Source organism: Diceros bicornis, chromosome 9 (genome assembly GCF_020826845.1).
Source record: "Diceros bicornis minor isolate mBicDic1 chromosome 9, mDicBic1.mat.cur, whole genome shotgun sequence".
NCBI classification, from domain to species: domain Eukaryota; kingdom Metazoa; phylum Chordata; class Mammalia; order Perissodactyla; family Rhinocerotidae; genus Diceros; species Diceros bicornis.
Window position 1 is genome coordinate 9,632,412 of NC_080748.1, and position 240,657 is coordinate 9,873,068.

Sequence of the window (240,657 nt, forward strand, 5' to 3'; positions counted from 1 at the left end):
TATGCTGTAGGCAATGAAAGGTCACGTTTGGTCCTTGAAGATTTTTGAGCAGAGGATGATGTAAATAAAACAACACCTTAAAATTTAAACAGGATGTAGGGTTTCAGAGGGAGCAGGACAATATCTGATGGAACTTGACCTTGGCCAATAGGGAGGAAGGGCTACTCAGGGAGAAAAAGTTCCAGAGGTTCTGGGCATGGAGTTGCATAAAAACAAATAGCCTCGGGTATCAAGTATCCTGTGGTTGCAGAGGTGACTTAACCATGTTTATGTGCAATAGAGAGCTGTGTGGCTCACAGGATATCCATGTGTGTACAGGAACCAGCCAGAAAAGACTTGGCTTTTCTGGTGATTGGGCCTGAGTAACATAGTCCAGCTAGCTGGAAAGTGAAACACATTGGAATGAGAAGCCAGAGTAATATATTAGGGCTCGAAAAACTGAACATGAAACTAAACTGTGTTCCTATAGAGTACTTGCTACACTGTTGTATAGGAAAACATTTTGAACTGAAAAATAGAAAGTAATATGGTTATTCAAGAAAAGTGCCCAATAGGGCTGGCACGGTGGTGCAAGCGGTTAAGTACGCGCGCTCCGCTATAGCGGCCCGGGGTTCACCGGTTCGGATCCCGGGCGTGCACCGACGCACCGCTTGTTAAACCATGCTGTGGTGGCGTCCCATATAAAGTAGAGGAAGATGGGCACGGATGTTAGCTCAGGGCCAGTCTTCCTCAGCAAAAAAGGAGGATTGGCATCGGATGTTAGCTCAGGGCTGATCTTCCTCACACACAAAAAAGCGTCCAATAGAGGAAAAAAGGACAAGATTATAATACTGTATATCAATTTAAAGAGGTAAATTCTCCTTAATACTTATAGAACACAAGAGCAGAACTCATCAGCAACAAATATGAGAGATTTTCAGTTCAGGATGCCCTTATCAGTCACAGTGATGGGAATCTAATAGCTAAGAAAAGAAGAAATCATTCTTAACTTGTTACTTACATTATGGTTTGTGCTGTTTTACTCAGTATGTATTTCATGGAAGGGTCTTGCTACCACACACAGATATTAAAGAAGAAATAGGGTGTGTGTTTATTTTTTAAACTATCTTGCAAAAAATTAAATTAAAAAATTTCAAGCTAGTGTTATGATACAAAAGGGGGAAATCCTGTCCTCATTTTCCTCCTTACCCAGCTAAAATGTCATGGTCTGTCATTTTAACTACTCTGTTGCCAGTAATCCTAACCTACCTCGCCTCATCTTCTTTTCATCATGCCCAGCTGGCAAGGCCCTAATCCCAGATGAATCCAACATCTGTTTTTGACCGGCCTCCACCTGGGCTGTTGAGTGCTGGTGATGAAACTCTCACAACAGGGCAGATGGATACTGATATAAATGCTTGGCCGCACCTGCAAATGGGCCCTCGACATTGGCTAGAAGTCCTACAATGATATCCTGCCAGTTATCTCTCTCATTCTGCCCAAAGACTGTTTTAAACCTGCAGTCTTTTCAGATATGCAATCATTGCTTTCTCTTCTTCCATCTCTGGCTCGTCATTCACAGCAGGTGAACTATTCTTTTATCTTATAGAGAAACCAAAGCCATCTGGAAAGGAACTGCTTCAACTTTCACCAGATCTACAGATTCATATGTATCCATGCCTGGGTAGACTGAAAAACAAGGCCACGATATTTTGTACTTACTACTATCAAGAAGTAGAGTCTACTTGCCCACGCTTTGAATCTGGGCTGGTCTTTGCTTTGACCAACAGGATGTGGTGGAAGTGATGTTGTGTGAGTTCCAGAGCCCAGGCCTCGAGAGACCTTACAGCTTTCACCTTTGCCCTTTTAGAGCACACCCACACAACATAAGGAAGTTTGAACTTGACTGCTGAATGGGAAAAGACCATGTGGAAAGGCCCAGTTAAGAGCCAGTTCCAAGGGTAGAGACATGTAGATGAAGTCATCTTAGATCCTCCAGCCCCAGTCTAGCAACTGCCTGCAGCCATATGAGTAACCTCAGGTGAGACCAGCAGAACCACTCAGCTGAGCCCAGCCAACCTATAGAACGGTGAGAAATAATAAATTGTTATTTTACACTACTATGTTTTGGGGTTGATTGTGATAATTCTTATCCTTTTCTCCTTCCCACCTGTGAACCACAGAAGAGATGCTCAAGCACAACACTTCCACCTAAGCTCTGGTCCATTTTCTCTTGCTATCTATTATCCTCAATATCCCCCTTACAACTGCTTCCATCTAATCAGCAATGAAATTACCTCCAGTCTCTCCTGACAATTAAAGCTCAATCCCATGTTCACTTCCAGTGATAGCCCTGATGCTGTAGGCCCTATCTCATCTCCCCTTCATGGCTAACATCGTGAATGAAAATAATAATAGCTAACATACACAGAACACTTACATATGCTAGGCACAATTCTAAATACTTTACATATGTTATTAACTCCCTTAACTATCACAACAACCTTATGAGGTAGTTACTACTATTATTCCAATTTTACAGATGAGGGAACCGAGGCACAAAGAAGTAAAAGGGCTTGCCCTGTTAGTTAAAGAGCAGGTTGGGGTACAGAAGCCAGACTGTGTGCCTACAGAATCAGTTTTCTTAAACATTTTGCTGTAAGTTCATCTACACTCAGTGTTCCATTTCCTTACCTCAAACTTACACTTCAATCCAATGCTTATTGGCTTCGACCCCCACTCACCAGGAAAACCACTCTCGTTAGGTTAAAAATCACCTGTTCATTGATAAATCATGCATTCTCAATGGGGCAATATTGCCCATAAGGGGGCAAAAGTTGGTTCTTAAGGGGCCAAAAAAAAAAAAATACAATGACTTAGATATTACAATGGCTTGTGGCCCTCCAAAGTGCCACAGTACATAAACAGATACACGATAAATCTTCATTAACATTTCATAGGGGCAGACAATTAGGAAAAAAATGTCTAAAAATGTTCCTTAGGGAGAGTGACAATTTTAAAAGAGGTTGAGAAACACTGTGATATATTAAACACTACAATCTTTATCTTGCTTGACTTCTTGGCAGCATTCAACACTATTGACCATTCCCTCCTTTTCAAAGCATGTTCTTCCCTTGGCCTTTGTGATGTCATACTCCCTGATTTCCCAAATAACCCTCTGGCTTCCTCCTCTCAGTCTCCCTTTCTGGCTCCTCGTCTACTCAGCGCTTGAATGTTGGAGGTGCTCAGGGATCTGTGCTTTTCTCACTGTAACACACTTTGCAGGTGATCTACTCAATTCTTATGGCCGGTGATTTCCAAATTTTTATCTCCAGCTCTGATCTTTCTTTTGAGCTTTAGACTCCCATATCCACCTGCCCACTAGATATGTCCACTTAGACTTCTGAGACATCTCATGTTTGATATGTCCAAAATGGAGCTCTTACTTTTTTCTCCTAAACTTGTTCTTCTCGAAGTCTTCCTCATCTCAGTAAGTGGTAACATCCTCAAGAGTTATCTTGAGTCCTTCCTTTCCATCCAACTGATCAGCAAGTCCCATCTCTCTCTTTCTCGCTCTCTCTCTCTCTCTGTCTCTCAATCTTCTCCTACAATCCATTCTTAACACAACACCCAGGATATTCTTTTTAAAGCATAAATCACATCTGGTCACTCCCTCCTTACAACCTTCCAGTGGCCTTCTATTGCCCTAAAAATAAAATCCAAGCCCCTTAGTATGGTCTAAAAGACCCTATATAATCTGGTCCCTGCCTACCTCTTTGTCTTCATCCCACACAACTTCCTCCTTTACTCATGACAGTTCTATCACCCAAGCCTTCTCTCTGCTCCTTGGTTCCTGGCTTAAGGCCTTTCCACTTGCTGTCCATCTGATCGACCTGGACCACTCTGCTGCCTCACCTTAGCAGGTTTTGCTCCTCATTATTTACATCTCAGCTTAAGCATAATCACCTCAGAGTCCTTGGCCATCCACCCAATCTAAAGTAATCCCCTCTTGGTCCCACTTTCCATCGCATTGCCCTGTTTTATTTCCTTCTTAGTTCTTAGAGCTTTCTCCTTTCTCCTGCGGGCTCCCTACCCTCATCTTCCACATCTCTCTGAATGAAGCAGCTCTCATATTTTTATATGACCCTGCCCCCGTGGCCACACTTCATTGGCCCAGGATGGGCCCCTGACTCAGCTGGACTAGAGCCCTTCCTGGGATTTTTAGCACTGAACTTGAGAAACAGAGTCAATTCTTCTCTAATGACAGGTGTTGCTTGACATAAAATTCAGCAACTATTAGTGGTCTTGTTTCTAGTTGTGTGGAGGAAACGAGTCTATAAGCACAAATGAGATTCACATGATGAAGTAGAGAAAAGAAAGTTATTTTTGAAAGTGTTTTTTGGTTCTGGTTGTTTTTAAGTTCTAAATTGTATTCTGCATGCTTATAGAGTTAGTTGGGAAACTTTTTGCATCAATATTTGTTTTGAACAATTAAAAAAGGCTGGAGTGTTATTGACCTAACTTGCTCTTTCTTGTGTCTAACATTGTACTCGAATGCAGTTGCTTAATATGTGCTTTCTGATGATAAAGATGATGAATATTCCACCTGCTGAATGGGAGGTTAGATACTTTCTGTTTAAAGCATGCTTTGATACTACGAAAAATGAATTAAAAGTTGTAGAGACAGGAAGTGATCAGCTCTGAGAAGACCCACATGGGCTTTTCCATTAGTATATCACGAAGCACTAAATGCTTTTGCACGCTGTAAAAAGTACATTTCAGAGGCAAGACTGAGGCAAGATGTTAAATGTTTTAAAATGACTGCACCACCCCCCCTTTATTAGTATTAAGGTCCATTTCAATCTTTATAGAAATCGATCCAATTAAACATTCTAATTATAATTATGCAAACTATGTGCTGGGCACTGTAGGAGATACAGAGATAAGTCAGAGACTCAGTTATTAAAGGACATATTTTTTTCAAGTGCATAAAATAAATGACTGAAATACAAGGTAGCTCCTGTGTAAGAGGCCCTAGTGGCTATCTCTTTCTTAGCTCCCCATCCTGACGCTGTGTTAAGGGGCCAGCTTACCTTACACCACCATATTCCCCCAACCTGGAGTTCAGACTCCTAACTCTCACCCTAGCTTCAGAGAGAAAAGCAGGCTTTTCTCTTCCCCAAAGGCCAGCTTCCTTTCCTGCCCCAGGATTACTGACAGTAAGAACACTGTTAATTAGCTTGACTATAATAATCATTTCACCATGTATATGTGTATCAAAGCATCATGTTGTACATCTTAAGTATATGCAATCTTTATTTAAAAAAAAAAGGAACACTCAAGTTCTTCAGGGAGAATTCTTACCGGCATCCACAAAATGAATTCAGTCAAAACAGTAGTCAAAAGTACATTTTAAGAAGTTTGGGACCTTCAGTGTTCGGGAATATCATATGCAGGTGGTGCAGGAGATGGGGGTGGGGACACCCCCAGTGCAGGGCTAAGCCCAGTTCCAGGCTTCTTCACAAGCTTTCCTCCAGTGTGGTGGTTTCATTTCTCAAGATCTATGAGTAAATACTTGGAGAAAAGACATATCCCTCATGGGGCCAGCCTGGTGGCATAGTGGTTAAGTTCACATGCTCTGCTTTGGTGGCCTGGGTTCACGAGTTTGGATCCCGGGCATGGACCTAGGTACTGCTGGTCAGGTCATGCTATGGTGGCGTCCCACATATAAAATAGGGGAAGATGGGTACAGATATTAGCTCAGGGCTAATCTTCCTCAGCAAAAAGAGGAGGATTGAGGGGCTGGCCCGTGGCGTAGCGGTTAAGTGTGTGCGCTCCTCTGCTGGCGGCCCAGGGTTCGGATCCCGGGTGCGCACCGATACACTGCTTGTCAGGCCATGCTGTGGTGACGTCCCACATAAAGTGGAGGAAGATGGGCACGGATGTTAGCCCAGGGCCAGTCTTCCTCAGCAGAAAAAAAAAAAAAAGAGGAGGATTGGCAGTGGATGTTAGCTCAGAGCCAGTGTTCCTCACAAAAAAAAAAAAAAAAAAAAGACATCCCTCAAGAAACACAAAATATTTTTTCCAGGAAGAGTCTATTCTAAATCCATATTTAGGAAAAAATTTAATTCTTTAACCAAGCAAAGGAACTGTTCTGCTAGAGAATCACCCAATTTACATCATTGAATAGAACCACATCACATCCCCTTGATGAAAGCTTGCCTTTGTTGTGCACTTACTCTAAGCTGGGGCCTTTTATATCTCCATTTTGTATAGAAAGAAACTGAGGGTCCAAGGACACACTGCTAATAAATGGCAAAGCAGGATTTGAACCCAGGCCCACCTAACCAGTCAGTGTACTAACCGCTAAATAATATTTAATGTACTAGGTACAAACAACTTCATTTAAACCAGTGGTGAAGTCACTATTTTCTCCAAGGAAACTTATATAAGAAAAGAGTCCTTTCAAGGATGTTTCATAAAATGGTATCATCATCATCATCATCTATACATGGATATTTTTATTTTTTGCTGAGGAAGATTAGTCCTGAGCTAACATCGGTTGCCAATTTTTCTCATGTTTTGCTTGAGGAAGGTTAGCACTGAGCTAACATCTGTGCCAGTTTTCCTCTACTTTACATGTGGGTCACAGCCACAAGGAGTGGGGTAGGTCGGCGCCTGGGAGCCGAGCCTGCCAACTGAACTGCTGAACTGGAATGCGCCAAACTTAACCACTACGCCATGGGGCCAGCCCCCGCACATGGATATTTTTGACATAAACATGCTTACTTATTAATTCAACAATTGTTTACTGTGCACCACAATTAAGGCAAGATACTAGGTGTTACGAAAGATGCAAATATGACTTCCTATAGGAATTTATAATCTAGCAAGGGAGAGGAAATAAAAGACAAAACACAATTTGATAAACACTGCAGGAAAGGTGAAAAAGAAGTGGTATGGGAGTTTAAAAGTGGAAGAGATTATATGTCCTTTTGGGAGTGGGGAGCCTTAGTGGAAACGGCAGCAATGGGGAAATGTAAAATAAATACAAATATAAAATCGAAAAACAAAAAATAGATATGTAAATAAGAGAGATAAGACAAAATGAGGGATTATTATCAAGATATCTGGATCCCTCCAGCTGACACCTTTCCTACTTTAAAATTATTAACAAATTAGCTTCCATGGATTTAGAGGCATTGCTGTAATCATGGCTAAAAACTGCTGGTCTTACAGGCAGTGGTGCCTGTACTCAAAATAATGTCCCCTCTGAATGGATGGGAAGATTTCGGATGGTCATCTGTCACAAGAGTAACACTATTTAGCAGGAGCGTGGACACTCGTCATTGATTCCTTTTTATAGATGTTTGTAATGTGCGTCAGTAAGATGATATTATTGTGCAGCCCTGATCGGACTGTGAACAAGAACACTGTACCAACCGATAGTCTGTGAGCTGTTTACAAATTCATAGACTTTTTTTGCATAATGATAATACCCTTTAAAATCTGGAGTTCGGCAGTGGCACAAAATGGGATTCTAATACAAACTAGCCTTCCTCACACGTGAATTTCTTTGGTTAAGGTTATGGTCCAAATCAGACTCTAGCGATATCGCTGTAAAAAAATAATTTTTCCCCTAAGTGATTGAAACTAATCTCACCTTGGACTACTAATCCCATTATGCAACGCTCCCCATATCACCACTGGGAGGGGTGGAGTCTAGAAGGGGCGGCAGCAGCGGAGGCCGGTGCATTCTGGGCATTGTAGTCTGGGGCTCTGGCCACCGTCGGGACGGTCCACGTGGTGCGTTTGGCGGCAGCTTCGGGCACTAGGTATCTGGCTCTCTCCACACGGTCCTCTGGGTGCCGGCGCCGGCGAGGGCGGACAGCTACCGCGGAACGGGCTGGAGGGAGTGCCGGAGGCAGCCTGAGCCTTCGCGACGTTTTTGCGACAGCCGCGGCCGTGTTCCGCGACTCCCCTCCCTCCTGGTCTCTCTGAGGAGGTACCGGCTGTTGTGCCGCACTGCCTTTCTGTTTGAGTGTATGGGAGAGTGAGAGAGTGAGTGAGTGTGAGCGTGTGTGTGTGAGAGAGGGTGAGGCGTGAGTGCGAGCGTGAGAGGAGCAGAGCCCGCCGTGGCCGCCCCGCCGCTCCTCGCAGCGGGAGCACAACGCGCGGCAGGAGGGAGCAGGAGAGCCGGCGCCCCGGGAGCCCGCGGGGACAAGGGCAGAGACACCCGCTCCCCACCCCCAGCCCTCGTCCCTCCGCTCTCCTTCGCCCGGGGGAACCTCCCCTTCCTCCCCCCGGCCGGCCTCTGCCCCGCTGCCCCCCTGGATGTCCCCGGCGCTCTCGCGGGGCCTCCTCCTGCGCTTGCCGCATCAGTCGGGTTGGTGCTGCGGCCGCCGGGTGTAGAGCGGGCGGGTTCCCGGGGGCTGCGGCTGCCGTTGCGTCCACGGTCCCCATCCCGGCCCCCCGACCCCCCGACCCAGCTCCCCGGCCTCGGAGGCTGTGACAATGGACTATGACTTTAAAGTGAAGCTGAGCAGCGAGCGGGAGCGGGTCGAGGACCTGTTTGAATACGAGGGCTGCAAAGTTGGCCGAGGCACTTATGGTCACGTCTACAAAGCCAAGAGGAAGGATGGGTGAGTGTTTGTGTCTGTGCCGGTGTCCGCGCTGGGCGGCGCTCCCGCAGGCTGAGGCAGGTAGCCCGGAGGGAGAGCGGGGCGCCGGAGTGCCGGTCACCCACTTCCTCGACACCCGCGTCTGTGCCCGCCTGGCAGGTTTGGGGAGGAAGTGTACGAGGGATCCAAACCCGCACGAAACCCTGCGTGCTGCTGTCTCTGTTCTACTTTGGTGGCTCATAGGGAAAAGGAGCCTCTACCTTACGGGCTGTATACTTTTCAAGGGTTTCGGTACTAGATGTTTTTAAAAATTCGTTATAAAACGTCAGTTTAGATGATTTTGGGGGGTCAATTTATTATGGTAACATGGGGATTTCCTCAGCCCTCTCTGGAGTGACATCCATCAGTCTGGAAGGGAAGCTGTGATCCTTTCCGTCACCAGTTTGTGATTGATTTATTACCAAATTTGGATTTTACTTGGGGGAAAGAAAGCAGCAAGTAAATGTGGTTCTGAAGAGTTCCTCGTAGTGATCGTCTGCAATATGAGTGTAGCGATTGCTGTTTAGATATCATTAGCTGTGAGTTTTACATAGAACAATGGGGCTTTGGTGCAGGGTGGGTGGTGGGGAAAAAGGCGAGTGACAAATAGGGGTTATCTTGTTCAGGCTGTTCCCCCGAAATTTAGCAGCTGGCAGTGAACTCTAAATAGTCTCTTTGCTTTAGATATTCTTCCCTAGAAATAACTTGATTAAGTCTGTGGCTGGTAATGCTCCCAGTTTAGTTTCTTAAACGGGCAAGTGAAGTGTTCATTTTTCCTTTGTCAGTAGATGAGTGTCTTGTAATATTGACAAAAGAGGAGGCAATTCTTAGTTGAGGAGAAAATATATTTAATTAACTCCTTGTTTTCCTCTTGTGAAAAACGGGTGTTGCCTCTGTTGTCTTTGACACTATAGAAAATTGCTGGAAAGATGATGTCAAAGGTTATTATGTAATCTTTAGATTTTATTATAAACAAAGTAGCTTTACTTGAACATCACTGTTAGTTTGGTTAGCTGCTGTTTAACGTTTAAAATAATTGCTTATGTTTTCCAGTTATGTAGGAGTGTATGTTGAGAACTATATTAGCATTAAAGAGATGAAACCATTCATAAAGCTGTAGTAAGTTACTTGGCGGGGGAAGCCATATTTATAAATACTTTAGTTTTCTGGATATTGGGAAAGGAAGTGTATATTTAGTCAACGTTTTTCTTAGATTTACTGAGATACTTTTCTAAAATAACTTAAAATGGGCTCCAAGAGGGAGATGGTAATTCTAATTAATTTGGAATGTGCATTTCATTGCTTATATGCAGCAGTAAAGCAGTACAGCTATCTGCAAAAGGTAGGGATTTGAAAACTTGATACCCTGGGTGTTGCGTGTATTTAAAAGTACTTTTTAGTGGAATAGATTGTCTGGTGACATTTGAGAAATCAGCGTCTGGAAATACTGTTGACTCTGTTGTTTAATTATATTTGTCGTGAAGTATTACTCTGTAATAACATATATATTTAAAAATTATCCTTGACTTCCCATACAATATTTTTCAAAAGCCTTAAACCATCTTCCCATCCCCCAATATTATGTAATTTTGGGCATATTCATAAAATCCCCACGTCCATGAGGTGAGACATTGTAGTACATTTGACCAGTCTGTTGTCTGTTTTATAAAATTCTGGTGACTTTAAATTATTTTTAATCTTTCTAAGAGAAGCCAGTTCTGTTTTCATAAATTACCAATTTAAGCTAATAAATATGCAAATTTTATTAACTTTGATTTTATATTTTATTTAAAAGCTATAATGTTGTATAAAAGCTATAATATTGTATATTGGCAAGTGGTACTTTTAACTACATTATATACCTCATGGTCAGGTCTTAATTTAGGCTAAGAATAATTTTACAAGAATTATGCAATTTAAAAATAACTAAATGTATAGTATGGGAACATTTCTTAGTCATCTGTGATAGCCGAAAAGTAGCATTGCATTTTGGAAAAAAATAGTTTTTTATTTGTAATTCTTGGGACTTGTTTTCCAGCAACCTTTAATGATTTTGTTTATAGGATGAACTTTTTTTAAAATGGATCAAATGTCAGGAGAGTTTTAAAATTACTTAAAACAGTTTTTATTTTCCAGAGGGAATATTTTTCGGTTTGGCTTCTTTCTTATAACCTTGCTCTGGTAAAAGATAGCATTGTATTTATGAGGTTCTTTTGATCTTATGTCAGTGAAATGTAATTGAATGCATTTTAGTCCTGGTAAAATAAAATTTGTGGGTGTTTAATCTTTTATAAAAAGATGATGATCAAATAATTTGTTTCTAGTATTGATTTACTTTCAAATTAAGTTATATATTCTGCGGCTGAAATTTCGGGGTACTCTAGGAAGCCAGACAGTAACACCTTCCAACAGGATCCTGAGATTTACAGTAACATGAAATAAGTTTTGTTTAGACATATTTGTTAAAATGAATGTATGTAAATGTTTTATCCTCTCAGTTGTCCAGCAAGCGTCATAGAACATGAATAATTAGTAAAAGAATTTGGACTAGAGGAGTTAGCTTCTTAAATTATTAAGTTTTAGAAAATAAAATTGTTTGGAAGGTCATTTCTTTGACTTAATTAGTAATATTATCCTGCTAGACACTTATGATAAACTCAGCATTTTAAGGAATGTGGGAAGGGGGGAAATACTTTATTTGAGATATGTTTACATACGTGGAAAAAAAGCCTTTTGTGATCTTGTTAATTTCAGATTCTAATAGTTAAAAAATAAATGCACAATAACTCTTGGAAATAATTTGCTTTCAGTATCATCAGAAATGAGATAGAGAGTGTCCTTTGTGTCTGAACACTAAAAGGATACATAGTGGGCGGCAGGGGGCTTCCTTTTCTTTCTGAGTCAATTGCATTTCCTCTTTGCAGAATTTAGACAACCAAATTCATATTGTTAGAAAGAATGGAAAAGTGTGAGAAGACAGAAAACAACTTGTGTTTTTAAATTCTAAACTCTTTCATTATAGGCACTAGACATTTGTAGAATTTAAAAATTAATTTGGGGTAAGAGTTTGATCTCCAAAAGAAAAAAAAAGTGGAAGTTTTCTTGAATAGAATTCTTAGTCTGCTATACTCTATGTTTAAAAGAACAGATAATATATAATTGGGATTGTGTATATGTGTTAGATATATAGGAAACTTTAGTTGGGGCACTTTGGTAGAAAATATAGAGATTAGTAGGCAGTGATACTGATAATAGCTAAACTATTGAGTAGGTACTAGGTCCTGGGCAAAGCCCTTTGCATTCATCATCTATTTAATCATTACAAGTACCATATCAAGTCAGTTCTGTTTTTCAGTTTTACAGGTGAGGAAACTGAGGCTTAGGAAGGTTAAGTAAATTTGTCCATGGTTACAGGACTAATTAAATGTCAGAGCTGGAGTTGGAGGATTACAAGCAAGTTTCTTACTCCACAGCCCGTACTCTTAACCATTATGCTTCATATAATTAATATATTAAAATAAATATAAACATAGGCATGGAGATTTGGGTTTTAGTGGATCATTCAGAAAACATGAATGCCTTATCACAGTACAAGTCTTTTCACTTAACTGTTATACTTGTTTAGTACGTTTCTAAATGGCCCTGGTTTTTCAAGTGCTGCAGAAGTATGTAGATATGTGGGTGTGTCTATACATACATACATTTATGTGTATGTCTACAAATGTACACACATACATATACGTATGTGTGTGTGTGTAGGACCAAACTCTAATAAGGCGTGTTAAGATATGAAAGTTCTTCATCTAATGGAAAGAGCTCTAAGTTGGGGAGACTGGAGACCTGAGTTTGAGTTTGGACTCTGCCTCTGATTACCAGTATGACCTTGGATGAGTCATTTGCCTTGTAACCTTGGTTTCCTTATTTGTAGGATTAGGGTGTTTGAGTTCATATTTTTAGGGTCTTTTCTGCTATTATGATTTGAGGAAGTAAAAATTATGAATATAAAATGTAATACTTTTGCAAAATTAACTGCTAAAATGAAAGTTTTACTTTAGACAGTGGTACACTTCCATATTTTTTAGTCTCATGCTTTAACATGGGTTCTCATCAACTGCCAGAAAGAAGTTAGGTAACTCCCAAAGACTTATCAGCTACTTTACCTAACATGTCTTACACATACCACCTTAGCATTCTTTCATACTTGTCTCTTAAGATGTTGGGATTTATGGTTAGTGCCTGCTCCCGCTCCTGTGAACCATTCATTTGGTGGCTAGCACACGGGACTCATGATTCAATCTACACTGGAGCCTTAATTCGGTTTTAGTTGCTTAGCTGTGATCAGAACTTGGTTGGAACCCTGTATTTCCCCCAAAAGAATCTAATAGTTTTTCTTCTGGATATTGCTGAACGCTGTATCTAGGTTCAATTTGATTTTAAATATTTTTTTAGATGTCAGAAATTGCCAAATACAACAAGTAATAATCCCCATCACTGGGGATTTTGTATCCGCATAAGGAGTATTCCTTGTAACCTTTAAAAAATGCGGTGGAAAGGAACATGCAGAATATTTACTGTGCACTTCTTATCTACTTGCAGATGTATTTATCTGCTTTAGATATTTAGTGCATTCAGATTCACTGTTCTGTTTAGGTCACTTTGAGGTTTCATGTTTAGATCCCATTTTCTTAGTAGCCAGACTGGCAAATTAAATTAATTTGTTTGGGATTTGTTCATTTGAGTATTACTTCTACTGTTTCTTCCAACATTTGAAGAAATCCATTCACTCGCTCGTTCAACGAGTGTTTATTGGGCCTTTCTATGTACCAAGCACTGTCCAAGGTATTGGGAATGCAAAGATGAATAAAATATTCCATTATTTGAGGAGCGATCTACTGGGGAAACAGTCATGTAAATAAACTGTAGCAATTTAATACGCACTATAATAATTAATAGGAGGTGCTATTGGAATATAGAGATGAAAGCTCCCAACTGCTTAGGGTTTTCAGGAAAAACCTCAAAGTTGGCAACATTTTGTTGGACTCTTAGAAGACGGGGAAGATCTCATCAGAAAGGGCATTTCAAGAGGAATAGGGCAAAGAGGAGTGCTTTTTATTGTGTATTCTCAGCAAATGTTGTGGGTTTGAATTTTTTCTTCCCACGCCTTTCCTCTCCCCATTTTTCCCTTGCAAGCCTTTGTGAGCTCCTGCTGTATGTGTAGTACTATGTATGTGTACTACAAATGTTCCTTTGTACCCACTGGACATGATGGGGTCTCCGCTATTTAACAGTGGGGATAAATTTATCAGCATGCTCTGAACACCTTAATTGTTTGTGGCAGTTTTCCATCACGAGAATGTTGGCGAATCAGAATACAAGCAGTGTCTGAAATCCAACTCCCTAACTTAAGAATCTCTCTCATATATAAAACTGCCATGGCAGAAGTCCATTTTGATTACAGCTCTGGATAGCAGATGATTCTGCTTTGGCCTCACCTCTATGAGGAGTAGGGAGCCAGAATTTTCTATGCTGCTGAGATGGTGGTGGCAACAGATTGGAGGGGGAATTTCTCTTGTTGGGACTCGGTGATGTGTGAAGAGATGGGAGGTAGGGAGATGGCTTCTGGCATACTGGATTTCAGCTAGGAAAATAGAAATAATGACAAATTATTATAAATTATTGCAGGCCATTTGAAAACTTAACTACTTTTTTAAAAAATATTTCTCTGGACACATGTGTTCAGAATTATGATTTACAAACATTTGAAATGTGATCCATATGTAAGTTCGGAACTGTATATGCCAAATCAGTGTTGATAAATATATATTATTCCCTGTAGCTGGTGTCATCTTTGTTATAGTGCCTTTTATTTTTGAATCCAATCCTCATTTTCTCTTTATTCTTTTTCTGTTCTTAGCTGCCGCTAGAGAATGAAAATTGTACTGTCCTTTCCTTCTTCAGAACAATTTGTAAATCCTTTCCTTCACACCAGTTTAGGTAGGCCTTGGTCATCTCTTTGTTACTTAGAAACTACTATGATGTTTTTTGTCTTTAGATATCTCTTGTCACCTCAAGGCAATTCTTGATGTTGTCACTGAAAAGTGCCTTTCACCTGTTATTTTGGTCTTAATACTCGAAGACCCTTTAGTATCGTGATTCTCAAGATTCTTTAGTATGGTTATTGTCAAAGTCACAAAACCAGTCCCTGCTGTAGTAAGCTGCCTTTGCTGATGGAGTTTTATCATGTCCTTCAGATGTGTTATGGCAGAAAAAATGCTAAGAAACCCCTTTTTAAAATTGAGATATGTTACATACCATAAAATTTACCCTTTTAAAGTGTACGGTTCCCTGGTTTTTAGTATATTCACAGGGCTGTGAATCCATCACCACTGTCTAATTCCAGAACATTTTTATTACCCCAAAAAGAAACCACATACCCGTTAGCAGTCACTCTGCATTTCCCCTATTCTCAGCTCCTGGCAACCACTGCTTTACTTTCTATCTCTATGGATTTGCCTATTCAGGACATTTCATATAAATGGAATTACACAATATGTACCCTTTTCATTTATTTTTTATTTTTTTTAAATTTTTTGTTTATTGCAGTAACATTGGTTTGTAACATTGTATAAACTTCATGTGTACATCATTATACTTCTATTTCTGCATAGAATATATGTACCATTTTCTTGTCTGTCTTTTACTTAACATAATGTTTTCAAGGGTCATCCATGTTGTTCATTTATCAGTATTTCATTCCTTTTTATGGTTGAATAATATTGCATTGTATGGATATACCACATTTTGTTTATCCATTCATCAGTTGGTGGACATTTGGGTTTTTTCTACTTTTTGGATATTATGAATAATGCTATTATGAACATTCGTGTGTGAGTTGTTATGTGGGTATATGTTTTCAGGTCTCTTGGGCATATACTGAGGTATGGAATTGCTGGGTCATATGGTAATTTTATATTTACCTTTTTGAGAAACTGCCAGACTTTTTCAAAGCAGCTGAGAACCACTTTTGAGTGGCTTTTCCTTGACTTTGGTTTAGGACCAAGATCTTTGTCCTTTGTCTACAAGACCTGACTAGCCTACCTTATTTCTGGGACAGTTTTTACATTCTAGTCTATCACAGTGATTCTGAAATGTGGATTAATACAACTGCTCCTCCTCCATCAGATTAGACCACCATTCTGAACTTTTTCTCAGGGAGCATCTTGTACTGGAAATTTTTTCCCTCAGCTGAAATAGCTTGTAACATTTAGCTTCAGAAATCCTAACTACTTTATCTTAACATACAACTGCAGTAAGTCCCTCTTCACTCATCACCCCACAAAATGTAGTTAGTCCTTCATGGGTATATTATGTAACTACTTCAGTGTATATGTGGTTAATGTTTATATGTCCTTTGGGTCTTTCTGGTGAATGTTTATGAGTTAGATACTATAGATTTCCTCTAGAGCAGTAATTGTGTTCCCCTCAGTTTCTGGCACATTGCCAAATGTTGACAGGTATTTAATACTTTTTTATTTTTGGTGTATCTGAAATTCATATTTGAAAGTCTTTCTTTTAAATTTGCTAAAATTAAAAACTTGAGCCTATTATAGGAGAATGGAAAAGCAGTGCCTTGGGAAAATACCCACAGAAGCAAAGTTTGATGAGCTGGCTGTATTGATAACTGAACAAAACAAAAAGCCAAAGGCAAACTTTGTTAATTGGCTGAACCAAGTCGAAGGCCCAGGTATTTGAAAATTGAGCCACTACAAAGAGTAAAGTGTTTTCTGAAATATATCTTGTAAATGAATCAGTTTAAGTGGGGATCAAACTTATATTTCTAAACTTAAGGAAAATATTAATTGGTCTCTGAACCAGAGTTGGCGTTTAATTTTGTTTAAACTCCATGGTTGTTTCATATTTGAAGTTTACTTTTGTAATGTGAATAAATAATGATTTAGGTTAATTACTACTCAGGGTTGACTCAGTTACCCATCTCTCTAGACAAGCTCTTTAAAATCTATAACTTTATTATAGTCTATGAATTGTAACAAATAATCATCCCGAGGAGAGGAATTTGTTACATCGTGATGCAAGGTCTACTCTGGGTGTTTCTATACACCTAAATTTATAGGCTGTCTAGAGAACTAAAGGGATTTAAAAAACCAAAACTCGTCCACCAGTGGTATTATGGTTTATAGTAAACAAGTCATATTTTGGGGGAAAGAGGAGGTAACAATTGAAAAATTATTTTTATATCACTTCTGTTCTAAGGAAAGCCAATAAGTCATATGAAAATTTAAGCTCGTATAGAATAGACAAATTTGTTTGAAGTATTTTTCACTTTATGAAAGAATCCTTTTAAGTATATGAGCTCTCCTAGCGTATTTATCATGTGAGTCAGTTTGCAAAAATTCAGTTTATATACAGTTGCCGAGAAAATGTCAAGCAAAAATAAGGCACGCGTGTAATTTGTTTTCCAATGCTGACTTAACATTGAAGATTCTTTTATATGTAAAATTAAATAATTTAAATATTTGACATTTCATTATGGTTTCTCTCTAGCTGTACGTTTTGTTTTGGTAAATTTGTGTATTTACAATTTATTTGATAGCTATTTACCAAATGTCTGTAATATGCCAGGTTCTCTGCCAGAAATAGGTGATTGAGCAGTGAACACACCATGGTCTAAGTCCTTAGGGAACTTACAGACTTTTGAGGGGCACAGGCAAGTAAACAGGTAGTTATAATATAGTGGGATAGGGCTGCGATAGGGAAAAGTATAAGTTGCCATGGGGGTACCTAATCTGCTCTTGGGGGCTCAAGGATGATATTTCAGTTGTGACTTGAAAGATAATTAGAAGCTACACAAGTGAATGGGAGGTAAATAAAAGTGAGTGGGGGTTGGGAGTTATAGTGCAGGCTAGAGGGATAGCATCTGACTCCAGAATTTCTTTGTATAGGAAAGAGTGCACTCTGGCTGAAAAAGAAGTGCAGTAGGGGTTGGATGGTGTGTAGTAAGCAAGTTTTAACTTAAATTGTTTATTTAAGGTAATTTTGGGAGCTTGTGTGTTGTGTGTGGGGGGAGGCTAAAGCTCTCCCCAGTACCCTTTGGAGCCACCACGAGTAGCATTTACAAAGATATGAAGGGAAGATAGTATGGTGAGAGAATTGAAAGAATTTCAGTGCCAGATCTTAGAGAGGAGTAACAGGTCGGGTGAGAGGTATAAAAAATAAAGTTGGAGAAGTAAGTGGGGTCTTGTAAATCGTGTTATGGACTTCACTTTATTCTGAAGGCAGTGGGGACCATTTGTAGGATTTTTAACAGGTAGTAACAAGTTCAGATTTATCATTTAAAAAGATTGCTCAGCAGCACAAATCAGAATTGCCGTAGGTAACCAGGTTTAGGAGACTGTAATAGTAATCCAGTGAGAGATGCTGGTAGCTTGAATTAGGGAAGTGACAAGAGAGTATGAGAATGAACAATCAATAGGACTTGTTGATTTAGTGGATGTGAGAGAGAAATAAGTGAGAAGAACCAAGAATAATTCCTCGGTTTCTGGCTTGAGCAGCAGGATATTGCCATTCACACAGATAAGCCAAAACAGGAAGAGGAGCAAATCTGAGGGGGGAAGATGATGAATTGAGTTTTGATATATTGAATTTTAGGTACTTGTTAAACATCTAAGAAGAAATGTCCATTAGGGAGATACGTGAATCTAGTGCTCAAGAGAGGGATCTGGATAGAGATAGACTTGGGAGTTACCAGGTACTTGAAGTAATAGCTCTGAGTGGCCTTGAAATTGCCTAGGGAGAGTATGTAGAGTGAGTGGAGGACCTAGGATGGAGAGTAGAGAAAGAGATTTCTATCCAGGAGGCCAAGTTGAGTTCTGAGAAGGAGGAGAAAACTCAGGGTCACCCCATTGTGCAACAGGAATTGTACAGTGTATAGCTTATTGGCTGTGCGCAGCAGCTTGGAGGAAAACCAGGACCTTGTAGTAGAATCATAACAACCAGGGAGAAAGTGTTTCTAGAAGAAGTGGTAGGCAGTACCATACACCACACAGAGGGCAAGGGAGATGATGAAATGCCTGGGTTAAGTAAAATATTTTAAACACAAGAAAAACTCAGCTAAAGATTTTTGGACACCAGAGCTTAAATTGTAACATACTTTGTAGGTTTTATCCAGAATGTTTTGGTACTTTAATAGCTAGCCCTATCATTCAGGGCCACGCAATGAAAAACTTCGCTTCCATCTTTGGTTCCACGTTGGCTGTATTACTGAAGCTAAACCTGTAGATGCCTTTATTTATTTTTTTATTCCATGCTATTCAAGATAGTTCTTATTTTTTAAAAAAGAAAATAGCTTTTTTTCTGATTATAAAAATGATACATATTCATTGTAAAAAATTCATAGTTCAGAAATGTCTACAGAAATTAAAAGCCCTAACTCTATTACTAGGAGACAATTACTTATCTTTCCGGATAACTATAAGTATAGATTAGTGAAATCTACTATGATCTTATATTTTTTCATTAAAGAATATTATGCATCTTTCCATGTCAGTAAATATAGCTCTAAATCATCAGTTTTAATTATTGCAGACATTACATTATATGTATGCATGTAAATATATATCCAGTTAACTAATTCTCTAGTAATAGGAAAAATTTAAGTAGTCTCCAAGTTTTAGCCATTACGCTTAGCAAAGGACCTCCTAGAAAATATGTCTGCAGTTCTCCAATGTAGTATCAAGTCCTTGAGGTAGAATTTCAGGATCAGGTTATACACTTTCAACAACTGTATTTTTATTATAAAATAAGATTGGATTATAAAATTAATATGTTCTCATTGTAAAAAGTTCAAACAGTGCATAAGGATACCCAAGAAAATCTAAGTCTTCCTCTTTAGGGATAATCATTGTCAGCAGCTCCTTGTGTGTATGCGTATAGAAGTATGTATATGTATGAGTAGACTTTAACTTTTATTTTACTACTTTATTCATTTTCAGCATGTAATATGCATATGGAAAAAAAATGTAAACATACTGAGGAAGTGAAAACTTAAGTCTTTTCACCCTTGTCTCCTCCAGCCACTCATTTCCTCTTCCCTGAGCTGTCCGCTGATATGTTTCTTGTGTATGTTTGTGGAAACAAACATCTTTTGATTTTGTTTATGGTATTATTTTCCATGTGCAACGCTTGTTTTTATGAAGTCACATTTATCAGACGTTTCTTCTTGGCTGCTGGGTTACTTGTCAGAATTAGAAAGGTCTGTGTGTCTTCATCTTTAAACACAAATTGTGTGGTAGCATATATGTTATTCTTTGCCTTGCTTTTTTCTGTTCATATGTTTTGAAGATCGATATCAGCACATATAATGCAATTCATTTCGTCAACTCATTCTGTTTTATGGGTGTAATGTAATATACTGGTCCAATTGAAGGACATTTAGGTTGTTATCATTTTTTTTACAGTCTTAAACAGTACTGCAATAAATGTCCTTTACATCTATCTTTGCATACAGCATCCTCTCAGATGGAGGTAGAACTTTCCAGGTCTTCAAAGTTCCCCACAGAGGTATTTGCTGTGGATAATACCACTTGGCAAGGAGCGAAGTTGTCTTGGCGCGAGAGAAGCTCCCTTGCTATATCTATATCCACAGAGGGTTTTATCCCTCCTGGCTTCTCTCAATGGTTCTAGAGACTGATCATCATGCCCAAGCTCAAGTTACTGGTAACAACTCCAGTACCTCACTACAAGATTGGTAAAGTGCAGGTCGATTTCCCAGGAGTCTCTTTTAACAGGCCTGGCTTTAGGCTCTTCTGAGGTCCAATCTTATGTCCTCTGAAAAGATTGCACCAATTACACTCATCGAAACTTCAAAAACAAAACTTATCTGTGTTGTGTGAATTTCTTTTTTCTTTTTTTTCCTCTTTTTTTTTTTCTTTGTGAGGAAGACTAGACCTGAGCTAACATCTGATGCCAATCTTCCTCTTTTTGCTGAGGAAGACTGGCCCTGGGCTAACATCTGTGCCCATCTTCCTCTACTTTATATGGGACAGTGCCACAGCATGGCTGACAAGCTGTGCGTTGATCCCCGCTGGGGACCCAAACCTGTGAGCTCTGGGCTGCGGAAGTGGAGCGGGTGCACTTAATCGCTGCGCCGCCAGGCCGCCCAACAAAACTTATCTGGAAGGAAGAAATGAGAATAGATATAGTAATGACATGTTTGAGTCATGGGGGTTAAATGCATTGTAAAGTCAGAATAGTTTTAGATTATTCTTTTGGAAGTTTTGCTTTGGGTTTTCTTTCCCCATAGAATGTATTTTAGATTACTGGTTGGGATAAAAAAAATTTAAGAGCCATGTGGATGTTTAAAATTACAGTCATTGTTATGTTTACATCTTATTTTATGTTCACTTTCGTCAGATTTCTCTATTCCAGCTTATTGCTGCTGCTACACTCTGTTCCTATCACAAAAGATTGATGCTTGTGATGTAGTCCACCTCCAACCACTTATTTTTTTGAGGCAGGAGTTCTCCTGCCTTTTTTTCTTTTTTTGTGAAGATCAGCCCTGAGCTAACATCCATGCCAATCCTCCTCTTTTTGCTAAGGAAGAACAGCCCTGAGCTAACATCTATTGCCAATCCTCCTCCTTTTTCTCCCCAAAGCCCCAGTAGTTAGTTGTTTATTATAGATGCACATCCTTCTAGTTGCTGTATGTGGGACGCCGCCTCAGCATGGCCAGAGAAGGGGTGTGTTGGTGCACGCCCGGGATCTGAACCTGGGCCACCAGTAGCGGAGCCCGTGCACTTAACCGCTAAGCCACCGGGCCGGCCCTCCAACCACTTAGTTAGCACTTGACCCTTAATACTCTTACTCTTGCTTTGATCAATCTCTCTGCATTTCCTGTTGCTTGGTTTTGCTTATCCTCTCATTCCCTGCTGAGTACTGACCTTCCTACACCCGGTCTTTTCCTTTCTCCCCCCTTTTGGCTTGCTTTTTCTGTTCTGTACTGATTTTGGCTTTGGCCTTGTTCCTTGTCACCTGTCTCAGTTGCATTCACCTCTGGGCTTGCCTCTATAGTGTAGGAAGCTGGAGCCTCTTCTGCTGTCAGTTGAATTGCTTGATTTGCACTTTGAGCAAAGGTGATCATTCGTGGTAGGTAAGCAGGCAGGTGATTATCTATAAGACAATTCTGATGTATTTTGTTAATTTTGAAGAGACTTTAAAAAAAAGTTTTAAGTACTCCTAAACATAATTCTTTCTCCATAGATATAATTTCTGCTCAACAGAAGTTGTAAAGTACTTAGTACTTATAGATAGGAAGCTGAAGAAGTACACAAATATTTTATCTTTTTATCTGAAAATCTATTTTAGTTCAAATGTGTCCAGCACTGCTTGAGAATTTAAGCCAGATATCCTGGAGCTGAGAGTTCTTATTGTCCTGCTTTAGCCAAGACTATTGACCTCTGCGGATCATGTGACATGAGCTAGACTCTGATGTGTGTAAGTGAACAACATAAGGAAATCTGTCCAAGTAGCCATTCTTCATTTGTTTCTCTGCTGGATTTTTTCGAATGTGACCATTTAATTCTAAAAGGTGATTCAGCCTGATAAGTTTTCAGTGCAAGCAAAAAATACTAAACAAGTATACCACTTTTTAACCTTGTTTTGACTTTGACTTATGGTGTTTTTGCTCTATTCCTGTTATACTTTGTGTAACTATACTCACTGAGTTTAAATATGCTTGCTGGTGTTTGAATCAGATGCAGTGCAATTACATTTTTCCTTAGTGAAATTCTGTACTGTAATTATTCCTGAAACGTTTGGAACGTAAGATAGCATTTGCCACTAGTTATTTTTGTTTAAGCGTTTAAAAAGTAATTTTGATATAGTTGTGGTGTATGAAGTAGGCAAATTAAATCCCAGTTGTTTTCATGGAGAAAATATTGGTAGTACCTTCTAAGAAGTTATAAATTTATAGTTCATAAAGTTTTTTAGTAGCTTTGAGATATAACTTACATATCATACAGTTTACCTGTTTAAAATGTATAGTCACTATTTTAGTATATTTACAGAGTTGCGCAGCCATCACCACAATCTAATTTTAGGGTATTTTTGTTCCCCCTAAAAGAAACCCTGTGTGCGTTAGCAGTCATTCTCCTTTCCCTCCAACCCTCAAGCTGTAGGCAACCACTAATCTGCGCTCTGCCTCTGGATTTGCCTATTCTGGACATTTCATTTAAGTGAAATCATATTATGTGTGGTCTTTTGTGACTGGCTTCTTTCACTTAACATAATGTTTTCAAGGCTCATTCATGATTTAGCATATATCACATTTTGTTTAGTCATTCATCAGTTCATAGATATTTAGATGGTTTCCACTTTCTGCTTATTATGAGTAGTGCTGCTATGAACATTGGTATAAGATATCTAAGTCCCTGCTTTCAATTCCTTGGGTATATACCTAGCAGTGGAATTGCTGGATCATATGGTAACTCTATGCTTAACTGTAGAGTAACCACCAAACTGTTTCCACAGTGGTTGCACCATTTTACATTCCCACCAGCAATGCATAAGGGTTCCAATTTCTCCACATCCTTACCAACACTTATTTTCCTTTTTTAAAAAATTATAGCCATCCTTATGGGTATTAAGTGGTATCTCTGTGGTTTTGATTTGCCTTTCCCTAATGACGAATGATGTTGAGCATCTTTTCATGTACTTACTTACCATTTATATATCTTCTTGGGAAAACATATTCAAATCTTTTGCTCATTTTAAAATTGGGTTATTTATCTTTTTATTATTGAGTTGTAGGAGTTCTTTATATGTTCTAGATACTAGACCCTTAGTGGATATATGATTTGCAAATATTTTTCCCACTCTTTAGGTTGTCTTTTTTACTTTCTTATTGGTACTGTTTATAGTACACAAGTTTTGATGTAGTTCAGTGTGTCTATTTTTCCTTTCATCACTTGTGCTTTTGGTATCATATCTAAAAAACCATTGTCTAATCCAGGGTCACAAAGACTTACTCCTATGTTGTTTTCCTGGTAGTTTTATAATTTTAACTCTTAAATTTAGGTCTATGATCATTTTCGAGTATTGTGTGAGTTGAGGTCCAACTTTGTTCTTTTGCTTGTAAATATCCAGTTTTCCAAGCATCTTTGAATTGTCTGGACACCCTTGTTAAAAATCAGTTGGCCCTAAATGTAGGATTTTTTTTTCTGCACCCTAAATCAGTTCCATTGATCTATATGTTTGTCCTTAGCCAGTACTACACTGTATTATTACTGTAGTTTTGAAGTAAGTTTTGAAATCAGGAAGTGTGAGTTGTCCAATTTTGTTCTTCTTTTTCAAGATTGTTTTTTAAATTTTTTTTAATGTGGTAAAATACAGATAATATAAAATTTGCTGCCTCAACCACTTTTAAGTATACAATTCATTGGGATTAAGTATATTCCTATTTTTGTGCAGCCGTCACCACCATCTGTCTCCAGGACTCTCTTCATCTTGCGAAACAGAAACTCTATATTTGTTAAATAATAATTCCCCGTTTTTCCCTCTCCTCAGCCCCTGGCAACCCCCATTCTACTTTTTTTGTCTCTATGATTTTGACTGCTCTGAGTACCTCCTATGAGTGGAATCATATGGTATTTGTCTTTTTGTGACTGGCTTATTTCACTTAGCAGAATGTCCTCAAAATTTATCCATGTTGTAGCATATATCAGAATTTCCTTCCTTTTTAAGGCTGAATAATATTTCATTGTAGGTATATACCAGCCGGTGTGGTGGCCTAGTGGTTAAGATTTGGTGCTTTCACCACTGTGGCCTGGGTTTGCTTCCTGGTCAGGGAACCATGCCACCCATCTGTCGCTTCTCATACTGTGGCAGCTGCCTGTTGCTGTGATGATGAAAGCTATGCCATCGGGATTTCAAATACCAGCAGGGTCACCGTGGTGGACAGGTTTCAGCAGAGCTTCCAGACTAAGACAACTAGGAAGAAGGACCTGGCCACCCACTTCTGAAAAAATTGGCCACAAAAACCCTGTGAATAGCAGCGGAGCATTGTCTGATATAGCACCAGAAGGTGAGAGGATGGTGCAAAAAAGACTGGACAGAGTTCTGCTCTGTAATACACAGGGTTGCTAGGAGTTGGAATCAGCTCAACGGCACTAACGACTGTGACAACTAGAAATGTACATACCAGGGCCGGCCTGGTGGCGTAGTGGTTAAGTTTGTGCACTCTGCTTCGGCAGTCTGGGGTTTGCAGGTTTAGATCCCAGGTGGGGACCTACACACTGCTCATCAAGCCATGCTGTGGCAGCATCCCACATACGAAATACAGGAAGATTGGCACAGATGTTAGCACAGGGACAGTCTTCCTCAAGCAAAAAGAGAAAGTTTGGCAACAGATGTTAGCTCAGGGCCAGTCTTCCTCACCAAACAAAACAAACAAAACAAAATGAAAACCAAAAAACAAGGAAAAAAAAAAGAAATGTATATACCACATTTTGCTTATCCATTCATCCATTGATGGACACTTAGTTTACTTCCACGTTTTGGCTACTGTGAATAGTGCTGCTATGAACATGGATGTACCCTGCTCTCAATTCTTTTGTATGTATACTCAGAAGTAAAATTGCTGGATCATATGCTAATTCTATTTTTAATTTTTTGAGGGATTGCCATACTATTTTCCACAGTGGCTATACCGTTTTACATACCCACCATCAGTGCACAGGGGTTCCAGTTTCTCCACATCCTTGCCAACACTTCCTATTTTCTGTTTGTCTTTTGTTTTTGTAGTAGCATCCTAATGGGTGTGAGGTAGATCTCATAGTTTTGATTTGCACTTCCTTGATGATTAGTGATGTTGAGCATCTTTTCATGTGCTTACTGGCCATTTGTATATGTTCTTTGGAGAAATGTCTATTCAGGTCCTTTGCCCATTTTTTAATCCAGTTGTTTGTTTTGTTGTTGTTGAGTTTTAGGAGTTCTCTATATATTCTGGATGTTAACCCCCTATAAGATACATGATTTGCAAATATTTTCTCCCATTTTGTGGGTTGCCTTTTTACTCTATTGATTTTGTCTTTTGGTGCACAAAATTTTTAAATTTTCATGAAGTCCATTTCGTCTATTTTTTCTTTCATTTCCTGTGCCATTGGTGTCATATTCAAGACATCGTTGCCGAATCTAGTGTCGAAAAGCCTTTACCCTATGTTTTCTTCTACGAGTTTTATAGTTTTAGGTCTTACATTTAGGTCATGGATTCATTTTGAGTTAATTTTTGTATATGACTTTAGGTAACGTCCAGCTTCATTGTTTTGCATGTGGATATCCACTTTTCAACCACTTGTTGAAAAGACTGTCTTTTCCTTCATTGAATGTCGTTGGCACCCTTGTCAAAAATCATTTACCATGTATGCAAGGGTTTATTTCTGGACTCTTTTCTATTCCGTTGGTCTTTATGTCTGTCTTTATGTCATTACCACACTGTTTTGATTACTGTAGCTTTGTAGTAAGTTTTGAAATCAGCAAGTGTGAGTCCTTTAGCTTTATTTTTTTTTTCAAGATTGTGTGGACTATTCTGTGGTTCATAAAGTTTAAAGTCTGACTGCATCTGTTATCATCTTTCACTCTTCTAATAGATTGGGTATCTTAGAAATATGTGTGTATGGTTCCAGGTTACTAAGTTTTCTGGTAACTGGTTCACTTTTTATTCACCAAACCTTTATTTTAATCATTGTGGATGAAAATCATTCTAAAATGTATTATATAATTTATATGTACGTATATATGCATTGGCTCTTATGCTAAGTAGCTATGTTTTTATAGTTCATCTGCCTGTGTTGTTTCCTTTACTCTTCTTTTGTTGTCAACTGTCACTTGAAAAGAAACAATGTTTTTTAAATTATTGGAGTAATAAGTATCAATTGTAGAAAATGCAAATAAACTCTCAGAGGAAAATACAATTCACCTTATTTTGGACACCCAGACTTTTTTCTAAGCATGTTTTAAGAATCTCATGCTCTACTGACTGAGCTAGGCAGGTGTTTCTAGGCATGTTTTAAAATTAGATTATATTGTATCGTTTTGAAACCTGCTTCATTTCCTCAAGGTGGTTTGTGTATATTCCATGTTATTAACCGTTTTTCTAATCTTTCCATTAAGTTTTATTGTGTGTTTTTATTGTATTGTGTGGCGGTATCGTTTTTTTATTTTTACATTTTACTTTTACATTCCTGTTTTTCTTTGCAATTAAAATTTTGTTTCTACAAAGTGTCCATCTTTGTAGACACTCATCATTTTATCCTTAGGAAAAATTTCTAGGAGTGGATTTGCTGGATCAGTTTTTTAGGTTTTTGATATATAAGGCCAAATTTTCTCCTAGAGAGTTTGAACTAATTTGTAATCTCATTCATAATGGACAGGAGTAATGTTTGCCACTTCCTTCATCAGTATTTTTATTATTGTTTTCTTTAATCTTTGCAAATTTAATAGGAAACCTATGGAATCATGGTTTTATTTACATTTGTTTCATTAATATTTAAATTTATAGTTTCATTTTTATTCATTATTTAATTTCTTTTGTGAATTGCCCAATCATATTTTTCCCGTTTTCCTGTAATATTCTTCCTTAAAATTTTTTTTTGTAAAGTGCTTTGTTTATTGGGATATTAACTCTTTTTATTTATGTTGCAACTATTTCCAATTTTTTGTCTATTTTATATATATGATATTTTAATGTATAATCAAATCTATCATTCTTTTGTTGCTTTTGACTTTTCTCCATTATATACATTTTTTCTTACATTTCCTTCTAACCTTTTTATGGGTTTAAAAAATTTTTGCAGTTGAATTTTTCTTTAATCTTAAATTTACTTGGTGTAACATGTTATGTAGGTTCTAACTATAATTTTTCTAGTCCTTTTAATACTGTTGAACAAGTCTTTCGCAATTGATTTGAAATGCCACCTTTATTGTACCCTAAGTTCCCATGTATACTTGGTGTTTATTTCTGGACTTTCTCTGCTAGTCCATAGATCTACCTATTCCTGTGTTACTCCCCTATTGTTTTAAATCTTATAGATTTATAATATCTGGCAAGACCATACCCCTTAATTACTCTTCTTTAAACCAGATTATAGTTTTTCTTGTCCATTTATTCCAGGTAAACTTTAAAATAGACAATTCAAATTCTAAAAAATATTTTTTGACTTGGGTTTAAATTGTGTTAAATGTGTAATTCCATACTCAGTAATATGGTTATGTCTTTTTTCCTTCAAATTTTATATTATGAATCTTGATACAGCCTTGTAGTTTTCTTGATACAGATCCTACATACTGTTTATTACTAGATATTTTATTTTATTTATTTTAGTAGTCTTATGCACAGGTTTGTGTTTCAGTTGGTCTCCTGCAATATTTGTGACATACTTATACTGAAAAATTTTTCATTAACTATTTGTTATGGAATTTTAAAAATATAGCCAAAAGTAAAGACAGTTTAGTAAATCCCCATTAACCTACCATGGTGCTTAAATACCATAAACTTTCTGCTGTTCCTGTCTAGTTAAAATTTTTTATTGCATTCGTGAATCTTTCTTCTTAGCTTTTTTTTTGTGAGGAAGATCCGCCCTGAGCTAACATCTGCCAATCCTCCTCTTTTTGCTGAGGAAGACTGGCTCTGGGCTAACATTCATGCCCATCTTGCTCTACTTTATATGGGACGCTGCCACAGCATGGCTCGACAAGTGTGTTGATGCACACCCGGGATCTGAACCGGCGAACCCTGGGCCGCCGCAGCGGAGCGCGTGCACTTAACCGCTTGTGCCACCGGGCCAGCCCCTTACATTTTAAAAATACTTATTTCTAGTATGTAATTTTATATATTTATATTTAGTTCTAAACACTTTTAGGAGGGTCTTGGATTTTCTAGGTGGATATTCATATCATCTGTAGATATCAATAGTTTATTATTCAAGCTTTTCTGGTACTTCAGCTTTAGAAGATACGATGTTATTGCATTGGCTATAACTTTTTAATGACTAACTTTTTAATAATGACAGTGTTGGGGTATTTTTGCCTTACTTTTGATTTTAAATGGGAATGTTTCTAGTGTTTCTTTGTTAGGTAAGAGCTCTTATTTTTATTCTCATAACATTATTAGATACGGAATTGACATCTTATATGCAATGTACTAGCTTTATGAGCTTTAGCGAATTCCTTTAATCTCTCTGAGCACTTCAGATTTCTCATCTGTAAAATGAATTCATCCCGCAGAGTTCTTTTGTATAACGTAGTAAGATAAAGCATGTAAAAGAAGTTTTCAAACTCTCATAAGGCCATATAAGTTACATTACTTTAATATATTTATTAAATTAATCTCATTTGTTCAGTCATTCGTGATTCCCTATTTCTCCAGTGCCCAATTAAGTTAATTTACATTTTTTAAGAAGATACAATGTTTATTTGTAGATAATTTTCCTAAAAATGTCTGTTTGCAGATAGCAACCTGTAGTGTTTCTGGTACATCATGGTTGTGTTTCTGAGAAATCATCCCTTCACAAAAACAGCTGTTTGTTTGGGGAAAGGGGGCTAGACAGTTTCTGTAGGACTTGCTATCATATAAGTGTTTTTATAGCTGTAATCTAAAAGTAGTATATTTGTTGATTAAAATTAACAGAAACAGAAAGTTTTCTCCTTTACCTCTCTTAGCAAGTTCTTCGATTTCCCCTGTCGCCTTTGTGTGACAGTGCAGTTTTGCTTGCAGTACTGTTACTACTACCAGTGTAAACAAAAGAATAAAAGAATGCTTGGGTAAACAAAACAATTCTGTTCCAGAAGAACACTCAGACACTCAAACAATGCATCTATGTGTGCCTATTCTTTGCCTGCAACTATTATTTTTCCTATTTACTCTGTGCTGATTCCAGTTTGCATTGTAATAACAATGTCATCGTGTGGTGATTTTTTTTCCTAATTAATTGGTGATCTTATAGCCACATTATGTTATAAAAACTCATACTATGAGAGACTTACCTATATTTGCTAGTACAGGGTAAATAGTAAGCAGTACTGTAAAAACTTACTGATTGCAAGTGGCCAGATGACCCATTTCATATATTGAGACACATTATTATTGTTCTAGCTCAGTGCAGGTGTCCAAGTTTGGCTCAGTAAACTGTGCTTAGTGGATAGGATCTGGCTGTATAAATATGGTTGTTCTTGTTATAAGCATTTGAATGAGTTCCAGAAAATTGCAGGGGGAGGCTATCTCTAGAAAAACACGTATGTGCGGGTGAAAGTTGGGCAGATGATGCAGGTATTCACTGTATCTTTTAGAACATGTGTTGAAAACAGAGTAGAAAATGTAATCCTACTAGTGTACAAAATCGTAGTATCTTTTTACTTTTGACAAGTGTTGTCACATTATAGGAAGACAAGAACTAGAACAGGTTTGGAGAAAGGCAAATAAAATGATTGGGAGAAGGGTACTGTAGTATATAAACTAAAAGGGTTTGGGTCTTTCAGCTTGGAAATTAAAGGGATGGATTTGAAGTATAGAAAACTGTGACTATACAGGTAAGTTGAATATGGACTTGTTTCTAAATCTCAGATTTATGAGCTGTTGTTTTTTCCTTTCTCAATCTTGAAATAGAACAGTTGGATAGAAACTCTACAACACATTATGTTGCTGCTGAAAAACATAATGAATTTCTAGAAAAGTTTAGGTATATTCATGAATGATAGATCTATAATTAGTTACTAAATGGAATTAGAGGTTTTATCCCAGTTTTCTGAGGTTTAAATCAAGGGGTATAAGCATACTTTCCCATATGGGTGCTATTTCATATGTGTGGAAGCAGAACAAAACTTCTTTGTGACCCAAGATGTAGAACTGTGATGATGACTGAAAACTAAAGAAGACATACTTTGGCACTGTAACATAAGGAACAATTTTGTAACAAAGTGGTCCAAATATGAAATGGAAGACAGAATTCTTTGTTTCTACACATGGTTTCAGCATATCCTGAATGAAAAATTGATGGAGTTGTTGAGAGGAAACTCCAGTTTTGGATGGATGTTTAGAGTGGATGACGCGTATGGTCCTACCAGGTCTGAGATTTAATAATAAAATATCAGGAACTATCTTCAGTTAGAGAACACTGGGCCAAAGGGGCTAAATCTAGAAAAAGTACAATACATTGTGCTGAAACCTGGAGATGGTTGGTTTGCCTTTAAAAGTTGAGCCACAGACTTGTTTTACATTTTTAAAACTATATTGTAAAATTTTTAAAAACAGTGAAATAGTCATGGAAAAAAGTATCAACAGTATATACATAGTATGTAGAAGAGCATGAACTGGAAAGTAGTAGTGCTCCATTACTCCGACCACCCTCTGTCGTTCTTCAAGTATTAGTGAGGGATGGGGAGCGTTGAGAATTATTCGAGGTTTCTGGCTTGAATAATTGAGTTGGTGGTGGTGGTGCCATTAATGGAGAGGTGGGGAACATTTGGAAGAGCAGGAAGCTGTGTGGGGTAGTCTTTTGAATTGTCTTACATTATCTGATTTAATTATTTAGACTTTGTGTTCTGTTTGCCCTCTAGTGATGCTTGTCTTCAAAGATGTCAAATTATTTCAAAAGGAATAGGAGCTGACTTGAAGAGGTTTTTATTGGACAAATTTGGGACATTTGAGCATCAAAAAGAATAATACATTATAATATGTCATATGAAGAATCCATGAATCCGTATTAATATTCAAAAAGGGAGAGAGAGGGAGTTCTTTACAGAAGAACGCTAGTTGATAAATGTAGAAGGAACGATGGAGTCAGAAAAGGCATTTTGTAACTCCCAGTGTAATAATTGATTCAGGCAAGGATCATCTATGGATTCTGAAGCCATTTGGTTTGTTGGGAAATAGAATATTCCTTTCGTTTTCAAACATCACCTCACAAATAATTTACTAATTGCAAAGGTACAAATGTACCTTTATGTATGAAGAGATCTGGCAGTCACTAGCTTAACAAAATGATCAGTAATAGTGGGAGAGCCTGTCATTATGTATCTTCTGATGTGATGCAGTAAGAAAAAAAAATCACCTATGAAGTATTCTTGCCCAAAATGTTTAACTTAAATCTATAGGTGTTTATTATACTATTCATTCACTTTTTCATTAGGTTTAAAATTTTTTAAGTAGTAAAGTTTTTGAAAGCATGATTTTTAATGACCGCATCATAATCCCATGTAGCTGTATATGACAATTTGTTAAATAATTAAATGTAAATCTTTCAATGAGATTACTTAGGGATGATTTTATAAATGGTGGCTTAGGGCCTTAAATAAACTTTCAAATATTCATTTAAACCTATAATGCAACAAAAATAGCACTAAAAGTAACCTTGAATGACTCCATAACTTTGTGAACATGTCACCTGTTCCCCCTTGGAGCCTCCTACTCTCATTAAAAGCTGAACCCTGCTGCCGGCCCGATGGCATAGTGGTTAAGTTCGCACGCTCTGCTTCGGCAGCCCGAAGTTCGTGGGTTTGGATCCCGGGTGGGGACCTGCGCACCAATCATCAAGCCATGTTGTGGTGGTGTCCCACATACAAAATAGAGGAAGATTGGCACAGATGTTAGCTCAACAGCAATCTTCCTCAAGCAAAAAGAGGAAGATTGGCAACAGATGTTAGTTCAGGGCCAAACTTCCTCACCAAAAAATAAATTAAAAAAATTTTTAAAAAGCTGAACCCTGAGCCTCTCAGAGGACTCAATTGATAAGGGTATGGAAATAGTGAGATGGAGGCACTAGCAACTATACAGATCCCATGGTTCTATAACAGTAAGTAGCTTGAAGTGACTCTTGTGGGAACTTGGTATTATCTGTCTGTGAGTTAAGCCATTAAGCCACTGGTAGTGTGTAGTGGTACCTCAATGTGGTTTTAGTTTTCTTTCACTGATAACTAATTTATGTGACCATTTTTTCGTATGGTTAATGGGCACTTGAATATCTTTTATGAAATATCATTTGAATCTTTTGCGTGTGTTTCTGCTGGATTGTCCAAGTATTTCTTATTGATTTGTAGGAATTCTTGTCCTTTGTTGAATATATATGTATTGCAAAAATTTTCTGTCATTCTGTGACTTGCATTTTTACCTTCATATTGGTGTCTTTTGATAAACAGAGGTTCTTAATTTTTAGGACAGTTTAATTAATCATTTTTCTTTTGCGAGCGGCAATTTTTGTGTTCTATTTAAGAAATTGTTGCCTACCAACAATTTCTCCTTTTTCAACATTTAGATCTACAGTCCATTTGAGATTGATTTATACAAAAATCATGTATATTGTGCTAGGCAGAGTCAAGATTTACTTTATACAGTCGTAATTACTGTAACTTCATAATAAGTCTTTATAATAAGTATAATAAGTCAGGTAGTTTAAGTCTTCCAATTTATCCTTTAAGATGATCTTGGGAAGCTGGCGCGGTGGTGTAGCAGTTAGGTTCCCGTGCTCTGCTTCGGCGGCTCAGGATTCACAGGTTCGGATCCAGGGTGCGGACTGATGTATCACTTGTCAAGCCATGCTGTGGTGGCGTCCCATATAAAGTGGAGGAAGATAGGCATGGATGTTAGCCCAGGGCCAGTCTTCCTCAGCAAAAAGAGGAGGATTGGCATGGATGTTAGCTCAGGGCTGATCTTCCTCTCTCTCCCTCTCTCACTCTCACACACACACACACACACACACACACACACGATGATCTTGGCCACTCTAGCTTCTTTTCATTTCTTTACATGTTTTAGAATTAGTGTATCAATTTCACCAAGCACACAACACACACACACACCCCCCACAAACCCAACTGGGATTTTGATTGTGATTGCTTTGGATCTATAGATCAGTTTGGGGGAGAATTAATATTTTTATGATACTGAACCTTCCAATCCATGAACATGATATGTCCACCACTTATGTAGCCTTTAATTTCTCCCAGTCTTTCATAGTTTTCAGTGAAGTTCTTATACATCTTTTGTTAGATTTATACCTAGGTATTTGATTTTTTTTATCCTATTATAAATTGTATTAATTTCATTTTCTGTTTGTTGCTAGTATATAGGAATACAATTGGTTTTTGTATGTGGACATTGATTCCAGCAACCTTTAAATTTGCTTCTTAATTTTAATAGTTTGTCCAAAATTCATCTAATTTTTCTTGGTTTTTATCCCTAAGATTGCCTTACCACAATCTAATAAACCAATGCTATTTTTTGTAAAACTTGTTAGGTTTTAGGGGCTGGCCCGATGTTGCAGCGGTTAAGTGTGCGTGCTCTGCTTCGGCGGCCCGGGGTTTGCTGGTTCGGATCCTGGGTGCACACCGACGCACTGCTTGTCAAGCCATGCTGTGGCGGCGTCCCATATAAAGTAGAGGAAGATGGGCATGGATGTTAGCCCAGGGCCAATCTTCCTCAGCAAAAAAGAGGAGGATTGGCATTGGATGTTAGCTCAGGGCTGATCTTCCTCACCAAAAAAAAAAAAAAAAATTTTGTTAGGTTTTCTGGAGTGCTATGTTACATTTAGTTTGGACATCACAAATATTTGATATTAAAATAATGTGTTATAGAGTATGAATTAGTGTCTATCAGTTGTAATCCAAATATTGTGTTAAATGTGCTTTCTTATATATAACAAAATTAGAGAAACCAGACCCAGAAAGATGCCACTTTTTACCATGAGCTTTTTTCTAGAAATAACTTTAGCATAAGCATGTATTAAAAAGCAGTTTTAAAAACTATAATCTTATTAATGAGTGTTATGCTAATTCACACTTTTCACAAATACTCAGTGTTTTTCTTTCATTTATTATTTATTTATCAAGCATTTATAAAGTGCCTGTTGTGCCAGGCACTTAACTACTCAAAGAGTTTAGAGTTCAGCAAGAGTAGGAGTAGGGGTTGTGAAGCAGATAAATAGTTGTAATAGACTGATACTAATCTGATGGTAGTATAGCCTGGCTGTTACAGGAGTACAGAAAAGGGTCATCTATCCCATACTGGAGGAAGACCCTATGCTAAATACTAAGTGCAATTGGAGTGTGATTGCTGAATACAATATATATACTCTTTGTAAACCTTTTCTCCTCTCCAGGTCCTTATGAGCATATTTCTTGAAAGTTACTTTAAATCTACCTCTTTTTACTTTCTTTTCACTAATTAGTTGACATTGATGTTAGTTGTTGATATCTCATTATATTCAGATATATGTAGTAAATACTACTATGTAATAAAATGTATGTAATAAAATAATATGTAATAAAAAATCAGGATTTGAATCAACTTTCATGCTCATGCTTAGTATAAGTACATTATACTCTGGTGGTCTGCTACAGATTTATGTATAAATATTTGTATCTGAATATATTCATTATATTGGTATTTGGGTTTTTAAAGAAAATAATATTTCCTTTTTCATATCATAAATGTAGTATATGTTTATTTGTTGAAATTTTGGAAAATAAAATCATATATAAAACATTAAAATGAACACTTATATAGAAAGACAAACAAAAATTCAGACTGGAAGGGAACGTGCCAAGGAATTGAATAGTTCTAAGTGGTAGAGAAACAATGGCTGTATTCCAAAATTTCTGCAATGAAGCTGTATTATTTCCTACTGTTTGGTCATGGGGATAAAAGTAATGTATTTAACAGACTTCCTATTTTAGAACATTTAAATTGTGATATAATCTAATCTTAAGCTTAACAAGATATTCCTTGGACAGGATTCCATATGTTTATTTTAATGCAAATTATAAATTGCTGTAATTTTTTGGCAGAAATATTATTAGACAACTGAGTACACTATCATCAGGTTTTTGTCTTTTAATGGTAATAAGGAACTGAAAGCTGCTGTAAGACTCAGGTGACTTTCTTTTATCTCATTCAGATGTCATTTCTCTTTGTTCTTCTCTTGAATTTTGAGATATAAGTTAGCAAAAACATTATTATTTTCTTGAGTAGTGTGGCTTAATATCTGATTAAAATCTAATTCATTGAATTATTTTACTTATCAAATTGATTTTTTTTTTTTTTTAATACATGGAATAATTGTCTTTCCCCAAAACTTTCCAAATACCCAAATTTGGCTGTGGAAAGAGAAAAGATTACCTTCACTTTTTATTCTTTTGTGTGTAATGTTTAAATCAGCTTGTACATACCGTACCATTCTGTTGAATCTAGGGCATTATGCCCTGCCTGACAACCTTTTCTTTTTTTTTTTTTTTTGTGAGGAGATCAGCCCTGTGCTAACATCCGCCAGTCCTCCTCTTTTTTTTGCTGAGGAAGACGGCCCTGGGCTAACATCTGTGCCCATCTTCCTCCACTTTATATGGGACGCCGCCACAGCATGGCTTGCCAAGCAGTGCGTCGGTGCACGCCCGGGATCCGAACCAACGAACCCCGGGCCGCCGCAGCGGAGCGCGCGCACCCAACCGCTTGCGCCACCGGGCCGGCCCCCCTGACAACCTTTTCTAATAAAAATAATGAAAATAAAAATATAAAAAACATAATAAAAAAATAAATAAAAGTCTCTTTAGATTTGTTTTGTAAAGCTCTTTATATGAGTTAGGTAGAGAAAGGAGGTGAGCTTTTTAATAGTTAAATGGGAAAGTTACTACTTCACATATGGAGCCCAGATTATAAAATAAGGAGCTCCATCTAAACAGAGCTATCATAGTCCAATATTATATAATAAATTAGGATGAGAATCAGTGTTCATGCTCATGCTTAGTATAAGTACATGATTATACTTCGGTGGTCTGCTAAAGATTTAGGCATATTTTCATGTTCTTTAAATTGCATAAGTAACCCAGATATCAGCCAACACTTTATCCATGTCTTCCAGTTCTGCTGTCTTCCAGTTCTTCAGATCCTTTGTTGTCCATTGTTTTTGACTCATGGCATGCTGGAATCTGAACTCAGCACTTCTTCTAATCCCCTGCTCCCCTCCATAGTCTTCCTCCCTCCCCCCAGCATACACACAAATGCATTACTGAGCAATTTAGACTTCACTAAAGTGTTTGTAAAGGAAATAAAAGAAGAGCTTCATATGCTTCAAAAGTTCCTAATAGACGTTTCTGTTCTCCACAGTCCCTTTTCCTTTTGATTCTGCCTTCATGCAGCATCCAGCATCACTTCTCCAGTTCACTCTTGATGTCCCTGCCCCTTACTTCAAACTCCTCTTTGCTCTGCTTCCAAATTTGCATACCTGAACTCTTTACAATGCATGGCAAAATGAAGGGAGCCTTTTGAAGCCAGGATGCTTGGAAGCCCTAAGAGATAGTGAAAATAATTTATTCAGTTATACTTAAGTTAAAAAGCTCTGCTAAATGTGACATCTGTCAATAATGTTTGATATATATAAAATATATATACATACATATAACATATCCATACACACACAAACACATATGTATTATATATGTAGAGAGAGTTGTTGTTATGCTGATCTCTTGATAGAGTTCTGAAATTGGGAGTCATATGAATGAATTAGAAGAGCAACAGTGAAATGGTAACTGCTCAAAATTTTTTATATCAAAATAATATATGTTCAGATTTTTGTGTGTGTGTGAGGAAGATTGTCCCTGAGCTAACATCTGTGCCAGTCTTCCTCTATTTTGTATGTGGGACACCACCACAGCATGGCTTGATGAGTGGTGTGTAGGTCTGTGGCTGGAATCTGACCTTGTGAATCCTGGGCCGCTGAAGCAAAGCATGCAAACTTAACCAATACGCCACTGAGCTGGCCCCTCAAATTTTTAAAAGTAAAATTGCACTACAAAGCTTATAAGAAAAACTAGCATCTTGGGTTCCTATCCTCTCTACCTTGTGATTCTTGCTTCTAAGAGGCAAGTACTTTCAAGTCTTGGCTATTTCCTCTCTGTAATTTCAGCATAAGTGTTATATTATTTCTCCTATTTCTTTATTTTTAAATTTTAGACTTTTGATATCTTAAAATGGAGAGGCTCTGTTATGTACTTTCCCCCATTCCCATATATAATTACAAACTTTCCTCCTCCATCTTCATAGGATGTCTTATGACTTCCGTATACTGTCATCCTTAGTATTCCCTTCAACTGTTTTCTATGTTGCATCCTGATTTTTGAATACCCATTTTCTTCTTGGGTTTACTCCCTTATTTTGCTGAAGCACCTCCTTGAGTAGCTTTCTGAGAGGGTGAGTGGAAGACACATTTTTTTAGATCTTGCATGTCCAAAAAGTGTCTTTATTCAACTTTGTATTAGTTCACAACTTTGTATTAGTTGGGTTCACACATCTGAATCATAATGGTAGGTTCATATGGTTCATATTAACAGAGATCCCCCCCAAATTTCAGGTATTTAGAAAAGTTTTAGGGGAAAACAGTTGTTCTGTGTATTTTTTTTGAAGTCAGCTTGGAAGTACAATTGTGTGTGTATCAGACACACACAATTATTAGTGGCTTAAATAATAAAGATGTTTATTTCTCTTTTGTTACTGAGTCACTAAGTGGTTGAGGGAAGGTAGAGTGGATTTTCCTGGAGTTACCCAGGCGCCTTCTATCTTGTTATACCATTCTCTACTCTTGGGCCTTGCAGCTCAAAGTATGATTCTGAGAAACACCAGCAGTATCATATGGAAGCTTGTTAAAAATGCAGAGTCTGAGGAACAGCCAAGACCTACTGAATCACATTCTGCCTTTTAACAGGACTCTGGGTGATTCATGTGCATGTTGAGAACTGCTCTCTGGTTTACCCTTATCTGTACGCTCAAAGATGGCTTATCACCCTGTATTCTTACACCAGCCAGTGAGAAGGGGGAAAGAGGAAGTGGAGGGCATGCAGATTTGTTTTAAGGGCATGAACTGGAAGCTATCCACATCACTTTTGCTCATATCTCATTGGTCAGAAGTTTGTCATATAGCCACACCTTTCTACAAGGGAAACAGGAAAATGTAGTATATTTACTTAGGTGGGAGTGTGCTCAGCTATGCTTGGTGGGGTTCTGTTACTAAAAGGAAGAAGAGAAGAATGGATATGTGAGGAAACTAGCAGTGATACTTTGGCTGGATATGAAATTCTAGGTTGGAAATCCTTTTTAAAACCCCAGAATTTTTAATATGTTGTTATGCTGTCTTCTAACTTTAATGTTGTTGAAAACTTCAATGCCATTAGGATTCCCGATCCCTGTATATAACTTTTCTTCCTAAAAGCTTTTAAGATCTTTTCTTCTTTTTAAACTTTTGTTTTCTTTAACTATCATAATTATATACATTTGTGGGTCTTATTTGTGGAACTGAGTACTAAGATATAGGACAGGGGGCTTTCAGTTAGAAAACATTATCCTTCAGTTCTATAAGATGTTATTATTTAGTTGATAATTTCTCTTTTTGCATTTTCTTTGTTATCTTTTTCTGGACTTTTATTTTTCAACATTATCTTTCAGCCTTTCTAGTTAATTTTTTATTTCTGCTTTCATATATATATTTTGTCATCTAAATATTCTTTTTATGTAACCTTGCTTATATTTTATGGATGTAGTAGCTTATCTCTCTGTGATGATATAGTTGTTGTAGTGTTCTCTTCTCATTTGTGCATTGTGTCTGTTTCCTCTAAGCTATTGTGGTCTCTCCTTGTTATGGGCTTTCCTTAAATATGGTGATTCTCAGCAATTTATTAATACTTAAGCATAATGCACCAAAACATTGAAAGATCTGCCTGTGGAGGCAGACCCTTGGTTGTAAGGAGATCAGATAGAGAACAGGCCATTTTTTATGATTTCAGGATCTGTAGATCTTTTCTCTTGGGCTTTCCAAAAAGATGACCAAAATATCTTATTAATAAAGCAAACCTAGTTTATTGCATACTGTAGTAAGGGAGTCTTTCACCTTTACAGAATCTTAGTAGTGTCTCAGAGAGGGGAAGGATGTTTATGAAGTTTTTGGGGTCTAGTTTAATGTAAATTTTTCACTGCAGAGGTCTGATTGGGATAAGCCAAAGATAATGTCAATAGGCAAGAGTTTCAAATTGAATCTTAAAGCATAGAGTCTTTGATAGGCTTAGTTGAGTGACTTATTGTCTTGGGGACGGGGTAATGAGTAGTTTATTTTTTGGATAAATGTATTTCGGGGGCGTTCCTGAAACAAAGAAGGTTATTTGTAACTTCGTCTTCCTGGGCAAGAGTTCCTGGAGTAGTAAAGTTATATCAAGTCAAATAGTAAAGCCATGTTAATGTAGATAATGTGTGGTTTTAGATGGTTTCAGTCCTCCCCCCCACCACACACACACATTAACATCTGAGAACATGATCAGTCCAGATCTTTATCACTATATGAGGTCTCTTGATGAAATAACAAGCTGTAGGGGAGAGTGAAAGGAGAGATGGTCACTTCAACCTTTGTAAGAATCAGAGTTTCCTCTACTTGTTGCATGGTCATTTGTTGGACCATTTGAGTGGACAGTGGCTGCCCAGCAGCGCTTAATACTCTGGAGATCACATGCCTGAGGACTACAATACAAGCAAGTACTAAGAAAAGGATTATGATTAGAGTCTGCAATCCACTTCTAAGCCAGGAGCCAGGAGTGCCAAAATTAAGCCAAGGAAATAGAGATCATTTCATCCAGAGAGTCCAGAAAACCAGATGTGGGGTTATTGGCAAAATTACCAATTTTATGATTATTTTCTTCACTTCTTCAGTCTTTTTAGTAATAGTAAAGATCCTAAAGAGGATTGAAGGGATTAAGCACATCATTTTCCCGCTAAGACAGACCAATATTATATCAAAAGTGTCTCTTTTCTGAACCACCACCTGTCTGATTTCACAAGCCTCTTGGACAAAGAGTTCTTTAGTCCTGTTTGCATTGTTTAGTTCCCTTGCTATTCTCTGAACCTTAGCGTGTTTAATTCTCCATAGCTAGTGAGCCTCTTGTAAAGATGGAAGTGAAGAAGCTTGATATGAGAAGGAAACAATTCAGAATCCCTTTGAGTGCTTAGGGAATTAGATTCTCAAATTGTTTCCAAGAGAGGAAATTGATGGGCTAAAATGGGCTCTGGGTGATATCAAGAACTATCTTGAAGGGAGGCATCAGTTTACCAAGGTCACAAATCCCTGACTAGTTGGCAGGTAGTATCCAATAGACTCTTATGCCACAGATTCAATATTTAGGAGTCTTTAGGAGCCACCTGATGATCTGTTGGGACAATATACCCCTATTGGAGTTGTCTAAGAGTATTGTAACATTTTAACGTCACTTACTAAGAGTGATCCAGTGCCAGGTAATGAAATTTGTAGTGTCAATATCATTAAGTAGCTCTAAAGAAAAAGCACTTGGGGTTGAATTTAAGTAGTCTGTCTTCACGGGGACGTCTGTTAAAGTGAGACAGCCTCCACATATGCACCATGTATTCTCTAGTCCTTTTCCAAGGTCTGTTTCTATGAAAGTTAGGTTATAAAAGCTAGCTCCCATGAAAGATCCTGAGTATTGTTTCAGTGGAGATAGCAACCTCCTTTTCTATGAACAGTATGATAAATGGCCTGTTGTGGGACTTGCCATTTAAAAAGTTACTTAGGGCCAGCCCGGTGGCTTAGCGGTTAAGTGCTCGCGCTCTGCTGCTGGCGGCCCCGGTTCGGATCCCGGGCGCACACCAACGTACCGCTTCTCCTGCCATGCTGAGGCTGCGTCCCACATACAGCAACTAGGAGGATGTGCAACTATGACATACAACTATCTACTGGGGCTTTGGGGGACAAAATAAATAAATAAATAAAATTATAAAAAGTTACTTAACAATTGAGTCCAGTTACCCAGAACACAAGTTGATTCATTACAAGGAACTGGTACCAAGGGAAGCTGAGTGACTCCCAAAGGAAAGTGTGTATAAATCCAATAGTCACTGCTATGGACTGAATGTTTGTGTCCCTCCCAAAATTCATATGTTGAAACCTCATCCCAAATGTGTTGATATTTGGAGGTGAGCCCTTTGGGAGGTGATTAGGTCATGAAGGCAAACCCTCACGAATGATTAGTGCCCTTATAAAAGAGACCTCAGAGAGATCCCTCACCCTTTCTGCGGTGTGAGGACACAGTGAGAAGACAGCTGTCTGTGAACCAGGAAGCAGGCCCTCAGCAGAGACCGAATCTGCCAGTGCCTTGATCTTGGACTTCCCAGCCTCCAGTACTGTGTGGAAGAAGTTTCTGTTGTTTATAAGCCACCTAGTCTATGGTATTTTTGTTATAGACTAAGATGGACTGGGATAGACAGTCAGTTTGATTGTATACTTTAGTCAAAGTATACTTTAGTCAAATCATGAGTAAATTTTATCCAGGTATTGGGCTCATACTGGGGAATGACTAAAAATGGAAAAAGCAATTTTGAGACTAGGGGCCTTATAGGTAACATAGTTAAAAGTAACCTTAACAGCAAAAAAGGAACGAAGATAGCTAGGAAAATAAAGAACATCATAATAGAGATTAAAGCATGACAATCACCAGTCTTGTTCTGTGAATCTTGGTCTGGAAGTCTTTGGTTTAAACTCTCTCCTTCCAGAGACCTTCTGCTTCTAGAAGATTCCCAAGAATCCTCAGCTTGAGGTCTCTGGTTGGAACAGACTTCCAGCGATTCCAGGCTGTCTTATGCCTTTTTGAGAGACGTTTAATTGAGAGACATGATTCCAAGGAGTTTCACTGCTCTACTAGTACTAGTTGTTAACAGTAAATAAGTTCTTTCCATCAGGTTCAAGGACTTTCTGTATCTCTTCCAAAAGACCATGTCTCCCAGTTTTAGGTTATATAGGAGTTGTTTACGAGGATGTAGAGGAAAGGCTGCTTGTACCTATTGATGGTAAGACTAGGTATGTTGCATGAGTCCCTGGCACGCGTATTTGGCAGTGTCTGCTTGCAGTAGTATGGAGTCTAGCATTGGAGAGAACATTCCTAAGTATGGGCTGGCCTGTACTAACTCATAATTGGAAAGTGGTTGATCCCCAGAAGGAATTGATTTCATTGTCATTAAAGCCAATGGCAATATCTTAGGCCATAGAAGTTCTAAAACCTTTGCTAATATTAGTTTCAGAGTTTCCTTTGTTCTTCTGCCTCTCTTAAAGATTAGAGGTGATATGGACAGTAAAGTTCCTCAGTAAGTGGAAGGGTTTTGGAAAGGTCTTTAATAATAGCTTCAGCAAAGTCAGTACCCTTCATCAGAGGGAGAGGTTGGAATTCCTCAGGTTAGGAACACAGATCAACCTAGTTTTTGCTGCTGTTTGAGCTGTAGATTTCCAACAAAGCAAGTCCTACCCCAAGAATAAGCAAATGACAAGCAGGACATATTCAAAACCTTTGTATGAAAACCTTTTGGAGATGTTCAAAGGGATGTTGAGGTTTGGACTGATGCCCATGCTTCACTTTTACTGTTTTAACCAAAGATTATGCTGGTGAGAGATGAAACATAGACCACAACATGCTGAACAATTTTAGTAAAGTTTTCCCATTGATTGAGTTTATTAACCAATTTATCCTTACCAGGGTATATAATTTTATGTAAAAATTTCCCCAGATTCCATTTGAGTACTTGTGATGCCGCAAAGAAACTGTCCTGAGAGCACCAAAGGTTAACTTTGGTAATCTGCACCCAGATTTCTCCCAATACCCCTCCCTTTTCCAACTCTGGAGACAATCACTGGTATTCTCTAATAGCTTCTTTGAACTTCTTTAAAGATTTACTCTTCCTGTCATGAGGGCTAGGATCTTTAGTAAGGGATGCCTGTCAGCCGTAATGATCAGCGAGGGCATTTTCTTTTTGTTATCTCATTTTCTTCATGTTATCTCTTCTTTTAAATGAGCTTCTGTCTTTATACTAATAGTTATCTCTTTAGGAAGCATAAATATTGAAGTCAGGAACCCTCATTGTTATCAAAGCATTCCAAAATTATGGAGTACGCCAAAAGCAGATTCACTTTCAGTTTATATATATTAATGCTTTTATCTCTAGCTAACCAGCTGGCTAACTGGCAAATTGGTGAATGAGTTCTATAATCTGAGCATATCTTGCCTCTAGCAAGGGGTCACATTCTAGGGGTAAGTTGAGATCTGTTCCAGCATATCCTGCTTCATATTTTCTTGTTTCATTCTTAAGGTATGATCCATCAATAACGAAGATTAAGTCTGAATTTTCTAGAGGAGTTTCTGATAAATCTCTTCAGGGCACAGTTTGCCAAAAGAGACTGGTTTATCCTTTTTTAGGGAATAGAGGAGTAGCTGGGATCAGCAAACTTTTCCTGTAAAGGGCCAGATAGTAAATGTTTTAGGCTTTGTGGGCCACATAGCAGTCTCTGTTGTATTCTTTTTTTTTTAAAACAATTCTTTAAAAATGTGAAAACCATTCTTAACTCATGGGCAGTGCAAAAACAGGCTGTGGGCTGAATTTGGCCCATGGGCTGTAGTTTGCTGACCCCTAAAGTATTACAACAATGAATGGAAATGTGTGAGGGATAAAGTAATAGGATTTTGTATGAGCTAAGCCTCCTTGCTGAGACATGTTCCGTCTTGTCAGTGAGCAACAAAGATTGTACAGCATGAAGGACCTTGGAGTTGAAAGAAGATCCTTAAACCAAGTGGATAGAAACCTTTAACAATGTGGCTATTCTTAGATAACCTGGGTAGTCTTTGGCCACTTAGTAACCTCTTGATCTCTGATGATTCCCATGAAGTTAAGTTAGAACACCAAGGGCTTGTTCAGATCTCTAAGGGATGAATAGGTAGAAAAGTTTAGGATAATTAGGTAATCTCAGAGTAGGAAGTTGCTAAAGTGCTCATTTTAAATTGTAAAAGATCTGTTCATGTTTAGGTTTCTGGGGAAGAGGTTTGGTTATTGAGGACTTGATTAAATCATTTAGTAATCACACAATTACCGAAAAATGAGAACCCATTGCCAGTGAGATATAGGAATCTTTGTAATTGTCCCTTAGTTACATGCCTCGGAAAATTTTGAACAATTTGTAATCTTTCAAGAGTAAGGGATTTACCTCCTTAGGATAAATCATGTGCTAGGTAGTATACTTTAATAAGATTGTAACTTCTCTTTGGAAATCTTATGTCCTTTCTGAGCTAAAATAGAAAAATGTAATCAGTCTTAGAGCTTATCTCATCTTTCGAACCCAACAAAAGATCATCCATATATTAGACTAGATTAGAAACCCAGGGAAGTTTAAGATCCCTGAGGTACTGGTTGAGGACTTATTGAAAAATTGGAGGGTGCCTCAGTAAACCCCTGGGGCACAACTGTTCAGATGTGTTGTTGATTTTCTCAAGGCAAACGAATATTGACTATTTTGATCTAAAGAAACACTACAGAAAGACACAGATCTACAAGTGTGAAATATATAGCTTCAGGAGGCAGTGAAGATAAAATATTTTGGTTTGGTTCTGTAGGAAAATGAGGTGGGAGAGGAGATGAATATTCTATTTATACAGGCTCTGAGATCTCAAATAAATCTATATCCCTTTCCATTGCCGTTTTTGTTTTGTTTTTGAATCACGAAGATGGAAGTAATACAAAGATTAGTATAAGGCATGATGAGTCTTTTCTCTTAAGATTTTCAGCTGTTGGTTTTAGTCCTTCTTATAGCTTCTGCTTTTAGAGAGTATTGTCCAAATTTGGGTACATGTTTGGATGAGTCAGTACGAGCCTCGATCGGTTCAGCTCCAATAAATCTGCCAATATCAGTAGACTTTTTTTTTGTTCATAAAAAGTCAAACTTCTTAGAGATGTTCAGTTTGGGCTTAATTTAAATAAATAAAGAGACACCATTAAATCAGTGTCCAAGTTAGCTATGAGCTCATTGAATAGGAAGACCTCAAGTATTTCATGGAAAGAGCCATCAGGAGAACATTTAATCTATTAATTCCTTTTGCACAGTAGGTCCCTCCCTATTAAATTACCTGGAGTGGCGTCACAAAGGGGGAAAAAATGTTTCTCTGTTAAAGGCCTGCCAATGAGTTAAGGGTAGTACATGGGAATGTCTGAGGGTTATTAGACATGTCACCACTGAAGTAGTTAGCTCCAAGGGAGAGATTCTATTACAGTGGTAGGGTTTAAGGTTGATATAGCATTGATATTAACACAGATTTTGCAAGGTTATCCTTTAATATTTAGAGAAATTTCTCCTTGTGGGTTTAAGGATAAAATGAGACATTCTCCATTGTATCATCCTCCTTGATCACCCGCTATTTTTTTCCTTTACTTTCTTAAGGCGGAACTATTATTTTTCCATTGTCCTTTCTAACTATAGTATCTACAGGTGTCTTTATAAAGAGACTCCTTTTATTAACTTGGGAGTTCTATGCTCTTGCTATTCCTAGAGATTAAAATATGCATTTTTGACTTACCAGTGTCTAATATTAATTGGTGCATGTACCCTTTTCCCAAAAAATGCAAGAATATTAGAACACTTCAATTCCATTTACTCTCCCATCCCTGACTTAATATGGCAGTGTTGTTGTATCTTTTAATTCTGTATGTTTATATCCTACAAGATATTATCATTGTTGTATACAGTCAATGTTCATTTATAATTATTACCATCTTTACCATTTCTTATTCCTTCCTGCATTATAGTGCTTCCTTTTTGGATCATTTTATTTCTACCTGAACAACACGCTAGGATTTTGTTTAGTATGGAACTGTTGTTAACAAATTCTGTTTTAGTTTGTCTGAAAATGTCATCATTTCACTTTCAGTCTTGAAAGCCATTTCATTGGGTGTGGAATTCTAGATTACAGTTGTTTTCTTTCAGCATTTTAAGATATTCTTGCTCTTCTGTTTTCTGTTGATTCTGGTAAGAAATCAGTTGCTAGTCTGTTTAACTGTTCCTTTGCAGTTAATGTGTCTGCATTATTGTGTTTCCATTTTGGATTATTGTTTTTCTACCTGAAGAGCACTCTTTTTATTTATGCTACTATGATTCATAATGCTTCTTGAATCTGTGATTTGCTGTCATTAGTTTTAGAAAAATCTCAGCCATTGTCTCTTTAAGTATTGGTTGTGTCCCCTCTCTCTATCTCTCTCTCTCCTCTCTTGATGGGATCCAATTATATGTATGTTAGCCTTTCTCGTCTGTATTATCTATGTCTCTTATCTTTTCTTTCATGGTTTTCATCATTTTGTCATTCCATTCTTTATTTTGAATGTTCCTATGATATCTCTTCCAGTTCATTACTAATCTCTTCTGCAGTATTTTTTCTGCCTTTAAACCCATCCATTGTGTTATTACGTGCAGTTATTTTTTAGTTTTAGAATTTTTTTTCTCCTCAAAAATCTGTTGTATCCTATTCTTGGGCTTTTGAGACTCTGTCAGGATTCTTAATCATTTATCATCCTGAACAATATATGCATGGTTAAAGACTGCATAGACTATCTAGAGTCCTTATGAATCTTTTTGTATTGTTTGCAGTTCCTGCTGCTTGTCCTGTCTCCTCATATGCATGGTTATTTTTTATTATATTTTAGACATTGTGTTGAAATTTTTCTTTGGAAATAACTTCATACCTACCAGATGGTATCCTCTAACAATGAATACTTCTATTTGGTGCCTGAAGGAGCTAGCAATCTGGGACTACAGTAATCTATTTTCAGGCTTCAATATTTGAAGCTGAGTTGCAGTCCCCATGAGAGTCAGTACACTTCTTGTTCATATTACTCTTAAGAGTACTGCTCTTTAGAGTCTCAGCCAAAAGTGCATGGACATTTCCTAGCACCCTTTCCTTCTTCCTCCCTGGCTTTGGTGGTCCTTGGACTATTAAATTTTATCAGGTTAGCCCTGCAAGGCTATTGGAGGCATTGTTTAGCTCCTCAGTAGCCTCTATGTAGAGCTAACTGCATCTCTTTGGCTATCATTAAGTTCTGAGTTAGCTTGTTAATTATCTACTTTTTGTACCATATAAATCAAATTTATTTTATTATAGTTTTTCTTATAGTCTCATACTAGCGATACTCTCCTTTTTTCTTTGTTTGAATAATTAGAATCTTTTTTTTTCTTTTCAAATGAAATGTTTTTAGAAAAGTAAAAGGCAATAAAAAGAAGATCTGTTTAGGTTAAAGCAGGACCAAGGCCTTGATTCTTTCATACTTCCCTCCCTTTACCCCTTACTCTCCTGAGTGATCTTATTAAAATTTTAGGGCTCTATGAAAGTTTGAAAAACTTGTCTTGGAAGAAAATCTCACATCAAAAACTTTTAAACGTAATTGAAACATTTAAAGAGATATAATAAAAAACATAATAAACACCCTTATCTTCTACTTAAGGAATAAAACATTACGAAATTAAGGCTCCTTGTGTACCCTTCTGTGGGAGGGAGAACAATGACCCCCCCCAAAGATGTCTATGTCCTAACCCTTGGAACCTTTGAATATATTAAGTTATGTGGCAAAGGGGAATTAAAGTTGCAGATGGAATTAAGGTTTCTAATCAATTGACCTTAAAATAGAAAGATTATTCTGGATTATCTGGGTGGGCCCAGTGTAATCATAAGGGTTCTTAAAAGTGGAAGAGGGAGGGAGATAGAAGTGTAGAGAAAGAGATGTGACAACAGAAGCAAGGTCAGAGTGATATGACATGAGAAGGACTAGACCCATTGTTTCTTGCTTTGAATATGGAGGAAGAGGTCCAGGAGCAAAGGAATGCAGTAGTTGCCTCTCTGTTAAGTTGGAAAATTTTGGCAGGGAAAGTGATTCTCTCCTAGGGCCTCCAGAAAAGAATGCAGCCCTGCTGGAACCTTAATTTTAGCTCACTGAAGCCTATGTTGGACTTTCACCTACAGATCCACAACATAATAAATTTGTGTTGTTTTAAGCCAAGTTAGTGGTAATTTGTTACAGCAGCAATAAGCAACTAAAACACCCTGCCTGATCACATTTACGTCTCTCATGCTAGAAGTAACTGACGTGCTGGTGTTAGTAATAATTACTGTGAGTGCCTTTATATATTTATATGTAAAATAATGCTGTGCACGTGTTTAAATGGCATTGAATGGTACTTATTTTGCAGCTTTGTTTTAACCATTGTTTTTGAGGTATACATGTTGCTACATATAGCTACACCTTATTCATTTTATTGCTATAAATTCTGTCGTAACTTTTGAAAATTATATGTCTATTCTCCTCTTCATGGACATTTGGATTGTTTGATAAGCAGAGTTAGTTTTTTTTAAGAGAACCAATATTTTAAAATTAGAAGATTTCACATTAAAATCTATTTCTGGCTTATCTTTAAAACAATTAGAAAATTCACAGACAATTCTTTAGAGTTGTGCTGTCTGGTACAGTAGCCACTAGCCACACGTGACTGTTTAAATTTAATTAAAATGAAATAAAATTTAAAGTTCAGTTCCTCAGACATACCACCTTTATTTTAAGCCCTCAATACTCGTATGAGGCTGGTGGCCACTATATTGGACAGAGCAGACATAGACATTTCCACTCACAGGACGCTCTATTGGACAGTGCTAGGCTATTGTTGGAGTCATAGCTGCACTCTTTAGGGTACATTAACTCTTCAGTTCACCAAAGCCCCCATATCACATGCATCTCTGACCATTTCTCTAATAGAGGATACTTGGGAGCAAAGTTGCTGAGGTTTGAATTCCAGCTAGTTGTTTGACTTTGGCCAATGACCAGACCTTTCTGTGTATCAGTTTTCTCATCTGTAAAATGAGTCCGGTTGGCTGTTCTTGGCATTACCTGTGTTAATATGTAAGAAGTGCTTAGAGGAGTTACCTACCTGGTACATTGTAAATATATATAAGTACTGGTTGTTCTTACCATTGTATAAAATATCCGCCTGATCTCTGTAGATGTTTAAGTATGCTACCCCTGCCTCTAGTAGCAAATTCAACAACAAAACTTTCTAGACACTGAATTTCCTTCCAGTTACCCCCCTATCTTTCCTTATAGGCTTATTTCTTAAAAGAGTTGTTTGTTCATATTACCTTTAGTTCCTCACTTTCCACTTACTCTTCAACCCCCTCCAATCTGGCGTCTGCCTCCACCATTCCATTTAACTCCACTTGCTAATATCACCATTCTCTATGTTGCTAAACCCAGTGGACACTTAGAGATCCAGTATCACATAATGGTTAAGAATTCAGGTTCTGGAATCTGCCTGGCTTGCTAGCTGTGTGATGACCCCAAGCAAGTTACTTACCTTCCTTAGGCCTTAATTTGTTCAGCGGCAAAATGAGAATAAAGAAGCTTTCTCCTAGGGTTGTTGTGAGAAATGAATGAAGCATTACCTTTACAATGCTCATAACAGTCCTAGGAACATTATTGTCATTTAGTAGATACCTCCTAGTATTATCATCTTCATTCTATATTTTAACACAGTTTTCCCTTTCTGAAATATTTTCTTCTCTACGCTTTTGATTTATTATATTTTACTAGTTTTTATTTTGTGTGTACAGCTTTTCCTCCTCATTCTTCTGTGGGAATTCATTCTTGTGTTCTACTGCAAATGTAAATGTTAGAATTCCTCGTAGTTGGATCCCTCAAAGCCTGGATTCTAGGCCTTCATTTTTTTTCTCCCCTTACACTCTCTCCTTAAGTAATATCATTGACTTAACAGGCTTCAAATACTGTTTAGGTACTGAGGACTGTCAAATTTGCTTCTCCAGTTTAGATATCTGTTCTGAGCTCAAGACCCATTTATACACTCATTTACTCACTTCCAGCCAGCCCTGGTGGTCTGGTGGTTGAGATTCAGCGCTTTCACTGCCATGGCCCAGGTTCATTTCCCAGTCAGGGAACCACACCACCTGTCTGTCGGCTGTCATACTGTGGTGGCTGCCTGTTGCTATGATGCTAAAAGCTATGCCACTGGGATTTCAAATACCAGCAGGGTCACCTGTAGTGGACAGGTTTCAGCAGAGCTTCCAGACTAAGACGGACTAGGAAGAAGGACCTGGTCACCCACTTCTGAAAAATTGGCCATGAAAACCCTATGAATAGCAGTGGAGCATTGTCTGATATAGCTCCAGAAGATGAAAGGATGGTACAAAAAGACCAGGCAGGGGTTCTGCTCTGCTGTGCACAGGGTTGTTGACTTGATGGCACTACTCACTTCCATTTTGAGATATCACAAGTTTCTCAAACTGAACATGTTCAGATTTTCAGTTAGTGGCAGCATTATTCACCCAATTATTTATATCAGTAATTTGGAAATTATTTTGGATACCTTTCTCTTTTAATCTCTAATCTCCAGTCAGTCACCAAGACCTGTTGATCCTTATGTCCAAAATATAATTCTAATCTGACCACTTCTTACTATCTAATCAGTTGCATCTTCTCTGCTATTAATCTAAACCAAGCCACTACCATCTCTTGGCTAGAAAACAGCCATAGGATTTTTTTTTAATTGTGGTAAAATACACATAACATAAAATACACCATTTTAATAATTTTTAAGTGTACAATCCAGTGGTATTAAGTACATTCACATTTTTGTGCTACCATTACCATCATCCATCCACAGAACTCTTTTCATCTCGCAAAACTAAAACTCTGTACCCATTACAACTCCCCATCCCCCCTCCCCCAGCCCCTGGCAACTACCATTCTACTTTTTATCTCTGTGAATTTGGCTGTTTGACCTCATGTTAACTGGAATTACAGTATTTGTGAGCAATAGGTTTTTAGCTTGTTCTCTCCATCATCTTTCCCTCATTTTCAGTTCTTTGTCCGCATACCAACTGGTGTGATCTTCTGAAAATGTCACTTTAATCATGTCTCTTCATTGGCTTCTCATTGCATTTTATGATTGCTCAAAATCTTGCACATGCCCTACAAGTCCTGGGTGATTTGTGCTTTGCTTGCCCCCCCCCCCGCGCCCCCCCCCCCACCTTCACCTCTCATCGTTCTCTCCTCGTTCATGATGCTTCAGCTTGAGTTTCAGTCCCACTTAAGTGCCAAGCTCCTTTTAGCCTCAGGAAACCTGGTGCCTTGCGGACTGCTGTTATTTAACATCTGGAACAAGATCTATCAAGTGATAGATATGCGTTAAAAATGGTTGAATAAACGAAAACAAACTTGCTATATATTTTACTGAAAAAAAAATGGGGCCACCCAGCAGAAATTTTTCTCATCCTGTCTTCTCTACCTTAATTTTTGGTAGTGTACCTTATTAAAGACCTCACATTTTCTGTTTTCTTTACCATTTCTTTCTGTTTTCCTTCTCCTCTCTCTACCTTCTTCTCCTCCACCCCTTTTCCTCTGTGCCCTTCCTTCTATTCCACAAATAATTTTAAAAAGTATTTATTAAGTTCTTATTTTATTTACTGATTATGATGCAATTGGCTGCAAATAATAGAAAATTCTGTCTCAAAGTGATTTAAACTGTAAGGAAGTTTTAATATCTCATAAAACCATTAAATCAAGATTTAAGGCAACCTCCAGTTACAGTCCAGGCACAGTGTCTTGTTGTTATCATTAAGATTCCAGCTTCTTTCCCTCTCTGTACCTGTTGTCCTCAACATCAGCTTCATCCTGAAGCTGATCCCTCTCATGGAGGCAAAATAGTTACCACAGGCAGCTGGGTCTATGTGCTTCCTGAGAGAGACTCTCTCTTCCTGTGGCTCTCTTTTATGATCAATAGCACCTCTCCCTCTCCCCACACTGGGAAGCTGCCCAGCGTCTTTGTCACATGACTCATTGGCCAGAATTGTTCATAGCCTGTTCATGAGCCAATCATAGGCAAGGGAAGTAAAATTACCTTCAGACTATTCTGGCCCACCTCTGGGCTAGGGAGGGATCATCTTCTTTTGAGGCACATAGTTACATTAGGGAAAGGTAAATAAACCTGAACAAAATCAACATTCTGTAAAGAAGGAATCAGGAGGAATGAATACTGGGTAGGTAACAACAGTGTCAACTATATATACAATAATCCAGGCCCTCTGACAGCTAATATTTGTCACTTTCCCCTGAAGGTGTTCCTTCTCCTTTCTAAGCTCTCCCTCTCCTTGTATGCTCTTGTGCTTCTGTGCTTATCTTGTTTTGATTCTTCTTACCTTTTCTGAATGTGGACCTATTACTGTATTGGTACTTAACACTGTGTTCATTTATAGTAAATTTTCTCTTTTAACAACCTCAGCTGTAGGTTGTTAACAGCCAAAACAACCTACTTCTCTGTAGTTGATTCCTGGGTCTGCAATCTGTATTTTGGTCTGTAGCCTTCGTTTCTCTATGTCTCCTCTGGACATCTCAATATGAATACTGTCATGTCAAGCTCATTTTCTCCTAAAACTAATTACTTGGCTATTTTTGACTCATCATTTTTACCTTCCATTCAGTTAATTCCTAGGTCAGATTAGTTATTGTTTCTTATGGGACTTGAATATGCACCTTTCTATTACTTTTATTTCATTCTCTTCACCTAGATTGTGACTGTTTTAAAGGCAAGGACTAGGTCATGTTTATCTTTGTATTTCCATCACCATTCACAGTATCTGGCACATTACAGATGCTTAGTAAAGAATGAACAAGAGGGCCAACAAGTGGTTAAGTTCGTGGCACTCCGCTTCGGTGGCCTTTGGTTTGGTTCCTGGGTATGGACCTACACTGCTCCTCTGTCAGTGGCCGTTCTGTGGTGGCGGCTCACATACAAAAAGAGGAAGATTGGCAGTGGATGTTAACTCAGGGCGAATCTTCCTCAGGGGGAAAAAAAAAGAATGAACAAGAGGCCTGCTATATATGAGAGATTCAGGTAGGATGGTGAAAAAGATATTGAAAAGAGATGGATACATAAGGCTATCAGTGGATTTCTTAGCGGAAACCTTACAGGCCAGAAAAGAGTGGGATGATATATTCAAAGTGCTGAAAGAAAAAAACTGCCAACCAAGAATACTCTATCCAGCATAGTTATCCATCAGAAATGAAGGAGAGATGAAGACTTTCCCAGACAAACGAAAGCTGAGGGAGTTCATCATCACTAGAACTGCTTTACAAGAAATGCTGAAAAGAGTTCTTCAAGATGAAATGAAAGGATGCTAATTAGTAACATGAAAGCATATAAAAATATACAACACACTGGGAAAGGTAAGTATATAGTCAAATTCAGAATGCTCTAGTACTGTAATATGGTGGTGTGTTAACCACTTAACTCTAGTATAAATGTTAGAGGACAAAAGTATTAAAAATAACTATACCTTCAATAATTTGTTAATGAATACGCAATATAAAAAGAGGTAAGTTGTGACGTGAAAAATATAAAAAGAGGGGAGTAAAAGTGTAGAGATTTTATATGTGATCAAAGTTATCAGTGTAAAATAGACAGTTATATCTGTAAGATGTTTTATGTAATCCTCATGGTAACCACAAAGCAGAAACCACAGTTGATGTGCAAAAGATAAAGAGAAGGGAATCAAAGCATACCACTACAGAAAATCATCAGTTCACAACGAAGTCAGCAAGAAAGGAAGAAATGAACACGGGAACTACAAAATAGCCAGAAAACAATAAAATGACATTAGTAAGTCCTATCAATAATTACTCTAAATGTAAATAGATTAAATTCTCCATCGAAAGACGTAGAGTGACTGGATTAAAAAACAAGACCCAGCATATGTTGCCTACAAGAGACTTACTTTAGCTTCAAGGACACACATAGGCTCAAAGTGAGGGGATGGAAAAAGATTCCAGGCAACTGGAAATCAAAAAAGAACAAGGGTAGCTGTACTTATGTCAGAGAAAATAGACTTTAACTCAAAAGCTGTAACAAGAGATAAAGAAGACCATTATCTAACGATAAAGGGATTATTTCGTCAAGAGGATATAACAATCATAAATATATATTCCTCCAACAATGGAGCACTCAAATATATTAAGCATATACTAACAGATCTGAAGGGAAAAATGGACAATACAATATAGTAGGAGACTTCAGTACCCCACTTTCAACAATGAATAGATCATCCAGGGAGAAATCAATAAGGAAACATTGGACTTGAACCATACTTTAGACCAAATGGACCTAATAGACACAAATATAACATTCAGTCCAACACTAGCAGAATATACATTCTTCTCAAGCACACATGGATCATTCTCTAGGATAGATCATATGTTAGGTCACAAAACAAGTCTTAGCAAATTTAAAGAGATTAAAATCACACCAAGTATCTTTTCTGACCACAATGTTATGAAACTAGAAATCAATAACAGGAGGAAACCTGGAAAATTCACAGATATGTGGAAATTAACACACTCCTGAACAACCAATGGGTCAAAGAAGAAATTGAAAGGGAAATGAAGAAATAATGTTGAAACAGACAAAAATGGAAACACAACATACCAAGACTTATGGGATGCAGCAAAAGCAGTTCTATGAGGGAAGTTTATAGTGATAAACGCCTACATTAAGCAACAAGATCTGAAATGAACAGCTTCACTTTATACCTCAAGGAACTAGAAAAAGAACAAACTAAACCCAAAGTTAGCAGAAAGAAGGAAATGCCAAAGATCAGTGCAGAAATAAATGAAATAGACAGTAGAAAAACAATAGAAAAAAACAATGAACCTAAGCTGGCTTTTTGAAAGATAAACAAAATTGACTAACATTTAGCTAGACTAACTAAGAAAAAAAGAGAAGATTCAAATAAATAACATTAGAAATGAAAGAGGAGACATTACAACTGATACCACAGAAATACAAAGGATCAAAAGAGACTACTGTGAGCAATTATATGCCGACAAGTTGGATAACCTAGAAGAAATGGATAAATTCTTAGAAACATACAACCTACCAAGACTGAATAAGAATGATAATTATTAGAACCTTTAATCTTTTTAAATAAAGTTTATTAAAAATGATTTAAAATATAGCTAAGGCCCAATAATATATATTTAAGAGCATTCTTTCCCTAGTTGGAAATATTAAGATCATTAAAAATACCAAAAGTATCACACTAAAGCAAGTTAGGCTGTTCAGTTCACATCTCTAAAGCGTTGAGCCGAACTGCTTTATTATCTTGCACAGTCACTAGCATTTCATTCTGTAGTCCAGCGTTCTCACAGACCTTTTTCCCTCAATAGCCATCATATCTCAACATACAATGACAGTTGCTTATGATCTACTTCCAAATTATCATATAATAAAAATAATTAAATCTTAAATTTAACACATTAGCCTTTATATAATTCGTAAGTTTTAGTACATAACTAAGCACAGTGATTAGTTCAGCTGTTTTTTTGTTTTTTCCCTAAAACATAACTTTTCCCACAAAGGAAGCAGTGCACTGATTTACATTCTTGTGCAAGCTCCGTGATCTGGTTGACTACTCCATGTTTTCCTATCATTGCAGCTGAAGATATAATCCTCCAGAACAGACTCTTACACAGAGCTTAAACTCCAAACCACATCTATTGACAGTGTAATCAATATCATGATTTTTATACAGTGCAGAACTTCTAGCTTCCAAAACTGCTGTTGAGAAATCTGAATGTATCCTGATTCCTGAGTCTTTCTTTTTTTTTAATTTATTTTTATTCAGATATAATTGACATATAACATTGTATAAGTTTAAGGTGTACAACTTGTTGTTTTGATAAATTTATATATTGTAATATGATTACCAGCATAGCGTTAGCTAACGCCTGTATCACGTCGGATAATTATCATTTCTTTTTTGTGGTAGGAACAATTAAAATACAGTCTCTTAGCAACTTTGAAGCTTATAATACAGTGCTGTTTTCTATAATCAGTATGCTGTGCATTACATCTCCAGGACTTTTTTATCTACTGGTTGCAAGTTTGTACCCTTTAACAACATCTCCCCAAGTCCCTCAGCCCTTGGTAACCACCATTCTACTCTCTGTTTTTACGATTTCGTCTTTTTTAGATTCCACATATAAGTGATATCATACAGTTTCTGTCTCTCTCTGTCTGACTTATCTCACTTAACATAACGCCCGCAAGGTCCACCTGTGTTGTCGCACGTGGCAGGATTTCCTTTTTTCATGGCTAATATTGATCCTTTCTAAGTGGCCCATTACACATCCCCACTGGAAGCTTGTAAAATCTACTGCTTATCTCCACTTTTCTGAAATGTGTAAATATTGTGTCTTGATGTACGTATATCTTCATCCATTTTTTGATGGGAACTCATTGGACCCTTCCAGTTTTACAAATCCTGTCCTTCAGGGATTTGTAAAGTCCCTTGGGAAGTTTCCTTGAATTACTTTATAAATTTTCTTCCTCTCTTTTCTCTGTTCTTTCTGTCTGGAACTTCTAATTATTTGTATGTTGAATTTCATGGACTGGTTCTCTAATTTTCCTGTTTTTCTTTCACATTTCTCTTACTTTGTTTTATTGTTCTGTTTTCTAGGATATCTCTTCACTTCTATCTCCATCCAGCCACTTGTACTTCCCGAAGGTATCTTGTACTCTCCATTCTCTGCTTTTGCAGGATTTTGCTGTATAAATCTAATTGGTTTTCAGCTTTCTTCACTGTCAGCTTCTGATTTAGTTTTCTTGGATCTTCTTTTTGTGTGTGTGTGTGTGTGTGTGTGTGTGTGTGTGAGGAAGATCAGCCCTGAGCTAACATCCGTGCTAATCCTCCTCTTTTTGCTGAGGAAGACCGGCTCTGAGCTAACATCTATTGCCAATCCTCCTCCTTTTTTTGCCCCCTCCCCCCAAAGCCCCAGTAGATAGTTGTACGTCATAGTTGCACGTCCTTCTAGTTGCTGTATGTGGGACACGGCCTCAGCATGGCCGATGGCCGGAGAAGCGGTGCCTCGGTGCGCGCCCAGGATCCGAACCCCGGGCCACCAGTAGCGGAGCGCGCGCACTTAACCGCTAAGCCACGGGGCCGGCCCTCTTGGATCTTCTTAATCAGCTACTATTTGTTCACTTACTTTCTAGTTTCCAAATTTTTATGCTATCTTTTCTCCTGTTTTTAATCCTTATGAGTTTATGCCTTTAAAAAATTCCCTTTACCACAGTTTTAGTAGGGTTTTAGGAGGGAAGTGAAGTTTGATATGTGTCTTCAGTACTGTTTTACCAAAACACTACTCATTTTTTGACCACTCCTTTACAGCCATTTTATATTTTCAACTTACTCCTACTGTCTGTTAAAGCAAGTGTTCATCACGTTTCCCTCCTCTTCTTTGTGGTCTTCTCACATAACACACTTTCTCTCAGCTGTATTTATTTATTTTTAAATGTAATATTTTCTTGTCATACTTATTTGTTTTGTACAGTCCTTGAAGTGAAGTACATACACTCTTCGCCTCTCTTTGGAGACAGCTGCCATAAAGACCTCCTCCCATCTTTCTGCTGCCTATTTCTAACATTCCATCAGTCCTCAGGGCTGTCAGCATGTTTCAGTGATGTGTAACTGCTGCTGCTATTCTTTGCTATTCTCTGAGCATGGCAGACCCTCTCTATGCTTCTGTATTTTTGTACATGCTGTTCCCACTTTCTGGGATGTCTCGTATAACTACTGATTTCTGTCCCCAACCCCTTTCTCCTTTCCTGACAAACTTAGGTCTTAAGAGTCTCAGCTTAAGTAAACTCCAAAGCTTTGTTTCATGTTGCTTCAACCCTTCGAGGTGTAGTTGATCATCCCCTCTATTTATAGTACTTAGAACACTGTATTGCATTTATTTATTTATATATTTATATTATATATTTATAATCTGACTACTTCGACTGGATCATGACTGAAACTAGGGAACAAATCTTTCTCATCTCCAGTGTGCCTTTTTACTAAAAAGTGACTGTGTGGGGGCTGGCCCGGTGGCATAGTGGTTAAATGCGCCTGCTCCGCTTGGGCGGCTGCGGGTCGCGGGTTCGGATCCCGGATGCGCACCGACGCACCGCGTGTCAAGCCATGCTGTGTGGTGGTGTCCCATATGAAATAGAGAAAGATGGGCACGGATGTTAGCCCAGGGCCAATCTTCCTAAGCAAAAAAAGGAGGATTGGCATCAGAGGTTAGCTCAGGGCTGATCTTCCTCAGAAAAAAAAAAAAGTGACTGTGTGGATGGATAGATAAATAAATGTGTTCTGTGAACCACAAAACACTGTTATATTATGATGGTAATTATATTAGGTGGTTTTCAAGAGAAGGTTGCCTTTTTGGTAATCAGACATATTTTTTAAGTTTTTTATATTCTCCCATTTTACCTTTCTTTCTGATAATTTTCTTTTATAAAATATAATGCATGTAATTACTTGGGATGGGAGAGAGGACTGTTTGCAGATTAGAACTTTTTAGTTCATTGAGAAGAAATTTTCATATAGCAACTTTGCCATTTTAAATAAGAGAAAGTCCGGGGTTATTGTTAAGGAGGTGAATGGGAAAGTCTTTGGTTTAATTTATTTGCTTTCCCACCACTCTCTCTTTAGAGAGCTCAAGTCTAGGATGTTATCCTCAAATAGTAGATATAACACAATCTGTTATACTCATGGGAAACCATCTGGTTAAATCAATACCATACACATGAAAGTGTCTAATAGACTTAATTCTGATCCCAATTTCATTTCATTTATTTATTTATGTATGTATGTATTTTCTGAGGAAGATTTGCCCTGAGCTAACATCCGTTGCCAATTCTCCTCTTTTTTTACTTGAGGAAGTTTAGCCCTGAGCTAACATCTGTGCCAGTCTTCCTCTATTTTTTTGTATGTGGGACACTGCCACGGCATGACCAGTGAGTCGAGTGGGTCTGTGCCGGCATTCAAACCTGCAAACCTGGGCCGTCGGAAAGGAGCACGCAGAACTTGAACCACTCGGCCACGGTCTGGGCCCCGAATTTCTTTTTATTTTTGTGTCACCCTCTTTAACTTCTCCTTTAAGTCTTTCAGAAATCATTGAGACTTAGTGAACATTAAATACAGATATTCTTAATGTATTTTTAATATAATGAGTGCCCATGGTGTTTTACTGGAAAGTATATTGTAAGGCTGATTGTCATAAAACAAATCATTTTTCAGAAAAATAATGTTGTAATTGGGATTTGTTTTCCCCACTAAGGATTTGGTATAAATATGTTGTAAAAACAAAAATAATTTAAAATAATAAAGTATTAAATGAACTTAATTGATTTTATAAGGAGTTACTCATTTGTTCAATCAAACCTTCACTCTATTCAGATCTCCACCTCTACCACCTCTGCCCTCACTTTTAGTGTATGACCTCCTTTTCAACATCAGAAAAATATGAAAGCCATCAAAATGAGAACTCCCCCAGCTTTTTGCCTCTGAGCTGACTTCCTTTCTCCTGTATCTATCCTTTTCTCTATCCTCTTTCTTCCTATTACAATGGAAGAAGTATTTCTCCTTTTAGCCCTGAGTCCAATTTCTCCCCAGCATTTCAGTCTTTGCTCTCTTTTTTTTAAATTTTTTTTCCCCCCAAAGCCCCAGTAGATAGTTGTGTGTCATAGCTGCACATCCTTCTAGTCGCTGCACGTGGGACGCGGCCTCAGCATGGCTGGAGAAGCGGCGCGTCGGCGCGCGCCCGGGATCTGAACCCTGGCCGCCAGCAGCGGAGCGCGAGCACCCAACCGCTAAGCCACGGGGCCGGCCCTCAGTCTTTGCTCTGTTAATGTTTCCCTCCCTCTCCTAAATCAGCAGCTCCTTTTCTCTGGGTTCTTCCTGTCAGTACTTAACATACTCAAGTCTCTTACATCTTAAAAAAATATTTCTTTAACCTTGTGTATTATTCCAGCTGCTACCTTATTTTCTCCCCTTCAAAGGAAATACTACATTTATTATTTCAATTTACTTATGCCCCATTCATTCCTCAGCCTTCTGCAACATAGACTCTGCCACTACATCACTGCAACTATTTTTGCCTAGTCCATTATCCACCAGTGACTTCATCATTGCTAAATTCAGTGGACACTGCTTAGTCCTCACCTTACTAGACCTCTCTGCAGCTTTTGATACTATTTACTCTTCTGCCTTTTTTGAAAATCTTTTTCTTGACAGTCCTTCCCTTTGGTCTCATCTCATCTACCCTCATGGTTTTGATTACTGTATATATGCTCATTACAGTAAATTGATGTCTTCAGCTTTCTCTTGAGCTTTAGGCGTGTTTATTCAGCTTGCCATCCCCACTTAGGTGTCACACAAGTGCTGCAGACTCAACTTACATGAAATGGAGCTGTCATCTTCCTGTTCCCTCAGATCTTTTCCTCCTGCTTTTTTCTTATTTCAGTGAATAATGTTGTCTTTAACTTGTTGCCTGAGGCAGAAATCATTATCTTTGACTCTCTTTCTTCCCTGCCTTCAGTATTCAATCACCAGGTGCTCTCGGTTCTACTTCACTTCTCTCCAGTCTCTCTACTCTCCATAGCAAGCTCTCTGCAGTAGCCATCATCACCTCTCACCTGAGTAATTTTAACACTGTTTACTTTTAACTGGTCTCTCTGCCTTCTGTCCTTATTTACACCCTTAAGCATTCAAAAGGCAGCCAATGTTATTTTTCCCAAATAAAATATAATTGACATTCTCTTGTTAAAAAATATTTAATGGAGGGCTTCCCGTTGTACTTGGAGTAAAAAGACTTTTATGTTCTGGTTCCTAATTACATCCCCAGACTCATCTCTGGTTGTTTTACTGTATCTGTTCTTCCTCAGATACTTTTCTCTCTCACCTCATGTGCTTTCACACTATGTTCCCCTTCTTATGCACACACACACACCCTACAGCAGCAGGTCTCAAAGTGTGATCTGGGAACCCCTGGATGTCCCCAAAATCCTTTCAGAGGGTCTGCAAGGTCAACATTAATTTGTTAATAGTACTATGAGATTGCTTTTTTCATTCTGATTCTCATGAGTGTACAGTGGATTTTTTTCAAAGGTGACGTAACATGTGATGATGCCATTGCTCTGATGGCTAATGGATGTGTGCTTTTGTATTCTGTGTTTTTAAAAGTTCCCATTTTAAAATTCTAATAGGGTGAATATTGATAGTTAAACAAAAGCTCTTCAGGGTCCTCAGTAATATCTAAGAGAGTAAAGGGGTCCCAAGTCCAGAAAGTTTGAGACTGCTGTTTAGGCCTCAGTTAGATGATATTTCCTCTGAGAAGTCTTTGCTTGGGTCCTCCACGAAAGTAACCTTTGGGTAACCGCTGTGCTTTGTAGTTTTCCCATCATAGCACTTATCGTGTTATATCGTGCTAGATTAGTTATTTATCTATCTAGGCCAGTAGACACAGAAAACTGCATGAAAGAAGGAACTCTCTTGTATCCCCAGTACGTTAGCACAGTTCTGGATACATAATAAGTGCTCAATAAACACATGTTGAATGAATTTCTTTGAAGGTATTTGGGGATATGAGAACTATAACATGTTTTAAATTGTAACCATTTTTTTGTACTTTAGTGGTGCATTCATTTCTTAATTTTCTTTGACCCACTAGTATATAAATGGGTTTTAGAAAACAAATTTTATTTTATGTATGTGTATGCTGTACAGACCTGCATACATAGAGAGGAAGTGTATATATAGGAGAGCAGGAAGAACCTATTACAGGAAGTCAGGAGGTCCATTTCTGAATCTTTGTCTTCCGCAAATAACCGTGGAGCCTTGGACAAGTCTTTTTATTCCTTTGAATCTAATGTCCCTCATCGAATAATGGGATTGGACTAGATTATCTAAAAAGTTTTTCCTGTATGACATTATGTGATTATTTGTGAAAGATGTCAAATATGTATTAAATATGTGATTTACACTTTATTTTGTTAAAAATGCACATAAATTTAGATTTGTCTGTATATTAAAATAACTTTGTTTTTACAGGAAAGATGATAAAGACTATGCTTTAAAACAAATAGAAGGAACCGGGATCTCTATGTCGGCATGTAGAGAAATAGCAGTAAGTGAAGCTCTTTTTATCATCATTATTACCATCTGCCTTATGAGTGTCAACTATGTAGGTCTGTGAATTGTATTTGTCACATATACATATTAATTGAAAGTTGGTAAATATTTTTCATCTCAACTATCTATAGAAAAATATATTTGTTTTTTAAAGAGAAGTAAAGGTGGCATGTGGTTCTAGCAGAAACTTCTATGTAAAGTCACTTATTTGGGATTAAGTCAATCTCAGTTGTTTATATAAATATAAATTTTTCCAGTAAATGTCACTAAATAGTTAAGGGTCCAGTTATTTTTATTATTTCATTGAGTGCAATAAAAGTGGCATTTAGTTCATATAAAATTACTATTTCTATTTTAGTAAAATGAAATTAATGTCATTACTTATATGAACTTGAAATAAGTTTGTGTTATTTGATTTTCATTGTATCTGTCTGTTCATTTGAGTATGTAAGAATATATGCCTTTTTCTTTTGGAAGCATAGCTTCCAACATAGCTTTCCAAACAAGTCTGGGTCCCTGGCCTTAAGTATTTACATGCTGATGAAGAAAGAGACTCATAAATCCTGTAATAATAAGAACAGTATGCTAAGCATTATGATAGAGTTGTGTAGAGAATGGGAGAAGGGTATACATATAAACTAGAGAATCAAGGAAGGTTCCAGGTTTTGGAGGGTGTGTAAGAATTACCTCCATGAGGGAAGAACAGGGGTGAGATGGAAGGTATTCTTAACCAAAGATATATGCCGTGTTGGAAATTGTATTTTATTTAATTGATAAATTTTTCAAACTCTTGAATCTTGAGGCAAGAATCTTGAGGCAAGATATCTGTACGTTAACTGTCAGTTCTTCAACATCTATTATTCTGTGTATTCTAGTCAGTTTTAAAGAATTAAAATCCATTTGACTCTGGTCAGTGATGTTAGACATCATGATAGTGATTACCTTTGGGGAGAGAACAGGGAGTGACAGGAAGGGGAGATAAAGGGAGGTTTCAGATGCTAGTAATGTTCTGTTTCTTGATCTTGCTCTGGGACTGGTTATGTGGGTTTAATTTGTGAAAACTCGCAGAGCTGTGCACTTATGGTTCATGTGCTTTTCTTTCTGTTTATTATACTTTAACAAAAAGCTTTAAAAACAACAAAACTCCGTTCATTTCAGGAACAGACATTCTTTATGTGTGTGTTGATAACCATAAATGCAGTTAAGCACAAAAAGGGACATGAGAGCTTATTTTTAGTGTACTTGATTGTGGTTCTTCAATCTAAGATGAGCAGAAAATTTGAATTTTGATTAAGTCTAATGTACTAATTTTTTCCTTTTATGACTCTTGTTTTCTGTGTCTTACTGAAGAAACCTTTATCTACCCACTGATTGTGAAGATATTTCCCTATGTTTTCTTCTAAAAGCTTTAGAGTTTTACCTTTACTTTTTATAGTCTGTGATCTACTCAGTTAATTTTTGTTTGTAGTATGATGTAGGATTTGAGGCTCTCCTCACCATATGAATGTACAATTGTGGTAGCATCATTTTTTGAAAAGATTCTTCTCCATTGAATTCCTTTGGCATCTTTGTAAAAAATTAAATTTAAAAAAAAAACTTTGTAGTGTAGGTTTTGGTGATATCTTGGGATTTTCTATATGTAATTTTGTCATCTGTGGATAGAAATAGTTTTACTTCTTTCTATTATGCTTTTAATTTTTTTTCTTTCCTTGTTGCACTGGCTCAGGCCTTTCATATAATGTTGAACAGTAGTGAGAGTGGACATCTTTGACTTGTTCCCACTCTCGGGGGAAAGCGTTTTCCGTGTTTCACTGTTAAGTAAAATGCTAGCTATAGGTTTTTTATAGATGCCGTCAGTTAGGCTTAGGAAGTTCCCTTCTATTTTTTCATAAATGGTATTGAATTTATTCAAATGCTTTTTTCTACATGTATTGAAATGACCATGTAGTTCTTCTCTTTTATTCTGTTACATTGGTAGACTACACTGATGAATTTTTTAATGTTTATCCAATTTTTGCATTCTTGAAATAATTTCTGCTTGATTATATATTGCTAGATTTGATTTACTATTGTATTATTAAGGAGTTTTAGGTCTATGAGTTTGAAGGGTGTTGATCTGTAATTACATTTCTTATAATGTCTTTGTCTTTGGTATCAAGGTTGTGCTGTCCTCCTGAAACAAGGTAGGCAGCCTTTCTTCATCCTATTTTCTGACAGAGTTTCTGTATGATTGGTAGTTATTCTTCCTTAAATGTTTGATAGAATTACCAATCAGTATTATTTCCTTAATAAATATAGAGCTCTTCAGATTTTATATTTCATCTTGTGTTTAAGTTGTATTTTTTATGTAGTTTGTCTGTTTCATTTAGGTTGTTGAACTTATTGGCACAATGTTGTTTATAATATTCCCTTCTTATCTTCTCACACCTATAGCTTCTGTAGTGATGTCCCTATTTTGTTGTAGATTTGGTTTTTCTTTTCTGTTATATCACTGATTTCAGCTCTTATCTTTATTATTTCTCTCTTTCTTATTTTTGGCTTACTTTTTTTTATCTTAAGGTAGAACCTTAGGTCATTGAATTTTTGTAAACTATCCTTTTCTAATATAAGCAATTAAAACTATAAATTTCCCTCTAAGTTGTATTTTGCTTGCATTCTAGAAATTTTGTTACGTTGTATTTTCATTATCATTTAATACAAAATATTTTCAATTTTCTTTGTGATTTTTTTCTTTTATTCATGGGTTATTTAGAAATATCTTATTTAATTTTTAAATATGTGAAGCTTTCTAGATAATTTATTGTTGTTGATTACTAATTTATGTCCATTGTGGTCAGAGAAAAGAGACCCTCTATTTTAGAGATACATACTGAAATATTTATAGGGGAAATCATATGATGTCTGGGATTTACTTCAAAATACAGGCATACCTCAGAGATATTGCGGGTTCAGTTCCAGACCACCGCAGTAAAGCGAATATTGCAATAAAGTAAGTCACAGGAATTCTTTGGTTTCCCGGTGCATATAGAAGTTATGTTTACACTATACTGTAGTCTCTTAAGTGTGCAATAGCATTATATCTAAAAAAATGTACATACCTTAATTAAAAAATACTTTGTTGCTAAAAAGTGATAACCATTATGTGAGCCTTCAGCAAGTCATAACCTTGTTGCTGGTGGAGGGTCTTGTAAAAAAACTCAATATCTGTGAAGTGCAATCAAGTGAAGCACAGTAAAACAAGGTATGCCACTGTAATCCAGGATAAGGTAAGAGGAGTGGGTATGAATACATATAGATAAAATGAGACAGGCTGTGAATGGATAATGGTACAGAGGGGTTTGTTTTACTATTCTGTTTTATTTACTTTTGAAAAAATTTCTGTAATTAAAAAAAAAATCCCTCTTCTAGCAAGTCTTATCAGAACTCTCTCCTTTCCATTTATCAAATCTTCCTCTAAGTCCTGTGCCCCAGCACTCACCTCCATTATTCTCTTATGATCTGTACCCAATTTGTTTGTTTTAAAGCACTTATTACGAATTATAATTACAAAGAGTTTCTTTTTTTGTGTTTGTTTACTTATTTTCTATTTGTTGTTCCTACCCCCAGTGGACTGTAATACATTTCTTCACCAGTGTATACTAGGTCTGACACACAGTCTTTGCTCAGTAAATAATTGTAAAAGAGAGGGAGGAGGAAACTGAGAATTTCTGCTAAAGTTAAGAACATTGCATATCTTATCCTCATTGTATTGTGAATGGTTTGTTTTGTATTTCCAGAATTTCCTGTGAGCTGGAATCCCTTTTTAGTTTAGTGCCTCAGTGTACAATCAGTATTCCAAGAGGCTGCTGTGTAGTTGGGACGGGGGAGCGAGGGGAGCAGAGATAGAGCTCCAGACTCTACTTTTAAAGCTCACATCTACTTTAACCTAGGCACCTCAGTTTTGTGTTTTCTTTGTGTTTTGGTTTTTTTTTAATTTATTGCTTTAAATGATTCGTGTGTATGTGTGTGTGTGTGAGAGGAAGATCAGCCCTGAGCTAACATCTGTTGCCAATCCTCCCCCTTTTTCTGAGGAAGACTGGCCCTGGGCCAACGTCCTTGCCCATCCTCCTCCCCCTCATATATGGGACACCTGCCACAGCATGGCTTGATAAGTGGTGCGTAGGTCTGCATCCGGCATCTGAACCCGCAAACCCCGGGCCACCGAAGCAGAGCACGGGAACTTAACCACCACGCCACAGGGGAGGCCCAGTTTTTTAAGTCTATTTGCAAGAATTCAATTGAAGAAAAGTTTCCACAGCTTTAAAAAAAATTGGAATAATTTTCCTTATGTTTTTACAGTAATTTCCACTCAACTATCATCATACTTATCATAGAAATTTAGAATTTATTATTTTTGCTATGTTGTAAAATTTTAATATTAGAAATCAATTTTTTTTAAATTTATTTGTACTTTCAGAGTTCAGATTAAGTGTGATACTGTATGGCACAATTGGAATGAATTAAGTTTATAATGAATGATGTATTAAAACATTGGTATTTTTAGCGATGATCTTAGTACTCAGGAAATTATGAAATTTTATTACCAGTAGAATTAGAAAAACTTAGGTGGCTTCTGTGATGGCACCCATTGTATAAGTTTATTTAAACCTTTCCTTTAAAATTTTTTTAATGTAAAATCTTCAAAAAGGCAAAAAATAACATAAAATGTTAAGAAATAAACATCAACATGCTATGGGCTCTGTATGAGATGATGAAATGCTCAAGTTCTATTGATCAGATATGACAACTGTGGAATGCTCCCACAGCATCAGAGGAGCAACCTCACAGTACTGCATGTAGCAGTTAAGACTCTAGCCGGATTCCCTGAGCTCTCATCCTGGCCCTAACTAGCTTGTAGGACCCAAAGCAAGTTACTTAATTTCCCTGTGTTTTTAGTTTACTCATTCGTTAATGGGAAAAAGTAGTATCTCACAGGGTTTATTGTGAGGAGCTTAGAATACGTCTTCAGATGCAATAAACTCTGGGTAAATATTAGCAACTCTCGATAAATGTCAGTTAGCGCTACTGCACCCACAGTATTAGAGAATTGTCTGTTTACTTGCATTTGTCTCCTACTAGAGGACTTCAGCAGAAGGTCTTAGCACATTTTATATCCCAGGACCTAGTGAAGCATCTACCACAGTGCCTGGCATGTAGTAGGCATTTGGTAAATGTTAGCCCTGCTAAATGTAGCATAGCTCCCTGGTCTTTTGGAAGCACTTCAATATAAATATTTACTTAGATGTAATTCCCCACTGAGACTTTCAGTCCATCTCCAATCCCACAGTGACCCTTCTCCTGATAAGTTTCCCTAAAAAAAACACCCAGCATAGGGTGTTTTACTTACTCAATCGTAATAGTTATTTACAGTCATGCATCACTTAACAACAGGGATACATTCTGAGAAATGTGCCATTAGGTGAGTTCATTGTTGTGTGAACACCGTAGAGTGTACTCATACCTAGACAGTGTAGCCTGCCTCACACTGAGGCTATATGGTACTAATCTGATGGGACCACTGTCATATATGCAGTTCGTTGTTGACCGAAATGTTATTATTCTGTGCACGACTGTACTGTATTAGTTTGCCAAGGCTGCCATAACAAAATACTACAGACTGAGTGGCTTAAACAACAAAAACTGTTTTCTCACTGCTGGAGGCTGTAAGTCCAAGATCATGGTGCCTGCAGAGCTGGTTTACTCTGAGACCTCTCTCCGTGGTTTGCAGATGGTCACCCTCTTGCGACATTTTTACAGGGTCATCTCTCAGTGTGTCCTAATCTCTCTTTTAAGGTTGCCATTCAGATTGGGTTAGAGTCTATCCTAATGACCTCATTTTAACTGAATTGCCTCTTTAAAGGCCATATCTCCAGTCACAGTCTCCAGTCACAGTTTGAGGTACTTACTGGGGGTTAAGGGTCCAACATACGAAGTTTGGGAGAACACAGTTCAGTCCATGACACTTATTATTACTTTGTTGTTGTCAGCGCCCTCAAGTCCATTCTGACTCCTAGCAACCCTGTGGACGGCAGAGCGGAACCCTGCCCAGTCTTTTTGGTGCCGTCCTCTCACCTTCCAGTGCTGTATCAGCCAATGCTCTGCTGCTATTCATAGGCTTTTCATGGCCATTTTTTTTTTTTTTGGAAGTGGGTGTCCAAGTCCTTCTTCCTAGTCTGTCTAGTCTGGACGCTCCACTGAAACCTGCCCACCATGGGTGACCCTGCTGGTATTTGAAATACCGGTGGCATAGCTTTCAGCGTCACAGCAACACCGAGCCACCACAGTATGACAACTGACAGGTGGGTAATGTGCTTCCCTGACCAGCACACGAACCTGGGCCACAGCTGTGAGAGTGCCAAATCTTAACCACTAGACCACCAGGGCTGGCTATACCGTTACTTACTACTTACTAATGATAGTACTTACTCACTAGTAAAATCATTACCCTTGAAGATTTTGTGTTGGGCTAAGCAGATGGATTTCTTAATAATAGAATTGGATTGGTTTTTTAAGAAGTGGATTTTTTAAAGAAGTGGATTGGTTTTATGATGAAAGCAGTGATCTTAGTCCACAGATGAGAAGCCAGAGAGTATATTGTATGATACCCTTTAGTTTGTGTATTTTGTTTATTCGTGAATTACTTTATTCATATATTCACCAAATATTTAGTGAGTGCCTACCAGGTGCTAGGCAGTGTGCTAGAAGCTAGCAGTGCAACAGTGAGCAAGACACAGTGCCTGCCGTTGTGCTGTTCACAACCTAGTATATATTTAGAACATCTGTGTCTCTGGATTGTAAAGAAAACTATTTCCCCAGGGTATTAGATCATGGTACGTATCGGTATTAGACCATAGAGTACTGGTTTTAAAAGTTAAATTAATTTTAAAAGCATTCAAATCCTGATTCTAACCACTACCTAGGAATGTGACCTTGAGCAAATTATTTAATCCCTTTAAGCCACTCTTTCCTCATTTGTAAAATAGGAGTAATATAAATATTTCATAGGGTAATTCATGATTAAGTGACATAGTGCGTGTCATATGCTTAGCACCATACTTGGCACATAGGAAGAGCTTGATAAAATGGTTGCTCCTATTTTCTTTTTTTTTCAGTACAGGAGCTCAGCTTCATTTTGGAGGTGAAATTGAGGAGATATCTAAGAATAGCTTTATATGTAGATTTCTAGTAATTGGAGAGAACTTTTGCCAAAGCTTTGCAATTTGTTTATTATCATTTCTACCCTGCCAGTTTCCAGAAAAGATTTGAAATAGCTGCCTAGCTGAGAAGTGTGTTCCAATTATGAGGTAATGGAGAAAACACTGATGCAGAATTAAGAGGAACTTAGCACTAGGTTCATCTCTTCCAGCCAGCTGGATGATCCTGGGCAGCCCTGAAGTCTAGGGTTTCCCTATCGGATTCTTTGTCTTGTTTATTAATTTAGGACATGGTCAATTTTAGATACTGGCCCTTAGGTTTCTGAGGATTTGTATATATAATCCCTAAAATCTCATAAGTTTGAAATTATGTTCTAAAAGCAGAAATATATCATATATTTGAATTTAATCCTGCTCCTGAATAAAATAATTATCACTTTCCAGGGAATAATTGTTAATATGTGACTTAATATATAGTTCATTAATAGTCTTCCCTTTGCTTAATTCATTTCAAAGCCCCTAATATGTTGTTAACATTACATTTTTTATTGATTCTTATTTTGGTGTCAGTGTTCTTATAAAAGGTACTGAAGTCATAAGTTCTAGGACCTTGACTTTCCCACATGGCTGTCATGTATTTGGAAGGTACTGTGTAAGTCAGTTTTAATTGATAAAGACATAATATCAGGCTTCACGAGAGGTTTTTCTTGTCATTGTTGCTGCTGTTTTTGCTTTTGCTTGGCAGAGTGGGAGTGCTTTTTAACTGATGGATTATTAGGGCCACTTTAGATATTAAATGGGGATAAAATGAGATAAAAGATTTTAAATAGAATGTCTTTCTAGGAGATGAGAAAGGTTGAACCCATGAAAATGTGTTCTACTTGGGTGCTTCTATCTGTATAAGTTCTTTATTATTTTACGAAAAAGATTATAAAATTTTAATTAACTTTACTATATAATTTAAATGCCTGAAAAGGTAAGTACTCTATCTCACAGAGTTGTAGATGGTAATTCTCATCTCTGATATTTGGTGTTGATGAATGTTGTGTTTTCTAATGTTGCAATTAGTTTTTTTAAAGAATTACAAGCTACAGATTTGTTTTAAGTTCAAATGTTTTGTGAAGTCAAAACGTAGACAACTAGCAGAATGGGAGAAAATATCAGTAAGAGATTAATATCTAGACTATATAAAGAATTACAGCTCAACAACAACAACAAAAAACAACCCAATTCAAAAATAGGCAAAGGACTTGAATAGACATTTTTCCAAAGAAGATATACAAATGACCTATAAGCATGAGAAAAGATGCTCAATATCATTAGTCATTAGGAAAATGCAAATCAAAACCACAAGGACATACTGCTTCACACCTGTTAGGATATAGCTGTTATATATATATAGAAAAAAAGGAAAGTAAGTGTTGGTGAGGATATGGAGAAATTGGAACCCTTAGAAATTGCTGATGCGAATGTAAAATGTTTATAGCTGCTATTAAATCAGTTTGGTGGTTCCTCAAAAAGCTAAATATAGGTTATCATATGATTCAGCAATTCCACTCCTAGATATATACCCAAAGAATTGAAAGCAGAGACTTAGGTACCTGTACACCAATGTTCATAACAGCATTATTCACAGTAGCCAAAATGTCGAAACAACCTGTGTCCATCAGCAGATGAATGGATAAACAAAATGTGGTATATGCATGCAATGGAATGTATTCAGCCATAAAAAGGAATGCAATTCTGATACGTGCTGCAACATGAATAAATCTTAAAGACATTATGCGAAGTGAAATAAACCAGACACAAAAGGACAAATATTGTATGATTCTACTTAGATGAGGTACCTAGAATAGGCAAATTCATAGAGACGGAAAGTAGAATAGAGGATAACAGTTGCTGAGAGGGAGAGGGAAATGGGGAATTATTGTTTAATGGGTACAGAGTTTCTGTTCAGGATAATGAAAAAGTTCTAAGGTGGATAGTGGTGATGGTTGTACAACATTGTGAGTGTACTTAATGCTACTGAATTGTACACTTTATTAAAATAGTAATTTTTATGTTATATATATTTTACCACAATAAAAAATTAAAACAAAAAACCAACTAAACAATAACGAAATAGACAGATTTACTCAGTATATCTTTTCAGTATCTTTTTCCCACAGATTTCCTCATTTGTTACTGAAGCACCTATATGGACATCTCAAAATTGTGTAGGTACTTATTAGATTTTTAGGATTGATTACCATTAGGTTTTGTATTGCCTTTGAATTAAAAATGGTGTTGGTGTTTTTAAACTTTATTTTTATGGCAAAGATTTTTTTTTTTTTTTTTGCCATAAACAAACGGATCTCCTTTGTCTTGCAGTTACTTCGAGAGCTTAAGCATCCAAATGTCATCTCTCTTCAAAAGGTGTTTCTGTCTCATGCTGATAGGAAAGTATGGCTTCTGTTTGACTACGCTGAACATGACCTCTGGGTAAGGTGAATTGCTGGTAGACATGGAGCCACTGGTGTCAGTCAGGGATTGTTAAGAATGACTAAAAACAATTTTAGGAGCTCATTTTACTATGAGATTTATATTTTTAAAATTAAAGTAACCTCATAGAATGTGATTGATGAATTACCAAGGCTGGAGTATTTTGCTTTATATTATTACCTTTTGATCTTCTCAGTTTGACCTTTGTAACGTACTGAAAACAATAGAATCTGAAAAGTATAAACAACAATTTAATATTGTTTTGTAGCTGTAGATTTTTGATAAAATAAAAAAGTAACTGTAATAACTATTTTGTTATAAAATTTAGAAGCAGCATATTTCCTTTTATTTCGTGGTGTTAAAATGAGAAGATGGTATCCTCGTGTAAGGAGAATAATATATTATATTTGGAAGATTAGACTGAGATCTAATGGTTCTATCTGTTATTTTTCCTATGACATTAGGCAAGTTTCTTAATGGCTCTGAAGCTGTAGTTTCCCCCATCTGTAAAATGTAATACTTTTCCTGCTTCTTTTACAGACATTTTCTGAAGAGCAACTTTGTATTTTGAATAAAGCTTTATAAACTAGGTGTACTATATAAATATAGGAAACTGTTATTAATTATATTGGATATCATTCACAAATGATATTCAGATTTCTAATGTATTTCTTATTTTCTTCAGCAGAAATTGAATATTTTACTTACTTGAATTGGGTGTATTCTTATATAGGAAGAATTCTTTGTGGAAGAGAGCTCTCCTACAGAATGAGATAGGCATGAAAATAGATTCCAATATCTTTTATGGCTTTTAGTTATTGTGTGTTTAACCTATGATAAGAATATTTTTAGATACCCAGGCCCAACTAAATATTTGAAGATTCTCAAAGTCAAGAAATTACAGTTTATTAGTTTAATATAATGGAAAAATGATGCTATCTTGATAAAAATTATTATAAACTAAGAATTTCAGTTTATCTTGTCTAATAGCTGAAATACGAACAGCTGACTCAGTACTCTGCATTTACTAACAGATTGTTTTTAAAATTGGTGTTTTGAAAGTCTTGGGTAATTATAAAATTTACTCCTTTGTTAAATATTTATGTTTTTTACAAATCTGAAATGCCATCATGGGGTTAAGACTTTCTGATATGTATAATGACATATCAGAAATATAACAGGAGGGCCGGCCCCATGGCTTAGCGGTTAAGTGCGCGCTCTCCGATGCTGGCGGCCCGGGTTCGGATCCCGGGCGCGCACCAACGCACCGCTTCTCTGGCCATGCTTGGGCCGCGTCCCACATACAGCAACTAGAAGGATGTGCAGCTATGACATACAACTATCTACTGGGGCTTTGGGGGGAAAATAAATAAATAAATCTTTAAAAAAAAAAAAGAAATATAACAGGATAAGCTAAAATAATTTTGAAACATACTCATAAAACTTATGTCCTGATCAGTCTTGTGTAAAGAACATATTAACACAGATTACAGTTTAAAAAACAAAACAAAACCCAATATTACATTGAGTTAATTCATTAACAACTACCTTACTACTGTAAACTGTATTTTTTCTGATATTTAATAGGCAGTGAGGTTTTTATACATTTTACCGTGTTTGCATATGGGTCTGTATTTACTAAATTAGCATGGCAGTGCATCTATTGAGATAAATACAAGAGAAAACATATATACTGATATGCAAGTGATCATAATATCCTAGCTCAATTTTAAAAATCTTCAAAATAATTTACATTTTTCATTCAGCTCTAGTTTGTAAAAGCGAATACAAAATTTTGAAATAAAACTAGCACAAATTCCAGTAAAACTGTTTGAAAATAAATTTGCCTTCTGAAAATAGTAAAATAGTTTCGAACTCTTTTGCTAATTTCCAGAATTAGCCTTCTTTACATAATTTTACTTTAACAGATTTCAGAAATTGAAACTTGTCTGGGTTTCTTATGCTTTCAGATTTATAAGAAGTATTTTCACACTGTAGAGTCCTATTTTCTATAACTAAATGTGATTTGATTCAAATTATTTTATGAGTTATCTGGAAAGAATTGTTTTCGAACAGAAAATAGACACATGAAATTTTCTCTGTTTTATTGTCCAAGGTCCATGCTGGTTGTAAATATTTTTTCTTTCTTTGTTAGCTTCTGTTCTTTTAAAAAAAATCTAATCAAATCAAATTGAGATTCTATTAATAAAAATTTGTTAAATCATGGTGACCAACATTGAATTGAACATTCATTATACTCAAGCCTAACATGAAATAATACAATGCACATTTATAAGAAATTTTCCAGGCTGGTTTATAAACATAATTTGTAATGAAACATAGTTGAGCATAGGAGATAGTATTATATTCAATATTATTTCTAGCAGGCTGGTATATAATATTTAATTTTACCTTTAGATATAATAATGATACTTTCACAAATTACACTGCATGTAATGTTGCCAGATGTGTACAGATAGTTGTCATTGGATTTATTATTATCTTATTAATGCTCATTTAAGCAAATAAGTACTTTTAATGTTCATTTTAATCAAAACTAAATGATAATTCAGTTTATTGAAACATACTGTATCTATTTTATTTTAATTGGAATATTCAAATGAATTAGCTTGAGTAAGGCAGCAGAAGGTAACAAAACAGTTGCAGTAAAAAGAGTCATTTTAAAAAAATTACTTAGGTGTTGGTGAAATTTTATGGTATGCATACCACATATTGTTTTTATAGCCCTGGAATAAAAATGAAGGTAAGAAATTCCCCTGCTGTAGTTTTTTGTAGTTATAAAATATTGGTAAAAAAGTAACTTGTAATACCTTAATGAAAATGTTAATTAAAGAAATGTGTACAGCATCGATTAATTATCTTACTTCCCCTACATATTTGTTCCTTTCATTCTTACTCTGACAAGTTTTAATAAAAAATAGAAAATGTTGTATTTTAATCTATTTTTATTAAGCTCTGAGAGCCACTGGCTCTTCTTAAGGTGAACAGACTTGATTGTCACATCATTTCTTAGGCTAAGTGACAAAACATTCTAGATTATTAAGAGTTGTAGCTGTATTTTGTTTGCCTGTTCTTAAATATTTTGAAAAATTACTGAGAAGAAAATTAAAATGATGTAATGCTGCTAATAAAATACAGATGAATCATACTACGTGTGCTCTGACTGATACACTTTACCGTCCCACCAGCTAGTCTTGGCTATGTATTTTTTTCTTTGGAAAGTAAAACTCCTTCACTCATTAATCATTAGTTATTCTTTATCCCTGTTCTACTTTCTATATAATAAGAAGATAGGAAGTGCAGATGTTAACCTATAATATTAAATATCTCATTTGTGTTTTAATTATGTTTACTAATTTCAAGAGTACGCTTAATATTCACTCACAAATATTGGTCAAGAGTCTGCTCTTGTGCGTATTAGGTGCCCATCTCATGCATAGTGGTGCACACAGCAGAGTTGACTGCAGCTGACTACTAGATTTTCTTGCAGTTTAAGAGTGCTTTAATTAAAATGAAGAAGCCTGTCAAGAGAGTTTGAAACATTGGATCTTGTTTCTGTTGAGGGACATTTATTTATGAAGTGATCTTTCTGTTTGTACAGTGGCATTGTGTTTTACTGGGTGTCCACTAACACCATACCTAATAAGCTTTGATGGATGGCACTAGGCTGTTTTTTCCTCATCTGAATCTTTCGTATTTCGAAATATTTCCAGTGTGAACTGGTCGTTTACATGTTATTTCTTTGTGCTCATGTGTATTTTATTGAAATATTTTCCCATTTGCTTTCTTTATAATCCATATATCATAGATAGGTACCACATCTATGCTGTTAGCCAGCCAGAAGTATCTCTTGAAATTTGTTCTGTTTTTTTTTTTCTTTTTTTTTTTTTCAATTTAATTGCTACAGAATAAATAAGATTCTGTTCTTGAAAATTTCCACCAGATAAACAGGGGTCAAGTATACTCTGAAAGTAATTTTTAATTATACTTTAAAAATAAAATCACATTGTTTCCTACTTCTCTGTTGTAATAATTAATTTTCTAAGACACCATCATATGCTTAGGAAATTAAATTTTAGCTCCAGTTATTAGGAAATATTAATGTTATGCAGCAGAATGTGAAATTATATTTTCATTATCTTTGGGAATCCCTGAGTGTTTCTTTTTCAGTTAGGAAAATATTATATATCAAATTATGCTTCTGTCTTTTATTGTTTAAGCTTCTGGTGATAATTTTCTTTCTTTCAGCACATAATCAAGTTTCACAGAGCTTCCAAAGCAAACAAGAAGCCAGTGCAGTTACCTCGGGGGATGGTGAAGTCACTTTTATATCAGATCCTGGATGGGATTCACTACCTGCATGCTAACTGGGTGTTGCACAGGGATTTGGTAAGTTGATATGTAGTTAGGTTTAAACTAGAAAGGTGCATTTATAGTTGGATGATTTTCTAGTTGTGTCTCAATATCAATGCTATATAGGCCTGCAAATCTTATGGAGGGAACAGTCTCAAAACATAGCCTAGCCTTGTGCTTTTTATGTAATGCATGCTGCTTCTCTGACATGCACTAGCTGGTATTTACTGAGCTGGTGAAAGAGGACACATTTGTTTTCCTAAGCTTTTGTTTCCTTTTAAGTTTGTAAATAAAGCATTGGCTTACTTTACAGTGATTATTAGATGCCAGGCAAACTCTAGAAATTGATATATTTATGAATAACTTGAAAATAAAACTTTTGGAGCCTACTACATACTAAGTTACATATTAGAAGAGGAGATGTTAATTCAATCTGCTTCTTTTTTAAACTCTACTTATATTAGTAGCAGTCTTTGGCCAATAAGCGTTTATTACTCATAATTGAGCACATTATTGAGAAGCCTTGCCATGGTAAGGTGCATTAAATTTTTAAGAATTTAGAAACTTCAGAAGTTGGCTTTCTTGCTTTTATTTTACATGGCAGAATAGTTTATGCTCTTTTTTTACACATCTAGCATTAAATTGGTTCATTAAATTATGCATTTTTCATTATATCTTCATAGATTTAAATTATTTAAACCTCAAATTTCCCTTATTGCATAATTCCATTGTGTTTTTGTTGTTCTTTTCTTTGTAAAGGTAGTAACTATTTTAAGGTTTATAACAGCATCTTCATTTCAAACAATTATAAACACAATGCTGGAAATGATGATTTGGTCTCTAATCGCATGTGTACGTAGGAAAAAACCCTGTAGACTTTGAGGGGGAGCTGATCTGCCCCTCATGCAGATATTCTTTTCCAAGCTGCTCTGTGTTTAGTGCATTCAGTCTCTGGCCTTCAAATCAGGTGGTCTAGTGTCATAGTTTCTAGTTCTTTTATCTGTCTTCAGTAAATCTCGTTGAAATATGTTCAACTGTAGTTATTTTATCTCCAGTTCTCATACCTAGAAAACATTTAGACTAGGACCAATAACACATTAGAAATTTGGTTGAAAGAACTTGTTTCCTTATGCGAACTATTTTTAATAGAATTAGAATATTTTATTTACAAACAATGGATTTACAGAACAGAAATAAGACAAATTCTTTGGCTCTTTATGAAGCTGAAAATAAATTTCAGCTTTATGTGTGGAGACAGCTTAGGGAAAATCTATTACTACTTTTGAGCTACTGACCTTTTTTATGATCTCTAAAAGAATAAAATCTGTGGCTAAAGAGTATTTTTCCCCATAGAGTTAATTATGCTAAGATAATGCTGCATTTTCTTTTTATTGTAAATTATTTTTTATTATTAAAATATGTATGTTTATTCGATGAATACAAATTTATTTTTAAACCAGTGTTTAAATTTTTATGTTAATGTGTAATATACTTAAACCACTTACGTAGTTTTAACTACAGTAGTGAAATTAGTTATGAAGTCTAATTTCTTTTATCTCTCTTTTGGGAAAGCTCTTTCTATTGATGTAGCTTAAACAAGTTGTCTTTTACATAGGGATAGTGTAGAACAGGTCGTTTTAGACGTCTCTGTCTGCTAGTGGTGTACCAAGAGATGGGGGGCAGTGGGAGCGGTGCACCCTAGGTGCAGGCAACAAAGAGATGATGCACTGTCTGTAGATGATTTAAAAAAAATAATGAAATAAACTAAAAGTAGTTACTTTTTATTGTCACCATATGCTTGCTAGCAATTCTGAACAATATCAGTGATAAAATATTCCTCTTCACTGAGGCAAACCACTCCCACTCCTCTACCCCTCTAAATATGCCACTATCCATTTAGTAGTCTATTTATTCCAAAATATTTTCCAAGCTGTAATATATCATTTGTCTACTGTCACATTGTTTGATTTTCCTGTTTGAAGTGAGATTTCCTGTATTGTCTGTGCATGACTTGGTGCTCTTTCTGAACATCTAACCCTTTTGTGCATCACGGGCACAGAGAGGCCCACTGAGCCATTGTGTCATTAAAATGATAACCTCTCCCTAATCTGGATCTTACTGGTTCAAGTGCCTACCTCTTGAATTATTTTTCAGTTCCTGAAGGAAAGATTCATTATCATAGTTTTTAAAAAATGTGCCCACCTTCCTGCCAACTGCAAATTAAATTTTGGAATTTTGATGTTATATAGTTTTTCAACTATAGCTATATAAGATATTAATATATGTGGTAATAAAGTATTTACTCTGAATAACATTCTTCAGAAGCTGTATAACATGACTTTTTTTAACCCCTTCTCAAATGTTTATTATTTGCAGATGAAATATTTACCCTATAAGAACGAATATAATTAGTAGTTAATTATATTCTTTGCTCCTTTTCAATCAGGTTTAGATAAAATGTGGTGATACTGATTTTAACAGATCTACATAGATTTTTAATGTTATGGATTGGACCAATTGGTTGAGCTGCTGACTTGCCACAAGAAACTTAATACTAAGGTGGATTAGTGATACAGATTCCCTAAAAACACCATTTTAATAATACCCCAGAATGTTATTGAAGCTTTTGTTTAATAAAATTGTCTTTATTATTAATAGAAATACTGGTTTGAAATGGGAGAGTTATGAAGCTCTTTGATATGTGTAGTTGATCTTTAACAGTTAATAATCCTATTTAATAAATAAAGATTAATTTTGTCGCTCTTAATCCTCACATAGTACCAGATCAGTAACTGAGTCTGTCATCCTTGGTGGAAAATAGAGATTTAATAATTCTAGAAGCCTTGTTGGGCCGAAGGTGGTAATAAGTGCATATATATGGATGGTTTTTTGGCTAGCTCCGATGGTCTGCTGGTTAAGATTCAGCACTCACTACTGTGGCCCAGCCTCATTTCCTGGTCAGGGAACCACACCACCCGTCTGTCGGTTGTCATACTGTGGTGGCTGCGTGTTGCTGTGATGATGAAAGCTATGCCACCGGCATTTCAAATACCAGCAGGGTCACCCATGGTGGACAGGTTTCAGTAGAGCTTCCAGACTAGGAAGGACCTGGCCACTCGCTTCTGAAAAAATTGCCATGAAGACCCTATGAATAGCAGCATAGCATTGTCTGATATAGCACCAGAATGTGAGAGGATGGCACAGAGAGACCAGGCAGGGTTCTGCTCTGCTGTCCACAGGAGTCGGAATCAACGCGATGGTCCTTTCAAAAAAAAAAAAAAAGGATGTTTTAAGAAAAATGGGCCAGAAAGGAAACACATACAGTATTTATTTTTGTGAGATAATTTATGAATCCAAACCAAACTTTTTAGTTTTAGAACGTTGAAATGTGTCTGTGTAAGTTGGTTTGCTTTATACACTTAATCTGTTTGCTATAAGTGGAGATAAATAACAACAAAAGTGTAAGTGTTAGGTTAGCTTTGTTCTTTCCTTTGACTACACTTTCCCCCTTTTTTCTTCTATTCTCCTCTCTCCTTGGGAAATAAAAGTAGTTTGACTAACCATCTAGTCCTGGTTCTAGCATTACCATCTGTATTGGTCAGGGTTCTCCAGAGAAACAGAATGTGTATGTATAGAGAGAGAGAGAGAGAGTGAGATTTATTTTAAGGAGTTCCTCAGGCAGTTGTGGAGGCTTGGTAAGTCCAAAATCTACTGCAGGCTGGAGATCCAAGCGAAGAGTTGCAGTTGAGTCCAAAGGCAGCCTGCTGGCAGAATTCCTTCTTGCTTGGGGGAGATCAGTCTTCCTTTTATTAAGGTCTTCAACTGATTGGATGATTGGATGAGGCAGCCCTACTCTTATGGAGGGTAATCTGCTTTACTCAAAGTTCATCAATTTAAATGTGAATCTCATCCAAAAACCCTTCACAGAAACATCAACAATAATGTTTGACCAAATATCTGGACACTGTGGCCCAGCCAAGTTGACACATAAAATAACCATCCTATACAAATGAGTAATCAGAGGCTCGAGTTGAAGTAATGTGGGACAAGTTATTTCAGAGGTTTTTTTCTCCCTTAGTTATCTGCTTATGTAAAATAGGAGTATTGGGTTAAGGACTAGTAACAATTTTTACCTGATACTATAAGGAGGAACTAAGTATGAAATATTAATGAAAACTGCAAATAAAGGTGTGGTTAAGTGACAAAATAAGGAAAGAATTGAAGTCTCTTAGCCTGATTGGATTGAGTTTGGTGGTTTTTCTGATCCCAAACAGAAAGACCTGAAACACCAAAATCATATTTGATACTTTTTGTGTAGAAGCTGAGGTTTGATTTGGCAATGGTGTCTGAACTCTTTTCTCTGAGGAAGTTGTCCTCCTGGATTAAGTTAAAGCACATTGGAAAGGGCACAAGAAGTTTTCACTACCAGTGCCTCTATTGTGACCATTTTGAGGACATCCAGCCGATTAACTTTGTCTGGTCTCTTTCACTAGAACTGATTATTTTTTTATAAAACCCTTCTAAATTTAGGTATGGTTTTCTTGTGCAGTTTGTAAAATAAACTTCCAAGTCAGGTAATTTTTCTTTTACTAGGAAAAATTCTGTGATCAATTAAACTTTTGAAAAAGACTGTCAAATATGTATGCATGTAGTCTTTGTGAATTGAAGACTCACGCTACAGTCTGGCTCCACTCTCCTTTTTTTTCTTCCATCTCATTCCTTATAGTACTTATTTCCAGCCAACTTAGAGGTTGCGCTGCCTGCTTGAATCCCCTCCTCCCTTCATCTCTGGAGTTTGAAATTCTATTCATCCTTTAAAGCTCTGCTTCTGCCACCTCATCAGTAAAGCCCTCCCCCATCACCCTAGCTGAAAGTGACAATATTTACATCTAAAATCCTATAGCAGGTACTTTGAACTACTCATGGGGCACTTACTAGTTTGGGTAATATGTTCTCTGTTTGATTATAAGCTCCTGAGGGCAAAGACTGTGGCTTAAAATGTGTTTGTATCCATCCCAATGCCTAGCAAAATATACAGTATGTGTATACAGTATTGCTTATATTTGTTGAATGAATGAACTAGCTCATTTGTAACAGAAACAAAGTGGCTTCCAAGGTTATTCTCTATAGGTTATTTCTGATATTACCAGATGCTTCTCCATATCTACAGACACATAAGTACTCTGTTGCATCTCTTCTTTTTACTACCCTCTGACCTCTGCTGTGATTTACTGCAGTGGAACAGCGCAGACAAGCTTTTCTGTTCATACTACATTTTTAGTTCTTTCAGCAGCCTCCCTCTTTCTGCCTAAAAAGATTCAGCTCTTACTTGTCAGTTCAAAGACCATTCAACTAATGATATTGATCTGTTGATCTCTTTTATCACATTCCTCCTCTACCCAATATTTTTGTTCCACCCAGTGAAACCTATTTCCTGATTCTTCGCCTGTTTGTTCCAATGTTCTCTTTATGTCATTTATTTTTTCCATTTTTTTCCTTTAATCTTAAGGTTAGAACATCTCCATCATAGTTCATTTACATCCCTCACTTTTTTTCAAAAATGCCTTCAAGTCCCTTCTGTGTGAATTATTCTTTAATTGTAGATAAGGGGGCAATACTTACCTTCTCCAAAACCTACCAGCTGTTCTGAAGTTGCAGCTCTCGAATTTCACTTGTATACCACATTTAACTAAGTTCATTACTAATGACAGTGTAAATACTTTTATTTCTAGCTAGTAGTTGTTCATTTTTAATTTTCTAGTGCACTCAATGTTGGCTGAATTTCATGCTTTTTGTTGAAAATGTTCATGTAGCCATATCAGACAGACCACGGAAATGGTTTACACTTAAATCAGACTCTTAAGTATTAAAGACTTGAGCTTTTGACATATTTCCTAAGGAACTTAATAGAAAGTAGAGTAGTAGTTAATATAACTGGCCTATTTGCCATTAATTTTTGTTAAGTATATATCAAATGCTCATATGGTCATTAATGTGTTCTACTTTTTAAAACATCTGATATCCAAAATTTCATTTTAATTCATATCTTAATAGTTTTATCATAGTGGTAGTTAACTTGGAACTACCAGGCACATAGGGTTGTATTTTCATCCTCTTGCACTAAGTGGAGTATAATATTGAGATATACTATAACTTTTCATCATTTTTTTTTTCATTCAAGCTGAATTACAAGTCTGTATATGAAATTTGGAGAGTTTTGGAGTGTAGCAACAATCTGCTAGTTGGTCACTCCTGCCCTAAACCAATTCAGAATAGTTTATGCCATAGTAAAATTTCCTAAAAAAATAAGTCTCTACAGAGATTTTCTTTGGCAGTATCCTATTGGAGATGTGCTACTATGAGTAGTGCATGATGTGAAATACCCCAGGGGGCCACTGCATAAACGTATTTAAAAGATGCTGAAACTATTTCAAAGCTTTAATTGACTTATTTAAAAAAAAAAAAAATCTGATAGTGCTGCTGCCCTGCAGTTTATTTTAATTATACTGGGTAACTTGGAATCAGTTGGTGGGGCTTCAGCTGTCCTTGGTGAAGGATGCTTTGGTTTCCTAGCAACCGTTAAATAAGATCAAAATCTCAGAGTGAGCTATTGACTGAAACTCAATTTCATGGGGCCTACGTTATCAAGGCATCTTACTATGTATTGATGAGAGTGTGATGAATTATTGGGGTATTTTGGATATGATTTCTTTTTATTTGAGTGAAAGATTTCCTGGTTTATTAGTTTTGCTTACTAATACTAGTGTTTGCTCATGACTATATGGTTTGTTTGTTGCATTTGGTCTTATTGTCTGCTGAACTCTAGCACTAGTAAGTGTAAAACATGAGAGGCAAAGAGGTTAAATGACTTGATTCTTATTACTTGTAGATCTGTAACAAAGCTGGACCACTGAATTTAGGGATTTTTCCTCTAGGTCAGTGATTTTAAAAATGCAGTTTGAGAGGCCAGCCGGGTGGTGTAGCGGTTAAGTGCTTGCGCTCCGCTTCGGTGGCCTGTGGTTTGCAGGTTTGGATCCTGTGCGCGCACCGATGCACCACTTGTCAAGCCATGCTGTGTCGGCATCCCATGTAAAGTAGAGGAAGATGGGCATGGATGTGCCCTAATCTGCCTCACGAAAAAAAAAATGCAGTTTGTAAGCCATAAGTGAGTCAGGAAATCACACAATACAACAGCCTGTTTATTTATCTATTTTTTAAATGGAATAGCATAGAATAGAGAAAATATCAGAGAGCATCATACGTGTTAAGGGCAATTATTGTTTCATGAAACTTTTGTCTCAGTTATATATGTTTATATGTGAAAATGGTCATGTAATAATAAATGATTATTTATTATCCTGTGGGTTGTGTTCAAAAAGGTTTGAGAGGCACTGCTCTGGACTGTTTCCCAAAAGGTATTTGATATGGTTAGGAAAAGAGAACCTCAAGGAAAAAACTGAGTCAAATCTTTAGAAAATGCTTAGTCTCAAATTATAAGTACTTTAATATTTTATGCAAACTTCTTGACATTGATAATAAGATCATTTTGAATAGCAGCAGCCCTTTAGGGAATACATTTTTCTAAGTAGGGTTTATATATGGGTTGGAGAATTTTAGGCAAGTTTCACTTTCTCCCTTTAATACCTTTCTAAATTGTCTGAATAGTTTGCAGTTAACATATATTATTGGTATAATCAGAAAAAAGTGTTTCATCTGGACCAGAAAAATGAGGAAAATGTCTAGTCTGTTATTAAAGTTCACACATAATATTCATTGTGGCTTAGTTTATGTTAGTAAAGGATGATTGCTATTAATAAAACCATGTGTATACTTTCTTTCTGTCTAAAAAGAGGGCCATTAAATTCTTTAGGGAAAAAAAAACAAGCAGAAAGGACCCTGAGATTATCAATATGTTGAAGGAGGCAAAGCAACAAAATGATTAAACAGTTGGGAAGAAAGGAGCCTGCATTCTTGGCCTCTGTTCTATTTTTTCCCCTTGCTGTGCTTTAGCTTCCTTGAAATGGGTGTTGGGAACATATGAAGCATGTTTCTTTAAAACAGACCTTTTTGGAAGAAAAATGCTTTGTGATTGTCAGGTTTAATCATTGCTTATTACTTGAGATTTGCTTCATTTATTGGAAACTCGAAGGATTTACTTCAGTTTTCATGTTTGTTTAATTGTGTAGCTAGTAAAAACATATAAGATTGCATTCCATAAAATTTAGACTTGAGGATAAAACACGGGTTTTATTGATAACAACTGATTAAATCAAATTTAAATGAGGTTTGCATTAATTTTAGTTAAAAAAATTTTAGTTATGAATATTGTGCTTATTCTAAATTATGTTTACTTAAATGAGCAATTGGGCAGTTTTCCTTCTTGAAAGTATTTGATTATTTGTAAACAGTTCATTTGGTTTCTTGATAAATGCTATATTTACTTAATTTTTTTTTTTTTTTGATGAGGAGTGTCAGCCCTGAGCTAACATCTGATGCCAATCCTCCTCTTTTTGCTGAGGAAGATTAGCCCTGGGCTAACATCCGTGCCCGTCTTCCTCTGCTTTATATGGGACGCCGCCACAGCATGGCTCGACAAGCAGTGCATCAGTGCGCGCCCAGGATCTGAACCGGTGAACCCCGGGCCGCTGCAGTGGAGCACGCGCGCTTAACCATTTGCACCACCCGGCCAGCCCCTATATTTACTTAATTTTGATATTAATATTGAGCCTACATAGTGGACTGCATTCTATTATTTGTAAATAAGGGAGAAGTGGCCCACTTGTTTTTACCAAAGGCACAACTGCAGATATCATGCGTATTTATATGGGCAGATTGCAAGTTGATAATAAAAATATTATGTTATTTGGTTTGCATGTTACTTCTAGTCTTCTTTTCCTTACATTCTGAATGAGTCTTTTCAGATACTTTATCAGTAAAGTGCTAGAATCTTTTTGTCAGATTTCTCACCAATCAAGAGTGGTTATTCTGAATAATTGCTTTGAGTTTGTTTTTTTTTTTTTAATAATTTTATTTATTTCTTTCTTTTTCCCCAAAGCCCCAGTAGATAGTTGTATGTCATAGTTGCACATCCTTCTAGTTGCTGTATGTGGGACACGGCCTCAGCATGGCCAGAGAAGCGGTGCCTCGGTGCGCGCCCGGGATCCAAACCCTGGCCGCCAGCAGCAGAGTGCGCGCACTTAACCGCTAAGCCACGGGGCCGGCCCTGAGTTTTTGTTTTTTAATAGAGTTTAAGATAATATTTTTGAGTGATCCTGAATACTGACTGGAAGTAGAGAATTATCTGAGTTTTAAGCAGATATATCTTTTCTCTATTTGTAACATAATTGATGTGATATGCATCATTATGTAATTTACATAACTGCTCCCATTTTTTTTTTTTAATTGATGTTTTAATGGTTTCTAACATTGTGAAATTTTGGGTTGTACATTTTTGTTTGTCCATCACCACATATATGACTCCCTTCACCCCTTGTGCCCACCCCCACTGCCCGGGTAACCACAGTCCAGTTTTCTCTGTCCATGTGTTGGTTTATATTCCACATATGAGTGAGATCATACAGTGTTTGTCTTTCTCTTTCTGGCTTCTTTCACTTAACATAATACACTCCAGGCCCATCCATGTTGTTGCAAATGGGATGATTTTGTCTTTTTTTATGGCTGAGTAGTATTCCATTGTATATATATACCACATTTTCTTAATCCAGTCGTCAGTCGAGGGACACTTAGGTTGCTTCCACTTCTTGGCTATGGTGAATAATGCTGCAATGAACATAGGGGTGCATAAGCCTCTTTGGATTGTTGATTTCAGGTGCGTTGGATAGATTCCCAGTAGTGGGATGGCTGGATCATAGGGCATCTCTATTTTTAATTCTTTGAGGAATCTCCATACCGTTTTCCATAGAGGCTGCACCAATTTGCATTCCCACCAGCTGTGTATGAGGGTTCCTGTTTCTCCACATCCTCTCCAACATTTGTTGTTTTTTGTCTTGGTGATTATAGCCATTCTCACAGGTGTGAGGTGGTATCTTAGTGTTGTTTTGATTTGCATTTCCCTGATGATTAGTGATGTTGAGCATCTTTTCATGTGCCTATTGGCCATCTGTATATCTTCCTTGGAGAAGTGTCTCTTCATTTCCTCTGCCCATTTTTTGATCGGGTTGTTTGTTTTTTTGTTGTTCAGTTGTGTGAGTTCTTTATATATTATGGAGATCAACCCCTTGTCAGATGTATGTTTTGCAAATATTCTCTCCCAGCTGGTTGGTTGTCTGTTCATCTTGATTCTGGTTTCATTTGTCTTATAAAAGCTCTTTAATCTGATAAAGTCCCATTTGTTTATTTTTTCTTTAGTTTCCCTAGTCTGGGTAGGCATGTCATCCGAAAAGATTCCTTTAAAACCAATGTCAAATAGTGTGTTGCCTATATTTTCTTCTATGAGTTTTATAGTTTCAGGTCTCACCTTCAGGTCTTTGATCCATTTTGAGTTAATTTTTGTGAATGGCGATAGCACATGGTCCACTTTCATTCTTTTGCATGTGGCTGTCCAGTTTTCCCAACACCATTTATTGAAGAGACTTTCCTTTCTCCATTGCATGTTCTTAGCACCTTTGTCGAAAATTAGCTGTCCGTATATGTGTGGTTTTATTTCTGGGCTTTCAATTCTGTTCCATTGATCTGTGTGTCTGTTTTTGTACCAGTACCATGCTGTTTTGATTACTATTGCTTTTTAGTATGTTTTGAAGTCAGGAATTGTGATGCCTCCTGCTTTGTTCTTTTTCTTTAGGATTTCTTTAGCTATTCGGGGTCTTTTGTTGCCCCATATAAATTTTAGTATTCTTTTTTCTATTTCTGTGAAGAATGTCATTGGGATTCTGATTGGGATTGCATTGAATCTGTAGATTGCTTTAGGTAATATAGACATTTTAACTATGTTTATTCTTCCAATGCTCCCATTTTTTTTTTTTTTTTTTTTTTTTTTTTTTTGTGAGGAGATCAGCCCTGAGCTAACATCCGCCAATCCTCCTCTTTTTTTTGCTGAGGAAGACGGCCCTGGGCTAACATCGGTGCCCATCTTCCTCCACTTTATATGGGACGCCGCCACAGCATGGCTTACCAAGCAGTGCGTCGGTGCGCGCCCGGGATCCGAACCAGCGAACCCCGGGCCGCCGCAGCGGAGCGCGCGCACTTAACCGCTTGCGCCACCGGGCCGGCCCCCCAATGCTCCCATTTTTATAAACAAAATTTACTGTTATCCAGAGTAGTGTGTTTCCAAAAATAGGACAGATTTGGGAAAGTTTTGTTTAAAGGACTTTTGAATCCTATTATTGGAGATAAGATTCACCAGGTCTCCGCTTGCATCTGATATAAGCTATTACCTTATTTAATATGTTAATGGTGGACTCCCACTTTTTTTCTTTTGGCCTTTAGGCGTTTTCATTAGCGAAAGAGAAATACACTGTAGTCAGAATACCAAGAAATGATTTTTCCGAAAAAGATTTCATAATTCTCTGAATTATACTCTGAAAAAGCATATAAAAATTAATATACCAGTCTAATTTTCTAGTAATAGAGTCAGGACTTAGAGTATTATATAATTTTCTAGATTTGCCAGAGTAATTTAATCTTTAAAGACAGAATAGTTTAGATTAGGTTTTCTTCTTATCTCAGCTAAAGTGGTTATGCAAACCTGTTTTAAGTCACTGGTGCTCATGGCCACATAGATCTTTCATTAAGTCTTTTTCAGTTTGACGACCATACTCCTCATTGGATACAGGCAAATAAGAAATGATCTAATAAAAGGGTAAAAGTAAATCTTCCTCCAGAAATAAGCATAAGTAGCTGGCCATATTTTAAAGTCAGTTCAACATAAAAGTTCAAGATTTTGTGTAAATTTTTGTAAATGTTGTTCTAATCAACACATAGGAATTTGTTTTTTAGATTTAGTAAAACTAAAAGTTTCCTCAAATACGGTTAGATATTAAATCAGCAATAGTTATTGAATTAACTATTGAAAACATATTTCTTTAGTAAAGTCTCCTATCTTCAGTACAGCTGGATTTTACTTTTCCTTTATACAGTATCACTGTATTGTAATTACCTATGTCCATTTTTTATTATTTAATTTATATATAATTTGCCCTCAGATTTATATCATGCTATAGATATAATACTCTAAGTAGGTATATAATCTGAAGATTCCTAAGTCTCTGTTCTAAAATAGATGTCTAAATTTCTAAGATTAGTTTCAACTCTCTGAATTTCCATTCTTTTCATGGATAGGTTTGTAATTCAGGTCGGTATAGTTTAAGATGCCTATTTAACAAAAATATAAAAGGTAAACCGCTAATTTGTTTTAACTTATTAGGTTAAAAATCTGTTTATATAAACACGATGTACCATTTGAAATGAACCATTTTTTGTTTTCCCTAATTTCATAGTCTAATAGACCATGAAGTTGGAAGGCATCTTAGAAGTGATCATTCCCATCCCTTCCACGGTGTGGTGATTCTTGGTAATACCTGCAGCAGATAATACTGTCGTTGCTCAACATCTCCTGCAGTGGCTAGTGTTCTGTCTTATTAAGGTAGACTCATTATAACACAGCTGTAAGTGTTAGAAGGTAGAGTAAAAAATTTGAAATTGCTGACACTCATCCTTTGGCCCCTTTCTTCTTTTGATCTTCTCTCTTATTTTTTTCCCTCTGATTAACACCAGCTGGTAAAATTAAATGTTGTCTGGGCCTTCATGGTGAAGAGGGAGAGGGAAATCTAAAAATGAAAATAGGTAAAAAGTAGGGAGAAGTGAAGAATAACAGAAGGAAAAATTAAGAACAATAAGAGAGTAGCATATGGTAGGGAACAGTAAAGGATCTTAGGATATCTATCCTGAATGATTGTATTCTGTCATCATGAGCTGAAGAAGAAAAATTAAGCCTCTATTACAGTGGGCCTGAAATTTGTTTGAATCTTGGTTCCACCACTTAATTATGTAACCTTTGGAAGGATTAACCTCTCTAAGTGTTACTTTCTTCATCTATAAAATGAGGCTGGACCTAAATTTTTGTCTTTTTGATAGAGATTCATCTGAAGTATTCGGACTGTGTCTGGCACATAGTAAATGTTGAATGAGAGCAGTTTACTTCCAGTCCATCATCAGGTTGCCCCAGGAATGCAAGTACCTTAGGGGCAGGAACTTGATCCTTTTATTTACTGCTATATCATCAGTACCCCGAATAGCACATACTGGATGCACAGTAAATATGCATTGAATGAATAAACGGATTCTTCTCAGCTCTACCTTCAAAACGTATCTCAGATCAAGCTACACAGTAAGACTCTCCTGTAACTCGGATTTGAATATAGCACAGTTAGCCATTGGTCCAGTCATCTGACTAGTGTCTTTTCTCAAAGAAGAGTAAACCGTACTGCTTATTTTCAGGGAGAAGAAGCTGTGGGGAGAGTAAACCTGAAGGGAAGGGCAAATCTGGCAGAGATTCTGCACTTCTAGCTCAGTATCCCTGGATCAGTCCAGTAAATCAGGAGCCAACTAACAGGGAGATTCCAAAATTCCTTGCTGCCAAGACATGGATTCAGATTTTCCAGGTGGACTTCCAGGACTGCTGTTGTACAGGCTTACCTTGTTCATTTCATTAATTTCTGTTCATTTACTCTACAAAACCTGTACCCCCAGTTTACACAGTTGAATTTTTTGGACTCCACTCACTGCCTTGTGGCTTTACTTTCCATCATTTCTATCATTACTATTCCAATCCAGGGTACTTGGATTACTGCAAAAATTCCCAAGTGATCTTCCCTACTTGTAGTCTTGTGTTTATATGGTCTGATACCTACATAGCAATCAGAATGATCCCTCTCAGAAGTAAATCACATCGTGTCATTCCCCTACCTAAAATTCCTCAATATCTTCCCACCTGTGAGACCAGTACACTCAAAATCTATCCTAAACATATCATATTATGTCTTTTTACTACAAAAACTACAAGCTGAAAGCTGCAGCATTGTTTTATGTGTCACTAAGAAGGTAAAACATGCTGCCAATTTGACTGTCACACCACAGAGATGATAAGACATAACCCAATTACAGAAAGATTAAAATTTAAAAAGGATAGTAAAAATTGACATCTATGAAATGTGTTTTTTCCTTGTCATTTGGTAACAGTAGATGGCCAGGACCTATTCACTAGTGCAATGGCAAATAATTGAGTTGACTCTGTTTTTTCTGTATTTAATGAGAATTCTTTTTTTTTTTTTGCTTGAGGAAGATTGTCCTTGAGCTAACATCTGTGCCCATCTTCCTCTGTTTTTTGTATGTGGGATGCCGCCACAGCATGGCTTGATGAGCAATGTGTAGGTCTGCACCCGGGATCCGAACTTGCAAACCCCGGGCCGCCAAAGTGGAGCACGCAAACTTAACCAATACACCACCAGCTGGCCCAATGAGAATTCTTGTTTCACCATTGTACATGATGTTTGTTCTGGGCTTTTGGTGGATACGTTTTATCAGGTTAAAGGTGTTCCCTTCTATATCTAATTAAGTCGTTTGTTTCTAAATAAAGAATGGATTTTAGTAAATAACTTTTTCTGCATCTTTTGAAACGGTCATATGGCTGTTTCCTTTAATCTGTTAATGTGGTAATTTGCATTTATAAAGTTTTATTTTGTTTTTAGTGTTGAACCATCCTTGCGTTAGTGAGATCAACCTTACTTGGTCTTGATTTTTTTTTCAGTCACTGCTGGATTCCCTTTGCTGGTATTTTATTCCATCTGTATTCACAAGTGAGATTGGTCAATAATATTTTTGTGTACTGTCTTTGTTCTGTTTCGTTGTCATGATTACATTAGCTTCAGAAAATGGTTTTAGTGTCTGGAACAGCTTGTATAATACAGGAATTATTCTTGAGACGTTGGTAAGTCACTATAAAACTCTGATTCTGGTGCATTGAAGTGCGTATGGATGATTTTTGACTACCATTTAAATTTCTTTAAAGGTAATTGAATTATTCTGACGTTCTATAAAACCCTGGATTAAATAAGCATTTTAAAATAAATACAAATTACCATAATTGGCTCTAGAAGATGTAGGAAAACTAAATAGACCTGTAACTATTGGAAGAAATAAAGACATTTGTCACAGGGCTACCTCTAAAAAATGTAACAAATGCAAATGGTCCACTGGTGATTCAACCCTCAAGTAACAGATAATCTATATTATATAAACTGTTGTAGAGTAGTGCAAAAGAAAGTAAGTTTCCTCAGTAACTTGGTAAGAAGAAAGTGTAACACTGACACAAACCTGATAAAGAGAATGCATACAACTCTGGACCAGTGGCACATATAAATATTTTTGCATATATCTTAAATAAAATGTTAGCAAATAGGATCCAGGGGGACATTAAAAGAATACTGTGCTCTAAGTAAATAAAGCTTATTTCAAGAATGTGAGGGGCTGGCCCCGTGGCTTAGCGATTAAGTGCGCGCGCTCTGCTGCTGGCGGCCCGGGTTCGGATCCCGGGCGCGCACCGACGCACCGCTTCTCCGGCCATGCTGAGGCCACGTCCCACATACGGCAACTAGAACGATGTGCAGCTGTGACATACAGCTATCTACTGGGGCTTTGGGGGGAAAAAATAAATAAATAAAATCTTAAAAAAAAAAAAAAAAGAATGTGAGGCTGATTCAGTATTTGGAAACCTATTAACAGAATTCACCATATTAAATAATGCTAAGAGAATAACGCTATGGTTATCTCAATGGTTGTAAATGTAAAACTTTTGCAAAATCAATATTTGAAAAATTTAATATTCATTTCTGATTGAAATTCTTAATAAAAACAAGAAAAGAAGGAGATTTCCAAGCACGAAAAGTATATACACCAAATCAAAAGCCATTATCATTCTAACCTTCTGTCACGACTGTTATTTAACAATGTTCTCGAACTGGTCTGATCCAGAAATAACCTAAATAACTGATAGAGGAGGCTAAATAAAATAGGATAAATGCAATAGTACTCTGCATTTATTATTTGTCCAATATTGAGTGAACAAAAACAGGAATCAAAAGAGCCTTTATAAGATGTTTATATTAAATGTAAATAATATAGATTTAGAGAAATCTGGAATTATGTCCACCAAAATGTTTGCAATGTCTTAATTCTGTGAGGTAATATTTCAGGTAAAGTTCACTTTCATCATACTTTTCTACATTTAATTTTATACAAGACTGTGTATTTTTATTACTTTAATTTTTGAAAGTTGTTGCTAATAATAAACAGTTTTTTAATCTATAAAAAGCATAAATGAATAAAAGCTAGAAGATGATCAAAAGCGGTTAGGGTAGCATTCCATAGAGTGGTATGGAGAAATCATCTTGGAGGCATTGCCAATCATGCATGGGTATCCCCCCACCCCTGGAAGTTCTTAAGAAAGAACTGCAGTAGTGAATCAGTGTTAACAGATTATAGCATTAGCTGCCATTATAATTATCATTATAATATATTTAGGACTTTTTATATATCAAGCATTATGTTAAGCCTTTTATGTGCATTAGTCACATTTAATCTTTGCAACAACACTAGGCTGTCATCATTTTTATCCATATTTTATAAATGAGGAAATGGAGATTAAGGTTACACAACTAATAGCTGATGGCATCCCTGATTTTTTTCAGCCTTATTCTTAACCACTTACCTATACTTCCTCATCTTCTGAAGAAGTCCATCATATTCCTCAAATGTTTAGGGGAAGAAAAAAGTTGAGAACTGTTGGTCTAAAATCTGTGTCTGTGTGAATATATCAAGAAAAGTTATAGTATCAGATAAAATATATTTTATTTCAAAAGATTGAAACATTTTTTAACAGCAGAACGATTAAAATAATGAAAATACAGCAAAGAATCTGTAGTTTGTTCAATTTGGCAATTGTACAAAAAAGAAATAGATACATATAATTATGTACCTTGCCATTTTTCTATCAGATTATGACAAAATTTTTAAATAAAGAATGAGCAAAAATTATAGAATAAAGCAATGTGATGTAATAGAGTTGCTTGGCATTTAGGGCTATATAAAAGAATATATTTTTAAAATAAACATTCACTCAAAAAAATTGCATGTCTGGAAAAGTTCAGTGTGTACTATAAGATAAAGATATACATGGTAAGTATTCACAGAGGCACAAATTCTACATTAATCTCGCAGAACACAATAAAATAAAACTAGAAATAAAAGAATTATATTTTCTTAACTATTAGACATCATCAATTGAAAAATGTGTGAAAATAAAAAAGATATTCTTGAGTTAAATATATACATCCATTGCAAATTGCAAGACACATCCCAATGTCAGAATTCTTTGAAATCATACGAGAAGGCAGAAATATATAGCTTCAGACCAGTTATTTGAAAGGCAAATAAAAAACTAGAAAAATTTTGAAACATATTAGAAAAAGGAATAATAATAATAGATCATATAAGTTGTTAAGAAAAACACCAAGACTAACCAAAAGACCACAAATGATATAAGCAATTAATTCACTATATATATACATAGCACACATACATACATTGTGTGTATAAACATATTTTTAAAAGTCCAATTTCACTAGCGAAGTAATGCAGTAATGTTTAGGAGACGTTTCATTTTCTCAAATGAAAATATCATCTTTGTTATCAAATGACAGTAGTCAGTTGGACACTGGCAGTATAATGCAGTAGCTAAGAGGGTAGACTCTGGAACCAAAGGGCTTGCATTTGAACCTTAGTTTTGCTACTGACGAGCCAGTGTGAGATGGTTAATATGAATTAGCTCAGTTTTTGGCTTTGGTCATCTCATCTATAAATTGCAATAACAGTACCTACTTATATGGAGTTATTGTGAGGATTAAATGAATTAATCTGTATAGAGGATCTGGCACATAACATTCAGGTTGCTGTTGTCAAACTGTCACTTCCCTGTTTAAAACTCTTTACTGAACTTGCATTTTCAAGATAAGAAGGATGTTTTATCTGAAAACTATACCCTGCATTAACTGGCCCCCACCTATCTTTGTAACCATGTTTCCTGCCAGTGTACCCCCGCATATCATACTCTACTCACAAATGCCTTCTTGAATACACCAAGCTATTTTCCACTTCAGAGCCTTCTTGTTTTCCCTTCTGCCTGAAAAGTTCTTCTGCCCACACCCACATACATGACACATTCATAAGTAACTTTCCGCTGGCTAGTTCCTTCTCCTCCTTCATGTCCTAGCTTAATTAAGTGTCACCTAGAGAGGCTTTCCCTCACTACCCTATCCAAAGTAGTGCCCCTAATTTTTCTTCCTTCGCCACCTAATGCCCCCATTATTCTCTTGAATGAAATTTTTTTTCTTTCATAGCATTTATTACACTTTGTAATTTTTTATGTATTTGTTTACCTTTTCTAATGTCTGGCTTCCCTATGGACAGGGACTGTGTCTATTTTGTTACCCACTGTCTATCATATGTCAAAGACAGTGCATGATACATGATGTGCCCTCAATATGTTGAATGAACGAACACTAACTGCTATGATGTAAGTTACAACCTCGAAAATAAGAATTATCAAGAACTTTAAAAAATATTCATTCCTTTTGATCTAGCAATCCTACTTTTTACAAACTCTCTTAGGATATGAAAAATGGTGAAAAGACCATTACAGCATTATTGGTAATGACAAACTGAAAAAAAATTTACATGTTTAACAACTAGAAAATTATTGAGCAAATTATGATATGTAGAAAAGATGAACTGTTGTGTTGTCATTTAAAATCATGTTTATGGTAGGTTTAAATGTTGTTATAATGTTAAGAGAAAAAGACTACAAAATACAGTCGGCACTCCATATCCTTGGGTTCCACATCCGCACATTCAACCAACCAGGAATCCAAAGGCCTACGATGGTTGTGTGTGTACTGGTCATGTACGGACTTTTTTTTCCTTGTCACTTTTACCTAAACAATACAGTATAATAACTATTTACATAGCACTTACATTATATTAGGTATTATAAGTAATCTAGACATGATTTAAAGTATACGGGAGGACATTCGTAGGTTATATGCAAACACTACGCCATTTTGTATAAGAGACTTTGAGCATCTGTCGATTTTGGTATCTACAGAGATCCTGGAACCAATCCCCTATGGATACCAAGGGACGACGACTATATAATAGAAATAGAATCTGTGTGAAAAAATACATCAACAAAAGAAAATATACCTAAAAATTGTGGTTAAATCTGGGTAGCGAATTGTATTTTCTTAATCATATTCTAAAAAAATTAACTTTTCTACAAGACCATGTATTCTAGAAGGAAGAAAATGTGTTTTTTTCCAAGTATCAGAAGTATGAACAAAAACTGAGTGAATAGATTCATGCTATTATGAGAACTTAGTATATACTAAACCAGAAGTTATTTCACAATAGAGAAGGGCATCACTCTTTAGTGTCATTAGGGAGAAGTATTGTCTATAATAAAATTTTTTTGTTACTTATATTTTAAAATTACACTTAATCCCACGTGGCTCATAGGATGTAAAATATGTATTTAAAAATTGGGATATTTATTCCAGCTACAACCGGAGGTAAATGCCTAACTATTAAAGAATTGACACCTATCATTAAAGATATGATAGGTATGCTGAAATGTAAAAACACTAGTAAAAATATTCCTACAGAATATAAAATGTAAAATTAGTAGTAAGAGGAAAGTAATATATTAGAACAATGGCAAAAATAGTTGAATATACCTTTACTATCTAGAATATAGAGAATTGATTTGAATATGTAAGCTTAATAACCAAAGTCTCCTCAATAAAACCAACCTACACAGTGTAAATCATAACATATGGTTATCAATGAGATACCCAAATTAAAATATTTAAGTTACTATTCTATATCAGTTAAGCTAATAAAAATGATAAAACCTTATAGATATAAGATGTAGGTATACATTGCTTTTGGTCTTGCAGATTGGTTTTATCATACTTAAGGGTATTATTTTTATAAAAGAATGTTGAATTTACAAAATGGATACTTGAAATCTTTCAAGAGCAAAGTCTGTTAATGTGTATCAAAAAACCTTATAGTCTTTAACTGACAATTTGACTTTTAGTAATTTATCGTAGGTATATACAGAAATGTTTGTCATGGCATTATTTTTTCTTTTATTAAGGAACTTGGAACAGCCTAAATATTTAATAGATGAGTTATATAAATTATGATGAATCCATATGATTTATTAAACTCAGAAGAGTAATTTCCAGATTAAAAAATTTCATGATAAATAGCAAGGAAAGAGGGTGCAAACAATATATTTAGTATGATGCCATTTTTTAATTTTATAAGGAGGAAACAAAAGGAAAAAAAGGTATATTCTGAAATGTTGATAGTGGTCATCTGACAGTTTAGAGATTATAGATGCTTTGTTTTCAGTCATCAGGCACATTGTACTTTTCTTCATTTCCCAAGTTATATCCATTGAGCACATATTACCTTTGAGACTTAGAAAACAAAAAAAAATTCTAGTTTTAGAACAATAAAGCTATTGATATTATTTGATCTGATAATTCTACTTTTGAGATTTTATCCCAAGGAAATTACCTGGTGTATGTGCCAGGGTTTTTTCTTTTTTGGAGGGTATAATTTAGACAAATAATGTCAGTGGGAGCATCATTAGGGTTGGTGTCAAAAGTTGGGGTTGTGGGGGATATAACCAACTGTTTGTTAAGAGAGGAATACAATATAGTTAGTAAAAGTAATATACAGACATCTAGATTTGTCAAGAACATAATACTTGGGAAGACAGAACACAAAACTCACTGATTACTGTTATACTACCAAATATGTAAGTTAACATTGTTTAGAATAATATTTGAAGTTATAGGGATGTTCAGATTTGAATATAACTATGTACACTTTTTTGTAAATGTGGTTAAATTCATGATAATGAATGTAACTTGAAATATTTTGAAAACTAAAAGATTTTTTATATCCTTTCTCTGCCTCTTAATACCTCTCCTTTAAGATGCATTTGATCTCCTTAATGTTACTCAGTTTTCTAGTCAAGTAATATTTATCTTTTCTTTCTTGCTTGACTCTTTATTAGACTCTTTGCTTAAACTGTGTTATAAAACTTTACAGTTTTACAGAAATGCAGTTAAACAAATTAGACTTGGAAAAGAAAATACACATACATATATTAATATTTGCACACATACATCCTTTTTTAAGAACAAATAAGATATATCTGTGTCTGGAAATTTAAAAGTTTATTTCTGCTGCCATGGTGGTTTCTGTTCTGTGCACCCATGTTCTGTTGTTAATGAAGTGAATATTGCCTGTGCTAGTCTCTGTGACAGTAAGTAAATGATCTTAGTGTCAGTGAAAATAGAAAGTTATGTTCCAGATTGATCTCTTAGCACTGTATTCTGTGCCTCACCTGCCTAAAATGGACAGCTTGAGAATTTTGTAATTTAAAAACTAAACATCCGTAGGTTTAAAAGATATCAATTTTAAACTAATAATCTGAATCATGTTTATTATTTGAAATACTTTTGATGATGATATTCACAATTTGGTGAAAGTCCATTTTAGTTTAACTTTGTTTTACCTAAATAGCAGATGAAAAAAATAGAGTTAGACTGAACTGGAGGAGAGTATGAAGGGCTTATTGAAAGGAAATGTCATGTATTAGTAACCTGATTACTCTCATTAAGTTAATGCTTATTTCATAAAATATGTCGATTTGCATCAACTGTGACAAAGAACCTAATTCCTATTCTCCCTAAAAGAGAACTTAGGTAAATAAAAACTAGTCAACATACCTGTGTTTTTTGATACTGCCCATGTGTGATGCATTCTACTAATTGCCACCTCCATCCCCCTATAGAGGGTGCAGACCCAGCTCTGTGGTTGTTTAGTAGAAGACATTAGTGGATTCTTGAGGCAGAAGACATTAGTGGATTCTTGAGGCACCTTATCTCCTGTCACTTATCTTCCAGACCAACTCCTGGTCTTTCACATTTCAGGCAGGTCAGGTATCATCACCTCTGTGAAGCTTTTCCTTGCCTGCATTTACACCCCTCCCAACCCCCCCCCCCCCCCGCCGTTAATTTACACTGTGACCTCATTGAGGGCAGGAACTGTTTGTTTGTTTGTTGATCTCTAGTTCTTTGATCCCTCTTAATTCAGTAAATATATGAATGAGTGAATGTATAGTACTTGAACTGTTTATTGTAGAGGATGAAGTTGTGTTATAAGTAACATTTATGTTGTATCAGGAAGCAGATAGAATTTGTTAAGAATTCTCCTATACATTTTTTCCAATTTATACAAAAGGCAAGAAACAACTTTACTAGAAGTTGATATTTTCTCCTTTAGCTTAAAGGTGTTTAGTATTAGAGGTAAAAAATACAAATTTATAGCTCTGAAGAAAAAATGAAAACTGTATTATAAAGACATCTTCCAGACCTCATTCACTGGATTTCCAAATTTTTATCTATAACTCCTTAGAAGATATCATTAAAACAATTTATTAAAAATTACTGAATCTCGGTCTAAGACTTTGCTGCCTACGTTTGAATCTCATATATATATGTCGACACAAATAATCCATAATCAATCTATAAATCAAAATTTGGGGTGAGTTTATTATGAGCCAGATCTGAGGACTATAGCCCAGGGGGCTTTCTTCCCCAAGGAAGGAAGCACACCAGAGAAGTGGAGTGTATAGAGTGGTTGTATACCATTGTGGAACAAAGAGCATCACGTATGACAGGAATACATCACATCATATATGACAAGAATATCCCTTTTACAACAGTCACGAGATTGCTTTGCTAGCACAGTGGGTCAGTGATCACATGGTGAGCACAGCAGGTCAGTAATTAATCCTTGGTTTCCAGGAAGAGATGCTTATCCTTAAAGAAATGCTGCTATGGGGGGGGGGTGCAGAAGTGGGGGAGCTACATCCCTATCTTTAAGGACATCATTATTGTCTTTGGGACACTAAATATTTAAATCAAATGTACAATGCATGCTCAACAGGCCACGTCAAAGCTTTCTGGAAAAACAAGGTCAGGCCAAATTAGTTTGAAACCAAATGGCTTCCTCATATACTCCAGTATATTCCTATTGCTTTTCATTTATTTATCATATATCAGAGTTAATTTTTTCAATATGTATTGTACTACAAAATGATTAACAGCCAAACTGAAACAAAGTCATTGAGTATCTAGAAAGTGTGCTGCCAAGTTGTGTTTTTTCCAATGTTTGTGAAAGTTTAATTCTGAACAAATCTTGAAGAATAGCATTGACAGTGGTTTCTTATGGATCGCTGTCTTTTTTTCATAGACAGATTCATCAAGAATCAACTTTTCCTATTGATTCCAAGTCTCCATTTTGCCTTGGTACATTGGTGAACATATGAAGAACCCATTTTCACCCCTAGAATAAGAGGTTCTTGCAGTTAACTTGACCTCTTCTGCACCTATGTCTGATACTTCTGATTGATAATGGCAGTTTCTTGCTTGGCCTAATTCCTGTCTTAAGATGGGGCTCCCTGCAGTCCTTAGTTTTCTATCAGAGTTGGCCCATTAAATGAAACCAGTTTGCCGTAAAAGCCTCTACAAGAATGGTTATCTCTGCAATACAAACATCTTGTTTTAGGAAATATCAATGAGTTTTTTTGGAGCCCAACAACAGAAAACAAGAAGAAAAGCCATGAGGCTATGAAATAAGGGCATGTTTTTTTAATTACAAATGTAGTTTGTTTCTGGGAGAAACAAAACAACAATAAGAGAAGGATATCATAGTTTCAAACAAGTATACTTCAAACAAGTATCTCATTGATTGATTTCATTGTTCAGCAGGCAATAAAGAATGTTCTATAATCATTTCCGTGCATAGCATAGCTGTACTTGAAGATGTTGCTATGATGTTAGAATACTTTTAAGTCATGTTGGACCCCTGATCTCCATAGCAACAGATATAGTTTAATGGAGTATATGCCTCATCAAAATGTCACCAGCAATGTGCTTTCAAGATGATTATGTTTGACAGTGTTTAAAGGTCACAGACTATTTACCAAACTTCAGGTTATTGCTAATTATTTCATGTATTATCACCCACTACTTGGAAGTTTTGGCTCTAGAGCTAAAAACTACCAAATTCTCCTACTGATAGACAAAGGAAAAAGAAAGAAAAGAAATTAGTTTTTTTTAGAATAGAATATTGTTTTAATGTGGCATTAAGTACTAAAACCAAAATTATCCATCAAGTCTTTTGCAGCCTTCCTTAACACTGATTAAGCAACAAAACAGAAATACTAAGAAGAGTGTTCATGATCCTTAGGGTCTTTCTGTCTTTTTCTTTTGAGATTTCCATTAGATTACATTCACGAAGAAAATTTACTGTTCGATTTGTCTGCTAAATCAGAATATCATGTCCTGGGACATGTGGAATGCTACCATGGAAAATAACATGAGGAGGGACCCATCGTTTATAAATAGTGTTATTAAAACAACACTTAACACCATTCTCTTTTGTTGATCACTATATAGCATGCCCTAACTGAATTTAAATTCACTTATAAGGAGAGGTAGCGTTAGTAATGGCCTTTAGCTCTAAGACCTGCTTCAGAGCATGCAATAGGGAGTTGCCGAGCAAAGTAATTTTTAATTATTAACTGGAGCTTTGGCCCCAGTTTTAGACCTTGACAAAGAAACTGTTTATCCCCCATCAATGCTCAAACCCAAGTTGGGAACTTGACCAGTCCGGTAAGTCTAGAATAAAATGAAGAACAAGAGAAGGAGTTTTTCCCCCTTTGCCTAGTAGCAGGCTGACCAATACCACCCTTCCTAGGGCTTCTCAGATCTGGGCCCAGCTGCTGAATGAGTAAAAAAGCAAAAGAGAGATCTTTTCCACTCCATCTAAAATAGAAGGAGGAGAGAGATGCCCATGTGTGCTTGTGCATTTGCCAGATATGGAGATAATCTTTTAGGATTGAGCACTCCAGCGCTAGAAAAATCCATCACAGCAAACCAATTGATCAGTTTGAAACTCTGAGGAAGGGAGTGGGATTTGGGATCTGGTGGAGGAGTGATGAGTGGTTAAAGGGTCTTTAACTTTTAACTGTATGTAACTTTATGGTTTGAATTGTTTATAATCAGAATGTATTCATGTATTACTTATGTTGTTAAGGGGGAGTAAAAGGACCAGATTTTGCCAAGTAGCATAGAGCAGAGGTCTTTGGGGCAGGAATAATGGGGTAGCAATGACATAGTTGTGAAGGTCTAGTCACAGAGCACTGAAAACATGTGGCAGAAGCAGTGTGGATGGAGGGGTGGAAGGTGGGGCTGGAGAGATTGATGGGAACAAGCTTACAGGTGCCTTCATCCCATCATAAGGACTTTGGATCTTATTCACAGGTGGTGAGGGACCAATTAAAGTTAAAATAATATTTTAGTAGTAATAATAAAGCATAGCAAAAGCATTCAAAGAAATTTTTGAAAAAGTTCATCCATACCTCTGTCACACTCTTTTGTTCTTATAGCCCTTACTCATAGCACTCTTTTTTTCTTACCTAGTCGTAATCACAGTCTATATTTCATTTTGTGTTCTGCTGTTTTCACCTAATCTTGTAATAATTTTCCATGTTACTGTGGAAGATTTTAAGCAAGGGAGTGACATGATCAACTTTGTTTTTTAGAAAGATAATCCTGGCAACAGTACAGAAGATGGATTTGATGGGAAGAGAACCAAAATGATGTTAAAGAGTAGGGAAGGTGTTCAAGAGATGTTGAGGGAGTCCTGCCCTGATGAACCATGGGAAGAGAGTTCTAACACAAACATGAAAGTTCCCTCCTGAGCCCACATTGTGAATTGAGAGCAAGCCTTTCCCCTCAGCCAAATAGAGATGCTGCCTGATTCCTCTTGAAAAGCCCTCCTCTGCCTTCAACATTTTACACAAGTCTCAGAGATCTGGTTTTGTTTTGAAGTAGGCTTAGCTCTAAGAGTCTCTGCAGAGACTAACCCAGTGTCGATTGGTTAACATGATGCTCGAGAGCAGTTTTCTTTGTGTTAGGCAGCACTTGCATGTCGCTCACAGGAAATATTGTTAGTGCTGTACTTCCTTTTTGTACTTAGCCGATTATCCCAGTGGTTAGGAGTGTGTGTGTGGTGATGATGGGGGCTCTGAAAACTTTTTCTTGAATAAAACATTGTCATTATTATTATTACAATTAATACATATTAATTTTAAAACTTTCTACATAAAAGTACTTTCAGAATGATATATTAGGAAAGGGGCACTAGACTGTTCAGAGTTGGGGTAAGTTCTGCTGCCTGCCCCAACCTTGTTGACTATACTTAGGCCAAGTCATGGAATCTCTCTGGCACCTAGTTTCCTCACCTTAAAAAATGTAGGAATTTTTAACCTCTGAAATGTATATGCTACCATTTCAGCCATATCTTTTCTTTTTTTCTGGGCATAAAAAAACAATTTTGATCTTAGTAGTTGTTAGAATAATATACTGTAAGTTACCTTTTGTCGGTAATAGCATAAGGGCTATCACTAAATATGGTTAGGGAAGCCTGTGAATTGGTTACCACTGTAAACAGCCTTCATTAAAATCTTTAATTTGATTTTAAGATTGCTTTGATCAATGTTTGAAAGATGTTCTAATCTAGTTTTATTTAGCAGACTGGTAAAATTAAAGTCAAATCAAGTAGATATAGCAGGATACCAGGATGAGTAAGTTTTGGGGATGGCTTCTTTCTTCCCCTCTAGCTCCTCCCTTTCTCTCTCTTCCTCTCCCTTCTCTTCCTTCTTCCCTCCTTCCTCCTTCTTCTTGAAGAGGGGGAAACCATTAAATGTTAGTATAGTAGATACCTTCATAGCAGATTTCAGATGACAGTTAATCCTGTATAATTTTAGAGATTTCAAAATCGTTTGAAATACTACTTTTGTAAAATCTCACTTTAATTTTTAGCTTCATTTTTATTTAAAAATAAAAATCTCAAAACTGTTCAGGTCATAGAAAATTCCTATCACTTTGCTAACTCATTTAGAAAAGACTTTACTAAATTGATTTCTCTATAATTTTTTTGTCTAAACATAGATGCATACCTTGCCGTTTTCAAAAAAGGATTTCAGGTGGTTCCTTCCCTATAATTAATTTGCTACTTAAAATTAAATCATCTTTGAAGATTCATTTTCCCTTAAAGTTGCAAGACATTTTATATAATGGAAAGAGTTAGAAGGAACCACAACATAACTTTCTATCAGCTGTTCCACAGTAGTGAAAACAGATTGATAAAAGGGCCAAGAAAAGCCTTAGCCCTACACGGAGAAAAGCACTGCCATATTCAGGCCTTCTGAAGTTTGCATATTGCTTTGCATATGTACAAGTAAAGTTTCTTTGGTGACTTCCTGTGTTTGATTTTAATTTTTGAGTAAATGAGATTTTTTTAAAGGTGGATTTATGTTATATTGGCATATTGTCTATTTAAAAGAAACCACTACTGTCTACTGAAAAAAAACACTATTTTGTTTCCACAGAAACCTGCTAATATTTTAGTTATGGGTGAAGGTCCTGAGCGAGGAAGAGTAAAAATTGGTATGTTATATTTTTGATAAGTCACAGTGTAGCACTCTTTTAAAACTTTTGCAGGCAGCTATATCACTTCTAATTTTTGCTGTAATAATATGCGTATATTCATGTAGTTCCATATGATCGAAGCCATTTCTAAAGGGTATACCTTAAAAGTGAAAAATGTTTCACACTCTTGAAATATGTCGGACAATCTTTAGAGACAGAAGTGTTCTAATTATACAATAAGCCATGCAAGTTTCTTAGAAACCTCTGCTTTCATTAAAAATAGCCTATAGAGGTGAGTGGCTTCTATCCATGTTAGAAGCCAGCCTCACCTGTAGTCACAAGGGCATACAGCATACTAGTAATTATACCACCAGTCTGTTCGCCTGAGCCAGATTAGATCAGAACACATGCCTCTGTTGACCTCATCTAGATTAGGAATGACAAACTACTAGGAAAGCCACTGGGGCCTGATAGGTACAGAACCTTAAGTTCTAACGAGCCTCTCTTACAGTGGGCCTTTGCCTGATGGGAAAAAATTAACAAGCATTCTCTACCTTGGCATGTTTTCTGATAGTTCTATTTTCCTATGTATCAAAGCAAATTTTTACCCATTTCTGGTCTGATAAGCTATAAGGATAGAACTAAATTTATTTATCCTAACTGGTTATTTTTTTCATTGTCATTTCCAAGTTGTGTTTGTCACATTTATTTAGTTTGTTTTGTGTGTAGGTAGAAGAAATGTAACTAAATTATATTAATTTAAAGGCAGCAGGATTGTGGGAGTATATAACATAGTAAATAGTAATTTCTGGTTGTAAGATTTAATATGAATTAGAATTATCAGCTGATTTATACCACTTCACCAACAAAGAAAAACCTAGGTGTTTCTAACTCTTCTTCCCTATCCTCCCCTGTAAATTCACCCAAATCTCACTTTGCACTTCAAATAAGACTCCTGAAATACTTTTTATGATATAAACTTTGCAAATTTTTTAGTAGTGGGAACATTTGGTACACCTCAAAATACTTCTAGTCAGTGACTTCCTTTGAGAATCAGGCCCTGTCAGTACTTACCGCAGTGTCATCAAATGCCTGTTAAGTCCCTCCGCGTGCCTTTAAAGGATTTCATCCAGTCCAGTTTGGTGGCATCAAATTCAAATGGAAGTTCAAAGCATGCGAAATATAAAAGACCCAGCCGAACAGTAGTTATAGATGTGTTCTTGACTGTAAGATTTGAGGAAAATTTATATACTATATCAAAATAATCTAGTTTTGAATTGTACTTTTATGTGATGCATATGATGTTGGCAGGTTTGGGGGACACTAACGGCTTAAAGCATTCACATTTAGGAAGAAATATTAGTTCTCCTATAAACCAGTATTTAGTAATCTGACTCATGGTTTTAATTCTTTGCCGAATTCATTTTTTTTAACCTCAATAATTAAGTAAATTAGACCAGGGCCTACTTCATTAAAAATGTATATTAGAAGAGCAAAACTAAACAAATGGTGGATGAATCTTGAAATTTTTGAATAGGTGGTATGAATAGTGACTGTTCATTTAACATATATTTAGCAAAAGCTATGTATAATGACACTATACTTGATACTAAAAGGGATAGAGAGATGAAAAAGACACAATTTTTTTGCCTTTAAGAAGATTACGGTTTAGTAGGATAAACAGCCGTGACTGAATAACTACACTACGTGTTAAACTATGTTGACTGCTATGACTATCTCACCACAGCTCCAGCTCTGAGGCTTGAGTTTGTGACATTTGTCAAATCACTTAATTTCTTCTAACCTCAGTTTCCTCATTAGAAAAAAGAGGTGATTGAATTATATGACCTTTAAAGTCTTTTCCAGCTTAAAAAAAATACTATGATTCTTTTTAAAGTTAGTAAAATTCAACCCAAATAAATGAGGGGAAATAGTGATGTTAACATACTGTATAGTCAACTTCTGATTACACCCGTGAACAGGCTTGTTGATGCAAATAATGGAAAGCTTTACTCTAATAGGTTAGTTTCGCAGTGCTTGTGACCCATACAAGGAATGTAAACGCAGCGTAACAACCCTGTCCCCAAAGGTGGTGTGCAGAGATGGAAGGAAATCTGCCCAGAGGAGTAGGGTCACCCTTGACCTCTGGCAGCAGAGCCTGTCTATAACCCAGTTGTAGAGTGAGTGACAGTAGTTTGCAAAGAGTGAAGATCTCAAACTTGTTTTATATTTAGACTTCTGAAAGGGGTGAGATGTTTAATGGGTTTTTCCCCCCAGAATTCAGCACATTTTTCATATCTTACTGAATAACAATGGTAAAATTAGAGTAATCAATTAAATTTGTAAATATCTATTTACTTAACATTATTATTATTATTTTTTTTACAGCTGATATGGGCTTTGCCCGATTATTTAATTCACCTTTGAAGCCTTTAGCAGATTTGGATCCAGTAGTTGTAACATTCTGGTACCGAGCCCCAGAATTACTTCTTGGAGCAAGACATTATACCAAAGCTATTGGTGAGTAGAACTAATTAAAATTCCATGACATTTTAAAAGTGGCTTTGTTGTTGTAAAACGTACATATTTCTATATATTTTTAAATCAAGTAATACAGAAAATTATAAAAGTAAGAGCAAAAACTAACTTAAAATTCTATTACCTAGAAACACCATCATTAGCATTAGGAGCATAGCATTCTAGACTTTCTCTCTGAGAAATAGATTTCGTGTCTGTGTGTGTGAGAGAGAGAGAGAGAGAGAGAGAGATTAGCCCCGAGCTAACATCTGTTGCCAATCCTCCTCATTTTGCTGAGGACGATTGGCCCTGGGCTAACATCCGTGCCCCTCTTCCTCTATTTTCTATGTGGGACGGACGCCTGCCACAGCATGGCTTGATAAGTGGTGCGTAGGTCTGCGCCTGGGATCCGAACCCGCGAACCCTGGGCCGCTGAAGCGGAGCACGTGAACTTAACCACTACGCTACTGGGCCGGCCCCAAATAGATATTTTTTAAAATTTTAAATATATGGGATCATATTATGCATTTTAAGTAAAAAGTTTTAAATTTAATTTTACTTGAAAAGAGAAATAAACACTGTAAAATTTCTAAATCATTGAACTTCAGACAAATGTTTCTTCCACCAAAAGAAATATTAGCTCCTAAAAGATCCCCTTAAAGTTAAGGAAAAAAGATTAATGAAAAAAATAGGAGTTTAGGGGCCGGCCCCGTGGCTCAGCGGTTAAGTGCGCGCACTCTGCTGCTGGCGGCCCGGGTTCGGACCCCGGGCGCGCACAGACGCACCGCTTCTCCGGCCGTGCTGAGGCCGCGTCCCACATACAGCAACTAGAGGGATGTGCAGCTATGACACACAACTATCTACTGGGGCTTTGGGGGGAAAAAAATAAATAAATAAAATCTTAAAAAAAAAAAAATAGGAGGTTAGAACATTTTAATTCACTTTTCAATTTTTGATAGTATTGATTACTTCCCTATTATGAAAAATTAGGAAATTAGTTCTCTTATACTCCCTCCCCTACCAACCTCTCAATTTATAAGCTACATTAGTAATATCATTATCATCATTATTATTATTACTACTTTGTCAATGTTTACAACATTTATTTTTTGTTGGCAAACCGTAATTCCCACAGTTGTTTATACTTAGGTTATATATTGTCACGGATTCAATGCTCAGCTACCACAGTCTATTTACCACAGCTTTTCCATTACTGACATCTTTATTCTGCCTCATTTTATTTGGTTGAATTTTGTTATCAAGTAGTTTTTTCTTGTGAGCTTTGCCTTTTTTTTCCTTTATTGTTTGTCTTCATTGCTTACTTAGCTTGTTCTTTGTTCTCCAGGATGGTGTTAAACCTACTCTTCTTTTATTGGATGACTCCATCCTAAAGTCTTCTGTGCTTTGCTTTAATCTGGATTGGTTTTCACCCTGGCTTTTCCTTTTTTTACTCCTGTGGGTTGGATCTATTTCTTTCTGGATTTCATTATTTCATCTCTTATTTTGCTACAGCATATTCTCAGGTGACTTCCTTTGGAAGGGTGTCTTAGAGGTAAATTTTCTAGTTCTTGTATTTCTGAAAAATGTCTTACCATACTTGACAGTTTGGCAGGGTTTAAAATTCTAGGTACAAAATAACTTCCCCTCACAATTTGATGATGCTCCTCCATTGTCTTCTAGCATCAGTGTTGCTAATGGAAAGTCCCGTGCCAGTCTGATTTCTCATTCATTGGTAGATTACTTGGGGTTTTTTTCTTTCTGAAAACCAATAGGATTTCTCACCCTTATATTTCACAGTGATGTGCTGGCCACTTGGGCACATTCAATCTGAAGTTCATATTCCATCTCCCTTATCTGTGGAGAATTCTTTTGTACTAGTCTTTTGGTTTCCTCCTCTCTGTTTTCTATTTCTCTCTTTCCTAAACTGAGTATAGGCAGATTTTGGATTTCTTGGATTGATCCTTTATACTACTTTTCTTCTCTTGTTCTTCTGTCTTTGTCTTTTTTATTTCCAAGAACCCCTTCTTATTCTCTGATTATTAGTTTTAATAACACCTTGTATTATTTTACAGAAAGAAAAGCTTCTCAAATATCTGTGAGGGCAGTGATAATGATGCTTTTTAATTGTTTGTAATTTGCTGTATTCCTGGAATAATTATCTGTGTTTTTTTTATAGGCACTCTGTATTTATATATGTCTCTGTCTCTCCCTTCCATGTGGCAAGTGTTCTTCAACTGGTTGTTTACCTTTGCTTGTCTCTTCCTATATAAGAATCAAGTTACAAAAAGCTGCTTCACAATTTTGTGTATGTAGATCATAGTGCTCATAGATTGGCACTTTACTTTAGGGTGGTCCAGCATAGAACTGCCATTAACTGGGAAATTCTAAATACCAGTATACACAAGTCTTTGCTCTAAGGCCATTCAAGTCCGTTAAAGGAAGAATCCTCTAACTTTTGGCCCAAGCTTTGTTCACCCGGTAGCCCCGGGCAGTGGAGGAGAGTTGGGGGAGGAGGATCAACTGTTCAAAATAAAGACTTTGTAGCTGGTATTTCCAAGGACAAAATCTTCCCCAAGTTGTGCAGGATAAATCTGCTTCCCACCCAACAATAATACTGTGGACTGGGGCCTTCTCTGAACTGTTTCGTCTGCCTGCGATCTTCTAGAAATGTTTTTATATATCTCTGCCTAGATCAGGTCTTCACGTGGCCAGTCTCTTCTCTTCATTCAGATCTTAGTCAAAATACTGTCATTTCAGAGAGAACTTTCTTGACCACTCAGTCTGAAGTAGCCACCTTACCTTCCCTGTCATAATTCCATCTTATTGTCTTGATAGTGTTGAACAGTATCTAAAATCCACTAAAACAGATAGACCTTGCCTAGCCGTTCACCATTGTAGGCCAGTGCCTATACGGTACGTAGTGAGAACTCAGTACTCTTTGTTGAAGAAATGAATGAATCTTGTCCTTGATGATCTCCTTATGTTCTTTTTATTACTGTGGATTTATATCTTTATTACTTTCCTGCCATTTCAGTGTATACTCAAGAAGGAAAAAGGAGAAATACTTGTGATCATTCCCCCATATTAATCTTGAATCCAACATGTTTTTTTCCCAAAAAAAATCTTTGTGTGCACTAGTCTTCATATATTGCTTTGAGATCATATTTTATTTTATAGAAAAATAAAGGTAGATAAAGTTGTCAGTTAGATATGGGACTTCTCTGTACTATCTTTGTGACTTTTCTACAAACCTAAAATTATTCCAAAATAAAATATTTTTTTAAAAAGTCAGAAAGTAAAAATTATTGAAGCTAGTCCTATTTTTGAATATATAGTTACCTAAACACACATTTCGTTATCCTTTTTACAAGTGTATTCTAAATGCATTTAAAAAGCATATAAACTTAATATGATACATAGCTATTTTTCCACCTAGAAAATGAATATTTAAAAGCAGTGTTACTTTTGTTGAGACGTATTAACAGACTATACAAATAAGGAAGTGATTACCTAGTATTAGCTGCTGTTAACTGAAAACTTGAGACTTTGAATTTATTTAAGTAAAAAATATATGATCACAGAAGCTTGTGACTCTGGCTCATTATTTATTGTCCTTTTCTTTTTTCTTAAGAAACTTATATTTTATTGTGAACATTAAGATTTGTATAACGTGTTATTCACTAGGACATTCACATTCCAGCAGTTTTAATCCAGGGCTGTTTGTCACAAAGCTAAACTTCCAGCAGTTAGGTAGATTCCCTTGTTCAAATGTCAGTATAATTTGGGAGAGAGAAGGCCTTTCTTCATATTTTTTTCCCTCTTCCTCCTTGTCATCAACATCAAAATGTATTGGATAACTATTAGATAAACTTTTAAAAACATAATAGAAACCAAAATGTATGCAAGTTACATAGTTTACCCTTAAGGGATCTCCAGTCCAGTTGAAAAACAGTATGAATATATGCATAAAATAATTCCGTCATCTTTGAACAACAGAATTAACAAAGACTGGCAGTCTGACTTGTAGCCTTAGCTCTGTTAACTCTGGGGGTCTGTGTGTGTGTGTGTGTGTGTGTGTGTGTGTGTGTGTGTGTGTTCAGGCAAGGCATTTAGTCCTTTGCCTCATTTTCTGAAAATGAGAATTTAGCCTAAATCATCTCTTGGATCCCCTTCAACCCCAAAAGTTCTATGACTTTAGATAAAAACAACTGCCACTGAGGTAGGGAGATGGCAGAGAGAACTGACCTGGGTGCAGATGATTGAAACCCAGGTCAGCACCAGTCCCTCTGCAGTGGTAATCCCCACCCTGTGTACACCTGACGTGACCAAAAGCAATCTTGGAGAGCACTTTTCTTTTATCAAAACATTGGCTCAAAAAAGTTGTAATGTAGGTATCTTACAAGTTGCTTTTTTGTTTGAGAGAGAAATCATATAAATCAGTTTTAATATAAATTTTTAAAAATAGAGTAAAGGAGTAAAAAATGAAGCTTCTTCCTTGATTCTAGTCTCTCCTACACAGAAGCAGCAAAAGAGCATAAAGAAAAAACCTGAACACATCCAACTAACATGTCCCCAGCCTCTATTGCAAACAGGTTTTAGTGCTATGGACATTTATTCAATTGTACAGAACTGAAGCTGAAGCATTAAACCAAAGAGAGGAAATAATAGATTAGTAATACTGTACTCCCAGGGACAAAGTTTAATTCACTTTTTGGGGGGGGGTTGTTTGTTTAATTGACTTTGTGGAGAAGGCTTAAAGAGGGGTATCAATCTTTAATTAATTGTCACTAAAACAGTCTTAATACAAGTTTTATTAAAGTATGGACTTTTAAGCTCATATTTGTCCTCAAATAACTGAATGCCCACTAGTTATGTGGCATTCTATTAAATGGGATATATACAAAAAAATAGGGAGAAGAGAATTTACTCTTTCATTAAAATAGGAGCTTGCTATTAGTATACCTATTGATTAAAACATTATTTAACAAATCTTTTTTTTTCCCCCCCATTTGAGTCTATGTAGCCTGTCAGTTGCTTTCTGCCTGCTTGGTTAGCTAAATAGCTACACAGGAATGTCACAGATTTTGAGAAGTAGATGGGATTTATAGGTTTTTAATTCGGAAAATCTTTCTAGAAGGCAGGTAGGTGAGCAGGAAAGGACTTTTCTATGAACTTGGCACAATCTGAAAAAAAATAGGCAAGGTGGGAAGGAAAGACTTATTTACAAAGATTTGGAAATTTGAAATAATAGCCTGATCAGCTAACTCAAATTCATGATTAATGTCTAGATCAAGATTTTGAAGAAAGGAAGGATGGTGAAATTGATAAAGGTGAAAGATAATAGAAACGATATAAAGAAAGAGGTTATTGGGTGAATTTAAGCAAGGTGCAGTAAACTATTTTTTCCTACTTTTCCTTTTATTTTAAAAGCAATGTAGCTTTAAGGATAGCTAAACTAGTTACTTATCTCTCATCTTCCTCTACATATTTTATTTTCTTCTTTAGAATTTTTCCTGCCTAACCAGAATGAGTTGTTTGCAGTGTCTATTGGGTGCTATGAGTAGAGCTTTAACCATGCAAACTCACCCATCTGCCCTTTTTGTGATCCTGCTTAGCTTGCCTATCTTCCTTTTGATTAAATTATCAAAGGTCAGGTTTATATGGGGTACCCACATAAGAAGAATAATTACAAAATAATTAATTTTCCCATTTACTTTCTGATGCTAAAAACAAAATAGCTTGGCTTATATTTCTTGATGAGACTTTTCCGTATTAGCTAGGCTTAGTGCTCTGATGTGGGATACAAGTGAGAAACAAACACAGTGTCAGTTTTTAAAATCACTTGATTGTATCAGGATGTATAATCTTTAAGCAAATAGGTGATTAATTTGTTACTCTGAAATGTAAATGTGATGATTTTACATTAAATTAAATATTTATATTCCAGTTTTGGAGTTTAGGAATTCTGTTATTTTTAAATTAACATTTTTTCTAAGTGACAATTATTAACATACCTGAATAATCAGCATTAATAAAATAGTGATTTTTATTTACCCCTCTATAGCTATTTATATTTACCACAGGTACTGATTAGATAAGTCAAAAACCACTTATTGAGTGTCTGTGTGCACACCATTGTACTTAGTGTAAAGAAGTTAACCATTGTCAGTTTAGGGATTGGTTAAGAATAGAAATGGAATATTTTGAGCTTTCAATTCTCAATTGGCATATAGATCTTTCCTCTGCTGCTAATACTACTACTATTAAAGATCTTTTGTCTACTACTATTGAGGAAAAATTTAATATGAGTGAAAGTTAGCCTGTATCTTAAAGGGAATTTATTGTATACAGAGGAATCCATCTTCCTGGCTTTTGTAAGTAATTCCTATGAATTTATAGCCTTCGTACCCATTTTAAAGGTAGTATTTTGCCCCCATTTTCTTGTCCTTATTAAATATTTAAGCTTGCAAAATCTGATAACACTGCTATAGCATAAAGAAACACTTTGAACAGAAAACTGTTCAAGTAGAAGTGCTGTTTCTTTAGAGTATTTGAGGTCAGGCATTGTTTTTTTTCTTGTTGGAATAGCACTTGCTAACTACTGCTAACATTGGAGGATAATTATTAGATTTTACATATTAGCAAGTACATAAACAAGATAAAGAAAAAAAAATTTTTTTTACCACAAAAAATTGTGCTGATTATTTTTGGCAAGTATGCCCAATTTCAATGGCTGTTTGGGTTTTCTGTTTGTTTATTTTTGTTTATTTTTGTTTTTTTGTGGTTCCCTTGCTCCATATGCAGCTTTGTGTGTATTTCATAGATAAGATAATGTTTGAGGCATTTAAAACTCACAGATAAGTCAACTAATAATTTGATTTAAACTTGGAATGAAGCCACTGAGTGGGATGGAGGTATAACAGGGAATGAAAAATTGGGGTGGGTGGGCTGGGGATATATATTTACAAACAATATTCTGTGCTATTTATAACTGCTTAGGAATTAATATGACTTATTAGGGAAAGAAAAGAAAGAAAAAACACTCCCCACCAAGATAAAAATGCATTTTCTTTTGGAAAGAACCACTTTATTTTCCTCCTTTCTTTTTCTTTTTTCCTTTCCATTTTTTTTTCCTTTTCCCTTTTTTTTTCCTTTTTGTTTTAAAGATATTTGGGCTATAGGGTGTATATTTGCAGAACTACTAACGTCAGAACCAATATTTCACTGTCGACAAGAGGACATCAAAACTAGTAATCCTTATCACCATGACCAGCTGGACAGAATATTCAATGTAATGGGATTTCCTGCAGGTACACATTATGTTTTTGTTTTTGTTTTTAAAGCACTGTTGTTTGAACTTAGATATCTTCATTGGAAAGGTGTATATTTTTAGCTGATGAAAGCTACTCTTACTTGATTCTTTATATTTATGACTTGCATTAATCAAAGATCCATAGAAATAGCAAAATTTGTAGAGTTCACATATTATCATAAAAATGTTTATAGAGTTCCTGAATTTGAGGAGTGTGTTTTTGTTTCATTTTGGTTTTTTTTATTTTGTTGTTTAATATTTGAAATGATAAAATATTTGCAATATCTATATTAAAAAGGTTCCTTTAGTTCTTACCAGTGGAAACTAAATAAAATTTAGTAGTGTATTTTTGTCTGGCAGCACATATAATACTACCATTATGTCAGATTTGAATACAAATTTTGAACATTATTTTTATTTAGGGCACTGTACAGAATCATATTATATTGAATAATAGCATTTTTTGCTTTATAACCCTTGTCAATAAGAATATTCTTTTAAGTGTTCTGTTAGAATAGTCAGGATGTGGGTGAAAGTCTAGCATTCCACAATGACCTTGCCCGCACTGATTTGCAGCAGGGAGAAAGTTGTTTAGGTGTCTCATCATGGGTGTCAGTTGTCCCCAGCTATATCCCAGTCCTTCGTTACACCACAGAATGGTGTAGTTCATCAGTCACCAAAAACTCTGCCCAGAGGTCCAAAATAATAAAGATTTGTTTAAAACACCTACATAATTTTGGCTAGTCAAGTACTTAGTAGAAATTGTTTCTCATTAGGAATTTTTCTTAGGTCAGGATAACTCAAAACTAATACAGAAATATCTGGGAATTATAATTCCACATTCCCTTGTAAGGGTATTAGTTATCAGTAAATGTAGAATAACTATACAAATACTACCTTTCTCCAAAATTGGTCAGCACTTCTTCGAAGACTGCTTTGTTGTGATGGGGATTTCATTATTCTCTAAATAGTTATTGAGTACCTGCCATGTGCCAGGCATTGTGTAAAGTATAAAATATTATTGCTATAACAGACATGATTCTTGCTCTCTTGGAGTTTACATTGTACTGCTTTAAGTAGAATGTTTAAAGAATAGGTATGGCTTGAGTAGATGGAGAAGAATGGCCTTTTCTTCCCACTTCTGAATGTGTCCACCATTTCTAAGGCCCCAGGGAAAGGAACATGGCTTACAAGGGGATGGAAGTGGGGAAGGCTTCTATGGGAGATGATACATAATGTGTGGTTCAGCTGATAGGGTAGGCTCAGCTGACAAGAAACTTGAAAAGCAAGCAGCAGAGTTTAGATTTGATATGCTAAAGAACGAGAATCCATGATAAGTTCTTGAGGACCAGTGACGTGATTTATGTTATATTTTAGAAAGATTAGTTTAGCAGTGGTATGTAAAAATCAAAGAGAGGTAACTGAAGTCAGGGAAACCAGCTGCTTGCCTCTATATCAGTGCTCCAGGTATCAAGTGATAGTAAGGATGGAGAATAAAGAACAAATATAAAATTTTTATAGGAAGGGGGTAATTGAGAGAAAAGTAGAAGATTATCTCAAGATTTCTAGCTTGAAAAATTGACAAAATAGAAAAATTGGAACAAGGAAATAGGAGAAAATTCCATTTAAGAGAATAGGAGAAAATTGGAATAAGGAGAAAATTCTATTTAGAAGTTTAAAGTTTATATTTAGTTTACTTTATAATATGTGATATCTGTGGAGGATCAATAGCCAATATTTTTACAAGTAAGTTGAAAGAAAAGCAAACCTCTGGCTGTTTAAAAGCTAGAGGTGTTGTTAGCTACCTGCTATAGTGCTGTGCACCTAGTAGACTCTCAGTGGTCCACTGGTAGTAATGGAGAGCACAAGCTATCTAGCCTGTATTATTTGAGCAGCTCTAATGCCAGCAAAACCGAGACATTTTCTACCGAATGTATCTAGTAGCTGGGGTTGTTTTTGTCAGTGTTGTTGAAACTACTCAAAGCACCAGCCGACTTCTTAGTATACTAGTTATATCCTACTCTATTCTATTTCAGTTATTACAGCTTACATTGATTGCTGATGTAAAGCAATTTATTTAATGTGCTGAAAGTAAGGAGGGCCGTATAAAAAGAAGTGTATCTTAAAGCTACTGAGGGGAAAGATATTACATTTTATCGTTGAAGAGATTGGTTGCTGATTTAACCAAGAAATTTGGTGGAAAAGGGGAAAAAGTGGTTTTAGAAATAGAACTAGTTAATAATAGAAATATTTATTTATAACTTATTCCCCTCTGTAGAAATTGAGATGACTTATAGTCAAACACATAGAAAGTAGGCATTAAAAAGATAAAAAGTGAGATCTAACACTGTACAAAGGATGGGGAATTGTATTTACAGTTCAAGATAAGGTATTTACTATAGCTGACCATTTATTCCAAGTCTGTGCTTTCATGGAGGTTAAAATTATAGGAAATGTAATGAAAACTGAGGTGACTTTTATTAAAATTCTTGAGAATAGGAACCTAGACAATATGAAAACTTTATCAATGTATTTCACAGATAAAGATTGGGAAGATATAAAAAAGATGCCTGAACATTCAACATTAATGAAAGATTTCAGAAGAAATACGTAAGTTGGAAAGAAAATAGACCTTTTGTTGATTTTTTGCTTTTCCAGAATACGCATTATAGGATTGAATACTCAATAGAATACTCAACATAAGATTGTTCTAAGTAATTTCACTTATTTACTCTAATAAATATTTGATACTATGACAGTCTTCATTTCTTAAGATGTTTAGATGATGTAAAGAGGGTAAATATCTAATATTAGTAGCTGATTTGGCTATGAGAAAAAAATCGATTCATTTCTCTCCATATTTATTACTGGAAGCTAGGCATCAGTAGATAGCATCATAGCTGAAGCAGTAAGAGACTGAAATAGACAAATCTTGCTCATAGCCGCCTGCCTACCCACTAGGTTGTGTAGTAATTTTAAGCAAGTTTTAATGGAGAAGGAGTATTTCATTTATTTACAATGCAACATCAGGGGATTGGGAGAGGGCAGTTTATAGACCTATAACAAAAAAATTTTTTTAACTTATTGGTAAGGCCGAGATGAACTTCTCACCTATATGTTAAGATAATTGTTGAGATAACATTCATGTGAAAAAAGCTATTCAGTATATATTATTCATGAGATTACCTTGCATTTAGTCAGCGGTATCCATTCAAAAGTGATTAGCGTGAATATTGAATGAAATATAAAATTGATTTTAATGCTACTCTTTTTATGCTGATTATACCATTTTCAGTATATATTCTATATTGGTCATGAGTAAAATAATTCTGTTTGGAAAAACTTCAGCCAATGTAAAATTAACCTCAAATCTAATATAAATATTTCATAGTATTTCTCTTTTAGGTATACCAACTGCAGCCTTATCAAGTACATGGAAAAGCATAAAGTTAAACCAGATAGTAAAGCATTCCACTTGGTAAGCTTTAGAGAACAGTACTAATGAAAGGCGTTTTTTTCCCCTAACTGAATAGACCAACCTGAAGCTTTCTGGGGTCGATTTATATAGTTACTCAGCACCCTTAGAGTACTCTAGTGGTAAATGCAGAGATCTTGTTAGTGCATACTAGTGAAGACATGAAAATACTTATTTTTCCAAACCCATAACATGGTTTGACAGACTAATGTTGGTTACATTATATTTTCTAAAGATAGTCATTGTACCAAGAGTGTCAAGAGCTTTTTTTTTTTTTTAAAGATTTTATTTATTTATTTTTTTCCCCCAAAGCCCCAGCAGATAGTTGTATGTCATAGCTGCACATCCCTCTAGTTGCTGTATGTGGGACGCGGCCTCAGCATGGCCGGAGAAGCGGTGCGTCGGTGCACGCCCGGGATCCGAACCCGGGCCGCCAGCAGCGGAGCGCGTGCACTTAACCGCTAAGCCACTGGGCCGGCCCAAGAGCGTTTTTTAAATAACATTTATTGATTTTCATCAATCATTTAACAATTTCAGAGAAGAATCAAGAAGAAAACAATCCCACCATTCAGAAATAATTTTTACAGATTATTTTGTATTTCAGCTCTTTGAAAGATTGTTTACAAAGTTTTTAACTCCCAAGATACCTCTTATAAACTTGGGTATTAGAAATTCTTCAGGGATGGTATGCCTTATTTGCTTTTTCTGGAAGAGTATGAGAAATGCAGTATTTATCAGTATAAAATGGAAAAATGATTTGACCTAGAATCCAAATGAATCCATGCACTATCGATAATTTATGATGAGATTATTCAACTATTGCCAACTTAAATTTGTTTCCATTTTTACACCATAACAATTAAAAACGTTTTTCAGCTTTAAGTTTTCCAAAAAAATTATATAACATATAAAAGTGGAATTGGGGGAAGCTGGTTGTATTTTGCTTGGCTTAAAATTCTTTTACTCCTTTATTCCCAGTGTTTTTAAATGAGTTCCTTAAATGGGAATTTCTTTACTTCGAAAGGATTAAACTTTCCTTTATTACAGTCCCAGGCCACTTGGTAAACATTTCCTCTATTTCTACTTTTTCTTCTCCTCCTACTGCTTCTGCATCTTCTACTTATTTTTATGTCATGTCATATATCTTATCAGCAATTTAAAAAGCAGTGTTTAACCTGTTATATTACCACATAATGTATTATCCAAATAATGGTTTATTATAATGTACTTACAACAGGACCCAAATTGGAAGGTGTTAGTTCCTTCAAAATTAGGGGCTTATTTACTCTAACAAAATAATGATAATAAATAGTGGTAGACCAAAAGTCACAATTTAGAGGAATTACTCTTACTTCCCCCCAACTCACTGCTACTCAGTATAGTCTGAGGTGACTTGTACCACCATCACCACTAAAAGTCTAAAGATATACTTCCTTTGCAGCTTATTTGCACCTATCTTGAGTGGTCCCTTTTAAAAGCTCTATTATAACTCCATTAAAACTGTTGAGTATTTTAAATAGCAAATCTATGCTTTTGCTTTCAACTCTAAAAATAAAATTGTGCTTCCACTGAAATATCAGATTATTAAAATTAAAGTGTCACCATCCCAACATTTCATCTACATTTTTTAATATTTTATGTCCTTTTATCCTCTAATTGTGTCATCTTCCATTAAGTCTCAACATGTCGATTACTTGGTTTTCAAAGTGTGGTCCTGGTCCAGAGCATTAGAATCACCTGGGGACTTATTGGAAATGCAGGTCCTCGGGCTCTTGCTGGATAGACGAGTCAGAAGGTCTGGGAATAGGGCCTAGCAGTCTGTTTTAAAAAGTGCTGCAGGGGTGATTCTGTTACACTATAAAGTCTGAAAACCACTGTGTTAGATCAAAGATTATAAACTAAGAGACCACTATTTAGATAATCTCTTAAATCACATATTAAAATCAAATATTCTAGTTCAGAGAGCCTTCAGTAAACTATGTTTTAACCAAAAAAATACTGAGTTTTCACATTAGCGTGATATTTCTATATGTAGCAATAATAATAATAGCTAACACTTACATAGTGCTTTCTTTGTGCCAGGCACCATTATAATTGCTTTCCATATATTAACTCATTTAATCCTGAAAACAAACCTATGATAATAAGTACTATTTTTAATCTCCATTTGACAAATGAAGTTACAAAGAGGTTAAGTAATTTGTCCAAAGTCACTCAACTAATAAATGTCAAATCAAGATTTGAACCGAAGCAGTCTCCTTACAGAGTCTCCATTCATAACCACACCTCTGTCCTTAACAGCTTCTGTGTCAATCACCATATTTATTTAGACTAGTACAGCACTGTCCAGGAGAACTTTCTCTGATGATTTGTGCTGTCCGATAGAGTAGCCACTAGCCTCATGTGGCTGTTAAGCTCTATGGATTTGATGTGACTGAGAAATTGATTTTTTTTAATTTAATTTGGTTTTAATTAATTTGGATTTAAATCTAAATAGCCATATGTGGCTAGTGCGTTATTTGTGTTATAACAGTTTTACCCCTTAATAGAAAATACAAGAATTTTAGTCCTGTTCTAAATTGGATAAAGCAGTTTAGATAATGCAGTGAAAAGATCATTGGTTTAGAGTAAGAGACGTAAGTTTAGTTACTTCTTATAGGAGAACCAAGTGGGATAATGAATATTAGAATGACTAAAAGTTGAATTACCACATTAAATTTAATAATTAGGGTTTTTTTGGTTAATTTAGGGGAATAAATACCCTTCAAATTGTGGTGTTGTTATTCATCAAAAAACATATACTTCCCACATATGTGCCAAAGGGTATAATTATGAGAAGTAATGCAGTAATGTTTTTATGATTTATGGTTTTAGCTTCAGAAGTTGCTTACCATGGACCCAATAAAGCGAATTACCTCAGAACAGGCTATGCAGGATCCCTATTTCTTAGAAGACCCACTTCCTACATCAGAGTAAGTGATTATTTATTAACTCACCAGCATGACAGAATTTTTTGGAGCATGCTTTCTTTTAGTTGTCAACTCCAAGTTGCCCCTCCTCTTATATGGTTACCCAGGGAAATCCTTATGACAAGCAAAAAAAATAAGCTCTGATGACTGAAGTGTCATTTAGGGGTTTTCCAGTTAAGAGGCATTCCTGTTCATCTCTTGCTTTATGAAATGTCGCTAGCATTAGTTTCAGCAGTAATCCGGTTATTCAGTGACAGGTTGATTATGCATGCTGTAGCTCACTCAGACTCACTGGGATTGCTCACTGCTTGCAGTTACAGTTTTGTGTTTCCATTGCAAATCCCATTCCCAAGTAAATTTGTGTTCCCCATACCATCTTTTATTTTAAATATAGTAGAGAGGGTAAAAAAAAATGTGTTTGCATAGTGACATTTCAGCTAGAATCTGTCTTTTGGTTGTAGTAATAAAAGAGTAATGCTGAGATTAAAGAAGAACGTTGAGTCGTATTTGATGATTATTGATTATTTTTGTACAATGAAAAGCCCTCAAATAGGCTGGTTAGAAGAAAAGATATTTTTTATCACTGTAGCAGGAAAGGTGTTTATATTACAAATATGGAGACAAAGTCCATCTTAAAAGATTAAAATGAAAACTACTTAAATGAAGCATTTGAAATATCGATTAGTATACCAGAAATCATTTTTCTTTTTTTCTTATGATCAGCGTTTTTGCTGGTTGTCAAATCCCTTATCCAAAACGAGAATTTTTAACGGAAGAAGAACCTGATGACAAAGGAGACAAAGTAAGTATTAAAGTACAGTTGGCAGCTTCTTGTTTTATTCAATGCTATCATAACATTTTGTGGTTTGGGTGTATTTTGTTCTCCTTCTGAGTTGAACTTTTATTTTTCTGTTTAACCAATTGAGAAGAACCAGCAGCAGCAGCAGGGCAATAACCATACTAATGGAACTGGTCACCCAGGGAATCAAGACAGCAGTCACACACAGGGACCCCCGTTGAAAAAAGTGAGAGTTGTTCCTCCTACCACTACCTCAGGTGGACTAATCATGACCTCAGACTATCAGGTATTTCAAGTTTATTTTGTATTGACCTCCGTGTCAGTATTTGCATATGGGTTTGTGGCCAGTGGAAAATGCAACATACTGAAGAAAATACTGACCTTTATGTACCTGGGGAATACATTGACATGAAGTGTTATTGGCATGGAAAAGTACTGACAGTGGTACCGTAGAGGGGCTTAGATTTTGAACTAGACAGACTGATGGAATTTAAATTATGCCACTTATTAACTATGTGACCTTGGACAAGTAATATAACATTTCCTGACTTTAGTTTTTCATCTGTAAAATGAGACCAGTGAAGCTTAACTTGCAGTTGTAGGAGTAGACATGATAAATCTTAGCACCTAGCTTATAGTTGGAGCTCAACAAATGATATCTGTTGTTTTGAAACAACAATATACCATAATGACTAAGAACACAGGCTTTCAAATCCCAGTCCAGCCACTGACTTCTGGGTAGCTTTGTGTAAGTGATTCACATGTTCTTAGTTTTCTAATTTGCAGATGTGGATAATGAAGTGTGTGGTTGTAGTGAGGGTAAAGTGAGAGAATGTATGCTAAGGCACAGTGGCTAGCCTGATGTAAGCACTTAATAGATGATACCAATCATTTTTATCATTTTTATTATCATTATCGTCATTAAAGTTCTTAACAACGTTCATAGTACACAGTAAGCACTTCTCAAGTGTTGGTGTTGGTACTGGTGATGACCATAATAATGATAAGAGCTTGTTGAGTACTTACTATGTGCCAGCTGTTATACTAAGTTGGATATATAAATTATTTCCTTCAATTGTTAGGATAACTCTGTGAGGTAAGTATTATTGTCGTTTCAGAAAACTGAGGCTTGTAAAGGTTAAATAACTTTCACGTGTTCACCCATCGAGCAGGCGGTAGACCCAGCCTCAGACTCAGATATGACTAGAAAGGCTCTGTTGCCTACTTGTGGATCCTATCAAGTGACATGGTTAGTTTTTTTGCATAAAGACCTGTTTTGAAAATAGTATACCACGTCTATGCTTATTCTAATCATATTTCCAAGTAACCTGGATTTCAATATGGGAAGGATACTGAAAACTTGACCAATTAGAGTTATTGACCTAGAAAAGAGATCTTATTAAATTGATACGGTTTACTTCACTTTAAGAATTAGATATTAACTCTTTACTTTGGTTAAGGAGAGGTCCAGCCCCCCAGACCGTGGAAATTATTGTCTGCCTGAGTAGTAAGTCTCTTCCAGAAAGCTAAACAAGGAAATCGAGGACAGCCATCTTTGGGAGTTGACGTCTGTTCCAGCTTCTTTTTCTCCTCTTCTGGGTGGGAAGAGTGCATCTCTCTTGCCTCAGGAATGTGTTTGCGCACTAGGTGGTGGCCTCCTTACAGTGAAGCAGAGCAGTGCTCTAACCTTTGCTACTGCACCCAAGAGAACGTTGCTGTAGTTCTTTGTTGATGTTTTTATTGTGGTTGGTTTTTGCCAGTGATTTCAAAAATAGTATTTCTAACTACAGTTTCATGTGTCCACTCTTTTTAAAATGTTATTTTTGCTAAGGTTGGCAGAATTTAGAGTTATATGATTTATTAAATATGCTTTGAAAGAGGAAGTAATAAATTATGGTTAATCTTTCACAGTGTTTGTCTTGGGAGCTAATGGTATGAGAGAAAGGTGCAGGAATGTGAATAATAATATAACAAGTCAAAATTAGAGGACTCTAAACTCTATCACTGTTCTTTCCCTTTGTGCTGTTTTTTTCGAATTGAGAATACCACTCTTTGTACATTTCAACAATTATAATTTTACTTTTGTATATAACTTGTAGCAGAAAATAAGATTCTTTAAAGGGCATAAAAATATTTAATGCTGAAGATGATTCTATGGTATCTTGTCATATTTATTTTTATTCTTTAGTCATATGTGTATGTTGGGCAGGTTTCTATTGAAGAAACTAGCATGTAAATTAGCTTTGAATTTCTTAATGTATACATCATTAAGTTCATGTATAAACATATCACGCAAATTAGTTATTATTTATCAAGTAGATACAAAATAGCATATAAAGGGGGTTCTGCTGTATAAAAAAATAAACTGCACAGCATAATAATAAGACTCAGCTTAGTATTATTTGCTAGCAATACTTTGACCTTCATAAAGAAAAGCTGATATTAAAAGATTTGGAGGTTTTGTCATTTTCATTCTAAAGCTAGTATATAACACAAGACTTTAAATTCTTACTGCCTTGAAATAAATCACCTTTCAAACACACATAAGCCTTGCTGCCTTGGGCTATAGCCAACTCCTAGAAACTCCTGAGTCACGTTTCTTCCTCCATCTCCTTTTCCAGCGTTCCAATCCCCATGCTGCCTATCCCAACCCTGGACCAAGCACATCACAGCCACAGAGCAGCATGGGATACTCAACTACCTCCCAGCAGCCTCCACAGTACTCACATCAGACACACCGGTACTGAGCTGCGTTGGAATATTGTCAATGCACTGTTGCTAATGCTGCAGGACTGACTCTGCAGCTCTGCGGGAACCTGGTATGGGCCATGAGAATGTACTGTACAACCACATATTCAAAATGTCCAGTAGCCGAGTTCCACCACTTTTCACAGATTGGGGTAGTGGCTTCCAAGTTGTACCTATTTTGGAGTTAGACTTGAAAAGAAAATGCTAGCACAGTTTGTGTTGTGGATTTGCTACTTCCATAGTTTACTTGACATGGTTCAGACTGACCAATGCATTTTTTTCAGTGACAGTCTGTAGCAGTTGAAGCTGTGAAATGTGCTAGGGGCAAGCATTTGTCGTTGTATGTGGTAAATTCTTTCAGTGTAACAGCATTATCTGACCAATAGTACACACACACACACACACACACACAAAGTTTAACTGGTACTTGAAACATACAGTATATGTTAACTCAACAAAATAACCAAGACTCAAAATGAGATTATTTTGGTACACTTTTCATTTTAGTGTCTTATCAGTGGGTTGATTCATTTTCTACATTAATCAGTGTTTTTTGACCAAGAATATTGCTTGGACTTTTTTGAAAGTACAAAAAGCCACATAGTTTTTCCAGAAAGGTTTCAAAACTCCCAAAGATTAATTTCCAACTTGTAAGTTTGTTTTTATTTTCAATCTATGACTTGACTGGTATTAAAGCTGCTATTTGATAGTAATTAAATATGTTGTCATTGATATAAACCTGTTTGGTTCAGCAAACAATTAAAATGATTGTCATAGACAGTGTTTTATTTTTCCTGTTGGTGTTGCTGATTTGTGAGCATGCTTTAAGATGAAAAAAGCATGAATGATAACTTCCTTTAAAAGGTGCGGCATCCGATTCAGATATTTTGTCCTGATTTTAAAGCTGGTTGGTGTAGTGCTATTAAAATTTTGTTCAGTTAATTTTCTTTTTTAAAACTTGTTCGCACGTTGTTTAGGGTGCCCTTACTTCAGCAAAGGAGAAGGAGTAGGAGAGCCTTAGAATTTTTGAGGAAAAAAAAAAACCTATAACATACAATGTACTGTATCAAACTATTTTACATGAATGACACAAGTATTCTGAATTTAAAAAAAATTGAACATTGTTAAAAACAAGGTGTTATGTAATAAATTTATTTTTCATAAATCAAAATATGGAGTCAGCTGTATTTTTATATACACAAAGGTGTTTTATTTTATTTTAAAATGTGCCTTAACAAGTGGCCTCTAAATAAATCTCTTCAGTTGTTTTCATGAATAATATCTATATATTCTGCCTCCATGATGGAGTATAATGACTTATGATTTAGATATGGATTCTTTTCTCTGTTGCACTTAGTACTGTAATATAAGATATGAACTAGATACCTTTCTAATTGAAAGAAATTATGATGAGCCTTCCATTTCTAGAATAATGCCTAAATCTGTGTTATGCTGAGAACTATTTGACTGTTTATCCCAAATAATTATTTTTCCTCCCTCCTTCAGCACAAAATACAGAAGAAAAACTAACATAATTTTTTTCTTAAAAATTCAACCCATTCATATAAAAAACATTTTAAGAACTGAGGAATTCCAATACTGATAGGCCTGACCATAACAGTGTCAACTTAAAAGGTAAATTTGCCTATTTTACCCTCAAAATGAGTTTACGTGGGTTGCAATTTGGGTTGTGCATGCTGTGGCAAGCCATAGGCAAATCTGGAAAACGAGAGAAGCTGCTTTTTTAGAGAAAAAGAGGGAGGCGGGGGTGCTGTTCTAAACGGAAGTCCATTGGGGGAAAGGAACAGTTCAGGGCAGCAAGGCTTCTCATTGGCTGGGCTGTTGCTGGTTGGGAAGAGAAATCTTCCTTCAGTAGTAAATTAATTTAAGTTTTACTTCCTGTCAAAGGTGCAAGGGTATGTTTCTTCCCGTTTCCTATAACTCCCGTGTATGATAGGGTGTGAGAGCTTCCCCTACAAGGCCTTCCCAGCTCCAATTTAGTTGAGGTTTCTTTTATTAATTTCCACAACAGTAAGGATAATTTTAGGAGCTGAATTCATGTTTCCATTTCATTCACACAATGCATAGATCTGATTATAGAGCTCCCCTCCTCAGAATCCCAGAGCTCCCCTTTAACCACAAAATTGATTCAAAGGCCTCCACAGTTTGCCTTCTATCAATCTTACCCTTGCTGTGTCTTATTATTTCCCTTCCACTCTGTCTTCTGTTTTTTTCTCCCTGCCTTTAATGCAGTGTTTTTCAAACTTAGTGGGTATGAGAATCATCAGAGATTTTTGTTTTCTCTGGGTCTAGTTCCAGAGGTTGATTCAGTAGACTTCAGGTAGAACATGGAATCTTTATTTTTAACAAGTCCTCGGTTGTGATGCAGTAGTCTGAGGAATACATGTTAAGAAAAACACCTCCAAGCTGGTCTAAAGACTGAGCAAACAGTGGCAGTTAAGTGGCTTGGAGAGAGGGCTGCTCTGTTGACAACGCATCTTTCCCTCCTGCATGAATTTCAAAGAGCAAAACCCATTGTAACAGGTTCCACTCTAAATGTTGTAAACTCCTAGTGCTCAGTTCTCAGATTTCTTTATCAACCCCCATTCTCTGAGTGATCCTATCCAGGCTTGTGGAGTTAAATATGTTGGTGACCATCAAATTTACATATCCAGCCTATTTTCTCCCTGAGCTCCAGATTCATATATTTAATTGCATCTGTGACAAATGACATACACATACACACACCTGCCATCATTCTCTAGCCATTCCCCGGCTTTATTTTTCTACATAGCACCTATCACGTGTATTTGACTATTTTCTGTCTCTTCCCGGTAGGATGGAAGCTCCCTGAGAGGAGTCCTATTCCATCTCAGACTGCTCCTCTTTACACTTGCTCCCTAGGTGATCTCGTCCAGGCTCATGACTTCGATAGGCTGATGATTCCCAGATTTCCAATCCAGACCTACCTGGATAGGTACCTGACTCATTACTACCCATTATCTCTAGACTGAATATATCCAAAGCCAGACTCCTTCCTCCACCATCTAACCTGCTCCTTGTGCAGACTTAACCTTCTCAGTGACTAGGAACCCAGCCCTCCCAGTTGTCCAGGCCACATAGAAATCTTGGTGTCACCCTCTCTCATGCTCTCTTTATCCATTCCATATGCAAATCCTGTTGGCTCTCTCTTTAGAATATATCCCCAAACTATCCTCACCGCCTTTTACTGCACCACCCTACGCCAAGCCACAGCCACCTCGTTCCTAGACCTTCACGGTAACTTCCTGCCTGCTTCCACCCTTTCCTCCCTCAGTCTTCTCAGCACAGCAGCCTCAGTGATCCTTTTACCACGGAGCTCATGCCACTCCTCGGCTCTCATCCCTCCAATGCTTCTGGATCAGTAGAAGCCACATCCTTACTGTGCCCAACAAGTCCCTACATGTTCTAGCCTCCCATTTTTTTATGGATTCCATCTTCTGTTACTCTCCTCATCTGCTCCACTCCAGCTACACTGCTCTCCTTGCCGTTGCTCGAGCCTGCCAAGCACATTTTGTCTCAAGGCTTTTACACTTGCTGTTCCATCTGCATCTTTATCGTATGCTCTCCCCAGCTAGGTTTCTTGGCTTACTCCCTCACTTCTTTCAGGTCTACTCAAGTCTTATCTTATTAGAGAGGCTTTCCCTTTCCACTCTATATAAAATAGCAACCTGTCCCCGGCCTCCACACACCAACCAGCATTCTGCTACATAGTGCTTATTATCATCACTAAAATAAACTTGTTTTTCCCCACCCCACTAGAAAATAAATTCCACAAAGACCATCTTTTTTTAATTGAAACATAATTGCCATGTAACACTGTGTACGTTTAAAGTGTACAGCAGTGTTGATTTGATACACTTACATATTGCAATCTGATTACCACAGTGTCAGCTGACACCCGAGGCAGTCTTTTTATTTACTACAATAGTCTCAGTAATGAGAGGAGTGCCTTACATACAACAGTGCTCATAAATATTTACTGAATGAATGAATAACTTTTTATTTGGATGTCTAATAGTATCTCAAACTCAACGTATCCACATAAGAACTTTGAACCTTCTCCCCCTGGCCACCGTCGTCTCTGCCAGCATCCTCTAGCTTCCTGCCTGGCCTTCCTGCTTCCATTCATGCCATTCTATGGTCTGCCTTCTACATAACAGTGATCCTTTTTCTTCAGAACAGTGATAACTATATGGCATTTTTATACATGTGTTCTTTTGTTTGTGTATTTGTTTATTGTCTGTCTCCTATATGAGGGCAAGGACTTTGTAGTCCTTTTAAAGAATAAACTGGAAGGGTCACTGTATATCTCTTAATCCTTCAATGGCTTCCCATCCCACTTAAAGTCAGAATTTCCTAACATTGCCTAAAATATTGCAGTTTGTAAGCTGTCTCTCCATTCTCATTTCCTACCACTCTTCCCACTGATGACTCTACTCCAGTTACCTTAGCCTCCTCCCTCTTCCTCGAAAATGCCAAGCACATTTCTGTCTCAAGGCATTTTCCTTGCTGTACCTTCTGCCTGGAATTCCCCTGCCCTGGATTTTGCCTGGCTCACTTTCAGTTCATTTAAGTCTGCTCAAATGCCACCTTCCCCTCAGTCACAATTTATCTTCTTTTTTGCTTTACTTTTCTTTAGAACAATGATCACTACCTAGCATTTTATACATGTGTATTTTTTTGTTTGTGTACTTATTTATTTATTGTCTGTCTTTCCCCATGAGAGCAGGGACTTTGTATTCCTTACCACTGCATTCTTCATCACCTAGGAGAGTGCTTGGCACAAAAGTATGCATTCAATACTATTTATATATCTGAACTTAAAAGAGAACTGAACTAAAATAATCACCATCATCTATATTAGGAAATATAGAAACTAGGAAGTTGTGCTGTATGCTATAATCATTTCTGAAATTGCTCTACCTACCTTGTTAAATTTTAAGATTCTCAAGATATATTTCCATCAGTTTGCACTGAATTGAACAAAAAACAGCATCCAGATTAGAAGGAAGAAATAAAACTACCTCTATTCACCGATAACATGATTATCTATGTAGAAAAATTCAAAGAATCTACAAAAAAGCTTTTAGAACCAGTAAGTGAGTTTACCAAGGTTGCAGGATACAAGGTAGATATACAAAAATCATCATATTTCTCTATAGTAGCGTGAATAATTAGAAATTGAAATTTTTTTAAGTATTGTATATAATAGCACTAAAAAACATGAAGTACTTAGGCATAAATCTTATAAAATGTGTGCAAGATGTGTTTTCTGAAAACTACAAAACTGATGAAAGCAACCTAAGAATACTAAATAAATGGAAAAATATCCTGTTTTCATGGATTGGACAATGCGATATTGTTAAGATGTCAATTCTTCTCAAACTGATCTATCAACACAATTCCATTCAAAATCCCAGGAAGATATTTGGTAGAAATCAATAAACTTTTTCTAAAATTTATATGGAGAAGCAAAGGACCTGGAATAAAAAAGTAGCTAGAGAATGCATTACCTGATTTTCAGACTTACTCTAAACCTACAGTAATCAAGACATTGTGGTATTGGAGAAAAAATAGGCACATATATCAATGGAACAGAATGAGATTCCAGAATGAGGCTCCGGAGAAAGGAATAAGCCTGGGATGGTCATACATAGTGAAGGGGCCACTCTGTCCAGAGCACAAAACTTGTCCTGGGCAGCAATAGCCAGAGACGAAATTGGTGCGTAGGTGTGTGTTCCCATTTAAATCAAAAAGTACAAAAAGAATTTGTATTTTACTAGTTACTGATAATGTCTGTTGAAAGCATACTCAACGATGCTAATGGATTTAAAAACCGCTGCTGGTTTAACAGGCCCTAAAATTGGCTTGATTAATATATAGTAATTGCTTTTCCAGTTGAGTTTCTTCATTCGTGGAAAATGTGCTATACATAGGGAAAAGTAGACCACTAACAGTTATCTCTGATTTAATCAAAGGCTTTTACTATGTCAAATTATGCTGGACGCCTCTTGTGCACCCTCAAAATCCTCTTGGCCCCCTTCCTCCAGCCACTGCTCCACTGACTAGTTCCACATGGGCTGTGACCAGGTTTGGGCAGGGGCTTTGCCCGGGGCCTACATCAAGTATGTGTCTGTTCCTGCCATAGAACTCTGATGCCTCAGTGCAGAACACCCATAGGATCTGCTTTGAACTCAGGAATGCACAAGCAGAATATGAGAGGGAGCTAATGCCCACAGGGTTACCCTTGACCAATGGATTAAAAGAATCAATAGGTAGATGCTTCCTCCTTTGATTCCCAAAGCAGAATAGTTTGGAGATGCACTTCATAAGGCTTTTTAGAAGGTCTGGACAGGCTTGAGCACCAGCCACCCACAGTGGCAGCCAAATGAATAATGCATCCTGGTATTGGTTTTTTCTTCCTTCCTTGTTCTCTCCCTTATCTCACACTACTGCTCCCTGAGATCACATTCACAAGTAAACCACCTTCACACAGTCCTTTGTATCAGCTTGTGCTTTAGGGGAGTGTAGAATCCAGGCTAAAAAGTTTGTATGTAAATGGGCCTTCAAAAGCAGGCGGCAAGAAGGAACTCATTGCTGATGGTAAGTGGATGGTGCTAACCTCTGCTCTGCAGTAGCATCAAAATTACTAAGGTTTTCCCTGTGGTAGTTTGGGATGAGCTACAGGTGGAAGGCGGATCATTGGATCACGAAGAAGCTGGGGCACTTGGACACTATAAGAACAGTGATCTTTAAAAGACTGTGGGATTGGCTGGCTCTTGTTAACAGTTTTGGAAGACTTGAAAAAATAAAAAAACAAGCTCAGGTCAGCCAATTCTCAACCCAAGATATACTGTGCAAGTCAGGGGGTCAGAGTGGATGATAAACTAATGCAAACTTAATGTAAGCTGAAGCAAGTAATGGCCCTAATTGCAGCTGCTGTGCCAGGAGTGTTATCCTTACGAGAATTTAAAAGAAAAATTTAAAAATACGAGATCAACACAGCCTCTGGCACTTCATATGTGGCTTCTTATTTGGCAAACACATTATTCTCAATCCCCATCAATAAGAAAGATCAAAAACACTTGATGTTTATGCAGGAAGGACAATAGTACAGTCTTTCTCTTGCCCCAAGGCTACATTAACTCTCTTTGTGACAATATAGTCTTCAGGAGAGTGACATCAGGGAAGACAGTGCAGTTGGAAGCTGCCAGGAATCCACTTCTCCACCTGGACAACAATTGTACTGGTAGCAACAGTCTGAAGGGACTATTTTAGAACTCTGGAATTTATTTAAACACTTGCAGTTTCCAGAGAACAGCTTGGTGGTAAATTGCAGTTTATTTCAGCAATTCATGCTGCATGGGTCATGAGGGTGGGCAGGGAGTCTGGATGCCATTGTATCAACCCCCCCAACTGAAGCAGCTTCCAGGAAATTTAAAGGAGCTAAAGCTGAACCTGTTTTTTGTTTGTTTTCTGGGTGTTTTTTTTTTTTTTTTTTTTTTTTTTGGTGGGGAGGAGGTTTTGGACATTCAAAAACAACAGTGTGTATTTGCAGGAATTTAGAAAGCCACCACACATGCCCAGAGAAAGACACAGGCTCAGAAGCCCAGATACTGGACTTACTAAACAAAGACTTTGTCTTAAGGAGATGCTCAAAGAGCTAAAAGAAGACATAGACAAAGACAGGAAAATAATGTATGGACAAAATGAGAATCTCAATAAAGAGATAGAAGTCATAAAATGGAACCAAAAAGAAATTCTGGAGCTGAAAAGTACAGTAACTGAAATTTAAAATATATACTAGAAGGGTTCAAAAAGCTGATTTGAGCAAGCAGAAGAAAGAATCCATGAATTTGAATGTAGGACAATTGAAATTAAGAAGTCTGAAGAACAGGAAGAAAAAAAAGAATGGAGAAAAGTAAACAAAGCCTAAAGGATCTGTGGGATAACACCAAGCAGACCAACATAGGCGTTGTAGGAATCTCAGAAGGAGAAGAGAGAAAGAAAGGGGCAGAGAGATTATTTAAAGAAATAATAGCCAAAAACGTCCCATATTTGATGAAAGACATGAATATAAACATCCAAGAAACTCAACAAATTCTAGGACTCAAAGAGACCCACACCAAGACACAGAAACTGTCAAAAAGTCAAAGAGACTCCTAAAAACAGCAAGAGAGAATTGACTCATTGCATACAAGGGATCCTCAGTAAGATTATCAATTTCTCATCAGAAACCTTGGAAGCTAGAAGGGAGTAGATAGATATATTTAAAGTGCTGACAGAAAAAAATGCCAACTGAGAATTCCATATCCAGTAAAACTGTCATTCAAAAATGAGGGAGAAGTGAAGATGTTCTCAGACAAAAGCTGAGGGAGCTCATTACCACTAGACTTGCCCTGTGAGAAATGATAAAGGGAGACCTTCAGGTTGAAATGAAAGGACACTAGACAGTAACTCAAAGCCATATGAAGATATAAAGATCTCTGGTAAAGGTAAATACCTGGGCAAATATAAAAGCAGTATTATTGTAATCTTGGTCTGTAGCTCCACTTTTTATTGTTAACAGCATTTAAAATACAAATGCATGAAAAATCATTAGTCTATTTTATTGGTCACACAATGTACAAAGATATAATCTTTGACATCAATAACAGAAGGGGGGCACAGAGATGTATAAAAGAAGGGTTTTTCTATGCTGTTGAAGTTAAGGTGATATACATTCAATTAGATTGTTATAACTTTAGGATGTTAAATGCAATCCCCATAGTAGCCACCAAGAAAATACTTATGGAATATACACAAAAGGATATGAGAAGGGAATCAAAACAGTTCACTACAAAAAATCATCTTAACCGAAAAGAAGGCAGTAATGCAGGAAATGAGGGACATAAAAATTATAGGCATATAAAAAACAAATAGCAAAATGGCAGAAGTAAGTCCCCCCTTATCAGTAATTACTTTAAATGTAAACGGATTAAATTCTTCAATCAAAAGACAGAGATTGGCAGAATGGATTAAAAACAAAAAAAATAACATGCCAACTATATACTGTCTACAAGAGACTCACTTTAGATCCAGAAACACAAACAGGTTGAAAGTCAAAGGATGGAAAACAGATAGTTCATGCAAATAGTAATCAAAGAGAGCTGCAGTGCTGTACTAATATCAGTCAAAAGAGACTTCAAATCCAAAAAGATTAAAAGAGACAAAGAAGTACATTATATGTTAATAAAAAGTTTAATATAGCAAGAAGATATAACAATTATAAACATTTATACACCTAATAACAGACATCTGAAATATAAGAAACAAACAAAAAATCTCCCTGACTTGAAGGAAGAAACAGACAGTTCTACAATAATAGTTGGAGATTTCAATACCTCACATTCAATAATAGAAAGATCAACCAGACAGAACATAAGTAAGAAACAGAGGATCTGAACAACATAATAAACCAACTAGAACTAACAGAGACAAACAAAACCCTCCACCCAACTATAGCAGAACAGACATTCTTCTCAAGTGCACATGGGACACTCGAGGATAGGCCACATGTTAGGCCACAAAACAAGTCTCAATACATTTTTTTTTTTTTTTGTGAGGAGATCAGCTCTGTGCTAACATCTGCCAATCCTCCTCTTTTTTTGCTGAAGAAGACTGGCCCTGGGCTAACATCCGTGCCCATCTTCCTCCACTTTTTATATGGGACGCCGCCACAGCATGGCCTGCCAAGCAGTGCATCGGTGCACGCCCGGGATCCAAACCGGTGAACCCCAGGCCGCCGCAGCGGAGCATGTGCACTTAACCACGTGCGCCACCGGGCTGGCCCCTCAATACATTTTTAAAAGATAGATACCATACAAAGAATCTTCTCTGACCACAACAAGATTAAGTTATAAATAAACAACAGAAGGAAAACTGGAAAAATTTACAAATATATACATGTTAAACAACTCACTCTTAAACAACCAATGGGTCAAAGAAGATATCACAAAGGAAATTAGAAAATAGTTAGAGACAAATGAAAATGAAAACACAACATACCAAAAGTTATGGGATGCAGCAAAAGCAGTGTTCAGAGGGAATGTATAGCTGCAAGTGCCTACATTAAAAATAAAGAAAAATCTCAAATCAATAACATAACTATACATCTTAAGGAACTAGAAAAAGAAGAACAATGTAACCCAAAGACAGCAAAAGGAAATAAATTATAATTATTAGAGCAAAGATTTAAAAAAATAGAGAAGAGGAAAACAATAGAGGAAAATAATGAACCCCAAAGTTGGTTCTTTGAAAAGATCAACAAAACTGACAAACTTCAGCTAGACTGACAAAAAGAGAGAGAAGATGCTAATAACTAAAATCAGAAATGAAAGTGGCATTACTACTGCCTTATAAAGATAAAAGGGATTATAGGAAAATACTATAAACAACTATACGCTGACAAATTGAATAACGTAGAAGAAACAGATAAATTCCTTGACACACACAAATTACCTAAACAGAATCAAAAAGAAATAGAAATTTCATCAGACCTACAACAAGTAAAGAGACGGAATCAGTAATCAAAAACCTCCCAATGAACTAATGTCCTGGATCCAATGGCTTCTCCAATGAATTCTACCAAACATTTGAAGAATTAAGACGCATCTTTCTCAAACTCCTCCAAAAAAAAGTTAAGAGGAGGGAATACTTCCAAGCTCATTCTATGAGGCCAGCATTACTCTGATACCAATACCAAATAAAGACATCACAAGAAAACTACAGACCAATATACCTTATGAATATAGATGCAAACATCCTCAACAAAACTTTAGCAAATCAAATCCAATAGTATATTAAAAGGATTATTCATCATGACCAAATGGAATTTATCCTAGGAATGCAAGGTTAGTTCCACACAAGAAAACCAATCAATGTACTATATTAACAGAATGAAAGGGAAAATATGATCATCTCAATTGATGCAGAAAAGGCATTTGAAAAAATCCAACACCCTTTCATGATATAAACTCTTAGAAAACTGGGAATAGAGGGAAAATTCCTCAACATGATAAAGGGTATTTATGAAAACCCCACAGCTAACACACTCAGTGGTGAAAGACTGAAGCTTTCCTAAGATCAAGAACAAGACAAAGATGCCTGCTTTCAACATTGCTATTCAACATTGTACTGGAAGTTCTAGCATCATTAATCAAGAAAAACAAATAAAAACATCCAAATTGGAAAGAAAGAGGTAAAACTATCTCTAATCATAGATGACATGAGTTATATATAGAAAATCCTGAAGAAACCACAATAAAGCTACTACAGCTAGTAAACGAATTCAGCAGGTTGCAAGGTACAAGATCAACACACAAAAATCAGCAGCAGTGAACAATCCAAAAAGAAAATTAGGAGAGCAATTCCCATTACAATAGCACCTAAAAGAATTAAATACTAAGGAATAAATCTAGCCAGGAAGGTAAAAGACTTGTACACTGAAAACTACAAAAAATTGCTGGGAGAAATTAAAAAAGACCTAAAAAATGGAAAGACATCCCAGGTTCATAGACAGGAAGACTTAACATTGTTAAGATATCAATACAACCCAAAGCAGTCTAGAGATTCAATGGAATCCCTACCAAAATTCTAACAGCCTTTTTCATAGACATGGAAAAGCTTATCCTCAAATTCATATGGAATTGCAAGGGGGCCCTGAATAGCCAAAACAATCTTGAAAAAGAATAAAGTTGGAAGACTCCCACTTTTGACTTCAAACATTACTACAAAGTTACAGTAATTAAAATAGTATGGTACCAAGGACTCATTTCTTTAAACAAATTTAAATTCTACTGATGTTGTCTTTGTGATATTTTATTTCAAGGGTTCTTAATTTCCTGAACAAAAAGAAAATGAAAAAAAAAATCTAAATATTCATTTACAATTAAAATCTGCACTTTGTAACAGAATATGAAATTGTGGAGTATTTTCTTTTTTTCCTTCAAGTGTGTGTTTTGATTCTAAATATAAAAATAGAACAGATGAAAATTTGAGCAAACATTATAAGCAAAAACCCTGCTTTTTTGTAAATGTTATTGCTTTGGAACTTAAAGAATTATCTGAATAAACTCAATTCCTTCTCCCCCCCCCCCAAAGCCCCAGTAGATAGTTGTATGTCATAGTTGCACATCCTTCTAGTTGCTGTATGTGGGATGCGGCCTCAGCATGGCCGGAGAAGCGGTGAGTCGGTGCGCGCCCGGGATCTGAACCCAGGCCACCGGTAGCGGAGCACGCTCACTTAACCACTAAGCCACGGGGCCGGCCCAACTCAATTCCTTCTTTAAAAAATATTATAGTACTGGCAGAAGGACAGACACATGGACCCAATGGAATAGAATAGAGCCCAGAAATAACCCCTCACATGTATGGTCAATTGATTTTTTACAAGGGTGCAAAGACCATTCAACGGAGAAAGGGCAGTCTTCAATAAATGGTGCTGAGAAAACTGGATATCTACATGCGAAAGGACAAGGTTGGACCCTTACCTAACACCATATACAAAAATTAACTCAAAATGAATTGAAGACCTAATACTTAAGAACTAAAACTATAAAACACTTAGAAGAAAATATTAGAGAAAATCTTCATGACCTTGGACATTGACAGTGACTTCATAGATATGATACCAAAAGCACAGGCAACAAAAGAAAAAATAAATTGGACTTCACAAAGATTAAGGACTTTTTTGCATCAAGAATACTGTCAAAAGACTAAAAAGACAACCTACAAAATGGGAGAAAATATTTGCAAATCATGTATCTGACAAGGTATCCATTTTTCTTTTGTCCAAAGAACTTCCTTTAACATTTCTCAAAGTATAAGTTTGCTGACAATGCATTCTCTCTGCTTTTGTTTATCTGGAAAAATATTTATTTTGCTGTAATTTTAAAATCATTGGGTAAAGATTTCTTCTTTAAAGATGCCACTCCGTTGTCTCCATCTTGCATAGTTTCTGTTGAGAAACTTTATTATGTTTCCTCTTCTTTACAAAATGTCTTTTTACTTTTTGGCGGCTTTCAAAGATTTCCTTTTCATTACTGGTTTTCAGTGATGGGAGTGGTTTTCTATATGTTTATTCTGCTTGGGCTTTGTTGGGATTTTGGGATCTGTGGGTTTATGATTTTCACCAAATTTGGAGAAATTTCAGTAACTGTTTTTTCAAATATTTTTCTGTCCCCTCTCCATCACATGACTCCAGTTATGTACACATTAGACCCTTTGATGCTGTCCCACAACTCACTGATGTTCTGTTTATTTTTAATATTTTTCTCAGTGTGTTTCATTTTGGATAGTTTCTACTACTATGTCTTCATGTTCACTGATCTTTTCTTCTGCAGTGTCTCATCTGTTACTAATCCCATCCAATTTATTTTTTCATTTCAGCTATTGTGATTTTCAAATATAAAAATTCAATGTGGGCATCTCCCTCTCCCGTCTCTCCTCATCATGCTCATGTTTATCTCTACCTTCTTGAATATATGGAGCATGCTTACAATGGCTGTTTTAGCATCCTTTTCTGCAACTTTCATTATCTCTGTCATTTTTAGGTCCATGTCTATTGATTGGTCTTTCTCCCACTTATGGGTCATATTTTCCTGCTTCTTTGTATTCCTGGTAATTTTTTTTGAGGTAGAATTGCCTAATAAAGTTGTAAGATATTTAAAGTGTATATTGTGATTATTCAATACACCTATACATTGTGAAAGGATTCCTTCCATCTAGTTAATTAACACATCCATCTCCTCAAATATATATATTTATTTATTTATTTATTTTTGGTGAGAACGTTTAAGTTCTAATCTCTTAGCAAATTTCAATTATACAATACAGTGTTATCAACTGAAAGTTTGTACCCATTTACCAAACTCTCCCTATTCCCTCAATCCCCCAGACCCTGGCAACCACTTTTCTATTCTCTGTTTCCATGACTTTGACTTTTTTTTTTAGATTCCACATATAAGTGATACCATGTAGTATTTGTCTTTCTCTGTCTGGCTTATTTCACTTGGCATAATGCCCTCAAGTTTCATTCATGTTGTCACAAATAGCAGGATTTCCTTCTTTCTCATGGCTGAATAATATTCCATTGTGTTTCCATACCTTGGCTCTTGCGAATAATGCTGCAATAAGCATGGGGGTGCAGATACTTTGAGATAGTAATTTCGTTTCCTTGAGATATATACCCAGAAGTGGTATTTCTGGATCATATAGTAATTGTATTTTTAATTTTTTAAGAAACCTCAGTACAGTAGTCCCCCTTTATCCACAGGGGATATGTTCCAAGAACCCCAGTGGATTCCTGAAACTGCAGATAGTATCAAACCCTATATATACTATCTGTTTTTTCCTATATGTACATACCTATGATAAAGTTTAATTTATAAATTAGGCACAGTAAGAGATTAACAGCAATATACTGTAATAAATATACTGTAATACAAATTAGAATATACTATAATAAAAGTTACTGTAGATCTTAGCCACCTCAGCATATGATTTTTTTTCTTTCCTTATTAAGTTGAGAACTTTCACCTTTCACTTAAAAGAAGCACTTTACAGCTTCTTTTTGGCATATCCAAATTGCCAGCATCACTACTTTTGCACTTTGAGCCATTATTAAGTAAAATAAGGGTTACTCGAACACAAGCATTGTGATACCTCGACAGTTGATCTGATAACCAAGAGCCTACTAAGTCACCAACGGACAGGTAGCGTATGCAGCGTGGATACGCTGGACAAAGGGATGATTCACATCCTGGGCGAGATGTAGTGAGATGACTCAAGATTTCATCATGCTACTAAGTACCGTTCACAATTTAAAACTTATGAATTGTTTATTTCTGGAATTTTCCATTCAATATTTTCAGACCACAGTTGAGCATGGATAATTGAAACTGAGGAAAGTGAAACTATGGATAAGGGGGGACTACTGTACTGTTTTCCATGGTGGCTGCACCAATTTGCATTCCCGCCAACAGTGCACAGGTTCTCTTTTCTCCACGTCCTCACCAACACTTGTTATCTATTGTCTTTGTGGTTATATATTATTTTAGAATATTGCCTTTTCCCACTCTCACTTACATGAAATATTTTATTCAATCTCTTATATGCATCTTTGATTTTTAATTTTGTCTTCGCTATAATCTTTTTTTGAGTTATCCAGAACATCATTTTTATGTCATTAAAGTTGTTTGAGATGCACCACGTTTTGACTTTTACGTATGTGGCTCTTCCTGGCCACTTTACCCAGGCCACAAGTAATCGTTTACATTACAGGAAATTCCTAATTAAAATATTATGAGATTCATTAACACAGGTTTGGACTAGATGAGTATATTCTTTTTTTTTTCATATTTTCAGATTTAATTTCCTGATTCCTCTGGCATACCAGCATTTTTCAAAGGCAAATGTCATCTTTATCACCACCATAATGACCACACAGATTGCAGGTATTTCCTAAGCTACACATGCTTGTGAGGCAATTTAAATGGCAAATCATAGTATCTAGAAAGAAATCGGGATTACAGAATCCCTTTAATCAAACTGACTATTTTTGAAAAAAATAGAAGCCTTGAGGACTGAATTTCTTCATAAAACTAAACATGTTTTCTTCATTTACTCTTAGGCATAGTAACAATAGTGCTTTTATTTTCCCCTGCTGTATTATTTAGAAAGAGTAATTCGATTTATCTCAGTACCGCAGAATCCTTGTGGGGTGTCAGATCTTCAATAACGTAACTTGTTCTGTCACTTTATTAAATTAGGAAAAAAAATAACATTTGCCACTTTGGATCCCATTTTAGAATCTGTGAAAAAGTGCTAAGTTCCTTTGTGGCTCCTGAATATCCTCAGTTAATATCAAATTGTACCCAGCTTGAATCATTTCCTATGATTCAGAAAATCATTTTTCTTCTGTCCCTAAGGATACAAATTGGAAATAAAGTGATAAAACTTGGAAATAACGCAATAAAACATCCCTAGGAAGCATGTGAATCTTAGATTAAGCAGTTGGTAAATTTAAGCTCTTGCCCAGATGTGCTGAAAATATCTTTTGCACGCAGTGAAAATATTCACTGCCTTCTTTAATTCAGTGATTTTCTTTCTTTCTTTTTTTTGACATGGCAAAGCAGCTGCCGCTCTTGTTGGCAGATGACACCACTGGTTCTGAGGAGAATAAGAGCTCCCTGCCTTTGAGGCTGACGCAATGGGGAGGCCAAGAGTGCTTGCTCCAGCAACTTCTTTATGCCCTGGCTTAAAAGAAATTTCTCCCAACACATTCCTATCCCTAAAGAACATCCCTGCTTTCCTTTCCAGCACAATTCTTTCTCTAACAGCCAGACAATTGATATTAACCAGAGCTTGACCAGCCCTAGAATCCAGTTCCTCTCCCACATTAGTTAGTCGTTTTTAAGGGAAGAAGATTTCATGTGTGCTAAGTCAAGCATTCTGAAAGAAAGAATTTTTTAAACATTAATTTAACAAAAGGCATTTCCTCAAGGCTTTTCTTTTTCATTCTTAAGATAAGTGCGCCTGGAGCCAAGGTGTTTACAGCATCCTCTCTCATCCAGTAACTACCAAGCCAACGGGAAAAGATGCCCGACAGTCTTTCCTTTATAACTTGATTTCCTTCACAGTATTTTATACTGTGGTTTAGAGTCCGACTAAAAACGGGCCATTAGCTCCTTGCCTGAGGAAATGGTGTGTTCTGGAGGAAGGAGCATGGAACTGTATTCTGACCTAAGCTGGTCTCTTAGGGCAGCACTGGGACAAATCAGTCTGGTTTTCTGTGGCTCAGGTTTTCCCTGGGGAAGCAGGAGAGTGGAGAGGAACAGATCCAGGCAGGCAGGCTGCTATGTAAATTCCAAGCCTAGCCTGGCATCCTTACGGAGCCCCAGTACCCATCCACACGGGTGAGCTGACCCTTCTAGAGGGTCTGGGATGGGACTCACATGAGCTCACAACACCCCCCTTTCCACTGACACCACCCACCCACCCTCTGTGAGCTTCAGAAGAGCAGCAACCCGAACTTATACACTTCCCCAATGGCACTGGCACCCAATGGTGGCACCCCGCATGGTGGCTGGCAGAGACGGGTCACTGGATGGTTAAAGGGTAGTAATGTCAGTTAAACTAATTCATCTGGGAAGATGATGTGTAAGACTACAGTTTCCAGTTGACTTTTCCCCAACAGTGAACAGAACTCAGGAGGGGGAATGACAGGCGGGAGGGAGAAGGGAGTAGTGGTATGCAACTAAAAATTCTAAGAGGTCAAATGTCTTAACTTTTATGGTTATTTTAAATAGATTTTGATTGCTGGGGGAAATTGCTTAGCCATTTCAATTTTTGATATCTACTAAAAGCACTGCACATTTCTAAGTACAGTTAAGTACTTACCCTAACATCACCCAAAAATAAATACTAGGAACATGATTTCCCCTACTCTAGTCTCCTCACATAGCTCTGCACCACACAGGTTCTCTGGGCTTAAGCAAGGTGTGGTCCCTTTGGTCTCCTGACTTTAGAAAACGGCGGCTTTCTTTGTGTTAAAAAAAAAAAAGTATTCTGCTCCCTTTGAGTCAAAAACATTCTTTTTTATTTTTTTAATTCCATGATACTAGTGTACTTGGTTTGAATGGAAATTAAACATGAGACCAAATCTGTGCTTTACATAAAGGAGCCAAAAGACCCTGAAGTGACACTGGAGGCCAGTGTCACCTTCCTCCCATTTCTCCTGCTCATCTCTCTGTCACTTACGAGGTGCCAGTGCACCATGTCCCTAGTCTGGCTCCTATCATAGGGGTGAAGATATAAAGGGTAGGATACCCACCACACTGCACGCTAACAGCCTAGTTACTTGTCTGTGTTCTCACCAACTCTTGTCTCCATAAACTAGCATGGTGCCTAATACTCTGTAAGCATTTAATAGGTTCCATAAAGACAAAAAGTGAGCTCTCACATTTACTCAACTTTTGCTGTATGTCAGCCACCATCTCACCATCTCATTTAATCCTCACAACAACCCTAGGACAGAGACACTACAGCCCTGTGCCGAATAACAATGTTTCAGTCAATGATGGACTGCATATACGACGGTAGTCCCATAAGATTAGTACCATATAGCCTAGGTGTGTGGTAGGTTATACTAAGTTTGTGTAAGTACACTCTGTGATGTTCGCACAGTGACGAAATCGCCTAACGACGCATTTCTCAGGATGTATCCATGTCGTTAAGCGATGCATGACTGTATTATTAGTCCCATTTTTCAGATGAGGAACCTGGTGCTTAAGAGGTCACATCTTACTCAAGATACACAGCTCTCGGGCAGAGCCAGGATTCAAATCAGGCCCATCTGCCCCTGGAGCTTGCATCTTCACCTCCACAGCGAATCAGTGAAGTCACATTGTTCCATTAAGTCAATGGAGGGAGGGGGATGAGGGAGCAGGAGTCTTGGGGCAAAGCCGATCCTGAGGATGGGGGCAGCAGAGAGACCACAAGAAGCCAAGTGCTTGAGATGGACCTACTACCCTGGAAGCCTGTCCCCCTCTGGACTTTCCAGTCACATAACAAATAAATATCCTTACTCTTTAAGCCATTTTGAGTTGACTTTTGCTGTTTGCAATGGAAAGTACTCTTATTGATACACTGCACAAGCTGGGTCTGGGATCCCTCATCCATTGCTGCCTCTCCTGCTCACTAATTATTTACAGATGTGCTTCTTTTCTGTAGGAACATATTCTTTAATGAAATTTTAATTTATATGTATCATATGCCAGTTGGAAAGCAAACTTTGTCAATAGATGATTAAAAATGTGTTCACATGCTTTTGTTTTCGTGAATTTTTTTTTTTTATCTTTTAACTTCTATGTTTATTTCATGCCCCTGAAAGTTTATGAAAGTGTCTGGCTCTACACTGAGGAAGAGGTAACATTTATTTCTTGGTGGTGCATTGCAAGCAGACTCTCTGGTCACAAAGCTCTTTTAGACTCGCTTCCAAGCTAATTTATTTCTTTTGAGAGCTGCACAATCCCAGCCTTGTTGGAAGAGATTCTACCACATTCAGATAGCAATGACTGGTTTAGAAATGGTCTATCTTTGTCCAGCTGAAGTCTCTTCTGCATCCTTGATTATGTCTAAATGATGCTCTTATCCTTAAACAGAGCCACTTTCTCAGTCCACCAGGAAGCACTCGATTTGTTTACCAGGACAGGAGGAAGCAGCAGCCTAAAGGGTCCTCTTGCAGCCAGGTGAGCTGCCACAGAGCTGTGGCTTGGGAGAAAATGGTTTTGAATACTGAACGAGTTTGGTGCCATGCCAACCTGTTTACCAAGGAACCTGCTTGGCCTGCCTGGGAAATTGGATGGGCAGGCAAGAAAAGATTCAGAATACGCCCAAAGTGTCCCAAATGGGGACACTTGAGGCAGCTGTAACTGCCCTGGCCAGGGGGACAGTCATGAGGGGACAGTGCCCATGGTGCGTGTGATCTGGAGAAGAGAGACCTGAGTGAACGCAGGCCTTCACAGCAGCTCTGGCACTCAGGTGCTCCAGCACCACAGAGCACTGAGCTCTCTCCTGCTATGGCTTAGACGACTTGCTAATGGGACAACGACAGCCAGCAAACAGGATGGCAGGACCAGGTGCTTCAGGGAGGACAGACACTCTGATGGAGTCTCGACTAGGAGGTGAGACGACCCTGGCCCATCGAGTCTTGACGTGCCTGCACTGCTGTGTGGGTTTAGGAGGACACTGTCCCCTGAGGGTCAGCTGGGGCTCTCACAAGGCAATTCCAGGCACGGCTGTAATATCAGAGTCTAACAGGACTGCTCTTTAAACTTCATTCATTCATTCATTGAGACCTACTATGTGCCAGCCAGGCATTGTGTTAGGTTCCCAGGATTAATGAGAATAAATGTGTATGTTTGTTGGGTGGGTGGGGAAGGTGGTCTGTGTTGCAAGTCTAATAATATTTTAAGCATGCTAAAGTAGCTTCTTATTCAAAGAAATGTTATAATTCCTTTCCTAAAATGAAAACTTTTACAATTCAAAGTCATTCTATTTGTAAACACTAGAGTTTCAAGAAACAGGCCCACTGAGGGGCTGAGAAGCCTTAGAGCAGCTGAATTCGGCTGCTGAGTTTCCTTAAAAGGAGTCCTACAGATGTGGACCAGATCCCAAGGCAGCCCCTGAAGACTGACGGGGAAGCCCGACGGCAGGCACCCTTAGCCTCCCCTCAGCCCTCACTCCCCTTCCCGGCTGTTCTGTGTGCATCTCTTCCACTCACTGACATGTCCTGTGACATCCAGTTGAGGCCACAGAGTCAGCCCACACTTCTGTGGATGAAAGAGGGTTGAGACTTCCTGGAGGAATGAGACATTCCTTGTGACTATCATCTGGAAAGAAGTCATCTCCAAACCAGGACAAGGACAGCAGGCCCCCTGGAAAGGCCCGGCCTCCTGGTCTCCGAGCTGCGCTCACTCTGTTGTATGCACTGGAGCCTGCAGGACCACGGGACTCCTGCTCGAGGAGCCTCCATTTCAGACACTTCAGCGCTATTTCCAAAAGAAGTTACACATTCAGTCCCAGAGAAAACTCACAAGACTGCAAGATATTCATCACACAACCTTAAAATTGTGTCCCTTTCCCAGACCACACACCTGCGGTGCTCTGGAATGAATATATTTTTTGAATGCAGTAATTATTTTGTGACAGGTACAATTATATTGCATTGTATCTGTGCAGGCGTGATAAATTTGTTAATTTGTTAAACTGTGAACATTTAACATATGCCGATATTTTTGTAACTGCTTTGGCATTTCTTCATTTTTTAATATATTGGGTGATTAAAAAAAAAAGGACTGGCCCTGATCTTTTTGAACCTCAGAGAGGTCTTGCCTGGCCCAGACATCAAGGTTCCTCCAGGTGGAGGGGGCCTTTCTTCTCAAAGCGTGGTCTCTGGGCCAGCACACCTGGAACTTGTTCAAAACACAGCCTCTGCCTTTCAACAAGATTGCCCAGTGATTTCTAAGCACTCTAAGAGTCTGAGAAGCACGGTTGTAGGGCACAGAAAATGAGTCCACCATAGGTTTAAGTCTGATTGCAGGCTCTGTCCTCTGTCTCTGTGGGTCCTGTGTGGGGCACAGACTTGAGCAGCTTAGCTTGAATGCTCTGCGGGCTTTGCTGTGCTGGGATTAAGGAGGGAGCACCTTCTGACGCAGCACATCGAGCTCCCCCAGCGGAAGGTGAAGGTCATGGAGAGCTAGGCTCCCAGATCCAGCCCTTCTCATCTCATTTACAAAAAAATTGTACTCGATTATCACTATCATATTTTAAATTTTGTTAATAAAAAATTTACAGAAATGTGTTTTCTTTCCTGTTTTATAAGTCAAATTCATAGAGACAGAAAGTAAAAGGGTGATTGCCAGGGGCTGGGGAGAAGGAGGAATGGGGAGTTATTGTTTAATAAATACCGAGTTTCAGTTTTGCAAAATGAAGAGTTCTGGAGATGGATGATGGTGATTGTTGCACAACAAGGAAAGTATCCTTAATGCCACTCAACTGTATACTTAAAAATGGTGAAGATGGTAAATTTTATCTTATGTATATTTTACCACAATAAAAAGAAATATTAAGGAGGTACAATCCGTGGCACTCACTGGCACGCTGGGCGCCAGGAAAGAGTGGGAGGCTGCTGCACTCCCAGCTCCAGGGCCATCCACACCGCGTCCATCCAGAGTGAGTCCAGCCCGACGCATCGCCACTTACCGTGCACCTTCTCCCAAAGCCAGCCTGCCCGCGCTTCCAGGCTCTGGAGGGCGCTCTCACGGCCCGCGGGCCAAAGCACACCGCAGAGCCCCGCCTCCCCGGGCAAAGGGCAAGTGCCCTGGGACAAGTATTGGGAGAGCCACACCTCTCTGGGGCGGTAGGTCAGGGCAGCCTCAGCTGCGGCGCGGCCATGGCCAGAGCAGAGTCAGACGCCCTCTGTCTCGAGCGCCTTCGAGGAGCGCGGCCCTCGGCTGTGTGTGAGCGAACGTGCGCGGGAGGGGGCAGAGGGCGGCCTGGCGCACTCGGAGACCGGCCTCCGGGGAGGGGGAAGGGCGGGGGTGAGGGGCAGGGCCGCGCGGGAGGGGTGGGGCGGAGCAGAGCCCGGGCCAGGGCCCGCACACCGCTGGCGCGCATGGGCGCGGCCGGTCTCCAGGGGGCGGGCTGGTGCCGGACACCTGGTCGCTCAGGCTGGAGGAGGCGTCGGAAGGGGGCTCCTGCGTAGGGGCTGTGGTTAGGAGCTCCCCAATTCCAAGGCCAGGGCTCCGGTGTCCCGTTTCCTCCCTTTGTGCTCCGTGCCTCTCGTTCCACAGCCTCCTCTAAAGCCATCCTTTAACAAAAGCCACCCTGAAATGGGAGCTGGAGGAAGGGGGAGACCCGCGGTCACAGGGCAGCACAGGCGTGTTTACCGAGTGTCTGAGAGGCAGCGCTGGGGAGGGGCCTCTGGGGGTAACCTTTAGGGTCATAGGGCAAGATCCAGTTCCACAAATCAAAGAATGAAATACACCTTCATGGTCCTCACATTGTCACAGGCTCTCAACTGGCATTTATCTCCTGAATTCTCAGCCTTCTCCCACCCAGTATTTCCTGTGGAGTATGGATTCTCGTTAATCCATTTACTTGCCTGGTTTACTGAGGAAATAAGAGGTCACAGCATTCTTGAATGTTACACACTTTCAGCAGCCCTTGTTGGTTCAAAATGAGCCTGAGAGGACAATGGGACTGGTCCAGGCCAGGCTTCTGAGGCCCACCCAGCCAGGGACTGCTGCTTCCCTGAACACACCAGAGCACTCAGGAATCTGTGCTTTCACACATACAGTCCCTTTACCTGGCATGCTGACCTCTCAGCCCTTCGTCTTTGCCTTGAAAACTCCAGGTCAAGCTTTAAGACACTCCCAGTTTCTTCTGTTCCCTGACCAGTAATCCTACCCCACCCCTGCCTTCCAGGCCAGCAGCACCAATACACTGGATTATAATTGTTTATGCGCCTGCCTGTCTCCTGCCAGACTGTGAACAATTTGTGGGGAGTCAAACCTGCTTCTTTGGTGGTGGGCCGGGGCGGGGGCCTAGCCTGGTGTCCAGAGGGTATCATTTCTTGCTTCTGTGACATGCAAACCCTGAGGCCCTTGGCCAGGCGTTTTCAAGGGCAGGTACCAAGGACACGGTGATGGCCACTGAAGGTGGGAGCTGACCTGTCCGCCTGCTCTGAGCCTCACAGCTCAGCTCAGCAGGCCAGGGCTGCCAGGAGCACCCAGGGCAGCGAGGAGGAGGGGCCTAGCAGAGAGCGGGCATGTGGGAGGGCCTCAGGAGGAACCCAGGACACAGGAGAGGAGACAGGTGAATGTTCCCTAAGAACTGGCACCTCTTCTAGTGGAGCTGCCTTTGGGAACACGCCTAGCTAAGGCACTTGGGTGGAGGGTGAGGCCAAGGTGGAGGGGTCAGCAATGGCCCAGGCCACAAAGCAGAGGGCAGAGTCTCCAAGCAGGAGACTTATTTGAAGGGGGTAGAGGGAGAGTGAGGAGAGACAGGCGGGGAAGACAGGCTGGTGGGCCAGCTAGTATGAAACTGAGTAATGAGCCAGTCGAGAGGCCCCTGTGATGGGGAGGGCAAAGGCCAGTTAAGAACTAAGGAGCTTAAGTTCGTAGTTGTGTTGATGTGATATAAACCTCTTCTCTGGGTTCCCATGACCCTTGATGTCGCCTGTGCGCGCGCGCTTGTGTGTGTGTGTGTAGGAGGGTGAGAGAAGAGTTTCACTTCCGCCCACGGAAGCAGGAGCTCAGAGGCCAGAGGCCCGTGGGCACGTGGTCTCCCTCTACCCGCCCAGGAATTCCCAGAAACTGTAGGTCTAAGGCAGCAGTTCTCACCCCAGCTGCACAGTATAATCACCCGGGAAGCATGTTTAAAACAATGCCTGGCGCCCCCTCCAGTCCCCGGATTCTGGCCTAACCGGTGTGATGGTGGGCCCCGGCGCTGGTGCGTTTAATTGGAATGTGGGGAAGGGTTGAGAACCCCGGGTCTGAGGGAGTGAATCAGAAAGGAAGCGAGAACGATCAGTCAGGCTCCCAAGAGGGGAGTGGAAAGCAGGGAAGCTCAGACTACGGGGTCAGGGTTGCAGAGAGGTGGCCGGGCGGCGGCTCCTCCTTCGAGGAGGGACCATCTGGGGACACGCAGAGACCGGGGACCCGGCACTCTCAAATGATAATAACAGCCAATACGTCCCGAGCCAGGCCCTGCTCAGGGCACTGCTCCGAGCGCTTCACAGCTGCTGACCCATTGACGCTTGCAGCATCGTGCCAGGTCGCTGCGAGCTCTCCCTTTTGCAGATGAGGACACAGGAGCGCTGAGACATGACCCCGCAGAGCGGCAGCGCGCGCTGGCTGGGAGCCCGAGGAGCGCCGGGGGCGGGGGGCGGGGGCACCCGGAAGACGCGGGGGGGCGGGAGGGGAGCGGAGGCTGACCCACCGAGCGACGGCGAGGACCACCCTGGGCTCTCGCGCGCCCCCGCCCGGCGCCGCCTGCACCAGGGCCGAGAGCGGGGTGCCGGGGGCGCCCCGAGTCCGCCGGGGCGGCCCCAGCCTCCGCTCAGCCTCCCGCCGCGCCCCGGTGCCCACCGTCCGGGCAGCGCCTGCCGGCCCTGAGCACCTGTCTGTCCCGCAGAGCACTCACGGGAGCTGGGGCAGATCCTGCCCTTTCCGTCGTTGCCCAAAGCTCCCGTCTTGGTATCAGCTTTTCGGTGCCCTTAAAACGATTGCCATGTTAAGTCTGTGTCTTAGCTCGTGCAAATGAGAATAAAACCTCCGTTGCACAAGTGTATAAATCTGGTGTTGTTCACTCCTAAGTATGCATGGGGCCATAGACATTTCAGTAAGTAAAATTCACAGATAATCACCAAGTCTAGGAGCTGCCGAGGACACCAGTGTCAGACCTCTCCAGACCCCGGAGTTCATGAACACTAAACAAAACCGGCCAGAGGGAAGAAAGGAAGAGAAGTGAGCGGTTTGAATCAAATTCCCAGTCTCCACCCCAAAGATGTGGATTCTAGGCTGCACTCCGAATCTACAGTTTAAATTCCCCGGTGACGGATGCACCAAGCCTCGGGAGCCAGTGGTCGGAATGGCCCATGAACTCGAAATCAGCCCCTGCGTCCCAGTTGGCTTTATTTCCCTGCAAAGAGTGAGCTCAGGCTCCACAGAGAAGTGGAAGGAGGCCCCGCTGGGAGCCTGAGCGCTGAGTTCCAGTCCTGGCTCTGTCCGCACTGGGTGGACAGTGCTTAACGCAGTCCTTAGCCTCGGAGGACTTCAGTTTTCTTATCTGTGAAATAAGAAAATTGGACAAAATAATCTCCAACCCTTTCCTGTTATGAATTTATCAGATTCTGTGAGACTAATTTCTTACTACTCAGTGAGGGTAAGGATATATATTTTTTTTTATTGATGTTTTAATGGTTTCTAACATTGTGAAATTTTGGGTTGTACATTTTTGTTTGTCCATCACCCCATATATGACTCCCTTCACCCCTTGTGCCCACCCCCCACGCCCACTGCCCGGGTAACCACAGTCCAGTTTTCTCTGTCCATGTGTTGGTTTATATTCCACATATGAGTGAGATCATACAGTGTTTGTCTTTCTCTTTCTGGCTTATTTCACTTAACATAATACGCTCCAGGCCCATCCATGTTGTTGCAAATGGGACGATTTTTTCTTTTTTTATGGCTGAGTAGTATTCCATTGTATATATATACCACATTTTCTTAATCCAGTCGTCAGTCGAGGGACACTTAGGTTGCTTCCACTTCTTGGCTATGGTGAATAATGCTGCAATGAACATAGGGGTGCATAAGCCTCTTTGGATTGTTGATTTCAGGTGCGTTGGATAGATTCCCAGTAGTGGGATGGCTGGATCATAGGGCATCTCTATTTTTAATTCTTTGAGGAATCTCCATACCGTTTTCCATAGAGGCTGCAGAGGGTAAGGATATTTTTAAAGGTAAGGATATTTTAAAGGGATCAATCCCCAGAGGGGTTTTGTATATTTTTAGTATCTTCTCCTGATTCTGCTAAGGAATTTGGCAAGACCTTCTATCCAGCTCTCTCATCTTCCTTCCCTTCCAATCAGAGGGCCCATTATGCCTGTGACCCCTGACCCACAGACCTTTCACTCTTTCCCCAACTCTCAGAAATCTCTCCTCTGACTCTCCTCCTCTTCCTTTCCTTGGAAACCCCAGAATTGCAGTTTTCAAACCTGGCTGAATATTAGGATCACCTGGGAAACTTTTATGAAATATTGATACTTAGGCCCTACTTCAGACAACTGCATCAAAATCTTGGGGGTAAGGCTTAGGCATCTGCATTTTTAAAGCTCCCCACATGATTCTGATGCACGAGAAGCTGCTCTGAAACTTAGCGGGGGTGACTGGGTCTCTGGGTACCTCTCTACCCAAGTAAAGGAAGTGAAAATGTAGGGTTGAATTTGCTGTGTTGCCAGGTCTTCTCTGCCTAGGCCTACGTGCCAGCATTATAGATGCACTGGATCAATATTTACAGGATCAAGCATCAAATATACTGTAGAAGTGAAATGAAAAAGCCAGACCGACAGGCGCCACCACATACCCACTAGTTGACCTGAGTCAAGTCTCCTGAGATTGTTTGCTCATTTGCAAAGCGAGGCCAGCATTTCCCTCTGACCTTTACAGGGTTCTTAGGTGGATCAAACAGGATAACAAACGTGAATTGGCTTTGTAAACTATAAAGTGCTGTACAAACTGAATGGGTTTAAGCACCTTGTGTGTAGAAAGAGTTTACACATTCAACAAAAATTATGCCATTTCTTCCCAAATTAACGTATAGATTGAGTGCAATACCAATACCAATCAAAATCCCAGCAAGCCTTTTTATAGAAATCAACAAGCTGATCCTAAAATTTGCATGGAAATGCAAAGGATCTAGAATAGTCAAAACAGTTCTGAAAAAGAAGTACAGACTTGGAGGACTCACACTCCCTGGTTGCAAATCAACAGTAATCAAGATGGTGTGGAATCAGCATAAAGATAGGCATGTAGTTCAATGAAGCAGAGTTGTGACTCCCCAAACAGACCCACAAATATACGGCATTTGATTTCTGACAAAATTGCCAAGGCAATTTAATGGAGAAGAGATAATCTTTCAAAAAATGATACTGAAACTACTGCATAGCCATAGTTGATATATATGTATCTCGACCTTTACATCATACCATTTACAAGAATTAACTTGAAATGGAACATAGGTGTAAATAAAAGAACTAAAACTATAAAACTACTAGAAGAAAACATAGGAGAAAAATCTTAGTGACCTTAGGCTAGGCAATAATTTATTGGACACAAAAACCAAAAATTGGTAAATTATATTTCATCAAAACTTAAGACTTCTGCTCTTTCAAAGATATTGCTAAAAAAACTAAAAAGCAAGCCACAGGCTGAGAGAAAGTATTTCCAAAACATATATCTGACAAAGGACTTGTATCCACAATATATAAAGAATGTATAGAACTAAATAAAAAGAAAGCAAACCACCCAACTTTTTAAAAAATGGGCAAAAGATTTAAAATACATTTTACCAATGAAGATATGTGTATGGCAAATGAACACATGAAAAGATGCTAACATCATTAATCAATGAGATACCACTTCACACCCACTAGAACAGCTAAGATTAAAAAGACTGTGGCAAGAGCCGGTCTTCCTCAGCAAAAAGAGGAGGATTAGCATGGTTGTTAGCTCAGGGCTGATCTCCCTCACAAAAAAAAAAAAAAAAAAAAAAAGACTGTGACAAGGATATGGAATGATTGGAACTCCTGTGTATGGTTGGAATGAAAAATATTGTGGTCACTTGGGAAAAAAGTTTGGCAGTTTCTACTGAAACATACACTTAACATATGATCCAGGAATTCCAATCCCACCATATGTCCACAACAAATTGCACTCAAACGTTCTTATCAGCTTCGTTCATAGCAGCCAAAAACTGAAGATACCTTAAATGTTCATCAACCTGTGAATAGATAAACACATTGTGGTATATCCATACAATGGAATATTACTCAGAAAGAAAAAGGAATGAATTAGAGACACATGCATCAGCATGAATGAATTGCTCAAATACTATTCTAAGTGAAAGAAGCCAGACTCAAAGGCTATATACTATTTGATTTCACTTATATGAAATTTTACGAAAGGCAAAACTATAGTGATAGAAAGCAGATCAGAAGTTGCCAAGGGTCAGGAGATAGGAGGAGGGGATTGAATACAGAGGGGCGTGAGGGAAATTTTGGAGAGATGGAAATATTCTACATCATGATCATGATGATGGTACACAACCATATACATTTGTCAAAATGCACTGAATTGTTTAATTAAAAATTAATTGATAAATTTAAGGGGCTGGCGTGGTGGCATAGTGGTTAAGTTCACACACTCTGCTTTGGAGGCCCAGGGTTTGCATGTTCAGATCCCGGGTGCGGACCTATACATCGTTCCTCAAGCCACGCTGTGGCAACATCCCATATATAAAATAGAGGAAGATAGGCACAAATGTTAGCTCAGGGCTAATCTTCCTCAACAAAAAGAGGAAGATTGGCAACGGATGTTAGCTCAGGGCAGATCTTCCTCACCAAAAAAAAAAATTTTTTTTAATTGTTTAATTAAAAATTATATGTAAATTATATTTCAAGAAAGCAGACAAAATATTATTGAAGTCTTCTGTCTGCCAGGCACAATGCTGGGAATATCAAGATGAATCAGACATAACCCTGTCTGCGAGTGCTTGCAATCAAAACAATAAGTGCAGTAAAGCATTGCAAGTGCTATGCTAGAGACTGTGCATAGGATAGAGAAAGGTTGATTCTAACCAGAGGAAAGAGAGCAGGCTAGATGGTGTTTGAGCCAAGTCTTGAAAGATAGGTAGCCATTTGCCAAGTAATAAAGGAGAGAAAAGCAATTCTAGGCAGCAAGAGCAGAAGAACAAAACCTCACAAGCCAGAAATAGCTAGACATATTCCAAGAAATGCAGGTGGTTGGTTGAAACATAAGGTTCCAGGTATAGCATGTCTGTAGATGAAATGTGGATGGCAGCAGAGATTGAAGGGTCTCATACCACATACTAGGGCATCAGTTTTATCCTGTAAACAAAAAGAAACTACTGAATAGTTTTAAACTGTAATAAATATATTCAGTTTTGTGTTTTGTAAATATTATTCTGGAAGCGGAGAGGAGGACAGCATAGCAGGGAAGGCATGTAGTTATGAAAGGGAGGAGCAGAGAACAGGAAGCCTTAATAGAAGCTGAGAAATAATAGTCAAAGAGCTGGAGATGAACCAGGAGAGTGTAGTGGAGAGAAGTGAAGGAACAAGGGAACATTTGGAGAAAGAGGTGATCAAACTGTCAAATGCCACATAGAGGTCAAACACAATGAAGACAAGAAAGAGTCCATTGGAATTGCCAAATGGGGGATTGTTGGTGCTATATGCCATAGTGGTTGCTATGAAGTTGTGGTGTCAGAGCCTGAATGCAAAAGGCCAAGCAATGAGTGAGGTGGAAGGAAACGGAGACAGTAAGCAGGCAGTTTGCTTGTGAAATGGAAGAGAGAGAAAGGTAGCGAGTAGGTAGGGAGAAATGCAGGATCAAAGTATTTGTTTTTTAAAATATTGAAGAGACGTGACAAATTTCATAGGCTGTTGAGGAAAAGCCAGTGGAGTAGAAGTTGAAAATATAGAAGAGTGGCCCAGTGAAGAAAGATGTTAGTCATGGAGGGGATAGGAAGGATAGAAATAGAAAGAGAACACCTTTCCCTCTGGGAATGCAGGAAGGAAGTAGAAGGCAAGTACAGATACAGATAATTTTAGAGGTTTGGGTCAGGAAGTTGAGGGAGTTCATGGCTGAAGACTCATTTCTTAATGGGTTTGAGGAAAGAAGTGAAAGTTGGATTGGCTACAAGGTATTGGAAAGGGAGCTAATCTGTGAATTGACAAGGGCACTGAAGATTGGACTCCATACATCTATCGTGTCATCTGTCTAAAATGGTTATGATTTTTCTGCATCAGCATTGAACTGCCTATGTGTGGTAACCAGGAAAACGGATTATTGGATTGATCCAAGATTTGAATGTAAAAAGGAAGATGTGGTAGAAAGGCAAGGCGGGGAGGACACTTGGAGATTTATTAACAGAGTGGAGAAAGTGAGGAACTCCAGGAACTAGGCTGGATGGAGAAAAAGTGGAGCCATGTTGAGAAAATTGATGAGAGAAAAACAGAAAGATCAGAGATTTACTGGGTCTTCGTGAGTGTGGTAAACAGATAAATTGATAGGCTAGGATGATAGTAGGTAATGGTCAGGAGTAGGGTACTCAAGTATAAGATTTCAGAGGGAAGACAGTTCTGGGTGATGCCAAGATCCAACCTATGGCTCTGGGAGTGGGAGACTGATGTGAAGGAGAGGGAAGTTCATTGGTGCCCAGGCTATGATCTTGTGGGAGTCTTTCCATGAGTGTTAAAGTCCGCAGGATGATGTGGGTAGAGAGGAGTTTCATGAACGAAGTGTCAAAGTCCTCAATGAATGAGGGAAGAGAGGATAAGAAGGTCAGAAGATGTCAGCTATATGTATGGTGAATATGGCCTGGATCAAAGGAGAAGTTTGAACGTGAGAGTAGCAGAGTCGTGGTCTGAAAGAAGTAATAAGGAGCAGGGGTGTTGCTGGCACCCAAGGGCTCTAAGACGTTCAGAGTATAAAGGAAAATGGGGTCTCCACTTCAGAGAGAGGGTGGGGGATGTTTTTGGGGCTCGGCCAGGTTTCCTATAAGGCTAGGAGGTGGAAGAGGTTGAAGATGGTAGGAAAACTGATCTGGAGGATAGCAGGGCAGGAGTTAGGAGGGAGGAGAGCAGCTGCTGGGAATCAGGGGAAAGGAAGCACAGCATGGTCTGGGCATGTGAGGACACCGTGAGGCCCATGTCTTGGCTGGTGACTTAGGATGGCAGGGATGAGAGGCGTGGGTGGGGTTGGTTGGCCTCAAAGTTCTGGGAACTAAATGTGGAGGCCTCAGGGGTCTTAGATCCAAACAGAGTGTGATGAAGAGTCTTGCTGATGGAGGAGGAAGAAAAGGAGACTCTGCAGGGATCATGCCTGGGAAAAACTCCTGCCCAGGAGGTTGCAGAGCTCCAGGACGTTTATTACTTGCTGGAAAAAACAGTTGCTTATCGATACTTCAAGGACGAAGATTTTACCTATAGACTCTTTAAAGGCCAAAGATTATGCCTAAAGGTCCCTCAATAGAAATTAGTTTAACTGAATTGAGATAGAGAGTTGAGCTCCTCTGTTACTCATGGAATACTAGAGCTTCAGAGCTGGAAGGCCCCATAGGAGAGTCTGCTCCTCAGCATGCACTTTAGTGATCTCCATGCTTAGACCCCAGGTCCCGCTCCAGCTCATCCTGTTACTGCCGAGGGGCTGCCTTTCAGTAATCTCTGACCCCTGTACTTCCTCAGACTTGTCAAGCTCTTTCATATCTTCCTGATATGAGCACATGCTCTTCTCTCTTCTTGGAAGAAATCTTCCTCACTTCTGTCTGCCTAACTCCAACTCATTGTTTAAGCCTCGGGGCAAAGCCAAACTTGCCTCCTGTGTTAAGCTCTTTCTGGCTCTCCCAGGCATCCTGGGGGCTCCTTCTGCTGTGTTCCTGCTACACTCGCTCATATTTCCATGAAAGCAATGATCTTATCACGGTAGAATTGCTTGCTGCCATATTGTGATTTATAAGAAATATATATTTGGTCATTCAGATGACCAAACTGTATTTTTCATATATCTTTGGTCTTTGTCCACAGTTCCTGGCTCAGAGCTCCCAAATTTCCTGAGTGGTGAGAGCAGTGGGAGCACCTTTTGTTATATTCGATCTCTTGTCCTCAGTTCCTGAAATTGCTTTAGAGCTGTAAAGGTAAAATTGGTGTCTTGTTAGTCATAACAAGCCCCTTTCCACCGCAACTGGGTTTATATTAATGAGGTGACTTTTGGAAAGTACCTAAGGAGGGGGACTGGTTGCCAGGGGAATCAACCATGAATAGAAGCTTGGAACTTTCAGCTCCCCCCAACCACCACCCAAACTTTGGGGAGAGGAGAGGGGCTGGAAGTTGATTCAATCACCAGTGGCCAATGATTTAACCAATCATGGCTATGTAATGAAATCTCCATAAAAACCCAAAAGGACAGAGTTCAGAGAGCTTCCAAGTTGGGGAACTAGAACGCTTCCATGTGCCACCGTGCCGGGCCCCAAACACCATGAGGACAAAGTTCCTTTGTTGGGGACCTCGCCCTATGTATCTCTTCATCTGGCTGTTGATTCGTATCCTTTAATATCCTTTGTAATAAACTGGTAATCTAGTGAGTAAATGAGTTTCCTGAGTTCTGTGAGCCGCTCTAGCAACTTAATCGAACCCAAGGAGGGAGTTGTGGGAACCTCTGATTTATAGCCAGTTGGTCAGAAGCACAAGGAACAACCTGGGCTTGCGACTGGCCTTTGAAGTTGAGGGCAGTCTTGTGGGACCGAGCCCTTTACCTATGGAATCTGATGCTATCTGGGCAGATAGTGTCAGAATTAGTTGAATTGTAGGACCCTAAGCTGGTGTTGGAGAATTGCTTGGTGTGGGGGGAACCCCCCATCCACACATTGGAATTGGGTCCAGAACCCCATTACTTGCCTATCTCTTAACAAGACTGTGAACTCTGAGGTTGAAGACTGTCATTTCATGTTATGTTCCTAGCTCCTAGAACAGTGACTGGGACATTATAGGTTCTCAATAACTTGTTGATGAATGAATGAATGAGTGAATGAATGAAGAAAGGAATGAACAAGAGAATGAGTAGTGGGGAGAGACTTGAGAGTCTTTGATCCAGTGGGGTAATGCATGCCCAGCATTGCATGAACAAGGCAGTCTATGTGTGTTGTTTTGTTTAATTCTCATAATAACTTTGAAGTAGATACTACTAGTTTATTAGTTAGTCTTTACTTTACAGGTAAGGAAACCAAGGCTCAGAAAACATAAGTGATTGTCTAAGGTTACACGGAATCTCATTTGCAGAATGGGGCTTTGAACTCTGGTCTGTGAAGATCTCTTTCTATTATGTGTCTTTACACCCAGGTCTTTTGAGCCTCAGAGTCTCAGTCAGTGATTAAATGCGTGGATTTTGGAGCCAGATAAACCCTGGACTCAAATCCCAGCTCTGCCACTTATGAGCTGCTGTCCTTAGGCTAGTTACTTAACCTCTGGAAGCCTCAATCTCATTATCTATAAAATGCGGGTGGTGGTGGTGGTGGTGGTGGAGGTGGAGGTGTCAGTGATAGTGCTGTTCTGAAATTTAAATGACACCGTGTATACAAAGCTCTTTGCACAGTGCCTGGCCCATAGTGAAGTCTCAGTATATATTAACCTTCACTTTTATTGCTGTTTTTTTTAAATAAATTTAGAAATTCTCTTACAACCTAGAGCTATTCAAATCCTGGTGAACAGATTCACACCACTTTATACACCAACATAGCAAATTATTAGTTCACAGTAAGATTGCCAGGCAGACCAGACACCATGTTACCCTCCCAACCTCCTGCCTGGGGACAGTGCCAGGGACATACCGAGAAATTCTCATTACCCACCTCACATTTTTTTAGATTCTGTTATGACTATTATTCCTCTCTTTGCAATGTCGTTTTTGCTTCTTTTCACAGCATGTCACATTTCCAAGTTAATTTCCATTGAGCTATGATAGTGCAAGTCTCCTTAGTTAAACCGTCAATCAAAGAGAATGACCATTCCCTGACCTTAAGTACAATATCTTGGGTTCCGGCTCACTTTGAGAACTGAAATCCCTCCCCCGTCCATTGACAACACTGTTTATCTTCAAAGGAAAGAAAAGCAGGTTTTTGTTTATGGGCCAGATGATGTATCATATAGAGTTGCAAAGAATTCCCTGCTGGAAACCTCAGCAGCAGAGGGCCACGTGCGTTAGTCAAAGACACTATTGATGGAAGGGAATAGGACCAAGTGTCCTCAGCTGCCCTGAGAACGTCTTTCCTGAGGTATTTGAGAGTAGGTTTATTGACATATGCCTAGGAGCCTGTGGGTCTGCCATCTTAACTGAGGAAGCAGCTGGTAGCTCTCTCCTACAATCAGCCCTGAAGCGTTGTGAAATTCCTTTGTTTTCAACAGCCCGGGAAGGGGACCTGAGAGAGATGTGAGGTCATTACAGAATGTTCTTCAATCACACCTGGTTCCTGGCCCCCTGAACTGGCCAAATATATTCTTTTGGGTCCTTCTCTCCGTCTTTCTGTCTCTCTTTTTCTTTCTCTCCCACCCTTCCTTGTACTTTCTTGTGTGTGTATGTGATCCTACACAGAACACTAATAAAACATATAATGAAGATTAAATATATTTAGGATAAAATGTACTTTTATTGTAATTCCTTTTAAATTAAATAAAGATTCTCAAAAGTCAAGGAATCTATCATAGGAATATCAGGAAAGAGCAAATATCAAACATCTTATTTGAGGAAAGAAACTTCAAATCTGGTTTTAGGGTTACGGTCTCCACAGGACCGGGTTTCAGAGCTTACCCTCACGTTCTGACGATTGTAGCCGTGTCTAGCCAGATGGCTCATTTTCTCCTAGGTAAGAACATGCAGGGTGTGTTATATTTGGGGATCATGTTCACTCAGACTCATAATGTGCCTTCTTGTCCAGTTCTTCTCATTTTGGATGACTGAGGTCCTCTCCTAGGTAATGCAATTGAGCAGATTTATAAATCTCAGGGATTACCACCACACGTCTTAACGTTGGCAGTGAGGAAACTTCTAAGGCATTAAGCCCAACAACTTGAAGAAATAACATAACACAATGAGGGTTTGGCTTTCCAGCTTCATTTAAAATTATTTTTCCCCTAAGAATAATTTTTTTTTTTTTAGTTTGATCTAATATCTTTCAGTTGCTGGGATATGGAGTTGATGCTTATTAGCTCAATTGAGTCAGGTAGGTTAGGAGGTTTATTAACTCTTTTATCTGAGCCCATGCAGTGACGCTTCCAACATCCTGTCCTCACAATCCTGCATCCTCTGTAACCTCTGTATCCCCACTTGGCGTGGTGACACCTGAGGCTTCGCTAAACCTTGGAACTGCTTCCCCTCCCTTCTCCCAACCTCCTATTCCTCTACCTTAACCCACTTTTCAGTCTCTCCCTCCATTGTATTCATCCACCCAGGCTAGAAACATTCTTGCCTTCTCCATCTTAATCATGGTAAAGTGTTTAACAACTGGCTGGGGGGAGGGGAGGTGGCTGATTTGTAGCATTTGCCCATTTCTGTAGTGTATCATGGGAGTGTTTCAAGCCAGTTTAACAAGAAGCTCACAGAATTCTTGAAAATTTAATAACCAGCTCTCCCAAAGGTAGGAGGGCTCTACCGCATCACTGCCACCTTCCCTTGGCTCTGCTCTTACTTGGGCTATCTTTCTCCTTCTCTTGGTTGTGAAACTTCTTGAAGAGCAACTACAATCATTGCTTATACTTCCTAACTTTACACTCTCCTCTTAGATTTTTATAATCTGGGTTTTACCTCTTTAAGATCATTAGTAATTTTTGTTGTTGTTATTACAAAAGCTATCTGTGCAGAATCCAAAAGCAAAAATAAATTCCATCAACAAAAATGAATCACAGTATAAAAGAGACACTGTCGCTGAACTTTGAACTGCAAACCTACACTCTTGTTCCTCATTTTCTTTGGCCCCTCTGCTCTGTTGGTCACTAGCGACCTCCCCCTCTCCAGGAGCCCTCCTTTCTTTGGCTTCCATAAGGCTGTACTGTCCTGTCCTCCGGTCTGTCTGACGTGCCTTCCTCCTCTCTCACTTCGTCCTCCTCCACTGTCACGATGTCCACGTCCCAGAGCTCTGTCCTCAGCCCTCTTCTTTTCTCTTCATCATCTCCATCGACCTTGACGTTGATGACACGCAAACAGATCCTTCCACCTGGGACCTCTCTTCTGAGCTCCAGTTCAGTATCTGAGGTGCCTGCAGGTCCTTTCTTCCCAGAAGTCTAAATCGTCCAGAATAGACTCCATCAGCTTGACATCCACATCTCCTTTGCCGTCTGTATTTCTCCTGTTTCTGTTAAAGGGGCCACCATCCTTCCAGTCACTAAAGCTACACATATCAAAGATATGTGTTCCTCTGCTCTCTTCACCCATACATCCTGCTTAATGAATCTCCCAGCTACCTTTTATTCCATTTCACCTCCACAGTTTAGACCGTTATTTTCTAATGTCATACCTTCTGGTCTCTAGAATTGATAAGAATCCCTCTCCAGTTGATAAGAAACCCAGCTATAAGATTAATATTTATAAAGCATAGCTCTGACCAATCTCACCTTCCTGCTAAAATACCATTCATTATACTTGAGGTTTAACCTTAGCCAGCATCAGGGCCCTCAGTGACATGGCCCATGCTTATCCCCAACATTGTCTACCACTCCAACATTCATCTGCCCCTGGACTTTGTCCATGTTGTTCCCTCTGTCTGGAACTCCTCATCCCTTGTTTCTACATATCTAAATCTGCCCATCTTCAAAGTTAAGTTCACACGCCACCTCTTCCGTGAACTCTTTTCTGAGCTCTCCAGCTGTAAATAATTGCACCTCCATTCTCTGAACTCGCAGAGCACTTTTCTTTACCTCTCGTCTGCCACATCACTTTCCACCTTGCGTTAGAATATTTGCAGAAGGAAGGAGGGAAACTAACATTTATTAGATCGGTCATTGCATTAGGACTTTTTATAAGCTTCTTCAATAATTACACAACCCTGAGAGGTGGATACTATTACCCCTTATTACAGAAGACGAAACAGTCGCTCAGAGTGGCACCATGAAATTGAACTCTGATGGTGGCCTGACTTCATGTCTGTGCTCTTACCACTCCATCGTGTGTATGCCTTTACTCTCCTCTGCATAATAACCTCCTTAAGAGTAAGGACCATATTTTTTTCGTCTTTATACACTTCAAGACTCCCAGTGCAGGGCTTGCCACTGGCTGGCACTCTGAATGCTGAGGGACAGAATGAAGGATGGATTGACTGATTGGTCTGCCCATTGCTCATTTCCCAGCTGTGCTGCGATTGCAGCTGTGCATTCCAGAGTTACACATGCTATAAATATCTCACCGCCCATTCACGTTTAGATGTTTTTTCCTGCTCTTGGTGTCCCAGTTATGTGTCCCTCTTTGATTGGCCAGCTTTGAAGGAGGCAGAGATTGAATCTGCGGTACTCTTTTGTCCAGATCCTGAGCATAACAATCAACAAATGATTTCTGGGGATGAAACAAGTTGTTTTTCAGGACGATATTGTGCTGCTTTTTAAACCAATTCTACTTTCATTTCCTCCACCTCATTTTAACAGATAGAAATTGTGTGTAGAGTCCACTGTGACATCACTTCTGTTATGACAATTATTTATTCTCAAGACCCCCAGCCTATTGTGACCTGTTCTGCTCCTCCCGCCCTCCACCCCCACCCCCCACTAGTTGCCCAGTGTCCTCATTCTCCACGTGTCTGCACAGGTGTGGGGCTTCCTGCAAGCCACACCTATGGTCCTGACTCCCTCCCATCAAAGCTTACCTGTCCCTGGTCTCTGCTAGATCTACTTGACTAATCTTATAAATTAACTGGGACTAGACAACCGTTCATAGAATTATTGCATTAACTCCTTACTCCTTCCGGTTGAGCAGTGGCTTTATGCAGTAATTTAATTGAAAAAGTAACTGTAATGGTGGGAATTCAGGCACCACAGTCTCCTGTTGAGAAAGATATTTTAGGGCATGGGAACTTTTCTGAGGACCCTCCCATTGCACCAGCTACTTGTATAGCTGGCCCCATCCACACACCATCTCCCTGCTCCCACCTCCAACACCCCACACTTGATTTGCAGCCAGGAATTGACAACGAGCCACGCTCCCATTGCTGCTCCCATGATCCACCTGATGTGCAATATGACTCACAGACCAGGCTGATAAAACTGGTGACAAACATAGATGTGATTCCCCCAAGAGCAAGAGTGATAGACAGCCCCTGTAGGGCTGGGCACTGCGCGGACTAAGGGAGTGGTTGTCAAAGCCAGCCAAGGAGCCTCAAAGCCCAGCGGGGCAGGATTTCTGCTCTTCTGACTCCTTGTCCATCAGTGATGCCTCTTACAGGATGTGATGCTTACCTGTGCTGTGTGCACACCTTTCCAGTGCTTTGTGAGACAGACAAGGGGGCCCTCAGTGCCTCGGAGCTCCTTGGCAGGGCTGGGGGGAGGGCACCATGCTTTCACTGTCCTGCAGATGGTGGGATGAGCGGGACCCGCACATGTTTTTCTGTTTTCAAGAGCTCCAAAGAGTCTCTGACTCCCTTGGTGTGTTGCTTTGATATTAGAAAATCCTTGTTTTGCCTCCAAGTGCGTGCGGAAATCCCACCACAGCCCTGGATTTAGCGGGGGCGGATTTCATGGGCATCACTGGCACCAAGCAGCTGTTGTGGGATTTCTGACTTTTGAATGCACATTCATTCCCATGAAGAGCTCTAGGGACATCTAAGCCCTTGGATCCTTCCTCTCTGCCTGTCCTCTCTCTGTCCCCAACATGTAGGTTATTGCAGCTATGGCTACAACTGTTCTGGGCTCGTTCAGTAAAGGTTGTCCCTTTTAATCCAGCGTTAATGAAATGTGTTCTAGCTAATTTGCATGTATTTATCTGTGTATGGTGGGATGAAATGTAACACTAAGAAGTAAATTGTTCTACTGTAACTATGGATAATGTTATTATTAGCCTTTTTTTTGGATATGGGAAAAATTTCATTTGTGGCAAAGTGATATATTGAAGAAAAGAGAGCATATGCCCCTGACAGAAGGGCTAGGAATTGGCCAGACAAATGTCAGGCATTATAGATAGATAGATAGATAAAAATATATACACAGTATATATGTGTGTGTTATATATTTAATTACAGAGAGATGTTAATCTCAAGTACTAAATGCTGGGGGTTCAACTCTCCTTTTTCTTTAGGGAGAAGGAAAACCAAGGCCAGGCTGTGAGACAGAGGAGGATGGGCTGATCTCCCAATGGAGATGCAGTCCAATCTCCTGCACAACTAACCACAACAGCTGTTTGTCACGTGCTGGCTCCTGGCCCTGACCCCACGGATTCACATACAGGGCTCACCAGTTCAGGAGGGAAGCAGACGTTCAGGGCTGTTACCAGCACCGGCAGAGGCAGGCCATGACCAAGGGTGTGCTCACAAGACAAGGCCGTGCCAGTGCCCCCAGGAAATTCCCCTGAAACGCCCGGGAGTGCAGCCTTTGGAAAGGCCTGGTGCTCAGGCGCTTGACCTTTCAGCTGCCACACTAGCAGGAAGTGATCCACAGCAGCAACGGCATCCTTGAGTGTGAAGAACAGCACACTCCCAACTTTGCCAGCAGTGTTAGGGAATAACATCTTGACCTTGACCTCTCAAGAATCATCATTATGAAAAAGCATAAATGCGATCTTCACTTTAGAGGCAAGATCCTCTAATCCAGATGCTAGTCTCAGGACTAGCATCATCAAATAATCTGATAAACTCACTGAGAATAGATTTCTATCTCCCACTCTGAATTCTAACACAGTAGGTCTGGAGTAGGCCCTGGAATCTGCATTTAAACGAGCTGGTGTATAGCCAGATTTGGGGACACTGGCCTGGTCTAACTCCCCACAAATGTAGAAATCCCTTCCACAATATTCCTGGGCCAAAGAGTCTTAACAGCATTGTTTCTCTTACTAAGCTGAATTCTGCCATAGAGTTTACCCATCTGTCCTGGCTTACCCCCTGGCAGTAGATCAAAGGCCTCTGGATTTGATGGGCTGGGAGAACAGCCCAGGGCAGGGGAATTGGTGGGTTGTGAATAGGAGTGTGCATGTGCACAGAAATGTGTGCTTGCACGTGTTGCACTGGTTGGAGCAGGCATGAGGCAGAAGAGGGAAGCTAACATTTAGAGGTCAATTGGGGGCTTGGCACAGCCACGTCCAGCAGCCATCAAGATCCAAGGAAGCAGAAATTGGGGCAGGATGGAAAGGACAGGTGAGCAAAAGCAGAGCAGTGCCAACACAAGACCAGCTTATCTCAGAGACTCCATCAGTGATGTGACTGGTGGAGGGGGAACAGAGCCTGATCTTCAGAAATGGGGGACTGGAACAGAGGGGGCAGGAAGCCAGCATCAGGCACCAGCTGAGGTTAGGGAAACTGGTACAGGGAAACCTCAAAATACCCAAGAGACTTGAGCAAAAGGAAACCAGTCATTCCTCCTAGCTGGGGAAAGAAAAGGAGTGGCTGGCTTACAGTGTCAGAGTAGTGTCAGAATAGTTTCTAACACAGATCCCATTAGTTCAGGGGGCACGAGCTGTCATCAGCATGGGCCCCTTCATTCTGAGGAGGGACAAGGGACCATACAGAGGGATGGATCTCATTTGGGGCTTCTACTGTGCTGCCAGGATGGAGCCGGCCCCAGATCCCTGGGTCTCCAGCTACTTCTCAGTTTTCATGGACTCTTTGCCGCCATGGTCGAGCACCTTCAGTTACTCAAGTACCATATTCCAGAAGCAGCCTAATAAGTATGAAATAGAGTGGAACTAATACCTTCTTTGTTCTGGACATCACACTGCTCTTATTGTAGCCCCCAAATTGCTCATTCAGCTTTTAGCAGTCCTTCAATGAGACTGGTTTACACTGACCTTCAGACATCTAACCCCTCTAGAATCCTTTCACAGAACTTCTCTTAAAATCAGATCTGAATACAAGTGGAGACTTTACATTTTTCCTTGTTTAGTTTTATCTTTTAGTTTTGACATGCCTTTTCTAGGCTTTGGAGGTTTTTCTGAATCTTGATCCATGGCCAGTGTATTAGCAATCCCCCACAAGTTGATGTCATTGGCAGATTTGACCAACATGACTTTGATATCTTCGTGTAAGTTTTTAGAAAGAGTCTGGACAACATAGAATTGATATAAATCTTGGTGGGACAGTAGTGGAGACATCCTCTCACCTTGATGTTGAATAATTAATGTTCTTCAACCAGAACAAAGTCACCTGCTGGTACTGTCGCACACAGCAGTTTGTAAATGACTCAATTACAGCATTTATCAAAGTGTATCATAATTACTTCTTTACGTAGCTGTCTCACTTGCCAGGCTGAGTTTCTCCGAGGCAAGGACCATGTTTTATTCATTTTTGTCATTTCAACGTCTAGCACAGCCCAGTAAGTGTGCAACGTCTGTGGTACGGATGACTCGTCCCCAATTTGTCTACAGAGATGAGTATCAAGAAGACTCCTTAATTCTCTTGTCAAAGTGAAGGTCCTCTTTTATCCTGCTTTGCAGTCTTTCAGAAAATTTAATGAGGTATGAGGTTAACTGGACACAAGTTAACTCCCCGGAGTCATTCATTCTTCTCCTTAATGTACGTGAAACATCAGCTTAATAACAAGCCATTGGTTTGTTAATCTAACCTAGACAAAGGCTAGTACTCGAGGTCACATTCATCGGTCTGTAGTTTTTGGTATCCACCTAGGTCTGTGCCCACCCCCCCTGAATATCCATAGTCCTCTTGCCCTTCACCATTCCCTACAATTTCTCAAAGATTCCTAACTGTCTCACCTCCAGTGAGCCTCCCCATCCCCCCCGGGAGGTCCTCGCTGGAACCTGCCTTTCTGAATTGCTGGAACGCCTTCAGTGCCAGCTGCCTATTTCCTCCACTTTCTTGAACCACACTTCCCTGTTAACCAGGAGTTGACATGGATCTCTGTGGCCTGGAAGAGAGAGTGAGCATGTGGCCTGGGGGGCCCATGCCCTCTCATGCGTGGCCTGGGTCAGGGCACAGAGCCACTGCAGAGTGGCATGCAGGGCACTTTTAAGCACCCTCCCCCCAAAGACTATTGAATAACACTGTGGAGAAGAGGCCTCCACAAAATCATGGAGATTGGATTTCCTGCTCACTCTGGAAGGAGGGGGAGGAGGAGGCTTGATGTGACTGAGAAAAATTGAAGAAAGTGGCTTGTCTTCCTTCATGAGCATCTCAGGGCTAACTTATACCATTACAAAAGCCTCTCTTCCCTTCTGGTTTTAAGATCATTTTCACGGATAGAGAAGACAGGACTGAGCATTTCTGTCTTCACCAAGCTCTCTTTTACCATCAGGCCACCTGCTAAGCACAGCTTCAAAGCTTCCAGGCTCTGTGCTTCCTGAACCTAGTCTCACATTTGCATTACTCTGCCCTATGTGTCCATCCTCAGCCATATGCTTCCATCTTACACATTCATTCAACAAAGGATTATCGCATGCCTGTTGTCTACCAGGCAGTGGGCTAGCTGGGGGTCTAACACTGAATGAAAAGGGGAGAAAAACAACCATAAACCCTGGCCTCATGGAGCCTACGGTCTACTGGGAAACAGACAATAAACAGCACAAATAAGTAAAATAACTGGCATGTTGGAGGGTGATGACTACTGTGGAGGCAAACAAAATCGAGAAGGGGATTGGGTGCTGGCGTGCAGAGAGCTGAGGTTTTAAATAGTGTGGTCTGGGGAGGTCTCACTGAGGGGTATTCGAGTCACCTCACAGGTGAGGAGGTGGGGGAGCAGGCCATGCAGGTGTCTGGGGAGGGTGTTCCAGGTACAGGGAATCACAGACCTGAGATACAATCTACTTGCTTGTTCAAGGAGGCCAGAGTGACAGGAGCAGGGAATTGGAACTTGTCCTATTAAATTCCCCAGAGAACCCGCTAGTTCTCCTTCTCTGTGTCGGAATAGAGCATTCTGGATTCTGAGGCAGGAATGCTTTAGGGGACATGGAAGTAAGCGGCCAGGGCTCTTTGTCCCACACGAGGTGGCCTCAAATGACTATGATTTCTGAGTTCTTGATATCAGGCCATCTGCTGTCATTTTGTTCGTTTATTACATACATAATCACTGAGTGCTCATTATACAGCCATGAATGAAACAGTCCCTTCCCTGACCCCATATACCTGAGGACGCCAAGAATACAAGTGATTGTTCTGATAAAAGACATAAAAGTAAGGGGACACACAGAGAGATCCAGGTGGCTTCTGGTGGGAAATGATGTCCAAACCCCATCTTGAAGAACGGGCAGGAAAGAGTGGGCCAGGCAGAAGTGGGGAAGAGCTTTCCAGACAGACCATGCCCAGGGTATCAGAGATCTCTGCACGTCTTCAAGACACTCTCAGATAGTTCCGGAAGTCTGGAGGGGCATGAGGATGTCGGGGTGCTGGGGGTGAGTGAGGGGGAAGGATGGCAAAGAGATGAGAGTGGTGAGGTCAGCACAGGCCTGGTGGTGTCAAGTCTTGTCAGGGAGGACTGTGTTCTAAGTAGAGTGGAAGTCATGGAGCAGTTTGACCAGGGAGTGACATGGTCCGATCTGCTGTTTCTGGTGACATGAGGAGAACAGATTGGAGAGGAGCACAACAGGCAGCAGCAAGACCCATGGGAAATGATGGTGCCTGAACAAGGGTGGCATCAGAGGGCACAGAGACAAAGGGACGGACTCAAGATTAGGCGCACGGTTTGCAAGTCTTGGGTTGATTTGTTGCAAGTCTTGGTGTGAGGGAGAGGGAGAAGTCAAAGATGATACCCAAGTGTCTGACATGACAGTGGGTGGTGGCGCATCAACACGTCCTCTCTTCCAAGCTCTCAGTTCTAGCTCAGGTTTCCTAGAAGCGGAGACTGAGACAAGGGTTCTGATGCACATGGTTTATTGAGGGAGTGCTCTCAGGAGGAGGGCACTGAAGGGAGAGAGCAGGGCAGGGAGAAATCTAAGCAAGGGTGTGCTCTCGGCTAGAAATTGCTGCACCCAGGTTGGTTGCACCTTGAGGTAAAGCAGCCCGCCTTTGGTACCCCTATGTCAGTCAGCTGTTGGCTCTGGGCTGCCTGGGGTGGGGATGGCAGGATGTTTGTAATCCCGTGGGTGAGTTGGATCTTGTTCTGCCAAAGACAAATCTCTTAAGAAGGGGACACCTGTGAGTCCACAACAGCTAATATTCCCAGGGGTGAAAGAGGGGCAGGGGGATATGCCCAATAAAAGTGGCCTGGGAGGGGCATCCACTCTGCTCGCAGGCTCTTCTCCTCTTCTGCTGGCTGGGAAACCAGGTAACCAAAGAACCAGGTAACTGATTTGGGGGATGTTATGGACTGAATGTTTATGTCCCCTCAAATCTATATGTTGAAATCCTAACCCCCAATGTGATGGTATGAGGAGGTCATGAGGGTAGAGCCCTCATGAGTGAGCTCAGTGCTCTTATAAAAGGGACACTAAGGAGCCTCCCCCATGCCCAACCATCGAGGATACCAGAAGTCGGCAGTCTACAGCCTAGAAGGCTCTCACCAGAACCTGGCCATGCTGGCACCCCTGACCTCAGTCTCTCAGTCTCCAGAACTGTGAGGGATACATTCCGGTTGTTTATAAGCAACTCAGTCTGTGGTACTTCGTTACAGCAAACAAGAGATGCACCAGAGACTGAGGGCCTGATTAACTTGCTAATGGGTGATTTTAAAACGTTGGCTTTGGGAAAACTTTAAAAGGTTTTTCTGCTTCCCATCCAGCTCTTGTTTGTGTTTGGTAGAGTTAAGGTCACTGAAAAAGTAGGTTCTGGATAAATGAGCTGTTGGCATCCCAAATACATCCTCCTACCCTTACTGCAGGAGGAGCGCTGTGGCGCAGGACTCTAGAAAGCGACATGCGCGTCTTCGTCTATGCGAACAGCGCCCCCAGGAGCTCGGGGGTGGTATAGCCGGCGCAGCCCTGCACAGGGGCCCGGGGACGTTCTGAACTCGCCGCGAAAAGATGCGCATCAACACCGCCCTCAGTGAGCTCCCGGCACATGCACTGCTCCTGGATGAAGTGCAGCTGGCAGAGCAGCGGGGAGAGGCTGCCGGGCACGGGGCCCTGCCAGCCTCGCTGCTCCGTGAAAACGCCGCAGCGCCAAACGCGGATTCAAAGGTCCGAGTGCCCTACAGGAGGCCTGTGCCGGACTTCCCTCCCACGGCATTCAATGCGCGACCGTGACCTTGCCCCCGCTGAACCGTGGCTCTTTCACAACATTGCTGGGACGTGTCCAGGTTGCCGTGGAAACATGCAGGGGCTCTACTGTCAAAACCCGGACACCTCAGACCTGCTGCAAAATAAACAAGATGTACAGGGCCTAGTGCCTGTTTCTGCGGCTCCCGGCTACGGCTACGGGGAAGGGGCTCTGGAAGGGACACTGTCCAGCCGGGGCCTGATGCTGGGAGAAAGTGCCTCTCCCTCCTTTGAGGAGGCTCTGCTCACACAGTGGACTTGCACTTACAGGAGCGAGGAAAAGGGAGTGAAGGGGCGTGGAGGTAGGATGGCTTGGGGATCAGGAAGACTGGATTCAGATCCGGGCTCCTGCACCCACTAGCCGTCCCCTTGTCAAACAAGCGCCACACCCAGTGTTGTGATTGAGCTGAGATGAGAAAACACGGTCAAGCGCCGAGCCTGGCGCCTGGCGCATCCCTTAAATGGCAGCTGGTGAGGGCAGAAGGTAAACTGCCTTCTACCAATAGCCTGGTGCCTCTGACGGGTTCGCTGAGTCTTGGTTGGCATTCGGTGCCCGGAAGCTTGATAAACACTGGGACTCTGCTTCTTCCAAAGGGATTGCTGCTTCCCTGAATGGCTCATCCCTTGACATTCAGTCTGCTTATTGCCTTTTTAGTTTGCCTGCAATGATCCCACGTTACACAAGAGCTCAGCCTGGTAAACATGTTAATCTTAGTAACTATGGTTTCTTTTGTGTATTCCTTTTCACGTGCCAATAAGGGAGATTAAAAAACAAACTCTAGTAATACATAATCATTGTAGAAAAATTAGATAATATAGATAAGCAACAACCAGAAATATAATTAAAATAATCCAAATCTTTCCACCCAGAGAAAACCACTGTAACATTGATTCCAGACTTTTCCCCATGTAAATGTATGTCCTTTTTAAAACAAATTCGGTTCATATTATACGTACAGCTCTTTAAACTGCTTTTCCAACTTATATATGCCGAACGTGCTTTCAAATAAGTCAAGATAGAACTATAACCCACAGCGTCATTTAAAATGGCTACGTAGTGCTCTTTTACAGATAATGTATTTTACCAATTATATAGGAGGTTTGGATAATTTTCGCTGCTATGGACAACACTACAGTGAGTAATCTTGTGCATCTATCTTTGTGCGTTTATCCACTTGTTTCGAAAGAGCTGGAAATGGAATAATATGAAGAGTATGTATCTTTGTTTTGTTTTGTTTTGTTTTTTGAGGAAGATTCGCCCTGAGCTAACATCTGTGCCAGTCTTCCTCTATCTTGCGTGTGGGTTGCTGCCACAGCATGGTTCGATGGGTGCTGTAGGTCTGCGCCCGGGATCTGAACCAGCAAACCCAAGCTGCTTAAGCGGAGCACACCGAACCCCTACACCGCCGGGCTGGCCCCGTATGAAGAGTATGTATCTTTTGAAGGCTCTGATGCATGTTGCCAAATTCCTCCACAAAGGTACCCGTTTACAGTCCCTCCAATCAGAGAATATGGGTCATTTTCCCCATACTCACACCAACACTGGTTATTATTCTTTAAAATTTTTTTCCAACCCAGTACATGAGAAATGCATTCTCATTACGTTTTCTTCCATTTGTTTAATTACTAATGAGATTTATCACTTTTGACACTTATTGGCCATCTGTATTTCTTATTTTATTAAATGCCTCTTCATTACTACTCCTAGCCCTTTTCCCATTAGGGTGTTTCTCATTCTTTGTTGATTTGTATGAGCTTTCTATAAAAAGCTCTTACACAAACCTCCACCCAGGGAACATTCTCCTTCGTGCGTGTGAGAAATTACCACGTGAACGCTCTGGCGGAGGTGCTGTTGAGGTTAGGTTCCCTCAAACGGGCCTTGGAAAGAGAGAGGTCGCTCTCAACGGAGGGTGGGGGGTTTCGGGGGCTTCTTGTGTTTGTTGTTGAAATGGGTACCAATCAAGAGGACTGAGCTTGGGAAGCAGCAGACACAGCGTTTGGCCTTGGCAGGACACTGGGTCCAGATGCTGTGAGGCGGGGAGTGGATGGTGCTGTACTGACTTGTGTCAGCTACGCCTGTGGTCTTCAGACAGGCAGCATCAGCACTGCTCAGAAACCTCTGCAGCAATTCAGATGCTCAGGCCCTAGCCCAGGAGACTTGTAAGACTTGGTAAAATATACAGACATAAAATTTATCATCTTAACCATTTTTAAGTGTACAGTGCAATGGCATTAAATATATTCCCATTGCTATGCAACCATCACCACCATCCAGAACTTCTTTGTCATGTGAGCTGAAACTCCGTGCTAATTAAACAATAACTCCCCATTCCTCCCTTCCCTTCAGCCCCTGGCAACCACCATTCTGCATTCCATCCATGAATTTGACTACTCTGGTACCTCATATAAGTTGAATCATACACTATTAGTCCTTTTGTGTCTGGCTTATTTTACTTAGCATAATGTCCTCAACGTTCATCCATGTCACAGCCTGTGACAGGATTTCCTTCATTTTTAGGGCTGAACAATATTCCATTGTATGTATATACCACATTTTGTCTATTTATCTGCTAATGGAGCTAACTACATTTTGAGGGGCAATATGCACAGGATTCACTGGGGACAGGGTTAAACATAGATTTTAATCAATATTTCTGGGATGAGGCTTAAGACTCCGCAGCAAGCTTCTGAACCACTTGCCCTACAAGCCAATTCTGCATCCATTGTGTCCCGTTCCACTTGTAAAAATAAGCCACAGCACCAAGGGCTGTAGTCAGTGAGTAAGTCCCACAAATCTTACCGGAAGCTTTTTAAAAATACAAATTATCCATTCTCCCCTTTCCAGCCTGTTCCACCCTCTACCCATCACCATCAGGGGCCTGAGCAGGTCTGAGAGGGTCTGATTGCCTCTCAGCCAGGCCAGGCCTCTTAGCTGGCCTAGTTCTCAACTCCCTGCAGGCCCCCCACCTGCTCCAACCCCCCAGCACTGTTTCTACCTCTTATATATATTTGACTTCTCTCATTTGGAATGAGGATCCTGAGGCTAAAAGCCTGTATTCTGTATTCATTCATTCAACAAATATTTATTGAGTGTTACTATGTGCAAAGCACTGTTCTTTCTTGGTACGGAGGATACAGCAGAGAACAAAAGAGATGAAATCCCTACCTTCATTAGCTTTCATGCTGGTGGGGACATAGATAATAAACAAGATACACAAGGAAAATATTGGCTAGAAATCCATATTTAGCATGACAAATAAAGCAGGGGAGAGAGAGAGGAATTTTAGGAGTGATGTTGACATTTTAGAGAGGGAGACCATAGCACTCTTCACTTGGGAGGTGACAATGCGTAGAGATGTGAGGGAGCCAGCCATGCGGTATGTGAGAGGCCCATTCCAGGTAGAGAGAAGGGCAAGTGCAAAGATCCTGAGGCACGAGCTGCCTGGGGCATTCAAGGAGCATCAAGGAGGCCAGTGTGATGAGGACAGAGGGAGAGAGGCAGAGGAGGGAAGAAGATGAAGGCAGAAAGGTAGCAGGGTTAGATCATGGAGGGCCCGTAGGCCAGCACTGCCCACTAGAAATATGAGAGCCACAGGGTTACCTTTCAATTTTCTAAGGGCTATTCTAAAAAAGTAAAAATAAACAAGTAAAATTAATTTTAATATATTTTATTTAACCAATGTATCTGAAATATTATTTCAACATGTGGTTGATATAAAAGATAACGAGATATTTTTCTTTTTTGTGTGTGTGTTGTCTTTGAAGGCCAGTGTGTATTTTTCACTCACAGTGCATCTCAATTTTGACTAGCCACATTTCAAGTGCTCGACAGCCACAGGTAGTTTGTGGCTACCACAGTGGGCAGCAGAGTCAGACCATGTGAAGACCTTGACTTTTCCTCTGAAGGTGTTTTAAAATGTAGGTTTATTATTATTCAGGTAGGGCAAGGCCAATGGATCAGGAGTTGACTGCCATTGAAAAGTTAGTTGGTTATACTCACAGTTCCCAAGAGAAAGGGGCACGCCATACGATGGGGGGGAGGCACACAGGGAAGCCCCAGGGTCAGTCAGGAGGCAGAGAACAAGTGGCAAATGTGAGCAAGAGCCTTGATTGTGGTTTCTATGGGAAGGAATTAGAAAGTCCGGACAACAGGTTTAGGATTGGCTAGTTTGGATAATCCCAGTGGGCTCTGGGACATAGGGCTGCCCCTGGTTGTCTGGTACCAGGCCCTGGGTGATTAGGACAGGGGAATAGTGGCCAGAGTGTGAGGGTTCCATAGAGGAGGTAGGGGGAGTGGGGTCTGGGCTGGTTGATTTGCATATGAAAGGCAAGTTATTTGCTATCTCTATGAACTGGCCAACTCCAAGAGGAACAGTCTCTAGAGGGGCAGCAAGGCCACCAGACGTCAAAGCATCAGAAATACAAGGTTAATACAAAGAGGAAAAGGAACACTGCAGAGTTGGAGCCAGGAGGGGTGTGATCTGGCTGCTGTGTGTGCGAGACTCTCCATCCAGTGGAGGAGAGATGGAAAGGCGGCAAGCATGGAAATGGGACAATTTGGAGGCTGTTGCAACCCTCCAGGGGACAGAAGGGGGCTTGGGCAGGAATGGACGTTCTGGGGGTGGGGGCTGCATTCTAGACAGAGACAGACAGACAGACAGACAGATCACTAAAATGATTCCTCACATAAGCACCTGGATGCTGAACTAAATGAAAATAAGCACTTACCAGGGTACTTTTGGGGAAGAGCAGGATAACACATTTGTTGAAATACTTAGGAATTCCACAGTATTCCGTGAGAGTTTAGACAGTGAGGTAATACTGAAAGAGACACAGAGTCATTCTCCCTTGGCTCCTCACCACATCGGGACGGTCCCTCTGCCAGGCCTGGTTGGGTCATTACATTTCCCAGCGTCCGGTCAGGTGACGCCAGGATGACTTGTTCACATTTTCTGCATAATCTCAACAGAGTGCTTTTGATTCCTGCGGTCTGGCCTCCTCCTGCATTGGCACTAACCCCAGCCCAGCTGCAGGACGCACAGCCTATGGGGACACTTCCCCCTTTGCATTCAAAAACGAAGGTGGGTCAAGCCACACCTGGAGCTCAAGGTAAAAGAGAGGTATTGAGTCAAACAGAAACCCTGCTCTCTCCGACAGCAGGCGACTCGGGTGGGGACTCTCTCTTTGCCTCGTGTGCCTATAAAGCAACGTGGCTGATCTGTTAGCACCTGTGCCAGAAATCACAGACCAGTGAGGTGCGGCTCAAAGGAGCCCCTGGAGAAGTTATACCCTTATTCCGAAGTGTTTTCCACGCTCAGAGCACACCTGAGATTCACTTCTCCTTGGCAATGGCCTTCAGAGTCCATTTAAGCCACATGAGAAACCACATCTCATTTTTTAGAACAAAAATAATGATGTTACCCATTTTGATCTCCTATGTTATCTACTATATTCGGCTCTGAATTATTCTTTTTGTTACTTTCTGAGCCCATTAAAAAAAAAGGCCCATGTCCTGAAAGTAATTACATTCAAAGGCTACCAATTCATTCAATTCATTATTTCATCACTGAAATAACAGTATCATTCCAATTGAATATGTATTTAATCTCTTATAGAAAAATTATTTATGGAAAAATTATTCTAAATTTACATACAGAAAAGTTTACAAACCATGCGTGTACAGGTTGATGAATTTTCAGGAACTGAACCAGCACCCACACTGACACACAGCACAGTAACAGTGGCCGAGAGGGCCCCTTGTGCTCCTTCTGGGGTAAGCAGCAGCCTGACCAAGGCCAGCGTCCAGTGCAGCAAGTGAGGCCCCTAGGGTGCAAAACTGAAGGAGGCGCTCGCTCTGAGAGTGAGCGTGTGAGCCTCCTAAGGCACCTTACTTCCCTCACCCTGGTTGCAGCCTTGATCCTGACTTCTAACAGCACAGATTAGCTCTGCCGGCTTCTGAGCCTTCTGGAAATGGAATCATCCGATACGCGCTCTTTTGTGTCTGACATCTTTTGCTCAATGTTACGTCTGTGGGATTCATCCATATTTTTGTATAGAGTTGTGGTTTGATCTCTCCCATTGCTGTAGAGCAGTGGTTCTCAAACTTGAGCAGACACCAGAGTCATCTGGGGGCTTATTAACACACAGACTGCTGGGCTCTGTCCCAGAGTTTCTGATTCAGTAGGTCTGGGGTGGGACCCTAAGTTGGCTTCTCTAGCAAGTTGCCCCATGATGCTGATGCTGCTGGCCCAGGGACCACACTTTGAGAACCACTGCTGAAGAGTATTCCATTGTGGGAATATCCCTCCACTTATTTGTCCACTCTAATGTTGATGGGCAGTTGGGTTTCCAGTTTTGGACTATGACAAATAGTGCTTCTCCAAACAATCCTGTGCCTGTCTTTTGGTGAGCTACGCACCCACTTCTGTTGGGTGTACCTCTAGGAGTGGAATTGCTAAGTCTTAGAGTGTGCCTATGATCTCTTTTGAATAACTACTGCCAAACAGTTTTCCAAAGTGGTTATATCAATTAACATTCCCACCAGCAATTTATGAGGGTTCCTGTTGCCCCACATCCTTGCCAGCACTTGATACTGTCCGTCATTTTTCTTTCAGACATTCTGGTGAGTGTGTACTAGAATCCCACTGTGGTTTTAATTTGCTTTCCCCTGATAATGAATAAAGCTGAGCACCTTTTCATATGTGTATTGGCCATTTGGATATCTTCTCTTATGAGGATCTGTTCAAGTCTTTAACCCATGTTTCTAGTGGTGTCTGTCTTCTCTTACTGATTAGCAGGAGTTCTCTGTGAGTCCTTTGTCAGATGTATGCACGGCAAATGCCTTCTCCCACTCTGTGTGCTGCCATCTCACTCCCTTCAGTGTCTTTTGATGAACAGAAGTCCTTGATTTTAATACAGTCCAATTTACTAGCTTTTTTCTTTATAGTTAACATGTTTGTTTCCTGCTTAAGAAATCTTTGCCTACCCCAACTTTCCAGATGACTATTTTGAAGTAGGCATCCAATACTCACTTGGAACTGTAAATTTGAGTACAGTCACCCCAACCTTTGGATCCAGAGCTGTCAACCATGGTGTGTGTACTTTCTTATTGTTGTGTGTTGTCTCTAAGTTTTCCCATTTGTGCTCCATTCTCATCTTCTCTGCTCCTACCCTGCTCTTCTCCCTCCCCCTTCTTACTGCTGCTTCTTCCATGTGGCCTCATACAGCTCCTGCAGAAAACATGCCCTCTCCAGCTTGCAGCCTCCCTCCTCTCAGGTCTCCAGAGCTCATGGCGGGGCACCTGTTGGGCTGTGGACTTGGGCTTCAGTTCATGAATGTCCCCTATTACAACAATGGCAGTGACCTACTCCACAAAGCCCACTGGACCGTAGCACTATTCCAAGATGACTGAATGGCCTAAGTGTTCCTGGGTCAGATGTGACCATGGGGTCTCCTCCTCAAGCAACAGTCTTTCCTTTCCAGGAAACATCTGTGTCTGTTGCCAACTAATGCTTGTACTTTACTTTCCCCATCCGGATGTCCAAAGTTCCAAATGTCATGACTGGATTTTATAATGGAGGTCAATCTCTTAAAGTTAGATTAGGGTCAAATTCAGTTCTGTATTTATCACACCATGAACATGCCTCCCCAGTCCACCAGGCAGGGCACTGTGGGTCCTGGGCAGAGCCAGCCCCCACGGGTGAGCAGGACCCAAGCAGGCTCCTGAGAGCAGGTGAGTTCAGCATGTTTGTGTTTGGAGGGAGGTTGAAGTGTTGGTGGCCATGAGCTCACAACAAATGGCCAACAAGAGTTCACAGATAGACACTGAGGCTGTCAAGGAAGCACTGAGAGGCATAATCGTGGAAAGGAGTTGGGACCAGGAATGAGCAAGTCAGGCACTGGCGCATGTGGCTTGAAAAACTCTCTTAGAATGTGCTCTGTGTACACCTTTATTATCAGTGTGTGGTCTTCTCCTGTAGGGATCTTAATCTACTTCTGACACAGTAAGCATCATTCTCCCAAGGCGCAACAGAGTTCGTTAAAGAAACACACACTCCTTTTCCTTGACAAAGTGTTAGATGAGGAAATGCCCTAACCAGGCACCGTGAACATATGTCCATTACAGATAGTTTTAGATTTTCACTATTAGTGGGCAACCAGAGGTAGACAACAGAATATTGAAATTTATTTAGGTTTTACTTTGTAAAGCATTAGATGAATTTTCTTCCCTCAGCTGATCTGCCCTTTTTCATGTTTTGTCAATTCAAGTGTTACACATTTTCATATTTCCTGAGCACGCATCAGTGGCAGGGGCTGTGGGCAATGGCCAGAGAACCAGCTAGATATGTTAAGTCACCTGACAGTGCCCAGTATAGAGCAGACATGCCAACTGGTCTCACCATGAGTATAAGCGTTTGGCTTACCAGTCATATCAGGTCTTAAAACTGTGGCCTCCTCTCTCCTCTCCTTTTCAACAATCATATTCTTCATTCCTTAACTCTCTTTATCTACCTTTTTATTTCCTTACTTGTCTTCTGATGGTTTCACTGTCAGCCCAGCCATCAAAAGTGTGGACATCCTCCCTTCTTTGCCCTCATCCCTCTCCCCTGGTTCATTTCCCATCAGTCCTCCATGAAATATCATCCTCACAATCCAGTCCAAAAGGTGAATACTTTAAGACTTAGCCAATGATCACCTTGTTCCTGCTCCCTCTCTGCTTTTGATCATTTGTTGCTTGGGAGTTTGGGGATTTTTCCCCATTCACCAGTGGCTCAAGTTAAATTTTAAAAATCAAAATTTAATATTCCAAGAATATTATCATGAATATGTGCAAAGATTATCAGGTTGTTCACCACAACACTGTCTAGAATAGCAAAAGAAAAAAAAAGAAGGAAAGTAAATATCCATCTATAGGGACTTAATTAAATTAACATGTATTCTTATAATAGAGTGTTAAAAGCTATAAAAATAATGCTGTAGAATAATATTTGATGATGTGGAAAGTTGTTTATATCATTGATTAAAATCAGTATGTAAAGGATGACCCATCTTTGTAAATGAACCAAAACTAAGCATCTCTGGTCATAGAAAGAAAAACAAAACAGTGTGAATGAGAAATAACAAATGTTAATGGGATCAGCTCTGAGTGCAGGAGAATCATGGTTGGAATTTATTTCCTTATTTTTACTCATCTATATTTTCTCCAAAATCCACATATAAGTTTTGCAATAAGAAATAAATAACAGTTTTAATTTTTTTAATATAAGTTTTCACCAGATAGAGACATAGTCCTACTAGGGACTGTGGACGAGGCGGACAGGGAAGCAAATGCTCATTGGCCCGAGAGCACGTGCTGCCATGTGAGCCCGGTGAGGAGGCCCGACCTCTCCACGGGACACCCAGCTGGAGTTTTACCTGAATTAGACCATGATCAACCCCTCGCAAGAGGCCCCTTGGTAGGTAGGACACAAGTTTAAAGAACAGATGCTCAGTGATATACCAAATGTTTAAACTTGTTCCTAAGTGGTGGCTGTACTAGTCTGCTAGGGCTGCTGTACAAATACCGCAGGCTGAGTGGCGTAAACAACTGACATTTATTTCTCACAGTTCTGGAGGCTGGATGTCCAAGATCAAGGCGTCAGCAGGGTTGGTTTCTCCTGAGGCCTCTCTCCTCGGCTCCCACACGGCTGCCTTCCCCCTGTGTCCACACACCGTCTTTCTTCTGTGCACCACGGGCCTGGGGTCTCTTTGTGCGTCCAAATCTCCTCTTGTCATAAGAATACCAGTCAGATTCGATTAGGGCCCACGCTAAAGGCCTCATTTTAACTTAATTTCCACTTTAAAGGCCCTGTCTCCAAACATAGTCCCATTCTGACGTACTAACATATGAAAGTGAGAGGGACTCAGCTCAGCTCACGGCAGCAGCTCCCCTGTTTTCTGAGTGGAAAATGAGCTCCGGCAAGCATGAGGGGCAACGTGCCACCTTAAGAAAGGCATCACGTTTTTCTTAACATTATGTGCATTTTTACCTCTGTCCACCAGAGGGCAAACTTTTAAAGGGCTTACTTTTAAATGTTAGCCTTGATTTTTAACCCTTTATAGCCTAAATAGTTTCTCTTTTGAGTAGAAACGTGTTAGAAGTAGATAACACTGTGTTGTTTATTAACATCACTTACTATCAGTTCAGGTCTCAACAGGGCATTCTTCCCTTTCTTTCAAAGTTCAGGATCATAGAGTAAGATAATTTTCCGTTACTGGGTGTGAATATCTTGACAATTTCAAAATCAGTTGTTCAAAAACGCAACTTTTTGCTCAGGTTACCTTTTATTATAACTCCTATAATTTTGATTTCATTATCTCATCTCCCAAACACCTTACGAGATAATGAAAGAGTTATCAGGCAAGAGCAGAAGGAAAATGAATTTTGACGGCAGACTACTTAAATTTCTGTGTTTACTTATTCAGTTATTCATCCAGTCAACAAACATTTGTTATTGTATGCAAGGCAATGAGCTGGGTGCTGGACTTAAGTCCTAATTCTGCCACTTGGGGGCTATTGAGACCGTGGGCAAGTCAAACTTCATGTATTTCCGCTTCCTCGTTTGTAAAGGGGCATGATACTGACCTTCAAGGACTGTTTAGGACTCAGTGCAGTCAGGTACTTGAAAAAGTGTGGAAAACTTTGGAAGGCAAAGCCCCTGTCAATTGTTTAATCTCCTTGCGAAGTTTAATCTCCACTTTGCAGAGCAGTTTCCAACCACCTGCTTCTGTATCTCTGGGGTGTGTCTATTGGCGTGGGCGTCTTACCTCAAACCTTCTGATTGAGAATCTCTGGCGGGTAGTACCTAGGAAAACTCGCCTGTTAATCTGTTCAGCAGCTAAAGCAAGGGCACTGAGAACCACTGCCTTATCTATTCGGGGTTTCTCAGTCTCAGCACCAGTACCATTTGGGGCTGGATAGTTGTTAGTGGTGGGGTCTGCCCTGTGCATTGCAGGGTGTTGAGCAGCATCCCTGGCCTCCACCTACTAGATGCCAGCAGCACATCCCTCACCTCCCCCACTTGTGACAACAACACAAATGTCTCCAGACGTGGCCAAATGCCCCCAGGGGTCCAAAGTCCCCCTGGTTGAGGACCCCTGAGCTGGAAAAATGGAACTGGTCACATTGCCATGAAGCAGAGCCACAATCCAGTCCAGGTCCTCTGTGGGCACAGCACCCTCAGTCCACACTGTTCACATTGTCATTTCTAACCTCCTCATGACCATAGCTGCCCTTCACCACGTGATACCACGTGCCAGGAATGGTTTACAGAAATGAGCTCAATGGATACTTACACCCCTTGGTGGTGGATATTAGGATGAATTCTGGCTTATAAGTGAGGAACCCAAGGTTCAGAAACCTGTGCCCAAGGTCACAGGTGAGTCCAGATCTGCCTCTGAAGTCATTGCTTTCAGCGTCTCTACATCCACTGGCAATTAATTACACCCTGCCTTGTCACTCACCTTGAATAATTTACCTAATCCAATGACAGGCTCTTGAAGGCCAAGAGGGGCTCTGGTGAAGGAGCCAGACAAGGTGTCCGCCCCCCTGAGCTTCTGCTGGAGGTGGGCAGACCACAAACAAGCTTCCAGGAGTGATAAAGACCATGAAGGAAATTTCACAAGAAATGAAGGTATAGGCTGCAGAGTGACGGTGAGGAGTGGGATGGCTGGGGAACTTGGCAGAGAAGGTGGCAGACCTGCTCCAGGTTTTTTTCTTTCTAAAGATGGAGTTGAGTCAGGCAGAGCTGACGTGCAAGAACAGGGAGTGATGCGAGACCACATGGGGTTGAGAGCAGTGATAAGGCAGAGAAAGTCCCTCCCTTCTTGGGCAAGTTTATGTAGGCTAGCCAGGGTAGAGAAATGAGCTACAGAGTGTCATAATTATTCAGCAAACTCCATGGAACAGTGAACATCCTTGGTCATCCTGGGGCATCTCCACCTGTGGGACCACCACAGCTTGTCTAGGGACACCTGAGCTGGGCAGGGACGTGGTATCAGAAGTCCACCTTCAGATGCTTGGTGGGGGCTACGAATCCAACCGAGGGTTTGAATGAGGGACCCTAGTGGGCAAGCGAATCAAGATGTCATCTGAGTCATCACGGGCTACCACAGCCTCAGGAGCTGGCTGGTCTCTGCAATCTTGCCTTATCCACTTCTCTGGCAAGAAAGTTGGACAAGGCTGGCGAGGCCGGCGGTGTCTGGCAAAGCTGGAGTGAAAGGTGGAGTGTTAACTGTCCTCAGCTGGCAGTGCCTGGAGCCTGCAGGGAAGTCCACATCGACCCCAGGGAGCCGAGCCCAGGAAGTATGTCTGCAACAGGCGACAGGCCTGGGCACGATGGATTTGTCAGAGAGGCCCAGGAGGAGGTAAGAAGATAAGCAGGGGAGGGGGTTGGAATGATCCAATATATACTTGTGACGGCAGCCCTCAATGAATTGCACAGGCAGACCCAACCCTTTCAGGGCCCAGCACGGATGGAACTGACTGGGGTGCAGCGCCTCTGGCTGGACTTGAGCAGGAAGCCTGGTGCTGAGTCTTCTGGGAGTACTCCATGGAAGGAGGGCATAGAGGGTGCAGGCGCAGGACCTGAGACCTTTTCTACAGCCACCTGCTGTGGCTAGTGCTCTGCTCCTCTCCCCTTGTGGGACCATTAGAGGGTCCCTCCTGGGGCGGAGCCTTTCCCGCTCCTGCCGTGTCTGAGGAGGGCCAGGGAGAAGCCAGCTGGGCCTGGAACTACACCAGCCTCAGCTCTCCTTTGCCTCACTATTCACGTAAGCAAAGACCAGCACCCTTTGCCAGCCTCTCTAGAAGGCTGGGAGCCTGTGAGAGGGGTTCCTGCTGCATCTTCCGACCCAGTCTCACCTCCTCTGAAGGAGCATCACACTTGCCACATGGCACCATCATCGTCTTTTTGCAGTTGAGTCCTGTCACATATACGTTTAGCTCAAGTGAATTCAACTGTAGGTGCTCGAAGAAAACTTTAAATAACAAACAACATAAATAAAGTATGAGATTCTGCCAGCCATCCCCACAATGAGCATACGCCCTGGAGTATGAATCTGTGAACATTTGCATCCAGCTCTGATCCTGTCGTGCTGGGAGCATCTCATACACCAGTGTTTAAAGCTACGGCACATATTTTTCGTGCAACATGACCTCAAAACCAAGCCAAGCCAAGTGCTTCCTCTGGTGCTCAGCCACGAAGCAGCCATCTGTTCCAGTGCTTCAGGGAAACGGGCTGCATCGTATTTATTGAGAGGTGGCGTTTCAGATGCCAGCGTACCACCTCCCTGAGGGATTTTTTTCCGAGGATAATTTTAATTATACTTGATTTTCTCCTTGATGTTGACTTGACAACTACCTAACCGCTGCCCGAGATGCAGCTCCACTCTGGCTTTCTTCCCTACTAAGCTGTGAGCTCCTTGAGGGGCAGGCCGTGTCGAATTTCTACACCAAGTGCGTGCCTGGCACCCAGCAGACATGGTACCAGGAATGAACAAAGAGGCCAGAGGGCAGCCAAGGCCGGGTTCCTGGATGGCCTTGCTCATGTCCCTTGGGGTGGGCAGACCGAGATCTCAGAGGATGATTTGGTTATGCCTCTGATCATATGAAACGGTGTTCACCCACTCTATCTTTTAATATTTCTCTGGATGGTCTATCTCCTGTTGGTGAAAACTGGATAGCTGACACATACTGTAAACTGCACTGTGTAAACTCTCACCTTTTTTGTGTGTGTGTGTGAGGACTAGCCTTGAGCTAACGTCTGATGCCAATCCTCCCTTTTTTTCCTGAGGAAGAGTGACCCTGAGCTAACATCTGTGCCCATCTGCCTCCACTTTATATGGGACTCTGCCACAGCATGGCTTACCAAGTGATGCATGGGTACACGCCCGGGATCTGAACCTGCGAACCCTAGGCCGCCGAAGCGGAGCGCGTGCACTTAACCGCTTGCGCCACCAGGCTGGCCGCTGTAAACTCTTACCTTTTGTCAAGGACTGCAGCCTGACACACAGTAAGGGCTCCATAAATACATGCTGACTGTCGAGTGAATAGGTGATAGATGGATGAACCCACTCCTCTGTCGTCCACCACGTATCTGTTCCATACACTCCTTCCCTGCGGTTCTCAGGTTCCTGCTAACGTGCAGTCCACTCTCCCAGGGACAGTCTCTAGCCGAGTTTCCTAAGCACAGTGTCTAAATGGAACTCGTTCCTTCCTCTCCTGATTTGGGTTCCTCCCAGCAGGGTGAATGATAACACCTAGATGTCTGGCCTCAATAAGGATAGTGTTTTTGCCTCTATTCTGTATATTCCATAACGAAGAGAATTACTCTGTAAATCTGAGTGCTAAGACAGTTGCAGAACCACCAGGGCCTCCCGCTTACTGCCCCTCCACCCCCACCCCAGGATTTAGACTGGACAGCTGTTTTCCAAAGCTCTGTATTCTACAGATTGTTATGGTAACTTAAATAGAAAAACCTCTTGCCAACATTAGGTGTAATGTTTCAATGGCACAGCCCCCATCCTACTACATTTCCCTAGCCCAGTGTTTCTCAAACTTGATGCCATTGAATCACCTGGAGAAATTTTTTTAAAGGCTGATTCCCACAACTTAACCCAAGAGATTCTGATTCAGTTGGTCTGTGGTAGGGCCCAGCCGTTGGTATATTGTAAAAGCTCCCCTAGTGATTCTAACATATGCCCAGGTTTGAGAACCATTTCATGTGGTTACTATGTTCTGCCACTCTCTGGAAGATTGTATCACACCCTCTCTTCCCTCCCTTCCCCTTCCAAATGCTCGCCATCACGAGAGCATAGCCTCATCTTCCCAGCACCGCATCCACACACCAATGTTTGTACCCAGTGCTCTGTCCTGGCATCTACAGTAACCACTCTGCTCATGCACCGGACCCACCCCACCGCCAGCTTGAGGCCTTCACGCCCACACGTGTGGCACTTATAGCACACTTACAGCAAATGCTACTATCAGATCTTTTGTCTAAAACACGGTTTCCTAGCCCCCACATCCCCTCCAACCGTCACCATGGCTCAGCTCTTCTGTGTGAGTCTCCCGAGGGGTTGCCTGCACTCTGGGTCTCCGTTTTCTCACCCGCCGTTCTCTTCAGCAGCTTTTCGTCCTCAGTGTTCCACTGGACTGCTCCTGTCGAGGCCACCAGTGACCTCTATCCAGCCCGATCCAATGGTCAGATCTCAATCCACGTCTTATTGACCTGCATTTTTCCCCTTGGCTTCTAGGTTCCACACTCGCACTTCTCATTTGCCTCACTGGGCACTTGGTCTTAGGCTCCCCTGCTGAATCCTCCTTCTCTTCCTAACCTCCTAACATTTAAGAGCCCTAAGCCCAATCTTTGGTCCTATTCTCTCCCCTTCTCCATCTGCACATGCATTTCAAGTGATCCCACCCAACCCCACAGATCTCAATATCGTCTAGCATTGTGCTGTCCAATACGGTAGCCGCCAGTCACATGCGGCTACTGAGCACTTGAAATGTGGCGAATTCAAATTGAGATATGCTGTCAGTGTAAATACACACTGGATTTTGAAGACTTAGTATGGAAAAAAATGTAAAAAATCTCATTAATATTTTTGTGTTGATTACATGTTGAAATGATAAAATGTTGGCTCCATTGGGTTAAGTAGAATACATTAAAATTAGTGTCACCTATTTCTTTATACATTTTTAATGTGATTTCTAGAAATTTTAAAATTATCTATGTGGCTCACACATTATTGCTATTAAACAGCTCATATGTTGATGACTCCTAAATTTCTCTCTCTAGCCCCTTTTCTCTGAGTTTAAGAGTGGTATATTAGTCAGGGTTCTCCAAAGAAACAGAAACCATTAGGGTGTGTGTGTGTGCGTGTGTGTGTGTGTGTATATATATGTATATATATATACACATAGAGAGAGAGAGAGAGAGAGAGAGAGATTTATTTCAAGGAATTAGCCCACACTATTGTGGGGCTGGCAAGTCCAAAACCCACTGGTGGGCTGGAGACCCAGGGTTGCAGTCTCGAGCCTGAAGGCTGTCTGCTGGGAGAATTCCTTCTCTCTCAGGGAACTTCAGTCTTTTCTCGTACAGCCTTCACTGATTGGATGAGGCCCACCGCATTATGGAGAGTAATCTGCTTTACTCAAAGTCTACTGATTTAAATGCTAATCTGATCTAAAAGAATACGTTTACAGCAAAATCCAGACTGATGTTTGGCCAAATATCTGGACCCCATACTCAGCCAAGTTGACGCATAAAATTAACCATGACAAGTGGTATGGCCTACTTGGTGTCTGCACATGGATGTCTAACGGCCATCTGAGACTTCATGTGTCCCGAACAGACTTCTCTGCTCCTGCTCACCTCCTGCTCCTCCCCATCCCAGATGAAGACCACCCTGGCCCAAGCCACCATCATCTCTTACCTGTGTGACAGTTCTGCAAACCATCTCCCTGCTCCCCTCTCACCACCTATACACAGATCTCCACACAGCAGTTGTGGTCCCCTGTTTAAAACACCAGCTTACTAAGTAACCCCTGGTCACAAAACTGTAATGGTTTTCTGTCACAATCAGAAAAAAACAGGAAATCTTTACTAAGCCCACAAGATGCAAAGACTAGCCATTGCCAGTTACTCTGGTTGCCTACCCCACTACTCAGCCCCAGCCAAACTGGCCTTCTTGAAGTTTCTCAGACATGCCTCAGAGGACATCCTGTCTTAGGGCCTTTGCACACACAGCCCATTTACTGGGAGCACTCTTCTCCCAGGTCTTGCTCCTCCCCTCCCTTCCTTCAGTGCTAAGGCATCCTGCCACATCCGCCCTGCTGCCAAGGACCACCTCCCTTGAGCCAATACCTCGCTTCTTTGCACATCATCAGGGTGCTGTGTGAGCCGCTCTGTCTATCTAAAGCACGGGGCCTAGAGGTGACCTCACTCACCATGTGCTGCTGAGCCACTGGGCTCCAGTTCTAGGCCACACCCAACCTCTCCCAGTCTCAGCCTCGCATCGGTAACCACAGTAACAAGAGTTTCCATTTCGAATGTTTGCCTTGGAGGATTAAAGTGATAATTCTCATAAAGTCCTGGCACACAGTAAATATTCAACAAATGCCAGCTAAGGCATCACTGATTTTATTCATCAAACTTACAGGTAAGGGACTGAGAGCCATGTAACAGGACAGTGGTAGCCTATAATCCAGGCTTGTGGCTGTTTGTGCCAGTTCACCCCGGAATAAGAGGCTAAGGGGTAGAGTTATTTTTGGGGGGTAATTGGGGGTACATAATCCAGTTTTAAAGAGAGACTCAAATCTCGCATTAAATGCAAAGTTAGCAATGGCTACCAAGAGGGGTTCGATATATTCCCTTTTACTATGTGTCAGCTTTACTGGGTTTGAATCATCACTACCTTCCGGTCTTCCTCTTTTCCAGTGCAGCATGTTTTGCCTTATGGTCCCAGCAAGTGACATACTGATTTTAAGGTGAAATTTGTTATCCTGGCAAGTTAAGAGTACACTGGGAGAGTGAGCTTCTCACTGAACCTGGTGCATAAAATGGGAACTTCCCTAATCAGTGGAAGACAGAGGACGGCAGCATTGGGCTTTCAGCAAGTCTAGTCTGGTTGTAGAGGAGTCATGACTGCAGGCGGCTGGTGGGGTTTACGGTCGTCATCTCAGAAACACAGCCTGCAATCCCCGAGAAATGCAAAACAGAGGAACGCCGGGGACTGGAGACAGGGAATGTCGTAGGAATTTTCAAAATGTGGAAACGATAAGAATATACTGAACATTAGACTGAACATAACTTAATCTTGCTTTGATGATCGGGAGGGCGATTTAGAATTGTGCGTTGCTTCAGGGTCATTACGCTAGACAAAACTATCATGTGCTATAAATGGACAGATGTTCCCATTAGCACATTAGCTGTTAACAGTTTACAGCTTCCTAGACAACAGGGGTTGCTTTGTTAATAATCTCTTCCATTTATAGGACACCCTCTGTGCCAGGAGCAATGCTAAGTGCTTTCCTTAAGTTTTCTTAATTCTTTCTGCCACCCTGTGGCGTTTGAGTTATAAGGAAATCAAAGCTTGGAGAGATGAAATAGCTTGTACACAGCTATATGGGTAAAACGACGAGACCTGAGACTCCAGCACGAGTGTGTCTAATTTAAAAGCAATTGCTCTTGACCACTACTCTATACTGCCTAGAAAAAGCCAGGCTGTGTTTTGATGAGCAACAGGCCAAAGAGAAGTCAACAAAGGAGACGGAAAACAAGCACTATGAGAAGAGGCAGGTGAGGCTTCTGTGAAACGCCTCCTGCACTTCACCACTAAGGTGGACTTTCCATGTTGGCAGTAATGGATTCATATGGGAATAAGCGTTGTTCTACATGAAAATGCCGTGAGCTGCTTTAAACCAAGGGTTCAAACTCATGTCATGTGTAGTGGACTTGATTGGATGAATGGGAATCTAGGAACTTGCCCTGTTTATGTTGTTGTTCAAGTTTCCCATCCATACTACTAATACCCTTCCTCTGGGACCAACGTATTATTTATATGCTGTTCATAAAAACAATCCTCTGCCTTTCCCATGTTCTGCTTTGAATTACTTATATTTTGTTAGTCACAGGCCCTGGCAGGAAGCAAACAGAACCCTCAAACTAGATAATTGAGTTTAATGAAGGGGCTATTCACAAAGATTTAGGTAGAACTGGGGGAAACCAACAAGGTCATGGTGAAGATGTCAAGGATCCTCAGCTCACCTGTCCTAGAAGGACCAAGAGCAGGGTGCAGATTCCAGAGCTTGGAGAGTGTTGCTGTAGGTGAGGCTGTCTGACCTGAGCCCACGCCTGTAGAAAGATCAACAGAAGGGGAGGGGAGTTCTGGGGGCATATGTATTCTAACCTCACTTCCTTCCCAAGCCCTGAACCCTACCACTGCCTCCCAAAGGAAGTCACCCAGCAAGAGAGCCTGCTATTGCTCCTAGGATGCAGAGCAGGGTGGGAAAAGATGGCAAATGGATTTGAGTGGGGTTAATAGAAGATACTTAGCACGACCCTCGACTTTCAAAAAGAAACAAATGAAATTAGAATCATTAAAACAAGAGCAAATTAAAAAAGTAATAAAATGAAGAAAGTGATAAATTTTTTAAAAAAAATCAAAACAGAAAACACCCATTGAGAGGTCACCAATAGGCCCTTGAGCAGAAAACAGCCCTGAGACTATTTGATTTGGCCTGGTTCATGTCTTATACACATTTGAATTTATTGCCAGTATTTAAATATGGAGAGATTTTACACAGAAATGTGGATTTCCTGTTTTTCTTGAACAGTTCAAAGATCCTGTGACAATGGCCCCCACAGCTGGAGTTGAGGGTCTGCTGCCCCCTGCAGGGAAGACAGAGACATACACCCTCCGGGTCCTGGAGGTCCCCATCCTCCCCACTTACTGATGTCAACTAACTGTGTGGGCCCCAGTAGGCAGTTCTTACTTATACCAAGTAAGAGAGGCTGAAGGAAGTGAGTAGAAGGATTAATTCTAAGCTTTGTGACCACAAGGCAAAGAGGGAAACTGGACAGTGTTCTTTGTATCATAAGAGTAAATACACCAACGCATCAAAGGAGGAAGTTTTTCTAGTCCAGTGTCTGAGAAGATGCCCACAGAGGAAAGGCACTTCCACTCCCCTTTCTCCTGCAGCTTTTAGTGTGCACAAGAAGCTCAGGCCGAGGAGGGGAGGGAGGCGGGGAGCAAGAGCAGAGGCAGTGGCTGTCGCTACTCAGACCGCAGACTTTTCTGCTGTCGGGGCCTCAGTGCTGCTCAGAACCCTTCAACGGCTCCCCATCGCTCCTGGAACAAGGGTTTTCAACAGGGGGCGATTTTTCTCCCCAGGGGACATTTGGCAATGTCTGGAGACATTTTTTATTGTCATGACTGAGGTGTTGCTACTGGCATCTTGTGGGCATAAACCAGAGACCCTGCTGAACGTCCCACAATGTACAGGACAGCTTCCTGCCCTGCCCAGAACAGAGTTATCCCGTGCCAGATGTCAGGAGTGCCAAAGCTGACAAATCCTGCTCTAGAATAAAGTCCAGATTCTTTCATCCCCTTTCAAGACCTCCAACGACTGCCCCTGCTTGTATCAACCACCTCCTGCCTCACACCCAGCCACCCCGACTCACGCTCCATACTCTGTTGCCCACTCCTTTCACACTCTCTTGCATGTTTGGGCCTTTGCATGTGCTGTTCCTTCTGCCTGAACACAAGCACATTCCCCTTATCTGCCCAGGGAGAGTGTACATCCCTCGGAGATTACTTTAGATACCACCTCACTTCCTTTGGGGAACATGGTCTCCAGGGTTCCTGCGGCTAATAGGCTAGTAACGATCACACCGTGTTATCATCTCTGGACTAAACCTGAAAGGGTAGGGCGGGGTCTGTCTTGCCTGTTGTGTCCGCAGTACCTGTACGTGACAGTCACTCACTACTATTGGGTGAACACATGGCCACGCCCTAATATCTAACAGTTTTAAAGAAACCAAAGTCAAGTCCTGTAAGCAGCTCTGGTTTTGTCTCCAACATAACCAGTAAGAAGCAAGCGGCTCCTGGGAGAAAGTGAAGGAGTTTGCAAGATTCACTAGATCACTTCCTAGCGAGAACTGGCTCTGGCAAGCCCTTGCAACTCCACCTTTCCCAAGGAAACATTTGGTTTATTGGTTGTTCTGACTTGGTTTTAAAAAACCAAGAACACATTCAATTTAATTACCATTCAGAGTTAGTCGGCATGGATTCACGGAAGTCCTTGCTCTATGTATTTATTAAGAAATCCACCGACTCTCATTTTTCTAGACAGGGCAATTTCAGACACTTCCTGTCTCCAAGAAGTCATGGCTAATATTGAATTCCAATAGTATGTGAAACTGTGGCTGGCAGCCAATAAAAGATGCTTTAAATCCCAACCCTCCCTTGATAGCCCAGCAATTTGTGAGTAACCTAACAGGCAGCGGAATTCATTGCACTCTGAAATCTAAGCCGTTCTCTTTTGGTGGCAAGAGCTGAGTGAGGATTGATAGCCCCAGAGGAGCCACTCTTGGAGTCAAAGTTGCATACGTTCATTCGCCCTGTGTTCACGATGGAATATTATTTTTCCAGAAGACTTGAAAATGTACCCTAGAATGCTAGAACACATTTGCTTTCTCCAACCGGAAGACAGAGGCCATTTCTAGACCTGAGCCCAGCAAGGCAGGTGGGGGCTGGTGCCAGCCAGCTCGGGACCCTGCCTGGCGCCCGGCCTCAGGTCCCCAGGAGATGAGATAGCCCATCTGCTTGCCCAGCATGGCCTCACGTAATGTGTGCAGTGGGTACCTTGTATTTCCTCTCTCTGGGGATTTACGGTAAGGTCTGTCGAATGCAACCAGAATCTCGAAAGCACGGAGCCGTAGGGAGAGGGAGGACCTCAAGCTGTAAACAGCAGCCATGTGTTTTGGAATGCCATGTGTTTTGTCAACCGGTGTTCCCTGGAGAAGGATCCCCTTCCCAGGAGGATCTACATCACCGGCATCTTTCAGCACCCCTGACAGGAGGATGTGACAGTCCACAAGAGGCACAGACATGATGCTCTGTTATTACAACGAGATTAAATGTGACGCATCGTCAGCAACAGGAACAAGCAACAGTGGAGTTTTTCTTTCTTTCCATGGAAAATGGTCTGAGCTGCTGGACTGTGCATGGTCTCTAGAATTAAGTACACCATGCAGTTAACAGTTGGTTTCACAGAATCACAGGCTGTTTCGGCTCCAGAAGAACTTGGAGGCCACAGAGTCCAACGCTCTGTGATGCGTGTTTTGTGGATTAGGCACCCCAAACCCACAGAGCCTGAGTGAGTTCTCCAAGGTCATACGAGGAGTTAGAAGCAGAGAGGTGACTAAATTTCCTAGTCCAACCTGTTACCCTCCATACTATGCCACCTCTCAACACTGCCCTGGGGCCACAGCTCTGCACACTTAGGGCTTAGGCAACAAGCACTGGGTTTAAGTCCGTCTTAGTCCATTTGAGCTGCTATAACAAAAATACCATAGACTGTGTGGCTCAAACAACAAACAATTATTTCTCACAATTCTGGAGGCTGGGAAGACCAAGCACATTCAGTATCTGGTGAGGGCTCCCTCCTGGTTCTTAGAAGGCCACCTGCTCCCTGTGTCCTCATACAGCAGAAGGAGCAAGGGATCTCTCTCGGGTCTCTTTTATAAGAGCACTAATCCCATGCATTAGGGCTCCACCCTCATGACCTAACCGCCTCCTAATACCATCACCTTGGATGTTAGGATTCAGCACATGAATTTTGCAAGACACAATATTCAGTCTGTTGCAGAGGGACAGGAAGTGCCTAGGTCTGCACAGGTGCTCCACAGGAGACAGTTAGGCATCTCACTGCACTGGCGCTGCCTCCTTCCTACTTCCTGCCTGCCTTTCTTTTCTCCTAAGTCAAAGGTGGGAAAGCAAAGAGCAGGAAGGTTTCCAAGATCGAAGACCACACTGTAATGGGTCTGTAAGTCACCAGGCGGCTTAAAGTTTTCTGGTGCCTGCAGGTTCCCGCAATCCAGCCCATCCTGCCCAACTCTTTCGGACAGCGTGACCTATGCTGGACACGAAGCTCAGCCATTTCCTCTGGCCAAAATAAATACCTGCAGAGGGAACAGTGTCAAGGAACCTAAGAGGTTTTCTGTGTGTGTCTGGGGCTGAGGGGGGCGGGGCGGGCGGGGCAGCCATGTCAGATACTACCAGATGAAAGGCAGACTGGGCAGGAAGAACGAGCAGGTGGGTTTCCACTCTTAGAGGAACAAACTGCATGACGGCTGGTCCCCAGCCTTCATCTCTGCGTTTGTTTCCACAGCCGGTTGGTGAAGGGACTCCCATCCCTGATGTTGGAATTGGGAGGACGAGCTTTTCCCCCAACTGCTTCAAGGGGGCTGATGAGTCTCCTGCTCCTTGACTTCATGGCAGGTCTGGGGAGCATGTGCCGGGCAGGGAAAGGGTGATCTGATGTCCAGGCCTTCGTGTGTCTGAAGGCAAAACTCCAGTGCCCATGGCAACCCTGTCCTTCATCGAGTGTGCTGACAATTGTTAAAATGGGCTTTTGATGATAAAGTCGGGGAGGGCTAACTAGGGTCTACCAATTCTATTTCCTCTGCAACTGGACGTGAACTACGGAGGATGGATCTGAGAATATTAGGAGAGAACAGGGCACGTTCATTCGCTCAGCCTGTCTACGAGGCAGGCAGGGATTGAGACAGCACCCTGCTCCAACAAGGAGCCAAAGAACTGGGCGCTCACGTTTGTTGAATTCTGCCTCGTTGTTAGCTGCCCTAAGAGCATTTGTTTAAAAATTTTTTTAATAATAAAAATTATTTACGGCTGACTTAGAAATGGGTAACTTGATTTTCTTGCAAAACAGCTAAGCCTGTTGGTCCCTGGTAAAAAGGTCAATCTCTTCCCTACTCCAATGTGTAAGTCAGCCTGCCTCTGGGAATTCATCAAAGGAAATAATCCAGAATTCTGAAAAAAATCTTATTATAGCACTACTTATTAGCATGAAAGAATAGTAAACACTTTAAACAGTTAATGATAGGGTAATGCTTAAGTAAAGTGTGTGAATTCCATGCAAGGAATATTATTCAGACATTACAAATGATGAGAAAATGCGAAGTTCACTGAAAAAAATCAGGATATAAAGTTAAATAGTATTAGTGCACCTCTATAGAGACATGGAAAAAACCTGTCATAAAATTAGCTAAAACATTAACAGTGATTGCAGAAGGGTGGCAGGATCATAGATGATTTCTCTTCTTTCTTTTCTAAATTTTCAGTTACATAATTATATTTTTATAACGTAAAATCTAAATACAGGTGTACCTCATTTTATTGTGCTTCACTTTATCGCGTGTCACAGATACTGCATTTTTTGCCAGACTCTCCACCAGCAAAAAGATTACAACTCGCTGAAGGCTCAGATGATGGGTAGCATTTTTTAGCAATAAAATATTTTTTAACTAAGGTATGTACATAATGCTATTTTTAGACATAATGCTATTGCACACTTAATAGACTGCAATATAGTGTAAACGTAACTTTTATATGCACTGGGAGACCAAAAAATTCATGTGACTCACTTTATTGTGTTATTCGCTTGATTGCAGTGGTCTGGAACCAAACCTGCAGTATCTCTGAGGTATGCCTGTATAATTTTCCAAAGAAAAAAATATCCCTCTATCCACTAAGACCTTAGTTCTTCTGGACCTGGGAGGCAGCCACGTGACTTGAAAGGAATCCACGTGTAGAGGATTTGGTAGTTTAGTGACTCAGCATGAGTCACCCATCCGTCAGCCCAGTGTGAACCCTGCACAGTAGTTGCTATGACAGCTACTCCTCCTTAGGTGGTGTCAATAAAAGTGTGCTTTCTAGAGTTCCTGCTGTTCTCTGTGCTGGCCAGGTAGCAAGTGGAGTTTCTCATCCAGCAGTACAGGCTAAGACAACCAGAAAGTTCCTAGGGGTGAGAGGTCAGAGCCATGAGGAATCTGAGCATTGCATGACGGATGGGCAGCTGAAGGAGGCGGGCATGCGGTGCTGGGGAAAGAGGTGTAGCGACAGCCTGCTGCTTGTCCTCAAATATTTGGGAAACTGGATGCTTGTTTTGTTCTTAACCTCTAATCCCCCTTCACTTGGAAGTTGACATCTTTATCCAGGAGTGACCAAGGGAGAGGTCACTCGTCTTCACTTGTGGCCCTGGTTCTGATTCACTATGTGCCATGCATTGTTTCATATCTGGTGCCAGCTGGTGACAGAATCTAACTCCCCTATATCAGGGTTGATTTGCCCATCATAGACGGAATACTTCCTTTGTAATTGCTTAAATTCAGATATGAACCATGAATTCTTCATCATTATTTCTATAGATATAGTTACTGCTCTTCCTACTTTGCTACTGCACAGATCCATGCTATGCTAGAATTTGTCATTCATTCATGTCACAAATATTTTCATGAGCGCTCACCACATACCAGCCCTGAGCTAGGCACTGGGGTACTATAGTATACAAAACAGACAAAATCTTTGCCTTCAGTAAGCTTAAGTTCTAGCAAGACAGGAAGAGTTAACATTTACTGGGTATTTGTGTGTATTAACTTATTTAATACTCATCCCAGCCCTGCTGGATAAGTACTGTGATTATCTCCATTTTAGAGATGAGGAAATGGAGGCACCAAGATGTTGAGCAACTCATCCAAACAGACGGAACTGAGGGTGCTCACTTTTATCCCTGGGGTGGATTTACTCTCTGTGACGTGAGCTTACAGAGACTCATACTTCTCTGACTCAGCGCCAGCGGTCTGTGGCAAGTGTCTGCTATCTGGAAATTACTTCTCTCACTCCGCTGCAGTGAGGAGGAGGTGAGGAAGGACTGGGCTGTGAAAAGAATGACTTCCAAGTTGAGTACTGCTTGAAAAACTGATTACCTCTCGGTGACTGTCCGTGCTGCATTATCACGCAGACTCTCTCAGCATGACAGCCTCAGGCTTCTTTGGGCCAGCTCGTGATAATATCACTCACATTAAACACACAAAAATCAAAGATTTCTTTTCAAGTAAAATATTTCTTTACATGTGCCACACTTTGGAAAATATTGTCCTAACCAGCTAGATAACAGCTAAATCCAAGCTAAGAACCAGCGCCCTCCAGTTACACACCAGGAGAACGTGGGACAGCTGCCTATGGGGTTAGAGGGGATTCTAACACATCAACTCAGAAGGCTGAACTTCTAGCGACAGTGTAATTTTTGTGATAACCGTTACACCTATTAGTTCAGTTACTAACTTTTTAAGGTTAGTATATAACAGGTTAGAATATAACAGGAAATACTAGAAGCCCTGTTAACACGACGTTGCCTGCAAGCATTTTTATGGTTTTCTGATACACAGTCTAAGATTTTGGAAAATGTCCCTAATGAGGAAGATGATTTTTCCCCTAGCTTCTGGCGTCAAATTAAGGGAGAAGGTATCCCGTGTAGAGCACTCTCTTAAAGATTACATACATCCCTTTGGTTTTAAAAGTAATTTTATTATTTCATTAACCTAATATTTCTTGAGTGCCTACTATGTGTCAGGCATTTTTTTAGGCACTAGGGAGCAGAGATACAGAAGGCAGGCAAAACCCCTCATGGAGTTTATATTTTAGGGGGGAAGACAGCCAATAAAAATAATACAATATGTCAGTTGGTCATAACCACTCTGGAGGAAAGTAAAGTAAAATAAGGGGTAAGACTTCTCAAAATATACACCTCTTTAGTGTTTGGATTTGTGATACGTATGGTATAGGGATTTTTTGTATCTATTTACAAAGTGAAGAAGAATAAGGAGGGGGAGGGGAGGAGGGGAAAAGCAGATGATTCCTGCGGCAGGACCCCCCCGGGAACGGGCCGGGACTGGAGGAGCGTCTCCGGGTCCCCGGGGGGCGAGGTGGGTTGGGGCTGCGGCTGAGAGCAGGGCGGAGAAGGAGCGCGAGGCCGTGGCTGCCCTCCTCCCTCACCCTGCAGAGCCCGCGGTCTCAGGGACGCCAGACACCGCGGGAGGTGGGCTGAGGTGACATTAAAAGCAGGGGCAATGAGTGTCAGCTGACTGAGTGATGAGACCCCTCCCCGGTCTCCTTCCCCACCTGGCTCTCAGGACTCGGGGAAGCCAGGCTCAGGCCTCCATCCGCAGCCGCCCCAGCGTCTAGCAGAGGATTTCTCTCCGGGAGAAAGGACCTGGACAGACGGCCAGGAAGTCCCAGCTCCGCGGAAGGGCGAGCAGGCCTGAGGGCGCCTCTGTGGCCGCAGGTCCTCAGTGCTCTGCTGGGCGACTCCGCCTCCGCCGGCCGGGGCGGCCACTCGCTCCTCATCCCCGGCCCTCCTCCCTGGCGAGGGAACGGACACAGCGACCCCCCGCCCCTTCCCCCCAGCTTCTAGGGGCGACCTCCTAGCCTCCATCTGCTCTGAGCCTTAAAAATGTTTACAATTTCCCTCCTTTTTATCCTCCTTGTGTTTGAGGTTAATTCATATTTTCTAATTAATAAGCTATTTTTTAGAGCCGTTTTAGATTCACAGCACGATTGAGCAGAAGGTGCAGAGATTTCCCATATACCACCCCCCCCCCACATGCAGAGCCTCGGTTATCAACACCCCCACGAGAGTGGACGTTTGTTACAACCCATGAACCTACACTGAGACCTTGTGATCACTCAAAGTCTGTAGTTTCCAGGGGTTCATCCTTGGTGGTGTAGGTTCTCGGGGTTTGCACAAATGTCTCATGACACGCGCTCATCCTCATGGTATACAGAGTAGTTTCACTGCCCTAAAAGTCGTGTGCTGCCCTGTTTATCCCGCCCTCCCCCCCAGCGCCTAGCAATCACAGATCATTTTGTGTGTGTGTGAGGAAGATCAGCCCTGTGCTGACATCTGCCAATCCTCCTCTTTTTTGCTGAGGAAGACTGGCCCTGGGCCAACATCCGTGCCCATCTTCCTCCACTTTATATGGCACGCTACCACAGCATGGCTTGCCAAGCAGTGTGTCGCTGCGCCTGGGTCCCAACTGGGGAACCCAGGCCTCCACAGCGGAACTCCTGCACTTAACCGCTTTAGCCACTGGGCCGGCCCCCACAGATCCTTTTACTGTCTCCACAGCTTTGCCTTTTCTAGAATGTCATATAGTTGGCATCACAATATTTTTTAAATAATTTTTTATTGCCTTATTGTCGTCTTAGCAGAGTTTGGGAGAAAAGGAGTAGAAAGTTGGTGCTTAATATGCCACATCTCAGTGAAAGGTAAGTGAACTCTGTTTTTCTACTAATTTTTTTTTTTATAGCTGAAGATGGATTTTCTATGAAGAAAAAAATCTTCCTTAGCTTGAGTTCAAAATCTGTGAGAGGGTTGGATGTGGACAGACCCAGGGCCTGCTAGAGCTTTCAGTCCTGGGGTGCTTTGGCAGTGCTTCTGGGAATGTGCAGGGTCCACCCTCAGGGTCCACACAGCTTCCAGGGGAAGCAGGCCGGGTGACAGTATCACATTGTCTACGTTCTCACGAAAAACTCTGTTATGAGTTGAATTGTGTTCCCCCCAAAAGATATGTTGAAGTCCTGACCCCCAGAAATCAGAATGTGACCTTATTTGGAGATAGATAGGTCTTTACTGAGGAAATCAAGTTAAAAGGAGGCCGTTAAGGTGAGCCCTAATCCCATATGACTGGTGTCCTTGTAAAAAGGGGAAACTTGGACACAGACACACAGAGGGAAGACGATGTGAAGACCTAGAAGAAGATGCCCATCTACACGCGAGGAACACCCGAGGCCACCAGAAGCTAGGAGAGAGGCCCGGAACAGATCCTTCCCTGCAGTTCCAGAGGGAGTGAGGCCCTCCTGACACCTTGATTTCAGACTTCTAGACTCCGGAACTGTGAGACAATATGCTTCTGTTGTTCTGAGCCACTCAGTTTGTGGTACTTTGTTATGATGCCCTAGGAATCTAAGAGAAGCCCCTACAGTTGGAAATTCTACATGGAAATTCCTAAAAAGAGGCCTGTTGGTTCCTGGCTTGAAGACCAGATTAAAGAGGTTTTTGTTTTGTTTTGCATTGCTTTAGTTAAATGACATTGGCTTTGTGTGTGTGTGTGTGTGAGGAAGACCAGCCCTGAGCTAACATCTATTGCCAATCCTCCTCTTTTTTTCCCCCAAAGCCCCAGTAGATAGTTGTATGTCATAGCTGCACATCCTTCTAGTTGCTGTATGTGGAACGTGGCCTCAGCATGGCCGGAGAAGCGGTGCGTCGGTGCGCGCCCGGGATCCGAACCCGGGCCGCCAGTAGCGGAGCACGCACACATAACCGCTAAGCCACAGGGCCAGCCCCAGCGTTGGCTTTTTAAATATAAACATTAAACTGGACACCTCCCAGTCTGGAGAATTCTTTATCATTTTGGCTAAAGCCCTTTGAGAAAAGCGAAAAACATGACAGGTAGTTAAGTACCCAGGCCTGTCTCCTCCCTGGCTTTGAAGATGAAGAAAAGCAGCTTAATTGGCTCTGGACTGTCTTGGGGGTGACTTGATATTCTTCTTAAAAATAGATAGCAAGGAAAATTGTCTCATGTTGAAATGCAGCTCCCTCAGTCTCTAGTTTTAAAGGAGCCTCCACAGCCACCGCCTCCTGCTTCCTGACTGTCCCCTGGCTTAGCCCGTGGGAGAGACAGCTCTCCCTAGCTTCCCCGTAGCTCGCTCCCTGCCATGCCCCCTCCATTTTCTTATCATTTTTAGGAGTCCCCCTTTCAAGAGATATCAGAATCCTGAGGAAGTTTGGAAGAGAAAAATGCACTGCTTTGTCTTAGCCACGCTGTCACCAACTCCAAGTGAAGGAGAGGGAGTGCTGTCGCAGAAGGACCCTGCGCTCTCTTGTAGCCCACCCCAAGCCAGCGGCCAGGGCGAATCCCCGTCTTTGAAGCTCCATCCACCTGCTCAGCGCTGACACAGAAAAGGCCTCAGACTTCACGGCGGTCCGGTGCTGCTGAAGTGTGTTACACACCATTAGCTTCCGATTGCTCTGGCTCCGCAATGCGTGTCATTTATTCCAGGTCATCTCCGGCAGCTTTAGTGGAATCTGAAGAGGAGGGGAACATTCTGAAACCTCGTTAACTGTTAGCATGTCTTCTATTAGAAACTCTAGGCCATAAAATTGCTTCATTTGGGTATTTTTTAAATGCCAAGTTCTTCTGTGCCCTGATAAATTTCAGGCCACTTCTCTGCATACACAGTTGAATTGTACTCTGATGAAACATAGTAACGATTACATAATCAGATTTATTGATAACAAAAGACCACCAAAAAATCTCCTTTTTGCCTCGGCTTAATTTAGGACTGTCCCTGAAGCTTCTGGTAATAGTGTCTGTCTGTTGTGGTTGGAACTTGACTAAAATGGCAAGATGGAGGGCCTGTGGGCAAATTTAAAATTTTTCTTTGGTTCTTTCACTGGATGTGCTAATCCTTCATAATGTGGGATCCCTTATAAAGGTTTGTGTTAAAGGGAAGGCGATATATAAGGAAAGAATCAGAGTAACAATACTGTTATCACAAATTACAGACCTCTTTGGAATTGTGTTTGATGTGAAATTATAGTCTGTCTTCAACTTCCTTTTTGTAGCTGTAAGTTGTTTACTATTTAACCACGCAACCTTAAATTACAGAGAAGATGGGAAAAAATCCCTGGACGGGGCATAGTCCATACTCATCTTTGCAGATATCTTGAAGTAAGCATAGTATAATAATATTCCTACTAGTTGTTATACAGGTTAATTCTAACATCCACCTTCTGGTTGCTTGTGTGGTTTTGAAAGTGGTATGTTCATAAATAAGAAAAATCAGGAAGAATTTCAAAGCTGAAATAAAATGGCAGTGATCTGGAAACTCAAATCAAGGTTTTAACCTTTAAAAATATCAACTTTTTAGGGCCGGCCCGGAGGTGTAGTGGTTAAGTTCGCATGCTCCACTTCAGCAGTCCAGGGTTTGCAGGTTCAGATACCAGGCACGGACCTATGCACCACTCCTCAAGCCATGCTGTGGCAGGCATCCCACATATGAAGTAGAGGAAGATGGGTACAGATGTTAGCCCAGGGCCAATCTTCCTCAGCAAAAAGAGGAGGATTGGCAACAGATGTTAGCTCAGGACTAATCTTCCTCACACACACACACAAAAATCAACTTCGTCGTTAATTTCCCATCAGACATTTCCCAGGATCTGGCAAAGGCACACTGCAGAAAGGTCAGCCAGATTGCAGTGGGGCAGAAAATCTTATTTAGGCTGTATTATCACAACCAACTAGCACTATTTAGAATCAGACAAAACTAATGCCACGAAGTTCGGGAGGTAGGAAGGCCGTGTATATCTCACAGCGCTGGCCCCAGAGCCTGACTGCGGGTGCCTAGGGAGCATCTGCTCTGCGCTGGGGCAGAGGCAGCAGCACTGGGCTTCTGGTGCCACTTCCGTCACCCAACAGCTGTCAGTCCTCGGAAAAGCATCTTTGTTTTGGAGGCTTCAGTTCCCGCATCTGTAAAAAGAAGGGGCTTAGAAAGATGATCTTTAAGATTCCTTCCAGTTCAAAAAAAGTTCTGATTCTAGGCCATTTTCTGATTCATTAGCTGATGTTGGGTGCTTATCGGAAGTCATCAAGGAAGACGTAAATGTGAGCAGTGTCATGAAAACGTGGTTTAAGAGTTCCAGGGAATTCTAGGCCAGAAACTGGTATAACTGATGCCCTAGGGATAAGTGAAGACAGAACACCCTTGGAAGGATGGATTGAAATTCTTGCTCTGCCATTTCCTTAGCTGTACCAATATCCAGAAATCATGTGAAACACCTAGCACAGTATCGAGAGCCTTGTAGGTAAACATGAAATGGAAGCTATTAATGACAGTGGGAGTTGGCTCCCACTGAAGCAGGAAGGGAGTGTGTGCAGAAGGAAAATACAGAGAGGGAGAGCTGTGGAAAAAGTCTGAAGCCTTTAGTAACAAACTGCAAATTACCGTGAGGGGCAATTGTGAACTATCTAGGGGTCAACAAAGATAATCTAGGCAGTCACTGCTTGAGGAGTAGGGACAGGTAGACAGAAGTGGGACAGGCCACCCAGCTGGGAGGCACTTGCTGTGCTGTGGTTTATCCTAGGATGATGTGGCTCTAGAATTAACCCTAGAAATTCCCTTCAAGTTGATAATGATGAAAGGCATATGAACAGCCGTGCCAAGGAAGCCAGGGCCACGGCAAAGTGGAAAAGTCCTGGGAATGCAGCCTTGGAAGCAGCTCTTGGGAGCATGAGAGAATAGGGTCAGAAGAGGGGCTGCAGAGGAAACACAAGTCAGTCAGGTGGCCTCACAGGCTGGGGTGGCTCCTGCCCATATTGGGCACAATCAGTACTTATTCATTGACAGGCTCAGTGGATGGATGAATGGATGGCAGCCTTGAAGTTGGAGATAGAGAAACAGGAAAGGGCTGAGGAGTATTAAAAACACAGAATCCATGTCTGAGAAAGCTCCTTTGTTTCCTTCTGCCCTGGTTGTTTTTTGGTTCCTCATCTTCTTGCCTGTCCGAGGACTGTCTCACTTGTCCCCAAACTTGGCTGAGGCCCACAGATTCCCTGACTAGAGACTTGCAGAGAAATGTTTAACACATGGTAACAAGTCATTGCGTCTCTTTCAGTCTCCCTGTCTCTCGTTATTCTCACGGCTGTTTCTCTAGTCAGGCTCTCATTCTCTGACTTCTGGCCCCACAGCCTCCGAATGGGTCTCTGTATCCAGGTTCACTCCAACATAACTGGTTAGATCATTTAGCGTTCCTGCTCAAAAACCTTCCAAGGCTCTGCGTTGGGTATAAGTCAAAATCCCAGTTGCCGTGTTTGACACGCCATGATTTGTCCCAGCCCACTGTTCCAGCATGTCTTCTACTTTCCTCCAGGAACCCTCCAGGCCAGTCAGAACTCCCTTTTCTCAAACACTCCCTCCCGGCAGCACACCCTTGCCTGCAAAGTCCTTGGTCCACCCCCTACCTACCCAGCTTAAGTTTCCTACCAGCCCTCGGTGGGGATCTGGGCATCCCTGCTGCTCCCCCTTCACACCTCTCCCTTTCCTTCCTGGACTCCCTTCGTCCACTCCCTTTCCCTTTGGTGATTATCCCACCAATCCCAACTTGATAATCAACAGCTTGAGGGTCAGGGTTACATTATACATTCTCTTCCCCACAGCACCTCGCATTGTCTGATTAATAGAAAACTTTATTGGCATTGATGGGATTTCTGAGACACTTATGAATTTACAAAGTCATTTCAAATAAGTTTTATTAGTTAAAGTGAAGGAAGCTACATTTCTGAAGGCCATATAAAAACAGACTTTTAAAATCAGAATTCCCATCTGAGTAATAAATTCAATTAAATTTCTGGATTAAAAAAAGATGCGATATTGGTTTTTCATTTCTTCTGCTAGTTGTTTCCAGGCAAACTTGAACTTGTCAAATAAAAAAGTCTGAACGGAAGACTGAGATACATGACCTTACTTTCAAAATCCTGCCCTCGGCCGGCTGAGACCACCACTAGGCATCATGACTAGATAGTCCTTAAAGGCCAGCTCTCTTTCTGCATATTAGGCTTTTCTTCAATGATTTTAGGAAAAAAAACCTGGTGTAGCAAAGAACATAGGATTTGGAGTTATATGCTCTGAACAATTTGAATCCTGACTTTATTGCTGTGAGATTGGGAAAAATCATTTAAACTTTCTGAACTTTGATTTCTTTATCTCTGAAATAGGCGTAATCACTCACCCTGCCTACCTCAAAGCAAGGCAACATGTGCATTGTGACTGGATAGTTGACAGAAGACTTTTGTTGTCATTGTCATGGCATCATCATCGTCATCCCTAGAAGCACCATCAAAAGGGCTTCTTGGGGGTGGGGTGGGGCGGACATTTGGAATTTCTGCCTGGCCAGGCACCCAGGAGCATCCCTGTGGCTCCCATCCGGCTGCCCCTGCTAGGGCCAGCACACACGCAGCTGTGTCTGCTTCCTGAGGCACAGCCATCTCCTGCACAGCTCTGCATCCCAGAGCCACCTTTACGCAGCCAGAATTAGAATCGGCTTGGCCATACCTTCTTGCCTTCCACCTCCTGAATGCTTGGCCAGTGAAGGCTCACTCCAACCCACCACCTGCTTCTGCCCTTGGCACCTGGCTTATAGTCTTTCTCAGCCACTGGGACCAATCTGGGGTCACCCTGGGGTGGCAATAGGAATGGCAATTCCTGCCCCTCCAGGGTAAATCGAAGAGAGGCCTTGCTGTTTGTTCTGAGCTTGGTTTTGAGCCCTGATCGCTGCCCAGCCCTGCATTTGGCACCTTTCCTCCCCCTGTTCACGCAGGGAAGGAAGAATTATCCTCCCTGTGAAAATGGCGAGGCCTCTTTTCCCCTCTGCGTTCTCAAGCAGCACCAGATGGGGACACAAGAAGTGAGAAAGCTGTGGAGCAGCCCCGGGGCTGTGGCTTCTGCAAACCCCTCAAGTCTTCAGACTAATTCTGAGGATCACCAGGAGAGAATTTCTAAATGAAAAGAGGGAATACTGGATTTATTAGAAAGCTTCTTCCTCCTGGCAAGCATAGAAGGAGCCTTCTATCTCACCACAAAACATGCCATTTCAGAAGAAAGCTAATTTTTTTTCTATTATAACAAAATAAAGTGTTCCTTTGTCAGGAATCGGTAACCTCAGGAGAGGTAGCCCTCCCCTCCCCAGACATGAGAAGTGACTTCTATATTTTCTATCCATTTTACAATCAATACAAATCCCTCACACGTAATTTGAGAGCAACAGTGGAGGACAATTCTTCTGAAGAGAGATTTTCAAATGGTGTTTTAAGTCCTCAAGGGCAGCTCCCAAGGCTGGACTAGACCTCCCCTATGGGTTGTGGCTGGGATGTCATTATTCTGGAATAACATATTATGAAGGAACGTCATTATTTTTCATCCTGACCTCATGAAGCTTATGAGACAGGCCCAATTATTGAGCCAGATGGCAAAGAGAAATTTGGGTAAACAAATTTGTATTTCAACAAAATTTAACAGTCCCCCAAAATTAAAATTTACATTAAAATGTAAATGACAGTAGACATACTTGCTTAAAGCTGACTTTGTAGCTTACCAGATGGTGTGTTGTAGGTGATTTGTGTTCCATGAGCAGAGGTGTGTGGGCAGGTAATATTTTCAGTATTCTCTTCTGTCCATTTTTCTTTTGGGCAATACTTCTGGCTCATTGTACCATCCCCTCAGACCAGCTCTATTTTACAGAATTTCTTGGGGCATGTCTCTAGTAGTGCAGTATATTGAAGGTTTTGTGGTTTTTATTACATTTTCTTATTTACTCACATGAGTTTTCTCCTGCAGGGCTGGAGAGAGAGTGCTTTCCCCACATAATTCCCCTCTGTTTCCCCATCTCTGCTTCTAATGGCAAATGCTACAAGCAGCTTTGCTGTGTGGACTGCTTTCCTCCCCTCGCCAGGGAGGTTAGAGTTAAGTTAAAGGGACAGTAGCTGTTTTTCACCTGCAGGAGGAATGGGGGAGGGAGAGCTAATCAGCTCTCTCTTCTCCACATTCATCCTATCCCCAATCTGCTTGTTCTTCTTCATTTCTGAGCCCCTCCTTTCTCCCCTGGACCAAAGCTATTGGGGTGGTTGGGGGAGGAGAGGGCCAGGAAATGAGAGCACCAGGCAGTGAGGTTGCTGAGCTGTCTGCTTCTCTCTCCGCCTGGACCACAGGTGCTTAAACACATGGAGTACTTGAAAGTGAAGGGAATCCTAACTCTAAGCCTCTGTCAATCAGTGAATAGCATCTTTTTTCACTCCCCCTTCAAACACATACAGTAGCCTGCAGCCTCACTTCGAGCAGTCTTTTTCTGAAAGTAGCACTAACCAGCAGGGAGATGTTAGAAGATCTAGATTCCAATTAAGGTCGCCTCTGATTGTGCCAGACAAGTCCCTGCTACTTAGAAAACAAGGCTGAAAAATCTCAGATCGAGAAGGTTGTAGAGGATAGCACAGGTCAGGACCAAGGGGCTCATATAAGCCCTCTTCCTGTGAAAATTATATGAAATGGGAGCCACGGAAGTCATAAAATAAAAATTAAACTGTTCAGTAATAACACCCCTTGCTAAACCCTGAGTTAAGATAGAGCACACGGCAAATGGTGGCTTCCAAATGTTACAGCTCCATCTGGTAACACTTGATGTGGAATGATTATGGACCATGAGTATGAGGGTGAGGGTTAGAGGATGTGGAGGCTTTCCCTTCAACCAGCAGTATTCAATGGTTCTACCATAGGAATGCACAAAGGAAAAAGGAGGCCTATGTTCCTCCAGCTGAAGAGCAAGAGCTGGGCTTTGCTTTTCCATATGTGGGGCCAAGCAGAGGCTGATGGCCGTCTGGAATACCTTCCCCCTTCCCCCAGTGGCCACACTGCTCACAAGAGTTAGAGCCCTCAAACTTAGCATATTGAGTATGCACTTTATGTCTGAAATTATTCTAGTAAATATGACAGAGACAAGCTAGACTGATCATCAGAGTTGCCATCCAATAAACATTGGATTAAATTAAATGAATATGTGAATGTATGATTGCTTAAATGAATGCATGTCGTATTACCAGTTACCTGGTCTCTGCCCTCTTGGGGCTTAACATCTAACAGGGGAACCAAGACAAGCATACACGAACACAAAACTCACAACTGCATCCCCTTGGCACTTCTCCCTAACCGAGTTAACGGATGGGGTCAGGGGGTGTCAGCTCTCACACTGGGTTGCTGAGAGGGCTTGGGCCAATGTGATGGCTTCCTTTTGATTAGTGGAAACCCAGAAGCCCAGCCAGGTTGAATGGCTTCTCTGGGCCACTGTCAGCCATCGGTGAACACTAGGCAAATCTAACTACTTATCCACAAGCATAAATATGTCTACATCAGGATTTATTTTTAGTAACTTTTCATTTGAAAATAAGTAATTTCAAATATACAGAAAAGTTGCAAGGATAAGAATAATACATAGAACACCCATATCTTCCAGACTCACCTATTGTTAATATTTTGCTTCATTTGCTTTATTATTTGCACACTCTCTAATATATGTTTATGTTATATTACATTATATTATATCATGTAATATATAAGCAAGAGACTATTTTTTCTGAAGTATTTGAGAGTCAGTTACATATATTTGGTCCCTTAACATCTAAATGCTTCAGTGTGTATTTCCTACGAATGAGGCCAGGATCAACATCCTGATCAGCATCCTGCACTGCCACTCTCCTCCATGTGGCTCATTTGGGCTTCCTCATAGCATGGCGGTCTCAGGGAAGTTGAACTACTTTCATGGTTTTTAAGAGGGAGTATTCCAAGCAGCAAAGGCAGAAGGTACAGATCTCTTGAGGGCCAGCTCAGAAGTCACGGCTTTACTGTCACTCATTCTATTGGTCCAGACAGGCCACGGGGCCAGTTGGACTCAAGGGCAGGAGAACACAGCCCCGCCTCTAGTGGGAAAGAATTGTTAGCCATCTTGAATCCACCACAACCTCACCATTTTCTGTCCTGTGGTCTAGGCATTTATGTACGATTCTCTGTCTCCTACTCAACTCTAAACAACAAGCTCCTCAGAAGCAGGGCTCATGTCCACCATCTTAGTCACCTCTCCCCTGGTCCTCAGCTCAGTGCCTTGTAGATACCCAATGTCTATGGAATGAACACTGATTTTAAAAATAGACTCCTTAATAGTCCAACCTCCTCACAGTATTTCTGAGGACCCTGAAAGCCCATGAAAGCTCTTTCTGAGACTATTCAAGGTCACAAAGCCCCATCTTGTTCATCCCAATGACAGTCCTATAAGTCAGTGTTCCAGCAGGTAGGTGTGATTGGGCCTGAGGAGAACTGCTAGGGGATGGTGGGGACATGGTAGGGGAGGGAGTGTTGGCTTTCTCTGTCATTTGGTGCCTGTGTTTTCAAGTAAAAATCCTGCCTTGAATGGTTAATTGGCTTATTTGGGTCATAATATATCCATAAGATAAACTGGAAACATATCTTTTCTCTATATCTGCTGACAGAGTAAGGATATCAGATCTAAAATACCATGGGAAAGACAGGGAGGATAGAAGGATTTATGGTTCTGGAAGCAGCAGTGGAGATGGCTGAAAGGAAGGCCTGTCTACTTTGTCCTTCCCTGGTCCACCCTGACTGTGCCTAGGAATCCATAAGATAAGCTTGGGCAGTCGACAGGCCAGCGGTTAGCAAGTCGGGGGCCCTGATGCGGCTCTGCTCGGAGTTAAACCGGAGGGATTAATGACTTCATTTAACTTAAAGCACAGGGCACTGAGCATTCTTCCCTTAAGGGCTAGCATGGCCCCAGCCCTTGTGGGAGCCAGAGTCAAATCAGAGCCAGTGCCAGAGGCTTCTGTCTCGTGGGCCAATTCGCTCAACTTCCATTTTGGTCCTCAAGGTTTTTGTTTTGATATTTAAAAAATTGCCTCGCCAGTCTATGGGTCCTGATTTGTGTGATAGTTCTGAATGAATTCTAACAAATTAGTGAATCTTTCTGGATCTTTATAGAGATATAGGAAGATAAATTGCATCTGTCTTCCTTGCAAGTTACAGATTCAGCAGCATGTCGCGCCAGGAAGGTGAGAAGGGAAGCATTCCTGACAGCAGCTCCACGGAGCAGCCGGCACATGCTGAATGACAGCAGGCTCTCTGACGAGGCAGACAGAATTCAGGTGAAAAATATAAAGGAACCTCACATTCTGGACCCTTGGGAAACTATTTCACACCTACGGAGGACTCTCCATCATTTTGGCCAAAAAACCATCTCACTTATCTGGCAGCCATTTGGATGGCCGTCTCAGCTATCTGTGATGCTGCCAAAATTTAGGATGGAAGTTAAAGCGTCTCTGAGAAGTTAAAAGAAAAGTCACAAAATTTGTGCACAAAAATCCATGAATTTTTAGATAAAATTCCAACAAACTTGGTTATCTGGTGTCCAACTCACAGCCAGTAAGAACCACCTTTCGGAAGAATGAAGAAGGCTTCTACAGGCAAGCCCATGAGAAGCAGAAGAAAATGACAGCCTGACAGAGTGGGAGGAAACGAAGACAAAACAAAAACAAACCCTAAAAAAAGACGAGGGTCTTCAACAAGCATAGCATTCTGGGACCACCCTGGGAAGAGGCAGATAATCCTGTATTCTCAAGACACTGAGGACATGGCAGTACCACATTGCAATCTGATATAAAATAAAGATAGGACAGGGCCTGATGGTAGCAACAAGGGTTTAGAATACGCTCATTATATTGCCATTTATAGATACTGCTTAGAAATATATCCTTCCGAAATGATTAGACATTTTGAAAGTTTTTACACTTAAAGGGATAGACTTCAGTTATCTGGAAAATATGTTAACGAACTGTATTAGTCTGTTCGGGCTGCCATGACAAAATACCACAGACTGGGTGGCTTAAACAACAGAAATCTATTTTCTCACAGTTCTGGAAGCTGGAAGTCCAAGACCAAGGTGTCAGCAGAGTTGGCTTCTCCTGAGCCTCTCTCCTTGGCTTGTAGATGGTCACCTTCTCCCTGTGTCCTCACATGGCCTTTCCTCTGTGTGTATGTGTGTCTGCTGTCTCTTCCTCTTCTTACAAGGACACCAGTCAGATTGGATTAAGGCCACCCTAATGACCTCATTTAAACTTAATCGCCTCTTTAAAGGCCCTATCTCCAAATACAATCACATTCTGAGGTACTGGGGGTTAGGACTTCAACATATGAATTTGGGGGAACACAATTCAGTTCCTGTCACTAAGAAAACTTTATTTTCTTATTTGTGCTATATTGTGCATCAACACAATTCATTCAGCCTCAAAAAATATTAGCAGAGCTACCAGGTATTCCTCTTATTCTAGTGATTCTGTAGCTACTGAAAGAAGGTTAAGACAATAATTGTTTTTATCTGGCTCTTCCAGTTTCTCACCACCTCTTACACACAGGCACGCGCACACACACACATCTAGGAGATCAAGTCTGGTTTATTCCATTTCCTAAGCATCTTTGAAACTTCTTCCCTCTCCTGTTACTGCCTTTGTTCAGACCCTCGTCGTTTCTTTCCTGAACAACAGCATCCTAACTAGTCTCCCTGAAGAGCAGGCAATTTCCCCAAAACACAGATCCCATCGCCCCACTCTCAGCAGTTCCCCCATTTGCTCCTAGGATTAAGTTCAAACTCTTCAGCATGGTTTAAAACTCGAGCATCCAAACCGATGATATCAAGATCTGGTGAGGATGTAGAGCAACAGAACGCTCATCTATTGCTGGTAGGAATGCAAAATGATACAGCTGCTTTGGAAAACAATTTGGGAGTTTCTCATTATTAAACACACACCTACTGTCCAGCCCCGCAATCCCGCTCATGCATGTTTACCCTAGGAAAATGAAAACTACATGCACACAAAAACCTGTATTCAAATGTTTATAATGGCTTCATTCACGACTGTCAGAACTTGAAACAACCCAAATGTCCCTTAACTGGGGAATGGACGAACAAACTGTGGGGTATCCGTAAAATGCAATACTACTCAGCGATAAAAAGAAGCACACTCCTGATACATACAACAACATGTATGAGTCTTACATGCATTATGCTAAGTTAGATTTAAAAAGCTACAGACTATGAATCCATTTATATGACACTTTTGCAAAGGCACAGCTATAGGGACAGAAAGGGGATCACTGATTGCCAAGGGCTGAGCTAGGGGAGAGTTTGATTAGAAAGGGGCACAGGGAAATTTTTTGGGTGGTGAAACTGTTCTGTATCTTGACTGTGGTGGTGGTTACACAACTGGATACATTTCTTGAAGTTCAGAGAACTGTACACAAAAAAGGATGAGTTTTCCTTTGTGTAAATTGTTCCTTAATTTAAAAAATGAGAAAACAAAAGTACTAACCATATGTCTCTATTAGCCTGTACAGGCTAATATGCCTATTGTCCCCGGGTAATTTATTACTAGCTTCCTCCTTCTACTCTCAAAAGTGTCCCCAAATTGTCCCATCACAGGCTTAGCCCAGGATAGCCCCAGAAAGCAGACCCTGAGATAAGGACTTGTGGACAGATACTTTCGTGTTGATTCCATGAACAGGAACGGGAAACTGGGGAAGAGTGAAACAGGGGCAGAGGGAATGCTAATACCCAGTGGTGTCCCCCATGTGTAACTGGGGCTTGTCTCCGCGGGGTCCTGGTCTTCCCATAGTTTGGAAGAGGAGCATTTCTCCCCTGCTCTCATCCCACATTGGTCCAGCTCGGCCCATGGAGTGTAACTTCCAGGTTGTACATGCCTGAGGACCACATGGGTCACTGCAGCCATCCTATTCAGCGTCAGAGAAGCCCTGGGATGCAAAGGGGAAGGTACAGTAGAAGCCAAGACATGGTCTTGTCAGGTTACAACTGGGTAAAACTAGTTGCTGCAGCAGTGGTTGGAGTAAAAAGTAGGCTGAGATGATGTGAGGTGGGACACAAGAGATGTCAGCTTCAGACATCCTGCTTACAAGGCCCTTTGTGCTGGCCCCTGAATTCCTTTCTGACCTTACCTCCAGCTACTCCTTCATAAGCTCCCATCCCAATCACCTGACCTTGGACATTTTATGCTCTTGCTTGCCTCTGAATCCCCAAGCTAGTTCTTCTTCTTTAGGACTGCAACCCGAGATTGTACAAGTTGTACACTGCACAAGGGCTCCTGGCTCAGGGGACATGTTATGGCTGATATACAGCCCAAACTCCACTTACCTAGCCAGATGCCCACGAGCTGTGTCTTCTCCAAAAGAGTACCTTTTTCTAATTTGCACAAAGTCATCCTATATCCTAGAAGCAACTCCATTCCACTTAGCATGCGTCCTCTGATCTCCACACCCTAATGTCCGTCTTTGCCTGCCTAATACCTACTCATCCTCCCAAAGTCACCTTAGGACACGTCTCTTCTTGGAAGCCTTTCCTGATCCTCCCCTACCCCAGCCCCAAGCTATTAAATATCTCTAGTTGTGGTTGAATTGTGTTCATCCAAAATTCATATGTTGAAGCTCTAACCTCAGTATCTCAGAATATGACTGTATTTGGAGATAGGGCCTTTAAAGAGGTGATTAAATTAAAATGAGGTCATTATGGTGGGCCCTAATCAATAAGACTAGTGTCCTTATAAGAAGAGGAAGAGACACCAGACATACATGTGCACAGAGAAAAGGCCATGGGTGAGGACACAGGGAGAAGGTGACCCTCTGCAAGCTGAGGAGAGAGGCTCAGGAGAAGCCAACCCTGCTGACACCTGGATCTGGGACTTCCAGCCTCCAGAACTGTGAGAAAATAAATTTCTGTTGTTAACCACCCAGTCTGTGGTGTTTCATGATGATGTCCTGAGCTGGCTACTACACCCCTTTTTTGTGCCCCCATAACACCTTGAGCATACTTCTGCTAGTTTGTATCCCAGAGTTTGAGAATCGTTGGTGTTCTGTCTTCCTCCCACCAGGATCGTGTGCCCCTTGAGGGCAGTGTGATCTTGTTAGCGTTCACTCCCCATCACCTAGTGCAGTGCTCGACATCAGTATTTGTAGAATGAATGACTAGGCAGAAAAATGCTTATCTCTTTTGGCATCCTGAGAAGCTGCAGCTGCTGGTGCCATTAGAGGCTCAAATGAGAGAAAAAAAATTATGAAAAATTATTCAGGAATGCGGTTTTATTCCATAAAATGTGTTCAATATAGATAATACAGTGCCACCAGGGGGAAATTTTGTCTTCTCACTAGTTATGCGGTTGGCTTCTATCTAAGTTCCAAATTTAGCTCCTATCACTCTTTGCCTTTTTCATTACACTGTAGCAAAGATCAACATTTTGCTGCTTCTTCTACCTGCCTCTGTCCCCCACCACCCTGCCCACCACCCACACACACAGCATGCTGGGTCAGACGGCCTTGCTGGGGCTCAGGCTGCTTTCCAGGCCTGGACTGCCTCTCCCAGCTTCACCCTAATAACTGTTATTCACCTCATAGGATTTTGCCCAGGTTTCATCTCCTCTAGGAGCTCTCCCATGACTGATTCCGACTAGATCAAATACTTCTCTATGCTGTCTTTACACCCTGTGAGTACAGCAACCATGTCATTTACCTCAGCACATCAAAGTTACCTGTTCTCAAGGTCATTTCCCCAATATACCATCAATTCCTTGAAGGCAAGGATGTTTTCTTTTCCATTTAAAAACATCTTTATCCTTGGTGTCTGGCACAATGCCTGGTATATAAGTCACTCAACACAGGATAGCCATTTTATCATTTTAATAAAGTAGCAATAAATCATAAGAAAGAAAGTTAGGTATCATATAAGTTAGTATGAATTGTTTACAGACTAAATATTTTTTCTTCTCAATTTCACTTCTTTTTTTCTGCTGATTTCGTCCTACCATAACTTGTTTACAAATCGCTGATTCTCTAAGATTGGTGAGAAAAAATAGGAGAAAGAACAGAGAATGAAAGTTAAAGAGAGTGAGGGAGGACATGCTTAGAGACTCTCACACACGCAAACAATTGAGGATAAGGATTTTACACGCTTAGATACCCCCATTCCATCACTGTTTCCCTTGGTGCCCTGAGATGAAGTGCACATAGTCCTGAGTGTCTTAAAATAGGGATACTAAATACATCTCTTTCAACAAGGGGCTGAATGAATTAATGATCACAAAGTTCTTCGAGGATGAAAATTCGAACACAAATCCTTATTAGTATTAGATATGGTCTGTATGATATGCCTTAGATGTGAAATTTATGCAATAAATTAACTTGGCTCAAAAGTGGAAAAGCATGTTAGATGTACATGTCCAGCATCCACATTAGTCACACAATCAACAATTCCCAAGCACTCATTCCAGACCAAACTATCAACAATCTGAATTTTAATCCTTTGTGTGCATTCCAATGTAATTACTAGCTCAGTGTAGGGCTTTTAATGCACTTCTAGAAGATTTCCCCTTTTTGTGTTAGATATATTAAAAAGCCCCCATTCTGATGTTTTTTTCCAGTGAGGGAAAAAGTTGACAGCACTAAGAAAATTCATATATTTCATTTTATGAGATTTGAAATGGTGGGTTTTGCCATTATGCATCCATTGTAAAGGTAACAACTAGGTTATTATAATGATAATGATCTCTTCTGTCACTTTTCTTCAGTATGGATGAGAGTCCTTAAGCTCTTTAGAAGAAAGAGCTACTTTTCACTTCCCTGAAACAGGGGGATTCTTACAGGTGATAACACTCCTGCTTTATGGTAATTGCTTACTTAATGTCTGTCTTCTCCCCCAGATGGTAGCTTTGCGAAGCCAGGAACTACGCCTGCCTTCTCACAGGCTATGTGGCACACAGCAGGTGCTCAGTGAACAACCTGCACAAAGTGGAGGGTGTGGGTGCAGAGAAAGAGAGAATGGAAATTAGTGATATCAATACCATCTAAGAGAGAGAGATAGATGCAGGGAGAGTCTAAGGGAGAGCACACAGTCTAGAAGGCTATAGAACAAGGTTTTGAGATTGAACAGCAGGTTCCAGTTTGCTAAGGTTGATAAATCTGGGTTCAAACTACCCAATTATGTTTGCTAATACTTAAACCTATGACCTGAGGGTGGGGGAAGGATAACACAGGTATCTTTCAAACTCCTTGCCCTAAAGGGCAAGTAGATGGCTTATGGCAAGTCAAGTAGAACTCCGAGCTCTCTGGAACCCACAGTCCCACTCATTTTGAGGTGCCAGAAGCACCGTGGGTGGTATTTTGAACTTAGTTGTTTCTCAGTATGATATATGGGTTGAGTGGTGATATTATCGCATGGCTTCATTCTTTGTCAGGTTGAGCTTGGCATTTTAGGTGCTTTATCTCTGGTCCTCACTATTGTGCATAGAAGACATCCTTACTCTCATTTTACAGAATTAGGAAATTAAAGCCCAAATTCCACGTAGCTATTAAGAATAGCAGAATGTGGATTTAAACCCACTTACTCTAAGTGACCCTTCTCTACACTATGCTCTGTTGGGGGTGAGACTGCTTTTGGGATTTAAGCATGTGACTTGAACATGTCATTTAACTCTTATGAGCATCCATTTTCTCATCTGTAAAGTGGAGGTGTGAAAATAGTTAATCTTGCAGGTCTATTTTCCTCTGAAATTCTACAAGTAGAAAACGGAGGCGGGGAAGACACTCCCTGCTGTGGTGGAGCTGTCCATGGTCCTGACAAGACTGGAAGCAATAAAGCAATAATCAGCTTATCAAAGAAAGAAGCACAAGAGGCCAGAAACGCCTCCATTAATAAAGATCTTGCTTTTATTCTCTGGGTCTCTTAAGTAATTAAGCATGCTGTCGCTCACTGCTGAGTGTATGGATTATGCCAGGAACCAAGCCACTGCATATTAAAGATGCAGGTAGACTTGCACACCATCTCCTTTTCCCCCACACCTGAAATAGCCTGTACGTTCCAGATAAATGAGCTATAGTACATTTTGTCTTCATTTTTTTTTATTCTTTTGCCTTAAATTACAGGTTCTTTTCCTGGGCAACAGATATTCTTGAGCCTGATTTTTCAACCTTAGCCACCCTAAGAACCAAGTGAGATTAATTTAATGAGTTCTCTAAAAAACCAAATAAGTTCCTTTGTTTTAGCATATTTTCATTGCCTCTTCCATTTATTCATAGGGATATGTATCTCGCATATGTTTGTGTCAAGGGACTTATATATACTGTATAAGCAGTAATATCAATTTCACTTCAAAAAAAGATGTAGTGGATACAGGGATACATGAAACATAATATGAGCACCCACTCACACTTTTCTCTGTCAACCGTGGTTACTTACTGAATCTTGTACCATCATGTCTTATCATTTACAACTTAACCTTCACTGTATAATTTAACTTGTAAAATAATATTAATAATAAACCTCCGGTATTTTTGAAGTCTTTTTACTCCATGATGACTTTTGCAAGGTTTAAAAAACTAGTGATATTTAAAGGCATAAGGATATCTTTCTAAACATACAGAAATAATATGTCTTATTGAGAATTAATTATAAGCTAGAACTATGTTAATAAGGAGGTACTGGATCACAGTAAAAGTAAAATTCCATGGGGCCGGCCCAGTGGTGCAAGTGGTCAAGTGCGTGCGCTCCTCTGCAGCGCCCCGGGGTTTGCTGGTTCGGATCCCGGGGGCGCACCGACACACCGCTTGGCAAGCCATGCTGTGGCGGCGTCCCATGTAAAGTGGAGGAAGATGGGCACGGATGTTAGCCCAGGGCCAGTTTTCCTTAGCAAAAAGAGAAGGATTGGCAGATATTAGCTCAGGGAGGATCTTCCTCACACACACAAAAAAAAAATTCCAAAAGCAACAAGTGGTAAAATTATAAACTGGGCGTTGCCCTTTGTGTTTGCTTGAGTCCCTTTTTCAATTGTGTGTTCACTCATATATCTGCATATGTAACTATGGTTTTACACTTTCAAATATATGTGCATATATTTTATATATGCATGTATAAGTAAATATGTATGGCTGAATCTAAGCTATTTGCATAGATGTGGGACCAGAGAAGACTCATTTTTTTCCCTTGCAAATTATCTTATTGAGTGATTTGCAAGGGGAAAGGGGTCTTCAAAGGGAACATGTTGAAGGGTCTAGGAGCAAGCAATTAATGAGGTGACTTCCCAAGTCAAAGCAGGGAAAAGAAGCAGAGAGCCTAGTATCTGGTGCTCATCCCAGCTCCAAGGACTAAGATCAACCTTAGGGAGGGAGCAACATTTCCCCAATTCATGCACATATAGACAGGCTGGAGCTGGAAGGTCTGAAGGGAACAGAAGGCTCTTTGGGCTCTTGGAGAGTTTGCAGCTTTGGGATGTTGGAAGCGGCCCCCCGGGGGGGGTGCAGCATCACCTCAGGAGGCTGTGGTGGAAACAACTGGGAGGAAATGGAGGGTGCCTAGCACTCAGGGTGGATGACCACAGGCCTGGCCCAGCAGCAGCAGCGAGCAGCTTGTGCAGACTGAATAAATTTCTCAGAAGGCAGCAAGGACCTAGGGAATGCATAAATTTAGCTGTGTTTGGGGGAACAATATCAACCTCCCAATTAGTTACAACATATTTTTATCACATTATTGTTTATACTTATTTAAAATTTAATTTTCAATTACATTAGTTATGCATGAATATATGCTTCTTTAGAAAACATTCAACAATTAGAGAAAGACTAAAATCCCATTCGCCATCACCGCCAAACCTGGTTCCTTCTCCCTTTCCCCAGAAATAATCACAATTTATTCCTGCCATATCAAGGAACATTTTTCCAGAAGAAAAATTATTGACTGAAAGTCAATGAGAATACAAGTTTTAATATTGCGCCCCCCCCCTTTTTTTAAGAAACCCGAAACATCGAGAATATAGGCAATACAAAACAGGGCAAAAAAAGAGCTTCAGATGAGATGCTGGAAATATTTATCTCTGTAAGCCCAGCCTCTTAAATACAACACTTCTCAATGGAAGGAAAGTGGACTGAAAGGTTTGGGCCTAAATGACTAACTGATGTACCATTCCAAAGTGTTTCCATAATGAAAGAAAAAAAAGTAAGAATAATCACATTCCTGAAGTTGTATCTACATAAGGCAAGTCTCTGCTGATAATGTCCAATCACTTTTTCCCAAAAGCTGTTTTAGTCTTCCATATTGATGTCTTCAGGTAGTTAAGAGGTAAAAGGTGGCCTATTAACAGTTTATCAGGAGACTGATATTTGAAGATTTTTATAAAATATGATAAAATTTCCTGTTTTGAAATGTTTCACAAAGCAGACGGGATTCCTAAGGCACAGAGTAAATAGTCAAGGCCTCCACGTGCTAGTTAATTGCTTCCTCACATGTTTCAATGGGGCCTTGTGATTATCATTATTATAATATGCTCTGCTTGTTCTGAAAGAGTAATCTGGTAAATGGTACTTTCATGACCTAAAAGAATTACTGCAGCTTCCCTCTGGTGTGCTGTCCAGGGGCAGGATCCTTGGCACCAAGGCATTTTGTTCTTTTTACCAGATCAACACAGTGCACAACTCAGAATGGATGACCTGGCTATTCTCTGAAGCATCAGGCAGATGAGACAGGAATTCCTTCACACATAGGGAAGATAAGTCAAAGATGAGTGAGCTGGACACCTGTGGCTCATAAATTCCTAGTTATATGGAGTCCCTGCTTTTACAGCCAGCATCATAAGAACACCTTGCAGTAAGCTTGGACAATCATATCATCATCTGCTCTGTGCTTTCCTTCCTACAAGAAAATACTCGGTGGGCCTCTGAAGAAGAGATCACCCTTGCTTTCTCTCTGTCACTGATGCTCAGGCAAACTTGGTTTCTTAGAAGTTATTTGGCAGCCAGATTATTTTTGGACTGATATACTTTTCAAAGGATTTGTTAAAAGAAATGATTAGTTGGGGATTACGATGACCACACACCTGAGCCTCAATTCTGGATTGCCCTGTTGTGTATGGATTTGGGGAGAAAAAGAATCCCCCCCTCGGGTAAACCTACAAAGCTCGGGAGAGGGTCCCTCTGTGGGTGAATCTTCTCCAAACCACTAGCCTCCAGGCTGGGAAGCAGGTGTCTCTATTCAACAGCTGAGGAGCGGTGCAGGATGAGGGATATCAACAGGAATACAACCCAGCCCCTGCCCTGCAGGGAGTGATACTGTGTACACGTCTGTGAACAGACAAGGATGGTTGGTTCACCTCAGTGCCACGTTCATACCACAGGCCTGGCCCACAGCATGCACTCAATACGTTTGCGTGAATACAAGTAGTAAGTGTGGACAGGCCCTATGGAGGCAGGAAGGAGAGAGTCACAGAATATGCATGCATGTGGGGGGGTGAAGTTGTGGGGGTCAACGAGGGTTTTGTAGCAATAAAATGTGAGTAGCCTTTTGAGAAATACAATTTGGACAGATTATGTTTGAGAAGACTTCCTCTGGTGTCAGGCGGGCCGGTTTCATATTCTGACTGCCACTTGCTAGCTGTGTGACCATGGGCAAATTTCTGAATATTTCTGAGCCTCAGTTGCCTCATCTATAAAGTGGGATCAATAATGCCTATCTTGCAGGATTGCTGTAAGAATGAAAGGAGATAATATGTTAAGCCTTTCACACAGTGCCTGGTACACTTGATAAACAGAGGTGATTATTATTACGGGAAAGATATGAAAAAGTGGTGTGTTCAGGGAACTATAAGTAACTTGATAACGGTGGAACTGGGCACAAGAGAGAGGAGGCTGGAAGTGGGCAGGGTCATCTCGCAAGAGCCTCGTAGATCAGAGTTTGGGCTCTGACCTAAGTCCAGAGAGAACCAGTGGAAGGTTTAACTGGGGTAGAAGTGAGGGGTGGACTGACAGCCCGGTGAGTCAGACAATGGAATGAGAAGGGAAGAAGGGGAGAAGCGTGTCCCGCGCACGCTGAAGTGTGAACACGATGCTGTAGACTTCTCACACGACTGGAGGAGAGAAGACGACAAGATCAGATGTCCTTTCTTTCCAGCCCAGTGGTAGTGTCACATGATCTTACATCCTTTTGTTAACTTTGCATATATACGCTTAACAACAAGGGGCGTTTTCTTGTGCTAAGGTTAGGCTAAATGCATTGGGGAAGATCAAGCGTACAGGAAGCTGGCCTGGAGCTGCGCACACAGGGGCTCTCGTTTCACCGGACTCTTCTACTCGCTCTGATTCTCCCACCTGCTAGCAAGAAGATATGTGAAGACACTTATTTTCTACTTCCAAGTTTTCTGTAATCTTCTGAGGTGAATAAAGCAGATGTGGAGAATATAAATACTGATCTTAGGGCCAAAAAAGAGAACTTTCCAAAACAGGAGTTCACCACTTACGGCTCTTTGATCCCTGAGGATTTACTGGGCCTCCATTTCCCTATCTGCATAATAGGGACAATAGTACTTACCTCATTAGGGCTGCTGTGAGGATCTGTGAGAGGAACTGCCTGGAGGCCCGACACCCCGGGGCGGCACTCAACAAAAGGCAACCAACCAGGCTGCTGCTCCTGAACTTGATGGTGACGGTGAGAGAGACCCTCACACCCCCACAAGGACGCAGACACGGGACCTCCAGGAGAGAGAAGCAACAACCACGACACATCTCTCCCTTCTGTCTCTTTAAACTAAAAAATAGAACAACCAAATTTTCATTCAGAGCCTACTCTGTGCAGAATTTAGAAATAGGCAAAATTTATTTTTGGCTTTCACTACCCTTAACTTTTTTAAAAAGTGTGGTAAAATACACATACTATTTACCTTCTTAACCATTTTTTTTTTTTTGTGAGGAAGACCGGCTCTGAGCTAACATCTATTGCCATTCCTCCTCCTTTTTTTCCTTTTTTCTCCCCAAAGCCCCAGTAGATAGTTGTACGTCACAGTTGCACATCCTGCTAGTTGCTGTATGTGGGACGCCACCTCAGCATGGCCAGACAAGTGATGTGTTGGTGCGTGCCCAGGATCCAAACCCAGGCCGCCAATAGCGGAGCTCGAACACTTAACCACTAAGCCAAGGGGCCGGCTCCCTTCTTAACCATTTTTTAGTGTATAGTTCAGGGCCGGCTCCCTTCTTAACCATTTTTTAGTGTATAGTTCAGTAGTGTTAAGTATATTCACCTTGTTGTGCAACCAAAATCCAGAACTTTTTCATCTTGCAAAACTGAAACTCCTATCCATTAAACACTAACTCCCCATCTCTCCCTCCCCCAGCCTCTAGCACCCACCATTCTACTTTCTGTCTCTATGAACTTGACTATACTAAATACCTCGTACAAGTGGAATCACACAGTATTTGTCCTTCTGTGACTGGCTTATTTCACATAGCATAATGTCTTCAAGTTTCATCTACGTTGTAGCATGTGTCAGAATTTCCTTCCTTTTTAAGGCTGAATAATATTCCATTTTATGTATATACCACATTTTGTTTATCCACTCATCCGTCAATGGACCTCTTGGCTACTGTGAATAATGCTGCTATGAACATGGGTGTGTAATTACCCTTCTCTCTCGCCTCTTTCTGTAATGTAACCCGAGTTTCTGTTGCTTTCACCCTTACTCAACACTCTGTCTTCAGGAAAGGAGATCTGAAAAATCATTAACATCTCGGTGCAAATGTGCTTTACATGCTATACCTAAATGAGAGCATCTGAATTTTAAAAAGGAGACCAAAGAGAAAGGAGCAGAAGGAAATGTTGGAGCTGGTTACCACAGAAAGCAGGACTCTCTTCCCATTAGACCAGAACTTCCTCGTCTTGTGTGCCAATCCCAAACTGAGTCCATTTTAACCATTAAACTCACAGAGGAAATACAAAAATTAAGCATACACTCATCTTAAACTGTAATCATTTAGTTTTATACTGGGAAGGAAAATCCTTATAATATTCTGGAGAAAGCTCATTCTGCTCAAATTATAGCTTAAGTCAAACCCTAGCCACACTCCCTCACACGGAGCCCTTTCTCTGGCTCTGGCGTTTCAGCCCCAGCTCCTGCGCAGTTCTAATCCTCCCCACCGTGGGCTTGCTAATCTGTTATCTCTTCCTTATGACAGGCGCCTGCTCTGCTTTGCCACACATGTCAATTCATTCTCCTCTCACAGTTACCCACCACGATTACACTGTTGCCTGAGACACAAATCCTCCTGCAGCTAAAGACACGCAACCTAGGAAATACTTTTCTTCCTACAGACTTTACATACTGCATTCTAAGAAAATGTTAATAAGCGGCATGAATTCTTGGTTGTTCAATGGAATCTCACTCTTCTTTCTTCATTTGTAATGTCACAGTCATCGCCTATCACATCCAATCAGCTGCCGAGACCTCTGTGTTTCTTTTCTGCAATGCCTCTCAGATCCTCCCCTCTCACCTGCTCTGCACAGTCTGGGGGTGTGGGCCTGCCAGAAAGCAATAAGTAAATAGTACATCAAGTATGGGAGGCAAATTCAGAATGTGGGACCACAACCAAGTTAGTGACTGAGTGTTGGAGTGGCCGACCAAGAGCTGGGGGAGCGGTAAGTAGGGGTAGAGGGTGGTGGGGGAGAGGGATGGGTGCCAGGAAAGTGGACCCAAATTCAGGAACTGTTGCAAAAATGAGAGAGCAGGAAGCAGAGGCCCCAGGGGGAAATGGAGGAGGGAATTTAATCCTGTAGCTTTTCGCTGACTGCTTTTAAAAGAATGGGTCTACCACTCAACTATGTTCCAGGGATAGTTCCTTTCTCTAAGACTTTCCTTTCTCAGTTAAGACTCTCACGGTATTTTAAAAATATCTTCTCAGACCTGTTAAATTAGTCTCTGAAGGTGGGACCTAGGCATTAACTGAAAAACAGCAACTTCCCGGGTGATTTTAGCGTTGCCAGAATTAACCACTGCTTTAGCCTCTCCCCTGTAAATTCATCCTCCATACTACTTCCAGATAAATCTTTCAAAGTCTCACGCTTTCGAAGCCTTCAGTGTCTCTCCATTTACTTCTGAATTTGCCCAGGCTCCTCGGCCTGTTGCTCGAGACACTTCCTGTCACCACCCAGCCCACCTGGACCCTCTCACCTATGGCTCACCTGCCTTCCTCTTCCTGCCTCAGTCGTGGTCTTTCCTGCCTCTTTCCTGCTGTGTCGTTGGACGTGCCTGGGTGCAGCCTGGTTAACTCCCGTAGAGCAGAGGCCCTAGGAGGGACAGGTACAGGTAGAGGGGTGGGGAGGAGATCCCACCCGGCAGGCACAGGCGGTGTCTGAGGGGCATGCCAGTGAATGTGAATGTAGCCCAGAGCAGGGTCTGCAGGGGTCCTGTGAGGCAGGGAAGTCATATCCAGAGGCGCAAGCAGACAGGAAGATCACAAATCAGAGCAGGCTCTCAGCCAGGGGTTTGTGGTCCCAGAACAGTAGAAGAACTTATTGTCAAGCCTATTTGGGCAATGAGGACAAGGAGGAATGTTAATGCCGGCCCCAGCCCCGCTGCATCCCAGTTTTTCATAATAATAACCCAGAAATCTGCCGTCTGCTCCCCCTCCCAAGGCAGCAGCATCTGCCATGGAGTACAGCCACAGCCCTGGCCCGTCATCAGCAGAGTTGGCACAGTCCTTGGCTGCCAGACCCTTGGGGCCAGAGCCCAGAAGGCCAGGCAGGAAGGCCAGGCCACCGGTCTGGGCATGCTCTCCCGTCCCATTCCCTTTATCCTCCTTTCCTGGGCTTGGTCCGGCTCCTGCTCTCCTGCACCTCACTCCTCACTTTCTGGACCCCTTGGCTGCCTTGGCTCTGCATCTGCCCCTCCCTTACACTCTCCTCTGTCCTTCGGAAGGCTCGTCAGTATCAGGCCCTGACAGAACACTTCTTGGCTCCTGCATTGGAAGCAGGTTGAGTTTGCCACGCCCCTCTGCCCCATCTTGACGTGAGTCCCTTTCCAAGGCTACTGCCACTGCTCCTCCTTCATTCTGTGTGTGGTCAATTCCAGGGCCTTCTTCCTTGGTTCAGACCCCAAACGACCCCATCCCCACCCTGCGTGCTTTGCCTCTGGCCTCCTCTAACTCTCTGTTAGGAGATAACACTTAGAAGGAATGATTTAAAATCAGATTATAGATAAATAGTTATTGACACCGACAGACGTTTGTGTTGGTGCTAACTGAAAAGAGCAGATTGTAAGATAGTTTGTATTTGTATGTGTTCACCGCAGGTATGACATACATGCACAGAAACAGTCACAAGGGCACTCAGCAATGTGCTACGAGTGGTTGTCTCTGGGGGTGGAATTATGGAAGTCTTTTAGTTTTCTTCTTTTTGTTGACCTCTATTGTCTAATTATTCTGCAGTAAATTAGTATTGCTTTCTTAATAATAAAAAGATGTTGTTATTTTTACAAATAAACAGTGTAAGGTGACTCCAGGGTCCTTGTTTGCAGAAGCAGGGCAGAGGCCCACCTGAGAGCACTGGCCCAAGAACAGAGTCAAATTAAGGTGCACAGTAAGTGTGCAATCAATGTTAGCTATTATGGGAAAGAAGGCGGGCAGCGCTGGGTGGAGAACTTACCTGGCCCTCTAACACCCTCTTTATATCCCTGAAATCCCACCCGTTCTTTAAATTCCATCTCAAATGTCACATCCTTCGCTCAAGCCTTCCTTTTCTGAGCCTCCAACCAGGAGTGGCCTCGCTTTCCTCTGTGTCTGTCTGTCATCTGCACCACGCCCTGGTCCTGAAGGTGCCCTGCCTTCTCTGCCAGTTATTTGTGTGCTTGTTGTACTCCCTCTTTGGAACTGTCCCGGGAAACAGTGTGGTGCCTTCTATCCTGTAGCACACATTCATTATTCGAGTTGAATCGCACACTTTGAAGACAATCAATTTGCCCTACAGAAATGCTATCTGCACTCTCTCACCTGGGCGCCTGTGACGTGCTGAGATTTACAGCTCTGATGCAACTGTGCTTAACTTGTTACTTCACACATATAAGAAAGGTTAATCGCACAAGTAAAATTATGATCCTGGTCACATGTAAAGGTTAAATGTGTCAAAGGGTACCACTGTTAACATCTTTGTTATTTGCAAACTAGGTTATAAATAAGATTGCAGGTTGTTTGAGTAAACCAATATCTGGCCACAAACTAGCAAATGTCTGTGATGGCATCTAAATGCTGAATGGTGATGGCATCTCATTCCCGGCCAATTTTAATGCGAGGAACTGTGCAAGGCTGTGCTGTTGGCCTGTAGTCAGCAGCATTATATTTGGAGAAGGAAAATGCTAAACTTGCTAGAGTTTTGTTTTATATTTACCTCCTACATGTCTTGGCAAAGAAACTATAAATCGTTTGTTATTCTCCATCTAGACCATACTTCCGTTTCAAATGTTTTTGTATTACATTTGCCAGAGAGCCGCAGAATCTTAATTGTAGTGCTGCATCAAAATCCGTCAGTGTGAAGTGGTGTGAGTGTTGGGCACCCGTCTGCACGAGGCTGTATGTTAGCCACATACCTTCAAGTGACGTATCTGAGCTGAGGGCTCAGTGTCACACACCTGACACATTTTATCTGGGTTCAACAGCACTGCACACCACCTCCTGCCCAAAGCCCATTAAAAATTGATTAGCAAGTTCTGTTGGTGCCCTGGGCATAGATTAGATGCTCAAGAAATGCTTATTGATTGATTGCTTCGTGACATTGATTTAATGCCACTTTTTGAAAGGCAATGAATGGAGCATACAGAAGTAGCGTCTGCACGTAACGAGCCCGCAGTTTTAATGGGAGGAAGAATTTAGGAACTGGGCTGGAGAGTTGGAGAATGTAAAGTAGGTAAACAAAATTAAAAGGCGTGGAGGGTCATGCAGGGCTCTGGGACATCATAGCCTGTCACAGTCCTGTGTTGAAAGGCTAAGCCCCACTTCTCTGAGGCATTTCTGAGCAGCAGGATCTTGGGTTGATGTGGGTGGTGGGAATGTGTCTGCCCTGGCTGTGACCCCGGGGTCTTTGTTTATCCAGAAGCATTCCTGCTTTTCTCCTTGGCTCTTGGGACCTCCTCCGCATGTGTGGGAGGGAGTTAAGCATAGATGGTTGGAAGGATGCCTACTTAGTTTGAAAACAAACCTTTAAAACTGGGAAATAATGTGGGTCAAAATGGGCAAAGTTATTGTGAATAAAAATGTCTTGTTTATTGATTCAGAAAGGCTTTTAGCTTTCATTTATATTTTTAAAAATACAATAGGGATCTGGATTAAGAAAATGTGGTATATATATACAATGGAATACTACTCAGCCATAAAAAAAGACAAAATCGTCCCATTTGCAACAACATGGATGGGCCTGGAGCGTATTATGTTAAGTGAAATAAGCCAGAAAGAGAAAGACAAACACTGTATGATCTCACTCATATGTGGAATATAAATCAACACGTGGACAGAGAAAACTGGACTGTGGTTACCAGGGCAGTGGGGATGGGGGGTGGGCACAAGGGGTGAAGGGAGTCATATATGTGGTGATGGACAAACAAAAATGTACAACCCAAAATTTCACAATGTTAGAAACCATTAAAACATCAATTAAAAAAAAAATATAATAGGGATCATTTTAAAAGAGAAAATGACTTCATTTTGAATCAGTTGAAGAGAAATATTACTATTATTATTGTATATGGGGATGATGTGGGGACAGTAATAGATTAATGCTCTCTTAAATTTCAGATCTAAAGACCCAGTTCTATGGAAAGGAAGAAAAGAGGGAGGGTGGACACACAGTGGGAAGATGAGACAGAGCTAAACACACATAACTGCGTGGGGCCCAGAGCCTCACTGCCTCCCCGGTGTACGCAGGCCAGATCGTGATCACTTCTGCACATCTGTAGCCGTCAGTTTCACGGCCCCTGCCTGAAGGTCCTCTATCTTTCAAAAAACCAGAATTACAGAAAGATTGTGGGGCACTGTAGTTTCCCAGCCTGGCTGAGCTTGACCTCTTCCCCAGTGTCCACTGGCAATGGAGTGGGAAAAGGCTTTTAGCAGGGCTTCACTGCAATAATCTATAAGTCATTAGCTGTAGCTATATTTAAACCTACAAGAATCAATCTCTAAGATCTCAGCAATTATTGTTGACATAAAGGCCGGTTCCTTAAAAAATCCTTAAAAAACAATGATTCTAGATCTGAGGGTGGGGATTTGCACTCCTCCCATCCTACAGTTCTGATTCGCTGCCCGGGGCAGGGATATGCTCCCTCTTCACCTTCTTCTTAAGAGCACCTGTCACTGGAGGGTCTTACAAGCAGGGCTGTGATGTATCTTTCATATGTATTGGGGCAGATACAAGATTAGAAACCACTGTATTAATGTAGTATAAGTTGAAGCCAGTGTTTTCCAGGTAGACTTTATTAATGGTGCTGTCATGGGCTGAATTGTGTCCCCTCAAACTTCACGCACTGAATTCCCAAATCCCAGTACCTCAAAATGTATCTATGTTGGGAGATAAGGTCTTAAAGAGGTGATTAAGTCCAAATGAGGCTGCTAGGGTGGGCCCTAGTCCAACACGAATGGTATCTTTATAGGATGAGGATGAGACACCAGGGGATGAGTGCACAGAGGGACGCAGCAAGCGGGTGCCATCTATGAACCAAGGAGAGAGGCCTGAGGAGACCCAAACCCTGCTGACACCTTGATCTTGGACTTCCGGCCTCCAGAACTGTGAGAAAATAAATTCCTATTGTTTAAGCCCCGCAGCCTCTGGTACTTTTGTTATGGCAGCCAGAGCAAACTAGTAAAGAGGCTAAATCACTTCTGGGCATGTTTATAGCTGAGCATTAAGCAGACATAATTTCATGGTCCTGATTTTGGTGGGGAGCAGATTAGGAAGTGTTTCAGACAGAGTCTTGTTAGAAACAGATGGTGGGCTCCAAGGGTGTCACTGAAGAGAGTTTAATGAAGGGATGATTTACAAACATGTGGGCGAGGCTAAGGGGCCTGAGGAGGGATGGGGCACACCCAGGGACCAGCAACAGTGGGAAGCCATTAGCACACCTGGACCTAGGGGACAAGGGGAGGGCACAGTGTCGCTGGAACCCTTGGAGAGTTGTAGGTGCAGAAGAGAGTGAACCCTCTCCGAGTAGACAGAGACAGGGGCCGTAGACTGACAGGGATTGGGCAGGGGGGCAATAAGCTGTCTCCTCTCTCCTGCTGCTCTGTCTGCCAGTGCTTCCCATTGCCTGACTGTGTGATGATGCTGTCCTTCGAGATCACCCCCCAGACTACAGTGCGGGGCACAGAGGGGCGGAGAATAGACGAGGGCAGGTGTGGAGGATGGTCAGCGCAGGTAGGTGGAGATGGTTGCTCATCCCTCAGAGACCCACTCCAGAGAACCTACAGCATTCAGAATGAGACCCCCCCCAGCGCTTCACTGTAACTTTGGCATCTTTCTTAGTTTCAGATTCTTCATTTTTAAAAAGTGGGAATAATAAATATCTCCCTCATGGGATTGTTGTGAATGAAACAATCTTTTGAAAGCCCCTGGCACAGAGGAAGTCCTCTATTAATCACATTTATTCTTGCCCACTCCTAACCACCCCTCCCCCACCCTAAATCTTTTCCATGTTTCTCTTTAGCCTTGGTTAGGTCCATGCCGGACTGCCTAGAGTGGCTTTGTCAGCAGGTCAGTCTGTGCTACAAAAACAGGACAGGAAGAGGAAAGGAATAGGTACGAAAGCAGTTTCGTATAGTGGCCAGAATGGAAATAAAATAAAGGTCCGTTAAAGAATCAGGGAGGAGGAGGCCAAAGTAAGAAGAAGAAAAGGTGCTGAGGATCAATCACAAAAGAAGAAATCAGTGTCCTCTGGCCCCATTTCTCCCCAAGGTCTAAAACCTCAGTCCTGTGAAGGGAGGGAGGGAAGCAGGAGAGAGGTAGAGAGACAGGAAGGGTGGGTGGGTGGATAGATGGATGGGGATGGCTGGATGGATAGATGATGGATGGATGGATGGATGGATGGATGGATGGATGGATGGATGGATGGATGGGTTTGTAGGTGGATAGATGTATGGATAGGTAGATGGATGGATGGGTGTGTTGGTAGGAGGATGGATGGATAGATGGATCGGTAGGTGGATGGATGGATGAATGGATGGGTGGATGGGTTGATAGGTGGATGGATGGATGGATGGACGGGTGGGTTGGTAGGTGGGTGGATGGACGGGTGGGTTGGTAGGTGGATAGATGGATGGATGGATGAATGGATGGGTAGAGGCTTGGGTTCATGCGTGCCTGTATACAACTGCTCTGTTCCCGTAACAACATTATGATTTAAGAGGCATGGAAGGAATTCTTAAGGGTCCTAAGCCAGAGTTAGGAAGGAAATCCTTAAAGGAGCATCTAGGAAGTGTTTTGCCAGGTAATCTACTTATCAAAAGTGGATGGAAGTGTGAAAGAAGGGGGTGAGTATTATTAAGAATGGATGCAAAAACACAAGGTGAATTTTAGCTCTCAATTTTCTTTTCAAAATGGGAACCATAAATAATCACAATCTTACCCATTCTTCATCCTTCTTGGCTTCTCAAAGGGAACTCTTATCTAAGTACATAACATGCGTAGTAAGATCTAAGCCTAAATAGAGTTTGTACCATGAATTAGGAAAACTTCTTTAAAGTGCCATTGATGGGCCAGCAAGAGTGCCTCTCACTCAGCACGATGTCTCCCTCAGGGCATCCCACAAAAAGAAGGGGCAGTTACTGCGGGTCCAAGAGAATAGGAGCCTCAAAGATGCTTGCTGGTATCGCCAAGAGTGTCAAATGAATCTCAACTCATAAAAAACACCAAAATGTGACTACTAATAATAGAAATTAAGCCAAAATCTAATTAGTTTTAACATGTCTAAGATAATGTCATAACACAAGTTGTTTTTCATAAGAATCTGCCATTGTTCATCTGTCTTGTATTGCTCAGAGTAAACTAGTATACGGAGTGCATTTGGTAGCCTATTTTACCATGGGGACTGCAGGACTCTTGGTCAAGTGAGCTGTTGAATGAGGTCTCCTAAACCTGTCCAGGTGAGGACCAGACTGTGGGCCAGGGGGTTCACACCACATGGTGGACATCCAGTGAAGCTACACTTGCTCTGCCTGTTTTTCTGCCTGTTTCCATTTCTCAAGGGCAACCCTGGCTATGCACAAATTCCACCCAGTACAGTAGTCCCCTCTTATCCTCAGGGGATACATTCCAAGACACCCAGTGGATGCTTGAAACCGCTGATAGTACCGAACTCTATATATACTATGTTTTTTCCTAACTAACAGGCTAACAGGCTGGTAGCATATACAGCATATATATGCTGGACAAAGGGATGATTCACGCCCCCAGGCAGGAGAGAGCCAGATGGCTCGAGATTTCATCACGCTACTCAGGAGTGGTGCGCAATTTAAAACTTATGAATTGTTTATTTCTGGAATTTTCCATTTAATATTTTCCAACCGCAGTTGATGGAGGGTAACTGAAACCATGGAAGGTGAAACCTCAGATGGGGGGACTACTGTATATACTAAGTAGTACGTATGTCTTCCACTGACAAGTGTAAATAACTGGAGGTTATTTTCTGAGACTGAATTGGGCACCTCCTATGTCTGAATTAAAGGCAAACCACCCTTGATTACAGGTACCAGCTGAAAGAAGTAGTGACTGTCAGGGGGAGGAGATACTGGGCTGGAGGTAACAGGCATGGCTTTGCTCAGCGCATCATATTGCTTTTTGCCCAGTAGACTTTCTGTCTCTGTGAAAAATAGGGAACACAGTGCGGGAAGCCAGACAAGATTGAGGACTTTGTTAAGATATCTACTACTGTTTGCTTTCTGCTAATTTTCTTTCATTCTCTTCATTTTAGTAGAAAAGTTGGAGTTTCTGCAGTACTTTAGTTTTGTCCCTCCAGATACTTTAGCGCACATTATGGCTTTGACTTATGTGGTTTTCTTTGTGCCTTCTTATATCTTCAGTATTCCTTCTCTTTCTCTAATTTTCAGAATGCTTAGATTTATTTTCTTTAAAATTTTTTTCAGTTCTAATTCTATTATTTTTCAATTTTGCTTTTCCTCTTGATCCTCTAGTTTCTATAATGCCTTCTAGTTTATATTTTTTATTTTGATTGCAATAATTTTACCTTTTATATCCTTGTTCTTAATCTTTTATTCTTTGTATTTTTGTTTTTTTACTTTTCTAGATTTTTATCTCTTTTAATCTAAATTGTATTTATCCTATCTTTATTTTTTTATTTAAACATGTTTTGACTTTCAATCTGGGTGTGGTTTAATAAATTCTCTTACTTAAAATGTTTAATACATGTTTTAAAATACCATTAATTAATCTTATTAGATTTCTTCTCCTCTTGAATAACTACTTTCCCTTTTATTCTTTTCTCTCATATTTTATCTACTTTGTAATTTCATTTTAGTGCTCATACATAGTTTCGGATTTTATTTTGGGGATCAGAAGGACCAGATAGGAAACACAAATGTGTGACTTGGTCCAGATGTAGGCAATAGGGGAGCAGGTGGCCTGGGTACCTAGAGATGGCATTTCTTGCCTCAAAGATCCAAATGAAGAAAAGTCCACTGAAGCAAATCTCTAGGATAAAAAACAGGTATTAACAATGCTAATTTCTGAGCAGGCTTATAGTTTGTTTTTTCTTTACTTGTCTATATTTTCAAAATCTTACAAATGTTTTGCTTTTGTAATAATGGGAGAAAAAGTGAAAAACAAAAGTAAAAGACAACAATAACAAAACACTATGCCAGCCAGACAGCACACATCTGCTGGCGGGATATGGTGGCAGGCTCTAGTGCATGACCTTGATTTGTTTTCATACCGTCAGGGAAGAAGCTAATGTTGCAACCAGAGGAAGCTGGAGGCCTTCCTCCTTACTGCAGCCACCTCTCACCCTCTGAATCAGGCTTCATGCCTTTCAAGGATAGTTCTCCCCAGATCTTCACTTGTCAGGTTTCAATGCTCCTATCAGCACAATTTCTTACCAGTGAACCTACATTCCAAGTGCCACTGTTTCTCCTGAGCAACTGAATTCTTTTTATTTAATAGATATTGTGAGTCACGTTTTCTTCCTTGGAATGGCACCTAGGAAGCTCGGAACCAAATAGTTGACCCACCTCTAACTACTATTCATAATTTCAGCATTATCTCACAAATGTCCAACCAACACATGTTCGTTCTTTGATTTCCTCATTAATTTTTAATCCTGCTTTGTTGAATATATGTTATGAGACACCTTAAATCTTCTTTATAATAATATAATATACAAATAAATAAATTGATTAAATGAATATGACCTGCCTCAGTCTACCTCCTCAGTTTCATTTCTGCATAATTCTTTCCACACTTCTCTCCTATTCCCTACCAACACTCACAGACATATACACACACACCCCCCCATATACATCAGTTTCCTGGGGCTATCCAGAATTAACAGTGATACCTAAATTTACCAGACATCCTTCATGCCTTGACATTTGGTATATCTTCTGCCTGGAATTGGCTCTTTGCTTAACCTTACTGGTTCCTACTCATTCTTTAGGAGTTTGAATCTCTTCCTTGAGAAATCTTTTTCAATCAGTCACCCACTTTCCTGCCTTTCCAATTAAGATGCTTCTCTCTGCTCTCAGAGAACCCTCTAGAATAGTGTGTATCCTAACTGTAATAATTTACTTGCTGTTCTTGATCTTATCTACTAAACTGTGAATTTCTTGGTGGCTGAGACTTTTAATTTTTTGAACATTTTCGTTAAGTGTAAGTAAAATGCTCTCTGGACATGTGTCCATTGACATGAGTGACAAAACATAAAATAGAAACCAATGAGAGCATTTTTAGAGGCATGGACCTGTGTTTGGGTGAATTATATTCTATGTAGATTTTGATCTAGTCATTTAATCATGCATCAATGTCAACAAATGACATTACTTAAAATGGCTTGGTTTCCCCTGCAGAGTAAGGTTTTACCTATTAATATCTGTCATAATAGATTATTTGGTTGGATATGGATTAACCTTATATTTAGTTTTATAGAGACAGAGTTCAAGTTTTCAGATTCTCATAAGTAAACCTCTGCATAAATATATTTTTGACTGTGGCATCTCTATCTTTCATTTATATAGCACCCAATACATTTCTTTAGCATTTACCATAAAACTCCAGATGTTTTCCTTCAAACTTGCTCTTTCTCTCATCTACCCTGTCTGTAATAACATCCTCTTCCTCCTCCTCAGAAGCTTGAAACCTTGAAATAACCTCTGACATTTTAATCTCCTTCTCCTCTTGTTTCCAGTCAATGGCCAAATCCCATGGATTTGGGACACAACCCTGCAACACAACTCACATCTGCTCTTTTCTTTCCATTCTCTTTACCATGTTTTCAGTTTGGGCCTTCATTACCTGTCACTTATTGTGAGAACTTTATAACTGCTCTCTTTGCCTCCTGTCTCTCTTCTCCAACCCGCTACACCTGGATGATAGAAATCCTCACAAAGCACGCAGCTCTTCCTTTCACTCTTCTCCAAAGAGCTGGGCCCAACCGAAGGGCTTAATACACTTTGTTGAATAGAAAAACTGCCTTCAGTGGCCTCACAGTCTATGCAATAATGTCTGAATTTCTTAGCAAGACATTGATGGCCCTACATTGTTAAGTCCTAATCTTTTCTTCCAGCTTCTCCACAACTCTCTCCAGCATTTCCCCAACTCTCCAACTTCTCCCCATCTATGCCATTTTGCGCCCTGGTATGCCCTTCCGCAGCCATCTCTGCTTGTCAAAATGACAACTGCCCTTTAAGGTTCAACTTAAATATTACCTCTTACCTGCTTCCACTTGGATGGATATATTTTCCCTCTCCATGGTGTTCCAGTGGAATTTAACTTATAATCTACTTCTCTCCTAGAACCTGCCAGATTTTTTTCTTGATTTACAATTTTTGCATTTGAAAATATGCCTGAGTTTCCCCTTCCATTCTGTAGGGATTCTCCTTGACGGCAGGAAGAAACATGGTACTTGGCTTGGCATCTTCCAGGGCACCTTGCAACACATGTCTCCTTTTAGAAATGTTTATTGAATATAATTAGCATTTTGTAGTAACTAAGAAAACTTGATTATCTCTTACGGGTAGTGAGGGCTAGTGGACCTGACATGGGACTCTTAAAGATGAGTAAAACACAGCCCTTTCCACCAAGATGACTTGGATTGGGAACTGAGGCAATCAGGAAATCTTCTGGGATTCATTAAAATAAAAATCCGCTGTGACCCCAGGCAAGTCATTTAAATTTTTTGTGTCTTAGATGACTCATCTGTCAAATATTCTATCTTCAAGGGATTTTCCAAGGAAAAATAAATTTTTTAAAACACCCCAATCCGTTAAGATCTTTAAATTTTGTAGGAAAAGTCATTGCATAAATAACCCACACATAAATGTGTTCGGAATGGTTAACTAGCAAAAACCCCAGGCCCTGATGGTCAAGGAGAATGTCTGATAATGAAGGCAAGTTCTTCAGGTAGCGTCAGTCTGGGAGTTATTTCCTTCCTGTCGAAGCCTGGGTGGCTTATATAACTCTACCTCACCACAGCGCAGAGATAAAAGCCATCCTGGGCCACTGGAGCAGTTAATTTTGCAGACTATGCATTGCAAGGGAGTGTTGTAGGTTTCCTTCAGGAGCAAATTAGGAACAGTAATAACCCAAGCAATAAAATGAAGACTGTGTAGTTTAATAACTGAATTTGGAGCAATTGCTTGTGAATTTTTGTAATAATGTGAAAGTAAGGTACATGTGGATCTAAAAGCAGCATAGGTCCCAGATGAGGATGAACAAATTAGAGAATTAGAGGAGGTTCCATATGGGCCCAGCACAGGGTCATTGCCCTCAGTGACATCAGGCTACAGGGTTTGATTTTAAAAAAATTCCTTATTGCAACCATAGGCCCATCCTACAGCAAATAGTGCTGTTTGTTTAAATAGCAAATGTACAATGAACCTTAGTGACATAGCTTCATAAGCTTCAGTTCCATCATTTCCATGTAACTCTTCTGTGTTGTTTGTAAAATACTGACTTAAAACAGGTTTCCTTCAGGTGGTGAAGGGAATGACCTAATAAATCAACAAGTGCAGTCTTGAGAGGAAGAGGGGTGAAGAAGGGAATAATTAATATTCCCTGAACACTGGCAATTGTATGACTACTTTTATGCTCACTTTATATGAGGGCAATGGGGGCTCAGAGACATTCAGTTCCTTTCCTAAGTGAGCAGCAGATGTGGACTGTCAATCCTGAGTGGTTTAATTCGAGAGCTCATGCTCTTTGCATCCCATCCGCCTGCTTCCCAAAGGTTCTGGGGCCCAGAAGAAGCAGACAACAAATGGCGTCTAATTATGGCCTATGCTTACCTTGGTGTAATGCACTCAGCAGCAACGTAACTTCAGATACAGTTTTTCTCCCTCCTTTCTCCCTCCAGCAAGGTCAGGCCTGTAGGTCTATTAGATGAGGGTCAAGAAAAGCTGACAAGTGTCTGGTGGGGCTGGAGCAGTGTGGGAGTGGGCAGCATACACAGGCCAACGTACCTGGGCTACACATGCAACAGCCACCACGAACACCTTCAATCTTCCTGATGCTATTGCCATCAGCTTCATGCCTTCATGGGGGAGGGAAGCCTGTTTTCCACATGCTCACCATGGAAATTTCTAACCTGATACCTTGCAGCCCTCTGTCTTTAAGTGCTATTTGAATGGCTCGGATATTAGTTATTCCTATGATACCATGAAAATCCATTCAACAAATATTAACTATATGCCTAGCATGTGTAGGGGCTAGGGATTCAAGATGAATAAGAAACAGTCTCTGCCCTCTAGGAATTCCCTGTCTGGTGGGGGAATATGAAATAACTGTGGTAGGAAAGGCATGTGAAGCAGTGCAAGGAGAGACAGAGGCAGGCGTGAACAACTGTGGGGGAAGGCTCCAGAGAGGGTGATATTTGAGCTGCGTTGTGAAAGGTGAGCTTCCCAGGTGAAGAAGGGCAGGAAGGGTATTCAGACAGAAGATGCCCAGGCACATGAGGAGAATGTCAGCGGACAGGATGTGTTAGGAAAACTGGTTGGAGCTGGATAATTATTAAAGGCTTATTTAACTTCTCTTGTAGATGGTGGGAGCCTCTGAAGGTTTTTGAGCAGCAGAGATATACCATCAGACCTATATTTTAAAAATCACCCATAAAATAGTGTGAAGACAGACTGAAGGGGAATGAAGCCAAGGGAAATGCCTTAGAAATATTGCCACAGCACAGAAGGTGATGACAGTGACCTCAATTTGGATAGTGGCAGTGGGAAAGGAGGGGAGGGGATAGACTTGGGGAAGCACTGGCTGTGGTGTCAGGAGAGCATTTACATGTTGCTCTGCTGTCTCACTTAGCAACTTTCATGGCTGTCCTGGTTCACTGGAAAAACAGCTTTCCCATGAAAACGTCACTGACTCTTGACTGGGTATCCCTGGGCAAATAATGTAATTTCTCTGTGCCTTATATGTAAAACGGGCAAAATACCGTGTAACCAATAGATCTTATGAATGTTAATATAACACATACTGTAAATAAGGAATTCTCAACACGTATTACTTATTTTCACCTTCCAATACTTTTCCTCACTTGAAAATAAGGTTAAAACAATATACTGCCCTGCTCTCATCAGATAATTGGGTTAATATTCCAATTTAAGACAAAGTTGCTCATTTTTCTGGAGAGGATTTTATTCTTGTGAGATGTGGGTATGTAGATGTGAGTATTTATTTCACTCTAGTGTCAAGATAAAAATAGATACTATCCTTCAAAAGAAAGCTAGAGCAAGTGGAGTGTGTTTATAAAGATTTATGTATGGAGCTAAATTAATTCTTGAGAACTGAGGTATTTGTAATCATTATTTCACTTCATTCTGAGAACAAGTACAAATGAACATGTCAAAGACGATGACAATTATTATGCTTTTATAATTTGATTTCTTACATATTCTAATCATATTCTTTCAATTAGCAACCACTTTTTGTTCTCTACTTCTCCAAAGTGAGACTGAACTTAGTTCGTAATGCAAAACAGTTTGTAATTTTTATGTAAGATGACATGCTGTTAAGTAAAAAGAATGACAATTGTTTTTCCACTAAAGACTTGGTAATGATAAAAGAGAATTTAAGCAAATCACGGAGCAAGTATCTAATTTATAAAGTGTCTTGAAAAAGTCACTGTGTCATCACTATCGCATTCATTGGATTCAAAGTAAAGATGACACTAAAACTGCCTACATTTTTAAAAAATTTTTTGTGAGGAAGATCAGCCCTGAGCTAACATCCATGCCGATTCTCCTCTTTTTGTTGAGGAAGACTGGCCCTGGACTAACATCTGTGCCCATCTTCCTCCACTTTATATGGGACGCCGCCACAGCATGGCCTGATAAGCGGTGCATGCCCAGGATCCGAACCAGGCCGCCAGCAGCGGAGCACGCGCACATAACCACTCCGCCACTGGCCGGCCACTAAAACTGCCTACATTTTAACTTTGGGAATTTATCCAAGATTTTGACCAGGCAAGGGTAAAGAGTAACAAAGATGGCACATTTCAAGAGGTTTTAAAAATGTAGTTGTGAGGATCTTGTTAGGAATATGTTTGAGAGCTTGTTCATACGTATGAGAGTTGTCATAACAACACGGGACAGCACGCATTCAGCTCACTTGCCGGTCCTGGACCATGCACCAAGTGCTCATACACATCAGTCACAGAACATGAATGATGATTGATCGCCTTGCTGCACCAGAGTTCTCTTTTGCATGATGCCATGTCACCACCTCTCGTGCTCCCCAATTTAATTTTACTACCTCAGCATGATACCACTTTGTGGGGATAAGAGCATTGTATATCAGGTTGGACAAATATTTACAGAAAAAAAAGATGGTAGTTAGAGGTACTTGTTCTCCATGACCCCACTTTATAGGCTCTGTTTGTCTCTTATATACTAGAACAATGAAATGTCTATTTTTGTTCTCAGAGGTACATGCTGAAGTATTTAGGGTAAAGTGTCTTGGTGTCTGCAATTTGCCTTCAAGTGGTTGAGGGAAAAAAAAAGTCATGAGCTCATGGGGTGGGGGGGGGAGGGGGGAGGGAGGGAGGGACGGAGGGAGAGACAGTGATGAAGAATGAAGCAAATGTGGCTGTGTGTAGACAATCGGTGCTGGGCAAAAGGTATCTAGGTGTTCATTGTACCATTCCTCCAACTTTTCTTTACATGTGAAAATTTTCAATACAAAAAATTAGAGGAAACTTTCCCCAAACTAAAAAAGTATACGTGATGAAGAACTTTTTAAGATTTAGCAATAGTTGAAGGGCAACAGAATTTGTCTGTGAATGCATTAAAGGTCCATAAATGAAGCAAAGGTGACTCCTCCAAAAAAAATATTTTCTCTTTGTTACGTTAACTTCTTTATGTTACCTATGGTTCCTATTGTTTTTAATGATTAATAGACTTTATTTTATAGTACAGTCTTACATTTACAGAGTAATTGAGCAGATAGTAGAGTTCCACAGACTCACCCCACTCCACCCCGCCTCTCCCTCACACAGTTTCTCCTATCATTAACATCTTGCATTAGTGTGGTTACAATTAGTGAACCAATAGTGATACATTTTTATTAACTAAAGTGCATAGTTTACATTAAGGTTCACTTTTGTGTTGTACTTTCAATGGATTTTGACAAATATATAATGATATGTGTCCACCATTATAATATCATACAGAGTATTTTCACTGCCCTAAAAATCCTCTGTGCTTTGCCTATTCATCCCTCTCTCCTCCAAACCCTGGCAACCACTGATCTTTTTTACTGTCTCTATAGTTTTGCCTTTTCCAGATGTCATAGAGTTGGAATCATACAGTGTGTAGCCTTTTTAGATTGGCGTCTCTCATTTAGCAATATATATTTCAGGTTCCTCCATGTTTTTTCATGGCCTGATAGCTCAGTTCTTTTTATCATTGAATAACATCCCATTGTCTAGATATATCACAGTTTGTTTACCCATTAATATACTGAAGGACATACCTGCTTCCAGTGTTTGGTGATTATAAATAAACATTTGGGTGTAGGTGTTTGTGTGGACATAAGTTTTCAGCTAATTTGGGCAAATACCAAGGAGCGCAATTGCTAGATTGTATGGTAAGACTATGCTTAGCTTTGTGAAACACTGACACACTGTCTTCCAAAGTGGCTGTACCATTTTGCATTCACACCAGCAGTGAATGGGCGTTCCTGTTGCTCCACATCCTTGCCAGCATTTAGTATTATTAATTTTTTGGATTTTAGCCATTCTAGAAGGTACATTGTGGTATTTCATTGTTTTAATTTGCAATTCCCTAACATATAATGTTGAGCATATGCTTATTTGCCATCTGTATATTGCCATCTCTACTTTGACGAGGTGTCTGTTCAGATCTTCTGCCCATTCTTTTTTTTTTTTTTTTTTGTGAGGAAGATCAGCTCTGAGCTAACGTCCATGTCAATCCTCCTCTTTTTGCTGAGGAAGACTGGCCCTGAGCTAACATCTATTGCCAATCCTCCTCCTTTTTTCCCCTTTTTCTCCCCAAAGCCCCAGTAGATAGTTGTACGTCATAGTTGCACATCCTTCTAGTTGCTGTACGTGGGATGCCGCCTCAGCATGGCCGGACAAGCGGTGCGTCGGCACGCGCCTGGGATCCGAACCCGGGCCGCCAGTAGTGGAGTGTGAGCACTCAACTGCCAAGCCACGGGGCCGGCCCCACTCTTCTGCCCATTCTTAAATCAGGTTGTTTTCTTATTGATATTTGAATGGCTTTTTTTTAAGTGGGTCATCTCCTGAATAGAGAGAGGGTTCAAACATGTATTCATTTATTTGGCTACTACGGCAGAAACTGCATTCCCCTTCTCCTTTACTAACAGAGCCCTGACGTTGTTGCACATGAGGTCCCTAGCTTAAAATACCTAGTATTTCCAACTCCTTTGCAGTTAGGGGTGGTCAGCGTGGCAGGGGTCTGGCCAATAAGAAACAAGCAGAAGGTACTGGTTGGAGCTTCCCAGAAAGATTGTTGAAGGGGAAGACTCAGTTGGCATGCACCTCTTTGATCTTTTGCCTGTTACCCATCCCTCTACCATTTTCCAGAATGTGATACAATGCCGAGGAGGGGAGTAGCCATCTTGCAGGATGAAGACAAAGTCACATGTCAAGGACAGCAGAGGCAATGGATAGAAGGAGCTTGAGATACACTGACATCAGGGAGATGTTGCAGAAGCCCCAGGGCTGTCTCCAGACTTCTTGCTATGTGATAAGAAGCACCCCATTTGGTAAGCACTTTAGTCCAGGTTACATTACAGGCACCCAACTCACTCCCTGATTCAGCAACGTTTTTCAAGCACTATGAAGTGTGAGGCACTCACCCCCTGACAAGACTATTCTGAGCAATTTTTATTTAAAGGACTGGCTCAAAGAAGTACTATACTTGAAAGAATTTTTCTATATTATGGACACAATACTAAGGATAGAGTTATATTTACTACATGTTCAGCAATGTACTAGGCATTATGGGGGGAAGAAACAGAAGCATAAAATAAGGACCCTACCTTATGGAACCTACCATCTAATTAGAGAGATAAGACTGGCCTACATGAAACAATCCTGAACACCTCAGGACAGTACAATTAAGGGCTAATAGTGGATGCAAACTCAGTGTAGCAGCAGTTCATATGAGGCAGGGTTACTGAAGAGGGGAGGAGCAAGGGAAATGTGGTTAGCAACCCTGAAAACACACTCTGGGTATCTTATACCTTCATATTTTTGAGTTCTAAATCAATGACCTAAATATAGACATGAAAGCTATTCCTCCGGGTAAGTGAAGACAAAATGAAGGAAAGTCATTTAAATTTGAATGCCAGTTCAGCTCTGAATTCAGCAGAAATTTATTATTCTAGTTACAATATTTCAAATACAGGGACACGGTAATCATTCACTAAAATCCTATTTACCTTATTAATTACCAGTATATTTCATGTTGACATGATATGGCAACTAAGTATATGTCATCTTAAAACAGAGCTTTTAAAATCCTTCCTTTGGAAGTAATGTAGGTTAATAGATTACACGGGAAGAGAGGTGCATGATTTTTCTTCTGCATTTATGGTACTGCCAACTGTGCTAAAATTTTTATGAACTCTAATCATTTTTCCTACCTTTTAGTTGCTGTTACTAGCTGGAACAGATGTGGATAGTTATCACATGTTTGTAAAGACAAGAGCAAGACAACCTGAATTAGTTTTACTTGGACTCTATTGGGATTTGAAGTTTTTTCCTAAGTTCTTCAATTTAGTGATCTTATTTGTAAATAATAAAGAATAAAGGCATGCAAGTAAGATAAGACAACATACATTTCTATTTAATGTTTTTAAACACCTTTCCTTTAGGACTTAGCAGAACAGAGTTGGCTTTCCTTTCTTTTCATCTCTTCCTTTCCTACCTTTTCCTTTCCTTTCCTCCTCCCTTCTTAAGTTTACCCTGGAGTCATCAAGTCCCACCTGGCTGTGTTCCAATGCGACTGGGCTTAGCTGGGTAGGTTCAGGGATATCCTGTGTCTAATAGGTATTGTGGATTTTCTCATATCTGGGGTGGAGGGAGATTGGAGATAGGATGAATACAAAGTAAAGAATCTGTAGACGGATATGAGAAGATTTTGGCAGAATGTTAATGGATTTGAGAAGGGCATAAAACCAACCGATGACATGGCTATAATTCTCTCAGGGTTGCCTGAACCCTCAACCTTGCAGGACGTCTGACTACATACAGGTAGATAGACCTCTCTTTCCAGGAGCCCTCAAAACCTGGGTAAGGTTAGGGTAAAGGTTAGAGTATAGGTGGAAACTCAAAAGGGACTACAGTGCGTACATGGTCAGCAGAGGTGATACAAGGACCCCTTCGATAAACTCGGCCCGAAGTATCCCGACCTCTCCACTCCGAAAGAGAGGCCAGCCAAATCCTCGTCCCGACCCGGGGTCGGAGGACCACCGCCGAGAGCCACCTCCTCCGCAATCCCCCGCCCCGCGGCGCCGACGCTCCGCGCTC

General features: G+C 40.0%; 1 protein-coding gene across 7 annotated transcripts; it reads left to right on the plus strand.

Moving 5' to 3' along the window:
* Positions 1–7,817: 7,817 nt before the first annotated feature.
* On the plus strand, positions 7,818–125,241 carry CDK8 (cyclin dependent kinase 8). 7 transcript variants are annotated; one of them, XM_058547881.1, is made up of 13 exons: positions 7,818–7,984; positions 62,475–62,550; positions 72,119–72,229; positions 76,499–76,639; positions 104,217–104,274; positions 106,645–106,776; positions 113,940–114,083; positions 116,626–116,695; positions 117,491–117,563; positions 120,435–120,532; positions 121,253–121,331; positions 121,456–121,614; positions 123,950–125,241. In XM_058547881.1, exons 2-13 carry the CDS (start codon positions 62,527–62,529, stop codon positions 124,073–124,075), a joined length of 1,215 nt encoding a protein of 404 aa, XP_058403864.1. In that variant the 5' UTR covers positions 7,818–7,984; positions 62,475–62,526; the 3' UTR covers positions 124,076–125,241. The 7 variants fall into 7 exon arrangements, with proteins under 7 accessions (XP_058403864.1, XP_058403859.1, XP_058403860.1 ...); XM_058547876.1 differs by lacking the exon at positions 7,818–7,984 and adding an exon at positions 7,991–8,621; XM_058547877.1 differs by lacking the exon at positions 7,818–7,984 and adding an exon at positions 7,991–8,621 and having other exon boundaries at positions 121,459–121,614.
* Positions 125,242–240,657: the final 115,416 nt, after the last annotated feature.

Excerpts from the sequence above, each read along its gene's own strand:
- CDK8 (XM_058547876.1), top strand. The coding sequence starts at position 8,494 with ATGGACTATGACTTTAAAGTGAAGCTGAGCAGCGAGCGGGAGCGGGTC. Across the intron at positions 8,622-62,474 it reads AAAGCCAAGAGGAAGGATGG|GAAAGATGATAAAGACTATG; the intron begins GTGAGTGTTTGT and ends TTGTTTTTACAG. Across the intron at positions 117,564-120,434 it reads ATAGTAAAGCATTCCACTTG|CTTCAGAAGTTGCTTACCAT; the intron begins GTAAGCTTTAGA and ends TTATGGTTTTAG.